Source organism: Candoia aspera, chromosome 13, assembly GCF_035149785.1.
Source record: "Candoia aspera isolate rCanAsp1 chromosome 13, rCanAsp1.hap2, whole genome shotgun sequence".
Taxonomy (NCBI): Eukaryota; Metazoa; Chordata; class Lepidosauria; order Squamata; family Boidae; genus Candoia; species Candoia aspera.
In genome coordinates, this window is record NC_086165.1 from 14,691,228 (window position 1) to 14,943,179 (window position 251,952).

The window sequence follows — 251,952 nt, forward strand, 5'->3', positions numbered from 1 at the left end:
ATTTCCATTCAAGGACTTCAGGAACTCCCTCCTGCAAGGGGAATGAAGCACAACCATCTTAGCAAGGGCTTGAATTGCACCAAATCATTATTATTATTATTTGTACTTTGATGTTATCAGGAGTTCTAGTAAATGTTAATAAAACTGTCTGAGAAGCAGTCTTTCTTGGGTGGGAGTTTTCTTTTTGGAGTGCACCCGATGGAAGTATCAGAGCTGTTGAAAGGCAGCTATGGATACATTGCTTCTTTATTGGGATCTTGTCCTGTGCACAAGCCAGCAAAACTGCTGCCACTTCTGAAGGTCCATAGGACTCAAGAATTACTTTCCTCGTTTGGAGAAGGACACTTCAATGTAAGGAAAGGGGGTCATCTGCTGAACTCAGGAAGTGCACTTTTCAAAAGGCCACATTCCCACTCAACCTAGCCTTAGAAAGATCCCACAATCTTTCTAAGGCCAGGTTGACACAACATAATTAAGCAAAACCAAAGAAACCACATCTCAGCTTAAGAGTGCTGTGTAAATGGAGTCATTTGTGAATTCAATAAACCATCAGGCTGCTTATCACAGTTTGACATAATTCAATAGGTGAGCCAGTGTCCTACTTTGCCTCTAATGTGAGACCCAACATGTAGTGTAGTTGAAATGCTGCACTGGCCTGAGGGAAACCTAGGTTAGGGTCCACACAGGGCCATGGAGTTCCCTTGGGAAATTTTGGACCAGTTCTTCTCTCTGAGCCCAACACTCAGCATAGTGCAGTGGTGAAGGTGTTGGAATAAGAGTGAGGAGACTCCAATTCTAGTCCTGGATGTTCAGTAGGTGACTTTGAGCTGGTGGTCCTCCTCCTCCTCCTCCTCCCCCCATTCCAAGAAAAGTACAGCTCTTGCCTGTCAAAGATTCAAACTGCCAACTTTGTGAGGACACCAGTAACTATTCCTATTCCTTCCATGAAGCTATTGGGACCAGAAATAGTGAACATGGTACAACTATTGGCAGCTGGTCAAGCTAGACTGTGATTTCTTCGCCATTTTCTGAGGAGAAAACACTTTTTAAAGATTTCCCCCCTTCTTCCTTTGTTATTTTCAGATATTGCTTTGGTCTTCCATAGTGACTCACTGCCATGTCACTGTTATAGGACCAGTGCAGTACAATTGCTAGGCTCGGGTAAAGAGGGGAGAAGAATTGTAAATCACATATGCATAAAAGTTATTGGAGAATCTTAAGCCAGCCTTGTTCTCAACTTGGCATACTTCTCAGGTTCATTCTGAGAGTAAAATATATGTGGGAACTATTTCAACTATTCTTGTAGAAATAGTCTCCTTGAGAAAAGGTAAATGGAGATGTGGTAATTAAATAATTTTACCATTTTTCTCCAGTTCCTGTCTTTCTGTGCAGGTTCTTGGTACTCCTTTATCATTTTTTTAAAAAATATGATTTTAAACCCTGAGTGCTTACAAGTACATTATACTTCTGCAACCCTTTACTGAGTTCAGGAAGACTGTCCTGGAAAATTAAGCAGCAGCAACAACAAAAATCATATCTATACAGCCCATATATACCTTCTGTTATTTTTAATTCCCAGTTCGACATTGCTTGATGCAAATTCTATGCCCAGAAAACAACAGAACTTGCATCCTACAACTTCAATAACATGTGATACAGAAATTTAGGAATTTTTAAAACTATTGCTGCTTTGAAAATCAATTTAAGAGGGGGGGGGAGGGTTCAATGGGGAGAAGACTGGAAAGGAAAGTAGATCCATTATGGATAAACTGGTGGATGGACACCCAAGGGAGAAAAGGGATATTTTTCCTCTTCTCCTCTCAAGTTGATTTGGCCAGAAAGACAATTCAGAAGCTTTTGGCAGAGATACAATAGCCCCCGTTAGTTGCTAAGAGATTAAGCAAGAGGTGGGTGGCGTAAAAGAGCCTCTGGGATAGCTAAATCATAAGGGATAGATTGAGGGTGAATTTGATTAGTCCTTAAAAAAAATTTCTGATCTGGAATGGATTTTCCAAGCTGGAAACAAAGCGCATTCACCGGGCTGTCTCTTCAAGGTCAGATGTTTTCCCCCTTTCTCACGATTCAGTACTGTCTCTCAAACAATGCTTCCTACTCCTCCACATGAGGCCGAAGTCCCACAAAAGTTTTTTTTTTCCCTCCTTGCAAAAAAGACGTCTGTGTCTTTCTACCTCAATCTCAGAAAGCTTTTAATTTAGAGTTTCTAGAGGGGGTCTTTCTGAGTTGATCAGATAGTTGTAATAGAACCATTTATCCCTTTTGCTTTCACTTGTTATATGTCATTACATCACTTTGCACCTATCTGGTTGTCCCATTCCTCCTTTTCAGTCACCTAGAAAGTGAAGGAAGAGCTGGATTGCTTTGCTATAGCCCGGTCCAGATGTTTCCTGTCCTTTGCAAAAATCAATTGCAGGCCATTTCTTTTCTAATTAAGTGACTTAAAAAATATATATAATTTTTCAACCCAGCACTCCTTTCTCATGTTGGATGCAACCTCTGGCACAGATCCAGGAATAAGGATTTAAGAGTTTGACCTTTGGTCTTTTGGCTGCTTCCAATCTGTCACAAACCATCTTGCTTAAGTATGCATGAAAGAATAATAATGCTATTGTTAGGTTTGGAGAGAGAGAAATAGAGATAGATAGCAAGCCACATATACACATAGGCATTTTATTCCCAGCTTTATGGGAAATAAAAAATAAAATAAAAAGTAAAGTAAAGTAAATCTATGGTCTCTAGGATTTCTTTGAAGCTTCTCATCTAAGTTCAAAGTCTCATTAACTGCAGACAGAGAAAAAAAAAGGCACAGCACTAATAATAAAAGAATGGTCACTAAAAAGAAGGAAAATCTGCATCCTAATAAATTATTTGATTGTCAGTTGTTTTTATTATGTTTATGCTGCAATGAAGTTTTTAAATTAATGTTATTTCTGTGTTTCTATTTACTGTTTTCTGCATACTGTTAGGGCATTTTAAAGCTCTCTGTGACCTTCCAATTTCCAACCTTACATTTTTTTAAGCAAAGATTCTAAAAACGATGCTGGGCAAATGTGTTTAGAAGTCAGGAAAAAAAAATCTAAGCATTGCCAATGATAAGGGTGGAACTGCATTAATTTGCACCAATTCTGATTTTAAAGTGCAGACTTCCCAAGGTCTGGCTAGACAGGCTGTAAAAGAATTATGTGGAAAAGTAGAGGACAGAATGGTATTTTCCATGCTCATTTTCTCCCTTTCAGTAATGTCTGTTTAAAGAAGAAAAGCAAGAGATTGACGGCCTTGGGAAAACAGTGGGAGACAACTCATGTGTTGTGACTATTTCACATACAGTTAAAACAGCTTTCCTTGCTAGAAAGCTGACAGTGCTTGCATAAATCCCCTTTTCATGGTTCATGTTTCTGACATGTCCTGGGCTTGCTGTGCCCTTTAAAATGATGCTACTTCATCTCTCTCTCACACAAACTTGTCTGCTTTAGACCAGTGGCTAGTACGTAGCTCTCTGCAGAGCTGAAGAACCTATTAAAATAATCCCATCCAGGTGCCCGATGCTTCTGTAGGATTCCCTGAATGCACATGGAGAATTTCCAATACTATTTGTTGATAATACTGTGTTTTTTTTCCCCCTTTCTTCCTAGCGTTTTTCCTGCAGATGCAGGGTTTGCTTTTTCGGATCAACCAAATGTTGATCTGTTGGTTGCGACAGGAATTGACCAGCCAGCTTGTCACCTGAGCCTGATGTTGTGGGCTGAGAGTGACTGGGTCAAATTCACCCAGCCGGCTTTCATGCCAAAGGCGGGACTAGAACTCAGAGTCTTCTGGTTTTCAGCCTGGAGCCTTAACCCCTAGATGAAACTGGCCCTCATTTGTTGATAATACTGTTGATCTGTGCAATATACAGATAGGCAGCTGACAGGATTGTTCATAAGTGTCTTCTCACCAGCCAAGTCTTACCAGCTAAGAGTGATGAAGTAGATGGAAAATGAGCTGCAGCACAACTAGAGGAACTCTTGAGTGGATCAGAGAGTATACAGAGTAAGGTCCCTCTGAACTCCTATTCCATGGCAGCAAAGGTACCTAAGTGGGCTCACTTCTCTGATGGGGTTGCTGATTCATACAGAGTAACATCTCATCCTCCAAGTTGTTGGAGAGAGGTGCTGTCAACAATTTGTGTGGTTTTTTGTGGACAAAGTCAACTGGATCTACCTTGACATGGAATCCAGAGCTTATTTTATTGAATTGTAAGGCCACCCAATTCCACAATGACTCTGGACAGCACATGATTAAAAACAATCATACAATATAGATGCAACCCAAGCAGTTGTTTGTCCTGTTATTTTGGGTTCTTTTCAACTTGTAGGTCTCAAGGTGAGCACAGAAGATATAGAAAGATGTAAGCAACCACCTTTTTACTCAACTCTTGCTCATTCTGGTAATTAAATCACACTTAAGGAAAGTGATCAATGGTTTCTTATGGAAGGGATACATTCTTCCCCACTCCTGGCTAAAAGAGGCAGTAACAAGATCTTACCTAGGGTAGGAAGAAACCTACCCTGTACAATTGTAGGCTAGTCTCAAATGTTCCCATCCTGGGAAAGATGATAGAGAATGTGGTAGCCTCACAGCTCCAGATACATGCAAATGGTATGAACTGTCTGGATCCATTTCAGTTGGGCTTTGGACAGAATATGCTACTGAAACTCCTTTGGTTACCTTAGTGGGTGATCTGTGTGAGGAAATGGATGCCCTGCTCCTACACCTCTCAGCAGCTTTTGACAGTATTGATATATACAATATATTGCATCATGGAGGAAGCTTGATGTAATAAATGTGGATGATAAACGCATCACTGCCCAGAGTTGCTCTTAGTGAGATGGGTGGTAATGAAATATTAAATAAATAAATAAATGTATTTATTTTACGGAAGCAGAACCAGAGCCAAGAGCTCAGTTAACCTATTCAGGAATTTGGGTTTTACTTTCCTAGAGAATGTAGAATGAAGAATATAAAACCCATTGTTCAGTCAGGAAAAGAACTGATCTCCAGAACCTGCTCATTCTCTGGATCTACAAGATCAGTTGCCTAAAGAAAAAAACATTAAATACACAGAATAAATATTGACCTCTAAAAGAGATGAACCAGTTGGATCCCAAAATTAAAATGTTTCCTTGCAAAAGCAGCTTTGGATTTTGGCCATTGAGTTAAAGAGACGAATGTAAATCATGAGGGAGGTCACAAAGCAAGTACCTGTTTTTTTTAAAACGAAATAATTTGGTTTACATAGCATCTCTGGTTGTTGGCTAAAATTGCTGGGCCCTTTTCATGTATAATTATCAGCTTCTTGCACTCTCCTAGGCCTTGTGCAGAACTGTCCCTCTTGATGGTCATTGTTGCAAAGAACATCACTGTGTCATGGTACTAGATTTCTCAGGACCTCAGCCCTGCAAGTCATATCAGTTGAATGTACTAAACTTGAGAGGATGGCTCTTTACAAGGAAAATGCATAGAGCATTCACACAGTAATGGCTGGTTACAAAAAATTTAACCAAGTTCCTGACTTGCACAATATTGTTATTTGTTCAGTCGCTTCCGACTCTTCGTGACTTCATGGACCAGCCCACGCCAGAGCTTCCTGTCGGTCGTCAACACCCCCAGCTCCCCCAGGGTCGAGTCCATCACCTCTAGAATATCATCCATCCATCTTGCCTTTGGTCAGCCCCTCTTCCTTTTGCCTTCCACTCTCCCTAGCATCATCATCTTCTCCGGGGTATCCTGTCTTCTCATTGGAACCTGGAACCTGTAATGTAAGCTCTATGAGCCAGGGCAAATTGGATGTAGTTATTGGTGAGATGTCAAGATTAAAGATAGACATTTTGGGTGTCAGTGAACTGAAATGGACTGGAATGGGCCACTTCACATCAGATGACCACCAGATCTACTACTGTGGACAAGAGGACCACAGAAGAAATGGAGTAGCCTTCATAATTAATAGTAAAATGGCTAAAGCAGTGTTTGGATACAATCCAAAAAACAATAGAATGATCTCAGTTCGAATTCAGGGCAAGCCATCAAACATCACAGTGATCCAAATATATGCCCCAACCACAGATGCTGAAGAAGCTGAAGTAGATCAGTTCTATGAGGATCTGCAGCACCTACTGGACAATAAGCCTAAAAGAGATGTTATTTTCATCACAGGAGACTGGAATGCTAAGGTGGGCAGTCAAATGACACCTGGAATTACAGGTAAGCATGGCCTGGGAGAACAAATGAAGTGGGACATAGGCTGATAGAATTTTGCCAAGACAACTCACTCTGCATAACAAACGCTCTTGCACAATATACTGCACCATTAATCAACCACCCAGGTTGGATTTACCCATCATCCTAAGCACACAAAAATCTGATCAAGAATAACATCAACCACAGTTAAGTGTATTGTACAAATGTAGTTGCCAAGAGTTCACTAGGTTCAGCATGTTATGTGAATTCACCCACATGTTCTACGCAAAAGTGCAGACAATGCCAACAGTGTTTAGTCCTGGCCCAACCATATCCTGAATTGGGCATTTATCTAGGATTTCACACCAATACATTCACCCAACCACCTCATTTCCCTGGTGTGTAAAAACCTGTCTTTCCCAACGGGTTTAGAGGACAGCCACTGGGATGATCAGTGTTCTAAAAACCAAGCTCTGTAAGGAACAGTTGGAGGAGCTACCGATGTTTGGCTTGCAAAATAGAAGTTTAAAGGGAGATGCAAGAGCAGCCTATATATGTAAAAAGTTCCCCATTCTCTGCTGGAACTGATAGAACAAGTACTAATGGGACTAACTGAAAAGTTAGGAAATTCAGGTTGGGAATTAGAAGAAATTCCTTGACAGTAAGCACTGTTAAGCAGTGAAACAGACTGTCTAGAACACTGGTGGACTCTCCTGGCTGAAAGTTTAAAAGCAGGAGTTGGTAGCCACTTGTCCAGGGTGGATTCCTTCAGTCAGCAGAGACTTGGAAAGGATGACCTTCCAACTCACTCATTCTGTGATGGGCACCAGGTTGGGAAAGACTGCCAATCAACAAGGAAGATGCTGTGACACAGATAGATTATATTACCTGTATGCAAAAAGGAAGGAAAATGCCTCACCTCTTCCTTAATCAATGCTAGAGCTATGGGGGGAAGTAGAAACATTCTGAGGGAAAAATCAACTGCATTTTTATAACCACTTTTCCAGAAAAACTTGGAAAATTAGGGGAAAAAATGAAATATTTCCTCAATATTTTCTGTTAAATGTTCCATGAAATGGTTAAGAAAAGTGTTCACATGCTGCAGCTTTTACTCCCCACAAAGTTATGGAACAGGAAAAAACATATTACATAAGACAATTTACTGTCATTATAACGTTCTCCAGGATTAACTATACAGTGTAACTCTGAGGACAAGAAAACAATTTCTTTCTCCAGAGTGGAGTGACCATTTTTTTCCCAAGTTCTTTTTTATAGACTTGCCTCATTTTCTTGACTAGATCCAGAGCTTTAAAACACTGAGAATGGAGTAGACATTGGAAGTAGTATCCATTTATTTATATCTGTTGTGGGGAAAGCTAAAACAACTGTCTGTATTTCAGTATTTCCCAAAGGTAGTGAGCCCCTCTCCCCCAACTCCAGAAAACTCTCTTTTCCCCATTAATTCAGACTTTCTGGAAAGAAAAAACTACATCTCTATTCAGTGCAGCACAAAAACATATTTGCCATCCATCCTATAGCCACACAGGCCTTCCTTCTCTGTTCTTCTGCTCTGTGCACAAAATGAAACAGCTTATTCTCTTTTCCATCAAACAATTTCAGTCTGAAAGGAAGGGTGAGAAAGCAACAGACACAGACACAGACATGCAGAGGCCAGCAGGCAAAAATTCATCTGACTTAAAATCAAAATTTATTTAAAGGAGTGGGGAAATTTGACTTTACAAGAGTTGTTTTTATAGCAAGAAAGGTAGATAAATAAAAGAGATTATGAAAATCTTTTTTTTCCTTTTTTGCAAATTACAGGGTGGGGAATTAAAAATTTACAATAGGTAAACCTAACAATTTTTTACATAATTACACATGAACATATAACATTTTTTTCTTTTTGACTCTGTCCATTGATGTACATTTTTATTTTTAAAGTTTTTTTTTCCTTTTAAAGATATATTTCAGTCAGAAACACACAAGTGGTACCTTTTCACAAGCCTATGGGAAAAAGTGGGGAGGAACCCAAGTGAGAAATTCATTGTCATATAATTTGTGATGCTAGTGCATACAGTCCTTGCCAAAAAGAACTTACCACAATAATCAACCACAACCTAGCTGAACAGGAAAAAAACTAGATATAAGGAACTTGTAATACCCACAGATTTCCTTGAAATACAAAAATCCATCTCTATTTTTAATTGTGTTATACATGGCCTCTCTGTGAAGAGAATGGCAGCAGAGATTTTGGCTAAGAAGTTTCCTTATCAACTGTATCTCTCGTTCCTTTACCGTCTTGCCTCTCTCTGCACTTGCACTATGAGTCACAGACATGAATAATACAGGATTAAACTATATTAAACTCTCTTTAAAACTTAAGATATAATGCTATTGCAGAAAGAAGTACACTTGCCAACTCAAAAGCACTTGGCGCAGGAGAGATGGTCCATGGTGGCTGTGATGGAGACAACTGTTTTGGAGAAAAAGGAAAGTGATATTTCAAAACCTGTCATTCCTATTTAGCACCAGTGAAAGTGGAAAAAACATACACACCATGTGAATCAACTCCAGTTTCAACCCATCTTTAGTTTTCTGCAAAGAGCCTGCCCCCAGCCTTATCATCTTAACTTTGCTTTGGCCTAGAAATGCTGAATGTTAGAGGTTGTTTCCTAGCAGTGGTTGATAGCATTTAATGCTGGTTTTATTCAAATAGCGCATCAATAATCAATTATATATTTACACAAGAAATAGCAACAACAAAAAGAAGCACAGATACGCACAAACACACACACAGAGACACTCTTTAGGCTTCATAAGCCCAGCTTAAAAATAACGCAAAACAGACAATCCAAGTAAACGTTTCTCATTTTAAAAATCCAGACTTCTTTCAAACAAACAGAAAGATTTTTTTTTCCAACGCAAGCCCAGCTTGCAAACTGAGAACAAATATCACATAACAACTGTGGTAATAAAAATAAAAATAAGAAATAATATTCTCTAGCTGCCTCTGGCTTTGTTTTTGGACAGCATGAATTTGTTTTAGAGGGCAGCAGATTCAGCCAGGTCCCCAGAGATCATCCACATCTGTAAAGGCAGACTCATTAAAGAGCTGTTTCTGTGCTGGTTCTACAAATTGGGTTGTGTGAAAATGGCTCCTGAGATGCTCTAAAGAGAGAATACAACGGTGGAACAATAGTGCAAAACCTTCTTTGAAGGAGTGGGCTAGACAAAAATGGGTTTTTCAAGCTTTGAAGGTAAACTCGTTGTGTGCTATTTGCTCAGCCCACTGGGATAATCTCTGGGATGACAAGGTGAGAGAGGGTTGCAATGACTTGCAAAATAAGGATGTTCTTTCATACTGATCTCAAATCACCAAACTGGGCTGCTTATTGGTCCTCCCCATCTCTCCTTTCTCACCATGCCAGATTTCTTGTTCCCACTGCAGTGAGGAATGTGGTTTGACACTGGCACCAATATGAGGGGAGAAGGAGGGGAGATTAAATTCGGATCCTGGGGCTGGATATAGTTCCCTACAAACCATGATGGGCCAAATGACCCTAGAGGGTTAGACTTGGAGGAAAGAAGGGCCTGACAACTACTTCCTCACGTTCAACAACTGTATGCATGAGGAACAAGGGAGAAGCTCAGTCTCCCCACCTGACACCTCCTTGGAGCAAAGCATATGCCTGCTTCTCTAAAGAGAATTGAGTGGAGAGCAGGCCTACGAGGCAGATGTTCCCCTCTCTTGCCATGGTAGATTAGGAGACCAATGTCATCCATTTGCAGGTGGAAAAACAAAAGCAAACCACTTTCCACATTCCATGCAAAGCAGACCAAATTCAGACTTCTTTTCTGAAGCTGATCAATCACTATCCACACACAAAAAAAGCAAATACACCCTTACGTGCTGACAGCAGATGAAGGCCTTGTTGCACTTGGGTAAGTCAGGAGAACACAAGTTCCCTACCCACAAATTAAGGCACATATTAAAGAAGTGATTGGAAGGAGTTTTTGGGTGTCTGTCTGTACATTTACATACATTTTTCACCTCCTGGCAGTTCCACCCCAGAAACGATGGTGTGTTCTCACCCAAAACTGTGATCGTATAGAGATGGGAATGCTACCATTTTTAAAGCATCAAATCTATCCTATTTGGAAAGTTATGTTAAGGGATGTGGTGGGTTCTTTAGTCCATGCAAAGGAAATTCTACCTAACCAACATAGTTGTACTTCTCTTTCACAGCTCTTTCACCCAAAGGACAGCCACCCGCTTCCTCAACATAGTTCCTAGCAAGAAGAGACAATGAAATTGGGAGAAAATGTGTGCAGGAGTTTGGGAAGAGAAGCCAAGGGAGCAGGGACGGAGAATTTGGTTTGGGTTTGTATATTCTTCAGACTCTTCAGTTGCACAGCCAACTCAACAATAGTTGCTTCCCAGTAGAAACAATGTGTTTCTTTGTGAGAAGAGGTGCATTCCTAAAAAGAGAAGTCCCATGGCAGGGAATCGGGATGTACCACGCAATTCAGTGGGAATTAAGAGTGGTTGTGATTTAAGAGTTCCCTTTGTAGGTCTTCTGAGAGGACTTCTAGAGAGTACCTTCTCATTTCCAACAATGGCCCTTTTCACCTCTCCAACCTAGGACCCCGCATTGCTTCCAATCCATTTTGTATTTCTTTTTTCTGCCTCTTGACAACGTGCCAGCCAATGGCTTCTCCCATTCCTCCAAAGCACTTGCACAGGAATCTTGCCTTAGTGGCCCTTCCACTTACAGAAGAGTCCCTGTGGTCTCGGTGCAGAATGCCAACTTTGTAGCAGATGGCAAAACTCACAGACCCAGCCCAGACCAAGAGCTACTGTATAGCACTGACCCAATCCCTGAACAGTTTTACTCAGGTGTCTACCAACCCCTTTAGGATACAGCTGAGGTTCCCTAGCACTTCTGTACAGACATACAGAATATCCAAAGGATATGGAGCTACATTTATTGGTGTGTGTATGTATGTGTATATATACATACACACATCCATTTTGTATACATTTTGTATATATTTAGGTAAGTATTTATAGAAGTGTGTATACATTGTATCTATATAGACCAGTGTGGAAACACTGCTTAAGGAGTCCCATCTTTTTTCTATAGAGGGTTTTTGACTTTGCGTGGTGGTTCCCTAAGAGAAGGTTAGCTATGTTGCCCTTGTTCACAAATTCCCTGCTTTTCAAGTTGAAAAGGAAAGAAGGGAATAACTGCCTGGGCAAGTCACCAACTAGCATTGCACAGAGAAACAGTGCTGTTCACATTCAACCCAAACTGAGCCCGCCCAGTCTGGCTGCACCCACAGTTCTTCTGTGTGGTTTTTCCTCCTCCTATTGCCCTTTTGGACATATTTTCAGATGTAACGTATTCAAGAAGATCCAGCAGTGGGAATGGACAGTGGGCTGTAGGCGTGAAAGGTGGGTTTTCACCAGAAGAAAGCCCAGCACAGTTCAATGTCTAGGATGAAGAAATGTTCAATCCCTTGGCCCCTCATTGTAGGGCAGATCTGGAGGTGGTCTGGCTGGAGACAAGAAATGGGATCAGCAAAAAATCTCCTCGCCTTCTGGTGCTGTTTCTGGAGAGTGAGCATCTGGAGAAAAAGAAATCAAAACAGTGTCAACACACAACAGAAAGAGACTGCTGTTTTTCCTGGCTTCCTTATCCAGTGCTGTTAAGTTTAGCAACTCACTGCATCCTACCAGAAGCCCAATCGGAGTGCATCTGTGGCTTGGGAACAAAGGCACAGAGATTAGCATCCCTGTGGATAAACACCGGGCAGATTGATAAATAGAGGACATAGAATAAATCCTTAATTATCTATCTACATGCCAGTGCCCTTGTGGTGGTAGGCTGTGAAGTGCTGAAGAGTCCCTACAGCTGAAATAATACTCCAAGACCTCACCCTACGCAAATCCCTCGCAGCTGTCCATCCAAGGTCAGTCAGCAAAATGTTTTTGCATATTGCTGTAAGCAGTGTTCCTTCCTTCTTTCCTTCTTTTGGATAGCAGAGAAAATGTAAATTCAAGAGCAAAAGCTTTCAGTCCATATTAGAACTTTTTAAAAGGATTTTTTTTTTCCTTTTAAATTCCTGCCTCTGTTAGCACACTGGTATGAGCACTCGAAGAATAAATCCAAAGGGAAAGCAAACATGGAGTGCTGTCATCTCTAGTACAGTAAATTTTACTCCTTCCCACTTGCAAGTTAGATAAGATAACTGCAGGTCAGAGGAAGGGGAATAACCCTTATTTGCCTGGACTATTTCCGGCAGGAGTTAGGCTAGCCTTCCTCTCTCTGGTATCTTCATGTCCTGGACAGCCAGCAATTTCCCCTGTCAGCTCACTCTACCCCGCATTCCACTTTTATCAAATTCCACTTAAATTCCAATATTAATCCTGGAATTGGAATATGCTCAATTGCAGATAATCTACTTATTTACATATTTCCCACCTCATTTGTTAAATGTCGCATCTATATGAATTGATGCTTGCTCCTGCCCCAAAATACTTTGATTTCATTGGAATCAGAATGCATAAAAATTGCTGTCGTTACAGTGCATTCCTGTGCACAAACAGAACAACCCACAAAAACAGCAAGTTGTGTGAGAGCCCTGTCTGAAATATTTCCTCATTGCAACAAAGTTAAGTACCATCTAACTGAAGCTGGACTTGAACCTTTGTCTCCCCAGTCCTAGTCCAACCACTTCAGCTTTACAACTATACTGTCCCACTTGATGTTGAGGGAAGCACTAAGCTTATCCTTTCCAGGTCTCCCTACTGTCCTACTGGCAAGACTCAGATCTGGACCACTGGCAAGCAATCTGGTAGAAGGAGATCTGCCATAGAGCTTTCCATCCTTAGTTGTGCTCGTCAAGAAGAACCTTTGGAAACATTAAGCCAGCCCTTTGCTTACCAGATGGCTGTGAACGATGCCCTTTGCTCTTCTTCTTCTTCTCCTTCTTGTCCTTTGGCTTGGCTAGGCCAAAGAGGCGGTTGGGCATCTGCCCATGTCCCTCGGCTGGCTTGTTGGTTTGGCCTGATGTTGTAGTGCCAATCAAATGAAAGGAGCTCTTCTCCTTATGTGTCCTTGAGAGACTGTTCCTTTTGGGTGATGCAGAAAGTTCTGTATCCAAGTGCCCCTGTTTGGGCAGCGAAGAACACAGCTGCCTAGAAGACAAGTCCTCTGTTGGAAGAAGGGAAGCAGTTCTGCTCATTTTGGTATGTTGGTTGAGATGCTGGAAGATAGAAGACAGAACAATAGGTGTGGTAGTGGATTGTTTAACTTTGCATTCATTACATTTTTAAACAACCTCAGCTTCCTGGCCACTATAAAGCATGTTAAGAATGTAGTGTAAAATAAATAAAAATAAAACAATAATAGCCGCAATAAGCAACAGCAATAGTAGGTGAAACACCACAAGAAAATCAAACCAATATATCTAAACCAGTTTCCTAAAATACTAGGAAAATAAATGTCTTCATCTGGTTGTATCAGGGTGCCACCAATGAAAAGGCTGTTTCTCTTGCAGATGTCCACTTTACCTTAACGGTAATGGTTCTGGCACTATGGTTACCATATACATGACGACATACCCAGAGGACACCACAACATGGATAAAACCAGGTTAGACAAAAATTGTGCTTCCAGAATCGAATACAGGCGGCCTGGGAATTCATATCTGTGACTGTGCATTGCACAAGAAAGCCAGCAATGCAGCACTTGCTGTCATGGAAGACACGCATTACTGATCTTCTGAAGAAGACACCACGATAGGTTTCTACAGAAGTGTCCATAGAACACAATTTGAAAACCACTGATCTAGAACCTCAGCATCTTCAGATGCTCCACCAGCCTCCTTCATTTAATGCCAGAAAATGTACAGGTACAAAGGAACAATTACCGATCTGAGGTTGGGCTCCATCTGTGGCTGGGATAGTTGCTCCATTTCCCTCTTCAGCTGCTCCTTTTCCTTCTCCAGTTGCTTCTGGGCTGTCCGAAGATGTTCCAGATCAAGCTGGTAGGCTGCTTTCTTCTGCTGCAGCTTCTCCCGCTCCTTCTCCAGGCTGTGATGCCCTTTCTGGATCTGCTCTTCCCTCTGGGCCAGCTGAGCTTCCCGCTCAGTTAGCTCTTTCTCTTGGGCCTCCCACTCCTTCTCTTTTTTCCTCCTTTCCTCCTGGTGCAAGGCCTGTTGCTTCTGCAGGTTGGCGAGCTCTTGCCGCTGTTTTTCCAGGCTGCGTTGCTTTTCCTGCTCGATCAAGGAGTTGGGCCGGAATGAGCTGCGGCTCAAGGTCCTCTCTGTTAGCAGCAGCTTCTGGTCTTCAATGTAGGTGTCTTGTTGCACCACAACAGCCTGTAAAGAAAGAAGACAAGGCTTTCTACTAGGCAGAGCCATTTGCTTCAAAGGTCCTATGTTTACTCCCTTGCAGCACAAAACTAGAGGTGAAATCTCTGCTGAGAACCCATGAGAGTCAGTCACCATAAGGCAGAAGTTGGCCCTACAGAGTATCTGCAGAATGCCCAATTAAATTTAAAAGAAAAGTGAAAAATCTTGCCAAACTCGGATGTTCTGCAGACCATTCCAAACCATACAAACTAATGGGTCTTTTCAGGTTATGACAGTTTTCTCCACTTGGGGCCTATGTCTTTGACTACTAGCCTTGGGTGAGGCTTCATGAAATACAAAGAGTCTCTGCACCTATGCTATCTTTCTCCCTCACCAAATTAAGACATTCCTCCCTCTACAGAAGCGCCTGTATTTCACTGACCCTGCCTGGAAAAGGGCTCTTCCCATGACTTGGACAGGGCCCTTCTTATGCTTGGGAGTCTTGTTGAAGAAGGCCTGCAGAATTCCTGAGGGGTCATGAGGTCAGGGATAATTGACCCCTGCTTGTCTGGACTGTTAAGTTTAAGTTTCCTAAGGTAGTCCTTGACTTACAATTGGGACCAGAACTTCCATTGCTAAGCAAGGCGCTCATTAAGTGAGTCACACCTAATTTTACAACCTATTTTGCTGCGGTACCACGGTCATTAAGTGAATCATGTGGTCATTAAGTGAATCTGGTTTCTGCCATTGAGTTTGCCTGTTGGAAGCCCCTTGGGGAGGTTGCAAGTGGCGATCACATGACCCTGGGACGCTGCAACCATTGTAAATACATGATGGTTGCCATGTGCCTGAATTTTGATCATGTGACCGCAGGGATGCTGTGATGGTCGTAAGTGTGAGAACCAGTCATAAGTCATTTTTTTCAGTGCCATCTTAACTTTGAATGATCACTAAATGAATGGTTGTAAGTTGAGGACTACCTCTACCATGATGAGGTTTGTAAGTCCTCTAAAGACCTTTTGTTGGCATCTGCCAACTTGGGCTAAAAAGGGCTGATACGTATAGATGCATCCAGATAGGTGAATAATAAATAAGCATCTCATTCTTTCCATTCCTTTAGACTGGAGGCTAAGGATCACCCTTGGCCTTTGAGTAGCACGGGAAGGACACCATTCCAAAAATAGCATATGTTTAACTCACATTAATCTGATTTCTCCCCTTGTCTTTCCTGAGTTTCCTGTCGGACTCATCCAAAATTACAATTCAGCAAAACTTTCTCAGAGTTCAAGGGTTCTGGAGGACACATCCAGCCCTGAAGCTTCTGGTGGGAGTCTCCTGCTTTAGATGTTGCATCTCTTGATGCTAAGTGTCTTATTCAGCAGAAGTATCAGACCGGCTAGGCTTTTATTTATCACAAAAGCAGAGAGGTTTTTCCTATCTCTTTCCCAGCACTTACCTGCAACAAGCCTAGCAAGCTGTGAAGCTGAGTTATACTCTGGAGGACCTGCTGCAGAAGAAAAAGAGAAACAGAGAGAAAGACACTGTCAACAGCTAATTAACTTATTTGCTCTACTGGACTCCTGCCTTTTTAGGAACTCAGAAACAAGAACTTAGCGAGCAGCTGGGAGGATGAGCTATGCTGATGGAACACCAGTCCTTAAGAATTCTCCACGCTCATTCCCACATGATGCCGACAACCTGGGAGTAGCCATCAACCAGCAAATATTCCCAGAGAACAAAATTCTGTGTACTTCACACTCAGGAAAAAGTACCCTGAAAATTATGCACCAGGGAAGATGAAACTCTCCAATTTTTCTGTTGTTGCAAATCTGCATCTCTTATTTTGCATAGCTTGGTCTTTCAGGGCGCAACATTGAGTTTAGGTTTACTTTTGGCATTTGGAGAGGTGCAAAGTTACATGAAAACATAGTATTTCAAAGTAAGTTTGTTTTATCCAATCTAAAAGTAACGTTCTTTTATGACTGTATAGACTTTCTATCAGTTCAGAATTCACTAATACACGGGCCATTTAGTTTAGAGGCTTATTTCACGTTATGTTATTATAATTACATCTATCATTCATATATATTATATATAGTTTTATACCTTTCCATATACGGTATATATAACGTATTTCATATTACTGAGTTTTATTATGTAACTAACTGATCTTTGACTGCAATAAAGATTTTCACTCACTATTTTATGAATTCTTTTTTTTTTCTGTGTCTGTACTGCACTTTGTTATGAGCACATAATAAATAAAACTATACTACCACTCCTAAAACAACATGATTTTTCATCAGCCACTGGGAAATATTACTTTCCACTGGCCTTGCAAGATTGCATTGAACTTTCAGGGACAATTCCTGTGTATCTTCACAAATTCAAGGACTAGGAATTTCATAAATCTTCAGAAGTGTGCCCAATTCAATGTTGTATGGATTCTTTCTTATCCCACCCAATGACAGCAAGGACAACCTGCACATTCTCCAACTGTCCCCTGACTGATGCTCTCTAGTTGGGAGTACAACATCCATTATGCTGGGTATTATGGTCCAACCAATTGGAGGACACCCAGATGGAGAAGGCTGGATTAGCCCAAAGCCTGTGAAGAAGGGGAAGATGCATTCTAATAATGAACTGAGCAAGAAAACTACAGGATCCCAGATTGGAAGATAAAAAACTTAAAGGAGGAGGTATTTCACTGGGCATGAGAAGGGGCTGATCTCATGTTCTAGATGCTTTGTGAACAGAAACACTTACCTCATTGTTTCTTTTCAGCACAAACATCAAGTTAGCTGTTCCTCCCTAAGAAGAGATCATACATACTCTTAATGAGAAAGAGACTACGGACAGAGAGCCAGGATCCAAATAAATCACATACAACAACCTATTTTTGAAAGCTTGGGCTTCACCTCCTACCATCCCTAACCATTTTCTGAGGATTCTCAATCAATTTATATTTATGGTCATAGACCAAATTTCTGTATAAAACACCAGACAACAAAACCTATAACAACAAAAATATAAAAGAGAGAAATCTGCAGCTAATTGCCTTCTAATATGAAAATAATCTACCAGAGCTTAAGTCTTCTTACAGCAATCAATCATGACTGAACTGTATTTTGCTACCGTTTTTTGAGGTTTCTAAGGGTTTATCAGCTAACAGGCAAAATGTATTCTCTTCCATAGAACAGATGGAGTGATTTACAAGGAAGGGTGGTACTAATTAAGGGTGGCATGAATGGTACAATAGACAGCTCAGCAGAATTTGTGGTGTTGATTCAATGACATCCTCCATACAGGGACAGATTCAGTACAAGAAGGACCACACTGTTGTTCAGGTCACTGCTCTTGCCATTGCCTTCAGGCCCTTGGCCTCCCACCCCTAACTTCACAATGAAACACATAGAGGCAGTGCAATGAATTCTGTAAACTGTAAAGTTTGTGCTGGTAAGCTCTGATTTGCAGGAAGTGATGCTGCTTGGTGGGAATGCAATAAGTTATTGGGAAGGATGGCTGAATCACTGGTAGACCTGGCAGGGCAGGTGACCACTAGCCAAACATGGTGGGTAGATAAGTCCCAGGAACTGTTGGGGGTGGGTCTCCCAGCACAACAGATGATATTTTAAGTGGCAGCATCTTCTTCCAAGAGCTCATACTTCCATACTAGCCAAGACTCTATGAGATGGAAGATGCTGGAAGCTGAATATGGAAAGCTGTTGACACTCTGCTGTTCCATACCTTCTTCAACACACTGTCAGATTCTGTCCTCCGAAGATCCTGTACTTCTTCTCCTTCATCCTTCTCCCCACCTAAAAAGAAAAATCAGGTTTCTTGTTTAAGTTAGGGCCTGGGGATGGGGGACCCACATCACACTAAGCCATAAACCACTGTTTATGCACAATGGATGGGTGCAGACATCAGGCTAAGCCAAAACAAATAAAATCTATAATTGCTTAGTTCGAAGTATGAATCCTGGGAATGACTAATTATGGCAGAAGCAGAGCTGTGAGGAAGCCCTCTTTGCCTCTTCAGGGATCTCAAGTTATTGCAAACAAAAAGGGCAAAGCTTAGAGCTGGGGTGGAGGTAGAAAGGACTCACCTTTATACACATTCATCAGGTGACTGTCAAATCCTCCAAAGGTCTCTGCCCTCCTGGGGAGAGAGATGGGCCCTACACCCTCCTGCTCTGAGACAAGACTGCTCATCTGCTGCCCAAGAGCACTTCCAAGGCTCCTGCTCACCAAACCTTGCAATTGCTCAACTGAAAGAAGAAACAGCACCATGAGAAGACCATCCATGTTCATGTGCTGCACACTGTTGATTTATTTATTTAGAAAGACCTAGATGGCTGCTCATACTGTGAGCTCACAACCCTGAGCTGTGCACAAAACAGTAAAAACAACAACCCCCCCCCCTCAAACAATCAGAATAAAAATCAGTCAAAACTCTACAAAATCCTATAAAAACTCACTGCAACCCAGGGCGACACTCTCCCGTACTTCCAGATACCATCTTAGTGGGCTCCAACCTCATCTTACCCCAGCATTAGCATTTAAATGTTAAGAAGAAGCTAAGCTGTAGAGAACACAATGAACACTATGGAGGCTCACAGCACTTTACAGCAGGGCTGCACAATGTTTCAGGATCAGAACACACCTGGCTTTTGGGTGGCATGCTAGAGTGCTGTACTCCAAAAGGAGGTGGTTGGTTGGATGTGGTTGGGCTCCAAATTAGAGAAAACCCAGGGCTGTAGGCTAGATGTGGAAGTCAACTACATGGTGGCGTCCATGAAGTCACCAGAGGCTGAGCATGACTTGAAGCTGGCCCTATCTTAATGAGAACGCAATGCAACGCAAGCACCATCCTTCATTTGACACACTGATGTGCAGTCCACAAGTGCAAATAAGCTCCAACTAGTGTATGACCCCCACCTCAGCAAATCTGCAACGCATGTCAGCATTCTCCAATTTAAATTTCTGCCAATATGTGGAAACAATTTCCTGCATGTTGCAGTCCAACCTGTGTCAGGCTGAGAAAGGCTGAAATACAACTAACATAACAAGGGCCAATTTCTGAATTGACCATCACCAGTTTTTATTCAGCTATGGGACAGAATTGGGGAGCAGGGAGGAGGTTAAAAAAATGCAGAGGCATCTTCTCAGAAGACAGTCGGGCAACCCATTATTACTTTTATGGGTTTGTGGAGAAGAGGGTGCTTTAGAGAGAAAGAGAGGGAAAAAAAGAAAGAACAGACAATTGATCCCTACCCAAAAGAGCTCACATTATAAAGTTTGATGAACAGGGTGCAGGGGAATCAGAGGAAGGGAGAGAATCTATGGAAATGCAGTTGTAAGGTCTTATACTCAGTTTCAATAAGAGGTTGGATTTAAAAAATTAGCTAAAAGAATGAAAAAACAAACAAACAGGAAGAACAGAGACATTGCTTTAGCCCCGTAGTTTCAACAATAAAGCAGGTCAAGGAGGTTGTTGTTGTTGTTTATTCATTTAGTCGCTTCCGACTCTTCGTGACTTCATGGACCAGCCCACGCCAGAGCTTCCTGTCGGTCGTCAACACCCCCAGCTCCCCCAGGGACGAGTCCGTCACCTCTAGAATATCATCCATCCATCTTGCCCTTGGTCGGCCCCTCTTCCTTTTGCCTTCCACTCTCCCTAGCATCAGCATCTTCTCCAGGGTGTCCTGTCTTCTCATTATGTGGCTAAAGTATTTCAGTTTAGCCTTTAATATCATTCCCTCAAGTGAGCAGTCTGGCTTTATTTCCTGGAGTATGGACTGGTTTGATCTTCTTGCAGTCCAAGGCACTCTCAGAATTTTCCTCCAACACCACAGTTCAAAAGCATCGATCTTCCTTCTCTCAGCCTTCCTTATGGTCCAGCTCTCGCAGCCATATGTTACTACAGGGAACACCATTGCTTTAACTATGCGGGCCTTTGTTGTCAGTGTGATGTCTCTGCTCTTAACTATTTTATCGAGATTTGTCATTGCTCTTCTCCCAAGGATTAAGCGTCTTCTGATTTCCTGACTGCAGTCAGCATCTGCAGTAATCTTTGCACCTAGGAATACAAAGTCTTTCACTGCTTCTACATTTTCTCCCTCTATTTGCCAGTTATCAATCAAGTCAAGGAGGAATGTACCCTAATCTGAAAGAAGGGATTGGACAAATCTATTAGCCCCTGAAGAAGGAAGGAAGGAAGGAAGGAAGGAAGGAAGGAAGGAAGGAAGGAAGGAAGGAAGGAAGGAAGGAAGGAAGGAAGGAAGGAAGGAAGGAAGGAAGGAAGGAAGGAAGGAAGGAAGGAAGTTCCCTGAATGATGATCTGTTTTGAACTTTCTATTCTCAGCCTGTTGCAGTTTAGTTCCTTGAAATGCAGTGAATTACAATGTCCAAGATATTCAAAGCATGGACTCTTTCAGAAAAGCAATTGACACACAGTGGGTCAGAGACTAGCTTACCTTCACTGATCACATTCTTCATTATACTTTCTCCTTTTGGTGCCTCATCTGTATTGGCCCGGAACAACATCCTGGTCCCTGAACCTTCCTCATGCCCACTGCAATCTGTCATATCTCTGAAAATCTTCTCTTTTTCTTCTAAGAGGGTTATGATCTGCTGATCTTTTTGGTGGAGCTGTTCTGTGGGATGGAAAAGAGGAAAGGTCAGCTAGAGAGCTGTTACAGTAGATGGAATGTTAACTTAAAGTTGGTGGGGTTTATAATCTCTAAGATTGAAGCTCCATCTCGTGTTGAAACAGAGAATTGCTGGAATCAGGAGACAAACATTCAAATTGTGGCATCCTTTTGTTTTTACCTTTCAGTTCCCTGGCCTTGGTGTCCAGCACCCGCTTCTCCTCTTCTGACTCGCTAGGGATACCTTCATCTTCCTCTTTGTCCCTGTAGTAGAATCAGGCAGATTGAAAAAATGTATTGGAGAAGTGTTCATTCACATGTTATTTATACTGAACTTACCCTCTCCCTTTAGGTCAGCACAGTTCCATCTCCTTTTCTGGTAGACAATATATGTCTACATATAGTTCTTTATTAACAATATTCAAGGTGTGGAACTCTTGAGACACTTGTAAATTTTACAGTAGCTTTCCCATCCTAAATATTATTCATGTGGCAAACTGGTGAACGGATATCAAGCACAGGAAGCCACCTTACATAATTGGGCCACCTCAAGGGGGATTGTCTATGGTTTGGCAACAGCTTCCCCAGGTTTCAAATCCTAGACCTTTTATGCAGAAAGCCACGATTACCAGAGCTTGCTGCAAAAATCCAGACAAACAATAAATGGAGGTAAAGAAACACAGAAAACTCAGTTTCTTCTGCCATCTAGTGATCATTTAGAGTTTTCTAGCTCAGAAGTCTGCAAAAAAGCCTTTCGAAATCAAACATCCTCCATGCTAGGTGGAAAAGATGGGACACCTAGACATTCAAGGGCATCAGACTGAGAAAGGTTGTTCTATTCTCTTCCCCCAAACCTTCATTTATTGGAAGCCATCCCAAACAATATCTCACATTCCATCAATGATTATTTAGCTCCTTACATAGTGTTGATAGTGTCCTGGATGATTTGAATCCAGCTGTTACGTTCCTCCTTAGAGCTGGCATGGACTTCCACCATCTCAGGGTCTCTTCCTCCCATGCTGATTAGGAACAAGCCCTTCTCCTCATGGGCCACTTCACGGACGATCAGCTTCTTCAATGAGATCACGGTGGATTTTTGATCCTTTTTGTGGGTAGGGGAAGAGAAGTATATGCGTTAGGTTGAGTGGTACAATCAGAAGCTCCAAGCATAGAACTCAGCCTTCAAAATGATCACTCCTACACCACAATGATTCTGGAACAATGGTAAAGAGACATCTAAACAGGACCCCTACTTTAACTTGTCTCATCAGTGATACAGCAGAAACATGACATGAGATCTTTTACAGCCTGTTGCTCCCACTGCAATAGAATGAAGACCCAAACAGATGAAGGGTCCATTTGATGTGTTTGTCCCCTTGCTTACTATTTAAACTGATATTTTGATATATACCTTCTTTATGTAAACCTTTCACTAATAATCTTCCCTGGGCAGCTACACTAAAGACTGAATCATTCCTGAAAGAGCTCTGTAAATTCCTTCTAAGCAGAAGAGCTTCCAAATAGTAGTTAAGGCACTGGGCTAGAAACCAGGAGATGGTGAGTTCTAGTCCCGCCTGAGGCAAGAAAGACAGCTGGATGACTTTGGTCCAGTCCCTCCCTCTCAGCCCAACTCACCTCACAGGGTTGTTGTTGTGGGGAAAACAGGGGGAGGAAGGAGTACTCGGTATGTTCCCCACCTTGAGTTATTTATAAAAATAATAAAGACAGAATAAAAATTCCAAAAAAAAAAAAAATGTTGGTCTCTCCACATCTTGATCAAAAGCCCTTCTGCCAGAGTATATTTGTTTGGGAAGCTCTATTCCTCTGTTAGTTGCCAGTTGTGAACGTACAAATTATATTTATATTAGGCATACATTTATATTATGAAAATAAAATAGTGACTTAAGGTAATGTTCTTAAAAAAAAAAGGAAAAGAGGGCTTGAGGAGAAAGAAGGGCAAAAACATCATTGAATCATTTTCTTCTACTATTGCTGCTGCTATTCATATTTGCTTATTGTATTTTTAGTTCACTTTTCCCTTAAGGAGCTTAAGATAATGCACAAGTATGTCATTTTAATCTTACAAAAAAACTAAATGTTAGGCTGAGAAGTAGGAAATGTGAGGTTCAGGTCTTCTCAGTCTAACACTTCTGGGAAGATTTTAAGTAATGCCATTTTGTATACCCACTCACCTAAGCATTTTATATGCACTTCCATATTAACCCTAGCACTTTTCAACCCATTTGATTTAGCGAGCGGCATTACAGAATCCTGAAATGTTGAAATATGGGAGGATAACTATGTTCTGGTTTGCTTATTGATTAGAGAGGATTTGAATTCAAACAGATGTAAAACCTGCATCATACAGAATAGATGTGGAAAGTTTTTTTAAAAAATCAAAGGCCCGTTGACATTTGCATTTTACGATGCTCGGCTATTTTAACAGTCTCTTTATTGTCTCCATATAATTATTGGTATGACTCTGAATAATTAAAGCAGTAAAGCCGAGTCATTAAAAGTTCTAAGAAAATTCTGCTTTGGACATGGTAATTTATTTTTATATATATTGGCTAGGTTCACACAAAATGTTTAGCTAAGTCGAATATACAGCAGTTGCACGCAAGCAACACACTAAGTTTGGTTAGTGTTACGTGTGTGTGTGTTTATATTCACACATTGTACAAGCTGTCATGGGTTCTTTTTTAAACCATACCCAACCAGATTGACCCAGACTCAAGAGAGACACAAGAGTACTGGACCCTGGACAGGTGGTTTTTTTATATCTCCCTATAAGGGTTGGGGAGATGTTTTATTTTGTAAAACCAAACCTATAAAAATGATATGTGAGTGCTTTCTATATTCTGTTCTATTGCTACCCCTGCATATTACTATGATAATTACTATTACAATAACTATGCTATTACTGTTCAATTACCATGACAATGTTTACACTATACTCTATACTATTACTATTCAATATACTATACTCTATTAATATTACCTATTACTCTATTTTCTATTACTCTTTTTTTAAATCCATTCAATCGTGTCCAATTCTCAGCGACTGCCTGGACAAGCCCCTGCAATTTTCTTGGCAAGATTTCAGAAGTGGTTTACCACTGCCTCCTTCCTAGGACTGAGAGAGAGGGACTGGCCCATGGTCACCCAGCTGGCTTCTTGCCTAAGGTGGGACTAGAACTCACAGTCTCCTGGTTTCTAGACTGATGCCTTAACCACCACACAAAACTGGCTCTCAATTCCTCTATTACAATTATCTCTATACTATTACTAGTATGCATCAGCATTTCCTTCTTAAGCCTGTTCTACCTTAAGTCCCCTCTCTCTGAGATTTCTTCTTCTTTTTCTGTTAATGGCCAGCATGTAGAGCTCTTGCACCTTTTTTTTTACACTGTGGCTTGTCTTGACAGGCCTCTATACTTCTTTTCCTCTCTTTTGGACCATCCGCTCCTTCTGAATGAAAAACACCTTCTTTCCTTTGGCTGCTGTACTCGGTCTGCTGGTGGTTGCAGAACTCCAAAACACACATCTCCTCTCACACCGGTGTCAAAGTTGCAGCTTTATTGGCAACTCTGCCATACTGATGCTGGGGAAGAGGCTCAAATAGGAGGGAAAGGAGGCAGCACAGGTGCCTGCGACTTTATTCAAGCAGCCTGCTCTTCCACATCAGCCTAGCCTATTTGCCTATTTTTATGGCTAGAAGTATTTGGCCAAATCCAGAAAATGGATTAATTCAGTAACCACATTAAGTGTGTTGTGCAAATGCAGCCAAAGTGTACACCAACTTTTTTTAAAATGGAAAAAAAAGCGTAGAATTCCTTACCAGGGATGCGAATACATATTTTTGATCCTTTTCCTGGAGGAATATTAGAACATCTGAGAGAAGAACAGCCAGGACCTCTGATAAGGAAAGGAACATCAAGACATCAGGTTGTCAAACCAGCCAACCAAAACCTGATAGGTCTGCATTTATCAGTATTACTCACAATGTCTCATGTTTCATTTCCTGAAGCAACTTCAAATCAAAGAAAAGATTCTGCAAATTGTACCCAGCAGTGGGTGGAATTTCATAGAAGTCACCAGTTTGGTGCCTACCAATTTTCCCATTTAGGTTTTGATACCATCAATTTTCAGCTCTTGGTTCAGACCAAACAGGAACTGTCTGAGAAATATTCAGGAGTCCCCTGAAAAACTTACCTTCCCCCAGCCCTCCAGGCAAAATGCAGTTGAACATTCCCACTGTGTGCAAAACGCACCACTTCAGTCCTTTCCCTCCACCCCCGCAACTAAGATTTTTTCTGAGATAGAAGATTTCTCAGAAGCCATGTCATACGTATGTTGCAAGAAGAATTTGCAGCCAGTTTCTACAACCTGGAAAGCAACCCAGCTTGGATGTCTCATGGAGCAGATGTTGAAAGGACCTTACAGTGCCTACCATATCCTTTCCAATGAATCATGGCAAAAAGGCAGTACTGAATGGGATTGCACTGAAAGCACCCCTTACCTTTCAATCTCCCAGCCACGTTTTTGAGAGAAACAGGCCCATCTCGGACAAACTTCCTGCGCCTCAGATCTTCCCTGGCAAACATCTGCCCACTCTTCATTCTCATGATTGACTTGCTGTCTGTCCGGGTGTAGATCTCATTAAGGCGCATCTTCTTCTCATAGTTGCTTACTTTGCTATCAACTGCAGTTATGACTTCCTTCACCAGGTTTAACGAAAGCACCAAGTCTTGATGTTCAGTATCATTTTCTTAAACAGAAGAAAACTCCATTTGTTATCTTCTTTCCCTCCAAATATTTAACTTCTCCTAGCTCAGCCCTGTTTTTTATCCTGTCTTTCACTGACCAACAACTTACCCACATCAGTTGCTAACTTCTAGATCACTTCCCAAGGAAAGAATTTGCTTAGAACAGAAGGATCCAGGCCATGTAACTGACCAGCAATGTTTGCACCACCAAAATTCATTAACACAGTGATGAACAAACAGCAGCATGATTCTGCATTCTGATTTTCAGAATTTCCAAGGCTGATGGCTGCTTATGTGGGATGAATTTCATGTCCACCTAGCTTAATGCAGTTTTAAAAGTAAGCACATCAATTTCCACAGAAGCCCATATTCTGTGTGTGCGTCATAATCCTTCTGGTGACATCATTACACCATTGTCTTTGGCCACCAAATTATTTATATACACATACTAAAGCATCTGACTACAAAAAGTTACCTCCCCTGATTTGCAACACTGATGGCCAAATGTCAGTCTTGTATCCAGTAGTTGTATCTAAGCAAACATCTGCCACAGGAGGAATTAGAAAGGGTCTTGTGAAAGACCACTAGGATACTTGGTTTGTTTTGCATGTCACCCTGAGTACATCTGGCTCTTCAGCTACAGTAGGCTAGACCTCTCTTTCTCTTGCACTTTGCATGCATGGATATGTAGGAAAGAAGCAAGAACAGATGGCATGTCACAAAAAGAGCAAACACTGCAATGTTTCCATTTGTGAACTCCAACTAAACTGTATCTCCCCAGACGACTCATCCCAAGGATCACTAGCTTTTCATAGGAAAAGGGTTTACACCTCATTATGCAGTTATTTAGCCTTTCAAAGCTACAACTAAACAGTTAGGCAAAACTGAAATATTTTTAAAACACTTTCATTTTAGAAAGGAAACACTGTAAAAGGACTGTTTCAGTGAACAGAAGCTGAGCACAAAATCTAAAACAACAGTCCCACAGCATGCAGACATAAACGATTACCCAAACACTTAAAGCATGGTCTATAAAATCATGAACCCGATCAAATTAATGCCACTGTTCTGGGGATTCCAGATTGGAAAAAAGGTCAGTGCCTTCCAAGATGTTGGCCTTTTAGTTCTAGAAACGGAAGGCAACTAGAGGAGGATTACAGAAAAAACTACAGGAAAACCTACCTTTGGTGTATTGTAGTATTCTCTGTAGCAACACAGGGTACTTGGTGATCCTCTGTGTTACTAGCAAGATGCATTCAGGAATGCCCAAGCGCCTCACCACGGAGCTACTCATTTTTCTCTAAAGAAAGGAGAACAAATTGAAACACCTGATAGGAAATAGTATTTTATGTATTAGTCAGCTGACTATAGACCTGAAAATAGAATTCCACAGTCACCATCTGTGGCTTTGTAGTGAGAATATGCTTAAGGAACATGGCCAGTCTAAAGGTCTCCAGAGAGTATTTAGTGTCAAGGAATTAAATTTAAATTTAGTGCTGAAGCAGAGAAAACAATTAACGCACAAGTGTTAAGGATAAATACTTATGAAGAAATACGTATGAAGAAATAGCTGAGTCATGCATGATGCAGTCCTTGTTGGGATTGGATAGGATTAATAGAAATGGGAGATTCTAGAATCTCTGCTGTGGCTGTTACTTGCTGCACATCGTTTTGTAAGTTAACCTGCTATATACATATATTTGTAAATAGACTGTATATAAAACAAGAAGAAAAGGACTGTCCGTATTTTTTCTTGAGAAGACTTACTACCACGAGAGGTTATGGGCCCAGGATCTGCACAGCAGTGCTGAACGTCCCTTATTTTGCAGCGCAAGTGACGGGGACGGACTCAACCGTATAGGCGCACGATGCAGTCTGTTGCAGGCATGGGGGGAGGATTTATTTTAATTTCAGATACACAAATGTGGGCCCTCCAGATGGTGTTAACTTCCATCATCCTTCACTGTTGGCAAGAGAGTGGCCAGAGCTGATGGAAATTGCAGGCCAACAGCATCTAGAAGACTACATCACTCATCCAGACAGAGAAATCACCAGATGGATCAGGCTTTTAGTTCAATAAAACCAGGTCAGTTAACACCTGGTACACACAAAGCCTGGATAATGTTAATCTTAGGATTTGTGGCTTAGCACCTTGTGTGTATTTAACCCATTTCATTAGTTTACTGGTCAATGCACTGTGTGAACTCAGAAAAGGGTTTAATTCCAAATCCAGGTTAAGCATCTGTATTGTTGTATGAATGGTGCTAGGTTCTCCCATCTTTCTAAAACATCAATTTCCTATTTCTGCATCTTTTCCTCAGAGTCTTTTTCAACAGAAAAACAGATGTACCCAAATGAAAACCAAATGAAACCAAAACAGATATACACCAAATGAAAATCTTGGGAGAAGAGTAAATTTGTTAAATAACCATTTGGTATCAGTTGCATATCGTGTCCATAGTTTTCCTTAGGGATTTGCAAAATGTTTCAAAATCAAAACACATTGACTTCAAAACCCTGTATTTCATGTTCAGAACTGGCTGTCCAACCACGCCAGATATGTGTTTCAGCCCCTAACAACCCAATTCCAAGTTCAATAACTATTTTGAGTACAAAATATTTCTGAGATGGTTGCAACAACCTATTCCAAGCTCAAACATACTGTTTCAAATACCCTCAGCCTCCTTTGTTACTAGTGTATGGGTGACTGTAATGCAGTCTTGGTGAGGACACAGAAAACCCACAACCGCCTTCAGTTGACATGTTTCTAACTCATTCCTATCATTCTATGCGACACACCCACAACCCTCACAAAACATCATGCCCCTGCCAGCTTACTTTGATGAATGCCTGAAACCTTTTCTCCTTGGAATGAAGGTCTTTAAAGTAATTCACTGCCTCATTGTGATGCCCACAGAACTTCCCATATGTTTTCTTCATTCGCTCAGCGTTCTCCCCAGAAAACTGCAAGATGCAAGAGATAAATCAGAAAACTTCAACTGGAGTGAGGAAAACCAACCTAGCTCGCTTGAGACACCACAGCCAGCTACTGAGAGAGGCAAGGCAGTGGACATCTGGGGAGGTTTTCGGTGGGAAGCCTCTGCAAATGCAGTGGTTTGGATATTTCATATATGGGTTATTTAAATTCTTCTTGGGGTCTTAACTGAATCCAAATAGGCTATGAAGTTATCTGGAATGATTTCCCAGAATCTGTGCTGCTCCTTTAATTAAAGGAGACAATGGTTCTGTGCTGCATCAACTCCACCTTCCACTTGTGATTTTGCTTTTGCTTGTGTCATTAAAACTATTTAAGGGGACAATGAAAAAAAGCTAAAGATGTCTTCTATAGCAATCACTCTGTGGAAATGCCCATGCGGTTTTCTTGGCAAAAATGCAGAAGTGGGTTGCCATCAATAAAATAGATCAGACAGTCCTCCTTAAGACTGAATGGAAGCCAGGGAATCTGTTGTAGACTCGACTGAACAAGATCTTCATACAAGTCTTTTGGCTATTTCATCACTAAGCACAAAAAAACCACACTTCACCCATGAGAATTTCTCCACAATTTCCTACTCCTTAGAAAGCATTTCCAAAGCAAATTTTCTTTCATCAAATAGATGAAAGTGCAAGAGGAATGGCAGAGAAGAATGAAACAGAAATCTGGAACTGGTGGCCATCTTTCAAGGCAAGGCTTTTCACAACTTACTTGGTTCACTAGGATATCCCCTATCTTCTTGATGACAAAGTTCTTCTCACTTCTGTCAGCCAGAGATTCCTTTTTTCTCTCCAGAATTCGCTGAAAAAACTGGCTGTGGATGTTTAGCAAGTTGTCCAAGCAAGGAAAGATTTTTTCCACCATCTGCTGCTCATATTGCAGTTCCTGCACCATGCCTCTGCTGTAGACATCACTCATGATCTTCAAGGTCCGAACATGGTGCATCTCTGTCTGCATCAGTTCTGGAGAGGAGGAGCATGGGGGGGGGGGTGAATCAGAGATATGTGTAAGGCTCTGCCAATGCATGGAAAAGCACTGTTACAGCTTTTCTTGGCTTTGATTTAGAGGCCAGTAAGGCTTCTATGGCTGGGAAAGATTCAAGAACTGCTTGAATGCTTGTTTGACCATACCTACCACATCAGAAAACTTCTGAAGCAATTCACTGGCAATATGAACCAAAAAGAATGCAGAATAAGGACACATATGTCACACCATAGAATAAAACAGCAAAGAACAGAATAGAGGGTAGAAAAGTTGGTGTGTAAGATGCTCAAAAGAGTTATTTAAAAAAAGAATAAATGGGGGCAATGCTAGCAAAAATCTCAGAACCCATTCCTGTAAGTGAGATCTGCATTGGAAGGACTTCGGTCATTTCTATACCTACTGGCCTGTTCTCAAATCTAGGAAAGAGGAGAGCCAACCCATTACATGGTTGTTGAGTAAGCTACAGTGACTTGGTTCATGCATAACATTAAGCCATAAACCATGCATTGCAAACCACCATGGCTGGCTTCAAACACACATTTATCCCAAATCAAGCAAACCACACTATGGTACAGCTAAAAATACAAAGAATACAAAACCACATGATTTGCCTCTATATTGCAGAATTTAAACCAGAGATCTTAGTTCCTTGCCTGGCACTCACCATAAATGACATCTTGCCGCTTCACAATGTCTTTCTTCTGCTGTTTCAGAAACTTGCTGTCTACCACCTGACTCCAAGACTGAGCTTCCAGCTGTTTCAAGTCTGTTTCAAAATCTCCCATGAGCTGCCCTTCATTCATGTCTGCCCCTGGGAAGAGGGAGAAGTGATATGATTCCTGAACCTAGTTTGCCTTCTGTACATGATACTTTAGTATCAGCTGGTGACCCTGCGCTTTGGTCTCTGGTGAGTCCTTTGATGATGATCCAAAGTCAAGAGTCTTGGGTGCCTCCTGGCCCCAAACTAATATCTCAGAATATTAGTTTGCAGATCATTTCAGGCCTTACATGTAATGTTTCTAGGATTTAGAAACAAGCCAAAATAGGACCATTCACAGGGATCTTCATTCTAGTAATGTAATCAGAGGAGTAACCTGTAGAGTTCAGCTGCTGAGCTCAATAGAGAAAGGGAACTCTATTTTACAGGCAACACACAGCTGTTGATCAAAAACTCTCTGCAAGATATTACTTTGCACCTTGGGCAAGAGTTCTCCCCTTCTGTCTTAAGAAATGTCACTCCCTTTGGGACAATTTATGAAGGAGAGAGTCAAGCTGGATAGACTGCAAACTTGCTCCCATTTTGAGTACAAAAAGATCACCTGCACTGAGTTGGGACCCTGTGAGAATGCTACACAGTTTGCTATGGTGACAAACATCATGAAATTATCACACAGTTGAGGTTGAATTCACTACAAGCATAGAAAATCTCCTTCATACACCCAAAAGAATTTGGTGACAACACAACCTTTTCAAAAGTAACTTAGTAATTAATGCTGAGTAATTCCACAATTACTGTGCAAATCTCCCAGAGTGAGCCATTACTGTAATTTCAGGTAATTGCGTTGTAATTAAGATGTAATTTATCTGCCTTTGTTTACTTGGGTAAATTAACAGAATATCGAAAGACGATTTGGTGAAGCTGGTATAATCAAGCTATGGAAGCAATTTATACAAGGGTCCAGAGCTGAGGAATTGTTCACTCGCCCTCCAAATCTCATTCTCTAAAACATGCTGGAGTTCAAGAAATATATCAGCTTCCAAGGTAGTCCAGCTCAATGCTTAAGCATTTCATTTGTCCCAGGCTGGCATCAGTTAAAATGAAAATGCATGTGCTCTGTATTACTTCATGTAGTTTTCCTTCTATCATATTAGTTTGCTATGCCCAAGATATCCCTCTTGTAGTCTGACATGCTGCAGCCCAGTCATGGGTTTACTTGCTCAGTAAAAAAAACTAGATTTAAAAGCTCTTTTGTACATAGTGCAGAACGTAGCAAATGAATCAGTTTAGAGCAGTATTTCCTACCTGGGTTATTTCTGAGTGTCTGGGCTTCAATTTCCATAGTTCCAAACAAGAGCAATGCTGGCTGGGAAACTGGAAGTCTATCAGGTTGGGAAACACTGATCTAGAGCTAATGAAGCAATATACAACCTTTCAAACATTGCTGGACATCAACTTCAAGCAGTTCCACTCAACATGGTTATTGGTGAAGGATGCTAGATGTTGTAGCCTTCCAAACGGTGTTGGAAAATTAGCAATCATCGGCTTCTCCCATATTTTTGTTATATAAGAAGAGATCTATGGTAAGCTTTTTTTGGAGTCAGCTTTCTTCATGCAGGAAATTTAGCATGTGTGAAAGGATTCTGTTCTCTAGTGATATCCTTCAGCTTTTCTCCTATACTCAAATCTGTTATTTCCCAACACGGTCACTTACCTTCATCTGTTAATGACTCCATGGATTCATTCACCCGGCTGATTTTATTCAAGGAGTCTGTTGATTGGGAGAGGAATTTCCACGTATGAAGGACACTTTCATCATTTCCAACCCTGGCAGGACAAGAAACAGGGAAAGCAGGGTAAACTCCTAAGAAGCAGTAGTGTTTGTCCATAACAAGCCACATTGATATCAAAATGACACATCATGTCATAATTGAGAAAATAGCACAATTATGTAATTTTTGACTGATGCATTAATGATATCTGGAACAACAATTTACCTTTTATTTATTTAAATCAATTGATACAACTGTCCATCTCACTAACGTGACTCTGGGCAGCTAACAAAGATTTAAAAATGCAATATAAATAGAATATAAAAATACATGTCATATATGCATAAAAACATATACATAATGACACTATGATGCATATGCTGCCATTTGTCCCTCTCCTGCTGTCATGTTCAGAAGTTCAGGCTAGACTGGTAGGTTTGTAAGAGAATCAGTTTTTTGTTAGAGAGTTACATAGCTCTTTCTGTTTTACAACTCAAAGTCATCCTTTGAAATCACACATGGGAAGATTCAGACTGATAAAAAAAAGCTGATTGTTATATATTGTTAAACTGTGAAATTCATGGTCATTGGATAAGATGATGCTCATTTTAAGTTTTAAAAGGAACCATACGATTTATGAAGGCTGGACTATCAATAGCTAATAGTTTTTGATAGTTATATACAACCTCCTGAAACCCTAGCAGTATTCTTGGTGAGCTATAGTGGAAGTAAACTCTCCTGTCCATATCTGTGAACTTCTTCAATGCATTTGACTAGCCTCTGTTATACAATCTTCAGTTAGGTAGATGGTTGGCTTGGTCTAGCAAGGGTATTTTTATGTTGCTGTAGCAGTTGTTGTTGTTAGTGCCATTTTTATCTGAATGATACTGCTGTTTTGCAGAGTAGTATGTTATATGAGCTAGGCCTTTGTGGCTTCTCCAAAAATCAATTACTAAAAAAAATCTGGCTTAGCAATAGATATGAATGCAGCCAGTGTCATTCAAAAAGTGGGGAATGCATTGACCATGGGAAGGAGTCTTTCATATGCTGAGCAAGACCAGTAACATAGCTAGCCCCAACTCTCATCCAAGATCTTTTAAGTGGAAAAGTCAAAAGCTGAGTTTGGAATCTTCTTCCCACATTCTTCACCTGAGTAATCTTCATCATCATTTATCATGCGCATGTGTACATGTTAAATAGAGACCCCCTCCAAAAAACAAGCAAGCAAACCCTTACCCAGCAATGTTCTGAATTGAGACACTCTTTGAAAGGGCCAGGTTCTGCTGGGATCGCCTACTATTGAACACTGAAGTTGTCATGTTCTCATCAGGAGCCAGAATAGCTGATCTGGGTCGCTCTTTTGGCTGAGAACCTGCAGGAAAAAAATCAACAGATACAGCAAGAGGTTCAGTGAGACATCAGGTTCAACTCAGTATTTGGAATGGCTGAAGTGGTGTTATTGGGTAGGAGAAGGAGAAGCATACAATAAATCCATAAATAACTGCCAAGCCAAGAAGGTTTCTGAAGTACTTAAAATGTAGGAGGAGTGTATTGGTACAATAACATTTTTGGACGGGTGCTTTATAACTAAGAATCTGTAACAGGAATCTTGTAGTCTTGTGGTTCCTGAGATAGAACTCCTAACCCCTTTGGCCACTTTGGTGGGGACTGCTCAGAGCTGTAGTTCAGCAAAATCTAAACACTTCCATGTCTATAGGTTCACTGCTGATCTGTAACATCAGGCAAGTTCCATTCTAAATAAAATAGGCCAAGTCCCCATACCTGTAATAGATTTCTGACCATCATTCTTCAAACGTAGTTCGAGTTATGTATGCTCAAAGTTGTTGCCAGTCTCTATAAAAGATTTCTCCAGTATAGTGCCCTCCAGATGGCTGATTCACAATTCTCAGAATTCCACCTGACTGAATTGTGATCCAGGGCTGGGGATCTATGGGATTTGGGTCAATCACTTACTGGAAGGAGCAAGTTCTGCAATTAGATTCAAAATGGTAGCTGGATCTGGCAAGGAAAAAGATCTATTTAAATGTGCTTTCCGTTTTGTGATTGCTATGAGCAATGATGACTAAAACATTGGTGAAGTTGCAAATTTTCTTTTGCATCAAGTGAAGTTCAAACTCAGTGGTTGGAGTCTCACCTTGAACTAAGCCATACAGTGGTTTGATTTCGGTTTACATGTATGTGAACTTAGTAGCTACTGTAGTGTGCAAATAATGTTTTATGGCTCAGGCTGAAACATAATACTAATCAAGTACAGCTTATTCAATGAACCACAGTTAAACAAACTATGTCTCATTTGAAAGCATGAACTCAGATAGCATGATACAAATTTCTTGTTGGATTAAACCACCAGCAGCCAACCACTTGCCTTAATCCAGCAAGTTAACAAGGAGATTGTGGGATTGCTATTCTATTTCTCCCAAGGGTTTGGCAAATGCCCAGACATTCCTTAGAGCTGTAGATGATTCAGGGCCAGGTTATATGAAGGGCTAACTTTGTCCATAACAAAGGTGCCTGCATCTTGAGATCAGCCATGGAAATACTGCACTGCCAATAAGACCAATTAAATTGGTTGAAGATGCAGTACAGAGCATTCTTCATCACAGACACATGGCTATGTAGCTGTAGCTTAACCAAAACTCATAAAGCCTGATCAATTCAGAACCTCAGCGAAGCTATAAAGTCTTACTTGTTTCGAGATGTAGCTGTTTGTCCACAGTATCTATCGGATCCTGAGAATTATCTGACAGCAATGAAATTACAGTGAGCAAAAATTTCAGGTGGTGATTCACAAAATGTAATAGTGCCAGGTCCATAGCACTAATTCACCATGTGGTTTGTCTGCTTTTCGCTTAGCTTTTTCTACAACCCGAGGTAACTGTGGCTTATTCAAGAAATTATGGTTACATTACCCATGTGCTGTAATGCAATAATGCAACATGTAAATCCAGCAAACAGTCAACCACTCATAGTCCTGTGTGAAACTGAGATGTAGAAGGTACCAAAAAGGCCTCCTTTCTGGATTTTTTTTAAAAAAAAAATAGCAATGGGTCATATTCTTCCTAATGCATAATTCTGTAACATGAATTAGAGCAGCATTCAAAAAATGGACATGGGTATGGAGAAATAAATCAGTTTTGGCTAAATCTTAACTTCTGCACTGTATCAGCAAGGTCTGCAAGAACTCTTCTGAATGGAAAGTCAAGATCTGTTGACTTAACTAACAAACATGCTCTTTTTTCCCCAGTTGTTCTTAAACATCTGCATTTAATAGATCATGACTATCAAGACTAGCTGGGCACACAACAAAATTACGAGCTTTGGGAAACTTGCACCAAGTTGGAAAAAAAGCTACTCACTCTTACTTCTCATAATTACTGTGGGCAATGATGAAGTATCATGAGGCTGAAGACCACCTGAGGTTTTCTGGAGCTGAAGTAGAAAAAGAAAAAGAATGAATTTCAGCCTTTCTCAGATATAATTAGAACAAGGTTGTTATAATATAAATTCCATTCACACAACATGCTAAGCTATGGTTTCAGAGCGGTTTGGCTGGGCTTATGTAACAAATTAAGATATCATCAACCACGGTTTACAAATCACAACGACTGGTTTCATGCCACAAATACCAAGACAAAGCCAATCAGACTCATGTATGAGAAATCAAAACATGCGCACTGAGTATTTTCATCCCAATCCCACTTAGAAGAAAAATCCTTTTAAATGTTCTAGGGGTCAAACTATTGAAGTTCTCACATAATTATACAATCTCAACACAGATAGGAAATTGTTTTAAGTGGCCGTAGATTAAACTCTCCTTGTATTTTAAAAAAAACTTTCTGCTATATAAATGTTTCTAGCCTTCAACGTACCAGGAATTTCTGGAAGGCTTTTAAATGAATCTCCTAAGTGCACTCCAAAATGGTACAGTCCTTCAGGAAAGCCTTGTTCTCAGGGCATCCAATACAGCATTCGATCTACTGATACTGGCAGTTACATAGAGGATTTATGCAAATAAACCATTGTTGCAAAGAGGAAGAATCAAAGCCGGACAGTTCCGGTAACTGGTTGCAACAGGGAGAGCTGGTTAAAAGCCCCATAGGCACAAATGGAATAAATGAAAAGAAATTTGCATATCTTCCTACTCCTGCCTGTGGCCCTAATCACAATGAACCCACACAGCAGCTATTAATTGAATTTGGACAGAATGATATCACCAATAAAACAGCAATAATAGGATTATTATTGCATCTCAAGATCGAATAAAATTCCGGATTCCCTCTACCTAACCTTGATCTACTGGAAGTCCTAGCCACAATGAAACAGAAGCTTGCTTTGTTTCTTTTTCCTGCAACCAAGAAGGCTCGAAATTTATTTTAAAGGAAACAACAATAAACTGGAGATGTTTCAGAGCCTCAATGAGCCTGCACATATGAAAAATGGAGATTTTTTCCTTCCCAAGTTGCAACCATACAATTTCAGATAGATGTGCATATCCATACATGTGATTATGTTGAAGAAAAAAAAAAGAAGAAGCATCCTTACTTTCATTTTGACCTTGGCACAAGCAGCCACACTCTCTTTGCAGCTTTTATGGACAATGGCACTACAATCTGTGGAAAACAAAGAGCACGCCTTAATGTGCAGTCAAGTAGAAGGTTAGCTGTTATACCAGGTCTGCTTCATATTCCCATTAAATGTGTCTCATCATTCATAACTGCAATTTCTTCTGACGCAAACAGCGATAAAGACAGCTAGAAATAGCTCTTTTTCCTGGACTTTCTTTGAGCCAGAGCTTAAAAACCCACCGCATGAATTATTAGCCAGTGCCATTCATTCTTGACAAGATTCCATTGAGAATTTTCTTTGGAGACAGACAATGGCCAGCTCTTGCATTCAGAGTAAAAAAGAGGAAGGGGCTTATCTAAAAGTCATACATGGAAGCAACCCCGTCTCTCCTCCCCGAAACATTCATTTGGAAATGCCAACAGCTGTAGCAATGAAGATAAATGGAAACAGGTTCCAAATCAAATCGACTGCTTCTCAGACCAATTCCTACAGTTTTTCCCAAGTACAAACCCAGGCAATCTACAAAGCTGTGACATTTGTAGCTCCCTTTCATCCGATAGGGAACACAAGAACAACTCTGGTTTGAGTCACACCATTATGCAGCTGGATTAGGCAACCTCTTTAGGATGCAGAGTCATGCTTCTTTTCCAAGGACAGAATGGCAAAGACGGGGTTGAAACATTTGGCCCCTTTTGGGGGTGCGTGTGGGGTTGTTTCATGCAAAATGTTAAGCGGCACAGAAAGGGGGAGTCTCTCAGAAGCTGTAAGACGCACTAGCTGGACAAAAGGGAGGAAGAGAATTCCCAACTGTTGGCGGAAATCTTTTAGTCAGCTTCCGTTATACCCTTGATAAAGGATTTCATTCAAAACGCATTGAACTTTTATACAGTAAAAGAATTCCTTCCCCTCTTTTGGCTTGTTTCCAGTGGCTGCCCTCTTCTTTGTGGCTATTTACATGGGTAGCCCTAGCCATTAGCCTATATCTTCAACTCCTTCTCCAAGCTTTGCACCAATTAGCCAACAAGCACCGCAACCAACATGTCAACTCGTACCATCACAGGGCTCTCCACCCCATTCCTTGTGTGGGGTAGCAAAGGGGTATTCCTGTCAGGAGGAAAGCAAACTGCACTGGAATCTTCCTACAGTCAGTTTGTTGGGTAACAGGACAACCTGTGATAGGCTGACCTTTAATGCTCACTCATGTTTTCACCTTAGTCAATGCCAATAAACTGGCAAGTTCAGGTTCCCAAAGCAGGAATTTCCCCTTGAAGATAACATGATTCAGTTTCAGTTTTCTAAACCTGAAGTGGCACATGTGGAAGGAAATACTGAACTGAGTCATTACCAGTTATCCAGACACAACACACATATAGACTCATCACCTCACCTGAATCTATATATATCCCGTTTAAGAATTCAAATGATAACTTCTGTAATAACCAGGAAAGGTCAGAATTCTTTTAAAAGACTGTACAAAGGATTTCCTACATCCTCCCTGTACACTCTGATTTGCCCCAGAAATCAGATGCAGAAATGCACTACTGGCAATAACAACCATAATAATGTCAAGTGTATTTTACTATACTATGAATGGAAGTGTATGAATATGAATTCACTATATACTATGAGTGGAATGGAATTCATTTGGGACAACTTCTAGACTTGATAGTAGTTTATATGTTTTTCATTATCACCAAAAATATATTCTGAAAGAAACTGAACACTGTCTGATCATATGAATGAATGAATCAATCAATCAATATATTGATTAAAGGATTAAATTTCCAAACCAGAGGAAAAGCACTAAAAATGAACACTACGTCTGAGAGAAATTACATTAACCAACACACTTTGCTAAACCACAGTAAGAAAACCAAAATGAGAAGGTTGATATAAGCTTGGATGAAAACTGACAGAAGCTAAATTTAATGTGATATCCATTAACCAAATGAAAGAGTCACACAACAGGGCCCAGAAATGTTCTCGGAAAATTAAGATGGCAGCATCCACTTTGGTGTGTGTAAAATGTATAAATATATAAATATAAATATATAGTGCCTTTGAGTCAATGTTGCTTCCTGGTGCCTGCCTGGACTAGGCCCTGCAATTATACTAAAAGAATCTAAGTTTACAGTGAAGGAGGGTGGGGTCTTCAGTGGTGGTCCTGTTAGGGCAGAGACTTCAGTTCAATAATCCCAATTCCTAGGTTTATGCAAAGCACCACTTAATTAGGATCAGACAGCATAGTAAAATGATTAGAAGTACCAAGCTAGAACCCACTCAGACGCTCACTAAATGACCTTGGAAAACTCATTATCTTTTGACCTAATCTACAGTAATTTAGAGAATTGCTGAGAGAAGAGTATAGAGCCAAGATCAAGAATCTGTAATCCTCCAGAGGTTCTTGGACCACAAACTCTCATCATCCCTGGCCAGTGGCCCTGAACCTGTTTCCACTGTGTTTAGCAGGAGAGGGAACTTCTATAAGTTGACAATCTTGAAAACAGTGCAAGGAGGAGAGGAGAGACCTAAATACAATACTTTGAAATAGGTATCTTCAAGGTGATCCACCATTGTTCAAGATTCTCCCACCATTGTAATCTCTCCTGGGGATTAAAAGGGCAACCAGTGCTGATAATGTCATACACCTACTTGTTATCAGAATCTTATCTGTTATCTATCCTTTCTGGTGCACAAAGCAGAAAAAATAGTCACTCACTTGAACAGGCAAATGAATCCTTGTTGAAGGGCTTGAGACAGTGGTAGCAACTGATGGGCCCCACTGTTGGGATGGCACTGAAGAGATGACCATTTGGCATCTTGTTATCCTTGTCTTTTTCCTTGGAGTCTTTGTCCCGCTCCTTCAGTTTCTCTTTATCTTTCTCCTTCTCCTAAAAAAAAGAGTGGGAAGACACTCATAACATAAAATGCTTCTTTTTCTTTTTTGTAAAAAAAATGTTCCTTCATGTGCAAAACAGAAAGTATTCAGAGACAACATCATCAAGAGATGAGTTCCATATGCCAAAGTTGCAGGCAGTTGTCCTCCAACCTAATGTTCACCAGTCCACTGACTGCAGACACCTAGGGCAATACATACCTTGCTTTGAATCAGTCCTCATGACCTAGGCCATCAATATGTAGGAACTATTAGAAATTATCTTATCCTGAGTCAGAACACTGCTCTATCCAGGGTTTCAGACAGGAATTTTTCCAACCCTTGAGAAGGAACCTAGGGTTCAAACCATGAGTTCTATCACTGAGTTTATATACTTCCAGAAGTGTTTGTTCTACTTTGGTGTGAGAATTGGGCTCTACAGAAATGTGGGTTCTGCAAATTTAATATTTTGAAGTTGGAGTCATGAAGAATTATAAAGCTCACCTTGGCTTTCCTCCTGCACACTCTTAAAGCTATAGCATCCAAAACAATGTAGCTCCCTCAATTCCTCTAAATTTCTCTTGCAATCAAAGTCTTGCCTCAGTAATGGAGTAGACATCTATCCTCCCCAGTTAAAACAAAATTCACTGGAAAGAATGTTTCCTAGAAAGTGTGACGGTAATGTGACAATGTTATCAACAGATAAAGGAAGGTGGAACTTCAAGAAAAACACCAGCTTGACTAGAATGAATGAGAATGCTGTCCGAGGATGCTATTATTATGTTGTAAACTTATTTTTCCCAATAAAAGCAAAAATGTGTCATGAACCTCCTCAAAAAAACCAGGTCAAGGAGGAATCCTGGCTGTCATTGCTAGTCAACTGATTCAAAATAACTAGTTCATCACAACCACTAATTATGCAAACACCCCCTTGCAAATAATATGCATCACAGGAGCATATACATGAGCACTGAACTGAAAACAAGCCCTCCAGTGCAACCTCCTCCTGAAAGAGGTTTTCATTTCCAGGTGGGCTGGGGTTGCAACTTTTAAAATTCCCATGCAGCTCAGCTAATGGTCAGGTTGGCAGGTATTCCTGGAAGTTGCAGTCCCCAGACAACTGGAGAGGGTAAGATTAACCTAAAGATGGCCCAGGGGCCCTTCTTCAACCCATCTCAGTCTGTGGTTTCCAAGTCATGAGATTTCTGGAGTTCCTCAGAAGGTTCAAGGTAATACCTGGATTTTCCAACTTTGGACAAATGGAAGGTTTGAGGTCCATCTCCTTATTCTGTTCCCCTCATTTGTATGGTCTTGTCCTGGTCAGGCTAGCCCTCTAAAAAAGGAAAGAGCTTCAAGACAACACTTTGCTTAGGATCCCCCTCCAATCTGCATGGGAATTATGAAAATGATCAGTTACAGCAGGCACCTTCTTCATAAACTACTGTGTGCTCTTCCTTATCAATCACTGACACCACTTCCTATATTTTCTTTTTTTGGGGGGGGGGGGCTTCCAGTCAGGGTTGACTCCCTGCAGTTTTCTTGGCAAGATTTCAGAAATGGTTTCCCCTTGCTTGCTTCTTCCTAGGGCTGAGCAAGGATGAGTGGCCCAAGACCACAGAACAGAAAGGCAGGACTAGAACTCACGGTCTCCTGGTTTCTAGCCTGTAATCTTTAACCACTACACCAAACTGGCTTTCTAGATTTTCATTTACTAAATGGTGAAAACAGCAGCCACACAGTTAATATCAATATAGTTAAGGATAAAAGATGGAGATCACAGCTTTTGCAATTCTGATCACGAGGAAAGGCTCTGAGTCCCCTGGGTGATACATGCAAATACAAGTAAGATGGTATGTAGAACTGTGTCTCTCTTTCTCTGTGAATTCAGGCAGAAGGCAAAGGCCTTCAGAAGTTGAGCACATACCTATAACTTTAGCTGTAGCCCCTCAGGGCAGTCTTATTGGCTTTTCTGGCATGCATTCCCAAATGAAAAAACATACACAGACACTGGGTAGCTGCAAGTGTTGCAATGGACCAGTCTAAAGCTGCAGTGTTTCTTTTAAGCGTGCTTAGCAAGGAATAAGCCTCATGAAATTTCATGGGCTTTATCAAGTCAACATAGCAAAGCTTGGATTGCTTAACATCCACTCTATTGTGACTCTTGCATGCAATTTTTTTCCTAGCATTCCCAAGTCTCCTGCCTCTAAAGCCATGGTTACTCGGAAGAGCAACCGAAGCAGACAGCAAGTGAGAATAGCTGGATGATGGCAATAAGGCTGAGAATGGCTGGAAATAACTTAGTTAAGCAGATTTGAAACTGGCACTGTTTCTTCGCTAGAGACCACTGAAACTCACATCCCTACTAATTATGCAAGAGTCATTCAACAGAGGCTTTGATGAGTGAAGGCCACCTCCTCTAAAAATGACAGAGTTGAAGCAGTAGTTTGATGGAGAATAGTCAGTAATAGAGATATTCAAAGGACCAACAATGTATATGTCAAAAATAGCACTTGTTTCTCCCTCTTACAAGCTGTCTTTGATACTACAGGGAAGAGAATTCTTCACAACCTTTATTAGAGACTTTGAGAAACATTCACCTCAAAGCTATCCTCCTCCTACCTTAAGCATCTTCAGCCTAGTTCTCCCCATGGAAATGCCCATAGACAGACCACTAATGGTAGAATGTACATGACCAAATGTTGCCTTCCATAAAATGAAATTCCAGCCAGAGAAATCAGCATGGTATTGAAAGGGGGCCTAAAACCTATATAACTTAGAGCAACATGTTTCATCTACTGAGACTTTAGGCACACTTGAGAAAACATTCAACAGCCCAATTGTTTCCCAATTAATATACACAGCTTAGTGACTAAAGCACAAAATAGGACATTAAAAAAACCCCTCAGCCCTGAATTTAATTGCTTCATACACAGTACTAAATCATGAACTTGTTGACTAAGCTATAACTGGCAGGATTGACACATGCATGCAACTTTACCTCAGAAATGCACAATTGCAGACAGCCTTCCCCTAACATAGTACATTTTTGACCATCACTTTCACTAAAGTGCATATTTTAATGCACAATTTTCGTTTATGCAGTGTTTCTTTAGTTGAACAAAATCATCATGGTTTGGAAAACTGCCTATTTGGAAAGTGATATATATATACTGAGAAACACAGAGGGTTCTAAGGCTGCATTCAGATGGGAAACCAACTCAGTTTCTCTCTCGACTCATCTTCTAAGATGATGCATGAGAAAGACCTCTTCAATAATGTCCTCCCACTTATGAAACCCATGCTTGTGCTCCACCTACCACTTTTCCCCTTCCGTTTCAAACTTTTAGAGTATATGTATTTTAGCTTTTCTTAACAGAAAGGCCTGGGGCTCCAAGTGTGTGAAGGGTCCCGTCTCCTGGTTGTGCTAACAACCATTGATTGTAACATCTTCCTCGGCTGCTGTGAATTTTAATTTTAATTTTTGTTTTTTAATGGAAATTTGTTTTTAATTTATTTTAAGACTGTTGCCACCCAGAGTCACTTGCTGAGATGGGCAGCCATACAAATTGAATAAAGTAATTAAGCAAATAAATAAATAAAAACGTGCCTAATGAACGAAGTGGTTTTGTTTATTTTTTTACTTTATTTCAAAAGTCTGCATTATACTAGGATACTAGTGTTTCTATGTTTTAACAAATTCTTTCTATGCTATTTTATTATTTTGACTGTTTTCAAGCGCTAAGTATCTTTGTCAAGCGCTCAAAGACCTCTGATAATTGGGTAACTTAAAAATCTAATAAATAATAATGAGAGTGATAATTAGTGCAGTCTGACAAGGAGAACAGAAGGATTATTAATATAAGGAGTAAATTGCAATGCTTTGAGAACAAGGCTGTGTGAATGCAAAGCATATTAGATCTATCACTTCCTTTTGATTTCTAAATGCATAAAAACACTTGGCTGCTTCATTTGACTCTTAACTCTCTTGCTCAAGAAAATGGTGTGACTTGACAAACTTATTTTCAATTCTTTAGGCATCCTTCTGTCCAGTAGAAGGGTCTTACTTTACCACTGACATTTCTGAAGAAAGCTTGTCCTGTTTGAGGGGAAACATCACCTAATTGCTTTGATTTGACTAGTTTGATTAGAAAGACAGAGAGATACCACAAGCAGATTCAGTCAGAAAACAGGAAATGGTGTTTCATGGGTGTAAAAAGTACAACCAACTACCAAGGGGGCAGGGGGTACCACAGTCCCATATACTTTGGATTTAAATAAACCAGACTTGTTATATATAGGGAACATATATAAACAAATCTTCTCCAAACTGAGTAAAGATAGCAGAACAGCTTATGCCAAACTGGAATGAAAAACAAGGGTGGAAGATAGGTTGGACAGGATGGTCCAGCCTAGGCTTGCCATCAACATTAGCACCAACTGATGCACTCCAGACTAATCAACCAGGCCTTTCCTGACCACCACTGGGCTGCCCCCATCAATCCTCAGCTCCCAAGCCAAGACAGAAGTTTACCTCCGTGTGGAAACGTCCTATCAGTTTCACTGTTATGTAGGGCACGTTGGAAAATCGATGCCGTTTGAGGGACATGCTGCCCAATGTCTGTGCAGGAGAATCTGCCCAACACCTATCCATCCATCATGTTAGAGATAAAAGAAACCCCAAGCACCGATCCTGTTCAGCTGCTCAGTCTGCTGTCATAAAAGGAAGTCAGAAACAAGTTGAGCAAGAGAAGGCAGAGGGGAGGGGAGAAGGAAGAGCTGCTACTTCTGAGCTTCCTCAAAGAGTAAATTAACCCTTCAGGCACTGGAAATGTCACGGCTGACGCTCTCTTGGGATATTTAAGTTACCAGAAAGAAAGAAAGAAAGAAAGAAAGAAAGAAAGAAAGAAAGAAAGAAAGAAAGAAAGAAAGAAAGAAAGAAAGAAAGAAAGAAAGGGGGGAAAAAACACTGGGGAAACAACACATGCAGGCACTGAAGATTTTTTTCTCTCTCTCCTATCTTGGCTAATTAGCATTTCCAAGTGCTGAATGTAAAGCAGCAGAGTCCATGATGGTTTATGCTTGTCCTCTAGGAGATACATAGCAATTTCTAAGACTGCAACAGCTGTGTTTTTAAGGTGGCAGAAATACTAGCAGTGTTAGAAACTTCCTGTTTTGCTTCCTCTTTCAAGATTTTTTTTCCTCCCTTTTCTTTCTCTCTTAAACAAAAACGGAAAAAGAGGAGACGGGGAAACCAAAATACCTTTCCACACATCTGAGAAAAGCGTGCAACCGTTCACGATGAAAGCGTTCCTTTCTGTGTGAGAAAGGTAAACTCAGTCCTAATCCCTAAACAGTAAGAATGGAGAACTTCTGGATCTAGAGTAGATTCCTGCAGTAGGGGAAAGAGGAGTGCTAGTCAAAAATGTAAACTGTGTAATGAAGTGCTCCCCAAACTAAGATTGGGGCAAGGCAAGTTTCCTGAGTCATACTGGGGTTTGCCACCCCAGTACCATTCCCTTGCACTTATGTTGGCATTGCAATTTTCAAAATGCTGGGCTGATGTTGTGGGAATTGAGTCTCAGAACATCTGGACACATCAGGTTGGTGAAAGCTGGACTAGACATTTCCAGAGGAAGGCGACTGCCTCTAGGCTGCGAACCTAAACAGAAATCTCCATTCCTTGTAATATGTAATTCTACCCCCAAATGACAAATGATAGAAGAATTAACAATCTGCTGATTTACACCAGGAGCAGGCAATTCATTGTCAGGGGGAATTTTGGCAGCATGTTTGTGGGTGCTCTCACAAAATGGCTGCCATGGGAAGGCTTTGTCCCATTACAAAACAGCTATTTACAAGAAGGAAAATTGCTGAGGTTGTTTCCAATCGCTTCAGTCATCCTATAAAGTTCCTAGGATTCACCTTTGTCTTTTTTTAATGAGAGGTGGTCGTAACTTTGACCATAATTTTGATTGCTACCAGGCATCATTTTTATTTTCTAAAAAAGTCCTATGGGGCCACCATGGAGTCCAGAAACAGTTTTGAAAATAAGGATGATGCTAGAGGCTGGTGCTGTATTGTTAAAAAAAATCAGGTGGGGCAGAGGGCTTTCTATAGGTACATTTGTACCAATGGACAACAGACTGTCTACGTCTTCCTCTTCATATTGGAGGTGGCTGAAAAATCATGCAATCAGACAAAAACACCGAATGCTAAACTGTTTTTAACTATGCATCTAATTGACTGTGCCCTGAACATTATTTATTCTGGTTTCCTGAATGTTCTCTCCCTAAGCGTGTCTTGGCAATCACTCGTAGCCGAGTAAGATTGTCTTCCAGGATTAAAATCTTAACGGTGGATATGTAAGTGGCTGTAAAGGCCAATTCTGGATCCGCACAACCTCCCACAATGAGGGCATAAGTTTCCAGGTGGAAGACGGTCACGATGAGTTTGCTCGATGTGCCTTCCTCTTAGCTCGCTTTCACCCTCTACTCGTGCTTCTTCAAAGTCCGTAGCGCCTTTAATAAGGGCTGACCTCCAATTTAAATGCTCATGAGTTAGGACAGTCAAAAGTCAAAACCTACTCAAATAAAGAAAAAAATGAGAGCTGCATAATAAAGGATGCTTTGAAATGGAGAGAGTTGCTTTTTGGCTATTTGATCTATCCACAGACAGAGGAATTTCAAAACACTCGTAAAATTTGAATGCGTGCCCACAAGTGGCGAGTTTCCCTTGCACAATTGTCAAGTGGTGTTGCAACCATTCCAAAAAAAAAAGTGATGGTACATTCAAATACAGTTCTTCAAGACTACTGTTCCACGAAAACATTTTGTCCATCAAGTAAAAGAACCACCTGACTGGATAAGGATTTTATGGACTGGATTTTCCTGTAGGAATTTGCCTTCCTTTTTAGAAACGAGAGGTAGAGAGTAGCTCCAGTTGCTGAATAGTAGGAAATAGGAGGAGATTTCTGGTTAAAATGCAAAAGTCAAAACTGAGGGAAGATTTTGCATTTTAATCTGATTATCCAAAGGGGTCTTTAGCTGATTTTTTAAAACGTAAAGACTGGCCTCTATAATGATGAACGAGAGATCACAGTAAGAGTATGCTGCTTTTTAGAAAAAGCATTTTTTTAAAAAAAAAAGTTTGTTTTAGTAAGTTCCTAAGCTGCAATGCTACCTAATCACTGCAAGGGTGAAGAAAGATCTTCTTATAAACAAGATTCCCAATTCTAGCTGTGCAACAATTGCGAATGGGGAACGTCTACGTCTGTCAAAGAAGAAGTACTGGTGCTACGCAAATGTCTGGTTTTCTAAATTTCTAAAGCATTCTTGCCAAACAGAATTTTCTCAGCACTTCTCAAAAGCACAAGCTACTTTCAGCTCACTCTTGACACTTCATCTTCAGAGTACAAATATGAGAAAGTGGTATCTTCTGAACAGGTATAAAACATAAAAAGTTAAGATGAAAGTTCTATAGAAAAATGCTTATCTATTGATTCTTGTTATGGCACAGTTGGGGTTGTAACTTGGCTGGGTGTTGATTAAGACACCTGGCTCTTCATGCAACTTAGGATACAGTGAGAGAATACGCATGGTGCAATGACACAATATATGTAATTTACATAAGCTACCTCATTCACATTATGATATAATTATCTCATGATGCAAATGATGCAAATTGACTTAAGTAACGTGATTGATGCAAATGATGCATTACATTCAAAAATACAAACAGATGCCACCCCCAATCCCCCAAATGGCCTGTTAAACTGAAATGAAGAAAGCTGAGGTAAGTACAAGTGGTGTTTTATGCAGAAGAACTGTAGATTCTCCCCAGAAAGAAGATATTACAAGCTTAAATTTTTGGACAGTATATGTCATTTATCCCTGATTCCTGATGCTGGATCTCAGGTTCTACTGAAAAAAAGCCAAACAGTTCCCCAAAATTTGCCCATTCTGATATAGTCTCAACAAAAGTTTGGATCAAAGCAGGAAAGGCCAAGAGTTCAGGTCCCAGTTTAATCATTACTGCTAGTCAAGATAAACAATAATAGACTATACTGATTATGGTTGGGTTCACACAACAGGCTAAACCATAATATTGTTTTTAGATTAATATGTTAACACAGCCAACTGCAGTTTGCTTAATAAATCATGTTTATAAAAACCATGACTTAGTGAACCCAATTTATTGCTTTAGGGGTTGCTTATGTGCGTCACTTGAGCTGGCAGTAGCTCAGCAGTAGAATACATGCTTGCATTAGACCTCACAGCACATTCTGAACTTGAAATGAAAAGATGGGAAGGCAGGTAATAGAAAAGACCTTGGTGAGCAAAATATTGTTTGTGTATGCAGCCCCAGGACACTACTTCAATGTTGGTGTTAGAAGATGACAGTTACTACCATTGTGGTGGCCTCTAATCTCTCTCTGGGAGAATTTCAAAATGTTGGTTTATGACCCAGAAAGTTTTCAGTAGCTAAGGAGCAAGAAACCTAAAGTTCTGGGGGTTTTTTTTGTATTTTATGAACTTGGTTGAACATTGAGTCTTCTAGAGAGGTTCTTTCCTTTCTCTAGCTAATATCTAACGTAATAATTTGATATAAATTGGTGAACAGGATTTGCAGGGATGAAGGTCAGACTCTGGAACAGGAGATAAATCTAGGTTTCCATTTTATGTATGTCTAATATCAGGCAATAATCCTATTTAAACCAGCTTTGCTTTGTTTGTGTTTGAACAGGCATGTTGCTTTCATTGAATGAAGTCTTAAGTAGGTAACATTTTTATATCCCCTTATCTGATTCTTAAAAATTGTTTGTATATGTGAATATTAATGTTGTTGTAACCATTCTGGATATTTTTTAGGGACAGCCTAGGGAGAACTACAGTTAATAAATAGAAGGTTTGAAAGAATAATTCAGTTCCCTTTAAAATTGACCCACTGGAGGAAAAAAAGGAGAGGACCTGTGGTGGCCCAAATCTTTACCATGTCCCCTATTTCTCAGTCATTTTGTTATTACCATAAAGTCATGGCTGCAGTTGGAAGGAAAATGCTCCTAGTTATTTTTACATAAAGACCTTTTCCTTTCCTGGAAGGTCATCTCCCTACCAATGGTCTTGGACCAGGATGGGTTTGAAAACCACCAAGACAAGCATAATGACAACATCCCTGATCCTTGAAGCACTGGACTCAGAAGCATGAGGACTCAGAAGTAACTCCTGGGCCAACTTACTTTGCTCTTCTTACTGCTGGACATTTTATTCTTGAGGTAGCTGAACGTGCGACTGACTTTCGTTCCACTTTTGCCTTCCAAGTCTTTTCTGGAGGGACTGGGGGGTGGAAAACTGCCACTCTCCTCGCTGATGCTAAAAGTCAAGAGATAAAACATTTCAGGTAGCACACAAAGAACAGTGCTCTCATCCACTTCAAGTTGGAGTCACAGCATTTTCATTTCTACCTGCCAAGGCTGCAGTTAAAGATACAGGAACAATCTCTTTTATATATATTTTATATATAATTTTTATTAAAGCTTCTAAATAAGAAGATACAGACACAAATTAACATAAAGTAAGAAAGAAGAAAACAAAAGGAAAGAAATAAAAGAAAAAGCAGAAAGTGCAAGAAAAGAAAAAAAGTTGAGGAAAAATAGGAAAAAAAAGATATAAAGAAGTGGCTTCCGATATTCTTCACAGCAGTTATAAATACAATATATTTTAACCTCTCTCTCTAATGGTAAGACACAGGAGCAATCTCAAGGAGAAATGAGCAACCTTTGTTCCAAGCCAAATGTCCCCCCCACCCCCAAATGTAGGTTCAGTCCCCAGATCCTTAAGAAACCTGCTATTGAGTTGCAACTTTGAATGCATCACGGGAAGAAATTGCAGTCTACAGAACAAGTCTACTTAACTTTAAGTATAATTAAGTCATATCAAATCCATTTTACCCAGTTTTCAGAATATGGTCTCTTGCATGCCTCTTAAAGACTGAAAGTGGCCCTTGATCAATCAATAATCCAATCAATCAATTCCTTTTGTGAGAAATTCCAGTCTTGGTTGCACAACAATACTTCCTTTTGCACAGTAAGAGCTTTCTTACCTTCAACAACTCAAAACTAGTAAATTTGTCAAGTTAAGCTTTTTTACTATAATTCAAAGGTATGTAGATTTAATTGTTCGATCAGTTGATAATTCGGCCAAATTTTTTTTTTTTTACAGTGAAACCAACCTTTAAAAAACCAGCCAATGGTCCTGTTTGTTTAAATTCTTGCTGAACTCAAGGAAGGAAGGAACTATATTTAGAGCATGTTTAAGAGGTTAATAAAAAGTTCACCTTTGAGTCAAGGAGCTGCTGAAAGATCGGGTGCCTATGAAAATACATGGAGAAAGTATTACAATTAAAAATTCCAGTGGGGAACATATCAAAACATATACAGTAGTATGAGTATGTGATCTTATTAGAATATATGTTCTACTAAGACAGGGTGGAGAAAATGTCACCAGTGCCAGATAATGTTAGACTCTGAAGTTCATTCAACACATGTCACCAGGGTAAGAGTTGAATACAACATCTAGAAGGCCATACTCTTTATTAAGATTATAAATGAGCAATAATGTTGATTTCCTGCCTCTCTTCTTATGAAGACGATTATTTTGAGAACCAGCTGATGGGACCAGAACCATTTCTGGAGTCATACTTTAGAGTCTTGCCAAGTTGGTGTCTGTGGTCATTTCAGGTAACCCGTGAATAGAACAAGTACAAATGTGATTCAAAACCTAAACAGCTTCCTTCACATTTTCCAGCAAAAACAGACTTGAGAAAGCTGTCAAATAGGAACAAGCATGCATCACACCCTCTTGCTTGAATTAGCAGCTGGGACATGCTAATCACTGGGGACAGTCTGCAAGCTGAAGCTGACAACACTCAAGACTAAGTGTGGAGAATCTTCTTGTCAGTTTTACCCCCAGGCAGGAGGGGCTGGAGATCACATTTTGACCTTTGCAAAGGACAAAAGAAACATGTTCTAAGGAGTTGCCTTGGTTACTTTCTGGTAAGAAATTCAGCCTAAGGGATTCATGTGGCACTTTTAAGCTGTCTGAATTTGAACAAACATTTCTAATTGTAGATGTCCAAGTATCATATATACATTTTGACAAACACACAGAGACCATCTGCAGTACTATCCACCTCCCTTTGAAATTAATTCTATATTCTGTTCCATTTGCCTTAAAGGTCTAGGGTACTGGTAGGTAGGAGCATGAATGTATTTTGCACATTAAAATTTCAGCCTTTCAAAATTCACCATATTGGAATAATTCTAAAACAATCCCTCAATACCACATTCCTCACTACTTCAAATCAACCCATTTGTCAAGGCAACCTTGCATATTCCTAGACCAAAAATGACCATATATTCCTTGGTTTACATTCACAGTAGGGTTTTTAAAAATGTCTAAATATTTTTTCATGGTCTGGTATCAAAAAGGAAAGATAAGGAGAAGGATCCAGAGTTTTATCTTGCTGCCATTAGTTGAAAGCAATTTTTAAAATGGTGATTTAAAAGGAATGCTTTAGGAAAATTTCTCTCCGGAAAACAACTAACTTACATCCCATGGATTTGTCTAACTACTTCAGGATTTAACCATCTACAATAATGATCTTATCTCCTGATTAAAAATTTCCTATCACATCTACTTCCTAAGAAAAGGTACTGTCCAACTACAAAAAAATCCACTTTTTTTCAAGAATAAGTTGCAGGGGGAGCACCTTCTAATATTTCTGAATTTCACAAGTTTCATAAAAGTGCTGTCTTTTTTTCTGAACACCTGATATTGTGAAATAATCTAAGGGTAAGTTAGTCTATAGCAGAATTTAAAAATGTTGAACCCAAACAGGTATGTAGAATCTGCATATGTGTGAGTCCGAGTGTGACTTCCTATAAGCAAACAAATAAATAAAACGTGATGTGGCACACTTGCGACAGTCGCATTGATTCCTGTGGGTTAGTTCTATACCACAACATTCCATACTGGCGCATGGGTCAAATGAAGAAAAGGAACTTTAGAAGAACTTGCAGGCCAATCCATCAACAGGAACATATGCTGAAAAGCACCCCTGCTAGAATTTGCAAGCAGTAGTGAAGACAAACGAAGAAGCAAGCCATTCAGCAGAGACTAAGCCACTAGCATTTGCGCTGAAGGAAGTCATGCAAGAGCTTTTCCACTGAGCACTATGCAATGCCAGCATCATTTTGTCCAAACAAGGTTACTTACTCTCCAACTCCTCCTCCTCACCACTGGAAGAAGAGTCAATAGAAAGGACAGTTTTAGACTTAGGGACGAGCGGAGAGATGCTGAAGGAGAAGAAAACTCGTCTAGATGGCTGAGTTCGTCCATCTGCTGAAAAGTGGGTTAACGGCAGAGGTTAGAGCATGCAATTTTGACACCAACAACAGGCAATAACAAAGAAAGGGAAGAATAGCAACAGCAAGCCAAAAAGGAAAGCAAAACGCATGTTTGCAAAGCAAAGGGCTACAGCAACAAAAGCAGGGAAGCATTTTTAAAAAGGGAGAAAAAGAAAATGCAGGTTTCATTCCATGCATAAACTGCAAATTGATTTTCGGCAGTTTCCCACAGGGGTTCCATCACTACACTGTAAGATGGAGATGTCTCTCTTTAGTAATCCAGCACTAGCCAAAAAACAGCCACTGACCAGAAAAACCCCTCTCGCCAGTTTGAGACGACACTCTAACAGGCTATGTGTCACCAGAAGGAAAAGAGTACGCAAGAGGATCAGCTCCGTGGGACAGTCATCACCTGTCCATTTCTATGACCAAATGTTTCAACCTGAGCTCCTACTGAGTGTGCCCCTTCTTCAAGAGGTCATTGCTGGACCCTACCATCCTGGACAATTTTCACCCAGTCTCCAACCTTCCTTCTTTATGGAAAGTTGAGATGATGATCAGGTTGCAGTTAGAGAGGATCCAGGAGGAAGTGAATTATTTGGACCCTTTTCAGTTAGATTGCAGGTTGGGATGGCATTGGTTGCACTTATGATGTCTTTTGGCAGACCTAGGAACAGGGAGGTGCCCTCCTTAATTTCTCAGTGGATGTCCGTTCCACTGACCATGGTAACCTTCTGGGCTGGTGGCAGGGAATGTGATTGGAGGGCAGTGGTTCTCCTCCTTTCTCTACAGCTGGTTCCAGTCAGTATTGCTTGGGAGGGAGAGGTCAATCCCAAAGCCCCGGATCTGGGGGATATTTCAGGGCTCAACTTTCTTTCCTCTCCAATGTCTCCCCAGAGATCTGCATGGTTCCCACCTTGTCCTTCTTCAAGCACTCTTTAAAAAGCTGGATTTTCCCATAGGGTTAAGTGGATGTACAGGCTTCAGTAGTTGTGAGGAATTTGAGAGGGGGAGGGTTGCTCCCTGAATGGAAGCTATTTTTATTGCTGGAGTTTTGTATTTATGGATGTTTTTAATTTTGTTAATTTGCTTGCGTCATGTGGAATGTGACAGTCCATAAATTCAGTAAACAAGTTAACAAACTCTGGCAATTCTTGAAGTGCTGAGCTCCTTATGCCCTCTTAGAGATGTCTTCCAACTTCTTCCTCTGCTGCACATCTTCAAAGTACAATTCAGGTGTGAAAAAAATGTGCTGTCAAGTGGCTTGAAATCGCAACGCAATTTCAATTCCTGAAAATTAGTGTGCCGTATTTCACCTTGATGAAATAGTCTGTCTTCTTTTTCCACCTGTTTTCCTATTTGCATTGACAAGATAATTAATTAAATCAACCTGCATGTAGAAAAAGTATGCCAAAGTATACAACCTTTCCCAATCCATCTGAGGTTTGTGACCTTCAAACTTCTGGGTGTTGGAAGTCCCAACACATTTCAAGTTTGAGGTAGTTTGAGCAGCTGCAACACAGAGACCTCACCATGCCCATGGATATAGTGGCCAAGAAAGTACTGTGGTTTTGTTTCATTGTTTGCCTTTTATAAGATAAATGTGAATATGGGCAACAGGCGTGACTCTCATGCAGCTTATCTGGACGGGATGGGCAAGCTAAGGTCTGAAAAAGCTTCCCTCATTGAATTACAATGGTGCCATCTTTTGTTCTTTAAAAATAAGTAAGTCGTAAAATAGATTTGTTAAATTATCATTTCCAGGGACATCATTCCATTAAAGTCATGTCCCCTAGAGCTTTGGGGATGGCGGGGGAGGAAGGGTAGAGGCAGTTTCTGACTGACCAAATATTGCCTATTCCTTGTTGTGCTGTAAGCCATCCAGTAAGTACCATGGGTGGGTTTTAGCTTCACTACTATGACCACAAAGAAGATCTCTCCAAGAAACTGATTTGTCAAGGTGACTGAGCAACATTTATGGGTCAACAAGGGTTTGTACCTAGGAAGGTAATACAAAGTCTTAGCTTAAACTTAGAATATTTTAACTGCTGCACTATAGACAAATGCCAAACTCAAATGATGATGAAATAGTTGCAAGGACAGAAACATTTGAGGGATCTCCTGTTTACTGGAGCATGGCTAAAAGGCCTGAGTAGAGGTCAACAGCTTTTCTACGGCTTTAGAACAACTTTGCTACAACAAACTAGAAAACAAAGGTTGAGAAGGAATAAAGAAAGGAAAGCCAAATCAATCACCAAGTAAACAGTCAAGATGAAGGGGAAAAATTCTCAGTAAGCTACGTCAAGATAAGACTTGATTCTTACATCAGTATTTCTCAAGCTCTGAATTATCTGGAACTCACTTGTATATGCACCCAGAGGGAGGCCCCATTATTTCTGTGCGACTTCCCCACAAATTGGATTGTGCCTACACTTTTACACTTATGCTTCCTTTACTTCTCTTGAAAGGGTCTAATCTAAATTCCTAAGAGCTATATTCTAGGTAGCCCCTTGCATTCCAAATGTAGTATTAAGGAGGGAGACAGGGCTATCTAAAGTTGAAACAGGTGCATGGACCTGTATCATAGAACATTGGTTGAAGTTACTGTTCTTTCCTACAGTTTGAGTTCTTTCCCTACTGGGGACAATTACAAATTAATATGGTTCAGGACAATCTCACAAAAACTTCCACATCTCAGCTTTTCCAGGGAGGCATTCCTAATTATAGGTTATGAATGTGCACTCAGCACATTTAAACAATGCATGAATAACCTGGAAGCTCAACAAGACCAGCCTGCTCTACCTAAGAACGTTTTTCTGAGCAGTCAAACCCCTCTTTACAAACCAGTGAGACACTTACACCACATAACTGTTTCCAAATTCCAAAGAGCACTAACTTTAGCACGCTTCAACCTTCCCCCCACAGCAGTTTTGAAGGGCTGATACATAAATGTCCCCTATGGGCTAGGATTGTACCCCTGTGGACAAGGGGCTGTTGACACTACAGCTCATGTCCTGCTCTACTGTACCCTCTATAAGGACTCAAGGACCCACCTTATAACTCCTTACCTGGTAAAACACCCAGGAAATTCTGATCTTTTTATGTAAAGTTGTTATCAGATCAGTATGATTCAGTCTCCTTGAACATAGCTAAATTTTGTTATACTGCCCGTAAAATTAGGCAGACTTTGATTATCCATGGATGAATCCACCACCAATTACAGTATTTTATTTTGTTTTTACTTTATTTTTATTTTAATATGCTTTTGTTCGCAATTCTCGTCAGTGACCAAAATTAAAAAAATATTCAATATTCGATTGTGCCTACTAAGTCTTAATGAAATCAACTGGGAAGATATATGCACATGCCTCACTTGGAGTGGATTGTGCTCCATGCTTTCAGCAATAGTCTATAATGCATCTCAGAGCTTATCTGTTTCCTTCAACCTGAGAATTCCCAGCCAGCAATATCCCATGGAAATACTGTCTCTAAACTATATGACGACTGTGAATGTGGTTCTATGGCTTCCACATGCAGTCTGGGAAGGGTTTTTATCCTTCTATCTGAAGCCAGTTTGACACAGTCCAGACTAAGGCTAAGCAACCTTGTTAAGTCAATGGACACATTTCAGACTTTGAAAGCATCTTGTAGGTGCTCTTACAAAGTTGTAGTTATGGATGATGGCTTTATTTATAGATTGACTGCCTTGATGGATGTAAGCAGTACAAAACCCACATTTATCAGAAGGCCAACTTGCTCCCCCACCTTTTGCCCCTCAGGATTCTTTGCGTGACCCCAGTTTATCTTGGTCCTTCTTTTCTGAACAGAGAGGCACATTTCCAAATAAAGCTTGGGCAGAAGCACTTACCATGTTCATTTTTCTAAGAACATCTATGACATCTATGTGGAATTCAGCGGTAATCTTGCAAATGAAAAAGTGCTGGGGGCCAACCATGTTTGTTGGTTTGTTTCTGCTATCATCTTCCAATTTAACTTCAAAAACAGATAGCCGAATCTTAAAGTCAGCTAAGCAAGGAGCATAGCATGAATAAAGGGAAAACTCACGGGGAAACTGATAACCACAAACATCACTGTACCTTATTTCTGGCCTAGACAATGCTGATCAATTGTCCTATTCAACTTAATGTATCCTAGTTTTAATTGGGACAGAAGTATGGAATGCCCCTTCTGGTGTTAGCCACATCTATAAGCATTTAGAGGCCAGGCTAAGATACCGTTATTTATCAAGAATTTTTAAAAGCATATATAGTATTCTGCACTGCTTGGCCAAGTGGATACTCTTTATGATGCCAATTTTTCTGTTTTGCTGTACTATTATCTGCAGAGATCATACTCGACCCTGGCACCCAATCAGACAAAAAAGAGCATCAGCAATGCTTTAAATGAACAAAGATATTGTATCAACTTTTAAGGCACAGAACAGCAGATGGTAATTTGGAGCAGCTATCAGCTATAAGCCCTCTCCAGCACTTTGACTTTCTACTTGACAAGGCCCACGTTGATTAAATTGCAACATTCATCTTCATCGCACTGTTTCGTGAGTCCAATTTTTCCTTGCGATGAATGTGAGCTTTGGTAGCGCTTCCAAAAGGAGATTCTTTTGGAAAGGAGTAGGGATTAGAGAAAAGCATTTGCAAGAAGTTTTCCTATAATAAAGAGAAAATAATCAGTTTCTCAGACAAATTGGTTTTCTAGGGAGACATTCCCTTGCCCTCTTTTTAGCAACTTGGAAAACAGGGGAGCCAATTGGTTCTTTGCTGCATACGTGTGTCTATCCTGTATGCGGAAATGCACTTAATGAGGGGCTTCAGAAAGAGGAAGAAAATTGGTACGTTCTGGTCGCAGAAGATGAAGTGTCTATTTTAATGGATGGATAAGTGTTTTGGTTACTATTGCTAAGGGACAAGCAAAACCTAGTCGACATCCTTATGAGTCACAAGTCTTGAGAAAGTAAAAGAGATCTTCCCAACAGCTTTTCTTGTTAGAAGAAATTCTCAATGGCAAACTCCCAATCCAGAGAGGCTTCCCTCCAAGAAGGAAAAAAAAAAAAGCTTTTCTTAAAAATCAAATACATAGTGTTTTGGGGACCTACTCCTTATGCCAAAAATAAAATGTGGTCCTCACTTTATTATTTATTTTTTAGAGCACCTTTTTAAAAGAGTGTACCAAAGAGCCCCAGATAGTATACTTCCTCCAGTATCATCAGGTCAGAATATAAGAGAAAAACTGGTCCAAGAATCTCCCTGAGTTTCACTGGATCTTTTTACTTTTAGCGAACAGGAAGCAAAGCCTCTCCCCTCCCCTTTCTTGGTTGAGAGTAATCTGTCTGGAACTAGGTATCCTTGGTACATAAGACTACAGTAAGGAGTGGACGCGGTGGCACTGCGGGTTAAACCGCTGAGCTGTCGATCGGAAGGTCGGCGGTTCGAAACCGCGCGGCGGGGTGAGCTCCCGTTGCTCGTCCCAGCTTCTGCACACCAAGCAGTTCGAAAACATGCAAATGTGAGTAGATTAATTGGTACCGCTTCGGCGGGAAGGTAACGGTGTTCCGTGTCGTCATGACAGCCACATGACCCGGAAGTGTCCCTAGGGACAACGCTGGCTCTAAGGCTTAGAAACGGAGATGAGCACCGCCCCCTAGAGTCGGACTCGACTGGACTTTACGTCAAGGGAAACCTTTACCTTTACTAAGGAGTGGAAAAATCCATTATCAATTTTTTTTCTCCCTTTCCTCCCATCAATTTCTCTCATCCTGTTGCTTCTTGCCCAACACTCAGCTTGAAAAGAGTTATCCTATTAGAGATCTCAACTGATCTTTACCGCAAGGCTTTGGAAATTAAGCCACTCCCAAGGCTGGATTCACTAGATCACACTAGATTGCTTGCTTGTAGTTTTTGTGCAAACTTATTTTAGTTCTAAGACCATTCCCTAACATCAATGCTGCTGAGTCTCAGTTCCTGCAGAACCCAAGCCTAAATCCACAATTTGCCTGAAACTAATTGAGCTTCTTTAACATCCATACATATTTTGTAGGTGATATATATCCTACCATATATCTTACCTTCTAATTCTGCTGCTAATCAGTGCTACACCACTGAGGGTCCTAAACAAATTCCATCTTGCATTTTGCAATTCTATGTTTCCCATTTCTATAAATCAGAATTGGAGGATGTGTTTGGGGATTTTAATTCCCCTAGGGAAAATATTCTCTTCACTGTAGTGACCCTTTTTCCCCGCAAAATTTTGTTCTAAGTGTTTTCCGTATGGCGTCTATCCTGGCTGGGTTTTTGAAGTCTCTAAAAACCTAGCTTTTTCCACAGTCCTTTGGTTTGGGTGGGTGGTGAGCCTCCTATAGGATTTTATATGTTAGTCTGAATGCTTTCTCTTTGGGATGTACAGAGTTTTTTTTTAAATTGTTCCTATTGTTTTTAATGTTGCATGCTGCCCAAAGTCTTTATGAAGATGGGTAGCCTTCTAAATTGGACAAACGAATAAATAAGCAATCTGACCCATTTTTGATCACTACCTGCATTTTCACACAGGCATCATTATAGTTCTGATGTAGTTGTTAAATTTAGGGGAAATGTAAGGAAATGGCACCTCTGCAAAATTCCTCCACTTACTATATAAAATTTGGATTTCCAATTGGAATAAAACAGGAATAGAATCCCTAAGACACTGGAATAATCATGGAATACAATCGTTCTGTTCCAGTTTCATTTGGGCCACACCACATAATCACTGGCAGAACAGTTGAACAATGAAGCTGCACCAGAGACACAATTTTCACAACTGCAAGTCAGAACCCACGGACATTCACCCAGGGCACACAATCATCTTATAAAGCATGCCTCACTGTCATTTCCGCTAGAAAACGAGGCAGATGAAGAGATAGCTTGTTCTTCACCTCTCTCAAAACTCGACAGACGTAAAATAATCAAGGAGACATTTTTCAAGAAGAGAATGTGAGTCATAGTGGGGTGTGGTTTGTTTGATTATTTTGGATTGTCTCTGGCACTTTAAAGATGGTTTCCACATCTTATTGAAGAAGTAGTCACCTCTGCTAGCAGTAAAAAATGTGACAAAGGTGGACAAAGGAATTCAGTTTATTCTTATTCTTTCTATAGCTAATCTTGTTTTCTTGGAAGAGCAGTGAAAAGGAATGACATTTCAGTAGTATGCTTTGCATACCATAAATCCCAGGCTTAATCAGGGTGTTCTACATTTTAAAAAATGCACAGGTTTGAGTAATAGAGAAAAAGAACTTGGGTAGTTTTATTGGACTGACTAGTACTCGACAGAGGAGACCAAAACTTCATACAGTGCAGGACACGTTTGCCTTCTCTGCAAGATATTTATCTCAAAGTGGCGCAAAGCTATGCTGGTATAGGAAAAGCAGAAGGTGTGATTAATACTCTCACAACTGAATGCTAAATGCAACAAAAAAAATTTTTTAAAAATGACAAGTACTCACCATTGTCTGATCCCACTGGAGCAATGGTCATCAGCGACATGGATTTCGTTAATGGAGGAGAAACGGGAGTCGTACAGAAGCTGAAGGCATGTGGCTGTGGCCTTTGGAGGATCTGAAATGCAGGATTGTTACACTAAATTCAGTCATCTTAGTGTTGAGAAGAGGGTCAGAATTGTGCAATCCTGAGTTAAAATGAAGTAGAAAACTGCGAGGAGGAGGAGGAGGAGGCATTCTTAGAACTTAGTGATAGAACTGAAGTTCAACTAGCTTCCATTTCAGCACAATTAAAAAAAAAAACATAAATCCTTTTCTCATCTATCTACAACATGAGACCATCTTGCCATTCAGTTCCACCACAGCATGCCTGGAGTATTAAAGAGGAAGGTATTTGTAAGTAAATAGCTTGTTTAACATAAATTAAACATGAAAAAATCTATATGAATACCACCACCGCAAAAAAACATTGGACCTAGAAGTTAAAGTAAAGCCTTTTTTGAGTCAAACTCAACTTCATGTTGAAATGTCCAAGTAGTTTCCTAGAATGGTACCAAAATGGTTTGCTATTGCCTTCTTCCAGGATGTGTAGTTGGCTGGTTTTTTAACTTCCCAGTCTGGCCTACAGCTTTGGAATTTCCTAATGGCCTTCCATTCTAAGCAGGCCTGACCCTCCTTAGATTTTCAAGATCATCCAAGGTCAATGATGCTGCCATAGCTAGGTGGGCCTAGAAGGGCTTAAATATACTGCTAGATTTCTGCCCAGCTCTCCTAGCATTGATCATGAGAGCGGAAGGTAAAAATCAAACCAAGGATCAGCTTCTAACAAAATTATGAAAAGGAACAATGCCCTCTTACAACATGCAAACTGCTCCTGCCCACAACTGGCTTTGTAGGCCATGCAAATCAAGCTGAAATACTGTACACTTGGAATTATTTTCCATCTTACCTGACTTCTCATTTCTCCGAGCTCTGATTCTTGTTCCTCTTCAGTAAGTGAGACCAGTGATCCTCGTTCATCATTTGCTAGAGGACTCTGCCGAAGATCTTTGGTGTTCATAGATGCTACATCAAGACTTGAAGATGGCTCTGTAGTACCATCGGCCTCTCCAGAAAGTCCTTCTAAACTGTAACTGAAGACAAATTACAGGCATTAGGTTTCTCCCAGTTCTTAATGGATCAGCCTACAAAATCTTGCTGGCTTAAGCAAGCTTGGCAGGAAGTTCCCAAGTAGCTTTAGGTTTTATATTATTTTGCTGCAAGCTGATCTGCCTCATTTCCTTGATTAGTTAGCATGTTAGTGCAGTTAGAATTAGGGACCCAATCCACCTGCAATAGCAACTTTGTAACTCTCTGCTGCATTTTATTTATACAGAGATTTGCAGACCCAAGGACTTTTCGTAAAGAGCCCTACTTTTTACTGAGTATAAATTTGATCTTTCTCTTCATGAAAGATACCTTTGTACAAAGGTGCAAAGAAAGGATCAAGAGGAGCTTTATTAGTACTTTTTAGCTATTTTTTTAAGTTGTTCTCTAATAAAGAATTGCTAAAAATGGATTCCAGTTAATGCTGAGCAGAGAAATACACCTGAATTTTTTCAGTCTTCTCATTCAATTTAATGAAAGAGATTTTGCATTAGTCATTCTTTCCAAAGGAAAGCATTTCAGAAACATTATCAAGGCTGGACTGTGTCATTTATGCACTTATTTAATTATAAGACTTCACCAAGCAATCCTTTTGCTTGATCCTCCCTGACTCCTCTAGTTTCAGTTTAATCCCAAAGAAGACATTGTTGTTCTCCCTTGGGACCTTTACAGCAATGGTGTTATTGTTGCTGTCTTGCCCTAGTTGGGAAGAAGCTGCCTAGAGTAGCTGTGTCCCGCTACACTCCGGCTTCTCTCCAGTTCAGGGAGCATCAAGTGGCAGGCTTTGGGACAGATATAGGATATAAAGACTTGGAATATATTCAGAGCCCTAATGTCACAAATCCCCATAATCTTCCAGTTTTCCATTCGTGCAGTATTCCAGAGGTCAGCCTGTTCTCCAAGTTGGGATTCTTATTTATGAAAATGGGGTTACCTGACAGGTTTGCAGAAAATGAGGGAACAGGGATGCAAAAACACCCCAATTGTCACTACACATGCTTAGTGGACTCAAAATATTAGGGTTAAAACACATGGAAAACTAAGGGGAAACGGAATAGAGCATCTAAGAGGAGGATATGGCTAGCAGGCTGCAACATTTTTGTTCCCCTAGTTAGGTAGAAGCCACAAAAAAATGGTAACTTGGTCAAAATACGTTGGTCGTGAAACCTTATTTGATTATACGCTGTCTTTGCATGCATGTTTATACCACCTGAGTTTTCATGTATAGCTTTTTACTTTCTTGCAATATTTGTCTTCAGCTCCAAAAAATGTACTGTAGTTCCTTTTGTCATTTTAATATTAATTCTTACGTTAACTACTTGGGATATAATTGTCATGAGTACTGATGGCGAGCAGGAGGGGGCCTCTATCCAGGGGGGAAAACGCATGCGTAGTACTGAGGAATTAAGCAGCCATTCAAAGAGACACAGATCAGACCCGCCTTAACCTTTGGGGTTTATCTGTCTGGGTTTTTCCCACGCTTCTTCAGTTTGTTAGGATTCTGTCTTATGTAGCAGTAATAAAACACTAGAGACCTATTCCTTGTCTCAGCGTGGTTCCTGGCTGTTAGGACAATAATTCCACTTCCAGTGCTTCCCATGCAAACCCCACAACATTAAGTGGGACTTAGGTTTTGCCCAGTCTGTATATTTGATACGATAAGGAAATGCATATGCTTTGTTAAGCATATTTCCTTCTGAATTTGGAAATCCAGGCTGAACCTAGTAAAAGAGGAAACATTCCATTGACAAAGAGATTATACTGGAAGTAACAGGCTTGAATTCAGTTATTCACTTGGTCACCTATGTGAGCAAAAATGGCTTCCCAGTGACTAGGGCAATTTTTCTCCGAGAAGGTGAGCTTCCCATCTTATACCATTTAACCAGTCCATGTGCACTGTGGTGTTGGCAAGCTGCATTTCAACCTACGTTAATTCCAGAAAGCCCAAATCCTACTCAGCATGGCACAAGGCCTTTCTCTGCTCTGAAGAACTGACACTCATCTTCTTTGATTTGGTAATATGGAAGATTGTATTTAAATTACAGCCAGAGACCTCGTAAAGCTAAGTGTGACATTAGACAAGACTCTGTGCTCCAGCTCAAGTAACAAGGAAGGGCTAGGACAGGGTGACCACAAATACCAGGCAGCCAAATTCTGGAAACCGCAAAATAAAAAATTTAATGCAAAGAAACTGAATCAGATACAGCACACCACCCAAGCTAGTAGATACACTAAGGATGCAATGAGGCTGCAGACATCACACAAAAAGCTAGCAATGCTAGATGCAGAAGCCCCCTTGGATGCTATGGCACACCAACTGATACTCTACCTTCGACCATTAAGGTCAGGATCCATGGCAGTGCACTGGACACCAGAGGGACACCAGCTCAAACTGGGAATAACAAAGGTAAGAGACAGCAAGAGGTCTGCCATTACTTGATTGATCAGAGGGGCAGTTGTTTACCAATTTGTCTACCCTTGAAAGAATTATACCTTTTTTCCTGTAACTTTGTGCACATATGTTCCTACATGGCTCCCCTTAGTTTGCCAAAGAGAAGCTGGATTACCACTATGTCATGATTTAAAAGCTAGCCCATTAGGAAGCCCTAGCTATTGGCTGAGCTGCTTGGCTGCCCCAGAATGTGCATCAACATTCCAGTTTTCAAAGAAGGTTCCACCTGTAGAATGTTGACCATTCGTGGAAATTTTTGTATGAATTGGCAGCTCATTTGGCTGGGAAGAGAACCTCATATTCTAGTGGACAAGAAGGTGTATGATTGAAATGAAGGCAGGGACAGAGCTAAAAGATCTCTCTCAGAGGCAGCAATAGGGGAAAACTGGGTAAGAAGGAATAACAGAGAAAGAATCCAAGAGGGATGGATAAAATATGGAGTTTGTGAGCAGAAAAATCGAAAGAAATAAATGATAAGAGGAATATTTTCAAATGTGACTGTGGATCTGTTCATCACCAGCAAATGTAGTAATGGCTAGGCTATATGAAAGTTAAAAGGCCTCTAGGTGGCACCAGGAGGAGAGTTATGCTGAAATACTGGAATAATGTTTCAGTTGTGAGTTTCTTATATTCCTATATTAAATGTAATATCAGCTTTTCTCCACTTGGTTGCCTCTGGATGTGCTGGACTACAGCTCCTATCATTTCCAAGACCTAGGGATAGGAGTCATGGCTCTGTGTATATCTGGAAGGCACAAGACAGAAAGAGACTGATCTCTTCAGTGTCTACCTAACTCTTCCTGCCTTTTTCATAGCCTTTAGAAACTCACCAACATCTCAAATATGCAAAACAGACGTTTCAAGGCCAAAAACACAATTAATGACTAAGTTCTGTCATTAGCTCCAGAAATGTGTGGCTTTTTTCTTTTCTTTTTTTAAATTTTGTTTTGAAAAATCACCATTCAAGCATTGGATGCTGTATTAGTTATGGCAGGGTTAGGCCAGCTGAGGTTTTGGAAATATTTATTTATTTATCGGATTTATATAGCCGCCCATCTCACCAGAAGTGACTCTGGGTGGCATGCAACAATCAAATGTAAAAAAGATTGCCTAAAGCTTTTTGTTCAAACATAAATTGGAGGGTGGAGGACACAGAGAGAAACAAATGACCCAGAAACAAAAACATTTTTTTTATTTCCAAGGAGACAGTTTGTTTTTTCCTTCTTTTTGTTTGCTTATTATTTTCTTGATGTTTGTTTGTTCTTTAAGGAAAATATGTATCATAGTCCTGAAAAAAAAAAACCAGTTGTATCAGGGACGTTAAGTATTTTGTTAGTCTATTTCATTTCTTTCAAGTCTGGTTATTATTATATAATCATTAACTTTTAACCTGAACTGGTTTATTTTTCTTTATTAAACAGGACCAGTTTAATAAATAGAGATTTCTAGTCATTTCATATGCAAGGTAATGAATTGTCCAAACCATGAAGTGGTTGGTTTAGAAAGGTGAGAACAAGCTTGGTGTCTACATGCTTCCCAAGTTTTCTTCATAGCTTAAGAGTCAATGAGTTATTCCTGACAACAAATCACAGTTACCCTGAGCACTGAACAAGTTAACTACGGTTTGTGCTAACTGCCAAAACCAATCCTGGAAACTAGCATTTATCCATAATCCTGGTTTGTAAGTAAATGCAAGGCATCATTTGCTGATTTGTCTATAAAAGAAAACTATCATTTGCCTGAGGCAGGAAGTAACTCACTGGCTGCATTCACACAATACAGTTAGCCTAGTGGTTCAGTTAACTCGTTTTCTGAATTTGCACATGAACCATGAACTAACAGAACAGGCTGGTTCTTGTAATGCTTTCAGCCACAAAGTAACCAATCAGGATTAAACTGTGACCAACCTTTGCACAATGTGCATATGTTGCCACAACATTTTTAACTGATTTGATTAAGTGGGTCATGTGAAATCTAAGTGTAAGGGGAGGAAGGGAGATGTGACCTACAAGGCTTGTTAAAACTTCTAAAACAATGTTGAAGAAGATTGGGAAGATTATGCACCAACAAGCTAATTCTACAAAAAATGACGAAGGAAGGAAGGAAGGAAGGAAGGAAGGAAGGAAGGAAGGAAGGAAGGAAGGAAGGAAGGAAGGAAGGAAGGAAGACTAAAAACATGTTTTAAAGAGAGTGGGAGGCCTCTTTAAAAGAATATTTTAGGAGAAAAATATTTAACTGTCCCCCATCTCAGTGCATCCTACAGAAGTGTAATTTTCTCTCCATATTTCTTTGCCGACTGAAATTTCTCTCTCTCTCTCTCTCTCTCTCACCCATCAGTAAAGAAGAATGTATGAGGGACCCCAAAATAGTGAGATGGTGCTTGGGGTAGTTGTATATTTTAATAAATTAATTTTACTACTTTGTATTAAAAGTATTGATCCATTTGATCATTTCAAATAGTGAACTATATTTTGAATGGGCCCGCTCCTCCAGTGCTCCACTGATCCCCCTCAGAAGAAGCTTGTGGTTGAAGTAATAAACTAGCGTTTCCCAGTCTGATTCCTTCCCAATATGTTGCAGATTTGTGCCCACAACCTTCAGCAATCATTGTCCAATCTCTGCCAGGTGGGGACTATGGGAGCTGAAGTCCAACACTTCCAGAGGAACCGGGCTGGGGAAGGCTGAGCTGAATGGTGATTAACACGAAAGCAGGAAGTTAGTCGCCACTGAAATGCAACATGGTTAGTCAGCCTCAGCGTATCTGTGCTGTACCTTCTTCTATGGGAGGGAGGCTTCCTTACAACTTCCCCCAGCAGTCGCACTGAACTGAAAATGAATCATGGAGAATTATCAGTAACATCATCAACCAATCAGAAATCTCCAGACAGAGACAAAGGAGGAGAAAGGGTTGGTGGGGAGAATCCAAAGGGGAAATGCTGAACGACAGGATGGGTGATGAAACCGAGTGGAGAAAAATGACAGGGTGGCAAAAGGGTGGGAGCAATGATCTGTTTGGCCAGGCATGAGAAACAAGGTCTTCCCATGCAAGTTCACAGTGCTATCCATGGCCAAGAGGCAAAAACTGAATTGTCCTTGGCCCAACTTAAACATATTGGCACTGTCAGGGCACAAAGACCTACCAAGAACAATTTCCATACGGACTGCGCAATCCAGGATATGCAAAATGAACAGATGATATTGATTCATTTATTAAATTTATATTCCACTTTCTCATTCAGGAGCTCAAGGCAGCATATGCAACACTCCCTCCTCCTATTACTTTTCCCCACAGCAGCCATCCTGTGAGGCAGATTGGGTCCAAAGTGACCCAGTGAGCTTCCATGGTTGAAGCTAGATTTCAGCCCGGGTCTCCCTGAAGCTGGTCCAATACCCTAACCACAGCAGCATGCTGGCTTACTTATGGAAAGCAAGAACACCAGTTCGGCCGATGTTGTGGACATCACCCAAACTCATAGGGGAGCTGATCCCATGCAACTGGCAGGCATCAATTTATGGTGGGCTTGCATATGCAGATGGGAATGCTGAGCTTCCCAAAGTTTAAAGTAACTTTTTGCCAGTATGCTATTTTGCAGAATGGAGGGAAGATATCTCTCCAGATCATCCCATCACTGTGTGGAATATTCAGGAAAGCAACCTGTCCACTTGCATCCAAAGGGGATAATCTAGACCAAGCTTCACAATTTCATTCTACTAATAGCAATGAAAAATGTTAAGGCTGTTGCGCCAAAGTCATATTTACATTGCAGGAGATGCTCCTCCTTCCTCATCTCAAGTCATCAATATAAGAACTTGGCTGAACCTCCTTGAAAGTCACTTCATCGCAAAGCATTCTTTTTCACCTCTAACTTGTCGGTCATCCCCCACTCTCCCTCCCACACACTACAGATGAGGTTGAGTCATTCTGTACAACAACCTGAATCATTATAATTACTTAAACTCTTGTCACAGAGTATGAAACATCACATAAAATCCAGAAATCCTCCCAGGCCAGAGTGACATTGCTTTTTCCATAAAGAGAAGATGCCTTTCATTCAGTCAGCTCTCTCAAATGGCTCATAGGCTTTTACTTAGAATAAAAAGTTTTTACCCCTCATGTTGGTGTGAACAGGAAAGCACAAAAAAAAAAAAAAAAGGCTGCCAGTTTGCTTTTGATGTGTAGAAAAAGCACCCCTCCTTTTTTTTTTTTTAAGCAAAGAAGAGGATAACAACAACAAGAAGAATACTTATTTGAAGCAGACTTACTCTGCTTTTTGGATAAAAGACTGCATTTGCAATTCAGCTAAAACAAAGAAGACATAAAGGAAAAAAGGGGCAGATCACCCTCTTTTAACATGACAGTTCTTAAAAAACTGCAGAAGGGCAACCTAATCCTTCAAATTTCTCCAAGATCCTGACTTCCCAATCTACAGAGCAGCCCAAAGAAGACCTAGCTGATTGGACAGTCCTGCTTTATTTCTTACCCTCTGCTTTTTACCTTAGTAAAATGGAAGCTCTGAGCTTATGTCAGAAACCAACAGCCTAGGGCATGCTTACTCACAACTCCCACGATCCACGGCTACTGGATAGGGCAAATGGGACTGGAGTCCGAAACACCAGGAGGGAACCAAGTCACCTAGCCCTAACTTAAAGCTTCCAGCTGTATGAGCGGGTGAGGAAAGCTGGGATTCCAACTGGGGAGATCCAAAACACCCAGAGCATGCCAGATTGGCGGTCCTCAGCCTCCAATATTTCCCATTTGGATCTCATGCTTGGATCTTGTGATGGAACTTGACTTCTCCTTCCCATCTCTTTTCTTCTGGCACCTGGTAAGCCTCCTATTTCCTTAGGTGTGGATGATCAGCCCCTTCCAAGAACCCATTTGGCTTACCTCCTGTGGTTGATCTCAGCTTCGCTGTTGCTACTGTTCTTCCCTGGGCCCCAGCTATGCCGACGGAAAGGAGACAATGGCCTCAAAGAGTTCCGCAGGCCAGAAGAAAGTGGGGACACCTCTGTGACACTATCCAGCAATTCATCCAGCTCCCCAGAGACAACTGCCATGCCATCTTGATCTTCTCCACTTGCTACCATGTTGAAGCAGCTGCCGTCTGGGCTGTACCTCTCCTTGGGCCCGAGGAGACCAGGAGTCCGAGGAACAGAAAGGTTACTACCAATGGAAGAATTCCTTTCCAGCGATATTGTATCATCCACTGAAGAGGTTGAACTTGTACTGTGTCTGGTTGATTGCTCCTCTTCAGGTTGCTTTGGGGTTGCAATAATATAACAGTAACGGTAATGAGAGCAGTAGCAGTCGTAGTAATACCACCATATTTATTTCAGATACTGTAATGGTATGTGGGAAAGACCTTGGGAGACTGGGCCAAGACACGCTGCCTAGAGAACAGTCAGATAAGAGCATAGCCTGCAGCTGGATAGTGAGCAGGGCAAGAGGCTTAGAAGAGACCCTCTCTAGTTTCCCAGGCTGTAAATGAGTTGTTTCCCGTCTGGTCTACCTCATAAGGCTGATATCAATCTTGCAAGTCTGAAAGACAGACAGGAAACATGACCAGATGAGCCAATTCTACTTTATTGTAAAACTACATTAACAGAAGGGACGCAGTGGAGCTGTGGGTTAAACTGCTGAGCTTGCTGATCGGAAGGTCGGCGGTTCGAATCCGCGTGACGGGATGAGCTCCCGTTGCTAGTCCCAGGTCCTGCCAACCTAGCAGTTCGAAAACATGCCAATGTGAGTAGATTAATAGGTACCGCTTCGGCGGGCAGGTAATGGCATTCCGTGTAGTCATGCTGGCCACATGACCACAGAAGTGTCTACAGACAAACGCCGGCTCTTCGGCTTTGAAAGGGAGATGAGCACCGCCCCCTAGAGTCAGACACGACTGGACTTAATGTCAAGGGAAACCTTTACCTTTACCTACATTAACAGAATCTTGCAAGTCTGAAAGTACAATTCTCGTCCCATCTCCTTTACAGTTTGAGAAACTAGGGAGGGTCTCTTCTGAGCCTCTTCCCCCATCCGCTATCCAACTATGGGCTATGCTCTTATCTGACTGTTCCCTTGGCAGCATCTCTTGGCCCACTCTCCCAAGGTCTTTCCCACATACCATTACAGATATTTATAGGTAGGTTTCTTCCCAAGTGATCACCCCACTGTAACTTTTAATGTGACAGAAAGGGAAGCTTATTAAATGCATAGGGTATGATCATGCTAATTGTTTGATGTTAAATGTGTTTAAAATAGTGGCTTACACTTTTAATTAAATGCAAACATTTCATTTTTCATTAACTTAAATTTTAATCTGTCCGTCAACATGGCATTTGGTCATAGCCCGCAGACCAAGAAATGAATCCATCTGACTTCAAATCAAATAAATCAGATGGAGTTTTTTCAGTCTCTACCAACATTTTAACATTACTTATTTTGACCCAATACTCAAACATATATTTTTATTTAAAAAAACCAATCCAAATTACAAAAATAAACAAGAATCAAATCTGAAAACAAACAAAAAGGGGAAAAAGAGGGGGAAGGAAAAAAAAAAACCACAACTCAAATGGCAAGCTCATTGCTGGTCTGAAAAAAAAAAAAAAAAAGATGGTTTCAAAGCGAAGGGCCACTTCAGGGAGAGCTATGCTTCTCATAGTCCCGGTTCTAAGTGCATCTAGTGGGAGGCCAAAAATTGAGAGGAATTCAGGTCTTGCATAGCACGAGCTCTATCTGTTACCAGAATCAATACACATTACACTGCGGGATAAAACTGGCAATTCGCTGTGCAAGGACTGAATCTAGAGATAGGAAAGGATAATTCCAAGAAGCTCTTCATGCTACCTGAGGCTCTTCCTCTTCTTACAGTCACAGAAGCAACAGCAGCTTTGAGTGGGAAAAGCTTCTGACATTTATTATAATAAATGTCTTGGTTTGGACAGCAGAGTCCAAGTCACTGGCCAATAAACTTGTGTCCAATTTGTCATACCTTGCTGAACCAGGAGAGAGTTTTTAACAGCTGTATGCAGGCAACTGTACTCCAACACTGGTGAGCCCAAGGTAATCTATGTGCTAGTTTAATTCAGAAGTCCAAGCTAAGCATATGGGTCCAAAAGGTTTACAACAATTTCCGAAGAAATTAGCAGACACAGCAGCCAAACCTCCCCAGTGACCTTATTTCTCATATAAAGAGCTGTTGGGTATGTTGCTTCTTGTTTACATAAATGAGAACACTGCCCCTCGCTATCTTGGATTCTATAAGCTTTATGTCTGGGCACTCATTCCTTGCCTGAACCAGTTTGTGCTTCTTTAATCCTCACACCCCAATGAAACTGAACCCAGAGCAGTAAGGAAAGAAGGATGATCTCACCAGGGACGGTTATTCCAAAGGGGATTTACATGTTCTTTGCCAGTGACTTAAAAGTTTAAGTAAAGAAGAAGTGATCTCTGCACATCCTCCTTCCAAATCTTAAACTCTGCACAGAAATCCCCTAAAGTGTATTTGAATCCAAAAGCGATGAGCACAAGACTGCTATCTCATCACATCACAGGGTGGTTGATGGGTCACAAGCCCAACATTAACACTATGGTATATTTTTCAATCCAGGAGCTTTCCATGACACCACAATGAAGAAGCAGGCAAACTTATGCTGCACACATTGAAGTGTGCCTTGGGCAGCAGTAGGGGTTGTGTCTGTGCTGAATTACAGTTTCCAGTGGACTGAGCCTATAAAGCCAATGGTGAGAGGTGTTGGAATCTGAAGTGCAGCAATGTATAGAAGACCACTGGTTCCTTATCCTGTCTGAGAGAGGACCTGGAGCTACACAGCTTGAGCTGCCTAGTTTGCCCAGGCTGAAGGCCCATGGTGGTCCAAGTGGAAATATGCCAAAGATGGGCTACTAGAGACCTCCATGCAAAGCTCCTTCCTTCTTGATGTGCTACAAAAGCTGAGGTTTGCCCTAAGAATCTATCTTCTCAGTTCTACTGGAGCCAGTTTACTTAAATCCATACTAAAACAGGAATCTCCAGCAAGGCAGTGACACTTTTATTCCAAAGCAAATGAAGCAGTATACACTAGGCACACAAATTAGTATTTTCCACATTTCAATGCCTAGAGTTTGACATTTTTTCTTTTCATTTACATACAAGGAAACAGATGCTTTCTTCAAACACCTCCCAGAACACGGGGCAGGCATTCTTCTTGCAACTGTAATAGCCTCCAGTTAAAAGAGCCTCCCAGCATTCTCCTCTTTGCTCCATCAATGAGGATTCAGGGATGAGATTATGCTTGCTTTTTATACAATGGGGAAAATCTTGAAATTCCCATGTGTCCACCAGCTGTGCTGCAAGCTGTGTTGCATTCTAGCTCCCTACTCTTGGGATGAGGTCACTTGCAAAGGGAGGAAGTTTCAATCCTGCCCTGATAGCCCTGCTCTGGCAGGAACATACAATTGATGCATCTGGCATGGTGACTCTGTCTTGGTCAGGCATTTTTAGCCAAGCACAATGGCAGAACATCTCTGCATCCCAGCATTTTAGTCAAGGAGACTATGCAGCAAAAATTGTACAAATGTTCTCTCATCTGGCTTCAACTCTGGGCTCAAAATAATCAAGTGCTCAACAACTTCCTTTGTCAATGTTAAGTTACACAGATGTTATGTAAAAGTGTTTCTCAGATGAAAGGAACAGAAGATCATGCCTGCAACTAAATCTACTATTACAACTTCTTTTATTTGGGGATGGGGTTCTAAATTGCATAATAATGGTAATAATAATATTCAGAAAACAAAACTTCACAGGAAAAAATTCCTGTTCCTCTCAGTGCCTCACCCTTTTCTTAGGCACTCCCTAGATTTGTACACAAGGCTAAAGGAATTGAGAAAATCCTTTTCCCTCCAGACTTGCATCTAGAATAGCTTTTCTTCTTGGCCAGAACTGCAGCAGCTTAGCTGTGATCAGAAAGCAAGGGTGGTCCCTAGTTTGCCAGGATTCTGTTGCCTTTTAAAAGATGCTGCTGACTGGGGACAAGGCTACCTGCATTGTCAACACATCTAGAGAATCTTGGATTTGGCAAAATGTTCAACAGTTAAAATATTCAGATTCTCAGAAGATCCAGCAGCGAAAGTGGCATATTTATCAGGACAGTCTGAAAACAGATGGCAGGAAATTACTTCAGACTGCATGATTCATTGAGATGGGCCCATCTTGCAACATAGGCCAGTTGCAGAGAATGTTTAGTTTGAGAAAAGAGAAAATTAAGAAGGAGGTTTCTGGGATAACTAATGAGATCTTGCATTAAGGCACTGTCTTGAAGTTGCTTAGGGCAAAGGTGGGCAACCTAGGAATCAAAACCAGGAGCCATCCTCCAAACCCTATATTTCTGCCCCCTGGAACCACCTCGATCTCAACAGCTGAAAATCAGTGCCACAGATTTCTGCCATTTTGAACAGGAAACATGAAAACCGTAGGGTAAGTCCAAAAATGAGCTTGGCACTGTAGTAAAAGGGAGGAAAAACTCTTCAAAAGTCTACCCCAAAGTCAATAAAACAGATAGTCCTAGTCCCGAGCACAATCATGACACAAGTTCTCCCACTTTACATCCCTCTGCCATGCCCTGCATTCCTCCCCCCAAATGTTAAGTGTGAGTCTACACTTCCTTACTCCAATCTTTTGCAACAGTGCCCTCCAAGAATGCTGGAGTTCAACAGCCAGCATCAGTCATGGATTCAACAGCATTGGAAAACCCCTGAAGAACTTCATAGCAAAAAAATAATCTCAACCTGGATGTGTTGGGACTTTAAAACCATCACCATCATCCAGTTTCCTGCTAGCTGAGGATTGTGGAGAATGAAATCAAAAATACTGGTGGGGTAGTTCCACCTGAATCTAGTCTCATTATCTCAAGGGAATTACACTATAGATTTCATTCTGATTAAATACAAATATTTGTAAGTTGGAGGGTTTTTCTCTCTTTAAAATCAACTTTCCAAACTAGAGTCCTATGTAAGTCTACACTGGCAAGCTTCATCTGTCAGTGGGTTCATTTGCATGTCCTGCTTGCCCTGGTTTTTACTGATTCTGGGGGAGCTGAATGTCATCTTCAGCATACCTCTAACCCTTCACAAAGGCAACTTGCACCTATTTTTTTCTTGCTTTGCACCAAGGGAATCCCCCAAACAGGGGCTATGGTTATTCCTGTTATTATTATTTAATTGAATTTACTACAGCCACCAATAAACCTTGGACAGCTACCTATCTGGCTAAAACACTTGGTCAGCATTGTTGCTAACGTCTGAAATCTAGACAGTGATTTTTTAAGCTTATGTCATTTCCAGCCAGTATCAGCACAGGAGACAAACAGCTTAAGACTGTCATGCAGAAGAGCCAAATGACAAAAAATACTAACAATCATATGACTTTGCAGCCAAAGGAAGAAACATCAGTAGAAGAGCTTTGGTAGATCTACTGGGCCAATTTTCATCTTACCTTTCTGAAGTCCACCTCATCCAGCCCATCACTGGAGAGAGGAAAGAGTTCAGATTCACTCCCAGATCCTCTCTTAAGGATGCCTTGTGATAAGGAGCCATCGCAGCTTAATCTGTCTTCTAGAAAATTATCACTTTCTGGAAGAAGACAAATTTAAAATGTATATGTATCATATAATCGGAGATTGCAAATCCAACAGACACTGTGGCATAGGTGCTGAGATATGAACTAGGAGGTACAGTAGTCTACCATGAACTAGAGGGCATCTCAAGATATTGGGGAATCCCAGGTGAATGACACAGTGGCGTACCTCCATTTCACAGACTGATACCATGTGGACTGGTGGCTGGACTCTGTTTAAACGAATGACAGAGCAGCATCTTTAATGTCCTCACCTGAAGATAGCAGTCTAATTTAGAAGACAAGGGACAAGTGGTGTAATGGCTCAGTCTACCAACCTGGGTGGAGGTCATCAGAAGAAGAAACCAGGCAACTGTCTACCCTGATGAATAATAGAACTGGACACCCAGCCTTACTAAGCCAAGACCCTTAGGAGCCCTTGCCTAAGATGTTTTTAATTCTGATGACTCCTTAGTGTTTCCATAGCATTTTCTAGCTTTCACAGCATTTCTCATATAATCAGTCAGTAATTCTTCCGTCAATCCTGCAACATATGTCAAATAATTTTCTCTACCAAAAAATACAATAAAAATGCAGTATAAATGTCTATATCCAGGACATTTAAACTCTGAAAGAAAAGGGGGAAAAAAGATTAATTCTTTGGGTGACCTGGATAAAATGTGCAAAACTTTCCATAGCCTCTTTCTTATTCTGCAGCTGTCTTTTTTTTTTCCATTATTATTCTACTTTCAACAATTTTAAGGTGGTAGAAAAAGGAAAACATGCCAGATATTATTAAGGAACTGCATTTTACACTCTCTTTTTCCACCCGCAAGACATTCCAGCCATTAAGATAGGTCTGTTCTGTTAGTCACGTTTATTTACTTATAAACACAGAATTATTTTTACACCCAGCATTTCCTCCAGAAGATAAAGGTGTGTAAATAAGAACTCCCTCTTCCAGTTTGGACCTGTAAACATCAAACTTCAGAGGAAGACTGGGCTGAAAGATAGTGACTGACCCTGAATCACCAATAAGTTTTCCCCCACGCTCCCCCCCCCACTTTTGTTTTACAGTCTCTGTGCCCCCACCTCTCCCAAGATCATGCTGGCAAAATTAATCCCAACATTGCAAAAGAAACTGGATACATTAAGCATATGATCTGCTTTTCTTTTTAGCAGCCCCCACCATAAAAAGGGTCAAATATTCTGATGGTGATTTCATCACTTCACCGCCATATTCCCTGCAGTCTTTAGCCTGAAAACGTTGCTTAAGAGAAAGATTGGACCTGGCTATGAAAAAGTTCTCACCTACTCTAGACATTGACAGAGGGGAGCCTCAAGTAACCTGCACCTGCAGGACCAACCTGTCTTACCTTCCTTTCCTTGCCCCTCCTCCCAATTTAAATCCTACATCAGTCTAGCCTTTCTCGACCTTTTTACCCTGGAGGAACCCTTGAAATAATGTTCAGGTCTCAAGGAATCCCCTGCATAAACATGGCAAGAAATATGAACCCTACACCATGTGTTTACATCTACACGTGTTACAAATTTATAACAGAGGCAAAAACGACAAGCCAGTAGCTGAGTCAAGTGCATAAAAATTCCCACCACTGTGAGCACTACCATCGTGCAACATGCAAAGTTCAACAAACATTTTTTTAAAAAAATCATGATCTCTCACAGAATTCCTAGCACAGAAAACAAGGGTCTAGGCACTCTATGCCTCTGATGAAGTAAGCTGCAACTCATAAAAGTTTATGCCTTTTAATAAAATCTGTTAGTTGAGAAAAGTGTTCTCAGACTCCTCCTGAGGTTTTGCTCACTTACTACCATCTCTAAGATCTGGACAGGCAGATTTCCTATCAAAAGCCAGACTTGGCCTCAAATATTTTAGGCAGTCTACTATGAAACTTGCAAGAGTCAATTGCCTGTGGTGGATATTTCAGTGTTTCTCAAATTTGACAGCTTGAAGATGTGTGGACTTCAACTCCCAGAATTCCCCAGGCAGCATGCTGGCTGAGGAATTCTGGGAGTTGAAGTCCACACATCTTCAAGATGCCATGGTTGAGAAATACTGGGATATATAAGTTAAGGAGAAGGGAGGAGGCATCAGATCTGGGAATGGCTAGTATTCCACAAAGGAGCTGCCATTCTGCCAAGGGTGATTTCTCTATTTTAACAGGTGTGGCTCCTTCCCTTCTCCACTTTCAATCCATCCTCATTGGTCTGCATTTCTTTTCCATAAGTAGAAAAAGGTGAGAGAAGGAAAAAAAAAAGGGGGGGTGGAGGGAGAGAGAGAGAAGCCATACAAACTGCAAGCCAGAATTCCCACTGATACAGCTGGCAATTTAACAGAGCATGTCCCACTGCATTCCAGACAGAAGGGCAAGCCAGCTCCGTACCAAAAGGGAAAAAAAGAACAGTAACAAAACACTGAAATGGAAAATCGAAAAAGAAGTTCCAGATTGGCCACTGGGCAGTCACTAATTCCAGAAAAATTAATCCACTCCGGTGCTGAAAATGCACAGCAAATTTGGCAAAATGTCTTCTCTCTCCTCTAATTACGCTAACATTGGTAGATATCACATTACTAATCTAAAGGCAGGAGGATGTGGGCTCAAGTCCTCAGAAACAGCCCCCTCCACACACAACCACACACAATTAGATGCATCTGATATTGGCCTGGTTCAAACATAACAACTTTTGTGGGTGTGTTTTGCTCAGAGACTAAGCAAGAACAAGTTGTGGGCATTCCTCCCTTTCCCTCCTTGTTGTCATATGAGGACAGGAAACTTTTACTTCAAGATTAAACAAATCATGGGTCCAGGTCAACATCTGAAATAGAGGTGCTGTGGTTTCTTTAATTACAGTCTACTGAGTAAACTAGAATCAGAAAAACCATTGATTGATCCTGGCTTCCTCTTAGCAGGAAGCATGCAAACAGGTCCAAACAGTACAGGCCAAGCCATCCCCTCCATAGTTGAAGAACCATAAGCATATGAAATAATTCCAGTTTCAAAGGAAAATGCTACCAGCCTAGAGAATCAGTTATGACCTGAAAATGAAGAAAAAGTAAGAAATAAAAAGAATCAAGGAGGTAGGAAAAAGCAAAATGTAATAAACAAGAAGGGTATGAGGTACATACAGTAGCTATCTCGTAAGGGCTGGGAGTTTTCTGAACTGAAAAGCCACCTTGGAAACACTACTCCTTCTTTCTAGGGAAACATGATTTATTCTTCTGTTTTCATTTGTTTTGTACCACGTGTGCATACATTGTGCAATCCAAGACGATTTCCACCTCTCCTGATGGCCCGATAAATCTCCACCAGCATGAATGTCACTGCAACAAAGCTGGAAGAATGACAAGTTCCCAGCAGAGATGCCATTTACTTCCTGAAAAATGTGATTTATGGGCTGACCTCCCTATAACCACTCCTTCAGCAGAAGAAAGGAAACTTTTTTAATGCACAGTAAAAGGGCCAGGATGGGGACTGGACATGCAGCAGAATCAAGTATGTCCCTTGCCTGCACATGAAACAGAATCCAGTAGTAAAATGACACGGTGCTAGAACAGTCTGGCCTCAATTTCCAAATACAGGTGGGGAAATCTCTTATCAGTATTGTTATATACTCCAGCTTTTAGGATAAATCTTCACAAGGAACTTACTATAACAAATACGAAACAAATTGCATACATTTTTAAAATCTCCCCTATAAGAAAGAACCAAGTCAGCAGACAAAGGGTTGGGTTACAGCAGCCTTTCTCAATTGTTTGACTCTGAAGGAACCCTTGAAATATTTTTCAGGCCTCGGGGAACCCCTGCACATTCAGGCTCAAATATAGGCCAGAAGTTACAAAATTATTCTGTTTGTTTCATGGGTAGGCCTGTATATAGTATGCATTAACAGTGTTCTTAAACTAAAAATAAAGAATGAAACTTACCTCTTTAGTGTGAAGTTGCCTGAATTTGAAATATTTTTTTAAATAAATTGTGATCTCCCAGGGAACCCCTAGGGACCTCTCGTGGAACCCTAAGGTGCCACGGAACCCTGGTTGAGAAACCCTGGGTTATAGAGAGGGCTAACTTTTTTTTTTTTTAATGAAAAAGGCAATACCTGGATTTTGAGCATCATTCAGGAACTTTATTCCCCAAAAGTAGTCAGTGGCAGGACAAATAAGTAAGCGAAGCACCCCCCAAACCCCTTCTATTTAATTTCATGTGCACTGATAGATTAAAGCCATAGTTCCCGTGTTTTTAATAATATCTCCTTTCCTGAAAACTATACCAGACTCTATAGTCTGATGATGACTTTGTAACCAAAGCTTTGGGAATCCACACAAAGTTTAGCGCAACAGGTTGTGCCACTCTAGGCTAGAACCTCTTGCTGATTTAATTCTTTCCTATATAATGGGAATCTCCTTCCTGCCTTTTTTAATATGAGGAAGTCTTAAATGAATTATCCTCCACTTACAGTCTGCAGTGGTCCATCATCATCATCTTATCTTAAGACATATCTGGAATGCAACCGGGGTAGCAAATCCTAATGTTCTAATTTAAAGTTATCCTCATGCCTTTCTGAATAGCAAAAGAGATTTGGTATTTCTGGGTCAATATTCATTTTCTGCCAGTGGCTCTCTCATTCTCTCTCACACACATACACACACCCTATCATGATGATGCTCATGATTCTCTTTGTTGTCTAAAGTAGCATCACACTTATTCTCTGGCTGGGAAGGATGGAAAGAGACCTGCTTTTCTGAAATAGGTGCCCTCCAGGTATGTTGGAATGCAAATCCCAGAATTTGGAGTTATCTGGCAGAGAAAACTGAGGAATTAGACTCCCAACACATGGAAGGTAAACCCTCTAAGCAAAGGCTGCCTCATTAACCCATAAATTTCAGTAGGAAAGGTGCAATATGGAGTTTTACAGAGGGAAGCTGAGTTCCTTCTTGATGTTCACTGATTCCCAGCGAGACTATCAACTGTTAAAATGTGAATCACCATCAAGGGTGTATACAAAATGGGGTAGAGGGGAGCTTTGTCCTAACCTCAGAGGAAACAGCCCTTTGCATCCTATTATTTACTTGCTCTTGGAATTTTAATTTCTTTAATCATTCTCTTTGTCAATTTTCTGTAGATTGGCTGGTAGTTAGCACTCATCTTGGATTGTAATCTCAATGTATCTTTCTGGCTTTAGAATGAAAATGAAGGAGGAAGCTTTCTTGCACATCCTTAATATTCCCCTGGGTTCAGAATACAACTGAAAAAGCAAGAGGTGTTTTGTTCTGATCTTGAATCACACTTCATTTTGGGCTTGGAATGTTGCCACATCCCTAGTCACCGCTGACGTTCCTAGAGACCATGCCGCAACACCATCACCCCCATCTCTTGTGATCTGCCCTCCTTGACACATCATAGAGGTTTGACCGTCAATTTAGGAAATCAGATTTGAGGGAAGACTGTGAAGTGAAAACAAAAATGTTTGCCATAGGCTCCAGATCAAGGAGGAAAAATTCTTTACAATTTTGGAATCAGCTGCTTCTTTTCACCTGAGGGGCTACAGATATTTCAAATTGTTTCATCACAAGCACTTTGTCATCCACTGCAACATTCAGTCAGATTGCTCTATGGGTAGTCAGTCAGCTGATTACATCAAGGCTGGAGGGCTTTTAACTTTTTAACAGGTTCCAGGGTCTGAAGTCACCAATATCACTTTGGAATAGGTGTTTTTAAATCAGAAAGTAGAGCATTAGCATGCAAAGCAACATATTTCTATTTTCCAATAACGTACATTCAAACCAATCAAACAGACATACAGAGGATGACTTTTTGCCTCAGTTGACGCATAGGTGAGTGAACATTAAAAGGGATTATTACATACAAGCCAATTCTTATATTCCAATTCAAACTAGCTCAAAGTTCTTATCCAGCTCAGCCTTCCCCCAAAGGAATTCCAGATGTGTTGAGAACAACACTCCCAAATTCCCAGCCAGCCTTTGAAAATTATGGGAGCTGAAGTCCAACTTATCTGAAGGTTACAATGTTAGAGAAGGCTGACCTGGTCCAGTATCATCTACACTGACTGACAGAAGATCTCCAGGGCTCTGGCAGGGGACTTTCTTACTACCTGCAAGTAAATTAAAATAAGTAAAATCTTCTGTGAGTTGAATAAATTCCTGGAGACTTCATGTAATTTTCTGGGCTTGACATCATTTTCCTACAGGATGTTTTGCCCCCAGCCTTGGTACTTCCTGGAGGTCTCCCATCCAAGTACTAACCAGGCCCAACCTTGCTTAGCTTCCAAGCCCAGACAGATTAGCCAGATGCTGCCACCTCCCAAGACATCACTTGCTACCTGATGCATTTTAACTAGAGTTGCCAGGGACTGAATGTGAGGCCTTTTATATGCAGAGTAAATGCTTCGTCACTGACCAATTATACTTCCCCATTATATCTAGGAAGTACAGAATCTACATAGGAAATAACATCTTGGAAAGGAAAGCATTTGCCCATATTTCATCCTGGCCTGCTAGCTTTTTAATGTATGAATTTATGTATTTACTTAATTTTGTTAGAGGCACTGGAGAAACATGCAATCATATGAGTCTTCCACCTACAGTCTGAAGTGATACAAATCAGCAGTGGTTTAACCAGATTAATACAGAAATAGAAGAACATTACACATTTCAATATAGAGGGCGAATCCTGATTTCCTGCAAAATATCACCTTCCAGGGGAGGCAGGATGACCTAGTGACTCGCTAGGTGGAGTTATATTAAGACAAGCACACTAATCAAGACTGCATTACACGAAGAAAGGTGTTATAACCTGCCAGAATTATTTATTTGTTTGTTTGTTTGTTTGTTTTCCATCCTGCCTTTATCATTTTTATGAATAACTCAAGGCCGCAAACATACCTAATACTCCTTCCTCCTCCTATTTTCCCCACAACAACCCATCAGGTGGGTTGGGCTGAGAGAAAGGGACTGGCCCAAGGTCACCCAGTCGGCTTTCATGCCTCAGGCGGGACTAGAACTCTCCTACCACGCCTGATTGGCTCTTGGGCTGAGAGGGAGGGACTGGCCCAAGGTCACCCAGTCGGCTTTCGTGCCTCAGGAGGGACTAGAACTCCTGGTTTCTAGCCCAGTGCCTTAACCACTAGACCAAACTGGCTATATCATCAGATGAAGCCAGCAGAGGGCACATTTAGCACAGAGACAGGAACATGAGTCACCAATAGAACTACCAGCACTTTGTGGGTGGCTTTTTTCCACCTGGAGATCTACGCTTGATCTTAGCCAAAAGACCGAGAAGCGATTCCACCTGGAGATAAAATGGGCCTCTTCAAAATTCTGGCAACATCAGCAATGAATTTAGCTGATGTGCCCTACAATATCTCAAATCCATCTTCTGCTCCCACTGGTTGTAGCAAGCAAAACACCCTGAGGTCATATCCCAGAATACAAAGATTCCAATTTATGACCCATGACTCCCGTACAACCCTTGGAATCCCTTAAAAGTGTGATCTGCTGAAAAATAATGGCACATTTTCCTGTCAGTTTGAGGCAACAAAAATTGTAGTGTATGCTCCAAATAATCATAAAAGTTAATGAACCTCCCCTTACCAAAAAGAAAAACAGAAAATGCTCATCTTGCCCAGGTATAAGATCTATATCGTTACCTCATTTATTGTGGTCCTTACTCCCCCCCACCCTCACATCCTTTAAGCACACCTCTCTGCCTCCCTACTGCCGAAAGGCTGCCCATTATGCGCACTGCAGGCAGAAGATAAGCAAGAGATGGGTGGGAATATGGGAGAAGCAGAAGGGTGAACCAAGGTGTCACTGACATATATAGTACTATGAAGTTTTTAAAACAAGACCTGTGGTTTGCACAACTATATTTCAGTGACAGCATTTTATAACCCAGCTTTTCCCTACCTGATACTCTTAAGATGTGCTACCATGTCACAGGATGGATAGCAGTTTGGGAGTTGGGAGTCCAAACTTATCTGAAGGGCATCATATTGGAGAACCTTGATTGTGCTCTCCAAGAAACTAACCAACTCAGAAACTAACCAACTCAGATATTGCAGGCCTGCAAAGTATGCATTCCCCAAACACAACATTCTGGTTTTGAGATCCTGTACTGGACAGTAATTGGTAGCTGAGTCTAATGCAGCCTGACAAAAAGATCCTTGTCAGGTGGCCCCACCCTGACCCCAATAAAGTTCAGGAATAACACAACATTCTTCTATTTCCATATGTCAGAGAGAAAAGTATTCCTCCTACCTGCAGAGTTGCAAGGATGTTTCTGCTCCAACAGTAAGGAATCTGGAGAAGGTTCAACAGGACACCAGCTTTCACGGTTGATCTAAGGCATAGAGAGAGAGGTGACAAATTAAGGTGGGAATCCTTTCATGCAGCCTCTGTATCAATGAGCTTTTATCTGAACTTGGCCAGACATCACACACACATGAATCAAGTAAATATTATTGGTCTTTACATGGCATGTTATTCTTGTGCTCCAAAAAACAATAGGTGACACCAGGCCAAACACTAATTTTCATTTCCTTTACACTGAATCAAAAGAGGTATCAATACAATTCCTCTTCTGTCATGCATTTCGTTCGGACACATTATGGGAAGACCTAACTCTCTGGAGAAGGCTCTAATCCTGGAAAAGGAGGGAGGGAGGGAGGAAGGAAGACCAGCGGCAAAGTGGATGGACTCGGTTACAGTGGTGATGAATGCACCACTGGGAGACCTGAAAGACCAAATTAGGGACAGATCATCTTGGAGAAAATCTATCTATGTGGTCATTAAGAGTCAACCACAACTTGATGGTACGTAATCAAAACATGCATTTCATTCCTTTTCCCCCTTCTGTCACACTGAAAATCACAACATGGCACCAACTTCTGGAGATGGCAGAGCCTTTCAAAGGCCAAATGCAGCTTGCACCTGCTCGGGCTGCAAGTGTCTGAAGTCTTTCCTACCACCTGTTATTGTTTAACCTGGACAGCTGAAAGAGAACACTCTCTCCAGCCACTGCTTGAGCACTCTACTCAAGGTAGGGGTGGCCTGAGGTGGTTTGTCCCGGGTCACCTCAGTCCACACCTTATTTTGACAGCTGAAAACCTACCAAGAATCATGTCCTTTGCAGGATTCAAACTTCCAAATACAGTTATAACAACTAATTTCACTCAGAAGGAACAAAAAAGAAGCGGGGGAAGCAGATTATTTTTAACGTTAATTTCCTTTTTAAACCCTGGGGTCCACATTTCCTTTAATCATGTTTTAATTTAGCTTCCAGTGTGCAAAGGACATGCTTTTTTTCCTGTTTGTCAAAAGCTATGTCTGCATTGCACTATGTGCCCCAATTCCCACTTTTGACTTCCAACACAACATGCTTCAGCAAACCTAGTGGCTGTATTCATACAGTCTGCTAAACCTGGTTAATTTAACCTGGGCCAGGTTAAAACAAGCCACAATGCTGCATTGGTGTATATCACACCAAGCCATGAACCAAGTTTACAAACCATAATAGCTGGGTTTACATATTGCACCAAACTACATTATGATTTAATGCAATGTATGAATTGATAGCACTATGCATGCTATCAGGGCAGTGGCAATTACAGGTCCCATATGGAGAGATAATTACAGCATTTTCCCATCCATTTTTACTGTACACACACATCTTGTTCTGACAGCTCTTCAACATCCAGGTTTTCTCCATCACTCAGCAGCTAAAGCTGACCAGAAGAGTGAAGATACTTTTATGGCCACTTTTGTGAGTTAACCACTTCTTCGTTACAAGCATGCAACTAGAATTGCTTTGCCAAGACCACATTGGCTAGAAAGCATGGGAGTGGGCATCTGAAACTTCTGGAAAGCATTGGTTTAGTGATGCTTGCTTCCAGCATTCAAATAAGAACCCAATCACTGTTGTGCATCAGGGGAAAGTGAATGAGACAAAAGTGACTTCAGCTCTCTGATCTTCATAATGCAGAATTTATGAATCAAGAACTGGGCAACTGGAACAACAAAAGGGCAAAACAGAGTTATAATCCATGATTTAGGAAGTCTTGAAAATGCTTTGGCAAAGCTTTGAAGGAAGTCAACTATGCAAAGAAGTGGGGAAACAAATTAGGTGTCCTCCACAGATAGAAAGATAAGGCAGGGCAATTTCTGTCAGGAATAGGGAAATGCAAACTCAATTTTTAGAGGTCAAAGAAAGAAGCAATGGGCTTCAGTTTCAGGAAGCCAGACCATCTGTCCCAATTTACCTAAGAGCCTGGAGGCACCTTTACTAATTGCTGATGACTAACAACATAACTGTTTACAAATACTACTTACAGCCGTATCTGTGCAATGCCCACCATTCAGGATGGAAATGAAAGAGCTGAGTCCCAGGCACAGAATTCAGCTATGAATTTTATCTTTTCTTCCAAAGAAGGGCATTTCTTGTTCTTAGGGCTGCAATGAGAAGCTTGAGAGCCTAAGACGAATAGCTGTTAAACGCTTACACGGGTAGGACCATAATACCAGTGGCAATGAGCATACTGTCTTCCCACCCATGATAATAAATCAGGGTTATGCATGGCATGATGTGATAAATCTTGCAAAATTAAACATTTCTTTCTACACATTTAAACTCTTTTCTTAGAACAGAATCTGGGTTAGCTAGATGCAGAATCCAAACTTTCAAACATAGAGACTGGAGCTCTTCTTGCAAACAATGATACTTCTCCAAATCCAAGCTCAACCAGACTTCTCTCTTCTTTGTGCGAAGCCACAATGTGTTCAACATGGTTTACTGAATAAGCCACAACACCCTAAACTATGGTTTGCCCACCAGAATGGCTGAATACACAGAGGACAATGCTAAATAAAAACCAATCAATCTACCTTAGATCACAATGCAATGGGTAAACCAGATCTTTGGATTCTGCTCTGCTTCCTTTGATTAAATTCCATAAAACTAGCTATTCCAGGAGTTCCTAAAGATCTAGGAGATCTATGTATGACCCCTCCCCTCCAGCCTCCATTTTAGACTATTCCCCATTTCTCTGAATTAATACATCCAAGCCAGATTGTGTGAGCCATTCAGTTGGCTGCCTTCCCCCAGCTGCTGTTCTCTCTGCCAGGAAAGTAAAGCTCTTAAGAGTGACAAAACATTCTCAGACTGCCACCTTACTGTTTGGTGGAGCAGCTACTAATTTTAGCTTTGAAAGTGTGCGTGGGGAAAGGGGGAGAGCGGAAAAATGCCAGGGACCGTTAGCCAAGAGAGGTATCCGCCTCCACACCCTATTTAAAGGCACAACTAACTCCAGATTTCAGTAAGAAAAAAAGACAAACAAGAACACACAGACTGAAAACTTCAGGAGCAGCAGAAAGAGCAGATGATTATTTTTTAAAAAAAGGACCTGGGGAGAGTTACAATGCCATCTACAAAGCAAAAGGCAAAACATATTCCCTCGGCCAGAACAATCCACAGTGGACCTGTGGATGAGGATCTAGCTCTCCTGACAGCTAAGGGACTCATATGCCTGAAAGAATATGGACTGGACAACGCAATTAAGAATTAACTTAGAAAACCACATGCTCACTTTCATTTGGCTTATGCTGTAGAATGGGTTACTGGGTCTCCACTTAGTGCTTTGGAAGGATGGGGTAGGGCGTGGAATTTCGAAAGTGGGTGGGAGGGGCAGCAGTTGCAGTGTTATTTATTTATTTACTTTTATTCTTAAATTTCTCTGCTCGTACAAAACGACTCTGGCAGCTGGGTTATCAAAATAGGATGCCTGTATTAAAATGCCAAGAGTTTCTTTGGGGGGAGGGGGGAGAGATGTTCAGAGGAGGCTACATAACTGGATATGCAAAAAAAAAAAAAAACCCCACAACCACCAAATGGTGGTCAAAATGAAAGATGTGGGTTCAGCTCTTCTCTCTACCATGAAACTCAATGGTGATGGATTTAGCAGGACATAAGCTATGGAAGGCCAACATAATGTAGCAGATCACTACTTTGGGTTCAAATGAGCCACAAACTTGGCTGAGTAACATGGGAAAAGTGTTCCCTCTCGGCCTAGCCCACCTCATAGTGTTGTTTTATGGGTGCAGAAGCAGAGCACAGATTCCACCCTAACGTTTCCTTGAGAAAAAGGAAGCTCAGTAGTATAATGTAAAGTACAAAGAAGATAAACATGGCTAGGCAATTCTCTGATAAAAATATTAGCAGAAACCAACTACCAATTAGCAAACCTAGCTAGCCTGAGAAAAGGATGCCACCTGACAAGAAAAATGTGTGAAGCATAATATATGTACAGCTGGAACAAGAAACTAAAAAAAAATCATGGCATTTGGTTTATCATCACCATTGCAAACATTATTGTACCAATTGAAGCGAATGTACCAGACTTCCTATGCATAGGACTATTCACCCTTTCCATAAAAATGTTTTATTTTCAGTGAAAAAATTATTGTAGAGACATCTAAGCAATTTATCTACACAAATCTAACATATGCTTTTGCTTTCTATGCTGGAAATTCTACACAGAGGTCCTTGGGTATCTAGTGAAACTTACTTCTGAGTAATCATGAGTAGTATTGTCCTGAATAGCACCCTGCTATTCCCTGTTTCAAATCCTGCCCTTGGAAAGAAACCAATTCCTGATGAAATCCAAGTACGCCGTTCTCCAGAAAAGGGAAGAGGAGAAAGCAAGCAAGGACTACCCATGATCTGACCCTGATCACCTTAAAGGGCGGGGGATGCAAGTAGAGATGCAGCTCAGCCAGGGACACAAGCTATGCCATACCTTCAGCAGCACCACCTCTACAGCCTTCTCTTCCTTGGAAATCTCACACAGGCTGTATCGTCTCTTGTGCCGCTCATACATTTTGTCCAAGAAAGGAAAAGGCAGAGAAGAGCCAAGTCAACCATTCACTCCTAGAGAGGGTAAAGCAGTCCAAAATCCTTTCCTGGATGTGTCAGCTGAGGGTCCTTGTGCCTGGGTGTGCTCCCTCTCCGAATTGCAGAGCCCAGCCAGCTCGCTTCTCAGGAAGAAGGAAGAAAGCAGAGCCCAGCAGCGCTCCAGCTGGTTGATAAAAAAGTCTTCTTGGAACACAGGGTCACTTGTGTGGAAGGGAAGAACGGCACGCAGGATGGAGACTCAGAAGGGGATGGTTAGCCAGGCAAAAAGATATTTATCTTAAAACAGAACAGCAAGTCTTCCTTGAAACTTCTCCCCACTGAACATTGTCACGTCTCTTAGTAGAAGAGGATTTACATCCCAGAAAGGAGAAGACGGGGAGAAGCAGCCAGCAGCAAAAGCCAGATGTCCCAAGCAGAACCTTTTCTAGCAGACCAACCGAAAGTAGAAGGAAAAGAAGGCAGGAGAAGACTAAAGCTCATCAACGTGTCTAATTCAAACCAAAGGGTAACAACTAAACCCAAAGAAAATACTGCTGTGCAGGTACGAGAGGAGGGAAGACCAGCCAGTAGAAGGAAAAAAAATTAAAAATATAGATAATAAATGGCCGTCCCAACTGGATTTCTAAGCTTCTTCCCAAAACTGGTCGCCTTTCACCCAGCCTTAAAGGTTGCTCTTGAATCAGTTTTGAAGAAAAGTCCAATGACAGCAAAAGGCAGAAGGTGGTCGGGCAGACACTCCCTCTTGACCCAAGTTCGGACGTCACCGTTTTGCTCACTGCCCCAGAGTTCTGTGAGAGCTGAAAATTTAATTGCAATTGTGGGATTATGATTCATCTCTTTGGAGAGAGGCGGGAAGAGGCAGGGCAGAGTTCTCCTCCTACGGTCCCGATTCATTTGGCTGGAAGGGGGTGAAACAACCCACAAAGAAAAGCTTCAGCTCTCCAAAGGGATGGCTGGCTTTTACACTGAAACTGGGAAAGGGTGGGGGTGTGGGATCAGGGCGAAAGGCTCTAATTGCGGACGTTGAATATTTTAAATACAAGAATTCTGGCCCAGAGCTGTCTGAAATCCAAGACAGTCCTCTGGCTCAGAGCTTCTCAAAACACAGACAGGAACCGGGGAGGGGTGTGGGGGGGCATACTCAGGATTCATTCTGCTTTGAGCGGAGAGAAAGCAACAAAATGCTCGATTGCCTTCTTAGAGGGGAAAAAGTGGTTCCTCCTTTTTGTTCTAAGCCAAGCAACAGAGTTCTTGAAAGGGCTGCCCCCTCCCTTCCCCATCTCTACCTTGGCTTTGGCCAAAGCCCCGTGCCTCTCCTTCTCAATGGCTTATTCACATCGACCCAGCCTGGAGAACACACTGCCACACAGTTTCCTGTTTTCAAAATTATTTGAGTCTTTTTCAACCTCCACCTCGGCCCCTAGTCTCTCAAGAGATGAAATCTTCCTGTAATTCCCCATCCCCCCAAACTTGCTTTAACCCTGATTTTTGGTTATAGATGCCAAAAAAAAAAAAAAAATGCAGGAAAAGTGAGGTTTGGGGAATGCCAAGAGAAACAAATAGGGAAATAGGGTCCCTTTTTACCCTGCTAAGTTACAGGAGAGCAACAATTCAGGCCAGGCAGTGAAGCATCCAGGACTCATTGCTTCTTTTCCCCAAAGATAAAGATAGAACAAGAGGGGGGACTCAAAACACAGCAATTCTGAGGAACTCAGTCCATCCCCATTCCTCCATGAAATGTCCAATTGGCACCTCTCAGACTGAACCTACGCTGCAGATTTTGCATTTCCTCAAACACTGCAAAATCAGTAATTTATAGGACTGTCCTTTGCACAAAACATCTTTAGATCATTGCCAAGGACCCATTCCCAGTGACCCTGGAGCTCCTTCCTATTTACCAGCCTGCTATTCTCAGTCCATCTATTGTTTTAATGTTCCAGAGTACCATCAGATTTGATTGCAGTGGGGCACTGGGGCAATTAAATGGTCAACTGCCTATATTGCAACCAGTGGCACCCAATTTGGCTAGGGTCCACCAAGCAGGGAAGACACCCTCAGATTGCCTTCTCTTCCACTGTTGACCACCAGCCACTTCTGCCATCCCCTTGTGTGCAATATAGGCAAAGCTCAGAGGTGTGGCTCACAAAAATCACTACCTGCACAGGTGGAGATGAGACGGCAGTAACCAGTTACAGAGGAGAAGAGCTATCCTGTTTCTGCTCTATCAGAGCAGCCTAACAAATACTTCCATCTTCTCCTAGTGATTGGTGCCATATGGGAATAAAGGACAAAGTGTGTGTGTGTGTGTGGTCAAATATATAGGTAAAGCTCAGGTGTAGCACAAGTCATGCATTTCTCTCCCTGCATAATAGACTGCTCAGTGAGTCCTGGGGAAAGCACATAGATTTATTCTATTAAAACTCACTTATCACTATCTTTTTTCATTTAAAAATGTCCCTTTTCCCACTCTTTCCCTTGCTGAGTGCTTCTCCATAACATCTGCCCAGTTGCCGTATATGTCTCCATAATATCTGCAAGGCACAGAGGTACTTCCACTTGGTGAGCTGCAGAAGGTCTGAAATGGGGCTGAGTGTGAGGGCTGAGAAGACTTGAGATTCTTGCTGGATTGGCTAGTGGTCATGACAACTATACATTAATAGCATCAGAGGCAGGATGCTGGGGAATGTGATTGGCAGAGGCCCTTCTGTCCTACCTGGGTGCATCTTACTGGCCATTGTGGGAAGAGAAAGCTGGATGAGACAGATCTTTGGCCTCGTCCATTCCCTGAGCATGTCTGATATTATTACAGTGAAAAAAGTGGCAGAGATCCTGTCAGAGAATGATTAAGATGGTAAGTAAACAGGCGGATGTTCCATAATCTGATTTCAATGGGGGGCAAAGTATGGGAGGAGTATCTTCCTTTATGATAAAAAATATCTTGTAGAGGTTCAAATGCACCATGACATGGAGGAAATAAATTAACTCTTTCTGCATGGACTGCAACCCCCTTAAAACCTTACAACAAGATAAATACCCAAGTTCCACTGGACTAATTCTAGGATGCAAACACACACACACACAATATGAAGCATTAGACATATTAGATGCAGTGAGAGCTAGTCATAGTTTCTGAGTGCTGCAAAAGCCAGATGCTGTAGGCAGGCACCAAAAACAAAGCTGGAATAAACAGTTCAGTGTATAAGGGCTGGATCAACCAGAAAGTTCACTAGGTGGGATCTTGCTAGAACACTGCTGGGACTTCACATCTTAGCACTAAAAATGCAATTTGGAGTGCTCAATTGACAAGACATTAGTCAATGACTGCACACAATATCATACTTCTTTAAACCATGGTTTGCAGAACAACCCAAAGGAGCCTGGTTCACATACAATGCAAAGTCATAAACCATGACTTTCCAAGCCACAATCGTTGGATTCATATTATAAAAAATAAAGCCTCCTTTGAATGAAACTTGATTCCTGGTAACTGCATCTGCACAGTTTTTGGTGGTTTGTGGAAGGGGCTTCTCATTGCCCTTTTCTGGATTTTTTTTTTAGTTCTCTCTAGCCTAAAGTCCTAAGATACCATACTGGTCACCCATCTAAGTATTAATCTGGCTGTAGAGAACCAAAGAGATGACCTTGGAGAAGGAATTCAGAGGTTGTTAGGGAAACACCAGGTTAAGAAACACCAAGAAACATGTGTTAAGTCAAGAGAAGTGGGAGAATGTTGCAAAGAGACTCAGACTAGACCACCCACCTCCACTTCTATTTCCCTGGGGTATAAAAGAGTTGGAAGGGAAGACATGGACTTGGAAGATTTTGTTATCACAGCCTAACTCAAAATAGTTCTAGTTTTCCTATGGAGTTGGTTAGCTGATCTGGTCTACCTTGAAGGGCTGACATTGGCCCAGCCCTGCTGGGCTTCCAAGACTGGATAAAGCCAGCCAGGTGTTGCCAGCTAGTGAGACATGTATATAAGCCCAAACCAGATGTATTATGGCTTAGTGAAATTTGTGGATCTAACAATTCCTTCTAGAGGTTATATGGAGCCATCATGTTTATTAGTCATTGGCTGGGTTCACCGCATCATATTCAGTCATAATGTGAATTGTTTGGTTTTGGTTTAGCAGTGTATTTGAATCCGGCTGTTGTGATTTGACATGGAGGACAAGGGTGGGGTCAAGGGAGAACTAGTCCCCAAAGAGGCCTCACTCACTGGTTCATATGTTACAATAAACCAGAATTCTCACAAAACAGATGTGTCTTTGCTCACTCAAAACACATCTGTTTTGTAATTAAAACTCAAAATGGAGATGTTTTGGGTTCAAAATGCTTTAAATTAAATTTGCATCACCCTATTTTAACAAGTATTCCTTGATCTAGTGGCCTTCAGCTGTGTACATCCAATGCACTAACCCCAAATTGAAGAATTTATTCAACTGCTCCTCACTAGTTTATTTGAGCCCCTGCAGGCCCCCAGATCTTGCCCAGAATTTCAATGGCACAAATTTTGATCAGAGCAGCAGAACTTCCTGCCAATTTTCAGCAAGAAATTTAAGTAATTGGTGGGTTAAGCCCCCATCCAGTTGAGAATAAACATTGTACACTAGGAGAAAAATGTACATTGGCATCAGAAATTCTGTGGCACTTTCTGGTGATAATTATCATGCCTTGCCAAGTTCCACTTGGGTGCCAAGTTCCCCTTGGGTGACCCCCCACAATGTTTATTGAACAATATGGTTCTGGATACCAAACGATGGTCAAATGCAATACAATGTGTAAACCAGGCCATGGCTTTGTCATTTCCATCTTCAGGATTGAAGAAGGAAGGAAAGGAAGGTACCAAATCAATTGAAGGAGACCTGAAGAGGTAATTTAAAACGGCCCAGTCTTCAGGATCAATTGCATCTATTCCACCAAGAGACAATGAATGCACATCCCACAAGTCACTGAAATAAACTGATACAGCCTCCATTCTTATATGAGGATGTAAAATGCCCAGCCTAAGGGTCACAGTCAGATCATCAGTATCCCTTTTGCAACCGCCAGAGAGTATAGAGGAGACATTTTCAACCTAGCTTAATTTTTTAGGCACATAGAAGGTGGGGGGTGTGTGTTAATTTTGCAGAGGCTTAAAGTACCAGCTTCATCTCTTTACAACTACGGTATCAAGCCTGGAGCAGCCATCCACCACTGAGAAGCAAGATTCTCAGAGTTTTCTTTAACCAGATTTATTGACAGGGAGAAGAAAATTAGGTTATAGAAATCTGTGCCACTGGATGTTTACTCTACCACCCAATCTATCATTAAGGTTTTTTATAGCAGAGCTTTTTTGCTTCCAACCTCTTTTCCAGGCTCATCTGGTACTTCTCCTACAAGAGTCCTGGCCTCATCCACTTTTGGAGTTCAGGCCTGGTTATATCATTCAAAGCAACCCTTAAGCTGAGGGAAATTGAGCTCTACTTGATGCTAGAGAAAGCACACTTATTCATACTGGTTCTTACCTTCTGCTGGGACCCCAAGGCACAGGCTCAGCCTCTTGACATGGCACCACTAAGGGGTTTCTCAGTTTTTGCAAAGGATTGCTTGGGGGGTGGGGGGGAGAAGAGCCACTGAAGGAATGGAAGCATTTCAAAAATAATAAAATGAACAGTTTACATTTATGTAGAAAGGACTTGGCCACAGTGAAAGAGTGGTGATAGATGAACGCAGCCACGGATTTGACAACAAACTATAGTTTAGTGTGGCATGTCAATGACAGGTTATCCCAGCCTAACAATTCCTTACACAGAGGAAGTTGATTTTTAGCATATGTTACTGGATGAATGTCACCTTCTTGCCTTCGGTGCTTACAAAGATCACATAAGTGCTCATTGGTTCATGACAATATATTACTGTGACATAGGTAGAGCTTTCCAGAAAAGGATGGAGCTTATGAGGCATACAAGGACCCAACTGAGGCACGAATACAAAGAACTTTACATCCAGATGAATTTATTAACACTCTAATGCTACAGTGATTCCACTCTGCTTAGAAAGCTCAGCACTCAGAAAATCTTCGTCAATATTCTGCTTTCTTATTTTCACATTCGGCCTACCCACAGTTATGGACTTCTTCTCAACCCAGTGCCTCCCAGTTGTATAGAGGACTTCAATTCCAATAAGTCCAACTCATGTTAGCCATATTGAGTGGAAATTCTGGGAACTATCATCCCCATACTTTTGAAGAGCAGAAGCCTACTTGGACTCTCTGAAAAAAAAAAAAAACACAGATGGACAGGATTACACCACCCTTCGGCAACTGAACACAGGCTTTGTAAGTAGAGGGTGCCACTTTCAATCCCCCAAAGCCAGGAAAAGAGCCCCAATTGAAATCCTGAAGAGCCATTGCCAGTTGGTGTTAAGCTGTACTGAGCCTTGTGGATTAACAGTTTGACTTGATATAAGGCGGCAATCTGTGCTAACATGCAAATGGATTGACCAGCCCATCTTTTCTAGCTCGAAGCCTACTAAATCCTCCTGTTGACTACAACCCAAACTCTTGGAAATCTAGAGGTGCTTGCACCACAATGTGCACCTCTTGAGGTGGCTGTACTGCAATGTGCACCTCTGGAGGTGGTCGCACTGCACTGCACTGCACCTCCAAGCATGGCATACAGTATGTTTTCTCAGAAGCTACAAGCTGGACTGGATATACATCAAGACCTTTTCCTTCAGCATGGTCTGAGATCTGGCCCACAGTGGGACCTGCCAAATTCCAAAGACCCCAAGTTTCCATACCACCCCTCCTGTCATGAGTATGGATGGTGAGCAGGAGGGGGCCCCTATCCAGGGGGGAAAACGCATGTGTAGTTTAGAGGTTTTGAACTGTCCTTCAAAGAAACTCAGAGCAGACCCACCTTGAGTTTTGGGGTTTATCTGTCTGGGTTTTCCCACGCTCCTTCAGTTTGGTAGGATTTTCTGTCTACAATAGCAATTAATAAAACACTAGAGAATTTCTCCTCGTCTCGGCATGGTCTTTGCTTAGTCAGGACACCTCCAAATTCCACCTCAGTTCTCCTAGCATGCCTAAATACTCAAACTGAAGATCCAAGCAGTATATGCATTTAAATCAGAGCACCCTTGGTTAAGTTCTGTATTTGCTTCCATTTCTCAAGGCTTCAGCTACACATAATCACTAATACCAGCTGCCTCCCCAGCTTGTTCTAGGGGTTTCACCAGCCACAATTTCTTTCATGCTGTAAACAGATGTGGTGAGAAATAGCCAAATTGTTTGCATCCACTGTTCGACCTGCTCTGCTTTTGTGTAGGTAAGAACTTTTTTTCTGCTTTAAACTCATGGGGTTGCTAGGAATATAAGAACCACCCAGAAAAATGGTGTGCAAATGTCTCAAACCAAGCTATTACCAATCTGGACATAACTGAGTTCCTGGGGGAAAGAAAAAGCTGGTGAATCATAAAAAAACATTCACACAATAGTTAAGCTTGCTTATAACCCAAAGACAAAGAGCTTCAGTCTTCCATCCAACTCCACAGGAAAGTGAAGAGACAAGGTATCTGTCTGTCTACAGGAGCATTTTGTATGTTTTGAAAAAGATGTATTTTGTCAGTTCGTTTGCTGCACAGTTCCATGGCCTGGTCCATTACATTAAGCCATGATTTGTCTAACCATGACATAATGAAGAAAGCACAATTTTCAGCCCAGCATTATTCTGGGACAGCAATGCTCAAAATTGCTGGAGGGCTCCTGACTGAGGAAGGACTGTTTTTTTCAGGGAAACCTGGTGATACAAAGGACTCCAAAAACGACATCAACATCGCCTGCTAAAGAGATGCTTCCAAGCTGCCTTATTAAAAACATCTGGAAGAACTGCAGGGCTGTGTGCTTTCCAGAGTTTTTGGTGATGCGAACCAGCCATTTCATTTCCAAACCAAAGTCTGGGGCGTCCGTTTTTTAAGACCCCCCCCACACTTTTTTCCAGCCAAACTGTGCTGTGGCTGTTCCAGTTCAACCCTCCCCTCCCTGCCTTCCCCTTCCACTCTCTGACCTTTTTAACGACAAGGAAATCATACGTCGCACAGAAAACAGAGAGCCCCTTTGATATCTGTTTCATATTAGGCTAGCCGCATTGCTATGAAAGCTTGAAAAATGATGCAATCTGGAGAAATACTGTGGCACTTTCATGGCCTAGGCTGTGCAACCCGACAGCAAATGGATTCATGAAGAAAGGCAGGGCAGCAGTAGATTGGCTGAGCTTTTGAACCAGAATCAAATCTGAAATCAGGAGATATGCTCAGAGCTATCCCGCTGGCCCAAAGTTAGAATCCACTTCAATAAACAAGGTCCCGTGATAAAGTCATGGTTTACTGTCTGTGTCACAACCACCTGAGCAAACACAACACACAAAGACACAATTACAACAACCACGTTTTGCTTAACTTGTGTGAACCCAGCTGGGGAGAAATATCTCATCAAGGCAAAGAAGAGCATGCCTCTTTCCCATCCCCAACTTCTCTGCAATTCACAGCAAATTTGAACGAAGGAATGCTTTATGCTGGGTCAACATGGAGATCTGCATTAGCTACTGGGCAAACAATTGCATGGAACTTGTAATGATTTTAAAGTGTCATTTCAAGGAAAATCTCATTTGCGGTGTTCACATGGCACACCAAGCTACAAACTAGTCAACCTCATTTTAACCAAGTCTGTTACATTTACCCAACCCATGCAGTTAATCTATGGTTCACTATTTTTTACCAGCTGGAAGATTGGATTACCTAGTTTTAGTAAGGAATAGTTGAGTTAACTATGGGTAAGCATGTCTTGCAAACACACATCCTGCTTTGTTCACAAAGGAGTCCTACCTTTCTTTCACACAATTTCTGTAGCTTTGAGAGATTCTGATGGCTTTTCATGATGCATCTTGAGTTCAAACCCAGGATCCTGGTTAAACATCCAGAGCTTTGCAGTTATAGTACTTGAAATGAAATTATGCCGGCTACAGAACACCATCTAAACTGCCTGCAGCAGTATCAATAGATAACGTAAGGCAAGCAGATTTCTGGGGAAGGTGGTCTGCTAGAACTGGTCATCTCTATGGATAGATGTCAACTAACTTCCAAAGAAACTGAGATTTATCTTACAAACCAAGCCCACATGTTTATAACACCCCATCTGCCAAGCAACCTGCTGGTTGGGGTTTCTCCTACATGGAAGCCCTTCTGAGGAGGCAACACAGAACCTGTGTGAATGTAGGCTCTTATTTAGAACTAAATTCCACTGGACTGGACTGACTGCCAAGGAAATATGCTCAGACCGAAGTCCCAAGAAACATTTGGGCTTGGTTGCAAGGAAGCAGTGGGAGGAAAAAACAAGTAACTGAACAGCAGGCAGTCTCACAATGTTGTTCTTCAGGAGTAGCAGGGTACACCTTATGTGTGTGTCTCTGAAGACGGAAGTATCCACTGCATATCGGCTGAAGGGACAAAACTCACTTGCTCCATATGCCAGTTTTATTCGGGCCAACTTTATAGAACTTTAGGGCTAGAGGCTAAGCAACCCATGTTGCGCTATTAGCTCTTTGAGAATGAGGCCAGGGGACTCTACAAATGACCACTGTGGCTGCATTCTTCATTCAGATCCCAACCATCAGTATGGCTGTGGATGGTGGGAGCTCCAATCTCACAGATGGGGGACAGCAGGCTAGGGAAAGCTGGCATAGGCAACAGCTAGTAGACAGAGCCATAATTAATATACTCTTTAACAGTTTCAGCATCTTCATTAGATAGAGTTCAGAGGCAGACTTTTCTGTTTCAGTAAGAACAGTACTGCCACTGATGCAATCTAGATGCCACCTAGTGGCAGACATCACTTATTTGCAGAACAAAGGAGAGAGGAGATCTAGGTAACAGAGGAGAGAGGAGATCTAGATCATCTTGCTGGACCCTCCCCAAACTCGGCAGCCTCCAAATAAGTGGACCAAGTCTCAAAATCCTCTGTAATGGCCCTATTGGCTGGGGAATTTTGAGGGTTAGTCCAGGGAGGTGGCCAAGATACTAGAAGCTGATCGTGACTGATGAAGAATTTTGGAAGTCAGCTCAACTCACCTCACAGTGTTGTTGTTGTGGGGAAAATAGGAGGAAGAAGAAGTATTAGGTATGTTTGCCGCCTTGAGTTATTTATAAAAATAATAAAGGCGGGATAGAAAAATAAATAAATAAATAAAGACCCAGAAGGTTAGACTTTCGTTTGTGCCATTCTGGTTAGCTTGAATCAAGTTATCTGACTGTACTCCCCTGCCCCACCCCGAACTAACCTGGCTATGAGAATTCGTTCTGTTTCTCAGGGGCTCTGTTTTCCTCAGCACTCAATGCCTCTAACTGAAGAGATTAAGCACAGTGTAGAAACTTCATGGAAAAGAAATATGTTGGGGAGAGTAGCAAAGATATGTAAGACGAACCATCTCATTGGAAGTTTCTGCCAACTTCAGTCAATTCATAAAATGTTTAATCCCTTCCTCTTCTTCCCCCCCTCCTGCCGATGCATTCATATATTTTTATTCCAAGGGGGTTTTCTATACTTCCTGCTGGATTGCCTGTAAAAATTCTGAAGGGGGAAAAGTGGAATAGTACTAGCAATAATAACAAAACAATAACAACATGATTCTTCTCAATCTAAGCAGGCTGAAACAGAAGCCATTCAGTTAAAAATAAAAGCCTGTAAAAGCATCCACCGTCCAACAGCATTTTTTGCAGTCAAAAACTTTTGCTTCATTGCTAACAAAAAGGGACAAAGGGGATCAAGATGCCAAATTGTTTGCCCTTTCAAAAGAGAGAGAAAGAGGGTTTGGGGATGGCAAAAGCTCCCCTGGACTCCATCCATAATTGGAGCAGGCCTGCAATTAAAGCAAAGAAACTCTTCTACCCCACAAAGCACATCAACAATGACAAAACTAATTGACCCTTTTTAGTTCTGCTTGTTTGCAAGAGGAGGCTGAAAGTCAAAAACTCCTCCAGTAGGAGATATTAAGCAGTGGAAGAATTTTTTAAAAATTCTGCTTTTTAGAAAACTGGTAGAAATAAAGACCAAGCAGACAAGACACAACTCAGCTCTATTCAATATTTTTTTAAATGTCCTTCCTACTTTTTCTTGACCATCCGGACCGCTAATGGACAGGCCTTGCCACACCACTTGTAAAACTTATGCTTAAAATCTTTTGAATGGTTAAACACCTCCAAAGAATGACATGCTGGGAGAGCCTGGAACATGACAAAAAATTCAGCAACTCCACTTTTGTAAACCGGTTTCAAATGCAGGAAAAGGAGACAGCATCGCTTCAGCACAAATGAAGTGCTGCATTGCCTAATATCACCAACACTGACTATCAGAAATTGTCCGTGATTTCAAGCTGGAATATGTTGCAGCCCTACCCGACCTTTCCTGATAGGAGATCCCACAAGGTATAATTGGAGACATACTCAGGACCTTATACCATTTAAGCCTAAGAAATGTACAACTTTGAAAGTTGCCTCCAACTTAACCAAAAGAGGCAACAGGGACAATCTGCTTTCAAAATTACTAGCCAAAAGGAGTTTCTCAAGGTGTGGTAAGGAAGCCCCCAGATAAACCATCAGAAAATTGATTTCAGTGAAATCAGCAATGTTACGACAAAAATATTTGGAAGGTAGACCAGACTAGAGGAGATTCCAAAGCAAACCATGAAAAAGGAATTCTTTCTATTTAAGGGCTGGTTAATTAGCTGGTCGGCAACCCGCTTCTCATCTCTACTTCCGTATGTGGCCAATTATTCAGGATCAATCTTGGATGTTTCTGAAGTCTGTACAAAACAACACCAAATGAGTGCTTCAAAACATTAAATAAAAACATAATAATGCATCCCATATGAGGATAGTGGCATTATTCCCTGGATTCCTAAGAGGATCATGTTCTCCTAAAGCAGCTTATTTGGGGCAGATGCTTCAGGGGGAAAATCCATCAAAAGATCCAAACAATTAAACTAGAGATAGATGATTGACAGCCCAGAGGCTTGTTGCAGTCCCCAAAGCAATTTCACCTGCACCCAATTTTTTTCTCAAGGCTTTTTATAAGAAACTCATCTCCAGACTTCCTTGTAAAGAAATCACTTTTATAAGTATAGGATATGGTATAGACATAGTTTTCAAATGACTGTTTTAATGGACTTGTATTTTAATGTACTTTGGTTTTATTAAGTATTGGTTTGTTGGCCATTTATTGGTGTAAACCACTATTAGTCTTTAAGATTCAGTGGTATATGTATTTAATAAATCAATCAATCACAGGGCACAAAAGTACTGCATACTCTAATACTACCTTCTGCAATCTGATGTGTCCTCTAGATGTGTTGGGACAACCCTGACATGATAGGTCAACATGCTGGATGAGCATTCTGGGAGCTGTCCAAAAGGGCTGGAGGGCACCAGGTTGAGGAATATTATTCCAAGGCAATATCATGTGGACTTTAAGGCATGTAAATGCATGTGTTTGTACACAATGGGATTTCTCAGCCCCAAAACTGTGAACCTCTTCTAATTAAGGAGCAACAAACTTTTCTTAGGGACTTGCTACCTTTAAATAAGGTTATACTTCAAGAAGGCTGCTAAGGTTGGTTGACTAGACCTGCCCTTTTATATCCAGTGACATTAGTCATACGTAAAAGACATGGGACAACATCAGCATGGATAACTCAACCTGCCAAACAGAAAGTTGTTGTTTCCTAGTTTTTGCATTATTCTAATTGCATTAGCAAAATATGCGTTAGGGTAAAAATTACTTAGAAATAAGCTTAGGATTAGGCTTAACTCATTTTACTAGACCTACAATCAGGCATCTATGGCCTCCTAGCATTTCCTTTTTGGCATGATGGGAAATAGAAATATATCATAATATCATAGAAATATTAAGGGAAACAGCAGCAGATGGCAGCACTGTCTAATTTCCTGCCTAGACTTTCTCAAAAAGAGTGCTGTCCTGCCTGGCTGAAAACAGACTCTGCTCTATTACCAATTTCTCTCTTTGCTTAAAAAAATAAACAGGAGGAAAGGGGTCTTCTCACATAGAAATCCAAGACTCCCCTTAAAACCATGGTTCTCTTGGCACTTGTTGAGCCTGCTTAGTGAATTAACTCTTTTTGGGAGTTCACACAATACCATAAATTCAATGTGTGGGTTGGGTTTGTTTGTTTACTTACAATATTTGTAAATTGCCCCAATCAACTGAAGTGCTGGGCAGCGTACAACAAAGAAGAAACCAACAACAAAACAATATAGCCCCAAATAATAAATAATGCAATAATACCTAGCTACTGAGATTGCCCATGATCAATCAACACCAAAGGCACATTGGAACAAGATGCTTCCAACAGTTCTTAAGAGAAGTAAGCAGGGATGGGGCAAATATACCTCCAGGAGAAGAATATTCCAGGACAAGGAAGCTACTACTGAACAGGCCTGCCACCTGGCCCTGAGTACATCTCAAGGAGCGGAACCCTTGGCAAGACTTCTCTTAGACCAGATGTTTAGACCAGATGGGCAGATTCAGTTTTGGCAAAGTGGTTCATAGAGGCTATACATGGTACACCTCCTTCTCTTATTTGTTTGCACTCTCAGACTAGAGAACTACAGGTGTTTGGGCCTCATATTAGAAGCCTCAACACTTCCCCCTCCCCAGGGGGTTGTATAACTTAGCATTACAATGGTTACATTCACTACTGAGCACTAGGAAGCTTTATATGACCAGTTTTGTTCTGGTTCAAAGTCATTAGGCATAGGTAGCACCAATGTTAGGTCTACATGTTCATCCCTTTACCAGGATTTGTACTCAGAAACCTTGCACTTTGATATCTATATTGCAATGCCTTCTGCTTTAAGAGCTATCTTTGATCTGGGTGTCAGCAGTTTATAGGAAGGGAAGCCTACAGATGCAGTAAGTGGTTCCTGATGTATTCCAGAACTGTGCTGTATCGGACTTTATAGGTAAAAACCAGCACTTTGAAGTGGCCCTGAAAGCTTACAGACAGTTAAGAACTCTGTAGCAGCAAGTAGGATCGAAACAACCGCACAACTCTCTGAGCTCTGATTCATAAAACGCAGTAAGAAAAATGTTAACGTGACAAGAATTCCAACCAGTACTTTTGCTTTCAAGTGTGAGCCTTATATATAGGCATTGAAAGCAGTCACTTCTAATTACCTTTCTGCAGCACTTTTGGTGGACAGGAGCTGACACCTGTTGCTTCTGGGAATGTCCACTGGCTTGAACCTGAGCTATGCTTAGACAATGGCGACCAGACTCTTCATCAGTTTGGGAATCAACCTTCACAGGGGCAGCCAATGCAGTTGCCTTAAAACTGGTGTTATTTTGTAGTATCAGATGCATCACGTTAGCAGTCTGGCTGCCACCTTCTCTACCAGCTGCAGTTTCCAAGTAGTCTCCAAAAGCATCCCACCTAGAGTGCATTGCAGTAGTCCAACTGCATGGCGGTGAATCATCATGGGCATGGTGAATCGCTGTTGTCATGTCTTTCTGTAGGTTCACACAACATGGAAAGACATGGAAATCAAACATACCAAGGTGAAAACTAACCAAGCACATATTGTGCATATGCAGCTACTGCATCTTTCATTGACTTGGTTAAGTGTTTAAGTGTGTTGTGTGTACAGAGCCTCTATGTTCCTCAATGCTAAAAGTTATGGATTTTGACTACTACTACCCCACCTCCTCTTTCAGTGGAAGTAAGCAATCTCCATAGATGGCACCAAAAAGCCAATTGTGACAGCACGATTTCCCCCCCTTTTTGGCTGTAAAAGTGGCATTGATGCTACCATATTGTTAGCTGCCACCATATCAGAACTTGGCGTTCTCCACCACCACCATCACCCAAAATGGTTTTCAAATCAGACTTAGCCATGTAATGGTGGCCTGCCCCTGTTCTGCTGGGAAAGTAAGAGCATAAAAGAAAAAAAGCACATACATAAGAATAGAGCACCACAGACTTCCACAACACACTTATTCTCCTGATCTATGGACCAGCCCCCCAATCTCAGCAACAGTCGTGGTGGCTAGGAAATTCTCAGAGTTAAAGGAAGGGACTGAAACTGGAGGACCCAGCAATGGAGGGAGGGAGGGAGGGAGGGAAGGAGGGAAGGAGGGAGGGAGTTGCTTTGAAAGAGGAAAGAAGTGACTAAACCTTTCCGGATGACAGTAACAAGTCCCAGCTGTCTACATTCATCAGAACTTGCATGTCAGATAATCATCACTCAGAAAAACCAGAGAGACTCTAGGGTGCCAGGCATCAGATTAAAATCAGAGGAGGAAAAAGATCTATCACTACACTTCCTTGCTAACATTATCTGATACCACTAAAAAAAAAAAAAATCCACATGCCAGCAGAGGAGGAGACTACCTTTGCAACTGGGCAGATGCTCAGGCCAGTGGAACACAAAGGAGCAAGAGATGAGCCAGATTAAAATCTCAGTTTATCTAGAAAGAAGATGAATGATTGGCAGCCAGAGAACAAGCATACTCCAGCTGGGTTGGACTATACCTCCCAACCTCCCCGTGAAATAGTATTCTGCTTGTGGGGAACTGAAACCCAAAATATCTGAGAGCATCAGGCTATCTACACCAGCAATAACACCTCAGCTTAGCTCACTCTGCAGGACTGTTGGTGAAGGTTACCTTGAGGGATGCAAGGAAAGGAAAGGGAAGAATGAATGGATATAGGCTGCCTGCCCCACACCAGTGGCTTGGGAAAAAGGGCAAAATAAACATGAAATGAAATAATGTAGAGGCATGCCCAGATCAAGAGCCTGGCTGTGAGTTATGGTGACATTTCTGGAGGAAAAGTCCTGATGTTAAGCAGACCAGTGCCAGGTCTCTGAGCTCATAAGCCTGCCTGTTTCCCATCTTCTGGGTGAGAACTGTCACTCTCTAAAAGGGCTGGGGCAGTGGCACATATTCCCTGATATGCTGAAAGTGCAGGAAGGTCAGAAGGACAGTTCCTGTTAGCATCAGAGGATGCTTGCATCCCTTTTCATATGTGATCTGCCTTTTTTAAGCATTCGGACCTAACATGCAGTAGAGCATGCCAGATAATGTGCCAACAACTGAACTCTTGTGGAAAATGCTGCTTGGTCCTTCAGCTTCCTTCCTACAAAGTGAATCTTCCAACTCGTCACTTGAAAAGTGCTTTCTTCCTGTGCGCTTACAGAGGTAGGTGATATGTTAAAAGCATCTTGAAAGTCTATTTGTATAGCTGTTTTCTTTTCTCCATCCACCTCCACCAGAACTTAAGGTTTGGCACCTAAATATTTGTCTTGGAAGAATCACACCCAGGAAATTGGCATCACCGTGCCTTGTCACAATGAAACCTAGTCAGCTAGGTTTTATTCCTGGCTTGGGACTCTGGCTTATTACGAGTGAAACCAGCCGGGGTTCCCAGTTCAATGAAAATGATATGCGGCTTTGTCCAGCCCATCTAGAGAGCACACATTGAGGGTGGAGGGTTGTGTTTCCTTATGCAACCAAAGAGGTATTATCCGCACATAAAGAGGGAGGAAATCCCAAGGTCTGTATGCATACAGCAGCTCCCTCTATATTAAGCGATCCATCACACAATAGGTACTGTATATTCAGTGGCAATGACATTTTAGACTTAACAGTCTTACCAAAACATGGAAAGTAGGCCTTCTTGCATTTTGGTCCCTTTCTAGTTTCATCTAATTGAGGGGGGATCACAGGTGCTCCTCCTCATGTAAGCCCACTGTTCAGTAGCCCCAAAATGAGGAACTGCTGTAGCAAGGCAAACATGGGATACACGACAGAATATCATGAAGGGGGCACAATTGACTGGCTAGCAGCTTCACTGAGCATTTCACCCAACATTCTGTTGGAAGTGTCATTTTTAAATCCATGCTTCTTTTTCTACGTCACTAGAAAATATCATAATTGTAGTCATCTTTATCTTACCAGTGCCTTTATATGCAGCAACCTTACCCAAAAGAAAAATTTCTTTCCTTCCAGATTACGTAATGTGGTCATCTGTTTTGGTAATGTGCAGCTTTCAAACATTTCCCCTCCCACCCAAGACAACTATCCATATTGATAAGTCAGCATTTGTTCTTTGAGGTCAATCCCACATTTCCCTCCCTACGTTTAAGGAGAAAGCTAACTGCCACTTTTAAGTGGAGCAGAATGAGAAGGATACAGAAGCTTTAACTCTTGTAATGGAACCGATTTGATGCAAATGAACACGACTTAAGGAATTCTTAAGCATGCTACAGTTTCAAAACAAGTTTTTTTTATCTAGCAGCAAGAATACCAAAGGCAAGGATGTCCTATTCAACACAGTGCTACCTTTCCTGCCCAACAGATGCTCAGTTCCACACCTGTAACTTTGTATTTGAGAGTGCCTTGGACTGCAAGAAGATCAAACCAGTCCATACTCCAGGAAATAAAGCCAGACTGCTCACTCGAGGGAATGATATTAAAGGCAAAACTGAAGTACTTTGGCCACATAATGAGAAGACAGGACACCCTGGAGAAGATGCTGATGCTAGGAAGAGTGGAGGGCAAAAGGAAGAGGGGCCGACCAAGGGCAAGGTGGATGGATGATATTCTAGAGGTGACGGACTCATCCTTGGGGGAGCTGGGGGTGGTGACGACTGACAGGAAGCTCTGGCCTGGGCTGGTCCATGAAGTCACAAAGAGTTGGAAGCAACTGAACAAATAAATAACAACAACTTTGTATGGGCCAGCAGAATGGAGTTTTGATTCATTATTTAAGGCCAAAGCAGCACTGCTAGGCCTGGTCAATACATAAAGAATTAAGCAGTCAGAATGGCAAAGCCTCCCTCTTGTGCATGGCCAGCACCCCAGAGGGAGACAGAACCATTGGAGGATCCAAATTTACATCAAAGACCACTAAAATCATGTTGCGACATTCTCATCTGAGTATCTCCAAGGCATCAGTAACCTCTATGCCAGATTTACATCTCAATGCACTGTTGTTATAACAGGAAAGCATGCTGGATATGACGACAGTCTACTCCATTGAAAAAAACCCACACACATTATTTATTTTCTTATCCATCACTGCCACACACAAAGAGCCAGATCAGCAGACTTTGCCACCCAAATAACACAAAATAAGATAGGATAGTCTGCAATCCCGTAATCACTGAGATTGAACTGGCCTAGGTTAACATACAACTCAAAGAACTTTTAGACATTCCATAAAGAAGCCAACTAAGGCAGGAGAGAAATATGTACTAATAGCAGATGCATTATATTCAAAAATTCACTACGGTGAAAAAACAGAATATTCAAACTAAAGAATTAAAAACATCAGCTGCCCTAGTACCCACACTTCTTCCTGAGTAGCTTCCTCCTCTATTGTATGAGGGATCCTATCAGAGAAAGGATGATTGTAGGTGTGATAAAGATTAAACAATGACTGAAACTTTGTTGAGCTATTCTAGTCACCATAACATCATCTTTCCGGAATTATGCCCTGAGGGCTGAGGAGCTTTTCTGGACCTATGATGTCTTCCCTTCCTTACAGCTTCCGGTACATCCCGCTGTTCTACAGTCAATTTAAACCTTTACCCAAAGGCCAGCTACCCTATCATTTAGAGGCCAAGGGGAGTGGCTGGAGTTGCTTGAAATGCACCTCGTAATATTAGATGTGTACCTTCTGGATCCATTTCCATAAGAATGGGCACAAACCATAGGAAGGCAGGTTTTCCAAAGTCACCCTCCCTCTTTGCCTAGACAGAGTTTAGGTGTTGAGTTTCTGAGCATCACCAACGCTTCTTGGATTTATCCATACCTCTCCCCTGCAAAACAGCCCCTTCTTAGCTCTTATGTCATCCCTTGCAAAGAGAGAACAGAACAATGCTCTTCTTTGTCTCCATATTTGGAGATGAGGTATGCTGACTAAGCTGTCCTCAGAGGATCCTTTTCATCCCGAATGGCCATTTTTCCCCTTAAGCCTAGGTTGCCCTTTCTTTGTTGGCTGAAAGCATCAATTGTATCACGCAGAATGCATCAAGAGCCACAAATGGTGGGGACGGAAGGAAAATAGATGAGGTAAATATGGGAAGTGTCTTGACCAGAGGAAGAAGCATCTTTTTCACATCCATAAATTGATTCTTGCTTTAATCTTTAAAAGCCTACATTTAATTTTAACTCCTTCACCTCAAATCATCATTGTTGTGGTTGTCACTAGTGGGACTACTACATGCTAGTTCCAGTCCACAGCATTGCCCAGAAGAAAGAAGGTAAGAAAGAACCTTCTCCTTGCTCAACAAGGAAGGTAGGGGGAAGGAGATTTTATGGCTTGGGGACTAGAATTACATTCACCCCTTGTTCACCATTTACCATAGAGAGAGAGAGATAACAGGGTAAGAAAAAAAATTATGAGTAACCTCAGCCTATGAAGGTTAGCAGTGAACCTGCAACCTATTTTTCTGCAGATATCTAAGTATAATAATCTGTCACTATCCCTAATTCTTGCCCAGTGGTAATGAGGAGAGGGCTAGGAACTCACCATCATGAACTGAAATCCATCACAAGGCTCAGTTTGGAAACCCCTGTTCCATATCAGAGTTAGGTCAGCATGTGCTATAATAGTCACATAACACCAATGTCACCACTCTTGTCTTTTTCTTCCAGATCTCCTAGTACTTCTTTACAAGGAAAAACTTCCCTCAAAGCTCCTAATGAAAAACATGAAGAAGTCTTCCCACAAAGTGAAGCTTGCAACCAAATCCTCAAGACACACTTAATGACAGAACATTTTTATTAGCCTGCTTACTGAAAATATACTTGTGTTAATAACATGAAATATATCCTGACTGGTCTTTGAAGAAGCAGGATAGAAAGAGTATTGATGCTTTTGAACTTTGGTGTTGGAGAAGACTCCTGAGAATACCATGGACAGCCAAGAAAATAAACAGATGGATCATTAAACATATCAACCCAAAGTTCTCACTCAAGGCACAAATGACCAGGCTTAAATTATCCTCCTTCAGATACATTATGCAAAGACTTAGCTCTCTGGAGAGCTAATGCTGGGAAAGGTAGAAGGAAAGAGGACAAGCAGCAGCAAGACAAACTCAGTTACAGTGGCACTGGGTGAACCATTAGAAGACCTGAAGAACCAAGCTGGGGACAAATCATCCTGGAGAAGATCTGTCCATGTGGTCGCTAAGAGTCAGCACAGATCTGATGCCACATAATCAATCAAACCTGAAATGGCCAGATTTGTTTATTCCAGATCCTGTATGCCTTTGCATCCTGGACCATCCCAAAATTATAACGGCCCTTTTTCCTGTGCAGTGTTCTGTTTCTTCAGGACATGTATGTGTGTATTTAGGACATGTATGTGTATTAGCATGTTGTGTGGACACAATTTATAGGTGAAATTAACTGCATGATTGCAATTAACCTGCCAAGAGGTAAACATTTTCAAAGGCAGGTATGATGGGAGGCACCCAAATTGGAACACATTTAATTGAGGGAGGGTCAACCCCTTGCCTAAATCACAATCTCCATGAAAATCTCTCCCCAGAAGCTGCTGTTTGCCCTTTCAGGGAGGTCACCCTTGGTGTTAATAGAGGCTTTAATCTTGGGCTTGTACAGATTTCTATCAGGACTACAGCGTAAGAGGAAGAGGTTAAATTTGCTTTCCCAAGTACCAAGCAAATCTTGATTATACAGGGGCACATCACAGTTATTATTTTTTCTAAAAATAGATATTAATAATAATAATAATTTGAAGTATTCCTGATATTTTGGACTACAACCCCGACAAGCTCAGCCATGTGGTTGATGATCAGGGATTCTGACTAATAGTTCAAAACATCTGGAATGTACCCAGTTGCCTGTCCAGGGATAACACTACAGCAACCAAACAATTAACATTGGGTCTAGTTTAATACTTAATGCAACTTTTTCCTTCTACTTGAAACCTGCTGGCATTTTGAACAACCAACAATGCAAAATTGACAGGAAGGGGCACGCCTTGTCTTAACTACTGCATCATCACAAGCTATTGTGCTGTTCAATAAGTGTTTCTTGCCATGTTTATGTCACTTAAACCATGGGTAGACAGAAAATAGATCAGCATCTACTGGTAAAACTCCAGATCAACTGGAAGAGATATGGCAATTCTCCCCAGCATCTAAAAAAGCTCTTGCTTCATTGCCAGTGTAGACAATTGCTGTAAAAGTATGATTGAGGGATAACCAGGAAATAGGTTTATATATGAGCAAATCTGTGAGCCTGGTGTTGATATGAAGACATTCCCCAGTCCGATGACCTTCAGATGTATTGAATTTTAGCTCCATGTCGCAATTATTATCGCCATACTGTCTAGGAATTCCATCGGGGAAGTCAATCCATCATATACATTGTATAGACCTCTAAAAATTAGCTCTCGAAATCTCTGAAGTCTGTAAGAAGCCAGTGCAAATAGCACAGAACTGGCACAGCATGTGAAGATTCTCAGCATTCACCAACATACAGGAGGCAGAACATTTTATTTATTTATTTATTTTTCAAATTTCTATCACCGCCCATCTCTCTCGAAAAGGGGACTCTGGGTGTTGCCCTGATTAGTGCTCCTGAACCTGAACAATTAGTGCTCCTGAACACCTCAAAGCACCTCTGTCTGAAGCAGTAAACATTCCCAAAATGGTTGAGCCCGTTTCACACCCAAAGAAGCAGTATCACACTTGAGAGATGGGGCTTCAAAACTCAAAGTAGGATCATCACACCTGGGGCAGTTTGAATTTGAAACATTTTGTGCATATCTACCAATAGGATACAAGCCCATGGCTTTCCACAAGGTCAATGTCACTGGATAGAAGAAGTCATTGATTGGAACTACTGATTTTGGGAGTCCCAAAAGGATCAGCCTGTCTAAAACACTGCACCTCCCAATTCTAGGCTAAAGAAGCAGGACCAAAAAAAACCATGGTCTGCAAATCTAGATCTGTTCTCCAACTGCAAGTTATCTACCATAGAGATCAAGACTGTTTCAATCCCAAACTCACAGCTGAATCTAAACCAGTCTTGAGTCAAAGTAATCAATTCAGACTTCAACTGAAACTGGAGTGTTTCTGCCTCCTCCACTGCTTCTTAATCATCACACCAGTGGAATGATCAAATTTAACACATGCATCCTACGTATAAAAATAATATTCCTTTTGAAGTTACAGTCCCATGTATCTCAAACACATTTCAGCAGTTTTAAAATGCACGTTAATGAAGCGCAATGTGCTTTTTGGTTTTTAAACTTCTCTCTCTTCCACACTGAGCAACAGGAAATTGTGGTCACTGGTCCTGCAGCAAACTTTCCATTTGCCTTGACATTCCTGATGCCATACCAGAAAAGCTCAGTTTAAAAGGAATGTTTGAAGGAGAAGAGGGAAAAAAAGATTGGCCCACACACTCATTTCCACCAGTAACACACACGCCCAAAAAACCCCGAAGAAGCATCTCCATCATGATTCATTCTAACTAGACCACTTGATTTACAAGGGTAGCTTCCTTTTTATCTGAAGCAAGCAAACCCAACTAACCCCAATGAAAGTCCTAGAGTCCTTACTTGCTAGAGGTAACCAGAGCACTCATGGAAAGAAAGCTATTACTAAGACCTAACATAAAATCAAAAGTCAGAGTTTATTCATCTGGAACTCTCTGACAGACAGCTGGCCTTTCTGTTCAAAGCAAACACCCAAAGATTAGTCATTAAAATATCTTTAACAAGTCAAGAGGCATGCTGAGTGAGCCTACAACGCCTTTTAACTCTCTAATCTTCTAATAAAAGGGGAGATGATTCAAGAACATGCATTTGATCATCAGAAGGTTAGTAACTGGGCAACCAATGTACTATCACAGTAGATGACAGTATCTAGTTAATGAGGACTGATCCTCCAAAGCTGAGAAGGACTTCAGTGGGAGACCCCTAGCTGTAGACTGGATTGGACAGACAAAAACACATCCTGGAAGAAGGCAATGGAAAAAAAAATCTTCTTTATCTCTACCAAAAAGCCCTACATAGATGTCTCCATGAAGTCAGGAATCAATCACAACTTGAAGGAGGAGACAGTACCTATCTAATCTACACTGGTTTGGAGATTGATCAAGTCTTCAGTTTGATGCCCAAGGTAGTCTGGAATTCAGTGGGTAGCATAAATCTCACCTCTAGTCTGCCCACCTCAATCCCTTAACCTGCAGTAGGAGGGAGGATTTAATAATACCTTTCTCCTAGGATTGTCATTTATACTGCAACAAGATAAGACATGAAAAGCATTTTGAAAAGTTATCTAGAAAGCTGTCTATTTTACTTCCATAATCTCCTCCACGAGACTGGGACTGGTCTGGTTTACTACTGCAAGACAGAAAATAGATCACACATCAAGCTTAACTATGGCTTCCTTAACTGTGAATCAACTACTATTGGCTGTGTTCATACAATATGTTGACCCAAAACCAAACAAACCACACTATGGCTTTGCATGATGTGTGAACACAACCAGTCTGCCTTAGGAACAAAGAGATGGAGGATCAAATGTGCACTCCACGGTCAAATTCACATGTCACCTCCTCTCTTTGCAACCTGCCCACTCAAAGTTGTTGGGAAGCATGATTTATTTGAAATAAGGTGCCTGATAAAATGATTTACAAAAGAACAGTTGAAGTATGTTGTTAATAAACTAGCAATTATAACATCAAATTCAAGACTAAGATGGCAAACTGGCATGCTATTCAATTGCCTAATTAACTTCCAAGAGAAGCCAGAATTTTTGTGCACCACTTCTGAAATGTCCCTTCAGCCTTCCTCAATCCAAGGTTGGTTGGGAATGCTGGGAATGCTGGCAGGAGTTGGTGGGGATGCTGGTTAGGGAGCAGGAGTCCAATCCTTACAGAGGGCATCATGTTGAAAATATTTTTTTTTAAAAAAAAACCCTCTTGCACTGCAGCTTCATAAATGCTGTCTGTCACTGTATTTACATCTTAGTCATAAAGCAAAACCAAAGAGTAAAACCAACAGCTGCTCCTATAGCCAGCAGCGAACACTGATGGGCGGCCTCTCGTCGTTTATGGAAGCCTTCCTCCTCCCCACCCAGAAGTACTTTTCTGACACACAACACGTAATCCAGTTTATGGAAACCATTGCCACAAGATGCAATTACTGCGGCTGTTTTTCTCTAAAAATTATCTTTGTTAAAAACACATGGAAGATTGGACGTGACTAATAACCACAACCTGTAGAATGCAAAGCCTGTATGTGTACGAACGCTACACTTTAGAACATTATTAGCCAGGGTCAAAAGCAAGAGCAGGCCAAGGATTAGGGGAGCTGAAGTCCAGCACAGATGGAGGGCACCAGATTGAGGAACACACTTGACTCATAAGCAGCTCACGTTTTACAGCAACATGGAATTCTGAGTTAGGGTTTAGCCAAGCAATAATCTGCATCCTCTGAGAAATCCCAAACTCCAGAACTATCCTAACAAATCCACGAGGGGGGAAGCTTACTCTGCTTGTCCATATTACTGCAAAATCTCAGCTTCTTAAACCTTGCACTTTAATTATTATCAGCGCCTCCCCAAATAAAACAAAGCTAAGTCAACCACCTCCCCATCTAGCACCAAGAGGGCTAAGCAACACACCCACCTGACCAATATGAGCTTTGCAGCAGATACCCACAGAAGTTCATCTTCCCAAAACTCTTCCATTGGCCCTGGGGATGGACAGCACCCAAAAAAACAGGGTTTGCTACAAGAGGCATAAAGTGCTCTTTGATCAACCTCTTCCTCCACTCACCTGGCTAATGCAAGCTTGTGTGGAGATAATAGGGTATAGTGATGCTTCAGTATCCTGGAGCCACTGTTCTAAGTCCACTCACCATGCTGACTCTAGAATGCAGGGAGATGCAATTACAACCTGTCTGGAGGCCATCAGGTTGAGGATACCTATTCCAGAGAAGCAGTACTTCCAGGAATATTGTAGGAAATCCCAACAATGGCTAGGTTCAGCCACCTGGCACTGCTCAGAAAGTCAGGGTGGAGAAAAAGAGGGGTGGAGGGGACACACACCAGCAGGCATCTCTGATGAGCCTTGCAAAGGCATTGTTTAAACAAGCAGCTGTTGGCTGCCACACTACTGATGGTAGTTGAACATTTATTTATTTGAATGTATTACTTCAAAACATGAAACAGGTATGCCTATGAAAAGTCCAGTATGAGCATCACCTTTTATGCCTAGAGAAGAACCTGTGCTTCACTGGGCCTATGGAATCTCTGAATTCGTGAGGATGGAATCAGGTCCAAGAAAGCACAGACCTTTCCAGCTGTTTCCACAGGTTCCCACATTTCAGGATTAGCAAGCTGCACATAGATTTGCACACTTTGGATGCTCACTGTTTCCTTAACATGAAGGCGGTGACTGATATTCCTGCAACTGGTGCTAACAGGACATGCTATATCACTGCACACCCTCTGTTTCATGCAAGGTGCTGGTGAGATCCAACAGCCTCTCTCCCATGGGAATGGAGCATGTGCTTGGAGCAGGGTCTCTTAGCCTACAGCATCACTGCTCATGCACAGAATAGTCCAGGTAAGAGATAACACCTCACTGCAAACCAGAAAAGAGTCAATGAGGGAGTAGAGCAGAGTAGGAAGAAGACTGGGATGTTACTCTTCAGTTGCATATGTTGAAGCAAAGAAACTAAACATCCTGGAAGAACAGTTCTTGCAGCCACTGAAAGCTTTGGGTTTAGGAGCCAAAACAAAATAAAAACTACTTTTGTCGTTATTTGAAAGCAGTGGCAAGCACTGCTTCAGCCCCAATTCTCCCTCACTCTTTCTTGCTGCATCAACATATTTCTTGATTTTCTTGATTTGGACTTAAAGAAAGAATGCTTGGACAGCGTCAACACTGCTTCAACTCCAATTAGGTCTCACTGATTGTTTTACAATTACAGCACTATTTCAAGAATTTTATTGCATTTTATGCCCTTTAAATTTACCTTAAATTATAAATAAAATAGCACAATGCCTTTTACTATAGATGCATTCTTCTCAAAAAAGATTACCTTTTTGTTTCTGTCATCCAAATTCTTTGCTAAAGCGATTCATTGAACTTAAGATGCTACTTTAGAATATCTTCCAGAATACTCACACATGGGGAGGGTTCAATATGGAAAGGGTATTTCCTGGTATAATGTTTGAAAACCACTGATAAGTCCCCCTCCCACCAAAAAAATACAAGTTTACCTCAACTGTTTCCTGCACCAGTACAAAAAAAAAGCTGATAGCTGATATCAGTTAACTATGATTACAACAGCATAACCACAAAAATATAATCAATGATAAATACCATCATCATCCAGGTAAATAATTTGATTTAATAAGATCATATTCTTCATGAAGGCTACAATAAAGCAAGGGTGGCCAACCAAAATTCAACATGGGGTTTCCCATCCCCTTTTTGCAGCCTAAGATTATAGCTATGAAACTTGGCAGATGAATTTCCCACTGACATTTGGGATAAAATTACTAAAAGATAATTTTTGAAGTTTGTTCAAGACTTACACTGCTAATGTTCAAAGCACATTAATCATGGGGAGGTAACAAGCTGAAAGCCTGCCCCTCTAACAACATTATCCCATCTGCTGAAGAACATGGTGGGCAAAGTCATTTTCAAAAGTGCAACACCATACAGAAAATGGTTGCCTAGCCTGGCTTTCAAAGGAGTACAGTTCTCTCAAGTTGCTCTCACATCTTATTGCGATGCAAAGGGCTCAAAGAAGAGCATGCCAGTGGCACCTAGAAACAAACCTCTTCATTCTCAAAGCGCACTAAAACTGAAGAGAGCTCCTACTGTGACGTGGGAAGTATCTGATGTGCTTCAAGAAGAGTGGGTGGATAGGGAAAACTCCTCATCCAACATCAATGTAAAGAAGATCAAAGCCACCTGCTGCTCAAGCTAAGAGGTCCAGAGTAGGAGACCAACTGGGAACTCTATGTATTTATTTAAAATACTTTCCATTCTGACCTTTGGTTTGAAATGTCAAAGTCTATAATTGGTCATGAAACACAACCAACTGCCACCAACAGCAAAGAATCTAGGGCACCTTAAACAGTAAGAAAGTTTACAATTGCAGGATGATACCCATCTCATCAGCTACTCCCCTGAAGACTCTTGTAATTAAACAACACAGATCAACTAGTCAATAAAAGATAGCATTAAACTAAGTCATATCCTCAGCACCTCATCTTAAGCTCCATGCGGAAGGCTAAACGTAAGTTTCCAGTGTGCTTCACTACTGGCTATGCTGTATATATTCCACACTATTATCTCCATACAGGCACTGACCAGCCCAGGCCCAGTTGGCTTCAGCAAGGCTTATGTGCCTTTAAGGGACCAATGGCAGAGACACAGAACTCCTGTGGAGAACAGCCAGTTAAAGCAGAAGATCAACTTTTCCATCCATCAGAAACACACGTGTGCCTGTGCACTAAGGCCCATTCCTGCCTATCTCTCAGCCTGCAGCCAAGGCTTCTTTCTCTCCATCCTTCTCATTTCAGAAACTTGAAATGACACCACTACCTCAGCACCTTGCTGATGAGCAACTGTAGGGACCGTTATCCTTCAAAATGTCCAGAGGGACAACTAGGATGTAATTGTGGCCAATGCTCAAAGATCCATGCTGCCAGGTGCCCTAAACCCCAGCAAATGGACTCATATCAATCATCATGCACCAGTCGCACCCAAGTCTTGGTCATTTGCACAGATGCTTACGAGTTCTATCCAAGATGCCTAGAAACATATTTCATCCTTCAAGCACCTTCACTAGGCCACCACCTAACCTTTAGCAAAGAACCCCCCAAATTAGAAATAGCCCATCACATAGCAACCCATTCCCAAGGGTTGCCCGAGATGGATAAGGACATTTTAATCCCCATCACAGCAGAGATGCAACAGTCCAGTTATCCTCCTTTTATATCTCTTGGTTCCTGACTCCCCTGCATAAACCAGGACCCAAGTGAAGCAAGCAAGCGGGTTACAGAGTCTCAATTCCTGTTATTATTCCTTTATTTACTTAGTTATAAAACCCATAACCTGCTTGGCACCAACAGAAGTCCTTCCAAAGCAGGGGAAGCAACACTCTTTAAGACCAACCGAACCCAAATACAAGGGACGTGAAAACAATAGTCAACAGTGCAGGGAGATCCATCTAAAGGCCTTCGTAAACAAAGGAGCTTTCAAATGGCTCCAGAGGCTCACAGGAATCAGAGTGAAAAGGACCACCAAAAGGGTTTCATGCATTGAATCATTTGCCATGGGAGGGTGGGTAGTTAAAGGGCTGTTTGGGTGAAGAACTGAGTACATAACAAAGGGAATGACAAGTTACGCAGGGCGATGATGTGCAGGTTTAGCTGAACCAGAGATACTTTAAGATGTGTGGACTTCAGCTTGCAGAATGCTGGCTGGGGAATTCTGGGAGTTGAAGTCCACACATCTTACAGTTGCCAAAGTTGAGAAACACTGATTTAGACCCCAGACCTACCCTTAACTACACAGAAGATGACAGTGGTAGAGAAGAGAAGCAAGCCAAGGAGGGATGCCTTTCCCAAATGGTAAACGTTGGAACAGTCATTCACTCATTCACTGACATTTAGTTAAGTTCTCTAAATCCCTGAGTCAGAGAGAGGTTCTCCATCTAACATACACCAGAGAATTTCCTCAAGCAGTGACAACACCCATCCACAAGAGGAAGAGACAGGCCTTCTTCCTGCAAACTGACTGCATAAAAGTCCAAAGACAAGAATTAACCAGCCAAAACTATCTTTCTATCACAATGCCACTGAAAGGAACTCTAGGCAAACAAAGGGATGGTTCAGAAAGCAATAATTTCAGAAAAGCAACCAACAGAGAATTTAAAAAAAAAGGGAAGATCTGCTTCCTCGTGACCAAAGACCAAAAAAGAAACAGAAGGAAATGTTGAGGTGTCATGTATATTTTTGTTCCTCAATCAATGGCCAAAGTACAGAGATGGGAGATGGGGGAGGGGGATAACCTTACCATTCCTTCAGAAGCAACGTTCTCAGCTAGGATTGTCAGGAAATCCACCTCTTCTTCAGTTTTCATTTCCAGACAGTCTGCAGGAAAAAAAAGAGGAAATTTTCATGTGTCTTTTAATAATGCACCACTGTTAACAGCGGAGCCGGTGTCTTTGTTTTCTGTCTACCCAAACAGGTTTCCTTTTTGGTCATTCTGTAACTTCCCAATTCTTCCCATTCCACCCACCCCACCCCAGGCCCATAGACTGCTCATCCCTGCATACTGCCTTCTACATCACCCATTTCATTTCAGTCCAAGCTGGGAAGCTTGGTTCATTTGATCTTGTTTCTGAAACAGCTCTGCTTTTCTCAACCAACGAGGGCAACACCAAGAAGTGACAGAAAAAAACCGAAAGAAATGAGCCATTGCGAACTGGAATTGGGAAGACCGGGGAAAAAGGATTGGATGGGTTTCCTACCACCACCACCCTTGAATCTGGTGTTTCAGTTGAGCTCTAAGGAGTATAGATTTCAGACAACGTCAAGACTTTGATCTCATTTTTAATAGGCAGGAACATCCTGATTTGATTAGATGGATCATCTCATTATAGGAAGATGGACTCAAAATCTACACTGTAACAGAAAACACATTATTAAGGTTTCTAATTTTCATTGAGAATTGGGCTCATAAAACAGGGAAACAAAGACAAAACAGACTTCTTGGAAAGCTGGAGATAATATCAGGACTTCTTTAAAGAGAGAAGGGATACTAAGGGATAGGAGGAGACATCAAGCCACTGGGGAGCCAGTTCATGCTTGCGGATGAATCCATGCTATCAAACAAAGCTTTGGGGGACAGAACCAAAGGCACTTTGTGTAATTGAATGCTCTACAAGAGATTTTTTCCCCCAGAGAGCAAACACTCTTTCCTGCCTTAGTCTTTTCCTTGATATGTTAATTTTCTATGCATTGAGAAGTACACTGGTAACAGCATTAAAAATGCTTTACAGCTTCATACTGCTGGCTGAAACAATGAACCCTGAGCCACTGGCATTTCTGCCACATGTGAAAACAGTTTTTAAGATGCCACTCATCAGAAGAGAGTTGATTGCATGAAGGTTATGAGAAGATAATTTCCTTGCAAACTCTGAAAAAAAAAAAAGCGGAGAACATGTTCTGCTGGACTCCAGCTCATATCAGCTTCAACCAGTACAGCCAATAGCAGCAACACAGCACCTTCTGATGTAAGGAATGAGTATCAGTACTTCATGTATCTTAGAGAACCGTGTCAGTCAAGAGTAAATGACACTGGTCTACAAGGACCCATGGTCAGATCTGGTGTTAAGACCTCCTTCTTAGATTCATCCTTTGGGGATTAAAGAAAAAAAAAACAGCCCAGTTGTAGAATTCATGTTTTACATGCTCAATGCTCAACACATTTCCAATTTTAAAAGATAAAAAGAATTTAACACGAAAGTCCTCTTCCAGACAAAATAGGCCAGGTTCTTTCAAACTGGCACCTTCCAGATGTGTTGGAAATGCAACTCCTAGAATTCTCCAGCCAGCATCCTCTTGTGCTAGGCATTCTGGAAACACATTTGGAGGGTACCAGGTTGGGTAGAGTTGGGCAAAACTGGAGTAAATAGCATCGGGTGTGATGATCCTCAGGCCTGGCAGTTGTCATGTGCTTAGAATACCATTTCTGGGAAAACAAAATACAGAAGTTTTTGTACAGAAGAACGGGTTCTCTAGTTTCCATTTGCCATGATATACTTCAGCAAATACTATGTGAGTGATTTGGCAACATCAGTTTATTTAGTATCTGTGAGCTGCTGAACCATCCTCTGACAAGCATTCAAAGAAGCATGCACCAACTGGTTCCCTAGACTTAGAAAACATTAAACTACTAGCCAACAAAGGCAGATTTTGGGCCCAACAACCACCATCAATTTGAATGTCAAGAAGCCTGATACAGGAATTTGGAACAAGTAGGCACTTCATTCCGATCTGCATTTCTATCATGTAGCAAAGGGGGGCGGGAGGGGGTCCTTTTGTTTTTGCAAGGGAAGTTGCTTTGGATGACCCAGCACAAAATTTTGACAGCTTTCAACAGCATCCACAGTTGGAAAGAAGAGAGAAAGAGAAGGGATTTGAGAATGAGGGGAAAGAATTAGTTGTAAGGCTTTGTGTTTGTTTTTGTGGAATAGTGGTTACATCTCCTCAAAGTCACAAGGGAGAATTGGGAGCACACAGCATGCCTTGGCAAGAAAGAACAAGCTCAGCTTGAGCTCAGAACAAACAACGCAGGCGTGCTTGGCAAAAGGGACTGACCGCAAGGAAAAGAAAAAGTGGTGGGTTGGATTTTACATCACAAAGGGAGAGAAGGGGAGACAACACATGGGGCAATTCTAGCCAACAACCCGCTTCTTCTCCATTTCACAAATTTCTTTCTTGCCAAGTCACCCACTCTCCCTAGGTAGACAGACAAACAGCTTAGGAATTCTTCCCTCACTCCCACCTTGAGGTTTCCCCCCCACACACACACACACATCTGTACTCAGTTGGCTCCTGACACTCCCCACATGTTCTCTTGCTCCTTGAGGTTCTTCCTACCTACGTATGTGTGGACAGAAATGCTTGTATTTGCTGTGTTCTGGCACAGTAGAGACTCCCGCTGAATCCTGTTCCTCCAGTTGCCCAGGAACCTTAATAAACTACACAGCCTCAGCATCATGGCTGCAGCAGGTGCAGAGCAGGAAGTGCATCTTAATTACAGGTGTCCATTCCCAGCCCCTCCCTTGCGCCTTCAGTTTTAGCTTTCCCACATATTCAGACTAAAGCCGTTTTGATGCCAAAGCAGCTTCCAGCAAAGACCACCACACAGGTAGAAATGTCTACTTTCAAGGCACTCTTGCCCCCCAAAATGCACCACAAGATCTCTCCAACAGGCCAACCTTTCTGATGATATGCAGAAAACCATCTTTCGGCTGTATTTTAAAAAACGAGTTTGCTTGTTTTTTTAAAGTTGGCAGTTCTTCATCTGTTGCACAACTTGATTTGCTCACCCTTTCTTGATGCTGCTGCCTTGAATAAACATCCAGAGTTTAAAGGGGGTGAGGGAATAAATGTAGGAGGCAGGCTCTAAGTCAGAAAGGAGGAGATGAACCACTACTTCACTGGGATCACATTACAGCCACTCCCATACGATCGAAATATCAAGCTACCATACAACACAAAAATAAAATGGAGATTGCTGAATGCCAACTCCTGTCAAGCAGGGCCTAAGAGCAGCTGTTATATTTTTCCAGGCTCAAGGGTGCTCCTTCTAGTTTCGTTCTTATGAAAAATGCTCACATTAGCACACACCCTATATCTAGGGCTCCCTTAGTCCCCAAGCAGCAGATGCTCCCAGCTTTTCCTCTATGTGCAGTTCAGCCCTGGAATGATAGGGCGGGCAGTGGGGGGCAGGGTCCTTCATATTGTATTTAAAAAAAAAACAGCATGTGCATAACATTGGTTCAATCCATCATGTTCTTTCAGTTCTAACTTATGAGAAATTTGCTGGTACTAATTTGCAGCAGATCAAACTTAACTGGGGGTGGAAGGGAGTCCGCCACACCTGCAATTCCTCAGGGCAAGCCACATAATAGCAGCAGAGAGAGATCAGCTGTTTTCTTTTTAACAGCTGTCTGAACAGGTGGAGCCATGAAAGCTTGCATTAAACTATCATTAAGCATTGCCAACAATTATGCCTCTAGGTTTACAGCTCAGATGGGGGGGGGAGGCCTTCCCTTCTCTCCCTCACCACCTTCCTCACTCTCACCTTTAAAAAAAAGTAATAATGAAAACAATATGCTCTAAGAATTCCTGTTACAGAAGAGGCAAAATGGTTTTAAGAAGGCGTCCAACCGGTCTGTCCTGATCCTTCAGATCCTCTCTTGTCAACGCTGCTCTCGCTAATCAAACTCCCTCGCCCGCCCTTTGTTTTCTCAAGTCGGAAATAAAGGCTTGAAGCCCAGCAAATGCTTGAATATATACTGGGAAAAGGTGGGTGCCATTCTCAGCAAGCGTTTTGCAAAAGCAGAAATGGGGGTGAGTTAAAAAAAAAAGTTAGCTTTCCTGTGACCACAAAGTACATTTGGTTCCAGGCCATCTTGGAAAGACACTTTTAGAACTTGAGCAGCTGATAGGCAAAAGCTTAACCAGCAGCTCTGTGGTCTTTTCTTATGCCAAGCCAGCAAGAAATACGGAATCCTCGCAACGTATGGGCACCTGTTCTAGAAGGGAGCCTGCCTTAGTACAACACACCATTCAATGGTCATTCTCATCAGATGCTTTGTAGGGCACATCCCTCCAAGGGAAAGAGTAAAAAGAGGAGAAAGAGTAAAAAGAAAAGGGTTGTGCAGGAAGCAGGTCTCTGCCTCAAGCGATTTACACCCTGAATTTTAGTTGTGCAAAAGGGGAGTAAAAAGCTGGGGCAATCAGGTTACCACCTACAGATTCTCCAGATGAAGAGATAGGGAGCTTGCTTTCTCTTCTCCATCTTCTTTCCCAAGTTCTTTAGTCACATCCTTTCAGCAAACAGACCCCCGCCCACCCCCACTTCTCCTTCACAAACCACATCTCCCCCTTCTGCTGGCCTAGAGAAGAAAACTGAAATCACACTTTAAAAAATATTTTCTTACCTGCAATAGGTGAAGAGCTGGTTAGTTCCTGGGTTGCAGAGTTCACTTTGCTACCAGGCTGCAAATTTAACTCCCCTTCTCCATTAAGGAGACATCCAGACTCAGAGCTGGCTTCCACTAAGCAGGGGACTTCCACGGGACTTCCAGCAAGAGATTCCAAAGGGACGTCTGCATCTGCCAGCAACATCACTTGACTGGGCATCAGGTCAGCATCATCCAACAGACGATCAGGTTCCTGAGCAGAGTCTTTCGTTCCTACTTTGCCCAACTGCTCAATCATAGGAAAAGGGCAGGGGGGCAAGGGAGGTGATTCTGGTCCGGCTTGGCTAGCCTTTCTGTTCTCCTTCTCTGGCGCTCCCAGCTTTGTAATATCCGTCTCGCTAGCCAAAAGCGACATTTCAAGACCTGAATCACAGTCACATGGGGGCTCTTCAGCAATCGGCTGGAGCAATATTCGGGAAGGGACATTCTCCACTTCCAGGTCCCGCTCTTCCTCTCCATGCTGTGAAAGACTAGCTTCCATGGACAGTTCAAGGGCCATCAGAGGAGCTTCCACTGCATCCAACGTTTCGCCAGCTGGAGAGGCTGCCTGCCCAGCTGGGCCAAGCTCAAGTCCCGGGTTCAGCATGACCTCAGGAGAAGGAGCCCCTCTCCTGCAAAGAGAGGCATCCTTTGCCAAGCCAGGCTCTGGAGAAACATCCCTGACTGCATCTACCTTCACTTGCTCCTTAGTTTCCAGACTGGAGGCTTTCTCCTTTAAGCCAGCCTCAGCATTGCTTCCATCCACTGGGTGCTCTCTGCCCAGATCGCAAGGACGCGATTGCACAAGCACTCCTGGAGTAGAGCTCTCCAGCAAAGCCGCCTCCTTGCCAAGCAGTTCCTGCTCACTTTCAGGCAGCTGAGAAGAGCTGGGCTCTTTGTCTTCTTCCCAGCCATCCACCAGAGCAAGAGATGTGGCTGCCGGCTCACTGTGCATTGGGCTTCCTTGCTCAGCCACTCCAGTCAGCAGCGCTGCCGCTGCTATTGTTGCTGTTCCTACTTCCGGGTTTTGTTTGGAGTCTTGATTATGAGCAGCAGAGGGTGTGCCCATTAAATGCTCTTGAATACACTGGGTGCCCTTACCACGCAAAGGTAGGGCAAGGCCCTCCAGCTGTGAAGAACCCTCCTGGCCAACAGGGGCTGCTCTAGCACCGTCCTTCTGTGTAATCATCAACTGAGCCTCCTGAATAGCTTTTTCAACAAGCAAGGCTGATGTCAGGGCTATGCATTTTTGGAAGCTTTCGCCAGATTGATCCAGTTCCTCTTTGCTGCCTATCGTCCCTACTGGTCCACAGAGAGACTTCTCAGTGGCAGAGGATGGCATGGGAGAGTTGAGAACATAAGGACGTGATTCAGGGGCATCAACTGGATCTGCATGCAGTACAGAGCAACTGAACACTTGCTCCTTGCCAAACTCCTGTTTATCGTCCCGGTGTGCAGCAAGAGACCCCTGACCAAGCATGGTAGGATCGGTATTTCCTTCGGAGCTGCAGCAAGTGGCTTCAGTCTCTAATGGTGTCATATCAATGACTTTTTGCTCACTCTGAACTATAGTAGTGGTCTCTGGGATATCAGCTCCACCAAAGGCAGCCTGGGACTGCACACATGTTTGGCTTGTCCTGGGTTTTCCCATGTTGACATCTGGAGGAGCGCTCAGTCCTTTGCTGCTCAGATCCAAAGCACTCTTCTCAGTAGCCATGACTGCATCTCTCAGTTGCTCTTGATCATTCACTTCCATCACAGGATGATGCTCCAGAGAGAATCCTGAGGCGTCTGCAAGGTTTATGGCCACTGGTTCTATTCCAGGGTTTGGAGCAATGTTCTCATTCTCCTTGTCCTCTGACTGTTTTGTAAAAATTTTTGCTCCACCATTGGTGGGTTTCTCTGCTCCAGTCTCTTTGCTACCACCACTGTCAACAGAACTAACATCTGCATTAACAACCACATCTCCGTGACTTTGTGGCACTGAGGCTGGCTCATTCTCATCTTTGCAGGCAACAGCAGGGTCACCATCCCCAAGGAAGGGGGCAGCAGGATTGGTTTGTGATGCAACAGATAGCTGCAATGCTTCAATAGCTGTGGTCCCTGAAGGCTCCACATCAGTTTCCCCATTTTCCATATACTGTTGGGCTGTCCCAGTAACATCCATGGCCCCTGTGCAGCTCTTGCATTCACCTTGTCCCATACTTACATTGCTGCCCTCACAGGAAGTTGGAGATGGAGTGTTATTTTCAGCTGCTCTTGATTCAGCCAGTTGCACTTCCTGGAAGAAATTATTTTCTTCACATAAGTTCCCTTGCTCCAAAGTACCACTGGAGGAGCTCATTCCAGCTTCCTTGTTGGTGTTTCCACAGGAGGGGAGGCCAGCAGCATCATGAAAAGTTCCCCTGCTATCATTTTCTTCCAATTCTGCCCCAGAGTCTACAGCAGAGGATAAACCCTCCCCTTCCTCTTTGTGTGGCAATATTTTGCCTTGACAGGAAGTCCGTTGGTTCTGCATTTCCTCCAACCCCAACGTCTCCTGTGATGCACCTAAAAGCTCTTTCAGTGGCTGGGAGCCGCCTTCCTCCCCACAGTAGCCAGGGGGTGAGACCTGAAGTGCATCAACATCCAGAGGATCAGAAGAATCTTTCTGAGTTGTTTCAGCCACCAATACATTCAACCCATGCTCTGCAGCAGCTTCAAGGCCCTCAGGCACAGAACTCAAATTGCTGTCCTCACAGGTCTGTGCTGGACAATGATGTTCATTCACATTCTAGAAGAAGAAGACAGTTTTATTAATTTTTTAAAAATAATTTTTTTTGCAGTTCCTGGTATTTTTTTTTTGCAAAAATCCAAACGTAAGAAGCAACTAAGTCACTGTATCTGGTATTTCCTTAAAAAATCTCCCTGAGTCAGGCGACTTACTTTCTTCTACAGCCCTGTTTGACAATTAGTTTGGCTGGAAAGCCAATCTTGTGTGGGAGGAAACCCAAGAAGACACACCCACCCACCAGCATCTTCCTTGATGCTTTCGAAGTCTGCCACAGAGAAGAAGGGGAGTGGATTTGCTTTGAAAGCTGCCTCCTTCTATTCTGTAACAGGAAGTTTTTCATTTTGGCCTGAATCACCCTTTCCTCTGCTCCAACTCCAAGCAAGTTCTGTTGCTTTCAGCTTCTGGCAGTCTGGTTACCTGAACTGTTCAGACAGATTTCACTACAGACTAATAATTGACCAGCCTAGACCAGCCTTACCTGACCAGGCACTCTCCCAGTAGGTTGGGACAGCATCTCCCATGCTGGCAGGGAATTCAGGGAATGGCAAACCGGCTGCCTCTGGAAGGTACCAGGTTGGAAAAAGGAGCCCTAGGTTAGTCACCTCAAAATTAGATGGGGATGGCCACTTTTTCCTAGCTTCAATTTCCTTTCCTTTTTCTGACACTCTTTCTTCTCTCTCTCCACAAATCATTTTTACCAGGCATCTGATCTCTTGCATGCATTTTGAAAAGAGGTCCAGGGTCAGACAACATTAGCCCAAAGGCCTCATGCCATTGTAAGACCACCGGGTGCCAATTTTGTGCAAATAAGTCTTATGTACATATTCATGGAAAAAAGCAAGGTGCTGTTCTACCCAAACACCCTCAATTCCAACAGAGCTTCAAATAAAGAAAGCTGCTGAAGACTGCAGCAAAACCAGAAGGAAACACTTTGGCTGGGAGTGAGCCAACAGCAGATGCAGACACAAACACTTCTGCTAGAATGCCAAAGTGTTCTGTAGAGACGGGGAAGGGATAAAGGGAAGGGAGGAGAAAAGAAGTGGGGGAGGAGAGAACATTAAGAATTTACTGCCTTCCTCTCAATGAAGTCATTCTGCTTCCCTAAACTGAAAAAGACAGATCCTTCTTCCCTAGGAAGTGAAGAGTCTTTCAGCTGACCCTGACTGAACTAAACTGAAATAATTGAAGACTCTGGTCCAGATTCAAATTAGATTAGATGTGAAACAAACCAGGTCTCCTGATGGAAGGCCATCTAAACATAGCCTTTCCGACTGGTGAGACATGATGTACCCCTCCAGGGCTTTTGCTATCTGTTAAAAACCAACCAACCTACCAAGACTTTGAATGTGGCAGATGATTAGCATTGTTTCACTGCTGGTGGACAAGCAGTGGGAGCCCCAAGCAACAATTTAAAAATATAATGAGGCTGTATTCACCCAGTGCACTAAACCCAGGTTAGTAAAACACAATTGCTGTGTTCATATAATATGCTCTACCCAAACACATAAACCATGTCAGGGCTTAATAGGATAACCTGGTTTACCCAGGATACCAAGGCAATGGCAAGGTTCCTACCACATGCTGAACTAAAACTACTCAACTTCATTTTAACCTAGCCATAAAGCTAAGCTCTGCTTTGTTATTTCCAGAACTTGGGGAACTCTAGACGGTCACAAGGGAAGACTATGACTATGTGGTAAAACTTGAACTACTGCTTAGAGAGGCAATGATGAAATCATTGGTCCATGGCCCATGGGCCATAGGTGGCCTGCAAGTTATACCTATGCAAGCCACCCACTCCACAAAGACCTGCTTCCTCTAGATCTGTCTGCAATCAATCTGGTGTTCAGAAAATCAGACTGCACCCTTTCTTTCTAAACACAAACCCTTGGAACAAACAGGATGAGAATATGTCTCCTAGCATAATTTGGTCCATGGGCCAAAGCTCCCTATCCTTTACCTAGAATTCTATGGGACTGCAAGGTCACCTTTAAATGATACTCTAGCATTAGCTCTGTATTTACAGTTTCTTCTCTCCAGAAGTTAAACTAAGTCACTTTCTTTCATAATCATTCTTTGCACCCTTGGCTTCTCTGATACTCTCTCTGTCTTTGTAATGATTATTTATGTTATTTACACCCTGAGTTCCTTTAACTGAATTTGAGGGAGAGTGCATGGGGCTTCCAGATGGCTATTCCTTCACTAACATAGACCTATGCTGATTATCACCTGCCTTCAATCACTTCCCCATTTTGGGCTCATTTCCTGCAGTATACATACATTTTGAATGTAAGCTCCTGGGGGCATTTCCCCCCTCAAACTATTATTTACATGCATATAGTGCAACTACAGAAATAACAAGCAGGGATCATTAAACATTCACAGATGCTTTTTCTAGTATCAGATTCCTCTCCCCATTTCATCAATCTGCTCACGTGCAATTCATATACACAGAAATCAATGGCTCTCAATTGTGGTATCTGAGCGAGTTTATGTCAGTTGTCAGAAGGAGAATGTTATCACAAAGCAGTTTATTCTCAAGAGGTTATCTAGAACAACACAATAAACTCTCTACTTATTATAATCAAAACCAAGCCTGTAATCCTATCAGCTTTTTAAAAAGACAGCATGGAACATATCAAACAACAAGACCATCACAAATTGGAATTTACTCAGAATGAAGATCAGTTAAACCAATCCCACATCAAAGGCAGTGTGAGACAAGATCCACCCAATGAGAAACAGAGTCTCTTATTGGAGGTTGCAGTAAAGTTGTTCTTATGTCAGCCTTCCCAGGTAGACCAGACAGGAAACATGATCAGATGAGCTAATTCTACTTTATTGTAAGGGTACATTAACAGAATCTTGCAAGTCTGAAAGTATAAATCTCCCATGTCTCCTTTACAGCCCAAGAAACTAGAGAGGGTCCCTTCTGAACCTCTTTCTCCACCCATTATGCAGCTGCAGATTATGCCTTCTCTTATCTGACCTTCCCTAGGCAGCATCTCTTTGCCCCATCTTTCAAAGTCTTCTCACGTGCCATTACATCTTGCTACTCTTCGCATTCCTTCCTACAACAATGTCATCTTGATCAAAAAGGAGTCCCCAGATGTTGCTACAACACTTTATATTCCCTTTTCAGGGATACTGTTTGGCAACACCTCAGGGGTTGCCTACCCCTTATCTATTTCATGGTTTCAATGCATGAGGAAATGTCAGTTTCCTGGATGTGATCAAGAAATACTTAGGTATGGGGCTTATATACAGTTCCAGTGGAGAGAAGACATTAACATCTGCATCCAGTTCTCACATTGCTGAGAACTCAGAAAAACAGCAACAGTAAACTCTGTCCATGCTTAGTGGCAAACCACCTATATACAGACAGTCCCAGGTTGAATGTTTGCCATCTCCTAGCAGGGCTTGTAAATAGAAAAGTTTGAAACCCAGGAAAGTTGCAAAGTATGTTTCAGTGGTACATCTAAGGCCACACTGCAGCCAATCCAAAATCTCAGAGTATTCCCCCTCCCAGCAAAGGTTGCCACCAAACTGCAGTGTTAACATGACACAGGAAAAAAATAATTCAGGGGGAAGAGGAGGGGGATGGGGTTGATAGCACCTAAATTTGAATTAATTCGATTTAATTTGGTGCAGGCTAAGCAGAGCAACATGAAGCGATGATCACACTTAGAAGGCAGCTCTTTGTGCTTCTCTCCCTCCGTCCCTGTGGGCATTTAAGATCAGGAGAGAAAGAGAGAACTTGCAGAGCTTTTTTTTCCAGCTCACAAAATGAATTACACAACTCAGTATGTCAGCTGGGCAAGTGAAGTCTTTATGCCAGGCTATTTGCTCTGATAGCAGCTTTTGGATGCCAGGAAAGGATAGCAAAGGTGTCAGCAGTCTTTTCCTTGCACTTTGATCCAGCGGTCTGAGAAAGAGAGTTAGATATCCCTCCTTCAGAACCAAAACAGAACTAGGAGGTGGTAATCATTTGCTCTCTGAATGGTACCAATGTAATTCCAGCCTCTGCATACTGAGCCAAGACAGTTCCTTTCCCTTACCATATGCTGGAGATTCTGGATGCGCATCTGGAGCTGGAGAATATCTTTCTCCATGTCCCGTTTGGCTCCTCCCTTCGTTTCAACCGTCAGAGTGTAAATGTTTAGGCCTTGGTGGTACTTGATGCAGTAGTCCCCAGAATATACCGTATGTGATAGGGTGCTCCAGGAATCTGGTTCACTGGCTTCTCTGGAAAAACACATGCACTTTCAAACTCCTAAATTGTGAGCTTGCTTCAAAATGCCACATGGTAGCTAGAGCTGATTATTAACAATTGCTCAAGCATCTGGGTCGCCCTCTAGGATTTGAGAAATGATATAAAGCTGAAAACTATGCTCTCTGGAAGGATTCTCTTCTCCTCACAGGATCTGGGTCAGAATGGACTTGGCAGCTTGCCTTCTGCTCTAAAATGAAGGACCGGGTTGGCTCTAATTGGGGGCAACTGATAGATTCATTGCCTAAAGAAGCCAGCAGCTTTCCCTGTGGCTGCTAATTCAATTCAGATGAACTGAAATTAGCATTATTCTCTAGGCAACAAAATGCAGTTTGTCCCCAAATGAATGACACCAAGCAAACTGCCCTAGGTTAAAGCCTTGCAAAATCAAGTGTTTTAGAAAAGAGAGAATTTAATTGGATGGGGAGAAAGAGGCATTCCCTTAAAGCTCTTTTGTATTGGGGATGGCAACTTTCTTGCAGCTCAGGACCACCCATTAAATACATATTTCAAGCTGTTGTTTAGGGCACTGCAAGGACAGGAGAAGAGGGGAAATAAGAGCCTTAAATCCTGAAGCTCTTTAAAACTTTCCCTGAATGAGAACATTTGTTCATCCGGGAGGACTGGGGTTTACAGTATAATAGAGGGCTCTTTGTTAGATACTAATTTTGCCCCTAACACCTCCCCTCCTCCTAGAAAAGAACAACAACTGGGCCCTACCTTATGGGGTGCTCCAGGAGCCACACACAGCCCCCAAGTGGTCCACATTTGCTTTAGAACTTTCTCAGGGCTACCAACATTACACTGATTGGCAAAATGCTTACAAGCATTTAAATCAAGTGATTTACAGTATTGCTTGGTGGGTTAACTTAACAAGCAGAAAAAAGACCATCGGGAAAGTCAGAAGACAGAAAGTGGCCCTCTCCTGAGCAGGCAATTAACTCCTCTTACTCTGCATTGCTACACTGACCAGCTATATCAGCCCACAGTTTCCAATCCTACCTGGCAAAGTCTCTGGAAGCAAGGGAGGAAGTGACTCAACCTAAGCAGGTCCTTGCCCGGATAGATGACTGCTTAGAAACCACCTTAAGAGGCACAACGCTGAAATCCTAACCAATATCAATGGTCCTTACTTGGTTAGGATCTGATGCAGCTTCTGGTAGCCCCTCTCCAAGGCCAAGCTCACTGGCGTGGCTCCTTCGCTGTTGGGGACACTCACGGCACTTCTGCCACCTGGTTGCTTCAACAGAAACCACGTCAGCCGCAGCAAACCGAGTCTGGCTGCAAAATGCAACAACGTCTCCCGAGGAACATTCTCTGAGAAACAAAAACAGAAAGAGGAAGGCTTCAGCCTCCAGGTTGAGATTCATGCCACGTCTTGAAACCTCCCACTGCACGATCTCTCATTTGGAGCATGGGAGTTTACACATCAGCAGGGTTCACAGTGGATACTAAGAAGAGACCGGGCTTCCCCAGCCACGGGACAACTGAGCCGAAAGAAGTGATTGAATCAAACTCAGAAGGTACAGGAATGGTCAGACTTGTGCCTCCTCGCTTTCTATCAGTAGTTATTCTTTATTTCCACCATGATTTACAGAACAGTAGCATCTAGCAATGTAATCTGTTCAATATCGAACAGTGCCCTCTGTCTGCCGCTTCCCTCCTTTCCAGAACACTTAATTCTGCTTCTAACTTCATCCTGAAACCTGCTTTTGCTAGTCATGAGGGAGGGGTGCAGGTCACTCAGCACATGAAACCTTCCTCATTCATCCCAACAGCCTCTGTGATTTCAGCCAATGTGACTCAACTATTGTCATCTTGCAGCCATGAGGACTAGAAGCTGCCTGTTGCCCTCCTAAAAATGGAAGCCGAGCTCTCTCCAGAAGCTCAACGCTCTGCACCACAAAAGCTCTATTAATAGTAGCATCTTTTTAAAAAAATTTTTTAATGAAAAGCACCACATGTGACTGATTTGCAGTTACAAACATTTTGTTGATTAACTCCTGGAAGACAAGTCTATTCTCCTCATAGCCCACTGGCAACTTTAAGCAGCATTTTGTTGGGAGTAATAAGTAGATTAGAAAGCATCTCTTATTTTTCTAGGTTTTTATTTCATTCTTTCAGTTCACTCGAGAGAGTTAAGTTCTCTTTCCTGGTGTAAATCTGTCAACAATCAAATTTTATATACAAAAATTAAAGCCAGACAAAGTTGGGGCTGAGAAATGGCAACTGAGTGACTGCAGAGAAGAAAAGCAAGGCTCTCCTTCTAGAAAGGTTTCTAAATGGCATCAACATGTTGGTGCCTATATATATGCTCAGTTAGAAGGCAATGTTGACAGTGCTTTGAGTCATACAACATATGTTCCTGCATAAACTTAACCTGCCCTTAAGAGTCAAAAGAGCTGCAGGATCTTGCAGTGCTAAATATATCTGGATTAAATTTTGGCAGGAAGGCACTGCGGCCTCACCCTGGTGACAACCAAGAAGGGCTTATTGCTCAGTGGCTGGCCTTAAAGCACGTCTAGAGCCGTTTGGAGAAAGGACAGGTTGATTGATTGATTGATTTTATTGCATTTATATGCCACCGCAATCAACGACGACTCTTGGTGGTGTCCACAATACTACTACTAATAAAAAGCAGAACCAAAATATCCATGGTGCATCTGATTCAAAACATCTAAAATCAATATATTATAAAATCATCAAACACATTAGTTCAGTGCCAATAGATGGCTAATTCTGGATTAAGAGCACTCTACGATAGAGCTCCGTTTTTAGCATTTTCCTAAATGTTGCCAGGGAGGGGGCTAGTCTGATTTCAACTGATGCTCTAGAGATTTTTTTTTCCCAGTTGAAACAGGAGGAGTAACATGAGACAGCTCATTCTCAACCTCGTGCCTCATTTGTATTTATTTCTCAGCTGAACAGCCACAGGTTAAAGAGATATTGAAATGAATGGAAACTAGACAATAATTGAGAGGAAGAAAGGTATGCAAGCAGGTGAGTTTTGCAGCTGACGTATGCATTGGAAACCAAATCTTGTATAAGTGAGTCAAGCCCAATAGAGACTGTCATGGCTGACAAACTCCTTTACAGAGATTAATAAAAGAAACAGAGAAAAGCAGTCAAGAAATAGAATATTAAACAGAAATTAAACCCAGACTTAATTAATCACAGAGCCATTGCAATGCTGAAATTTAAAAGACTGAATAGATGTTTCAATATCTTGGTCTTGTAATAGCTGGTTTGTGATCAATGACTGGCAGCATATTTAGTGGATGTTCAGTAGGGGAGCTCTACTATACCCAGTGATACCCCAGCTTCTGCTGGTCCACAGCTCTCCTCCCTCCTTATTTTCCACACATTCAGTAGAAGCGTGTGAAATGGCTCTGAGTGTTCAGGATACTCCTGCACATAGATCCTAACTGGGTAGTGTCACTGATGATACAGAAGACCCTACAACTGCCTTCCCTCACCTGATGCCCACCAGGTAGGCTGAGATTTCAACGCAGAAAATTCCTAGGCAAAATTTGGTGTCACTACATCAGCTGAAGTCCCACATAATGAAACTGCACAGTTTGGGGAAGGCTAGCCTATCCTTCTCTTCCTTTGCTTTCCACTGAATACACAAGCCAGCATGAGTAACGATATTCCCCAAGCACATGTTGAATCAGAAAGACCAAGGACAGCTTTAAATCCAGAATAAAGGCAACTTGCACAGAGATACTGATATCAATAAAATATTATGGCAGTAATATTTAATATAGCCCCTTTGGTTATTTGTCAGTTTTAACCTTTAAATATCAATTACTCCTATCATGGAAAACTACAGCTGGAAGTGGACTTCCAGATGTTCAACTCCAGTGACCATCAACCTCAACCAGTATGGCCAACTGTGAGGAATGCTGGCAATTTCAGTTCAATGATATCCAGATGGCAATTGGTTCCCCACCTTTGCTTCACTGGATAGAAAGGGGCATTGTTTAAAACTACTGAACTAATGATAACCTTGGTCCTTTCTCTTTTATGGTAGCTCAGTACTTCTGAATTTCTTTTACCTGCCAGAAGGAACTGCAGTTGAATGTATTTGACATACATACATATTTCGCAGAACAGAGCACTAGAACAAAACTGAGAAGCTCAGAAGTTACCTCCTGGTAACACCGAACAATGGAATTAACTAACAGCTAACTCACTTTTTCTCCCACTTTTTGTGGGGAATCAGACCAGATCCTTTTGGTGGCTCTTTTCTAGCCAACGTAAGCCTGCCTGTTTCCTAAGCCATCAAAGGCTTGTTGAGTCTTTACAATATTGTCAGCTCAACATTTGATCTTTTCCACCACTAAACTTAGTTTCCACATACATCCCATGTCCCATTCTATTTCTCCTCCTCCCATATACTTTTCTCTTTTCTTTCTAATCCCCAAATCTGTTCTGACCTTTGGATTCCTGGTGCACTTCCTTCCAAATACCCAAACTTGCAAAATTTCACAAGATTTTTCATCCTAACAACTTGTGAAATCATTTTTCCCCAAATTACAAAAGTCTCATGAGATCTAGCAATCTCATAGGATTTGGTTTCTCCATTTTTTAAAAAAATCACATTTTTAGTCTACTTACTATTTTATTTTACTTGAGAGAGACATGGGGAGTTTTGGGATTTGATGGGCACAGTAGCACCCAGAGCTACTGATACCCACCCCAGTACAGACATGAACTAATGTATTATCTAAAGAAGCATTTGTTAGCAGATCTTAGTTTGCACAAAAGGCATGAACATACTTGGGTTAAAATTAAGCTTTAGTTGTCTTTGTGGAGTATTGACCAAAATGTACCAAATGTGACTGATACTGTCTCTGCCATCAGGAGATAAATTAGATTACACCTTACCTATCTTACTTTTTAAAAAGGTTCTAAGAAAGCCTTGGCTGACCAGAGCCATGATGGGAAGTGGAGTTCGATACAGACTGGCTCTTGCATACAGAAGACTAAGACTTGGAATGTAAATGGTAAAGAGCATGAATTAACAAATGAAATGAAACAAACAAATAAACGAAAGGTATGTTATGCATCTGAAACTAAAAAAAAAAGGAAGGATGTAATAGATCTGGTGATCTGATCTTATGGAGAAGAGTTGACAAATATATGCAGGGAAGTAATGGTGCAGGTTTAATTATGAATGAAAGGGCTAAAATGTATGACAGGAACTATGATTTTATACCATCTAGGTTGTTGTGGGCGCTTGTGAAAGCAGGAATCTATAGGTTGGTATAGTTGCATGTTATGCTCCAGTGAATGATAATAATAGAAGAACCAAGGATAAGTCAGGGAGGGGGGAAATTGCACAATGTTCTGAATGAATAAGATCCAGGGAGAAAATTATATTGCACTGTGACATGAATAGATAGGAAAAAAACCAAGAGAATGCACAAAAAAATTATCAGCCATTAGGGGACCCAAGAATTAATAAAGGATATAAGGATGCTGAAAGGTTTTGAACATGGGACAGACCATTTGCAGTAATATCAAGAATCAGTCTTGGAGAAAAAATAAAAATGGAAGAAAAAGAAAGAAATGAAAGAAACAAGAGTGAAAGTAGAATGGTGCAGGAAGAGACAATATGAATCCTGTATGAAAAAATATTAGAAGATAGATTAATCCCTCAACAGAATGAATGGAAAGTGGAGGAAACAAGATGTAGAAACTGCTTGGAAGAAAGTGAAAATAATTACGTTGCAGAGTGTTATAGAAGTGCCACCTTAATAGGATGTATGAAAAAGAACGCTTGGTGGAATGATGAAGTGAAAGAATCTATCGATGAGCAAAAATGCATATAAGAGGATGCTATGAGAAATGATGAGACAAAGATATTGTATGGTGTACATAGACAAAAAAATATTACAAAAAACATAATCCAAGAGTGCAAGGAACACTTAAAAGAAGCAGGAAAAAGCAGAGCAATTTTGATGGAAATAAAAAAAAATCTCGAAGTTGGTGACAAAGGCTAAATGAGAAACTTCCAGCATGATGAATGGAATTCAAAATAAAAATGATAAAATGAGATGAAACTAAAGTGAAGCAATCATGGAAGAAGTATTTGAGAGATGTATATGATAATTACACTGATATAATAACAAATGCTACAGACCAAGAAAAAATGGATGAAAAGTTACAAATGCTAAAAGAATGTGGAAAATGATACGGCTGCAAGTACAGATGCTATAACTGGAGAAATGTTAAAATATGGATGTGGTTTATTTAAAGAATTGTTGCACAAGTTGTTAAATGTGTGTGAACACTGCATCTGTACCTGACAATTGGAAAAATGCCATTTCTGTTCTCCTCTACAAAAAGAAAGGTAGCAAGAATGAATGCAAAAACTTGATTATTTATGAAGAAAGTTAGAGAGAATTAATAAATGATACAAGGGGATTGGTCTGTTTGGTGTCTCTGGGGAGGGGTTCCACAAAATTCTGATTGAAAGGGTGCAAGCGATGGCAATGAGAAATGAGAATGGGAAGTGCAGTGTGGCTTTAACCCAGGCAGGGGGGTGTGCAGACCAGATTTTTTTAATGAATGTGAGAAAGTTGATAGGGTGAGTAGGCTTGCATTCGGAATGTTTTGCACAAATATGGAGTTGAAAGTTGATTGCTGAATGGGATAAGAGTGGCATGTGAGCTACGTAAACTATGCATGAGAATAAATGGAACACTTAAAGAATGGGATTAAAGGAGTAAGACAAGGATATGTGGTTGTTTAATGTATTTACGCATAATGCTGCTTATCCCAAAAGTGAATAGCAAGGTTGCTAATATCTGGAAAGGAAAAAAAAAAAAAAGATGGTTACACTGTACAACCAGCTGCATGCTGTGGCCGCAGAGAAACCAGCTGGTCAAAGAATAACTAGCACGACACGACCACAAAGAACAGTTGATAAGACTGAAATAAAGATACAGGTGGTAGAGAAGAGAAGTCAAGGTTCAGGTTCTTAATATCTAAAATTAGCATCCAATGCTCCATTCCCCATTTCATCCCAATTCTATTTACTTCATAGACAACAAAAGAAAAGTGGACGACAATGCTGTTTGCCCTTATGTTCATATTCTTTTTTATGGAATGGGCAATAATAATGGCCTTTTCTATATATCTGCACGGATAATTTAACAGGAAAGAGCAACCAATTAATTTAAAGATCTCCTGCCCAAAGTTTTTTGTTTCTCTCTCTCTCCATCTCAGGAAAGAACTGTTTTGCTTCCATTCATGAAAATTCAGCTGTCCTGAAAGTCATGTTGGTTAACGCATAAGATAAAAATGCGACAGATAACATCTACTGAAACAAACAAAAACTTAGTCATTTCACTGAGATTTGTTTGTGTTGTACGGAATTTCAAGTGCAAAGTGCTTGGAAAGTGAAGCTGGGCAGACAAATAGGGTACTAATAAAATAAAATTGATTTTATTTTTTATCTATTTACAGCTATACTTTGCAGGGAAAGATCAGTATATGTCTAAGATACGATGTAGGGAACCAGTTCCTAAATTTGATTATCAGAGTAATAATCAAATCTGCACCATGTACAAAGCATTACCAAATCTTACCATTGAGACTATGGTCTGCTCCCAACACATTCCACTCAGTCGGCAGTTTCAGGTGACGAAACGCCAACGTTACTTTCTCATCCAAAAAATCCAAGTCCCCAGCAGGCGGCCTGGAGCGGTCCAAGAAGCGTGTAAAGTTTAATGCTTGCTGGTTTCCAGCACATGACGCCAGGAACTGTGCTGCATCGTAAGTTTCATCCTGGACAAACTGTAAGCTGTCCTCTGCCACCACCAGAATAGGGTGGCCTTGCTTGGTGGCACAGAGAGAGACCTTCACTGTCTCACAACAGTCATGGCCTGGGAAACAAAAATGACATAAATCAGACATCTTCGTTCTATGTTTTTCATCTCCATCCATCCCTTGCTACAACATCTTCATCAGGGGCATCCAACCTTTTATGAATCAGGGGCTGCGCAAGTCTTTTGAGGAGCACCCTAGAGGCCAGATTTTGAAGAAAGGAACAAGCGAGCTCATATCTAGCTGATCTGTGGGTCTTCCCTAATCTCTTTAGTCTGATCCTAAATTGTGCAAACATGACATTTATTTCATTTTCATTAAACTTAAGCTAAATCAGTTAAAGTTAAGTACAGTGGATGCACTATTGTAATTAAAATTCTTAATAAAATTATATTTTAAAAAAATAAAAAATACAATTAAAGCGGTTACCCCTTCTGTATTTAATAATTCTCTTCTTTTGTTGTGTTACAAAAGATAAAATTTAGTGGAGACGTCTGAAAAGTCTCTGGTGCTGTTCACAAAAGTCTTGGAAAGCACATGCGACCCTGCTGTGCTCAGACTACATGTACTTGAAAGACATGGTAGATGCCAAAGTCATTTTAAATGTTCCTCTCAGTTTCACCAGCTCTGAACCCTGTGGAGAGTTGTGGAACATGAAGATGGGCCAATGCAAAAGCCACAGAATTTGCTTAAAGAATTTCTGACAAGAATACCGACCCTGGAAATTAATTAATCAATTAGTTGATTAATACTTTGCCCATTTTAAAATCAACCACCAGACGCTCTCACAGAGGTCCTAGCAGATCTGTATCAGCCACTGTGCCTCGTGACTCGGAGAAACTGAAGCTCGGGCTGAAACAGAACAGGCAGTCTCTGTTAAGAAAAAATAATAGTAACTTTTCACATCAGGCTTAGGAGTGGTTGAAATATCCCATCATTCCCAAGACTGGTTACCACCTCTAGAGGTGCCAGGGAAATAAAATGTGTGAGTGCACATGGGGGATTCCCAAATCTACAATGGGTTTTGAGGGTAACACTTACAAGCCTTAATCATTATCTAAGTTTGTTTGATTATTCCAATTACCACTGCTCCTTACTTCATTTCTGTTGTTTTCTTCCCCCCTTTCTTTCTTACTCTTCCCAGTATAGTACACTTTCCTTGCCCCTTCTCCACCCGTTCCTTCCTTCCTTCCTTCCTTCCTTCCTTCCTTCCTTCCTTCCTTCCTTCCTTCCTTCCTTCCTTCCTTCCACTGCACCTATGGGAAGCCTGCCTGCCTGCCTGCCTGCCTGCCTGCCTGCCTGCCCTGCCTGCCCTGCCTGCCTGCCTGCTGCCTGCCTGCCTTCCTTCCTTCCTTCCGCTGCACCTATGGGAAGAAGGGAGAGAACTGTATGCCATGTATGTGTTATTCTTCTGTTTCCCTGTGTTAGAGACATTATGTCTGAGACCAAGAATGTGTGATATATGCAGATAGCTAACAGTGAATCATATAAGTGGGGCTGCTTGTTTTACAAATTGATTCTAATTTGTAGGTATTATTTAGGTTTCTGCTTTACTTTACATTCAGGAGATCAAGGTGGCATACACAGTGCCCCCTCATCCCATTTCTCCCCACAACAATAAAGCTATTGACCCAAAGTCACCCAGTGAGCTTACAGTTCTCCAGTTTACCCAGCACCTTAATCATACTGCCCCATTAATATAAATTTATTTTTCCCTGCCTTTTTTTTTTGGAAGGTGACTTTTGGCAGGTCTCTGCATGGACGTACAAGTATCACACAAGTGCATTTATCCTGGCGGAAAGAATCTCCAGAATTGATTTCAACTGGAATCAGCAGCTCTGGTTGACAAGGTGAGGAAGCTGGGTATTGCACAAGGTATTTTAATATTTTTTTCTATGCTTATACATTTTTTTCTGGCTGTTCTTTGGGGCAGGGGTAAAGGGTGTCATCTCAAGCACAGTGTATCTTCCTCTTAGGTAAATACAATCTAGCCAGCCTTTCCTCCAGACGTTTTCAATGACATATGTATTAGAGCTGTGCAATATTTCAGATTTAGTTTGGAAGACATAATTTAGAATTCATGGGAACATAAATGCAGGACCATTCTGGAATAAAATCCAAAGCTCCACCAGCCCTAACATGTAGCAATTGATGTCCTATTTTATTTTCTCAGCAAGATAGACTTACAGCAATAGTTCTAAAGTTACTCTGCCCATTTTGTGGATCTGAAGCTAGGTGTACTGAGTCCTAAACCAGCATTCTGACATTACACCACTCAGTGAGCCATTGTAGAGAGGAAGAAAGATGACCTTGATGGAAATATGCAGGAACCGTTAGCTAGGGAAAAGGAGCTGAAGCATTTTTTAAATCCAGAACAATGAGTTAACATTCGGAAGTAGCTCAGGCAGAGGCCTCCCTAATTCACTGAAGTCTAAGTAGTAGGAGGAGGTACAGCACAGTCAGGCTTGCAAGATTCTATTATTATAGCTCATCTCAATGTAAATAGTGTTAGTCTTCCTGTGGAATTAATTTTCTGGTCTGGTTTACTTAGTGTGACTGACAGCCATAGAGAATAAAAAAAAAATGGGAGAGGGAGATGAGATGAGATTTGGCCTCTCTTAAGTCAGGGAGTAGGGATATGGGTCATCAGAACATTAAAACCTGGGCTAGTCATCAAAACCAGTCAAAATGGGAATGCTACCCAATGCCTTTCAAACCTTTTCAGCAAAAAGGAAGGAAGCTGAAAAACCAGAGGGTGGAACAGAAGGCAGTTCTCACAGCCTAATCTTGCAGACCAAACCAAACAAGAACTCTGCAGAGCATACAAATCCAAACTCCCCCCCTGAAAGTTTCCTATTTTCAAAACCACCATTGTTTTATTGGTGGATCAAGGCCTCACTTCTCCTCCTTTCTTGTAGCCCATTGCAGTCACCACCCTCCACACCCAAACTGGACAGACCATTCATTAATTACTGGAAAAGCTACTATGCCAACGACTACAGTCCCTTGTTGCATGAATCAACTTTTTTCCCCGCCTCCTTCCTCTCTATTTTTAATTACATAAATGAACCCAAATGATGTTTTCTTCTCCAGAAACAGACTTGAACAGTTCACAGCTGCTCACTGGACAGTGGCAGCTGGGAAAAAATCCTTTTACGGTAATATGGCAAAAACAATTCACTCACTATTGAAGCAGAAATTGGGGCCCTTAAGATCTCAGAACCAGGATGACAAAGTTCTCCATAATTGGGGTTTCATAAGCAAAGGGGTAACTGGAATTAAGAATCCAAGTGCAAGGAGCAGAAATGAGCCATTTGTAGTTGCTCAACTTAATTGTATTCAAGGATAAATGACTCCTATGGTCAAGAGACCTAGCTGATTTTTTATAACATCTAATGCAGGGCAGGGTCCAAATAAGAAAACTGTGATTAAGATATTATCACTGCCAAGAACAACTCTCCAAACAGTCTGAACTAAAATGATGCTTTACTCTCTCTTCTTCAGCCAACCATCCCACTGATTCAGACACCCTGTGCAATTTGCAACATGGGGTGCAAATGTATTTATTTGTTATATTCTTTATATGGCTTCCCATATCATAGCAGTGACTCTGAGTGGCATACAAGGATTAAAAACAATGACTACATCATATAACCCATGATGCCCAAGGTTAAAACAGTAAACCTCAAATCACAGAAACCACATCAGCAGCAGAGCTTGCCGAACCTCCTGGCCAAAATGCCTGGGGAAACAGAACTCCAAAGCCTTGTGAAAGGCTAACAGATTCAGGGCCATCTGGATTTCTGGAGGGATGCTGTTCCACATGGAGGATGGATGGATATGGATATGGATATGGATACGGATATGGATGAAAATGAAAATGAAAATGAAAATGAAAATGAAAATGAAAATGAAAATGAAAATATATAGCTCCAGTTTTTAAAGTACTGTTAGCAACCCAGGTCAATTTCAAACAGGAAACTGTACTTCAGCAATACTTCAGGGAATTCTAGGACTGGAAGCTAAACTGGGAAATTGAAAAAAAAATGTTGTTAATAAGAAAACTACATGGATGTCTCGAAGCCCTTAATGACATCTTGATGGATGTCCAGACGTTCATCTCAAAGGAGATTCATAAAAAATGGCTGGGTTCATGAGTTAAAGCATAAAGAAGTTCCTTTGGTTCTGACTTAGCATGAAGCCAGATATTACAATTTTTAAGTTATGGCTTAAGACTTAGCCAATTGTGCTTTATTCAACGATCTATGATCTTGGCAATGTGTAAATCTGGTTAACCTATGTTACATGCTTGGGCCAAAAGTCAGGTAACCAAAAGGCCGACTTCTAAAATGCCAAATGTCCAGGACTGAGAATAGTAGTGCTAGGGATGAATTTTGGAAAATGCAGTCCCCTCACAACTGGAGAGCATCAGATGGGGAACGTTGGACCATTAGGTAAAGAGAAGGAGACAGAAATCTGGGATCTGAAGAAACAACGCACAAAATGCTCGGCAGGGATACTGAACTAAGCAGCATTAAAACACATTGCTGCAGCTCTTAGAGATGGGAACAAGGTGACAAATAAGGTTTAATCAGATCAAACAAACATCCAGCTGCAGAGGGCAATGTATCTGCTCTCTTTCAAGTTCTTTGATGTTTTTCTTCTCTTACAACTGACATGCTCTCCCCCACCCCAGAACTAGATTTTGACTTTGTCAATTAATTCAAAAGAAAGAAAGGCTATTCCTCAAAGAACATGGCGAAGATCTAAATCGCTCCAGGACTTCCACAACCCATCCCATTAAAAAAAGAAAGATCTGTGACTTGCAGTGTCTGCTTCATATTGCTTCTAAATCTGAACGACAGAAATCAAATTGCTAAAAGAGGCAATTCAGTATTATTGATTTGTAAAGGAAGAAAGCAGGGGTGTAACAAGATTAAACACACACATCCCCACACACAAGCTGGAGCCTAAAAGATAGACTTCATTTGCCATACTAACAGATAGATTGTATGGACATAGACCAGCACAAAAACAGTATATAACAGAATTTGCAACTAATCCAGTAAGGACAATCTTAGCAGTACAACGTGACTAGACAAAATATTATAAACAGAGAAAAGGATTAAATACAGTGTCTTGCACTACTTTTGTGCTGCAAAACTAAAACTAATTTAGGACATTAAAAACACAACTATCTGTCCTTCAAACCAAAAGTGCAAATACATACATATATGGAAAATATGCAAATAAAGCCTTGCAATTTTTTTTTTATCAAGTCACCTGCATTCTCACAATCTCACCTACAAAAATATTCAAAGCTGCTGCCACCTGGATTAAAAACTGGAACAGATTAACAAGCAAGTAAGAGCGAGACTCATCTTCAAATACATTCTTCAACGTAAGTTGTAAAACGTTTGGAACAAGAAGCCATTGTTTCCTGCCTATCGGTAAAAAAGTCATTTCTTCATAATATAGAAAGCTACCTTACACCAAGTCCACCTAGCTGAACCCCAACCAGGAATATTTATCTACGTTTCAGACACAAATGTTTTTCAGTCTACTTGGAAACTATGAAGCTTCAACTGAAGATTTCTGCAATCAGCATGTGAAATTGATATTCCTCTCCTGTGCTAGTCTGTTCTATGTGTACACAGTTTAAGTGGACTATCCTTTGATCTTAATCAGTTCTCTTACAGGTTGATTTTATGACCAGATCAGCTAATTCAACTTTATTGTGAGGTTACATTAAACAGTCTCTTGCAAGTCTGAAAGGACATTTCTCCCTCATTGCCTTTATAACCCAAGAAACCTAAGAAGGGTCCCTTCTGAGCCTCTTGCCCTGCCCACCCTCCAGGTGCAGGCTATGCTGTCTCTTATCTGACTGTTGCAGAGGCAGCATCTCTGGGCCCAGTCTCCCAAGATCATTCCCACATACCATTACATTTGGTGGACCCACTGCAGCAAATGCAAACATCTAGGCAATGGAGGAAGTGGGAGTTGCTAGAACTAATCACACTTTTGATATGCCCAATATGGACCATTCAAACATAAGGATGACTACACCTGCACCTGAATTAGTTGAAAAAAATTGTTGTACCATGTTGTTTATTATACGTCTGTTCCTAGCACATATCCTGTTCCAAATGACTTGCTATGAAGGCAAATCCTGCACTTGGTTTTTGATTGGTAAAAAAACTGGGTTTCTTTTAAGCTTAACTCAGGATCTGTTGGCTTCTCTCCCTTCGGTACGTAAGCACTGTATTAAAGATCAGCAACCTTTTCAGGTGTCCCATTTAAAGAAAAAAAAATGGTAGAGACTGAAATGGTGTATGATTTCAACATCTTATTCACCATGATCTAGTGCAGTGCAGGAATTCCAAAACCTCATGAGATGGTGGTCATTTTTCAGTTTTAAAAAATAGTCCTTATATATTTTTACTTTTTCTTCTTCTTATTTATTTGTATTTATTAGAGAGCCAGTATGGTATAGCAGTTAAACCATCAGGCTAGAAACTGGGAGACGGTGAGTTCTAGTCCTGCCCTAGGCACAAAGCCAGCTGGGTGACCTTGGGCCAGTCCCTCTCTCTCAGCCCTAGGAAGAAGGCAATGGCAACCCACTTCTGAAAAACCTTGCCAAGAAAACTGCAGCAACTTGTCCAGGCAGTCTCTAAGAATCAGACATGATGGAACAGATTTTTTTAAAAAATGAATTACCTGCCCAACTCCAATGGATTCTTATGTCACCTACACATGTCCCATGCACATTATATGCCATGTTATTGACACCTCAATACATGAATTGCTTCTATATGTCATAGCGGAGTATCTGAACCCAAGTCTACCTCTACCCAGCTTAACCAGTGAGAAATGCTAGCCTGTCTTGGAGAAACAGCCAGCAATAAGACTTGATAGGCAAATAATCTGGAAGACATTCCCTTCATGCTGACATTTGGCCTCCCACCCAGCTGTACTCCATTCAAGTAGACTGCTTTATCACTAAGCTGCTTGGAGACACAACACTGTTGTGACTAAACAAGCAATATTGGCTGCCTTACTATAGCATGACTTCACATCCTACCCAGCCAAGTGTGGAATCCAGCCTATTCAAGATCTCCTCTTTAGAGGACTCAAGTCTCCAAACAGACAACAGTGTTTCAGCAACTATTTTAAGCCTCTCTAGAAATCCCAATGTAACGTCACTTCTGTGGATGACCTAGGATAACCATGTTAATTGGACCCCTAAGATGATACAGTAAAGCTTATCATGTCTGGAGGTGTGTACTGAAGTTCACTGAAGAGTGTGGGACACCTCTAATATGTCTCTTATGTAAACCTGTATTATCTAAATTCTGAGGATATTGGAAAGGGAGACACTAACATTTGTTCATGAAGATTCAGCCTGGAATCTCTTTTGGACTTTTGCACAGATTGGCAACTAGAGACTTCCTTGGGTGAAACAGAGCCCATAAAAGTTGACTCCTGGCAAGCAAGCAATTCAAAGACAGGGCAGGACAGGGCAGGACAGGACAAGACAGGAGAAAGGCTTTCACTGTTGACAGTCCCTGGACTTCCACAAACTCTTAGTGCAATCCCATAGGAAAATTACTTAGTCTCCAAAGTCATACAAGGATCTGAAAAGAGCGCTAGGGGTTTTATTGAGGGGAAGAACACTTGGTATGTTTCCTAAGAAAGTATCTTATTAAGCCAAGCCCATATGGCTATTACTTTCAAGCAACCACTTCTTATGCAACTTGTTTACTTATGTGGTCCCACACTACAAAGAATATTTCATCAAAGGAGGAAAAAAACTGAAGATCTTTATAAGACACATAAAAAGCTAATAGTTCTGGAGAGTTACTTGAGAATAGCAAAACAATAGTAAAGATAATATGCATGTGGGCATGCATAATTTGGCACGAACGTGCAAAGTGCACATTCAAACCCAAAGTTAAGTTCTTCATTCAGAAAACGCTTTGACCAATTCTTGGACTAAAGCAGCAGCTTGGGGTGGGGATGGGGGAGAGACATGGCCTCCCTCTGCAAACAGACCAATGATATTTGTATCACCATGATTAAGAAATTAGGAGAGATGCACCATGCTTCCTCAATATCCTTCATTGGCCTTAACCCCTGATAGGTACATTATTAATTTTATTTATTTATTTATATTTCAAATTTCATCACTGCCCATCTTGCACAAAGTGACTCTGGGCGGTTTACAACAAGTCACAAAATTAATGGATACCAAACTGCTGAAATCTGTCATGCAATGTCTCAGAGGTTAGTTTTTTTTCCCTCTGCAAAAGTGATTTCTGGTTTGCTACCTTATTCTCAGGGAGCTTGAGAATTTCTCTCCAATTTCTCATGATGGCATTTATGAGCTTATTTGATTGCTGGATGTGGTGAAGGGACAACAGCTGGAGTTGATTTTTTCTCTGACACATCTTTCCATTCTTTTGAACCCTCCCTGCTGCCCAATTATCCCAAAAGGAAGATATTCTCAAAAACCCTCATGGGAAGAAACTCTTCCTGATGCCTAACCCTAACCCTGGGGATTTAACTGAAGCCTGGGAAAGCAGAGTGGCTGCAGGCCACTGGAAACCTTATTATACAGTGAATGAAAGGATATTTACACACAGCACTTGAGCACCTTTTATGATGCTCAAGGAGAGATGTTTCCACTGTAGCTTTCCCGCATCATCCACGCAGCCCAATCTGCGCATTTCCAATCAGCACTATTTCTCCACAGACAGAAAAGGGCTTCATCTCCTTTACAGCCCATCTCTTACTTGTTATTAATCCTGCAGCATTCAAAGGATGCTGGCTCTGAGTCACTGCAATTATTGTCAAGGAAACTGTTTCAAGACAGAGCGTCAGCACTTGATGACACAAGTCCATTATGAGGGCAACAGACAAAGAGGGCAGCATGCCAAGAGAAAGTGGGGTGGCTTCCTGACCCAAATGGGCCCTCCTGCACTCTTAGGACATGGCAAAGGTCAAAGGAGAGCACGAGGGTCAAAGGACATTCTTCTTCTTAGGCTGTTGACTTTCACAGAACATTCTCATTTAACTGGGGCAATGGCTGATCCAAATCAGCAGAATTCAGCTGTAAAATTTTGTGGAGTGTACCATTTCAAGCAACAGAGAGGTGCACATATATGCCATGTTTAAACTCTCTTTCAAGAATAAAGCTCCTTGCCCTTGGAATGGTGGACAAAAACCTAGAAGGAGATATCATGTGTTATTCAGTGTTAAGCCCACTCCTCACTTATTACTTATTCTAATATCTTCACAACTATCCTACAAGGTAGGTCAGCCTGAAAGAGAAGCTGGTCTAGTTTAAAAAGCTCACTCATGCTACAGATCAGACATGCTGTGGCTTGTAAACTATCATTTATGGTTTAATGCTCTCAAACTGAGGGTCACAAGCAACTTAAGAGACTTTTTAAAGCTTTCTTTAAACCTGATCATGCTCGTGCAGGAAAATAGGGGCACCATCAAAACTCACTCTGGGCCTGTGCAAAGCCTTAACAGGGGATACTGCAAAGCTGGAAAAATCCTGTGATATCTAGGATAAATTGCAATGATTAAGATTAAGTATAATTATATATTTGCCATATGTTATCTTGTCTAATCTTAACCCCAATGAAGTTATTAGTTTCGTTCATGGGAGAAGAAATCCCAAAAAGTATTTTATTATTTTAGGAGGTTGTGATGCCACAATGTTTGAGAACTCCTGGCTTGGTATAATCTGCTAATCCAGCCAACTGTGGTTTATTCAATAAACTACAGGTGTGAACCCAGGCCCTGTAACATATGGCTAAGCACAAATCTTCCAATGATCCAAACATGGGTCTTCCTGTTCAAAGGAAACGCGAACCACGCTGATTCAGTGAAGTAAGTGTTTAATTAACTGGCTTAATTCCAGGTTCAGACACATTATGCAAAGACCTAGCTCTCTGGAAAAGGCTTTAATGCTGGGAAAGATGGAAGGGGGAAAAAAAAAAGGATGATCAGCAGTAAGGTGGATGGACTCAGTTACAGTGGAGATGAGTACACCACTGGGAGACTTGAAAGAACAGGTTAGGGATAGATTGTCATGGTGAAAATCTATCTCTGTGGTCGCTAGGATTCAAAAATGACTTGATCTAGATTTGAAGAACATTCCTGGAAGACAAAGACCTGCCCCAGTTCTGATAGATACCCACCCTGTTTTGTATTGTATTGCATTTTCAATATTATATTGTACTGTATTGCAAATCTCTCTCCATTTTATCCCCACAATAAATAACCCTGAGAGGTGGGTTGGCCTAAAAAAATAGCATCTTCTGGCTCCAGATTGACCCACCCAAGCACCCCAAGGGCTGTTTGCTCCAGCTGAATTTTGCTTGAGCAAGAAGACTTCCCAGGTCTCAGGTAGATCTCTGCAACCTTTGCCTAGTCCTTCAGGTCCAACGATTCACTCACCCCATCATCTTGTCCCTCCTGATTCATTTTTTGGTTCTGACGTGCTCTTCAGGCCATGATTCCTGACCCAAAACATACACTTTGGGTCAGGAACCAGACCTTTAATCCTAGGTCTGACAGTTAACAATACTAGTCACATACATTACATTCTTTGTCACTTTCAAGGAACTGTGTCAATGATACATCACAGTTGAGACAAAGCACAATTTCTTCCTATGGCTTTTTTGAAGCTATGCTAAGTCCATGAACCCCACCAGTAATAATTTCAGGTGGTTCACCAGAGGGACCAGAACATGAATGTAGCAATGCACTAGATTTCATCATTCTATACTTGATCAATTCCTTCACCCCAATTTCCGTACACAAGTGCAAATAGAAATATGTCGTTTAGCTGTACAATCACGTGGGAGCTCAGAACAACCACAAATTCAGCTCCTTAAAAAAGTGAGCTGCTTTTTAATTTCCTTTGTTACTTTGAAAATTGTAGGGATATAAGAAGGTTTGTCTCACAGTGAGTCAGACCACTGGTCTATCAACATCTGTATTGTTTTCCCAGACCGGAAGTGGCTCCTCATTGTTTCAGAAGACAGTCTTTCCCATTTCCATTAGGAGGTGGTGAGGCTGACCCTGTGACATTCTGCAGAAATGACTGAATAAAATTTCCAGTGGACAATGGGCGGAGATGCAGTTCCCTGCCTCTCCAATGAGTTGAAGCAGCAAAATCATCGAGAGCAAAGGAAATGACAACATTCAGCTCTTGGTAATGCAAACTTTGTATGGGGCCTTAATTTCAGAAATATCTACCCTGTTTGTCTTGGGTTTGCAAACCACTTAAATGCAAAATTAATTTGATCCATTAAAATGGAAACTACAAATGCAAATGAAATGAATGCTAACGTTTCCATTTCCTAAAGGCCCAGCAAAATGTTAAGAATTCTCTCTTTCTTTTTAAGAGTTAAAAGAGAGCTTACTATGCAGGTTTCCAAGAAGAAAAGGATTCTGGAATGGGAGAGGGAAAGCATTATCATAAATGAAGCTATATTGACTTGTGGAAAAGCGAAGGGAGGGAGGGAGGGAGGGAGGGAGGAAGAAGGAAGGAAGGAAGGAAGGAAGGAAGGAAGGAAGGAAGGAAGGAAGGAAGGAAGGAAGGAAGGAAGGAAGGAAGGAAGGAAGGAAGGAAGGAAGGAAGGGGAGCTAAGTATTGGAATGCCTACCACATCATTAACACCAGCATTTTTTTTAAAGCCCTACTGTTTTTCAGAGCAAGCAAAGGGCATTCTGGATTTCCAAAATCCCAGCACAACAGGGAAGCCCTCCCCAATCTCCCCATGTTGGAAGTGTGGGTTTCGTGGTTCAGGATGCCTGGCAAAGCCAGCCCTTGTCTTAGCATGCTGAGCAATAATGTAACATATTGATTCAAGCAACGCTTGTTCAGGGTCATAAGAACAACTCTATTTTACTAAGCTGGATTTAGGGTTAAAGTAGGTTGTGTGAACTCAGTCTCAGAAGCTCAGCTCTCCATGGTTTTCACCTCTACTTTCCCTCCTCCCCTTTTTTCAGCTAAGGAAGTCATTTGCTGGCAGTGCTTGTCCTCTGCCCACTGTCACAGCTCCTTTCTCCCAAAGTGACAGCCCAGTTCTTCTTGGGCACACTGGCTCACATACAGGCAACACTTGCCCACACAATTCCCTGGGCACAATGCTGCTTGTATGGGGGAAGTGCCGATTTTGTACTCATACTCCATTCATGGGCCCAATGCAGTAACAGCTACAGGAGGGGATGGACGTGCTTTATACTTTCTATTTTTGGAAGCTTACCTGGAGCAATGGTTTCCAATGTCCCTGAATCAACTTTCCTAGTGCTGGTGCAGTGCTGAATGGCGGATCCAGTAAAAACGAGATAAAAAATTACATCGTCACTTTCAACTTGGTCATCTTCGGTAAGCAATACGGTGATTATGCAGTCACCCTAAGGGATCCAGGGATGAAGGGAAAAGAGAAGAGTATGAACTTTTTACAAAGTTGAAGAATGGCAGTTTCCAGGAACATGCTTGTACTACACTCTCCCTCTCTATTCTTCAAGTCTCAAGGTACATTCAAGAGACCTGCTCTTTCTTCCATGCTTATATTATGCATTTTTTTTAAAGCCTCACTGTTTTACCTACAGCCCTGGGAATTCCTGTCTCACATCCAAGTACTAACCAGGTCCAACCTTGCTTACCTGTTCTCATCCAAGATTGGCCAGTTACTGCCAAATACTTAAGACAAACTATGCTAAGGAACATTAAAATGAGAAGCAAACTTCACCAGACTTGCAACCTGATTATCAGAGGGAGCACCTTTCCCTTTATGAACATGTTTGGATCTTAAAATCTGCAGAGGAAGCTCTAGTGAAGATGCACTCTAGTGAGGCCTTCTTCTAACTCCCTTTTAAACTATGAAACATACCTCCCGATGAATGGCACTCAGTCCCATCTCTCTTGTGCATTTTATTTCTTTAAAAATATAAGAGACCACTTTTCCCAACAGCTTTCCCAACCTGTGTACATTGGAAAATTACAGTTTTGTGATGGTTAAAAATGCACAACATATAAACAAGGAGAGCACTGCCAGAGAACACCCATTGATGAAATAGGTCTGCTTGCACACACAATAATAATAATAATAATAATAGTAATAATAATGTATAAAATAACATACATTATTGTTACAACTTGGATGAATTAAAAAGCCTGGTACTAACAGGTTTTTTTTAAAAAAAATTGCAGGCAGGTCTTACTAAGGATGGCCTTCAAGGGCGAGATGGGGGGAAAGAGAGGCACATCTTGCCTTTGAAAGAGCAATTAAGCTGCATCACTTTAGCCAGGCCTTTACATGCTAATGATTTTAGTTGACTTTTATCTTTCTTATTTTTGAATTTATTGGATGTCATTTGGGCCTCCAGTCTTCATTCTAAATAGAAAAGGCAAGAAATACAACTGGAAAAATAATAAAAATCATAATAACCCTAGTGAGGCCAAACCAGCTCCTTATGCAAGAAACGATTGTCCCTGATTCTAAATGCCACATTAAAAGTCAAGAGCAATGTGTTGGTAGAACTGGGGTAATAAATAACCTCCAAGAGTTTGGAACAACAAAATAACCCCCTACCCCATGCCCTTCCTCCTTAAAAAGAGGCAGAAAAACAGAAGCTTTCTTCAGAGAGAGAAGAAACAAAACCAGAATACAAATTTTGGTTTGGTCTTATTCGTTACTCTTTTTGTGGAAATCAAGACTGATCCGTGGGCCACAGATGCCGCCAACAGAAAAACAGTAATAGTCAAGAACAGCACTTGAAGCAAGCAACATATAGGCAATCGCTCACAAGAATATCCGTGTGAATTGGGATCAGCCACCCAAGTTCACAGATGAATTACAGCTTGTCCCCACCATAACTGAGGTCACAGCTTTGTTGCAAAAAAAAAAAAAAAAAGTGGGAATCAGGAACAGAGGCAGTGTACCCTGAATAATTTGAGAATCATTCCCCCAAATGATTTCCCCCCCAGCTGGGAATGCTCACAAACTAGCCCTCATCCCAACTTTACAAAACAACAGAAGATTGAGTCCAGAGTCCTGACCCAATAAACCTGTTAGGAAAACCGACTCACACCTTGCAGCACAAGAGCATCCAGGTTTGAATAAATCCAGAGTGAAAGCCACTGCCCAGAACTGTTGCCGTCAAGGAAGGTTTTCCCTTCCCAACAGTAAGGTTGTCTTGTGCTCTGAAAGAGCCATTTAATTCAAGCATGTTTACCTTTCCTGGTTTATTATTACCCAAATAATGTCATCTGTTCGAGATCACTACCACACAAGGTGGTTATTATAATCCCCTTCACTTAAAGCAGCTAACAAATGACTAGCTGGCCTTGCCAAGCCCCATTTGGAGAAAAGGCTCCCAAGATCAAAGAAAGCTTCTGGCACAGACAAGCAAACAAAAGCATAAGTTAATTTTGTACCTAGTTTGGACTGGCTAACATTTACTTGGCTTGGTGCCCCACTGCCAAAGAAAACAGATCACTTTCCTCCACTCGACAGACACTAAAAACAGTGGGCTTTCCTTTTGAGTCATAAACCTTTCAGAAAAGGTGTGCCTGGATATGTGTGGCAGGATTTCTGAAAGGGGCTAGAGCAGCAGGAAAATGGGGTTTCAAAGGGGTTTCTTGTGGTTTAAAAATTAGTTTCTTTAAATCCCATCCTCTATATCCCATGCAAACTTGCACCTTTGATTAAGGGAACAAAGCAAGTATCAGGCACCAATATGGAACTGATGCCAAAAAGTCTTTCTGGTATAAAGGTCCATCCACCCAATTCACAGCCCATTGGTAATGTTCAGATAAGCTCTCTTTGGTTATCAGGACATGTCAAGGGAAGACACTGGAAGAAACATTAGAAAACTACTTTACAGGTAGTCCTCAACTTACAACCGTTTAACAACGGTCCAGTTATGACAACCTCAGAATGGTGCTTTATGGCCTATAAACATCGCACCACCACCTAGCAGTCACATTATTGCATTTCGGGTGCTTGGCAACCAGCTCACATTTACAACCAGATGCAGGGTCCCATGGTCACATGATCACATTTTGCATCTGGCAAAAAATGCCCATTGGGGAAGCTGGATTCATTTAACGACCACCGTAAAAGTTGTTGTTAAATTGGGTCCAGTCACTTGGTGATTCGACTTACAACCACAACAACTTCTGATGGAAATTCCAGTCCCAATTGTGGTCGTAAGTCGAGGACTACCTGAATTGTTATAGGGTATAATAACAGAATCTTGAAAGCCCAACCGAGTTTCTTTCTCTCCTCTCTCATACCAAAGAGAATCAAGGAGGGCAATCCCAAACTTTTTTCTCAACCCCTCCTCTATTTCAGGGCTAAGATGATATTTATATAACTGCTCTTGCATTCCCTCTTCGAGGCTATCTCCACACTCCTCTACCGGACAATGTTATTTTCTCCATCTGTGTTCTAGAACATTGGTGAACAAAACATTTGTACATAATCTGGGCTGCCAAACAAGCTTAGGACCTTGTTCCAATAATCTCCAGATGTTTGGGACTTAATTAGCCATAATTAACCTGCAGAATTCATTACCACAACTCATGGTGTTGGCCAATAAGTTGGATGACTTTAAAAGAAGACTGGACACATTCATGGAGGACAAGTCTATCCAAGTTTATCCAATGTTACTTCCAAATTTGGGGCAACATATCTCCAAATTCAAGTTGTGGGAGAACAATGGCAGGAGAGGGTTATGGCTTGTGAGCACTCCAGAGACACCTGGTTGGCCAGCCCGAAACACAAAATGCTGGGCTATGATGGGCCTGGATTGATCCAGCAAAACTCTTCTTACAGACTTCAAGCCCAACAGCCAGGACAGCCAATGGAAAGGATAAATAGGAGTTATGATTCAAATGGAAATACCTTCTCTGGGGTCAGAAGAAAGAGCAAAGTTTTCCTTCAATTCCCCACTCTCTTCAGAGCAAGCAAATTACTGGCAAGCACATTTGTGAGGCACCAGTACTGCAAGGATCACGCAACTGGAAAATGTTGTCATTTGACACACGTTGTATCACTTAAAGAGAAACATCTATTTCCAATCTCCAACTAATTTAAGGAAATCTACATGTCAACACAATGGCTTTGGCTGTTTTGTTTTAGACTGAAGGGCAACCTTTTTTTTTATTATTACTAAATGTAGAATGTCAAACAGAAAACAAATACTCAACACTTGCTCATAACACATTCATTCTGCATGATAGCGCTGGACGATTTATATCAAGCTGTGAAGTTTCTGGGGACAGTTGGCAACCCTTCACATCACAGCTGCCTATGAAACTGTATCACAGATGCTCAAGGACAATTTTGCAAGAAGGTGTACACAAAACCTCCCTGACACCTTTCATCAGGTTCCTTTGCAAGCAGGCAACAGCCAGAGGGAGCATCTATTAAGAGTGCCCAGCTTGGAGGGAGGATTTCATTATATATAAAATGGCCTGTTTTCCATCCAGAAAAGGAGTGCAATGAGGTCACACAGAATGTGATTTATAATCTTGAATTGCTGATGAAGCAATCAACCTAAAAATGTTTATTTTTTGGATGGGGAACAATGTGTCAGCAACTTATTCTAAAACACACAAGGAAAAGGGCAAGGGGGGTGGACAGAGAATCAGTTGTCTTCTCATAGGCTAGCCTTGGGACTTAGTTCTCAGACATCTAAGCTTTCTGGGCATCAAATCTGCCTGCTTAGGCAATAAGACTGGCTCTGTCCCCCCTCTCACAATTTTTTCCATCTCCTCTCCACCAAGACTTGACACCTTTTTCTGAGTCCAAATGATTTTCATTCATCACATTAAGGTCAAGAAGAGTCACTCAGAGGCTGGCTTCATGCATACTAAAAAAGTTTAAGAACAGATGGCTAGGTTCATCCAGTATGTTAACCTTGGTTAATGTTAATACCAGTTATTCTCTGTGTGTGTGTGTGACTTGGACTGTTATTCAAGCCCAGCCCATTTTGGTGGGTTCATGCTTTACTGTATTGTTTGAGCCTACAATATGGTTTAATTCAGTAACCAAGTGAAACATATAATGTGAATGCAGCCAGGATCCAAGCATTAAAACTTTACCATGCCAGGTTAGATGATTGAGTCCAATTATCTACTCTGACTGGCTGAGGTTCTCCAGGGTCTCAAACTCAGAGGTCTGTCCCACCAACTGCTCTTCAGGGTCTTTTCCTTTCGAGATGCCTGAAAATCAGCTTGTCACTTTGAAAACACCATGGCTTCTTCGTGACTGAACTGCCATGATACTTTGACCCTCTGCAGAAAGGATGTGATAAATCAGGAGGCTTGAAGACCACATTTGGCCTCTGACCATGACAAGGACCTCTCAAAAAAAAAAAAGGCAGGGTCAACCTCCAATACTTTTTCATTTCAATGTACACTTAAGTTATTGTCAGTACAAAAGACAATATTGCATATTTTAGGTGAGCAGTGAATAATTAAATACATACCTCAAATTTTAACAAGGAAATGTGAGAAACATGGACCATCAAAGGTTAAAAAAACCAAACAGGATTGCTATCATGCAACATGTGGCTTGATAGACAGAACTAAGATACAATTGTATCTTAGTGTCTGTGGGTGTATGCATGTGAAGAGACTTGTTCCAAAGTGGCAACAAAAAAACCCTCTTGGATTTTATACTTATTTATTGCATTTTATATCTGCAATTGTTTTTATAGATGTTAATTGTTGTTATTATAGTCTTGATTTTATTGATTTTTATTGTAAACCGCCCAGAGTCCCCCTTTTGGGGGAGATGAGCGGTAGCAAAATTCGAATAATAATAATTAATTAATTTTTTAATTGTTGACCAAGCTGCAGTTGCAATAAATAACATACCATGGCTTACATACAACAATGTTCAATATCGTACAATGGGCTAAGCTGGACGCAAGCATCATATTATGGCTTAATGTTGAGTATCAGCACAATAACTCTGGTGATTTGGAGGTAATTCAGCACTACAATAGCTTCAGGTTGGCCCTTTCTCACATTTCACTTCAAAGCTAACCCACAGATACTGTTCTCTTGACCTGTGATCTGTGGATAAACTGGTTTAGGAGACAGATCAGGTTTTAGAACACTGCTTGAAGTTGGTTTATTTCCCTCAGTCATAGTTAGGACTAACTACAGTCTCCATGGGTTTAGCTATAAAGAACTATGTTCTGCAGCACAGTATTTGCTCTTTAAATTCTTTACCATATTGCTGGGAGGTGAAAGCAGGTGGTGGTCTCTCTTTTCCCCAGGTTCTGTTAAAAGAATTTCCACAAAAGATACATGGCTGGATAGTAGGGGCACTAAACATTTTGGTTTTCCTAGCAGCTGTTGGGCAATCCAATGACAAATATTTCAAGTGCCAAAGAGGGGGTGGTGTGCTGTAAGTCTGTAGTACAGCTAAAGGAAAGATGAACAGGCTGCCTGGACTTAATTCCAAGTGCTGTTAAACAACTGGAAACCAGGCACAGGACCACATTCTGCCTTCCCATCATAAGGCTTAACTAGCTCTCTCTTAACTGGTGCTTCTAAAACAAGTCTTCAACCCCATTAATAGTAAACCCTGACTTTTTGTGCTAACCCTCCCGCAGCCAATTTGGAGAACAGAAAAAACCAAAAGGAGGTCCTCAGCATACTCAGATGAATCCTGAACAAGTAATTAATAAAGATCTACTTATTTATTCATTTACAGGACTTATATGGCCACCTATCTCTTACAATGACTTTAGGCAGCTCACAACAGTCCATAAAACATAATTAAAGACAAAGGTACCCTTCCCCACAGGCACCAGACCATCCTCCCAGCTCAACCCCCATCCTAGCCCAATGCTTGGGGGAAGATCTACACAGTCCTCCAGAAAGCTAAAAGGGGAGGGGTCCCTCTGATCTCCAGTGGGAGGCTATTCCAAAGGACTGGAGTGGCATTGAGAAGGGTATACCCAACAGTGTCTCAAGAAATTAACGCAAGAATGGTATCTACCTGAAAGGCTGAGTTTTTCTCCAAAATAATTTACCTTTAAAATGAGAGAGAAGAACCAGATAAGGTGTTTCATTTATTAAAATATCCCGAGGATCATCTTCTTTTTGGGTAAATACAGTATTAGAAAAGTCAACCAAAAGAGAGGAACACTATGTTAGAATTAGGTTCCTTGAACCCCTAGAACTGGGCATCCAAATGTATGGACTTCAATTCCCAGAACTCCTCAGCCAATCTTGCATGCAATTCTCTCCCAGAGGCATCACTTGTCAGTTACACCCCCCCACCCCGAAATCAGACTTGCTCATTCCAGAAGATGTGAAAGATAGAGCTGTCCTATAGAGAATCTGACATTTAGCTGTCACTATGGTTTCTATAATGGATTTTGAAGAAAAGAAAATGTTATTTCCTTTAGATGGACTTTGCATTGGTACAATTGCTCCATTAGAATCCATTGGCATTTTTAAATAGAATTTGACCTTTTCTGTGGACATTTTAATTTTTCTGTTATTTGGTTTGTTTGTTTGTTTGTTTATAAGCTTTATCAGCCCCTGACTCACACAATCATTGTTCTGGGCAGGGTGCATCAAGAATGCCACCCCATATTGCAAATAAAACCCATACATTGACAACAACAACAACAACAACAAAACCCATTAGCCAACATATCAACATCATATAGCTGGGGTTCACCACGCATATACTCCGGTCTCCTAAAATATGGGCTGACAAGGTTGGGGACATCTGAATCATGTGTGTGTGGGTGTGTGCATGTGAAGAGACTTGTTCCAAAGTGCAGGCACGGCAACAAAAAAGGCACGGCTCCAGGTCCCATCAGATATCACTGCCTTAAAGGAGGGAATCTGGAGCATGCCCATTTTGTGAGAGCATGTCAGATGGGCAAAGATAATGTCTTTATTGTTGTAAATCACCAGGAATCTGTGGTTACTTCAGCAAGTTATAAACATGACAGATATCTTAGGGATGAGGTTGTCAAAACTGCATGGAGATTTGGGTCTTTTGGGAGGGAGGGGAAAGAATTGTAGAGGAATTTAGCTCTTGCTCTGAGAAGGAAGTAGGTGAGGCAAAATGATTGATCAACCCTGGGAAAGTAGAAAGCATGAGAAAGGACTCAGAACAGCTGTGCTTTGACCTGGTTGTCTTTCAAAAGGTGAAAGTTGTGAACAGGTTTTCAAGATCCTGTTCATACAGCCTACAATGATCAAGGAGTATTTATGGAATCCTTGTATTGTCTATTTCTTGACTTGGCCTGTCTTGAAGGGCTAGCAAGAATGCACTTTACTTTTGGTGCCCATGAGACTATGGCTGAAAAGACAACCAAGGCAGCTCTACTTACTTTGGGGTGTCCCGGAGAGCCCCAAATACAGAGGAGAGAGTGTTCCTGTTTGCAAAGAGAGCTGTTCTCAGCTTTGCTCACCTAAATCCTGCTCACATTCAAGAAGAGGAACAAGCATTGCATTGCCAACACCCCTACATCACCACAGGTTTTAATTATTAAAATTTTCCAACTGAGAGCATCTGATCTCAGTGATGGATTTTACACACCATCTTAAGCCATAACGTTTTCCTGATGTCTAAATCCCCAGATGGAAAATGTAAATTTAAAAAATGGTTTACTCACATACAATGGAGCTTGCTGTGGATTAAGTTTCATGACCCAGAATGCTAAGGGAAAAAAAGTAAAAATAAAAAAACATTAGTCCAATGAACAGAGATTTTTTTAAAAGCAATTGACAACTGATAAAAATACTCTGGTCCCCTGTTTTGGCTTCCAATTCCAGCCACTGGGGCAGGGATTAGAGAAGCTATAGTCCAAAACATCTGGACAGCACCAAATAGTTTGTCCTGGATTCATATCATAATAAATGTGTTAGTCTTTATGGTGCCAGAACGGCTCTCTGTGCAAGTTATGCTTACAAAACATTTTTTAGATAGTTGTTTCCAAAAAGAAAACAACCAAATGAATCTTGATCCCTTATAAATGTTTCAAATATTATTCTTGATAATAAAAGGTAGAATTCTATCCAGGTAACACCAAAACAATTTGGGAAAAAAGAAGAAGAAAAGGAAGCCTGTTTACAGGATGTTAATGATGTACATTTGTTTTCTATACATTATCCTAAAATCTCAAAAAAATAAAGTACCTGGAGACATGTGCACTCTGAGTTACCCTGAGTTTGGCCAAGAGAACAAGGCCTTTGCGTAACAAGACGCAGCTAAGTACATTTTTTTAAAAATCTATTGCATTGCGCATATATCTCTCTCAAAACATACTAAGCGGTCCTGCTGGCACTCTATGGAGTTCAGTGAAGCCCTCCAAGATTTGTCAAACGCACAGACGCTTTAAGATTCAAACAGCATAACCATACTTGGTGTTCTTTTACCTTGATGGCTCCAAGCTCATGCAAGCCTGATTATTAACTGCCCTTTAAACATTGGCAGAATCTGATAAAACTTCTCCTTGTATGGCCTTTGCAGAAGAGTCTCCTAACAATTGTTAGTGATATGATTCTCATGTTTCTCTTTGCCAGATAAACTCTGCAGACAATTTGCCCGGGTACTTTTAACAAGACAGATTCTCCACTCTGGCAGTATCGTTTTCTCTCTCCCTCCACCCCTCCCTCTGGTGGTAGCAAAGAGACAGTAATAGCACGAGGTAGAGTTTTATAGCTAGAAACACAGTCAGGCTAAATACAAAAGATTTCCACCTAAAAAGTATTTTTTATAAAAGGTTGCATGATGATGCCTAAAATCGTTGGTTTTCTAATCTACGAGAGCTGGAGATGAGGGGAGTTGTGGTCTAACACAGGTGGGGGTATTAGATTGGGAAGACGGCTATGAGAATCCAAAATAGGCAGGTTACCACCCTAGCAAGCTTCAATTCTGAAGGTTTTTAGATGTTCCTCAACCTCAATCCCCATCAAATTAATGAGCTAGGCCAATGGTAAGAAACGACAGAATACAGAGATTCCAACAACATCAAGAAGGGCACACATTGTACAAGTACTGGGGCGTGGGCCACATTTTGCTTTTGAATGGTGTCCCAGGAGTCACCTTCCCAAAAGGGAATAGGACCAAGGCAAAATTGTGTTTGCTTTTATTTATATGAAATTCTGTTAACATCATTCTCTCACACATACAACACCTATTCAAACTTGGCTGATCTTGGTAAAGCTAAGCAGGATCGGACCTGGGTATTATGTGGAATGAGATACAGGTGGTCCTCATTTAACAAACACTTGTTTAGTGACTATTTAAACTTATGACAGCACTGAACAAGTGGTACTGAAGACCAGACCTCATACAGTACTTATGGCCATTGCAGAGTCCCTGCAGTCATGTGATCACAATTTGTGACCTTCCCTGCCAGATTCCTACAAGCAAAGTCAGTGGAGAAGCCAGCAGGAAGTCGGAAGTCACAGTCACATGAGGTCATCACTTAATGACCTGCATGGTCCTCACTTAATGATGGCAACTGAGACTGCTCGAACTGCCGTCAGTAAGTAGCATGGTCACATGGTTTTTCGACTTAATGACCACATCACTTAACAATGGAGTTTCTGGTCCCAATTAGCCTAGTTAACCAAGATCTACCTGTATCAGGAAACCTCAAAGTGGGATGCCCAAACACTCTAGAAGAAGACAACAGCATACCACTTCCATATTGTTACCAAGAAAACTGTATGGTTGTGTCTAGGAGCTAAACTCTACCTGAGGCGATCTTCTTGAAAAGAAATAAGTTACTCCCCAAGTACTTAATAATTTCTCACTTCTATTATAGTTACAATTTTGGGAGGTTGTATAGGGAGCCACACTTGGGAGTTAGGTGGTGACAAATCTTGTAAACACTGTAAACCTGCTCTAAGAACCACCTCAGCTATTCTGAATTATAGAGAAGGACAGCTTGCTCAGCAACAGAATTCACATGGTGTGCTATAGCCAGGCTACAGAAAAGTAGCTTTACACTATGGTACAAGACACAACCAGAGATGGCAACAAGGAGCTAGAAGCCAGAAAGCAGTCTATAATGCAAAGCAACACCTGGAATTGAGAAAAAAGGAGCAGAAACATGGGGCTTCTACAAAGATATTGCTGCAGCACTGACGCAAAGCCAACTGAGCTTTAAAATAGAATGAGAGATTGCAGCCACATCCAGTCTAGAAGTTATGTGTCTAAAAGGGCCTGCATTCATAGTCTAAACACTGGTTGTGGCAAGGCGGATGGGTTTTTAGGAGACATCTGTATTGCCTTATCATCTGCTTCTGAATTTGAGGATATGGAGAAGAGAGTTTTCAGGGTGGTGACGATGGAAGAATCTCAGTTATAGAATCATTGGCCAATGAGTCATCTTCACTGCCAAACCCAGATGTTAAGGATCAGGGCTCTTGACCCTTGGCAGGCTCATCCAATTTCCAGCATTTCTTAGATACAGTAGGTTGGGAAGAATCCCTGGGAAGTTGCAATTGAGATACTATGAGCTAGAAGGACCAACAGTGGAGAAGGAGGAGGAGAGGAGAACTTATTGTCCTAGGTTAGGCCCCAGATTCAGTCTTCTGCATCTTCAATATATTATGTTCCAGGAAGAGATGGAATCCACAGCCAACGATCTGGTAGAGACCCCAGTACTTACACCCAATATTTATTTACTTTTCACATTTTTATCCCACTGCCAGTCAGACCAAGGCCATTTAGGTCAATGTCGATTTTCCTTCAGCAAAGCCTGCTCTTTCACCTGCCTACTTATTTTTTCTTGGATTATCATTTCTACAAAATTTGCCTTTGAGAGTGAAGTAGATGTAATCAGGACCATGTGATCTATTACCATCTGGTCTCTCAAGATATTCTAAAATATCTTCTCTCGTTACCTCAATTTGCTCTAGTTCTTCTGATTCCTTTCTTGAAAAGTCAATACAGGTTCCAAAATTGATCTTACTGTATATCTTCTGTAGTAAGGACAAAGGCAACCAATTCATTCAGTTTCTCTGCAACCTCCCTATTGTCCCCGAGGATCCCTTCATTCCTTTGTCATCTAACTGTCCAACTGCTTCCCTGGCTGGTTTTCTGCTCTGAATACAGGTAGTCCTCTTTCAGTGACCACTTGTTCAACCACAGTTCAAAGTTACAATGGTGCTGAATGAGGGGACTTATGACCATTCCCTGTAGCTGCAACCATCACAGCATCCTCGCAATCATGTAATTGCGATTTGGGGGTTTGGCAACTGGCTCGCAATTACGACAGCCACAGCTTCCCACGGTCATGTGATCGCCATTTGCAACCTTTGTTACCATCATTAAGCAAGGACTACCTGTATATATTAAAAGAAGTTCTTATTGTTTCCCTTGATTTTTTCTTTCTTGTATCAACCTCAAATTCTTTTTTTTTCATTCTTTTTATTGACTCATACTTTTTTTTTTAATCAGAGTCACTGCCCCTTTTCTTGCTCACAACAAGTCCTCTAATTCCCCCATCTGGGTTAGAGACTTCTGGCATTGGCATATAAACAATTATATACCATGGTCTTTTTCAAATGCTGTAAGAATGAATCTTTTTCATACCCTGCCTTCTTTTCATCTCCTGACTGAAACAACCAAGTGATCTGCCCACTTCCCAACATTGGCCCTGTTCTTTTAGCATTTACTAAAATATCTTGGCCCTTCCAAACCAGGTGATTTCCCCAAGGATCAGTTTAAAAGCTGCTTTGCCAGCCTTCTTGTTTATCAGTTCAAGTGATGCCAGTCCTTCTTGTTCAGGTTGTCTCAAATCATTCCCAGGTTATAACTAAACTAAAACCCTCCTTCTGGAACTACTGTTCCATCCACACACTTAGTCCCCTTGAATCTGGTTGGCCCAATGTGTGGAACAGGTAGCATTTCTAGGAATGCTGTCTTGGCAATCCTAGACCTCAATCTGCTATTTGGCTTCCAGGACTGGCCAGTTCTCAATGTCATTGGGACAATCACGAATTTATCTATGAATGAATGAATGAATGAATGAATGAATGAATGAATGAATGAATGAAAGAAAGAAAGAAAGAAAGAAAGAAAGAAAGAAAGAAAGAAAGAGAAAATTATAGGCTACCTGACTCCATCACAATTCTGGGTGGTGTACAGAATAAAACAATTAAAACAATACAATATAGGCAATGCCAAAACAAGCATCTGTAAAATGACAGAAGACAGGTGGTCCCTCATAGCCAGGCTCTATGCCATGAAGGGCTTTATAGATGATAGATGATAACCACTGCCTTGAACTACACCTGGAAATCTACTGGTAATCAGTGCAGCTCATAAATAGAGGGTTAAATAGAGGTGTTATGTGGGCATACTATGGCTTGGCTGTAACTGCCCATACCACTGAATTCTGGACCAGTTGCAGCTTCTGAGTGATCTTCAAGGGCAGCCCCTTGTACAGAGTATTCAGCAGTCCAAACATAATGGGATTAAAACACGTCCGAAGAGCTCCCTGATGAAATTGTGTGAAGGCTTTCCTAGCCACATCTGCGACCTGCTGCTAGAATAGGAGCTGTAAGTCCAAGAAGACCCACAAATCATGTATCTACCCCACAGGGAGAAGTGCAGAACATCTCCAGATCTGGATGGTTCAAACACCCACAACCTTTCAGTCTTGTCAGGGTTGAGCTGAGCCTGTTCCTCCCCATCCAAATCTGCATAGCCCCCAGACAATGGGACAAAACCTTGACATCACCTAGTCAACCCAGAGTTGAAATGCATGATACCTGACCTCAAACCAACAGATGACCTCACCCAATGATGTTGTTAAACAGGAGGAGAGAGTGTCAAGGCCTGAGGCACCCCAGGTGTCAAGGATCTCTGGCTTGATCTCTCCACATTGCCAGCAGTGCACGAACTGGACCCAACCACAGAGAAAGGAAGAAACCACCAGAACACTGTATCTCCCAGTCCTAATCCCTGTAGGCAGTCCAGAAGGATACCATGGATCAATGATCCACTGCTGCCTCTACAACATTAACAGCTTATCTAGACTTGCTCAAAACTGCTATTATTTCAGGGATAAATGCACCCTTCCAAAGTCGAGAGATGATAATCAGGGTCCTCCAAAAATTGTTTTGTTTTCAAAATGCAAGCCAAGCATTTTATTTAAATGTATTTAACGGATGAGTCTGCAGTGAAGGGGAACACAGCCACATTCCTGGTCTACGGTTTGAGAAGGGAAGCCAAATGGCAGATGTCGGACAAATTATGTTAAGTATAGTATGTATGGAAATAGACTAGAATGTTACATACTTTTGGAAGCATCTATGGGTGGTGAGACCGAGGAAAGAGGAATGCAAAGCAACATACCACTCAGGTTTGCACTCCAAACAGATTTAAAAACAGGTCTGTGGAAGAGAAGGTGGCACTGGAATGAATGCCGAGAGAGGGGAGGGTGTTATGGTTTATGGACAATTAAATGGAGACACACAGATATACTCACTCTAACTCTATGGGAGCAGAGAATATAGGACTGTGCTCAGAATTCAGCTTCCAATCTCTTTAGGGAAAACAAAGCACATCTCTAGATCATTTGATTGCAAAGGCACCCTTGAAAGACTATGAGCAACACCTGCAAAACATTCAAAAGCCCAAGCAGTCTAATAAGACTTACAGTGATTTGGGCAGAGGATATTTTCTTTTCGTTCCCTCTCATTAGCCTACAATTCCTGTCTTAGCTGATATTGTCTATTTTTATATAGGTATGATTTGTATTCTTACAACCTAATACCCTGAGAATGCCTGCTAAAGGGCAGGAAGGGAGACCCATGGGCTCTCCACATGTTGTTGAGCTGCACCTCCCAATTCCTTCCCATGTTGGCTATTGTAGTACAACAATATCTGGAAGCCTACTGGTTCCCCATTCCTACTGTGACTACTAAATCTTTCAAATAAATAAATACCAACTGGAAACCTTTTTTTTTCTCCAATAGTAAAAATTCACTACTATTCCTTGATTCCTATTTAAATCAATCTAATGATGTTTCACCAGGTGGCAGCATCTGGCCAACTGTGACAGGGCTCAGAAGCTCAGCAGGATCATGCCTGGTTAGAACATGAAGATGAAAATCTCTTAGGAGCACAAGGCTAGACCAGGAAGTCATGAAAACTATACAAAAGTAACAAGCTATTTCTGTATGGTTGCCAAGAAAACTACACAGGTATGTTTGTGAAGTACCCAAGAGTCAAACCACAGACTTTATGGTTTGCACGAATATATGTCTATGAGTACAATAAACCCTCGGTTTAACAGATATCAATTTATCAGACTTGGAATATAACCAACACGTTTTTCATTTGAACTTCATCTCCATCTGACAATCTAGTGCCGGTTAAATTGAAGACCTGTCCCTTAAAACCAAATTTTACTTCAAATGACACCATTGATGCAAGTGATCTAAGCTGGCACATAACTTGCACATCACGTAAGTCACATCCCCCCCGCCCCCTGCCATAGTCTGATAAATCAAAGTTTCATAGCTTGTCACACACACTGATTATAGAAAAGTTTTATTCACCACAAAGTACTGGTCAAGACAACAGGGATGAACCTATGACAACTATCATGAGCCAGTTCCCGGCAGGTGGACAAGTTTTGCATTTGGAAAACTCCATATATGATACAAGGAGGACATCCTGGGCAAAAGAATAGGGAACCTTTTGTTCCTAACAAAGGTATTCAAGCAAACAGCAGTGATGGGGGCCAAGGGAAAGGGGAAGAGACACTACAGATGGATGGTAGGAAAAAGAGGAGGAGGGTGCCAGCTCAAGTATAAACAAAGGAGCAATTGTTCTGCATCCCTGATGTTAAATAAGGATGTTTTCAAAGGGGGAAAGGAACATCATGAGGCACTGGGCAGAGCGTGGAAGCCATGTGATTCCCCATTGAGAAACAAAATTGATGGAAAAGGAGCCTTCTTCCCTTCATCGATGGTGGTTCAAAGGGGGTTCCTAGTGGACAAGATTTCCAGTGTGATGGACCACCATTTTATCTTTTGCTGCTGGGGAACAGCATGCTCATTCTAAGATAGAATTCAAGATAACGCAGAGTCACAAGAAGCAACGGGTTGGTGCAATCAACTATACTCCTCAACCCCAAAAAACTGCAGCTTGAGGCAGCTGCCACCTTCTGCCAGCTGTAGAACTGGCCTTGGGGAGTACCAGTGAACAATGGCTGGGAGACTAGACTGCTGAAGTGGGAAGACTTGCTTTGAAATCCTGCTTCAGGAAATGACCTCAGGATGTCCATGTCTTGGGGAAAAGATGTTGCCTGCAATTGTGGAAGGAGCGCATATGTAAGCCATTTATGAGCTGGTTAGATCCACCACATGCCAGAGGGCACAATCCAGTCATCTCTTCCCCCATTTTTTCTACCCACAAAACAGACCCCATGGTAAAAAAGAGGAAAATATTAAAACTTTTTTTAAAATTTTATTTTATAAGCAACGTTCATTTTCCTATTTTAAGGGTATACACCACATTTTCAAAAATCTGGTTTATAAATAGATTTTTCATTCAGAAAATCCTATTTTTACTTATTTTTGCAAGCCTTCCAAAGTGTTTATAATATGAAAATGAGATAAAGATATTTGAAATAAATAAATAAGATGATGCCTCTGACAAAATTCAGAAGGCAGCAGGTGAATTCACCAAGGGCAACAGAACTACCTAAAGCAGCAGTACTACAACAAACTAGCTGTGGGCTTCTGTCAAGATTATACAGAGCAACCATACATCTCAGAACACAGACAGACAGACACACGTATGTGCAATAAAATTATAATATCAGCTTAACCTGTAGTTTTGTAAGGATTGTAGCAAGGCAGACTTTCTCATCTGGCACGTACCAGATGACTTAAGATAAAATCTCCCAGAATCCTGAACCTGTCCTTGTGAATCTGGAGACATCAGGAGGAGGACATCTGAAGTACTACTAAGTTAATGCATCTAATTCAGAAAGGCATTTGAGGACAAGGAAGGTCATGCTACCTCAAATGGTGGTGCATCAGATTGATTATAATTGTGTTAATTGAATTTTGTTTCTAGTCTTACTATATGAACACAGTAATCTTCTCAGAGACCCTGAACATTATCCCCCAAATCTCTAAGAAACTAACCTAGTGTCACTTGCCCTCTGGATTACACTGAGCCTGACTAAGAGAACGAGGCTTTCACTTAATAAGGCACAATTAAGCACATTTTTTAAAAGAAAGTTATATTGCACATCTCTCTCTTTCTTAAAATGTACCAAATAGTCCTTCTGGCACTCCATGGAGTCCAGTGAAACCCCCAAGATTTATCAAATGCACCGAGGCTTTAAGATTCAAACCATACATTGGTGCTCTCCTATCTCAGTGGTGGTGTATCAGATTGATTATAATTGTATGTATGTATGTGTTTGTTTGTTTGTTTGCTTGTTTATGTTTTTAATTTTATTATATTAATCCTCTAAACTGCTAAGAGTAGCAACATGTAAATTGTAGCAATAAACAAAGTTGTAGCAATAAATAAATAAGTAAATTCTGTCATCATTCAGAAGTTCTAGATAGACTCATATAAAAAAGAGAAAACCATCTATGAATGGAGCTCAACTCCTGGTGGCTTCACTGATCCATCTAAGTAGTTTTCTTGGCAACGAAGTAAACGTAGTTGTCGCAGCTTTCTTCTTTGGGAATGTGTTTCTCAATCAAGCTTACATCCCTAGGATTTTCTAATGCTCTCCCTTCCGAGTATTGACCAGGCCCAACCATGCTTAGTCTTTTCCAGAAATCTTCATTATTACTTCTCCCAAGAAACAAATATTACACTAACATCCAAGAAACTAAAGTAAATGTTAAGAGAGATGCGAAGACACAGGGGAATAAAAACCACTGGGCTTTACATATCTTTGTTGTTGTTTCCCTCCCTCTTTTTATTACACTCCTATTGTGGCCTTTCACATTTCTGGCAACAGTTTTAATTTTCCACATTTTATGCAATATATTTCTGGAATGATCATTTCTCTGGCTTTGACCATCAAAAGATCGAAAACCTCCCAGACCCTGCCAACTGCATCAGAGGTGACATAAGTGTCCTCTCTTCTGATGAAAAGATCACCCCCTCCACAGGTGAGCACGGCCAGGAAGATATGATAAAGTACAAAAGAAGTTCGCAAGAATTCAAGTATACTCTCATTAAAGGATCGCATACTCAGATATTGGTACGCAGATGTTGTTTGCCAACCCCCCCCCAAAAAAAACTAAAAACGTGGCATTAATATTAGGAAATGAGGGTAAATCAAGCCTGAATTAATCACCCCACCCCAAATTGCCTATGATGAGGAACTTCCAGAGAATGGGAAGACCATCAACCAGCAGCCATAAATAGCAACACATGACAAGTGGGTGGAAATACTGTGGGCTTTTAATTTTGCTGGATAACTGGCAAGCTTTGCATGCTTGGCAGATGGGGCTGTGCTGTCAAAATCCCTGCCACTCAATCATGCTGAAGACCAAGATATTAGGGAAAAGGGATTATTTTAAAAAATGCACATCTCATCGGGATTCAAAGCCTCAAAAGCAAGTCACGCCATCAGCAAAACACAGAGAAGGAAGAAAATAAACACAGCCATCTTGGAAAGCGGACAAGCCTTTCACAGCCTTTCAGAACTGAAAAGCAGAAGCTAATTTAAATGAAAACTCTTCCTGAGTCAGCCTTGTCCACTTTTGATTGCAAAGGACACCCACAGAGCACCATAGTTCGTTTTCCAGCTGTATCCTGTCCTGGCCAAAGAAAGTTGCATCCTGCCATTCAGAAGGTCGGCCAGCAGCTGAAGCTGTGACTGTGTGGGGGGGTGGACAAGTGTGGAGAGAGAAAGAGAGAGAGAGATATCTCAATCCCACATCTTCCTGTTTCTACTACAGTTCTTATCAATGCCATAGATGTTAAGAAGCACACTGACCTGTGCACATCCCACTAGTAAGAGAATAAGAAGCAAGACCTAATATAAGTGTCTCCAAAAATATAACTTGGATTCATCTGCGAAGAAGCACCCCTTTCCTCTCCTCAAGAGGAGAATGCTTCTAAGATATCTCTCTCTTTTTTTTTTACATCCACGCAACTATATGCAGGTTTAATGCATTTCTATTTTAGTGTAACTGATTTTGTTTGTTCAGATGACTCTAGCTGGTCAACCCAGCTTTAATTTCTTCAGCCATTTCCTAGTTGGCTGCCCTCCCCAGTACAGAAATCTTTTCCCCTCCCCAGTTGAAGAAAACTACCTTAATCCTAGGAGTAGATTTATATAAGAAAGGTGTTAGAATAACTGGGCAGGCCCAGGTTGGGGATTATAGATTTTCTAAATAAATGTATTGGACAAAAAGTAACCAAGAGAAGAGATGGAGAAAAGCAGTCTCTTCTAGGGTTATTGGTAATATGTTGAAAGATGTTATTCCCCTATAAAACATTCCTCCTGCAACTGCAGTTAGTAATCCTTCCTCTCTTATTTTTCTACAGTTCTCTCAGCAGCAGGCCCAGCTACAGCAGTACCTAAACAAGACTGGATGAGCTCAAAAAGAGCTAAGCATGGTTGGACCTGGTAAGTGGATGGGAGACTAAATCCCCAAGCTATAAACTAGATTAGGATGACAAATACAAATATCTTGGAAGAAGCTAATGGCAAATCATTTCCATACTTTTTTCCCCAAAAAACCATGTTGATGTGCCCATAAAGCCACCAGAACTTAGTCAACTCAAAGGAGATAGATCCTTTTATCCTGGAGGTGGAAACAACAACAGCCAGGATACACCATACCAAAAGTTGTTTTCTTTGCCATTTTTTCCTAAGACTGAATGATCTGGGCATTACCCTGTCTTCTTCCCTTCCATTTCCAGATCTTCCAAAATCACTCTTTTCTAAAAATTCCTGCTGGTGGCCAAAAGTTTAGAGGCACTCACCTTCTTCTCCCATCTCCCCCCACCCCAATTTCAAATCGACGAGCAATATTACTGAAGTGAACAGGTGTGTAAAAAGGATTACTACCTGGGCTGCAATAATAATAATGGAACCTGGCTTTCACCTTTTCCTCTTCCCCCTTCTCTAGAATGTACCATACAATTCTCATTATTTTGCAAGATTGATTAGCGAACATCATTGTATGCAGAAGGCGCAACCATTCAACTGCCCTGAGTCACTGAGTCAAGAAAGAATTGAAAGGTAAAGTTCATTCAAATGGATAACTGTCAAAAAAAAAGTGTAGCATTTTTCAAACCAATCAACCTGTTTAATCTACTTTTAAATTCAAAAAGAAGCAACTCTACTGTAACTTTACAGGACTGGTTCATGAGTCCCAATATTGAGGATAAGTTGAAGCAAAATCTGAAAGTAGAAAAAAACAAGTCCCCAGTTGTTCCAATTAGGGAGCACAACTGACCCAGAAGCTTTTTGTTCTGAACAAGCATTGGGAAGGAGAGAGCCAGTTTGGTGTAGTGGTTAAGGCATCAGGCTAGAAACTGGGAGACCGTGAGTTCTAGTCCCACCTTAGGCATGAAAGCCAGCTGGGTGACCTTGGGCCAGTCACTCTCTCTCAGCCCTAGGAAGAAGAAGGCAAGGGGAAACCACTTCTGAAAGTCTTGCCAAGAAAACTGCAGGGACTTGTTCAGGCAGTCACCAGGAGTCAACACTGACTCAAAGACACACAAACATACACACTGTCAAGGAACACAACCTACCTTCTCTGGCTTCAAGCGTGTTTTCTTGACTGTCTCAATACTTTCTGACTGGTGTAATGCAAAGCCATTAAAGGCATAAACCTAGAACTCAAACCTTTTGCCCCTGGCCATGCAAACAGGGCACCGAATCATCTTTTAAGATGTCCATTACCAGAATCTTAAAGAGAGTTTGGATTCCTTAAAGCAGCCTTCCCCAATCTGGTGCTTTCTAGATTCCTTACACTGCACCCTCATAATTCCTACAAAGTGGTGACTTTGCCACAAGATAAAGTATTGTTGTCTGCTCTGACTCAACCACGATTTTAATACTCCACACATTTTTAATGGAGATTTATTTTAAGCATGTATGTTCTGCAGTTCTGGCATAATCATAACTGAGTCTGATGATCTAAGACCTTTCAACAACAAGGGCCAAAGAAAGGACGGTTACAATTTCCTGCCTTGTTGCAGTTCCTAGGTGAAAATTGAGAACAGGCCTGGAAAACAATCCAAGAGACCTGTTTAAGACATCAGGTTCTCAGGGTAAAAGAAGAATGCAAAAGTTCTGTCCAGTGGTGCAGTTTTGCAATGGGGTTCATTAAGTGGGTATTAGGAAAAATGCCACACACTTAACAAGGAACCGCTGTGAACAAAGGAGCTGATTTTCGATGAGGCATGCTTATAAAGCTGGTGGTGAGCCCAGATAAAGATCTGGAGAAGCTTCTCACACACATTTTAGAGCACATGGGCCTGCATGTTCATCTTTCACAGAACCCACTGACATATGAGAAGACGCTGCTTGATACAGAGTTAGTTCTAGCATGGGGCTACCCAGTTGGGGGATAGGGCCAAGGGTCCTAAATCAAGTAGCTGATTACCCTTTGTTTCCTAACTAGAAACTAGACTAAATCAAATCAAAATACAGAATGTGCATTTCTCTATTGCTTGCAGACCTCAAGATTTTGCTAAATTATGACAAGCCATGTGTACTTTCCCTCTAAAAATCAGCACTCTAGATCAAATTGTAAGCTAAATTATTTGAATCTCATTTAAACTAGGTTCATACATCCCATTAATGGGGTTTGCCTGGTTTGAACGGAGTACATTTCGTGAGCCCAGCCACTGAGGATGGTAAACTCTCATTTATAATACAGCATTATGAAGGAATCCAGCCAATAGTAGCTTCTTCATCAAACAAAGCATGGCTTGGAATGGTAGGTGAACCAGCCTTTACTGTGAACTGGCTTTTATTTGTATCCATAATTAAAAAGGACAGCACCAAAAAACAATGACTAATTAAAGTATAAAGAGCAAAACAACACCAAAACACCCACTCCATCAACACAGATTTATAAGGTCTGCCAAACTGGTCCTTAGATTTGGGACAGTGCTTCCTTGCTTCCTTCCTTCCTTCCTTCATTTATTTTATTCATTCATCGCATTTATTCATCTCTCCTAGATGAAAACTTCTGGTATTTTAAAGTAAGGACCTTTTCTTTCATTTGAATCTCTCTCTCTCTCTCTCACACACACACACACACACACCTACAGCAGGATATTGTGGCAGGGAATGCTCCTGTTCCAGCCAGCCATATCCTCTTCAAGGACATTCCATTCCTGCCCACAACATTCAGCCAGCATTGTGTACTCACAGAGCATTTGTAGTCTTCAAGCTAGTTTTTAGGATATTTGGAGGAATGATGCTATGAGCTCCTCCAAGTCTGATGGTATCTTCCTTTTGTGCTTGGATAGTTTGGTCCTGCCAGTGGAACAGCACTCAAGAAAACTGACCTTGTTTTTAGAATATATCTGTGCTTGCTTCAAAAAGGTTTGAGAAGAAGTGCTTCAGATCTCGTGCAAGCACAGCATCTCTCTGGTAGCCTGTCTTTTTTAAGGTTTCTGCATGAGCCCCAAAAAAGGATGTCAATGCAGAAATGATGGCATCTTTTCTCAGGCACACATAGAAGTCTGAGAAAAGCTGGGCTGCTGTAATGAGTAACAGAGATGTTATGTTTGCAGGAAGTCCAAAACATTTCCTCCCAATAATTTTTGAAGCACGCACTGCCCAATAATTTCCTTTAGTACGTACTTCTCTCAGTTTGCCTGCTGTAAGCTTTCTCTCCCACTTGGTACCCAAGAAACAGAGAGGAAGAAGTGATGAGTGACATTATCAGAAAAAGCCATGGTGCCGCCAGGTGAAAATATCATCAATCAGAGTTTGTTCACTAGGTGCTGATGGTGGAAGCAGATCCAAGTTGGCCTCTATTAAATAATAAACACAAAATTACTTAGCCCTGTTTATGGGCCTCTTTGAAGTCCCTTTGTTTTCTTTTTATTTCAAGTAGTAAAAAAGTATAATTATGCAGTCGTGTTAAACCTGTTGGATAAAAAATACTGGATTCACACACTACAATGAGCCATGGTTTGCATAGCTGCAATTTAGTGAATAAACCATGCCCATCATTGTAAGCCATGGGTTAGGTTCATATACTATTTTTTTTAATCCATTCAACTGTGTCTAATTCTCAGAGACTGCCTGGACAAGTCCATGCAGTTTTCTTGGCAAGGTTTTTCAGAAGTGGCTTGCCATTGCCTGCTTCCTAGGGCTGGGAGAGAGTGACTGGCCCAAGGTCACCCAGCTGGCTTCGTGCCTAAGGCAGGAGCAGAACTCATGGTCTCCTGGTTTCTAGTCCGCCAGACCAAACTGGCTGTCAATACATCAAGTCCCTTCTTGGCAAGGTTTTCAGAAGTGGTTTGCCATTGCCTGCTTCCTAGGGCTGAGAGGAAGTGACTAGCCCAAGGTCCCCCAGATGGCTTTGTGCCTAAGGCAGGACTAGAATTAACCGTCTCCTGGTTTCTAGTCCTGTGCCTTACCCACTACATCAAATTGGCTCTCTCATGTACTATGCTAAATCATAAACAATGGTTTGCAAGCCACAATTGCCTGGCTTCATACAACAAGCTAAACAAAATTTTAAAAGCATATTAAGTCTGAGAATGATATATAAATTCCATCTCTCTCTCTCCCTCTCTCTCTCTCTCTGTGTCACTCACACACACCACTTAACTTACTGTGTCTGCATGAAGCAGCATGCAGGCTTCAGCAACTTCTGCCAAATCCCAAGAATCAGGCACTGAGAGTCACCGCAAGTTAAGGACGAGTTCTGGGGGAAGAATTTAAAGAAGAAAAACGATTTTCTAACAATCTGGAAGGAAAATGTGCACAAGAAAGTAGTTTTGATTGTTATGAAGCAGTAAAACCCGACCGGGCTGCACCAATTCAGAACACAGGTAAGACTTCACACAAGAGGTAAGTCTCTTTCCAACAAGCTAATTATTTGCATGAATGGGATGAGGGAGACATTCTTTACCCCCCCTCCCCAGGTAGGAAGTGGTAGAATCCAGACAACAGTTTAAGCAATATAGGAAGAAGAACTAAGCTGACATCAAGAGAAAAAGTTTAGCCAATTTGATATTCAATGACAGCTGCATTGCAGAAGATAGAGACTAGAGTTTGTCTCATTTGCATCTCAGCCTTCCTTCCCTCAAAATGCTCAGGCTACTAGAGAAAAAACCCTACTTTATCCATACAACAATGCTGGGAGGTAACTTTTATCAAAGAATGGCCCAAAACAGAATCGTGAGTCTCATGTCTGACGGGAAATCTGAACCCAGGTCTCCCAACCATTCCCAATCCAAATTAATCACATCAGCTTTCCACCAGCAGATGCCATGACAACAATCTCGATCTTTTTTTTAACACAGTGTGTCATGAACTGAGTCTTAGGACACATATTGGATAGAGAATTCTTGACTCCATAACAAGTAAGGTCTACATATTCTGGAAGTCGTAATATCTACACATCTGGTGGAAAACACCAGGATTCAGGTAAGCCGGGCATGGGTTTCTGTTTCTGGAATGCCCAGTCAGAGTTAACAATAAGCCCTACCATTGCTAACCCTAAGCTATTGTCAACTAAGATGGAAGGATACTTGAGAAGAAGGTATTCCATACCTGAGACAAAAAGACTCTTCAATCCTGCGGTCCAGTCCCTAAATTATGCCTTCACATAGGAACTACACCAACCCCAAGAACTTCACCTCCAGTATGTTATTTGTGTAAGATGCAGCCAACACCCAGCACTAGCAATCTCTAACAAACAAAAGTGTCCCAAGGGGAATTTATTAGGGAAAGCTGATAAGCTATTAGCAATTTGGCAGAGCTATAAGCAGCCGCTATTCCCACATCTCTCGCAAAGGAAGCAAATTCAGGCGACAATCAGCATCTGCATATATGTGGTGCTTGAACTCATTACAAACTGGCATATCCACACAACTGATACTCTGCACGAAGAGAACCGGAATTTTGTGTCCTGTTCCAAATTACATAAATCTGCTGTGCCAACCGACTGTTGATTTATTTATTTTGGCTTTAAGAGTCCTAGCTGGAGAGAGTTGAGGACAAAGAGCAACTATATATGGAACAGAAGCCCAGGAAATATTACACAACATTTATTATTGTTATTTTGTATTCAACATTTGTTTTTATTAACGGTATTCATAATACTTTGGTTTGATACGCACTTAGATCTAAGCACGGCACAAAGAAGGCAACAAATTTACAATATACCCAACATCAACAATAAAACAGTATAATAATCAATTTAAAACATTACCCAACACTACCAGAATGTAACCAGTATGAAGCCTGCCACTGGAAAAAAAAAAATCTGGGGAAAAAGGTGGGGTTCTGTTTGTTCTTCCCTGTTTTATAACTTTCAGCTACAATCCCTCCTAAAAATGGTCAAACATAATGCCTCTGCCAATGACCCTTAGAAGGAAACACAAAAAGGAGAATTTTAAAAGACACAGCTCTTTTAAAACTCAAGAGGTAGCTCTTGAGTTTTCAGTTGCCCCATATACAGTCTACATGCAGTTTTATGGGAGGAAATTGAGCTTTTAAGAAAGCTGCAGCCAATATCCAACATCATGTCTAGTGCTTCTGTGCTCCTACTGAACTCACCCCACCCCGTGCATGCAATGATAATTCAGTCCTTCAAGAGAAGACAAAAGTTCCAGAGTATAATGGACATCTCCCCAGCATTTACTTTATTCCAAGGGATCAGAAATTTCCCCAGTCAAACACTTTCCAGGGAAGCTTGGACTACACCTCCCAGGATTCTATTGACCATGCTGGTGGAGATTTTGGGGAGTTCCCCGAACATATCTGGGAAGACATCGGGTTCGGGAAGGCTGCAATCTTGGCCCTTTTCAATATATTAAATCTGAATTTAAATAAATTTAAATGAAATTTGAATGATAAATAAATAAATAAATAAATAAATAAATATGCACTTTACGAAGACTTGAGTATTACTTCCATTCTCCATAACATTTAAAATGTCTTCAGGTGAAAAGCAAAACATTTAGATTTCTTGCCTCAAAGAAAGAAGGGCAGAATACCCAACAGGCACCCAACTGGAATGCTAAGTTCCCAGATTGTACTTTTTAAAAAGTACAGTTAAGAAGAAGAGATTTATGAGCATTCCTCTGGGAGAAGAGGTTATTTACTTACACAACTGCAAGATAAAGCAGCCAAGGTTCTTTCTTCATGATAGTCCACAAACAGGTATAGATGGAAAGCCAGCAAAATGAGGCAGAGAGGTCAAATCTAGTGTAGGAGGAGAGACACTAGATTTCTATACACACACCAAGAAGTGTGCATGTATACACACATTCAGTATATGGTGCAGGGGTGTGCACACATACACACATGGTTTTCTTTTACAGGCTTTTCCTCTGCTACCTAAGTAACAGATCTCTTGGGAAGTTTAGATAGAGAATAAGCAGCAGAAGCAGATTAAATCCTAAGCAACAAGGATCCTGTTTTTCATGTTAATGTCCTGCACAATTTGAAGTAATGATAAAAGGCACAGAAACAGATACAAAGAGGCAAAGGGGTTTTTAAAAAAAGTTTGCAACAGTTAAAAAAAAGCTTTAAAAACAAACATTTCACTTAACAGGATTTTTTTTTCATGGCTAAACAAAGCAAAACTCTCTGCATCTAGCAGAGAAGTGGTGGGAGGAAAGGGAGAGACAGAAAGACAGAGAGAGAGAGAAAGCTAAGCTAGGGTAGACCAAACTAAAAATTCAGCTAAACTAAAAGGTTTCACCAGAGTCTATTTACAGATAGGAACCTGTAGAAGAAGTGAAATCTCATTTGAGTCTAAGGTGAATTGCATACCACTTCCCACTGTGGGTTAAACTGCTGAGCTGCTGAGCTTGCCGATCGGAAGGTTGGCAGTTTGAATCCGCATGATGGGGTGAGCTCCTGTTGCTAGTCCCAGCTCTTGCCAACCTAGCAGTTCAAAAACATGCCAATGTGAGTAGATTAATAGGTACCGCTTCGGCGGGCAGGTAATGGCGTTCCGTGTGGTCATGCCGGCCACATGACCACGGAAGTGTCTAAGGACAAACGCCGGCTCTTCGGCTTTGAAACGGAGATGAGCACCACCCCCTAGAGTCAGACACGACTGGACTTAATGTCAAGGGAAACCTTTACCTTTACCTTTAATTTTCAATCAACTCAACATCAAAGGAAGGAGGACTGAAAGGCCGTTAAATAAATTAGCTTTTTAGTACAACTGAGATGGGGGAGACCCCCTGTAATCTAATGGCTGGAAAATGCTTTAAGAAAGGCAGAGTATAAATGCAGGGATACCCAGTAAGCCAGTCAATAAATACAGAAGGCTCAAATATCAAACATTGGACCGTCTATTTGACAAGAACCAAACAACAAGGAAGAACACAACCAGAATAGCACAAATGAAAAACCGACAGTTTCCAAGTGACACAAGGACTAGAAATGGCCTGATCCCCAGAAGCTATTGAGGTGGGACAGAATTACTTAGTTTAAAAATGATCCTGGCACCTGGGAAGGGAGAAGCATCTCAATGTGGCCTACGTTATCTTCCCCACACACCCAGGTCTCCATGTGAGCACTGACATCAGACATGGGAAACAGATAACCCCCAGGCAGGTGTCCACAGAAGTACAACTCTTTTTCTGGACTGCAGCCTATAGATGCTGTCCACAGAACAGGCCAGAACAGAAGGGTAAGGTCCTTGCTAGGCCTGGTTTCATATTGGAGGCTGATCATCCCAGGTGACTTTCCCAGTTACCCTTATCCCTTCAGAACCTGGACCTGATGCCCTGAACATTTTGCTTGTTTATTCATTTATTTTTCTTTATTTTATTTTCTATCCTTCCTTTATTATTTTTATAAATAACTCAAGGTGGGGAACACCTAGTACTCCTTCCTCCTGTCCTAACAGTCAGGAATCACGCTGAGACGAGGAGTAGGTCTCTAGTGTTTATTACTGCTACATAAGACAGAATCCTAACAAACTGAAGAAGCGTGGGAAAACCCAGACAGATAAACCCCAAAAGTTAAGGCGGGTCTGATCTGTGTCTCTTTGAATGGCTGCTTAATTCCTCAGCACTACGCATGCATTTTCCCCCCTGGATAGAGGCCCCCTCCTGCTCGCCATCAGTACTCATGACACCTCCTCCTGTTTTCCCCACAACAACAACCCTGTGAGGTAGGTTGGGCTGAGAGAGAGGGGTTGGCCCAAGATCACCCAGCTGGCTTTCATGCCTAAGGCAGGACTACAACTCACAGTCTCATTTCTGGCCCTTCGCCTTAACCATTAGACCAAACTGGCTGTATATTCCCATCTAACCATAAGCCAGAATTGTAAAGCATTGCTGATGAAGTGGGGGCCCTCTCCAGGGGGGAAAACACTTGCACAGTACTGATTCTCTTCACCTCTCTATCAAGAAATCCAGAAGAGAACCGTCTTAGCTTTCTGAGCTTTTCTGGTAGGAAACGCTGGTACTTCCTCAGTTTAGCAGGATTCAGTAATGTAAAACAGAACAATAAACACTAGAGCTAAAACTTCTGATCTCAGCGTGGTTCTTCGCTGTATAACCCGACAATGGGCTCTTTAATTCTCCCACTTGGCTTTATCTTTCTTCCCTTGCATTTCCACAGCATGAAAACCAAGCCCTTTTGTGTCTCCCACAACCAAGCCACAACCCAGAAGCTACAAAGTTCTAGCTCTGGTGTGTTCCCAACAAGAACAAGCCAAATTTCCAGGCTCATGTGTGATGAAAAACTCACCACAGCAGCCATGGTTTGTTCAGCCATTCCTGCTAGCAGAAGGACAGAGTGGAACAAGTATCTAGCAAAGAGTAATTGTGGCTAATTGTGAAGTGTGACCAAAACAATTCCAATTATATTTTAGAATATACAGACAGAGGAGAGAGAGCTGAACAAAAGTGTCTGTCTGTCAGTCTCTCTTGAACAGTTGGGAGTCCAATCTTTATTAGGACCACCCAGGGAAGGAGATATTTAATCCTTCCTTTCCCAGATTTCATCCATAATTCCATCCCTGCAAGCACCACAGAGCTTTGAAGAGAGTCTCCAATGGTCCCAGTGGATACTTGTTTACTTAAGGCAAACAGAAGTTCTAAGCAAGGACTTAATGGAGAAACCACAGCTGAGGAGCAAAGAAGATCCTTTTAACCCAGCATGAAAAAATTAAGAACTAAAGCTTTAATGTAATATGTAACTGGGCTCTTACTAAGCTAATAGGCCCCTTAGGATGAATAGAGAGGAGGCTTGCTCACCACACATAGACTTAACATCCCAAAGAGGCACCCAGTGAGATTTGATATGCCTAATGTTTATTTTATTTATTTATTTATTTGTCTATCTGTCTATCAAATTTATATGGCCGCCCATCTCACAAGAAGTGATTCTGGGCGGCATACAGCAAAAAATATAAAAACAATAAACGTATCAAAAGCAGTCAAATTAAAACGTTAAACATGCATAACACACACAAGAGATTAGATCAGCAAGGGGGCCACCTCAAGATTTCTCCTATCCCCTGAGGCCCCCAGGCCAGATGACATAGCCAAGTCTTGAGGGACTTCTGGAAAATAAGTAGGGATGGAGATGACCTCACTTTGTGGGAGGAGAATGTTCCATAAGGTGGGTGCCCTGGCAGAGAAGGGCTGCCTCTTTGGGCCCGCCAAGCATGTCTCTCTTGCCAGATCTGATGGGATGGGCAGAAGCAATCAGGGACAGGTGGTCCCTCAAACAACCCAGCCCTATGCCATGAAGGGCTTTAAAAGTCCAAACTAGCACCTTGAATTGCACCCAGAAACAGACTGGCAACCAATGCAGCCCGCGGAGCAGAGGAGTAACATGAGCTGTTCTAGAAGCACGCATAACTGCCCGCACCACTGCATTTTGCACCAGCTGAAGCTTCCAAATGCTCTTCAAGGGCAGCCCCATGTAGAGCACATTACAGTAATCCAATCAGGAGGTGACTAGGCCAATCGTGTTTTTTTTTTAATTCTGAAGAGCCAAAACACTTGTCCTTAATGTGTTTTCAAAGGAAGAGGGAGGACTTGTTTTAAACAGAAACCTCTGAGAAGCAGCTGTCATATTGTGTTTTACACGTTGCTAATTTGTCTGTTATGTTTATCTGCTTTCCAAATAATTATCTTGTAACTGTCCCCAGTCCACCATGTCAGTGTCTTGGGTGACTTAAAAGTGTCGCCATGCCAGGCTTCTAAATACGGATTATCCATTCATTGTTTTCAGCACAGATTCTATGGTAACAGTACAACAGTTGATTAGGAAAGTACATGACTGTTTGTTTAGTGATTTTATAAAACTCCAACTCTCAGTCCAGGTCACAAAAACAGGCATTCTTTATCTTCAAACACTTTGCAATGCGACAGATTGGCGATCTTTTCTTGTCTCTTGTTTTTAAATAGGAGAGAACTTCATTTTATTGTCTCCTAAAATTTGCAACATCTCAAGCTTTTCAAATGTTTTGGCAACAGAATGTTGCTGGCTCCTATCATTTCTGGAAAAAAAAAAAACTTCTGGAATGTAAAACATCACACCGCAATGCCTAGATTCCAGCAGAAACAAAAGGGGCAAAGTCCTGGAATAAAGTCCCCCCCTCCCCAAGTCCACTTCTTTAAGTAGAGAACCTGGGGAGTTCAAGTTTCAATTTTATTTCTTGTTTTTACTCTAAAAATAGCCAAGAGGGAGAGATGGGGGGAAGAAATGTTGTAGGAAAAGTCAGACAGGAACTGAAGCATTTAAAACAAAAGTCAATACAGTTCCAAATTCCAAAGAGGGCACTAGAACAATATAAAACATTACAATACATAGATATCTGCTGAGCTCACACAGAATTACTAAGGGTCCTGGAATCAGGAAGAAACTTATTTTTGCTCCGTTGTGGCTGTGCTTCATTCTACAAACCAATCTTCTCATGTTTTCTACAGTATGTAAATAATACCAGAACCTATTTTGCACGCTAAAGGTTGTCAGTTCCGTAGGGTAACAAAAGACCCCTTTTGGCAGCCTGTCAGCACAGACCTGGCGCACTCATCAGATGGGCCCCAATGAAAGTTGTGGTACCACACACTGAGAAGGACAATGTCTGATCTGGGATGGTGACGAGCGTAGCTCCATGTTCTCACAAAGAATAGCTTCTTCGTTAGTTTCAAAACAGAGCATTGGGCCAGAAAGATCACCTGTTTCCAGACACCCTTATTAGTACCTACTATGAGCTGACTTTTAAAAAAGGATTTTAATTTTGAAAAATAGAACTGAACTTTGGCAACCTGCAGAGCAAACCATTCGTCTCTAACATCGTATTCATCTGCAGCAACTAAAGTGGGGCGGGGGGCAGTTTGCCTTCTGGTCATAGGGTGTTTTGTGACTGGCCATGCCCACAAAGAACCAGTTAAGGAACCAGGCTAGAAAGCAGGAGACCGTGAGTTCTACTCCCTCCTTAGGCACAAAGCCAGCAGAGTAACCTTGGGCCCTAGGAAAGGGGCCATGACAAACCACTTCTGAAAAACCTTGCCAAGAAAACTGCAGGGACTCTGCCAGTCAGTCACCAGGAGTTAACACAGGCTCAAAGGCACCAAAAAAGAAAAAAAAATGCCCACGAAGGCAGGTCACATGGACAAGCCTCCAGAGGCTACCATCTTGTGAGCATCCTACATCTTCAACATTGCAAATGTGTCTTCAGACTCAAAATATCGACCAGCCCTGTCCCTGGGTGATAATACCACGGCCAAACTTTAAGAAAACTCAAGGGTTTCATCAAACAAATATTAGCCCAAGAATTGGAAGGGAGAAGGAAATGCTGTATGATGTCCTGGAGTAGGAGGGAGCATAACCTGAAGCATCTTGGGAGCCATTTTTCATTTTAATAGAACCCCATAGCCAGCCACAAAAAATGTGGTTCCGAAGATGAGTTCATGCAAAGAATTAAAGGATGGGATTTTGTCATCCCTAACAGAACTAACGTTCAGAAAGTCTTTTCCATAACCACTCTTAAAGGTAAAGGTAAAGGTTTCCCTCGACGTAAAGTCCAGTCGTGTCCGACTCTAGGGGGCGGTGCTCATCTCCGTTTCTAAGCCTTAGAGCCGGCGTTGTCATAGACACTTCCGGGTCATGTGGCCAGCATGATGACACGGAACGCCGTTACCTTCCCGCCGAAGCGGTACCTATTGATCTACTCACATTTGCATGTTTTCGAACTGCTAGGTGAGCAGGAGCTGGGACGAGCAACGGGAGCTCACCCCGCCGCGCGGTTTCGAACCGCCGACCTTCCGATCGGCAGCTCAGCGGTTTAACCCGCAGCGCCACCGCGTCTTACCACTCTTACTTTCCACTAAATGTTCTTTTTCAGCAGCATCACTGAAAAATGAGATGGGCTTTTTTTATTTCCTGCTAATATGAGACAATCAGGGAAAAGCAATTCTTGGTGGTTGCAAAGAAAATTACCCAAAGATCCTTGGTATGGAGCTGAACTCCCAGAATCTCCTGGTGAAGAGGAGATGTTTGCTTGCAAAATAAGGGAATTCCAAGGAAACAATCTGTACCAATAGGCCAGAAATGATCAAGTGATGGTCTCTACCCATTACAAAAGGGATTCCTTCTCACTTTGCCCTCAACTGCACAGAAGCAAAATCTAGCAACATGCAAACATTGAAAAGCATAAAAGCCAGAGTCCAATTCAGCTTTACAGTATATGTGCCTTTATCATGAAATTTAAAAAGATTTGTCCAACTGTTGCAACTGTCAAACCTGTTTTGCAAAATCACCCGGCCAGAAAAAATGCTGGCTCCACCATCAGCACAAGTCACCTTTTGGCAACCAGTTAACTTTCTGATTTGGTATTTGCATATAAAAGCCAGAGAGAATAAATGCATATTCATCCTTTTCAGCTCTAAAGCGGGCATTTTTACTTTTACAGCAGTGCCAATGTGTTGGCTCATGAACAAGAGAGACAGAGAAGGAGGGCATCAACTAAAGTTGAAACTTTCTAGTAACTCTTAACAGAAAACACAGGACTCAAGTTATCACCACTTAAAAATGTAATCTTACTAGTCCTCTAAAGAATTATGTGAAAATGTGCAAGTATCACATTAGTTGATCTCTGTATTGTTGATCAGTTCTTCTATTTATTTATTCATTCATTCATTCATTTATATTTCAAAATTCTATCGCCGCCCATCTCTCCTGAAAAGGGGACTCTGGGCAGTTTATTGCTCTCCAAATATACCAGGATATAATTCCCAGAATTCTGGGAAGTTTTAAGTTTTGGGGGGCACCAGGCTGGTGAAGGATGGTGAACCTACATCCACCCACAGGCTAAAGACAACCCACTTATACAATTCAATGTATGTATGTATGTATGTATGTATTTTTTAATCTGGAGATGCTAGACCCCTGTTCTAAACTACTAGAATGCCCTGGCAGCAAAAATCAAACACTTCACAAGGGCGTGGCAGCTTTTGGAACAACAGCTGGGAAAAAAAAGTTGGAAACTCATCTTCATCAAGAGCCAAGCAGTGGTGGTGGTGAGAACATATTCCCACGCTATATCATGTTGTCAGCTACAAAACCGTATCAGTGATCCAGTGCCAAGAGGAAGAGGGAGCAGAGATAAATAACTAGAGGCTCATTATTACCATTATTTATTTAATTATCGTATGGCAGCACATCATACATGTTACAAATATATTATATTTTTAAAAATTGAGAATATAAAAAGGTATATAGAAAATATACATTGATCATAGGGCAATTATGACTCCAAAACAAACATTATGATTACAAATATAGTCTTTTGCAGCATCAGTTGCCATCAGCAATTACCGTTATTGCTTGGGTAGAATAAAAACTCAAGGAGGCTCAAATCATTGTAAAATAAAAGCAGTAAGAAGGGGGTTGCTTTAATAAGACTTCTATCGCATCTTCAGGAAAAGTGTCCTGGACTAAATCCTGTATTACTCTCCTGCCAGGGTGAAAGGGAAGGATCATTCAAGGTGTAGGGAGCCATGGAGATGACCTTGACGAATCTATTCTGACGTTTCAAGAACAAAATGTGCAGAAGCATACCTTGAGCCCAGGAAGAAGGGAAAGATTCAGACTGGCTCATCCCTGACTCCCTGGGGTATAAGAGGGAAGGAAGGGGAAATACAAACTGGCTTGCAAGATTCTATTATTATAGACTATCTCAATAAAGTAGAGTTCCAGTCTTCTTGTAGAGTCTGTTTCCTGATCTAGACTATCTTGAAGGGCTGACACAAGATGATAAAGGCAGGAGGTGGGGAGAGAGGAGTCTTCAGTTGTCCTTTCACACAGGGGCAGCATCAGAGGTGACTTCACAGGTGAGACTTTCCATGAAAAATTTTATTATCTCCAGATGAAGGTCAAACTTTTATCAGGGGTAAAGAAAGTCTACGAAAGAGCATGGACACCTTTGATTTTCCAGGAGCTGTTTGATAGGTGGGATGCCAAGTGGGGAAGATGCCAAATGAGGGAGGAAAAAAAATGTGGCTGGTGTTTAAACAATGTGTCCATCTGGTACAAATGCAATGTTAACCCTGTAAGTTTGGTCTAGTGGTTAAGGTGCTGGGCTAGAAACCAGGAGACTGTGAGTTCTAGTCCCGCCTCAGGCATGAAAGCCGGCTGGGTGACCTTGGGCCAGTCCCTCCCTCTCAGCCCAAGAGCCAATCAGGCATAGCAGGAGAGTTCTAGTCCCGCCTTAGACCTGAAAGCCGGCTGGGTGACCTTGGGCCAGTCCCTCTCTCTCAGCCCAACTCACTTCACAGGGTTGCTGTTGTGGGGAAAATAGGAGGAGGAAGGAGTATTAGGTATGTTTGCCACCTGGAGTTATTTATAAAAATAATAAAGGTGGGATAAAAATAATTAAATAAATAAATTAAGTGGGTTTTTTTTAAAAAAATAATAAATATGAAGCATTGATGCAGACTAGTTTTCTAAATTAAATTCAGAGCAGTAAAGAAGCCAAAGAGAACACATGTGAAACTAATTCATATGAACACACATCAAACTAACCTGGACTGAAGTTAATCTGATCTGCTCATGCCTAGTCTGAAATGCTGTAAAGTAGCTGTTACAACTCAACAGAGGCATTCTGGATATGCCTATTACATTCCAAAGAGCAGATATACAGCCTCCCACCACCTGAATGATTAGCATTACTAATTAAGTGTTCTTGCCACAGAGAAGCAAAGTAACCAGAGTGGCCCATTTGGCTTCATCCTTGTTGGAAGATGTCCATGGGAGGAAAGCAGCATTCACGTATGAATATGCAGAAAAATGGACAACAAAGGAAGGAACTTAATTCAGGGGAAGGCCTGAATTAAGCTGATTTCAGGATGTGGTTTAACTTAATTGTTCCCATAAGTTGTTACACAGACATTGAAAATGGTCATCTCGCTCTTCTTGGGTCTGCAGTGATGCTTTTTAATAATTCTATTACCCATGTTCTACTTCCTCCTAATACAGTAAGTTACTTTGAAAGACAGGACTCTGCTCTTGGTTCAGTCAAGGTTCCTCCTGGACAAGGTGGCAAGATAGGCAAAAAGTGATGATGGAAGGATAAGGCCAGCTAAAGGAGAGAGGGAAAACCATTTCCTCAAATTTATTTATTTTATTTTATTTTATTTTATTATTTTATTATTTTATTTTATTTTATTTTATTTCTTCACCACCCATCTCATGTTGTGACTACTCTGGGAGGTTGCAAATCAAAAAGGAATTAGCATAAAAGGGACCGGTTGATGTCACCTTCTTAGCTGGGCTTTACCACCATCACATCCTTCAGGAAGAAAGTCAAGAGAAGTCCAAAAATAGAAATAAAAATGCAAAGTAGGTTTATACAACCATGTGTATAAGAGGAAGTACAAGAATTTCACTCAGTCACCAACATAAAGCATCTTTTTTGTCATATGCAGCATAAAAGAATAAAATGGAAGAGCCCTCAACACCCACCACCAAATATTAGACACTGAATTTCACTAACAGGACTCCAGTGGAGAAGTAATGAAGACCCTCGTTTGCAAATCAAAGCTTCTCTCTGACATGCGGTTTCAGTTGTGACTCTACTTCCAAGGCCCAACTGAGTTAAGACCCTCTTACAGGCTTTGATCATAGTTTCAGTCAGCATAGATATAATCCTAAATCATGATTTTTTCTTTAATCCATTCAATCGTGAGCAATTCTCAGAGATTGCCTGGACAAGTCCCTGCAGTTTTCTTGGCAAGGTTTTTCAGAAGTAGTTTGCCATTGCCTTCTTCCAAGGGCTGAGAGAGTATGACTGGCCCAAGGTCACCCAGCTGGCTTCGTGCCTAAGGCTGGACTAGAACTCAGAAGAAGATGGAGTATTTAACAGCATGCGTGCATGAATAAATATCAAAATGCAGCCAGTCTGAAAAATGTTTAAGAGAAACAGAGACAAAGAATACATTGCAGGCCTGTAGAATGTAAAAGCAAAACAAGAACAGGCAAACTTCAGTCTTACAGAATCCACTTTTTTTTCCCTTAGAATCTCCAAGCTATACTGGCCATCACCAAGTGAAAAATTTCTGGCAAAGGTGGTAAAAGGGGAGAGGGGCTATCATTCATTCATTCATTCATTCATTCATTCATTCATTCATTCATTCAATCAATCAATCAATCAATCAATTTTTATCCTGCATTTCCTCCAGGAGCTTGAGGTAGTTTACATACAGCATCCTCTTTACTTTTCCCAGCAACAATCTCTTGAGGTGGTTCAGCCTTTGGGATAGTGAGGCAAACAATGAACTTACATGGCAAATGTGGACTTAAAACTGGCTCTGCTAGTTCTGGTCCAGCACCTTAATCATACAACTCATACAGGTTAGATTCAAAATGCTAGGAACTTTGGGAGTTGAAGTCCAGCCCCAAGTTAGGGAAAGTTCACCCACAACAATGGATGTCCTCTGAGTCGGGAGGACCCACAGAGACAAATCTATCTCCAAGTTACCATATTATGGACTCTAACACAAGTTTAAAGCTGAGCTACAGTAGTTGCAGAGATTCTTGGTCAAAGGCTGCCATCCCAGAACAGTGTTACTTCCTGTTTACAAAACAGTGGCCAAGATGATAGTCCTCAGGAGAACCCTAAAGTGTTCACTTGTATGCTGCAATGGATTCTACTCTCACCTATCAAGAACTGGGATAAAATAACTGGAATTACTGTAATCAGGCCCTTTCTCATGTATTAATGAATAAAATCACACAGTATGTTCAGGCATTATGTGGTTTCCTTGTACATGTATTGTACCTTATGTGAGTCACTGTGGTTTGCAAAGCATGATTAATGGTATGGTTGTGCTCAGACAACACTAATTGTGACTTACTCAATAGCCATGGTCAAGGAAAACACAATTTATTGTGACTCCTGGATGAATGGAGCCTTTAATTTCATCCTCTTCCTTCCTAACAACGCTTATCAAAGTTGCTATTTTTCCACTCCAAACATCAACAGAGAAATATCCATCTTGAGAGTAACAGCTGCCTTGATAATACTTTCTAGGGAGGAAAACAAGATTAAAGTCACCTCCCCTCCATCTTCATCAGCATCAGCTGATCCTGCACTAAATGGATATGGGGAAAACCAGGCAGATTTGGGGGGCTATAGTGTCAAGTTTCCTCTTAGGTAATTTAAATTCTAGCCACTTTTTCTCCATTTGCATCGAACTACAGTATATGCAACTGGTGTCCCCTTTTGTGAAATCTGTATGTGATCGACCCACAAGGAAGCAGAAGCAAGAGATAAGTGCATATAACACTAGGTCAGCCACAATGCTGATTGATTTTTTCTGACTTGTATTTTTATTTCTTGGGGTTAAATTCTTGTTGATCTATTACATGGCATGCAAGAGATTTTCCTGCTAACCCTGATTTAATCTTTTGATCACCTCTTCAAAACATGATACAAAAACCACTGTTTTCTGAGCTCAGGTAAACATTTCAACCTCTTGCTTTGAATCAGCTTTATGGAAAGACGTTAATTTCGATAATTATGGAAATAACTCTAAGGATATCAGTTTACTCTTTCCCACCGGGGCAAAAATTCCTCTAATTATGCATAGAGAGGCATGCTAACAACACTAGCAATAATCTATCCTTCAGGCCTGGTTGAGAAGTTTTATTGCAGCCACGTGAATCACAAGAGAGTTTTGTTGCGTCAGAGAGAATTTTAAATTCTCTCTGATGCAGCAAAACTAGTGCAAAAGCTCACTCACAATCAACAAGGTGGACTGGAAGTAAAAGGAAGCATTTCTGAGTAGAGAATAGCATCCTAAATTTCTTTAAGCCCAGCAGCAGTAATACAGCATTTGATTGACTCAGGTAAAACAATGATTCAGGGCCTGACATCTGCAGGTGGTCACACCCTTGATCTAGTTTTTGCCTTGGGGCACTTGTGATGTGATCTGAAGGTGGAGGACATTATCATTAGTCCTTTGCCCCTGGCCAACCAAGTAATGCCGTTGAGATCACGTCTGAGCACATTGAGGCTGTTCTGGCCTGGATGGGGAGGAACAGGTTGAAACTCAACTCTGACAAGACTGGATAGATATGGGTATGTTTCTTCTGATGCCAGTGATTCTCCATCAATGATTCTGAATGGGATGGCACTTCCCCATTCAAAGCTGGTATGCAATTTTGGGCATAATCCTGGACTTGATGAGCAGATAGCAGGAGCATCTTCTCAAGGATTCATCTAGTAAGACAACTATACCCTTTTCTGGACCAGGCTTCCCTTCTCATGGTCACTCATGCCCTGGTCACCTCATGTACGGGCTATTGCAATACATTCTACAATGAGTTGTCCTATGTGAGTTTGTTCCAGCTGGCCCAGAATACAGCAGGGCAAGCCATTTGGGGCTCACCTTGGCACACCTGTGTAATACCTCTGTTACCCAAGTTTTACTGGCTACCAGCAAGCTTCTGGGTGCAATTCAAGGTTGTTACCATCTATGAAGCCTATCATGGCACAGGGCCTGACTGTCTGGGGACTGCCTCTCTCCCGTCATTTCTACATTCTCCATAAGATCCAACAAAGTAGGCATGCTTCATATCCCATCCCTTAAACAATATAATCTGATGGGACCTAGGAAATGTACCTTCTCTGTAGTGCTGCCAGCCCTCTGGAACAGCATCCCCCAGAGGTTCAGACCACTCCAAACCTGCAAACCTTTGGACAATTTTTAAAAATACGTTTTTCTCCCCAAGCAATCAGATTCATTGGTAGAATGTCCATTTGGCGCATACCCTTTGCTTGGCTGGGGTATTTTGTTCCCCCATATATGTTTACCATGTGTGCTTTGTAGGTATTGTATTGATTTTTAATTGTATGCTCCCAGGGTCTGGGTTGAATTGGTTGGCCTTATAAATCTTAAATTTTAAATAAAGAAAATCTGCAGAGGTGAACAATTGTTCCAACAGGGAACTCTGTGATCCCCCAAATGGGCTGTTCCGAGTGTTCTGAACTGGTGCTGCTGGAAAATGTGGAACAGCACATTTTCTGGTTCATCCACTTCTGGAACACTCAGCCCATTTGGGGGTCAAAATATTCCATGGTAGAATGTTTGAAACTTTCCTAATTTGTATCAGAAGTAATTCAACCTGCACAGGAACAAATATCAATTTGGGTTCACATACTGATCCAATTTAGCATGTTCTATGGATCCAGCCATTGCAATAAACCCCTGTTTATGGCTTAGCAAAGAGCAAAACCATTCAGTTGTCACTTATTCTATGAAGCAAGGCTTAGCACAACATGAAGGGACAGCCAACGTCTATAAGTCAAGTTACAAGGGAGAGAGGAAAAAGGTAACAAAGAACAGGATTTACCACTACCTATACATATCTGCTGCTCTTCCCCCTATGTTTTTGGAAGCTAATTTAAACAAGAAATTCAGAAGCATCTGCAGTGTTACTTACATTTTTGAAACTTCAGCACAGCAAGTTGCATATTTTGATAAGTTGCCTCTGAAGACCCAGGTCAAACTTCCTTGACTGTTTCATATTTGGGTCATGCATCACAGTAAGCCATACAGTTTGATTGTTTGGGCTTAGTGTGATAACCAGGCCTGTCCCAAGAAGGGTTTCCTATCCACAAAAGTTGGCTCGGCACATCATACCAACTCCAAAACACACAAATCACATTATGGCTTAGCCTGACATATAAGGGAGACGTTCAGTGGAAAAAAGAGATCCGATTTCCACATTTGTGCCTACCATGACAAATAAGATAAACATAAGTCCTGTGTTCCCCCTCACCCACCCAACACAGAATTTGTGTTTATCTCACTTGTCTTGGTGAGAAGTGGGTGAGAATCTTCCAGGTAATTATGTCATGATACTCAGGATTCCCCAAGCTCCATAACAGAGATAAAGGCTTGGAGATTTGGGCAGTTACTTAGCTGAGATTCCAGGGTGCCTCATCTAAAGAGGGACAACCCAACAAGCCCATACCCAGTCTTCCTATTTTCTTGCAGAAGGCAGATAGAAAGCAGACAGACATTCCCCTAATAGTGCAGTGGCCAAACCAATAAGAGTAGGAGTTAGCCTACTTTTTGGATTCAGCCGTGAAGACCAATCTACCTCTCAAATGAATAAGCAAGCAAACAAACCTCTTTTTCCCCACTCCTCTGCAAACCACTTGAGTAGATACATTCAGCTTAGCAGAGAGAGTAGTATTCAACATGTTCACGCACACACATATCCAAACAATGTCCACCTGTTGCTCCAGAATGCATATTGCAACAAATGCTCCAAAGTGCAGAAGGGATGATGGATGAAAAAACAGGATGGCCTTACAAAAAGATTCATCCCTGCACACTTTTCTCATGCAGACCATGGGAACTTGGATTTCTTAGTTTCCTCAGGGAAACCGAACGCAACATTAAAAAATTGACTTTGCAAGGAGGCTCTGGAGTGTTACCCCCAATTATAGAGCTGGCCAATGGCTAAAAAAACTCATCTCCAACATCAGAGGTGGGCAACCTACGGTCCTCAACCATATAGGGATCAAAGTCTAATGTCACTGGAGCCTCAACCAAATTTCAAAGTTCTGCAAGATGTATTCTCTGATAAGAACTACCCCTCCATTCCTCTAAGGAAAAGGAGAATATAAGACATAAAAGGATAAAAAGAACAGTGTTTTAGAGAAGAAAAAGGGTACCAGAGAGAAAATGACTGTTCCCACCTATTTTGGCTCTACCTCCACTCACCATTTCTTTGAGTGCAACCTACTGTATATCCCTCAGCAATACGTCCCATGATAGAAAAGGTTGCTTCCAATTTTAAGTTAATAAGATATCTCTGATGGCTGCTGAAGGCATCAGGTACAAAGAGCATTCAGGATAATATTTCAGAGGGTACTTTTCTCCAGCAAGAAACTAGCATGCATACCTTCTTTGCATATGGTTCAAATCTCATCTAGCTCCAAGGCCTCTATATTCTGGGTTATAGCAGATAACATTTGGCCAACCATGATTGGTCTCAAAAAATTAAGCAAAGTCAGATCCAGCTAGTTCTCTGACGGGGAACTGTTGAAATGCCTCAGAATTGTAGGTTAGACTGGGAAGTTGAAAAAATATCCCAGAAGAGGGTAGATCCCCTTCCACTATATTGCCAATATATATATTGCCACATAGGTGTGAAGTTGAGCTTGACTCAAGTGTGTTGTTACCTTATATTCTAGAGACCTTATATTCTAGAGAGAGGCAGTGCATAAGCTATAGGCCTGTGCCTATAGCTTATGCACTACATGGAAAAGTTCACATACATATAGTTGCATGTAAGAAGGCTTCACCCTGCCATAAATAAGGAAAGAGCTGTACCACAATGGTAGAACATATGCTTGGCCTGAAGAGGACTCCAGGTTCCACTGTTGACATTTCTAGGAATGCTGGGAGAGTTTCTACCTGACATCCCAGGGAGTCTTCATCTCAGTCTGGCACCATACAGACCTGTTGAGACTGCAGTCTTCTATCGGGTAGACACTGGCCAATCATCTGACTGTGTACAGACCCATCTATCTATCTATCTATCTATCTATCTATCTATCTATCTATCAAATTTTATCACCGCCCATCTCCCCCCAAAGGAGGGGCTCTGGGCAGTTTACAACACAATGTGGGAGCTAAAGTGGTGTAGCGATTAAGGTGTTGAATTAGGATTGGGAAAATTTAAATACACCATCAACCATGGAGGCTCAAAGAGCCACTATCTCTCATCCTGGTCTACCTCCCAGGGCTACTGTGGGATACAATTAGAGAAGGGAGTACTGTGTGTGCTGCCTTGAGCTTTGTGGAGCAAAGGCAGAATCCAGAGATCAAGATCTACATCTAGATCATCTGAATCTACATTTATAAAAGGGGGAGAGGTGCTTTGCCTACCAGGCACAATCCAAGTTTGCGCAAGTTTCCAGGCAGGGTATTGCAGCTGAGGCTGGGAAAAGCCCCAGACAAACCCAGAGAGTTGCTGCCAATCAGTAATACTAAGGTAGATGGACCATTAGACTCACTCATGCTCCAGTGTGTCGGCCCTTTGAGTGGATCATTCCACTGCAAAAGAATACTTGAATATATCTTAGGGATACTTAAGTCATCTCTGAGGTTATTCTCCATGTGAAGTGAGGCTACAAGGAAAAACCTTCCCAGTTATGGGAGCCAGCTTAGGGAATGCCCCCTCCTGGGCAGAAACACTTAGTACCAACACTGATGCCTTCATGGCACCAGGCGAAGACCTGCTTCTCCTGGCCATTTCAATACTTTGTAGTAACTTTGGTTTTCAGGACCTGGGATAAAGGATTTGACATGTTTCAGATCTTTCTTATGTTATTTGTTACTTCCATGTTATTGTTCTCACTGTATTGCTATCTTTTGCTGATCGCTTTTAATGTTTTGGATAATTTTTCATGCTTGTAGCAACTACAAGAAGTAACTTTGTAATCGTTCTAGAGAATTTCAGTTATTGAGCAGATGAAAAGTAGGGGAAAATACCGAGCTGACTTTTTTAAACACCGCTCAACAGAACAATGAATATTCCATACTCTGTTAGTGGTGCTCGTGCTCATGGGGATACTGAGTCCCCTGGAGTTGGGCAGCCAATAAATGTAAATAAATAAATAAATAAAATCAGCCAAGGCTGGAACTCAATCTTGCATAGCAAGCTGAGTGCAGATATGAGAACCAGCCAGAGACACATCCTAGCAAAGGCAACCACTTTCTGGAGTAATGTCCAGCAGAAAATTGCCACCCCCTTCGAAATCTCCATTCCTCCATGCTGGAATGTTATTGAATTACTCAACACAAGGACACACCTGCTAATTTCAAACTGATGAAAACCTTCTTCCTGCCCATTTCAAACTGATGAAAACTAAGACCATACACAGACCGGTAAACCTGCCGGTGTCTCATTTCAGGCAGTTCAAAGCATGGTTGATATGAAGAGGTCTGATCAAATTCCTCACTTTCTCCACGCCTGAATGAAGGGCTCAACCAAGAGCAAGGAGACAGCAGAGTGAATGATAGGATCTTTTGACCCAGCTTCTCGGGCTAACAACAAATCGTCCAGAGGCCTGACTTCACTAAGGGAAGATCTCCTTGCCAAAAAAGAAAAAAGAAAAACATCTTACATCCAAGATTCTCCCTATCCAGCTTGAGAAGAATGAATTTCCAACTTTGCTTTTGTTAACTCAATGCACCATCAATTTCAGGAATTTGCTGGTGGAAAAGATGGCACAGCCACTGGCTTTCAAAGAAAATTAAAAATCCATGGATGGAGAGATTTGTCAACAGCTGTAGGGGATGATAGCTAAATTAACCCATCAGGCTGGAGAGGCATGTAAAGATGTAAGATGTAAAGAAATACACACGAAGGAAGTACTTGTGTCTCCAGACATTCCTCCTGCATTTCTAGAATTTTGCTGGGCAATGTTGGAGGATCTTGCTTCTTCCAATGTCATCCAACAAAGTTCTCCTTGGGAAGCTAACAAAGAATGCAGGTTTGTTTACAACCCCTAAAGCTAAGAATCTACAACACAGCTTTCTATTGCTTTAATGTTTATGATAACCTTTTAAACTTAAGAACATCCTTAAGATGCTAAAACGATCTTTAATACTCTCCCACACATTTAGAACTTCAGAGAAAATAGAGAACATCTCAGAAAATCATGGTCCACCCTCTGGAGTCCACCCCAAAATAATCATTTTAAAAGTGTTGCTATCCCTACTCTTGTTGGGTTCAACTGACCCTCAAGGTTCTTCAGACATGCAGATCAGTTGCTCAGAAAGAAGTTTTGGAGTGCTAGTTTATGCACTTCCAAACAAATGTCTAACAGCCGTTTTTATCTGTCTATCTCTCTCTCTCTCTCTCTCTATCTATCTATCTATCTATCTATCTATCTATCGGGGAGCACTCCTCCAAGAATTTTCTGAAGAAAGTGAGTCTAGTAGTTAAGGTGATGGACTTGAATTGGATAGACCCAAGTTCAAGCCTCCCCTTAACCAAACACCTCATGGAGTGACTTTGGGCTTATCATTTTGTCTCCCAGCCCAACCTGCATCTCTGGTTGTGGTGGAGAGCAAATGAGCACACCCTTCCATGGAACCATTTGATGCTTGCAGAGAAAAGATAAGATACCAATGCAATGCATGCATAGTCAAATATAGAGGGAGAAGTGGCAGAAAAACATGGGGCAGTTACAAATGACAGAAGACCTCTGGATCTTATCATCAATCCTAAAATTTGATAAGCGGAGCAGAGCAATTGCACAATCCCCCACATCTGCAAGGTTGCCTCAACACCTTTAAAAAAATAAATGAATGTATCAATAAAAAGCCAAGCACAGCCTTCCCCAGCCCCTTTCCAAGGTTTCCATTCCCAATACGTCTGAAGAGCCCCCAGTTTCAGGCAGAAGGTTAGCCAAGAGCCTTGTAGACTTTTCAACGTGCTGATGCCAAGTGGGTCAGGCGGAGGAAACACCTCATTACCAGAACAGATGGTAGATGGAATGACTGGACCATAACCAGAGAGAAAGGCAGCCTGTCTCTTGCTTCCTCTGAAAGCAGCTCATCTTTCCATATCCCTTTACAAGTCGAAAAAGAAGAGAGGCACCTGCCCCCCACACTGAAAAGACCAGCAAGCAAGCTAGGTCAAACCAAACATCAAAAACTCAACCTTTAATTTTAAGACATCTACTGCTGTTCTAACATATTCGTAAAGCAAAATAAATAACTGCCAGAGGTTTTAAACTGTTAGCTCAAGGGTGCTGGAAATTACATCCTTTTCAGACATAAACACAATTGGCTAAATGGACACACCGTAGCAAAGAGAGCTTGAGATGAAAGACGCTAAAACCACAAACGAGGGAGGTCTGGTTGGCCAAGATCACAAGAGAACTGGTTGGGGTCTCACATCTCACTGCATCATAGAAGTACTTACTTACTTACTTATTTAAATTTATGCCACTGCCCATCTCCCCAGTGATATTGTAAACACTCTGGGCGGTTTACAATAAAATGAAACATATCCACCTAATTTACCATTAAAATATAAATAGAAAATGAATAAGTATGGTTTACAAACTGTAATGGCTGGCATTCCATAGGTCCTAAGTTCCACTAATTGTTTAAAAATGGAAGCATATTGCTGAAAAAATGAAGAAATAAATGTATAGAGAAATATAGCTATATATACTTGTGAACTGCCCAGAGTTGCTGGGAGTCAGGTGGTACAAAAATTTAATAATAATAATAATAATAATAATAATAATAATAATAATAATAATACAAAAATGCTAAATCCAGTCTAAACATCTGGCTGACTGTATGACCAACCATAATAATAGATATACACATAGACACACATATATATCAATTGAGTGTGTGTGTGTGTGTGTATGTATATATATTAAATGTGTTCAATTGTGTCTGATTCTCAGAGACTGCCTGGACAAGTCCCTGCAGTTTTCTTGGCAAGATTTTGGAAGTTGTTTGCCACTGTCTTTTTCCTAGGGCTTTTTATGTGTGACTAGCCCAAGGTCACCCAGCTGGCATTGCATTAAGGCGGGACCAGAATTCACAGTCTCCCAGTTTCTAGCCTGGAGCCTTAACCACTACACCAAACTGACTCTCCATATCATATCATATCATCATAATATCCTTGAGATAGATATGTACATTAGCATTATACACACAAAAATGTAAGCATTTTGGTTCTTTTGAGCTTTTAGTTTTGTTTAGTTGTAAACTTTTTATTTAAAACTCCTATTTTCTAGGGTCTTTTTTTTGTTGTTCATTATATAGCTTTCTTTTAGATAACAGGTTAGGGATTTCTTTTAAACTATACAGTTTTTATATAGAAGTAATACAGCTATATTGTTATATTACTATTTAGTTATATAATATTCCAAATTACAACAGGTGTTTTTTTTAAGGAAATGTTAATTGTGATGGTCTAGAAGTTTAATAAATAAAAGTAAATTTATTCTTTTTCTTTGAAAATGTCTGAGTTCAGAAAACACACTAAACCACTGTGTTTGGCTGAGCATGTGTGAATCCAGCCACTGTAGATTGTGACTCATGTTCATTATTTAACAAGCTCATGTGAATTCAGCCAACTTTGGTATATCCAGAAAGCCATGGCTTGGTTCTCTGACCAATCGTTTATTTTGACCAATCGTTTATTTTAACTGAAGAAAAACAACCTTTCTGAATATACATGCTGAAGGATGGCCCCCTATCTCCAACAGCATTTCAAGCTGGTCATGGGAAGCCAGCTCAAAACTTTAGAAGTCACCAGGAAGTGAGCTTGAGATATGGGGCGTGGAAGGACACTGAACAATATTTATCCTGCACAGGAAAAAGAGATTTAATGGACATGTTCTGCAAACAGATTGAACCTAAATCGCAGTGTTGACCAAGGAGGTCCAAACAGAGCTCAAGGTAAACAAAATTAAGGGTTCCAGACCTTCCAAAGAAAACACATCTGGACATGGAGGGGAAGAGCAAAATTGAACAACTGCAAAACTTCTTTTTGGAAGGCAAACAGATGCTACCACAACTGGGTCACCACTGCAGTTAATTCAACCTTGCCTGACAGCAGCCAGTTTCCAAGGAAATGCAGTTTTAGGATATGACCAAAGGTAGTAGGTTCAGCCAAGCCAGCATGGCTAACAGTCAGGATCATAAGCACTGTAGTATAGCAAGATACGGAAAACCATAGGTATCCCAAGCCATGCCTTGCTGGAAAACTGGGGTGGACCTGCTGCAATCTTGCAAATGTTAGGAAAGGGGGAGGGGATTTTCAGACCACAAGCAGCAGAAAAGGTTGAGGATTCTTGCAATGTATCAGGTATCCTTCATGAATTTGCCCAATATTTGACTGATATTTATCACTTAAGTAGTATAAAAGCCATTATTTCAGGTGTGGCTCTATTATCCCTGTATTACCTGGCTAAGAGTGAGAGACAGAGGTTTGTGGAAAGGTCACCCCATAATATGTTCACATTATGGCTAGCTTTAAAGCCATTGTGACTTCAGGTTCGTATTTCTTAACCTGCATGCTGGAGAGCGCATGCAAGATAGAAAGGCAAAAATTAAAGTGGTCTGGAGCCCTTGCTTTTCAGGCTCAAGGAGGAAAATAAAATCCACAGAGTATTTTAATCAGCTATTCCTGGCCAAAAAGAAGCTAACTGGGACTCATACTTACTTGCAATGGTGGACAAGAGAAGGAAACATGTTTAAGATGAAGGGAGCCAGTCTCAGATTTTATCTTTGACACCTTCAAGTAGGGTTTGAAAAAACCTGTTTCCAAAATTCTAGAGAGCCACTCCCAGGTGCAAACTGGGATCAAGCACTGTATTATGCCATGGTTAAACACAGATTACTGAATATACCACAATGACTGGGTGCATGCGTTGTCCTAAACTAGTCACAGGACACCATGCAGCATACCAATTGTAGCTCATATTACCCCTGAAATTTGGCTGCAAAGCGTCCATGTATTAGCAGTGTGGTTTGGTTGTTTTGGAGATAGGGAGTCTCAAGGGTGGGAATGGAAATGCTTTGTCTTCCTCAGGCTTCCCATTCACAGCCTTGACACTACCAAAGGACCAGAAATATCTACACATGTTCTAGTGGCCTCACAACTTCACCAGATGGTCTCCTGTCCCCTCAAAAGGTAAAGAGGCTAGACTGAGGTCTCTGACTCTTCTAACACAGCCATTCTAAGCCATCAGTCGTGGTTTACAATTAAAAACAGCTGGTCCACATATTGTACCAAGGCACAGCCTGTTTAGCCATAATGGACTAGATATACCATAACAATACCCCAAAACCAAGCAAACTGGTATTATTTCCATAATGAGTGAACCCAACTAGAACAGACAGATATCTTGGACTGTAATTAATAATCAACCAGGATGGTATTCTCATCTTCAGGGAACGAGATTGGGGGAGGCACATGAGTTAAATCAATGCCACTTCCCATGTCCCCAATTGGTCTTCTTGCTTTCATGGATATGGAAGACTGTGGCACTGCAGATGCTGAACTCCCAGCATCCTTCATACTGGCACACTGACAGGGGCTGCAAGAAGTGGTGGTTCACCACATCTGGAGTGCCACAGGTTGCCTACCGCCAATCTAACATTTAACTGGGAGAACTCCCTAACAGTGAATCAGAGCCAGGCTGGACATGCCTTTAATGTGCCAACAAGCTCACTAATAAAAATAGTAGTACCATAGACAGGCTTGCAGTTTGGAGAGTTTATTTGCAAGGCCATAGTTCAGGGCACTTTGTTCCAGAAACAAAACCTCCATAGCTCCAATTTGCCACTGCATTCCTCCCACTCTGCAAATCAGTGGAAGTGCATTGATGTAAAACATGAATCAGGAGACAATAGAGCAAAGGCTACTTGCACACAGCATGTCTTTGTATAGGAGGAAAAGTCCTTCTGCAAGAAAACAACAAAAGAACAACTTAAAATACAGACTGAGCTCACAGCCTCTCATACCTACTACAAGTGATTGTTAAATCAAAAGGAGGCCAAAACAATGTCAACTCTGTATGAGCTTTCTACCACTGAATAAAGGCACTGTTTAACTTTACTGCTCTGAACTCTGCTTGAAAGCTGAACAGACTAACAGACTTAACTACTCGCCCACTTCTTTAAGCTACCAACCCAGAATGCTGATCAGGTCAAGCTGCCTGCTTTTGGTATGTGGGACTTGTTGAGCTTTCTTGAAGCTCAATGTCTAAGTTCACATATTGTGGTTGGCTTGCTAAGATTTACTGAAGAAATCATAACTGGAAAAGTTTACCATCTCCAATGAGCCCATCACAACCCATACAAAGATACAACAATTTTTTTTTCTCCCTCCAAGGTGGTATAACAGCATCAAAGAAAATTAGAAGACACTGGAGTCATCCTGTAAATTGTGAGGAGATATTTCAATCTCTAGGCAGTCATTAAGTGTTGCAGAAACATATAATGATTGTTATTTAAAGGGAGTGCAAGCATCAACAACAGCACACTTTGTTGTTGCACGCAGGATACAGTGATTTTAGTATTATCATAGGTGACAGCTTCTAGCTGACCTTGGCTGATCCTGAAACAGCTAAACAGGGTCAGATCCAGTCGATTCTTGAATGCGAGGTCACTGAGAAATCCCAGGGCTGACAGAGAACTTGGGAAAAGCATCCCAGAAGAAGGGAAATGCAATCCATTTCTATACCATTGCCAAGAAAATACATGGATGTGTCCATGTAATTACCAAGAGTTCAGCTCAATTTGAGGACCTCATTTAAAACTGGCATCAAAACACAGCATGCTTGGGATGCCAAGGCACACTGTGGAGGCTGCCTTCCACTGCACTGGATGACCATAGCTGGGCTCTCTTGAACAGCACTGATCGACTCCCATTTTTAATTTCCCAGAATGCAAAGCATCCTATGCAGCATGTTATTGTGTCAAGCTGTGCAGGACCATGTTTACTGTTTTAATCACCCAACACAGAGGGTTGGTGATCTCCTCCAACCTGATCTCCCTTCCATTTGTGAGTCCAGTCTCCTCACTCACTGGGTTGGGGTAAACCATAACACAGTCTATTTGATCTTAGCTTATGTGAACCCAACTACCTGGGGCTTGATCAAGAAACCATGGTTTTAAAATACTGTAGCTTAAGAGTGATGTGGGGACCCATTTGCCAAGACTGTTCTTGATCCTTAGCCTAATATTCACTGAACTGTGAGGGGAATAATGGAAAGGGGCAATGCAGCACATCTAGAGAGCAGCAACCTGAAGACAGCTAATCTAAAGCCATCTTCCCCAACCTGATCTGTTGGTACTGCCATGTCCAGCCATACTAGGATTCTGGAGGCTACAGCTTCAAAGCATCTGGAGAGCACCAGGTCAAGGGAATCTTGACTTCACCATTGAGGAATCATTTTCATGTGGCAGTGTTCACACAGCCACATAGATTTTTATGCATCCTTGGAGCAAGAACAAATGGGCTGCAAGCGGGAACCTTGCCTTGCCTGGAGGGCAGCCCACTGACATCTGAGTATGGATATGGGGACTTTCACAGCTTGTTAGACAGAAAGAAAAATTAAGCAATTGTTGCCTGGGTCAGCAAATTGAAAAAGGGTTTATAATTAGCTGAAGGGGGAACATTCTTCATCCACAAGTATTAATTACCTTCACTTTAATAACCGGCTCTGGTACATTTCACAAAGACAAATCCCCTACCCTCCTTGTTCAACACTCTGCCCCCCTCTGCTTTTTTCTTTATACAAACCATGCATTATCAAGAGTTCCTGCTCTTCACCCTGCTTCCTGTTTGGTAGTGAAAGACCGGTTTTATGTCTCCCTCCTCTCCTCCCTATCAGGAGAGCTGTTAAGCCGACTCAGGCCAAGATCTGCTTGTGATGGAGCCGATAACGGTATTTAAGACAAATTCAGCAGGAAAAGACAGACTCACCAACGGCAGCAAGAGAAAAACAATTCCGTTGACATCCAGTTAAGAAATCCAGCCATTTATTACTTTAAGATACAATAAGCAGTGCCAGAAATGACTAAACAGGAAGTGACAATGCACTCTAGCTAGACACTCTTAAATCCTGAGATAGGTTTGTGTGTGGGTGTGTGTGGGTGTGTTTTGTGCAGGGGGAGAGTTAATCCAACTTTTTGTGGCAATATTGAGACATACACATCTGATGGCAAGCTAACTTTTCACCCAGCTTCCAACAGCCAACACACATGAGGTTGCACATCATGCTTGGCTTTGTTCAACAAACCAGAAATGGCTGGTTCACACACTGTACTAAACTGCAGCTTGTTTTAAACCATGCTGTGCCAAAAGTTAATCCTGCATTATTTTTTCCACCAATCCTTATTGAAACTGATGAAAGAGAAATTGCTTTTGGAGTTTCTTTAAATGAGGAAATGATTTTGGTGAAATTCTCATAGATGGAGGGGTGGTGTTTCTGCACAAAATTTGGCACAGCGCTGGATTCGTGGCAGAAAGGTTGCCCACTTCTGGTGTACACAATGCCAGGCTGCCCCTCCATCAGATGGAAACTGCAGGAAGGGAAGAAAATTGTTCTACATATCTCCATGGTTCATCCCATTCAAAGCTAAGAAGATTGGCTAAAGGAGGACAATGAGATTCATACAACTTCCTCAGCCTGGTTCCTCAATTAACTCATTCATTGTATTGTATGAAGGCAACAATACCTTGACCCTTCAACTAATCAAGCAGAATGGATCTGAACAAAATTCTAAGCAACATGCACACACACAAAAAGCACACCTAGCATTTGTGTTGAAAACAACTGTTGAATCTTTAACAGACCAGGTTAAATGTGTGGGATGAAGACAAGCACAACGCCCCAAATCTGGCAGAAATGTTAACCGCTTGGTCAGGTTCTCATACAATAGCAAATGTTTTAGTGTTGTTGTTTTTTAATCCTTTTTATTATTATTCCTTATTTTAATACATCAAATGTTAACGTAATACTAGTAACCAATCTTCATAAAAATGACTGTTACAGACTGAAAATTTTTAACTGAACAGTACAGTGATGTAGTCTCTTCACAATGGAACAGTTTTCTCTTTAATTCCATCTTGGGTGATAATGCAGATCTTTAGTGCACTTCCCGTATATGCATCTCTTTCTGCAGCAAAAATAAAGACATTCTTTATCAGCTGCAAAGGCTTTTCCAAGGACACCTGTTCCACACCTTGCATGATCTTGAAGCCAACCTGATTGTCCAGCAGACATCAGTGCATTGGTCCATGTGAGGACAGCTCCATGGAGTCCCTGAGCCACATGCTCAGTGCGTGTCCCAATATATTTCTGATACACATATCTATTATATATTGTGTTTTCTGGTTGTAAGGCAATAATGAAGATTAAACTACACTGAATATTCTTAGTGGACATCAAGGGGGATGGAGAAAGACAAAAGAGCTTCTCCCCAAACACTTGGCAAAGAGATTGCCTCCTTGGGAGGGATCTTAAAAGCTTTAAGACCATCTGGAAATGTAGTTTTTAGGGAAGAGAATTTCCTTTCAGCAAAAAAACAGGCAGACGACAGATTGTGTGTTTTCTACTCAGCTCAATATTTAAGCCTAAGAGTGCCATTCCTATACACAGGAGAATGCAAAGAATCCGGAGCCAACTCTAACTTAGTAGTGCTATATTTCCTAGCATTCAGAGGCAGGAAACACCCAGAAATGGTAAAATGAGTGCTAAAGCAGGCTTTTCTGTTTCCAAAACCACTCAAATCCCCAGGAAAATAGAAAGAAAAAGAAAGAAAAGGTGGTCTTGTCTGCTCTGCATCCTTACTCTGTCCATTATAAAGCTTACATGCCTCCAAAATGTTCAGTGCAACTTTCGAGCATCAAATTTTGCTTTACCACTTAGTGCACAACTTCCACCAGGTCCGATCAAGGCCATACCAAATTTTGCACAGCACTTAGTAAGACTCATAAACATGGCAAGGGGCAGGACCATCTTTTGGTGGGGAAGCATTCCAGGATTTAAGGGGTTCCAACAAATAAACAGCAACAACTCAACCCTACAAACAAGCCACCTTCTCAAAAGCATACAAAAAGGGGCAAACATTTTGGCCCCACTCACTCTGGAGATGCAAAAGGAATATTGGCACATCATATGTGGACCAGATGTTTTGCATTCTTGGCTTAGAGTCATGTGTAAAGCAGACAACTACGGATTGTCCAATAAAACATAACTAAATCAAACCATGGCTTAAGGCTATGTATGAATTCACACATTTATTTACCATTATGTTTGTTCCTTGTTTACATGCACATTTATATGGAACATTTGGTTGTTTTCTCATTGCACATCAAACAAGCAGATACAAGATAATCTTTTTATTAAATATACAAAGTCAAATAAACATAATCAGTTCTTAATCTGTCAAATTCTTCATAGGCTCGGGATGAAATTTAGCCTTGCTTCTAAAACTAGAGACTAGGGTGGCATTGAAGAAAAAAAGGATATTAACCACATTTTAATTTAATTAGTTTCTATTTATTATGTAACAGATTATAAAGATTATGGAATCACACAGACATGGCGAGACAACAGGAGCCAATTCAGCTGTTAAACCACACACCCAGGGGATATGCAGCTTAGGAAAGCACAGTGTTGAAAGACCTTTAGATGTTGTTATCCAATACCTCCCTTCCTCCAACAATTCACAAATCGACACACTTGGGTATTGAAACTACATGGAAAGCACTGTGGAAGCAGAGGTGGGGAATATGTGGCTGTGATGTCACTGAAGTTCAAGAACATCTGAAGAACAACTGATATCCTACCTCTGGGATAAAAAGTAAGAAAAACAAGCATGTTTAAAGAAGGCAAGAGATTATCTTACTTTTTGTAAACTGGGACAGACTTCACTTAGCAATTTCTTGCAACAAGACCACAGAGGAAAGGGAGTGATAATTAGTGGATAAAACCATATTATATATGTAGGATAGAACTTGGATTTTCAGGATGAATATTCTGGTTTGGGGGTTCTTTATTTAAGTTTTAAAACACTGTTAAATCTACTTTAGATCTCATGCTGCAGTGCTCATGTTACCCAGCCTCAAAACAGCAGGAAACTACTACCACTAATTTCTGGCCAGATGGAAATTCACAGACACTGGGATTTGTGGCCACAATGGACTCGCCATGGATTCATACACCATAGTAGGTATTATAGGGTAAGCTTGATTTTGGCCTAGCTTGTTGTTTGACTCCTGCCACTGATTTAGGGCCCCAGGTTTTGTGTAAAACTCAGCCAACAGTGGCTTATTCAATAAAACAAGGTTAAACAAACTATGGCTTGGCGTAATGTAATCCTCATATGTTTGGGAACAGTTAACCTAAGTGAATGTTTGTATCCCATAATTTATATGTGTGATTTTAATATTAAAGCACATATACAAACACATCTAGCAGTTTCCAGGTGATATGTTTTATAATAACGTATCAAAATGTTTACTCAACTTGCCACTTTTGCAAAACCACTGAATCTCACAACATACAACACTGGTCGCCTCAGTACTTCATTAAAATGACATTGTTCAATAACAATGTCTCAGCCTCTTCAGGCTTCAGTATTCAGAAGCATGCATTTTCTCTGCCCCCAAACAGTCTAGTTAGAACACCTGTTTTTGCAGGAGGAACAAGGCTTGTACTGTAGTTGCCTAATTCAAAACACTAACCCCGTTAAAGGAACTGTAACTGCAGATAGACCCTGTTTCTGGTCTAAAGCAAAAACCTTTATTAATCTTTAAAATTTTGTCAGTATGATTTCTACTCTGCACTTCCCCCAAAAGAGAACCAGTTTGACGTAGTGGTTAAGGCACTAGGCTAGAAACCGGGAGACTGTGAGTTCTAGACTCGCCTTAGGCCTGAAGCCAGCTGGGTGACCTTCGGCCAGTCACTCTTCTCTCAGCCCTTGGAAGGAGGAAAAGGCAAACCACTTCTGAAATCTTGCCAAGAAACTGCAGTGACTAGTCCAAACAGTTGCCAGGAGTCAACAATGACTCAAAGGAACCATTTTTTTAAAAAAAAACAACCCTTCCCCCAAGTTCCATGGATTACTTGTTTTAATCTCATAACCATCCTGCAAGGAAGATTAGGTCAAATTCATCCAACAAACTTCAGAGCTGTATGGGTCTATGAAAGCAGTTCTACCCAGTCTAAAGTTAGCATTCAAGCCAAACTCTCTAAGCTAATGCCCCTGGCTTCAGCAGTGCCTTTGCCAAGCTGCCAGGAATAAGCCATTTTTGCATCCTCCCTGGTGGGACCTCTGACTATCAGCCTTGGTCTCAGATAGTCCACTTAGTGCCCGTGCTAACTTAGCACCCAATCCTGCACATCCACATCCAGGTGTTTCATGCTCTTTGAACCCTGGAAACTTGAAATATGGTGATCATCCAGCACTGTTCAAAATGGCCCATTTATTACTGCCCGTTACAGAAGAAAGCAGCTGTCGGCAATGATGTGCCCTAGCAGCTGCCAAATGTGCAAATATAACAATAAAGGTTTCCTCAAGTCAAGCTTTTGTGATTTCATGCACATATCCATGTCATTTCCTTAGCAGTAATATGGAAGGGCTTTGACACTGCCTTACTCTGGCATATTGTTGTTTAGCTTTCTAGTCTCGCCCACAATCCTGAGATTTCCTTGCAGCCTCCCATCCATGTACTACCCAGGCCCAAACCCACTTCAGTTTGCTCAGGATCAACCAAAGTCAAATAGGTGCTTCTACTTACAGAATGGACTCATGCACAATAAGGGGAAAAGACGACTGCTTGTATTCATTGTTCTGCCATCAGTATAAATACCAAAGGAAAATAACCTTACAATAGAAGGGAGACCTTGAAGAATGACTGTTATTCATCAACACCATGATACATGACTCAATGATCTGAGTCAGTCTGAGAAACCTGCACCTGAATTGTTCCCTCCTGGAAACTAATTCAAAATTACTGGGCCATTTGGATTGCACAGCGAGTTAACTGCAGTATGATCAATCATTTTTCCAGGAAAATTAATCCATGGGTGCCCTTAACAGATATTATTCCACGAACTGACCAAGCTCACTCTGTGGTTTGTGGAAAGCTATGCAATCTCATGATTAAGGTGGTTCCTTTGAAAATCTGAATATCTGCAGGTTGGGGTGGAAGAAGAAGAACCTCAAGCTTCATTTTTCCAAAATAGCATAAATATATTAAAAAAAGTAAGTGGCCAAAATCTCACAAGATCAAATAATCTCCAAAGCATTTGGAGAATGGAATGGAGAAAAGAGTAGAATCTCACAAGATTTCACAATCTCCTTAAATTTCAGCTTTTTAAAAATTATTTTTGGCATCCCGCAACTGTATCAAGTTACATGACTGCATCAGAAAAAAAAACTGCTTAACATGGCTATTGCCATAATGATATTCCTTCCAAACATGTCACATATTAAATTTGCTGCAAGCAACTAACAAATATGTGGGAATAGGAACAAGGGAAAGGAAGGAAAGGATGAAAATTACAGACTAGTAATGAGTTGAACATACCAATTTAAAATGATCTCTAGGAAAAATAAAAATCAAGTTCCAGAAGACAAATTATACATGTAAATCAGTTCCAAAACAGATACTGTATGTTCAAAAGGCTATTTAAAGAAATGTGGCAAAGACTGAATAACAATCATAAACTTCCTCAATTGTATCAATTGTCATACCTCCCTTGGCGGCTGTAAACTTGAACTGACCATATAATCATTTCCAGCATTAATAATATCTTAGGTATGGGAATTCTATTTCCTTTGAAGTCTGACAATAAAGCCTTAGACAATACCAGTCCTGGCAGAAGTCAAACCCATTCAACAATTAGCACTGTTGTGTTGCAATGCTCTTATGGAAATATGCTTCCCTCATTTCCCTACAGACTGTGTTGATTAAAAGTGGACCAATGCATAAGCACATAATAAAAATCAGTCAAGGCAAGAGTGCATAAGAGAGGAGAAGTTAAGAATGGAATGTTGTGATTCTTCAAATTTATAAATTTGAAATTCATATTAATAGCAATAATAATATTGATAATCAACAACATAAACACAAAAGCTTGAGAAGCAAAAAACGTAACATGATACACATTTAAAAAAGATACGAGTGTCCCTCAAATTGAGTTTGACTCCTGATGACTTCATGAATAAATCTATATAGTTTTCTTGAGAATAGGATGGAAGAAGTTTATCACTGCCTTCTTCCTGGATCTTTTTTCAACTTCCCAGTCTAGTCTACAGTCCTGGGATTTCCTACTGGTCTTCCATCTAAGGTCCAACCACACTTAAGTTTTGTTTTGTTTTGTTTTGTTCATTTGTCTTTGTTTTAAGATCATCCAAGGTCAGTTAGATGTTACCACTGGAGCCAAAAGGGTGAGAAGTTAGGTATTCTACAGAATTTAAGGAACTGCAATACACTCAGGTATTCCCCATGAAGTAATTAAGAAATCTGCTCTCTCGCACCCCTATGGAGGTCTTCATAGGACTCATACAGCCTATGGTCCTCAGGTTGTGCCCTTTAAATGAAGAAGAGATTCTGGTGGCTCCTGAGTCAGAGATACCACCAGTCCTGCATGGTGATCACCATGTGGTATGCTTTAGAAGATAAAGGAATTGGAAATTAGGGCTGTAGCAAGTTCTCATAATCATCATAAATGAAAATGAAATCTCTTAACTGTGGTTTGCAGCACTAATAACTCCCACTTCTAGACTACATTTTGGGAGCTCATTGTATACAGGATGGAACGCAGAGAAACCGACTCAATTAGGTGAACCTCTACTGATCATAACATCTTCAACTCAAGTCATGTTATCCTCATTGCCTCCTCACTGCTGAGAGTAACAAAAACACCTTCATCACTTAAGTAAAGTTCAACAGTTGGAACACGTACTCTAGTGCAATTTCCTCAGGCTGTAAAACAAATTCTTCATGAGTGCCAAGCAGGGTTAACTTCTGAGTTAACTGCTCTTCTGAGAAGATCTGCAACACTTACCTAGTTGAGAAGGTGGGATTTTCAAAGGAAGTCTACTTTACATTGTCATATGCAATGAATTTGTCGCAGACTTGCTTAATTTTTTACACACATTATGTCATGTGTTGGGACTACAATTTCCAGAGTTGACATGTAGTTCAACCAGTTTCTGAGTTTTATTTTTTACTGGTTTAACATTTGGAATCTTTATTGTACTTTGAATAAAGTGTCACCATCAGCCTGAGATAAGCATTGTGAGCCTTTTATAAGTAGACTAATTCAGTAAGTCCCCTGTCATCCACCCAATTATCCACACAATTATTAATGTCTGCATAGTGATGCAGCAAGATCAAGTCCTTATTACTGGGAACATTGCCAACACACCACTTAAAATCGCCTTCAAGATATGTTTAAGTCCTGGTGACTCCATGGTAGCATCAATGTAGTTTTCTGGAAATAATGCAGAAGTAGTTTGCTACTTCTTTCTCAGCCTTGGGCAATCCAGATATTCTCCCATTCAAGTTTGCTCAAGTACTAACCAAGGCCAACCTTGTTTGGCTCTCTAGATCAATCAGTAATGTTGGCTGATTAAAAAAAAAAAGCTAGACAGGGTCCTGGAAGAAGAGAATGGGAAACCACTTTCATATTGTTGCTTAGAAAACCACACTGTACAGCATAAACACTCAGCTCCACTCTAAGGAAGGACACTGCACTTAGGACAAAACAGTTTATATTACCTTAAGGACAGGTAATAGCCATGCTGCCAAGCAAGATGTGGAAGCAACTGCAGAAGGAGGAGAAAGCTCATTGCTGAGAACCAACTGTACCCCAGGCCATGTGCTTGTTGTCTCTGAAACCAGCATAAGGAAGGAAAGCAAGTAAAAGAAGGAAGGAAGTAGTGGGGTGGAGGATATGCTGTGAGCAGTGTTCAGAACAATAACATTTGCCTGCTTACCGTTTGGTTTTTTAATGCTGAAGTTCTTCTTTCTGAAGAAATCTACTAAATTGAAGTCATTTGGACACAGAGCTACCCTTAGGTTTCAAAACGCTCCTAAGTTTGTTTAGGAACACAGGAAATGGCTTTATAGCAAAGACAGAACATGAGTCCACCTAGCCTAGTCCACCCCCCCTCAACTCTGATGGGTGAAGGCACTCCAGGGTTTTAACCTCATGACCTTCCAAACTCTATTTGGACTAACCGCCCAGAGTCACTCCTTCAGTGAGATGGGTGGTGACTAAATTTGAAGAAGGAAGGAAGGAAGGAAGGAATCTGTAACCTTTGGCATGCCAACTTTCTAAAATAGGTCCACAGTACCTTCCTAATTTTTTTTCTGTTCTAATTTTACTTATTTATTCATCTGTGTATTTTATACAGGGCCATAATCAACACATACTCCCTGCAGTTAACCATAGAATAAAAACAATTGGTAAAACCCCAAACAAGAGTACCAGAGTACAATAGCTCAGATGGTTCTAATCCTAATGTTAAACCATCCATCATCTCCCAAATTCCCAATGGAAATGCTGTTTTCACTAGTTCCCAGAATATCATTAGGCTAGGAGCTAACTTTCTTCAGCAACGGATCATTACCTTGTCGTGGTGCTGGAGCTTGAGCACCTCAATGATGCCATGAGCTAAACCGTGAAGGGACACCCAAGACGGGAAGGTCATGACAGAGAGGTCAGATTAAATGCAATCCCTGGGGAAGGTAATGGCAACCCACCCCAGTATTCTTGCCATGAAAACTAAATGGATCAGTACAAGCAGAGATATGTTGGTATACCATCGGAAGATGAGACCCCCAAGTCGGAAGATGGTCAAAATGCTACTGGGGAGGAACAGAGGATGAGTTCAACTAGCCCCAGACGTGATGACGCAGCTAGCTCAAAGCCGAAAGGATGGCTAGCGGCCGACGGTGCTGGTGGTGAACAGCGAATCCGATGTTCTAAGGATCAACACACCATCGGAACCTGGAATGTAAGATCTATGAGCCAGGGCAAATTGGATGTGGTTATTGGTGAGATGTCAAGATTAAAGATAGACATTCTGGGCGTCAGTGAACTGAAATGGACTGGAATGGGCCACTTCACATCAAATGACCACCAGATCTACTACTGTGGACAAGAGGACCACAGAAGAAATGGAGTAGCCTTCATAATTAATAGTAAAGTGGCTAAAGCAGTGCTCGGATATAATCCAAAAAACGATAGAATGATCTCAATTCGAATTCAGGGCAAGCCATCTAACATCACAGTGATCCAAATAGACGCCCCAACCACAGATGCTGAAGAAGCTGAAGTAGAGCAGTTCTATGAGGATCTGCAGCACCTACTGGACGACACGCCTAAAAGAGATGTTATTTTCATCACAGGAGACTGGAATGCTAAGGTGGGCAGTCAAATGACACCTGGAATTACAGGTGAGCATGGCCTGGGAGAACAAAACGAAGCAGGACATAGGCTGATAGAATTTTGCCAAGACAACTCACTCTGCATAACAAGCACTCTCTTCCAACAACCTAAGAGATGGCTTTATACATGGACTTCCCCAGATGGACAACACCGAAATCCAATTGACTACATCCTTTGCAGCCAAAGGTGGAGGACATCTATATAGCCGACTATATAGATCTGGTCTTGTAAAACTATATAGGTCTTGTAAAAACAAGACCTGGAGCTGACTGTAGTTCAGATCACGAACTTCTTCTTGCACAATTTAGGATCAGACTAAAGAGATTAGGGAAGACCCACAGATCAGCTAAATATGAGCTCACTAATATTCCTAAGGAATATGCAGTAGAGGTGAAGAATCGATTTAAGGGACTGGACTTAGTAGATAGGGTCCTGGAAGAGCTATGGACAGAAGTTCGCAACATTGTTCAGGAGGCGGCAACAAAACACATCCCAAAGAAAGAGAAAACCAAGAAGGCAAAAGGGCTGTCTGCTGAGACACTAGAAGTAGCCCAAGAAAGAAGGAAAGCAAAAGGCAACAGTGATAGGGGAAGATATGCCCAATTAAATGCAAAATTCCAGAGGTTAGCCAGAAGAGATAAGGAATTATTTTTAAACAAGCAATGCGCGGAAGTGGAAGAAGACAATAGAAAAGGAAGGACAAGAGACCTCTTCCAAAAAATTAGAAACATTGGAGGTAAATTCCAGGCAAAAATGGGCATGATCAAAAACAAAGATGGCAAGGACCTAACAGAAGAAGAAGAGATCAAGAAAAGGTGGCAAGAATATACAGAAGACCTGTATAGGAAGGATAACAATATCGGGGATAGCTTTGACAGTATGGTCAGTGAGCTAGAGCCAGACATCCTGAAGAGTGAGGTTGAATGGGCCTTAAGAAGCATTGCTAATAACAAGGCAGCAGGAGACGACGGCATCCCAGCTGAACTGTTCAAAATCTTGCAAGATGATGCTGTCAAGGTAATGCATGCCATATGCCAACAAATTTGGAAAACACAAGAATGGCCATCAGATTGGAAAAAATCAACTTATATCCCCATATCAAAAAAGGGAAACACTAAAGAATGTTCAGACTATCGAACAGTGGCACTCATTTCACATGCCAGTAAGGTAATGCTCAAGATCCTGCAAGGTAGACTTCAGCAATTCATGGAGCGAGAATTGCCAGACGTACAAGCTGGGTTTAGAAAAGGCAGAGGAACTAGGGACCAAATTGCCAATATCCGCTGGATAATGGAAAAAGCCAGGGAGTTTCAGAAAAACATCTATTTCTGTTTTATTGACTATTCTAAAGCCTTTGACTGTGTGGACCATAACAAATTGTGGCAAGTTCTTAGTGGTATGGGGATATCAAGTCATCTTGTCTGCCTCTTGAAGAATCTGTATAACGACCAAGGAGCAACAGTAAGAACAGACCACGGAACAACGGACTGGTTTAAGATTGGGAAAGGAGTACAGCAGGGCTGTATACTCTCACCCTACCTATTCAACTTGTACGCAGAACACATCATGCGACAAGCTGGGCTTGAGGAATCCAAGGCTTGAGTTAAAATTGCTGGAAGAAACATTAACAATCTCAGATATGCGGATGATACCACTTTGATGGCTGAAAGCGAAGAGGAACTGAGGAGCCTTATGATCAAGGTGAAAGAAGAACGTGCAAAAGCTGGCTTGCAGCTAAACCTCAAAAAAACCAAGATTATGGCAACCAGCTTGATTGATAACTGGCAAATAGAGGGAGAAAATGTAGAAGCAGTGAAAGACTTTGTATTTCCAGGTGCGAAGATTACTGCAGATGCTGACTGCAGTCAGGAAATCAGAAGACGTTTAATGAGAAGAGCAATGGCAAACCTCGATAAAATAGTCAAGAGCAGAGACATCACACTGACAACAAAGGTCCGCATAGTTAAAGCAATGGTGTTCCCCGTAGTAACATATGGCTGCGAGAGCTGGACCATAAGGAAGGCTGAGAGAAGGAAGATAGATGCTTTTGAACTGTGGTGTTGGAGGAAAATTCTGAGTGCCTTGGACTGCAAGAAGATCAAACCAGTCCATCCTCCAGGAAATAAAGCCAAACTGCTCACTTGAGGGAATGATATTAAAGGCAAAACTGAAATACTTTGGCCGCATAATGAGAAGACAGGACACCCTGGAGAAGATGCTGATGCTAGGGAGAGTGGAAGGCAAAAGGAAGAGGGGCCGACCAAGGGCAAGATGGATGGATGGATATTCTAGAGGTGACGGACTCGTCCCTGGGGGAGCTGGGGGTGTTGACGATCGACAGGAAGCTCTGGCATGGGCTGGTCCGTGAAGTCACGAAGAGTCGGAAGCGACTAAACGAATAAACAACAACAGGAGCTAACTTTACCTCAAGGGAAATTACTCCTTAATTCATGGCCTTCAACAGGTCCTGTCTACAAGCTCCTGATTCCTTATCTCATTGGTAATGGGGAACCACAAGCAGAGTTTGCTGGGGACTATGCACCAGGTGGGCCAACCTTGCATGAAGAAAGTAGTCCTCAAGGTACTTAGGACCCAAGTCATATAGGGCTTCACAGATTAAAGCCAACGCTTTGAATTGCACTAACAGTCAACAGAAGTGCAATGGTAGTCAATGCAGGGCCTGCAGAATTGATTCTCATTTGCCAACAAGCTGCATATTCTATCAACAACAGTTGCTGAGCAGTCTTCAAAGACTGCCCCATAGTGAGTGTACTGCAGCAGTGCAACCATGTAGTGATAAGTCATGTGTCACTTATAGACTAAGATACCTACCATTTTTATATTTCTACAACCATATCTCCTTGTTAGGAGTTTGGGTTTAATTTTTACTGCCAGTATTATGCAATTTATTGTTTAACTGTTTGAGGGTTCCCTGATTGGTTGACCTTTTTGCAGATTGCAGGTTTCAAAGAAAATAGAAAGAAGTGAGTACAAAGTGTTTAATACAACGTGTTTGGTAAAAGAAAATGTGATATAACAAATGCTGGACATTCTAAAGATGACCAAAACTCTGGGTCCCATGTAGGATTAGGCTACATTCAGGCTCTCTTACTTGTACTCAAAATCAAACTTCTTTATAATTACATACTTGCTGAAGCCTTAGGGCCATTCTGCTCACTCCCAAAAACCACAGTCAGGGCTTAAGGAGTGATGTTCTCATGTGATGCATCAGTAATGGATGTAACTAAATGTGCAGCACACTCTCTCTCCAGCCCTTTTTGTGGGCTGCCTTCTTGAACCCAGAGCTGAAAGCCCAGGAGGAACCATGAAGTCTACCTTTCATCTCTTTTTGCTGGCACTGTAATCCATTACTGGGGGTGGGGGTGGGGGGGAGAATGTCCAGGTCTTTTGGTAAAGCAATTGGTGGGAGAAAGGATATGAAAGATTGAGAACCAATGCCACAAACCTAAATGGGTCATCTCTGGGTCGCCATACCAGTTATATATGTAAAACGTTCTACCATGAAAGAGATCCTATTAATGTTCAAGGTCCTATGAAGAGGTCAGCTAATCATTAGTGGTTTTCAAGCCACACTTGAAACATACAAACTAGGTTTCTGGGACAGCCTCCTTCCAGACACTGATCAGACCCATATCCAAACAGCTTTAGCGAAGCTGCTGTCCGAGCAACTTTCGGATCACAGTCCTAGCTCAAACTTAGCTGTTTCTCTAGCACAACCACTGCACAGAGTATGGTTCCAAAGTTCTGCTTGTGAGTTGAACTTTCACACCCTTCCCAGTTGTTTCTTCATTTTCAATGGTGCAATTAGTCCTGAGTCCCCCAAAGTAGTTAATCCAGATTCTGAGATCTTTAAAAATAACTACAATAATCAATATTGCTCATGTCTGTTAGACCTGCTAATTGCTTTATATCCATGCAACTAAAAGAAGGTCCTATCTTCACCCTCCAAAACAAAACAAGACCCTTCCAAATCTTTCTGTGTTTGCAGAGATACCACTTCTTAAAAGAACTGTTGTGCAAATATGAAGAAAGCTGGGGAGGAAACAGACAGCTGTTTTGACTCAAGGACACAGCCAAAGATTTCAGGAAAACAGACTTCACTACCTTTGCTGTCCTGCCACTTTTCTTAACCTTTAATCACTGTATCATAATCAGTTTAGCTGAACTGAAGGCAGGGTAGATAGAATCTTGTAAAAACAAACACACAAGCAAACAGGGAAGGAGAGATAGGATTCCCCCTCCCTTTTAAAAAAAATTCACTTCCAGCCCTCTATAATATTAAACAGGTCTTTGTGGTTTAATTTGAAAATGGTTTTTATATTGGGCCCAATTTAATGACATTATCAGCTTGCTCACAAAGCATACAATGGCATTGTACAACTAATTACATTTTATTGAATGAAACAAAACTGGCTGGGTTCCCACAATATAAGCTATGAATTGCAGCCATAGCTAGATTCACATAGTTGAGTCACAAAAATAAGCCAATATAGTAGTTGGACATGGCATGGAAGCCAACCTATCAGCAATCTAGATGTGAATCAATTATACTATTTTGTTCCCATGACTAATTCTTGAGGAACTAGAAGATGACTTACTTCTAGCAACTAAAATAGGAGTAAGCAAGTATCTTATTGCTGCTTTCCCTTTCATTACTAGATAGATTTTTTTTTTGGGTCCTCCTGCAACATACCGATTGTCCAGTCCAGGGCTGTCCATGGGGGGATGGGTGTCACAGTCTTGTAGAATTGGAAAGGACTATAAAGATCATCTAGTCTAACTCTCTGTAAATATGCAAGAAAACTAATTAAGTCATTCTCAAAAGCTGGCTGTCCAAACTGTTTTTAAAAACCTCCAGAGATGAAGGTCCCACAACCTCAGTAAATAGATTGTTTTACTGTCGTACAGATCTTACTGTCAGAAAGTGTTTTTTCTTATCTTTAAATGAAATCTAGATAACTGTAACTTACACCCATGTTCTGGTCCTAGTGTATATGGCCATGAGAAATAATTCCTTCAATCTGTCTTTATTGGACATGTCCTAAATCATCTTTGCTGTCCATCTCCAAACCCTCTCTCATCTGTCAATACTCTTCTGGAAATATGGTACCCAGATTCATACACATTACTCTGCATTTAGTCTCCCCAGTACCAAGAAGAGAAGAATAATGATTTTGCATGTCTTTGATACTATGCTTTTCTGGATACAGTCCACAACCGTGTTAGCTTTCTAGGAGCTGTCTCACACGGCTGACTCATATTCAGCTTACCCATATGTACAAAAAGGGTAGAGCTTCCATTACAATGATGTGTCTGTCATCTTGCTGATTCTGACACCCCTGTAGATCCCCTGTTCCAATCAGTTGAGGGCTGTGCACATAGGCTTTTCCATTCACACATACTCTGTCACCCACACAAGTGCAATTTTATTCATCTTCCTCCTTTATTCAGCTCCTTCCCAGCAACCCACTGAAGATTGATGGATTCCTGCTGCCCTTACAGTCTCATTCTACTGGCCAAATGACCAGGAAATCAGATCACTCAAGGATGGAGCCCAGATCACTTGGTTTTCTCCTTGAAAAGCTATAAAATAAAAGCTTGTGATCACCCCACCTTATGTTTCTGAGCTAAGATAAACTGGGCACTAGTTTAACCAAAAACAATATTTTACTTCTCTTCAAATGGAAATGGACATCTTACTTTTTCTGCAATATTGTAGAGTAGAAGCTGGGTTACACAAAATAGGAATTCCACCTTCCTGTATAACATAGCATTAAGCTATGGTCCTCTCCCATACACCGACTTCCTTTAGTTAAGATATCTTCCAGAACCCAAGTTTCTCTACACTTCAAATTTTCCAGCTTTTTTCCAACAAAAAAAAAAGAAAAGGGAGTATCTCTATTGCTCTAAACTTTTTTGGAAATTACTACATCTATAATATCCCGTTCCAGACAAAGTCAGACAATCCAAATCCTGCATTCTCTCTCTCTTGCTCACTCACTTTTTCCCAGATCTATTCTGCATTTTTTAGCAACGAAAAAACTTTATTTTGATATTGTTAGTCATGGAACAGGGAAGTATTTGATTCTCCTTCCCAGTGTTTTAGAAACTTTCTTCTGCCTTCTGAAATTTCAGCATACATCTTCTATGCAATTTTATGAGAATGCCTTAACCGATGAGGATTAACAATTCACCTTTGATTTTTTTTTTTACAAATAAATGACACCAAGCTAAGCAGGGTTGAGCCTGGTCAGAACTCAGATAGGAGAACTCTAGGGCTGTTGACTAGACTGGGAAGTTGAAAAACAATCCCGAAAATGTTACCAAGTAAATTGTATGGATGAGAAATTATGCCATTATGTGAAATCAAACTGCAGTCATTTGTAGCAACCAGAAGGAAGAAGAGTTGTGTCAGAGATGAAGATCCAAACTCAAGAGAGGCAATCTTCCTACATTTTCAATTACTCCTTATTAAAAAAAAAAGATTTCTACGGTTTTTCCCCCTTACATGAGATGGTTTTTAAACCATATACTATAGAGCTGTAGAAAGTGAGGAAAATGTTAAGACAACAGATCAATAGTGCCTTGGTATCACACTTTCTCTGAAGACCTTTCCAAGTTTCCATTAGAGAACACTGCTGGCATTATGAACTCCTTTGGGATATTTAAAGCAAGAAGCAACATGAGTTGAGCTCCATTCAAGGAAGACTAACTTTAAAGAGAGAGATAAACTTAAAAGAAGACAATCTAGGTTCATTATTACTAGCTTACATTTACACTCCCACACAGTACTGTGATTGTATACACACTCATAGAGCTGCCTAAAAGTATTTTCTCCCCCTGTCCTGCTCTTCTATTTCTCACTCATAGGATAAAGTTTCCAAATCCCAAACATTATGCAAGAACATGTTTCCCACTATCAGGAATTATAGGAGGCCAAAAGCAACTTACCTTTCAGAAGAGCTGTAAAACTGTTGTTTGGTTACAAACCTGGTACTAAAACTCAGAAACTGAACCACTGATATAATACATTTTTGATACCACGCTCCTCCAGCGATTTAAGTATTTTTCTTCTGATGAAAGCGGACAGGTTGATTTGTAGTGACTTCAGTGAAACTGGCAAATGTTCAATTCATTATTCACCAATGGGTGGATATTATAAGGAAGTTTTTATTTCCAGGAAGAAAGGACTCAAGGAAGATTAAAGTAGGAATATAAAAGTCCACACTTTCAAAACCGGACTCCGTAAGCCAAGTGCAATGGATGACTAAGTTGCAACATGCAGCTTCAGGAGTTGCTGGTTCTCAGCAAGAAACTACCAAATGCATAGGTCACTTCAGCAACTCCTTGCAAATACTTGTGATGAGAAATCAAGCTGCAGTCATTTGTAGCAAGCAGAAGAAGAGTTGCATCAGAGATGAAGACCCTAACTCAAGGGAAGCAATCTTCCTACGTTACCAATTACTCCTGGTTAAAAAAAAAAGATTTATATGCCCCCCCCCCTTATAGTATGTGGTTTAAAAAGCTGTAGAAAGTGAGAAAGGAAAATGTTGAGTCAATAGATCAGCCCCAGTGTCTTGGTATAAAACTTCCTCTGAAGACCTTTCAAAGTTATGAACTCCTTTGGGATTCTTAAAGCAAGAAGCAACATATAAATGCTGGTAATACTAATACTACTTATAATTATTCTTCTAGCTTCCGTTTTGAAAGTTGTATTTGTGGGAAGGAATGATGTGAATTTTCTGGGAAAGGCTGCCCTATAAAATATTCTTCTTCTCTAAACCTTCTCTAAAGGTCTAGCATTCATTTAGTAAGTAAAAGGATACATTTGTATTGGGTTTATAAACTGTATAGCTAGCTCAAAAAGGGTATTCAAAAAGTAGATAAACTGAAATATTTCATTATGGAAAGAAAAGAAAAACAAAAATAAAACTAAACTCTCCAATATATGTAAAGATTTCCTGAAAGTTTTATTTGGAATATTGATATGACTTAATAGGAAAGACTGAAAGACACAGAAATTCAATAGCATACTTGAAATGCACAATCTAGATTTGATATCTAGATAGCATTGTAACCATTCCGGTTACACCTTGCTTTAAACGAAGTTTATCATGTCACATTAAGAATTGCTGTTCTGAAACAGGGTGTTTCTAAAAGCAGAAAGCTTTGTGCTGAAAACGATACCACCATTCATGTGGGCATGAATAGACCAGAGCTATCTAGAGTGCTATGTAAGTCTTTACGTAATAACATGACCCACTATTGCTGGGGGAAAAAAATCCCTAAATCTATTACTTCTTCTCGTATATTTTTAATCAAATGTACATCTACACAGTTTAAATCACTACAAGGCATGTTTCTATGCTCTGAGAACCCTAGAAACGCATAGCTTGATTCCTTCCATGGACACCTCTGGGCCATTTCCTTAGTATCAAGTGGCTTGCTGTTGCCTACTTTTAGGCTGTTTCATTAACTGCCTGGTCCAGCCAACAATCCTGGGATTTTCTGGTGGTTTCTCATTAACACTAACCAGGTCAAACCTTGCTTAGAAGTTTCAACATCAGCCAAGATCAGCCAGGTGCTATTACTTGCTATCATGCTAAAATCATGATATTTCCCATGTATCAACAAAATGTGCTGTTACTTATGTTTGCATTCTCTGCAAGTAATTATTGCCATATGCTGTTCTACAGTTGATCTAAATAGCAACCTGTTTCTCCAAATTCATGGGATATAGAGACCAACTATCAATTTAGCTCTAATGGCACTGAAAAGATCTTCCATTGTGACTTTTTTAAATAGTAGGAGGGGGGAATTTTGCAAATGTCAGGGCCAAAGGCACAGGATTTGCCAGGCTCATTGCTTCTGAATGAGAACTGGCTAGCTCACCCACCCATTCCCAATTGATTCCCCACCCAGAAGCCTGCACATCATCTTACATTTCCTACAAAGCCATTGTATCAACTGCAACAGGATAATGGTTTGTCCGGCCAAGCTTAATGTACTGTCCGAATGCAGCTACAATAGCAAGTAGTCTGAATGCTACCAACTGCAGTTTAAATAAATGAATCATGGTTTATAAAATCGTGGCTAAACAAATCATCATTAAACTAACCATGCACTGAAGTAATACATAAACTTGGTTACTGAGCAGAGTCCCTCTGGAGGGGCCACTTCCGCAAGTAACTGGACAAAGCACATAAAATCACTTAGCAGGGTTCAAGGTAGTTTACCTTTTCTACTTCAGAAGACTCTAGTCACACAGCCTAACCAGGATTCATTCCATTCTCTAGGTCAGATATGCAAAAGTGTTTGTTTCTAATAATGGCTCCCTGACAACCAACAGAAATATTGCAAATCCATTTCTTAGTTTCAGGCTTTTGCGATTACTTAGCAACCACCCAGTTTGCTTTCAGCCCAGTCTTTAATTACATGGCCCTCCCACGTGCTTTGCTCCAAAATGAGAGGTGCCATTTTCCCAATGCGCAGTTAGGTTCTGGCAGAAGACTAATAACCAGCTTGACAGGTTCTGACAGTTTGGGAGGACATCTGAAAGAGTAGGATTTGGCCTGATGGCAGAGCAGACGGGGTCAGGTTTGTAGCACTTCCTTCATGAATTTTCTGGAATAGGCGAAGACTGGAAACATTTAAAAATCCGCCAGAAAGCCAGTTAGTAAACTGAACGATCAAGGTTTTCCACTGACATGTTTGTTGAAGGAAGTCCACCAAATGAAAGTTGGAAATTAAAACCGATCTCTTTGCAACTAAATAAATAGCTAAGTTATACTATCTAGGAATATAAAACAAAACCTTGATTCAAGGAACTAGAGTTGAGGCTTTGTGAGATGCCATATGTTGCTGAACAACAACTCCCAACATCTTTCATCCTTGGTTGTGTTATTGGGAGCAACATCTGGAGGATCATAGGATCCCCAAACCCCTGATCTATTCATAAGACAGAAGGAGGGAAGGGGGTCTTAATTCACTGTATCTAATAGAAGATCACAGACACCAATTTTGAGTGAAGTCTTCTAACCCAATTTCATGATGTTCAGACAATGATAAAGTCAAGTTCTTAATAATACATGGTGAAAACTCTGAATTGTTTAAAAGATATACTGTGTCATGTTCTCTCTCTCTCTCAAAAAAAAAAAGTTGGACCATTGTTACTATTGAATTACCATACTAGGGACTAGAGCTAGGATAGAAAGTCTTCCTAGGAAATTCATTCATGAACTATCCTTTAAATGGGGGACCCTTTCTTAATTTCTCCTACTTTTCACTAGATCACGCCCTTAAAGATGTTCAGAACAACTGCCTCTGAATATAACCAGACTCACAAATTAGCCTAAAAGCATTACAGATGGAGCAGGCAACTTGATCTAGGGCACTAAAAGGAGACCAAGTCCTTTAGTTACTCTGCTATGAAAAATTATTATAATTATTCTGTATTTTGGCACATATTGCTAGTATGGAGGCAATGTAAGAGAAAGAGCAGGTAAAAAATTATTCCCCCATTCACAGGAAGTTTTGTTCATGCCTACATATGATTTTTAGTTGCCATAGGGCCCATTTGTTTACAGTTATATATTTCAATTTTTTAATTAAAATATTTATATCCTGTCCACTATTGTAAGGATCCCAGGGTTGATTACAAGCTATGAAACATGCAACAATAATATGCAATAAAATCAATAATACTTTAACAGTTTAAAACTGCAATGACTGAAATATAAGAGTAGGGAGGTAATAGATTTTCATGAGAAACAAAAGAACCAGGCCAAACGAAAAGCCAAATGAAAATGAAAAGGTCTTGCCTGGCACAAAAAAACAAATTATATTTCCAAGGAAAATGTGTTCCAAAGCCGGGACGCCACAACACGCAAGAAGGCCCTCTCCTGGGTCCCCACATGATCTACCTCTCCCAGCCCTGGGATTCTGAGAAGGTTCTTCTCCTAAACTTGTAAGTTTAACCGTGTACTTCTCCTAAACTTGTAAGTTTAACCGTGTACTCCATTTCAGAAAGAGCTGAACGAAGAGATTTATGCAGTGACATGCTCTGTGAAATCATGGTTGAACCTTAATGGTGAAAAAGCAAATTAGCATTTTGCTATGTACAGAATCAGTTGACTGAGTAAGGTTCTCCATAAAAATCAGGTTGATAAAAGCTGGGCCTTTTCTTTTATGGTCAAAGAACTGAATGACCCACAATGTGACTTCGCCTCTCCCCCAGTTGCAAGGTCACCACCTTCCAATCACCCAGTAGGGAAACAGAAAGTTTGCCGCATCTCACAGAACGATAGAAAAATCATATTTGGCTGTAACTATTCAACTGTCTTTCTGAATCCAGAAATCAAAACTTGGCAGTCAAGTTTTAATGGATATCCCCTTGCTATCTCCATCACTATTCTCAAATTATACACTGGTTATAGGACAGAACTCTAAAGTTACTGAACAACAGACCTCCTCTGCATTTTCCTGCAATTAGAAGAAGCTAAAAAGGCAAAAAGGAAGTGTGTAATACAAACAAATTCAACCACCCACCCACTTTTCTCCTCTTCAATGCAATCCAGCAAAGAGCATTTTTTATTTTGCTTCAATTAGACCAGTTAATGTTTAATTTTTTTTCCCTTTTATTTTACAATCTTGGGCTGATAGAATGCTAAGTTGTTATCAGAAAGCAGAGTTTCAGTAAGAACTCTACAGCTGCAGCAGACTAAAAAGATACATTCAGTGTAGCATCCCACTTTCAAATACTATAGCAGCCAACCCACATGCTTCCAGAATATCACAGACACTGAAAATAATGAAGGCAATGACTGCCTTCATGGATATGAGGGCAAGCAGAACTTCTGAAGATTATCCACTGTGAATGCTAAATATTAAAATCGTGGCCTGATTTCAGGTTAAAATTGATGTGCTTAACATCTGGCACCCTCCAGATGTTCTGTACAACTCTGAGATTTACTTGCCATTGGCTACCTTAGCTGAGGTTGATGGGCACTGAAATCCAAATTTATTTCCGGAGTCCCAAGTTTTCTTATGCCTGACTTACACCTTCCCACAAAGTTAATGGTATCCTCTGAGATGGACTCTTAAAATGAATGCAATGGCCATTTTTCTGCAGCAATGCTTCAGTTGCTAATCAAGTTTTTACAACGCTCCCCGGCTGTTTCCCCACAACTCTAAACCCAATGAAAAAGCCCTGTATTTTAACAAGAGCAGAGAGCTATTTCTAATGCCTAATACCAACCTAGTGGAAACTCAACTAAAACTAAACTAAACTACAGTACACTATATTACTAAGTAGAAATTGCAATATGAGTTCTCACAACACAGTAATTGGTGAAAGGGGGGGGAAGCTCTTCAGAAAATGTCTCCCATCACTTTGACTCACTTGTTCTAGCCAAAAAACAACCCTTTCTCTTATTTCTTTTTCAAAAAAGCCAAGCTGGCCTCCATGTATTTGCTTTCCTTCTTTTATTTAGTTTTAATTAGGTGAGGTGCATGGATCAAACACCAAGGAGAAAGTAAGTTAACAAAATGCAGGAAGCTGCCTTAGATCAGGCTAGACGGGTCCAACCTAGCAGATATTTACCCAACTCACACATCATACTAAGCCATGACTTTAAAAAATATGGTGTGTTCACAAAGCCACAACTGGCTGAATTCATAAACCACATTAAGCCATAAACTGCCATTCCCAAATTGCAAAGGCTGAATTCAACAAGACACCAAAACCAAACACACATTATGGCTTAGAGCCACTGATTTTCAAGAAAGGACTCAGAGTCATACTTGACAATGCCAGGGGTGGCCTCTTGAATACGAAGGAAATGCACTGCACTAACCAGACTGCCTTCTGTCCTTTGCAGGGCCAAGGTTGTTGCTAACCTTGTTAGCAACTGGCATCCAGGGAATGAGAAACCCTGCAAAGAATGCAGTTGTATGTGGTGTCAATAGTTTTATCAAGGTTCAATCAAGGCTTGGTGAAGAAGTTTCTTACATTCTTTTGCCCCAGTAAAAAAAAAAAAAAAGGGTGGGGAATGGCATGCATGCAATGACTTACTGTTCCCTCTCCACATTTCTTCTGATGTTAGCTGGCATTGTCCTAGCCTTGCCCAAACTCAATTGCTCCAGATACAGGGAGCTTGATTCTAGAAGGAATCATTCCATTTTTGGCCTGCCTCAATTTTCAGCTCCAGAACTCGGTTCTGTTCCGTTTCTACATGCATTTGCATTTATTTGGCAGGGAAGCAAGTGAGCCACAGAAAAACACACAAACATTTTCAGTATCATGTGCATTTTTACAAGTGGCCAAAATGCCTGGGGCAAAGTGTGTTGTACGCAGAACAGGTTGGAGGACACCAGATGGAGGAGGTTTCCATAAAATATATCACCTGTAACTCCTTGCCTGCATCCATCCACTGATCCTGCTGTCAAATCCAAGGGGGTATATATCCTAAGATGTCAGAATTCCATGGAGCATTTTTGCATTTGGAGCCAAGGACAAGATCAAATGAAACAGTGTCAGCACACAACCAAGTTAAGCCTTTCAGAGAACAGCTTGGCACAGCACAATTGAACTTCTAGGATCTTTTACAGCATTAGATCTAGCATGGTGAAGACGTTGTACCATCACCACTGCAGAGGCCAACCCACCATTTCGCCACAAGCAAAGCTGAATGAAGCTACTGCAGTGTGTGTGCACACAGAGCAGGTCTGAAAAGCGCTTAGGGGTGCAGCACACACATTGCCATCAGGGAAGAAAGAAAATCATTGTCAATACAGCCCAGGAGCCATGGTGAAATGCTGCCTGGGCTCAGGAGTATGCAAGGTGACAAATCTTCCAAGCTCAGCTTGTGTCCTCAAACTGAACCACCTTTTAGCAATGGGTATTTTCTGTTTCAACCATCCAAGGTATTCTAGCTTTTAGAGCTGAATCAGCATTAGCAAATTAAACAGTATTTCAAAGATACACCTAGGTTATAAAACAGAGCTTCCTTATTGGAAACTGTGATGGAAACATGAAGCAGCTAAGTCAGCCCTCTAAGACAAAGTCCAAGTTCTGCAATCTGGCCGCTTGCCCCCCAGTAAACAGGAAGCCAAAGCGCTGAGGCCACTTTAAATCGAACACTGGAACCCATACAGGTACAGTGGGGCCAACCAGCCCTGATAGTAGTCCCTATCATACCCTTTCCTCTTATTCTTTAAAATGTTTTATTTCCAATGGTTTGGGGGCTGGTTATGTACATGACATCTGATGATGCCCATTTCCTTTAAAATGCATTATCCTTTCCTAAAATAAACTGGTATTTTTCCCAAGAAAAGCAACAATTCCCCTCTCCCAAGGTAATTATGTGCTTAATAACTGAAACAATACACATGACCCTCTTGAGGCCATCTTAGCATCACTGAGTCCAGAACCATCTAGCTGCGCTACTGGTGCCAATCACCTGGTCAAGGTGGTACTAACTGCTCTGGCTTGGACACACAAGAGCAGCATCCAGTCCTAACAAGTACCATACCAAGGACCTATCAAGTACAATGGAATGCAAATGAGAATTCCAGTCCTGCTATCAAGGACCAGCTGTTTGCTCTGACTTTGACCCACTTCTGGGTTCAATTCAAGTGCAAACATAATCATTCCCTCAAGTTTTATTCAATTCCCAGAGACATCATGGCACATCCATTTGGTTTTCTTGGCAACAACATTGGTGCTGTTTGCAACTGCCTTCTTTTCTGACTTAAGTAGCCCAGACTACATACCTGGGATTTTCTGATGGTTTCTCATCATGGTTTTAACCTGGTTCAACCCTGCTTTGCTTTTCAACATCAACCACAGTGGGCTGCATACTGCCACCTAGCTGGGCAGGCAAGCACTAATGTCAACCTATACATCATCCCTAAGTGACATTGGGCCAGCCTGCCCAAAGGAGCATTTCTTCCAATATTTACCTAGCCAGATCTGAATTTCTTCCTCTGAGGCCCTTCACCAGAAGCCTTCACCAAATGAGGCAAAAAGCCCCAAGAGAAAAGGGTCCTTCAGGAGTGTCACCTCATTTGTGGAATGTCATCCCAAGAGAGACTCACCAAGCACCTACACCGTAGACCTTTCACCAACAAGCAAAGGTCCTCTTTTTAAAAAAAAATCTCTGGCATTTTAGAAACATTTGTTAGCATTCTTATAACTTTAGCATGTTACTGGCATTTTTATTTTGTTACTAGCACTGCTACCAATTTGTATCACTTATTGCACAGTATTCTCTGTTGCATCTGTGAGATGGCAGTCCTACAGGTAGTCCTTGATTACCAACTGCCTCACTTAGCAACTGTTCTAAGTTATGATGGTGTTAAAAAAAAAAAGCTTTGCGACCAGTCCTTGCATTTACAACTATCACAGCATCCCATAGTCACATGATCACCATTTGCAGCTGCACAACCGACTTCTGACAAGTGGAGTTAATGGAGAACGCAGAAGTAAAATTGCAAGTCTTGGTCACATGTCTCGCTTAATGACCACAGTGATCCACTTAACGACCAAATGGGAAATGATGTCTTAAGCCTGTCACAGTCGTGTGATTTTCCTCTTAGCGGCTGCGGCACTTAACAATGGAGTTGCCAATCCCAACTGTGGTCACTAAGTGAGGACTAGCTGTATATAAATCGAGTCAATAAATAAATTCATTCTTCTATTTCTTCAGGAACACTGTGATTAATCCACACACAGCAAACTACTTATTCAGTATTACCTGTCCAACACACTGTAAAGTTGTCTGTTGGGCTCAGTTTGACATCTGGCCTTCTGCAATAGTGGAGGGAAAGGTTAGTGATATCCCAGTTGTAGAGCAAATTTGTGATCTTGAAAACCCTGAGGCTTTAATCCACATGTTCTTCCAATGTCCTTCAGTAGCAATTTGCAGCCTACCTTCATAATCCCACTTGCTAACAGAAGTTCCACCTGTTCTAAGGATGATTTTATTTGCTTTATACCATCAGACCAGTACCTTGACATCCCCAGAACACTTTTTATTGCTGCCTTTGCCTGATGCAGCAATATACTGTCTTGTTCTCAGGGTTTTATAAATATGTAAAAAAAAGTCTATTTTTTAATGTTTTATGTCTTTTTGTCACAAGGGATTGTTCACTCCCCACAATAAAGTTATAACCAACAAATTGTGGCTCCTGGGCAGTCTAGAACAACATGTAAGAAAGAAAATACAGCAAGAATCTCCTGGATCATGAGAACAAAGGATCTGAAAAAAAGGGCATGAGCGTGGATTTCAAGGCTTATAGGCATTTTGACCTTGACCAAGCAAAATATCCTCTAACCAGTCAGGCGGATTCCACTTCAGCCAGGAAAGCTTGTGGAAATATTAACCAGGTAAACGTGGTTGCTAAGCACTTCCTCCTTAAACCTTGAAAAGGACAAAGCTGCTTTGGTGGCAGAGTTCAGAAGGAGAGCCCTGCATCTGCTTCAAATGCAAGCTACCAAGATTTCCATAAAGAAACTATGTGGGGAATGAAAAGGTGCAGGATATAGAACCTGAAAGGGATACAGAACATTTCACAGAAGAAATCATTAGCCAAGATTTTAAGCGTGGGGAAGAACAAAAGTTGATGGGTTACAGACCATCAGCAACTGGGGGCAATCTAATTATTTTTCTCTTTAAAACAGTCACAAAAATGCTTCTGTATGGGAAGATGGAACTGCAGGCACACGGTCTTGGGTGCAGAATTTCATTTCCATTTGAAAATTTCACACTGTTTGGCCTTAAGGTTGCAATGATTTGTACTTCTGGGGAACAAATGGCGGACTGAAGACGGCTCTGGAAAAAGTGGAGCTGATAACTGTGGTGGAATGAAGAGCTGGCGAGTAGACCGGCTCTTAGGTAATTCCTGCCCAGACAAGGAGAGGACTTGGGATCACCCTCAAGTGCTCCATACGGTTGCTCCTTGCAAGAAGACCACAAGACAGAGGTCTCCAGCAGGTTTAGAGCTCTGGGAGATGAGGGAGTAACCATCTTTTTGCTCAAACCACGTGTGATTAAAACTTTGATTTTGGAAATTTACGAACGGACTAAGGGTCCAGATGGATTTGAAATAAGATTTTGGAATTAATCATAATAATCCTTCCCATGGAAAAATGCTTTTGTTTTGAATACTGTTTTAAAAAAAAAACATACTTTAAAAATTGGACACTAGAAGGAAGTAGAAGGAACTAAAGGTTAAAATTAAGGGAGGAGAACACTCAGTATGACTTATAATTACAGAATGAAGCAAAGTATTTTAACATTGGACATACTGAAGAATATTTTTGAACAATGGACCCAGAAGTTAATTTTAAGAGTGTCTGCCTCTATAGATAGACTGTGTCTAAAAGATGCTTTGGAGCAAGTTCTACCTGACATGGTCAAGACTGAGTTGAAAGTGGATTTAAAAATGACAGGCTACAAGAACACATGGAAGAAATGGTATACAAGACATACAAAAGGAACTGGCTGATGTCTTAATAATTAAAACGGATATAAAAGCAATCAAGAGAGTGACCTGGATAAGTTTCCTATACTGCATTAGATTTACAAAAGAGGCTTGTTAAAGGTTTGAAGACTTTTGTGGGAAGAAACAAAGAAAAAATGAAAATAAATCAAGTTCTACAACATTATTTGAAGGGACTAGAGATCAAGATTGTTAGAAGTAAAAGAAAGGAATATAAAGTTGGTTTATTTCATCAAGGTTAAAATAGTTGTAACTCTTAATGAACTTACTGATCAGGATTGAAATGACAACACTTTACTGATTTATTTATAAATAAGAGATGGGATATGGGAATAAGAGACCATTTGTTTTATTTTAAGAGAAGGTGATAAGTTACTAAAATTGTTTATACTTGTTGTGATGAAGGTGGGAAGTCACTTCTTTATATATTTCTTTTCTTTTTCTTTACTATATTCTTATTTTTTCTTTCTTTTTCTCTTTCTTTTCCTTTCTTTTCTGCACCTTCTTTTTCTTTTTATTCTTTTAATTTTTTCAGCTTGTATTAGTTTTTACTATTGTAATTACAATTCTTAATAAAATTACTATAAAAAAAGATTGCAGTGATTTGTGTGAATGTACATGGCAAGCACAGAATGATGGTTGCACAGAGTATTCAAAGGGGCACTTAGCAACCTCGGGTTAAGATTACCCTGGATTCTGGCCAGGCATGTCTGTGAATCCAGCCATGGAGGTTTATAAAACATGGTGTGTCACATAAGCTTAGATAATACAAGATAGTTGCTAAAGCTGGTTTGGGGCAGTTGCAAATTAATCTCCATGCTTTCCATCATTCTGCAGGACCACTAAAAGCAGGGAAGGAATCAACAACTGCATTTAAAACCTCCATTTCCAAAACTTATCAAGTCACAGTTTACATTTACAAAAAACCAAGACTGTTTATTCTCATATAAATAAATAGACTGGATTGCACACTTTTACTAAAAGCCTTTTTTTTTTTACGGTATTTATAATGTTACTGAAGGAAAATTCTGCTTGCATTCCATGGTTTAGATAGAGAGTTGGATCGACAGACAGATGTAAAAAGTCACGCCAAGTCATGAAATCAATGGGTGTAAAGCCGTGCACATTCTATAAGTGGCATGATTTCAGGCTCCGTGCATATGCTACCGATCGGCCATGCTGAGAAATTCTTTCCACTGGCACACTGTCAGTAGGTTCTTATCATTAACTAAAGAACACAAAGGTAAGATCTCTGGCTTCTAAAGCAGAATAAAGGTTAAGTCCATGGAAGGAACGCAGCTAAGTATTATTTAATAAAGCTAATGGACTCGCAAGAGCTAAGGCTGAATTTCTAAGGCAGCTTTGTAAATACGCCACCCGGAGTTCCTAGTTAAGGCTGCCAATTTTTTGCTAGCCTACTCAACTGCAGCAAAGGGGCCACATGTCTGCAAGGCGTATGAACAGCGAGGCTTCCTTCTTCTAGCAGATCATTCTCTCACCTCTGCTGGATGCAGAGAAGAAGCAGGGTTCCTTGCTTCTCTTTTGCGCAGAATTTTCCGCACTTGCACTCAGAATTCTACTCGCTTCTGAAATATAAGGTTGCTCCAAGAGACAGTTACAGTTACGGAGGGAGTAGAATCCAATTCAGCCTTGTACAGTGGCCCACAGAGGTTATCAGCCTGCTTGCTTGCTTGCTTGCTTGCTTGCTTGCTTGCTTGCTGGATTCATTCAATTTATATTCTATGGCCACCCGTCTCAAACATATGACTCTGGGCAGCTAACAGGGAATAAAAGCAAGATAAAAACATCACAAATAACAAATACAGGAGCTGAGATAAAACCAACACTACAGTCAACATAACCAAGAAAAGAACGCTACCCTGCTTGGAGGGCCAGAGAATGTTAAGAGGTCTGGGAAAGGGGCTGGCAAAGAAGTTGAGAGGTGCCTATAAAAGAAGGCTGTCTGCACACGATACGTCACCTGTGATTAACCTAACTATGGTATATTCCATTTAACCAATTTTTTTTTCAGTTCAAGCAACACTATGAATTCACAGGGAATGGCAATCTCATTCCCAACTCACAGGCTGGGATTGTACTGCGCACTAGGCTAAAATGAAGCTGGCTTTGTGGATCGGTGGGTCATACAAATGTAGCCAGGGACTGACAGAAGGTGCCACCCACATTCACCTGCACATGGTTACCTCTGGCAATCAAAGTAGTGCTTAAAGATGAGGCAGGTTTAACTGTTTCAACAGACTGCTCCACATCAACAATCGTGAAGATAAAGGACAGGTGCATCACCTCTGTCTGTTTTATTTCACCAAGGACAAGCAAACAATGGAGGAATCTCAGCACCCTGCCTGCATGATTTCCAGCAGGATGGACCTGTAACCAGCGGGCTCTGATGCAAAAAGAAAACTGACAGGCTTTGAACAACTGACCGATCTCTCTTTGTTTCCCAGTGGCGTGCTGCTTCAAAAGTTACACTAAATCGAATGGACTCCTCAAATAAGAGGTCTACTCTAATGAAAGAAAAATCTGAAGCACTTCTTCCAAATCTTTTCCAAAGGTTGTGTAGCCCTAGTGGAAACTGGTCAGACACATGCAAGCAACAAACATAAAAGGGGCAGGGCTTCAAATCCGCGATTGAGGTCACTATCTTGTCTGGTTTGACCACCACCCCCTTCCGCAGAAGCCTCCATGATCTCTAGTTCCCAACAGCTCCACCAGCATGGGCAATGATGGGAGATGCTGGCACTTAAACTTCAGCAGCCCTAGAAGACCAGTTTCCCATACACAGCTTACACATTAGGCCAAAGTTGTACAAGAAAGTGATGCCTGAACATCAGCGACATCATTCCCAGCTTTTTTATTTTTTCCAGCCTAATGGAACATTGGAAAGCTTAAGAAGCTTGGGATTCTTGGGCGTGCCTATTCATTCACAGATGACTTTCTGAAAATTGAATAGGATAGGAGCAAATTCATGGGGGGTGAGGAGAGAGAAGACAATAAAAGTAACTGTGTGTTTTTTTTAATAGTCTTTATTAAATTACTTACACAAATAATACAAACATAAAATGACAAATCAGCAATAAACATAAAATGCAAAAACAAGAGAAAGAAAAAAGGAAAGGAGAAAGAAGAAAGAGAAGAAGAGGTTTAAAAGAAAGGAAATGGATTTCCAACTCCCTAAGTAATACAATAAATAATTTCTTTTCATAATTCACTAATTCGGTTACAATAATTCTACAGTTCTATTGAGATTATATAAGTCAAATACATAATATTTACATCTTGTATTATATTCATAAGTTTTACACATTTACGTTAATTTTGGGGTCAATTCTACATAGTTGAAGGAGGTCCAGTCACTTTGAAAATCTTCCACATTTTTATCATTTAGCTGGTCCGTAAGTTTTGCCATCTGCGCCAGATCCAGATATTTAAATTCGTCCATTGAGGGGGTCAGTTCTTCCTTCCACTTTGATGCATACGTAATTCTAGCTGCAGTGATCAAATATCGTAAAAGTTTTCCATGTTCATGTTCCAAATCCTTGTCCATGATGCCCAATAAATAGAGTTCCAGTGTTCTATTAATTTCTTTAGTCAACAGACAATAAAAGTAACTTTGGGTTTAAAAAGGAGGTTGATCTGCCTAGGGGCTATAAAGAAGCATTCCAGAAAAAAAATCCCCAATCCATCCTATGAGAAAGGCAGTTGGGCAGTGGCTCAGAATGTCGGTGTCTGCTCCATTCTAAGCCCCATCCTGCCTCCCATTCACATGATCAGGAGTGGAGCATATGTGTCCTGATTACCAGGAAACACACTGAGACAATGACTTGGTCTCTAATATTTATTAGTAGTACTTAACAAGAATCCTAACAAACTGAGGAAGCGTGGGAAAAACCCAGCCATATAAACCCCAAAGGTTAAGGCGGTCCCGATCTGTGCCTCTTTGAATGGCTGAACAGTTCCTCAGTGCTACGCATGCACTTGACAGTCTGGGTGGGAGCCCCCTGCTCGCCATCCTTACTCATGACAATATGCAGCCCACCCTGTGCCTCCCAGTGCACACATTTCACACAAATACACACAGAAGCAGCACTTGATTATTGAGAAAAAAATACAGATGCCTTCAACATCCAATTGTGCCAAACTAGCCAACAGTGAATCATTAGCTCTCTAAAAGCCAAGTCATTGTTTTTAAAGTATTTTAATGGGATTTGAATGCAATCAAGAAAATCGCTACACCCCAAACATCTGCTGCTTACATAATTTCATCAGTGAGAGCCTCTCATGACACTACATGGTCACATGTTGAGTGTTCACTGTTATACAACTAATCGCCAAGAAGCAGCACTGAAACATTCCAATAAATATTAATAAATAACAATTAAAGTCCCCTACTCAGTGATCCATCTGCCAAACTTCTCTCATTTTTCATCAGGTTCGTTGTTTGTTCTCTGTCCTAAATACCTTCCAGATACATAAGGGACAGGGTAATCTGAACAGCCTAATCCCTTTCTCCAGACCCCCAAAACTCCTTCCATTCATATAGTGCCCATTTTGAGGTGGAAACACATGAAAGTTGAAGTGGACTGCTCCAAAGCAGTGCTAGGAATCAGAAGACTTGCTTCCCCATGGAGGGACTCCAGGGAAACATCTGGAGAACCAACAGGATGTTTACTCCTGATATAACAAACTCATTCCACGTGTGGACTGTTACGCCTCCAAAATGGCATCATCCATAATTCAAGGTGAGGCATCAACTCTTGGTTAGAATTCAAGGGCTGCCGAGATCAAGAATCCAGAGAAAGTGTCCTAACAGTCAGAAATCACGCTGAGACGAGGAGTAGGTCTCTAGTGTTTATTACTGCTACATTAAACAGAATCCTAACAATCTGAAGAAGCGTGGGAAAAACCCAGACAGATAAACCCCGAAAGTTAAGGCGGGTCTGATCTGTGTCTCTTTGAATGGCTGCTTAATTCCTCAGTACTACGCATGCGTTTTCCCCCCTGGATAGGGGCCCCCTCCTGCTCGCCATCAGTACTCATGACAGAAAGATTTTAAAAGTGGATGGGACTGAAAGTCAGCTCAAGCAGGCTAAAGAAAATGAAGCAGAAAGTTGGGGGCAGGGAGGGATTGAAACACATATCCTTTTCCAACCTCCCAACCTCGAAGTGTGCTAGACCAGAACTCCCACCATCAGGGCCGCAACTAGTGGGGGGCAACCGGGGCATGTGCCCCAGGTGCCGCACTAGGGGGGGCAAAATGAGTGCTGGGCGGGTGCCAAAATGAGCGCTGGGGAGGACCAAAATGAGTGCTGGGGGGCACCAAAACGGGCGCGGAATCCACGTTTGCCCCGGGTGACACAGACCCTAGTTGCGGCCCTGCCCACCATCCCCAGTCAGGCCACTCCACAGGCTGCTGGCTGTGGGATGATGGGACTTGTAATCCAATACACCCTGTGGAGGGAAGCACACTGGCCTTGTGCAGGCATGTGGAAGGGGAGAGAAACCTAACGCTGCAAGAGTTTGCAAGGTTGGAAAGCAGATTCTGACAAATGAAGGCCTGGGGAAATAACCCTTCGGCTTTTCCATAAGGGCCAGCCTTTCACCTTCCTTAGCGTGGCCTAATGAGTGGAAAAAGGCTGTTGGCAGGAGAGACTTGCAAACTGCTAAACTCTCTCTTTCCACACCCAACCTAGCCCATTAATTTATTACACATTCTGGATGCAAACCCAGTTCCATGTTTGGCCTTGTGTCACTTGTTCATAACCTGAGATCCCAAGCTAGGTTGGACGTTTTTCCAGTTATACAACATTTGCTTTATGAAGTGTAACGAATTAAAAATCAGGGGAGGGGCAAGAGACTTAAAACAGCCACGCAGTCACACACACCCTGGTTTTGGAAACTGGGGACTTCTTTCTGTCCATATTCCACAGAAGGCAACCTAATGTTAGACATAAGCCCCAGTCATAGGCCACGTTAGCTGAGCTAACTGAGTTACACTTCAAAACATCTGGAAGGTATCAGGCTGCCTCCCCCTTCTCAGTATTACACTGAAGGTAGCCCAATGAAAGGGAGACCCACTCATCAGATTTCCTGAATCAATGTTCAGTGGCTGGTTCACACATCAGGGGGTTGCCTGATTCTAACTTAATGTATTGTGGCAAACTCAGCCATTGGGGCTTGTGAACAGCACGTTGAACAAACTCAGCCAACAGGAGTTTATTCAACAGACCTTGATTCAACAAACCATTGTTTTGGCACAATGCATGGCCCCACTCATACAAAAGGAACGTTACTATAATGAACCTTCTAAAATAAAAAAAGCAGTACAAAGTTGGGAAAAATAATCTTCGCTGCAACCTCTCCCAGTCTCTCATAAGATCTTAAAAGTAACCACCTTCCTGTGAAGTATCTAAGTGCTGTTATTTTTCTTGCACCAAAAGACTACAATTTTTAAACAAAAGCAAAAGCAAAACCCAAATCTAATAAGAGCTGGAGGTCAGATGGAGAAATACGGCCAGGCTTGCACCTCTGGGGGGCATGGCCTCCATCTAGAAAAAGCACATATATATTTCCAGTTAGAAATTTCAACTCTTTCAGTGCTGTTCCAGATGAGAAGGGAAACTGCTTCCTGAAGTTATAGGAAGCTAAATTGATTGCAGACGCACATCAGTCCCTCCACACTGGAAAAATTACAGCCATTTAGTGCAGAGCAATCCTGCCCAACCTGGTACTTTCCACGTACCCTGGACTATAATCCTCATTGTTCCAGCCAACGTGAGCAATGGTGAGAGATAAAAATCCAACTCAGCGGAGGCTACTACAGGATGGTATAGAGAAATAAACATAACACTGGGCACAGGTGATAAGCCCTGGGATAGCAAAAACAAACAAATCCTTGAAAGATGCGTGGCCAGTGGTAAGATACCTGAAAAAGAAATGTCTGGGCTCACCCATCTCCCTAAGCCATAAGATGGTTCTATGGTCCATACATAATGTGGATAATATAAATATAGAGAGCCAGTTTGATGTAGTGGTTAAGGCGCCAGGCTAGAATCTGGGAGACCGTGAGTTCTAGTCCCACCTTAGGCACAAAGCCAGCTGGGTGACCTTGGGCCAGCCACTCACTCTCAGCCCTAGGAAGAAGAAGGCAAGGGGAAACCACTTCCGAAAGTCTTGCCAAGAAAACGGCAGAGACTTGTCCAGGCAGTCTCCAAGAATCAGACACGACTGAATAAAAAAATGGGAATAGTAATAAATTAATAAATATAAATATGATAATATGGTTGATAAGCCATATGTGACTTATTTGACAGCATGGTTGAGATAAGCCACGGCGTAGCACGATGTGGGAAGCTAGTTACTGATTTCCTCAAGATCTGGTTAGTAAGCAACAAGAGAGAAGAACTCAAGTTTTCCCGTCACTCCCTTTTCAGAAATGTTTCCTGGTATTTGTTGCTCTTGCGTAGAGCAACTCACCGAATCTCCATATTTATTTATTTAATTAATTTTTATCCCGCCTTTATTATTTACCTATTTTATAGCATATAACAGCTTTGCTGCGGAAATTGCCATAAAATGCACGTACGTTTACTTTTCTTAGTGTGATTAGATAACTAAATGTGACCAAACGTTTAACAAAACCTAGACTACTGTCTTCTCCAACCTAGCGTTCTTCTAATACATTGGACTACTAAACATACAAAGCTTCCAATATGCACCCAGTCTCACACAGCTCAACCCAAAATGCAGGATCGTAATTAACACAGAGACTTAAAATATTTCCTCTGCTATCATATATCTTCTAGAATTATGTTTTAAGTTTTATGACTGCTTGGAGATTTGCAAGCCATCAACAGATGCTTATGATTGTTTTTTGAGCATAATTTCTGAAACCATCTTTGCCAGGGGACATCTTGGCATGTCTGAAGTTATCCGATACTGTGGGAGGAATACAGAATAGAGAGGCAATGCCAACAGCTGGCATGCAGAGCAGAGATATCAATCTTGGAAACTCTTACAGGACAAATCAAAATGGGACAAGTTACACTGGCTGGTGGAACTCAACTCTATTAATGTTGGCTCCTTGTAAACAATTTTGGGACAAGGATAGGGATGTACATCATTCATAATAATTGCAATAATGTATAGATTTGTTGTTCTGGCCAGCTTGACTATCAGTCTGATCATTAGATAAATGGACTCAAGTAACTCAGGCAGCAGATGCTAGAAGAAAGAGGTTTCAAGAGAAATAGCAACTCAGCAATCCTTCTGAAGTTGTCAGCACTCTGAGATAGTCCAAACAAGCAGCACAACCAGGAGTACTAGCTCTGTCTTTACCATAAGGTTACATTAACAGAATCTTTCAAGACTGAAAGTATTTCTCCCCTCCTTTCCTTTTGCTCTGCAGAAAATTAGGGAGGGTCCCTTCTGAAACATTTCCAATGTCCTCCCTCCTTCTGTGAGCCGAGATACTTTTCACACGCCAGTTGTCCAGTCTGTGGCTCTCCTTCCTGTCTCCCAAGGTCATTCCCACAGATCATTGCAGAAGTCTATCCTTTCCCTTTGCTAAATCAACCTGATGCTTTTGAATGGACTAGATAACTTCATCCCTTTGCCTGTATTTAAATACAATTCAACTACCATTTCATCATAGGGGACGCGATGGCGCTGCGGGTTAAACCGCTGAGCTGCCGAGCTTGCCGATCAGAAAGTCAGTGGTTCGAATCCACGTGATGGGGTGAGCTCCCGTTGCTAGTCCCAGCTCCTGCCAACCTAGCAGTTCGAAAACATGCCAATGTGAGTAGATTAATAGGTACCGCTTCGGCAGGCAGGTAATGGCGTTCCATTTAGTCATGCTGGCCACATGACCACGGAAGTGTCTACGGACAAACGCCAGCTCTTCGGCTTTGAAACGGAGATGAGCACCGCCCTCTAGAGTCGGACACGACTGGAAACCTTTACCTTTACCTTACCATTTCATCAGCAATTGCATTTAGCTGATAGAAGGTATCATCTTGCCTGCTTAGATGAAGAAACATCTTGAATGTCTGAACAGGGTAGCACCACAACCACCACTCACATTCTTATTCCCCCTGCTTCCAGACCTCACTCCAGCAAAGACATCAAAGGCAGGACCCAGAGACACTGCCAGGTTCACAAACTGGTGGAGCTGTGGTTTACTTTAACTATGTATGTTAATAAGCCACATGACTGAATACATATATTCTAAGTTATGGTAGCACAACAAACTAAACTGTATTACTAGTGTAATGTATAAACTCAGTCATTGTTGACTGAAGATAAAACTGCCTCTGATTGCTTGAAACAAAGTTTCTGCCTTCAGCTTGCACAAGCTTGTTTAGGTGCCAATCCCCAAGTGGCATCCAAATTCTCATACAAATGACTTTTCCGGCACACCTTCACAACAATATTAAGGGGAAACCGACACAATTTCTTGTATCCTTTCCCCAAGCTTCGTGTTGGCATATGGCCTTCAACTCTCTCCCAGAGCATTCTGGGAGTTGAAGTCCACACATCTGGAGAGTGCAAAGACTGGGAAAGGCTGCTCTGTGTCGGGTTTCACAAAGGCTTGGCAGTAATCCAGAAACTCAGTGCTGCTTTTAGGAACTAGCTGACAGCAGAAGCTCCAGGGATCTGACACACTAGATAAGCTGCTTTCCTGCAGACAAGGAAGTCATGTGCAGAAGATCTGCCTGCTGCAGAAAACATCTCAAATCCTACTTATATGTCGGCCCCAAGGTTTAAATCTCCCACCCTTTCAACTCAATGGCCTTTTGATCATTTTTTTCCCAGTCTTGAGATTGGGAGGGACCCACTTGGGTTCTACACATTGGTTTTAACTGGCCTGAGCACTGCTGCTTCCTGCCTCACTAGCATCAGCCCTTACACTTGATTAATTATAATGGAATGGCTAATAACTGGGATCCATTAAAAAAAAAAAAGAGGGATGGAGAACCATGTTTAATCCAGGCAGCTGAGGAAGTTGCTTGTCAAAGGAGAAAAATCCAAAAAAGAGAATAAGATCATCTGCCTGGAGCAGTAGTGTTAATCAAAATGTGACCCACAAACCAATGCCAGTCCACAAACTGTTATCAGTCCACGATAAATACAGAACTCAAGAGTAAGCCTTTGGAGATATTTGTAGCAATTTGACATTGCTGTGACATCCAAGCACATGATCAGTGGACTCATCTCATTGAACAGGATATGGACCAGTTCAGGTGTGGTTTAAAAGTAAAAAAAATGAGCTTTTGTATGTCTTTGGTTCCTTTTCTCTCATTTATTTAACAGTTTACTTTTATTGTATTTTACAAAAGGGTTGGTCCACGATGGATTGGAAATTAAAATAACCCAGTCCTTCACTGCAGATAGTTTGAGAAGCGCTGGTCTAGTTGACCTACAAGATCCCTTCCAATTCATATAGTCTATGAGTTACTAAGGCTAGCCTCCTAACAGCTTCCAGATGTGTTAGGGCCTCCCAGATGTGTTGGGACTACAATTCCTATAATTCCCCAGCTAGCTTATAAAGAGAATCAGATTGGAAGTGTTTGCTATAGCCCAGTGTTTTTCAACCTTAGCAACTTTAAGCTGTCTGGACTTCAACTCCCAAAATTCCCCAGCCAGCATGCTGGCTGGGGAGTTATGGGAATTGAAGTCCAGACAGCTTAAAGTTGCTAAGCTTTAGAAACACTGCTATAGCCCAAAAAGACCATAGCTAGACTCAAAGCCATTTTCTGCTGATTCTGCAAACCAACAAGGTGCTGTAGTTAAATCCTTTGGCTTAAGATTGGGGAGACCCAGGTTCTAGTCCTAACATGACCAGGAAGTTCTCAGTCTAATCAACCTCAAAGGGTTGCTGGAGGAATCAAATAAAGAAGGAACCCCTTCCCCCCACAGAGAACAGACAGTATTTAAATGTAACAAGAACAGATAACAAAAACAGCAACTTCAGTAAGTGTCTTTGTTTATTGAATCTAACCCAACTACCCCCTAAACAAATATATATATATATTCATATTCATATTTGTGTATGGCAAACTGACAAAACATGACAAATCACTTAAGGAAGACAAAAGAAACCACCAGAGAGTAGCAGGTGAAGAAAAAGCAAAAACAGCATCCAAAAATGTACAGCCCCGGAGAAACTCTGAATTACCATTCTTACAAAAATGAGCTGGATTTAAAAACAACTTCCATGCAGGTATAGCAGCAAGACCACAACAAAACATTCATGCCTTTGCATTGGTGGTTTGGTGAGACTCTCACCTTCCCTTACCCACATTCTTCTGGTACTCTGATCGGCATGGTTTCTGCCTTAGAAATGTCCCCCCCACAATTCTGTACGGTGTATCTTTGCAATCAACCCTTCTTCTCCTACTCATCTAAACACCACTTTAAGCTGGATCAGTAATGCTCATGCTCTCGGACCTTTGTGCATGGCAAAGACAGCCAGTTTTCAACTTTGAAGACCTAGTATTTTTAATAGAAGTCCCAAAGGCCACCAGTTGCAGCCAAATACAAAACAGCAGCTGGTCTGGGTCCATTGTGCTGAGCCATGGCTAGTTAACTATGGTCTTCTCAATTGTCTGAAGAAATCACCCAACTTGCTAGGTGGAAAACAAGCAGGCCAACGTTTGGATGTAGCACAAGATGTGAACTCAGCCTTAACATTTTGCAACAAAGCTGCCCCTGGGCATGTGCTCAGACCGAACACTGTCCCCTTGCAAAACTTCCCCTCGTGATTTTCATGGTGCATGGGTTTTCTTCTCAACAGTCCTATGGAAGAAGAGAAGGAACCTTTCTTTCATTGTCAGAAGGAAATCAGAAGGTCTTCTTTGTTGCTACTGTTTGACAAATCATCCAGAAACCTCCCCAACTATTTGCTACCCATCTCTGCCGAACCACCAGTGCTACAAGAAAAGACTAACAATCGCTGACCATATAGGAAACCATCTTCACCCAACACCCTCTGGAGACTTTGGGATTGGTGTTCCCAAATTCTTCTAGCTTTGCTGCTTGAGAGCTCTGGGAATTATAATTCTAGAGCAGGATGAATTAACGGGCAATAAAAAGTCCCATCAGGCAATAAAAAGTCCCATCGGAAAGAGAAACGGAACAGAGGGAGTGAAAACAAAAATTAAGAGAGCGAGGGAGAGTCAAGCTGGGCTCATTTTAAAGGCCTCTTGTTCTAAGGAAAGGGTAAGAGATTAAAAAGGCTCATCGTAATTTCTCTGTACTCCCCCCCAAAGATATCTTTAGAACAAAATTTCCTGAATCCACCCACAATTTAAAAGGCTGCTTTTGAAGAGCTGAGTGTACAATGTTGCATGTCAAATTAAGTGCTTGAGGCCCAGACGTTGCAAAGCAGGGAGGCTGCACTCTAGACAAAAAGATAAAATAAATAAAATAGGAGAAAGCAAGGAAGAGGGAGGGGAGAAATAATTATTCTATAGGACACCATTGAAAAGGAGAGGAATGCTAGACAGGACAGGTGGCAGGAAGGTTTCACACAACCAGGGCCCCCCAGCAAACATTTGATCTCCCAGACAGTTCTATGCCCACAGGAATTCCACAGCTCTGCCACATGTGTGGCTCAGCATGCAGTGGGACTCCACAGGTTGGAGTAAAACAGCTTTAAGTAGTCTCTCTGAAAAGCTGCATATGCAAACTATTTGGCAGGGAAGTCAAGTCTGGGCTAAAGCATTGAGTTATTCAGGGTTGCACAGCACAATCCAAACTATGCATGAAAAGCCAAAACCCCCAACATACACACACACACACCCCAACACGCCTTTGAGGCTCTTGGGTCCAATGTGCTCTACAGAGATAGGCTAAGTGAATCACACACATCATCCAAAAGAAAGTTTCCTTTAAAAAGTTGCAAATCTCCAATACTAAGGATTTAAGCATAAGCAGGACAGAGAGAGCGAGCCAGAAAACCAGCTCTTCGCCCCCTGGTGAAAGAAAAAATTCTTGGGGGGAGCGCATCGGAGCCATTCCCCCTTTCTTCTGCAAGAAAGAAGTCACCCCGACTTCCTCAAGGCCTCCACGGTGCTGCAAAAGTCTTTGCAATACAGCCACGTTCAAAAGAAAAAAAAGGGGGGGTGGCTTTAACTAGATCGGAACACGGGAGACTTTCGAGGGGGCGCGGACGACACGGGTATTCAAGGACCCACAACCAAAGCCTTCTCCCCTTAGAGAAGCTTCGCTCTGAGGTGTAGGGAGAGGGTCCCGTCTCCTTCCTCCTCTTCTCTTCCGACCCCCCGCCCCAACAACTGCTAACCTGACCACTTCGCAAATGTTCCACGTTAAAAGGAAAGAATCCAAATTAAAAGCAGCCATTTACTTCCAACGGCCTCCCTTCCGAAGTCGCCTTGGCAGCCAGACGCCCCCGCCTCCCTCCCCCCGGGCTCCCCCCTCCCCCGCCGGCCAGGCAGAAGTCAGACCCGCTCCCTCCGCGGCCAGGGGACCCCGACGATCCCCTCCCGGGCGCCGGCTGCGGGTCGCAGCACCGCCGGAGAAGCGCGGCCATCCCAGCTGGGTCGGCTCTCGGAAAGAGCGCACGGACAGCTCGCCCGGGCTCCGGCGAAAGCTTCCCGAAGAACCGGGGAAAAGTTTAGCCCGGCGGGTTGCGGGAGTCCAGCTGCGACGCGGGCGCGCCCGGGAAGCCAGCCAGATCCAAAGTCGCCCCCCGGCGCCCACTACGCGCGACCCGGCTCTCCGCGCACTCACCGAGCCGTGGCGGGAAGGCTGCCTCGCTGTCTCGCCGCGGGACGGAAAGCCGGGCGGAGCGGGGCGCCTCGGACATCCACGCGGAGCAGCTGCGGGGGGGAAATGGCTGCTCGCCGCGCCTGGGACGCTCGCTCTCGGGGCTGCCCCCTCCCGCCGCGCCAGCCAGCGAGCCGGCGGCCTCCTCTCCAGCGCCGTGCGCCTGCGTCGAGGGGCCGCAGAGCAGCTCGCGAAAGAAGGAAAGGGAGGAAAATCGGAGGAGGAAGAATTCCTCGCTTCTCACGCTCCTGCGGGGACGGAAAAGGGGTCCACGGGCGTCCCCTACAGTGGGGTGGAAGTAACACAAGCTCGAGGCAGCCGGGAAGGGAGCGTTGCCCGTCGCGGGGCGGGGGAAGTTCAACTTGGTTTAGGAGCCCGCAGTCGGTTGGCTTTGCACCACGGCCCCGGCCGGGAACCGAAAACACATTCCTGGAGTCTCTCCTTGCGTTAAACCACTACGTGCCTTTTTTATTTGTGTTTGATTTTGTGTATGTTCATCGCACTCCGCTTTTTCAGAACGTAAAGTGGTGCGCACGGAGCTGGCATAGACGGCAGCCAAGAGACGGGGAAGACATTAGTGCCTTGCTGCCATCCAGCAGGGGTTAAGGTTGTTGCTGTAGGGCTAGTTCTTTTCCCCTCATCTTACCCTCACAACAGTCCTGTGAGGTAGGTCGGCCAGAGAGAGGGAGAGAGGCTGGCCCAAAGTCATCTGGGTAGCCTGGTGTGTGTTGCAGAGCCAGCCACCATGTTCTGTAAACCACGTTCGATGTTTTGGCGTGTTGTGTGAACCCATCCAATTAAGTAAAACGTGGTTTATCAAGCCATGGTTTAGCATGATCTGCCAACCACATTAGGTGTTGTTAATACTCAAAGGGCCTGTTTTCAACTAGCAGGGCCTCTAAAAAGGCTTTCCCTGGAGCCTTTCCCTCATTCGTGGAATTTTTACAAGGGGTGTTTTGACCACCGACATTCACATGTTTTGTAGTAGCTGCTTCTGCATTTTTCCGACTGCAGAAAATCTGTTAAGACAAGGAAGAAGAGAAGCAGCTCTTCTGAATGTCAGGGCAAGCCGTTTCCCATTCAGAAACACCCTGGAGAACCACAATGTGTTAATAATGCAACATGCTATCCAATTGTTTACTCAAGCTTGGTTTACCAAATTAATCCAACTGCTTGCATTTGCCCAACAGATCCAACTTTACCCAGCCTATCAGGGTTCACACAACACACGGAATGTAGAGGGGAGAGGAATGGCCTTGAGGGACAGAAGGAAGAGCCGCTGCCAAGGCAACGGTCAGATAAAAGAAACCTGAGTCTGGGGCAGGAATGTAAGGTTTGTAACAGTCTCAGACAAGCCCTTCCCTGGTTCACACGAAGACGGGGGGGGGGGGGTACATCCAGACTTGCAAAATTCTCTTATAACTACAATAAAAATACTATTGGCATACATGACCTAGTCTGATCTACCTTGAAGATCAGTTGAAGTTTTCCTAAACTGATCTACCATGAAGGGCTGACAGAGAGCCGTCACCTTTAGCTCAATGCCTTGTGAGAACCCAGCAAAATAATAATAAAAAAAAAAATTCAGCAGAATTCAGCTTTTTGCAAAAATCCCATTCTAGTCCTTGGAACCGGAAGCTTCAGGTTAGAAGAGAGGGAAGACCTCCATCCTTTATGAATGTTTTCAAGCTGTGAAGGGTTGGTGAAATCAGTGGCTGTGTGGACACCACACAACTAATGTGTGAATTAATTAGAGTGTTTGCAGACTAGAGCCCTTTTTTTCAGATGCACAGAACTGTCCGTTTGGTTGGCATGGGTGCAGGGAAACAGATAAAAAGCCGTCGCATGCCAAATGTATCAGACTGTGACATTACAATGACATACACTGTACATGATAAGCACAGTAATCATTCATAACAGCAGTAACTAATAATAAAGTTGTCTTCCGGTCTGTGCCAAGCTAGCTTTTGTAAGAGCAAAAAGCCTGCTCTGAACTGCCCCCCCCCACCTCGAATACAATCACCTCTGTAGATGGCTTGTGGCTCAGGAATGTGATCAGGAATCTTCCTCTTCTCTTTTCACTGTTCCTGAAGAATGTTGGGCGTTCAAGCTGGTGGAATTCCAGCTGATGGAATTCAGAAACAAGAAATCTTACGCTTTTTTTTTTTTGGTGAGCTCTTCATGGGAGAGGCTACTCAGTTTGCTCAGCCTTACAGTTACTAAAAGACCTGCCAATAATTAAGAATTATGCCTGCATTTAGGGCAGTGTTTCTCAACCTTGGTGTCTTTAAGATGTGTGGACTTCAACCCCCAGAATTCCCCAGCCAGTATGCTGGGGAAACAGTGTTTTAGGGTAAAGTCTCTTTCAAGATGAGCTCCTGGTGACTTCATGGACACATCTACCTTCCTTCCCACCAACAGTACTGAAGTGATTTTGGAATTCTTGGTAGCTTCCCATCCAAGCTTTTACCCTTTGGAGCTTCTGACAAGGTCAGCCAGGTGCTGCCACCTGTTGTGACAAAGGTAAAGTGTCCTGGTGGAGGTTGACTCAGAATCAAATCTCTTGAGATCATTCCTAAATAGCTTTATCTAGGGTCAGAGCTTTGCAGTGCTGTGGTGTGCTGTAGAAACCACAAGTGTGCACACTCTCACACCAGCTAAGCCCAAAATGAGCAAATCTCACTGTTGCTTAATGTGATGTATAAATTCAGTCTCTGTGAAGTACCATTGTGTTAAATCACTTAGCAATACATGGCTTATTGGCTAGGTTCACAGGACAATGGCAGGGGTCATAGGACATTCTAAGCTAGAACCAAACAAACCACATTATGACTTTATCTCAATCACTGTGGTTTTTATTTCTTTATTGATATACTGATGCAATGAAAATGACCCTCAGCAGCTTACACAGGAAAAAAAAATACAATTTAAAATATACTCAGTACAAAAGATAAAAACCAACAATAAAATACATAAAAATGAAATAAAAAATGGCAACATCAAATCAGGATAAGGCTGTATGAAATAGTTCAGCCTTTATAAATGCTAACGTACAGTGTTGCAGCAGTGTGGCCAAATGTGTTTTATTAAACCCATGTTATTTCAGTAGCATTTGGGAAAAATAATGCATCAGACTGGATTTCTTCAGAAAACCCTTGACTATTCTGTGCAGTGTCTATAAAATGAGGCAGGCAGAACTCTGTATGTGCTTTAGTTTAGATAATCTGCAGCCTTTTGCAGCCCGGTAAAGGGGGAAGATAACAAGTTAAATGCATTTTGTTTTTCAATACAGTGGTTCGTGTTATCTGTCACCTACATTTCAGCTTGGTGTTTCTCTCATATATCTGACTTCTCTCTAGTATATCCAGCTGCTTCCCTAATCCATCTTAATTGTTTACAATATCACATTTCCCTGCTGGAATGAAAAGCACAGATAGGGTCAGGTTTTTCCTAAGCACCAAATATATTTGTAGGAAATTATCCACTGCTCTCAACCTACCTTAAAATATAATTGCATCTGATCATTTCAATAAGCTTTCCTTGACTTTCACCTCAGTTTATGAATAAACCTCTTCCTTTGCATATAATACTAACATCTTCCTATAGAAGGTTTGAATCATACAGCCCTTGTAAAGGAAAAAAAAATCCATGAGAATGCAGTCATATGAAATTAATAGTTGGATTTCCACTGTGTTTTGTGCCCAAATGACTTGATGAAAAAAAGATGCTGTTATATTTTCTACAAAGTGATAGAAATTACCTAAGATCCCAAACCAATTGTGTGTAGTGTGGACACAGCCGAATGTGGCTTATGGCCTTATCAAACCAACAATGGTGGACGGTGGGATGAACAACTCAGACATCCTAAACCAGTGTTTCTCAACCTTGGCCATTTTAAGATGTGTGGGCTTCAATTCCCAGAATTCCCCAGCATGCTGGCTGGGGAATTCTGGGAATTGAAGTCCACACACCTTAAAATGACTAAGGTTGAGAAACACTGTCCTAAACTTTAAAGAGTTGCCAACCCCTGGCTTAGGGTGATATAGGAAGCCAGCCTGTTTGTTTCTGCAACAATAAAGTTCTCAGTTCCAGCACTGCTGTTTGCCGTTTTTGCCACACTAACACAAAATAGTAAAAACGGAGCTAGAAAATCCAGTGTACAAAGAAACACTTTTCTAATCCTTAAATGTTGAATGCAGCCAGTTGCACAGAAAATGTTATGCAAGATGGTGGACCTCGCCCCCTAGTGGCCCTTTCTGAGAATTACCTTGTTCCCATCCAACAAAGAGATGTTTAGGCGAATGCTCTTTTAAATATGGATTTTTAATTGGTTTCACATCGGTGGTGATGCGAAAGGGGGAAAGCACCCAATTTATAAACCTGAATATACCATGGGCTCTAACTCTTTGAAAGGTCAATCCTACGTTCACACCGCTCTCTGAACCTAATTATTCCATCGTTCCCTGGGTTTTCATAATACGCTGAGCCATTAAAAAAAAAGGCTGAGTTCACATAACACATTGTCACCAAAAAGCTAACCAAGTTTAAGGTAGCCAAGCTTAGTATGATGTGCAAATGCAGATGCTAGGTTTGTAATTGACAAGATGAATACTATTTGGTGAACACAGCTTCTCCCTCCAAAACAGGTGGTTGCTCTTAGTCTCTCAGTGCTGTCTCAAAGTTTTGGTTCATCCAGTTTCAGCACTGCAGGGACCAACATCTCTTGGGAAGCACCAAGGACTGAACCTGGTCTTTTGGCTCGCAAAGAAGGTGCTCTTCTACCTTGCATCATAGTCCCTTCTCCTTTGGACGTGTCCCGCAGAAAGAACATGAGCTGGATAAATGAAGGGAGGGAGGTTTTCATAATCCTGCCTCCTTTCTTTCCCCAAGATGAGGTTTGCAGGCTGGTCCAAATACCTTCCAGTCCCTGAATCTGCTTTTGGAAAGGACCAGGTAGGTCTTCATTGCCTGGACCCCTGTTCCTTTGCTTGGTCCTCTTTCTGGGACCATCAGAGAGAATGTCAAAAGAGGTGGAGGACATCCTTATATTTTCTTGCCCAGTTTGGAGTGGGCCTTTGGTGAGATGAGGCCATAGGCAGGCATCATTCATTGCTTAGGAGACACCAGGTTCCTAAGGTTTTATTGCAAGAGTCAACTTAGCTCTCCCCGAAGCATAGCATTTTAATATCCAGCCCCCTTTAATTTTCTGAGACTCATTTCTGAATAGAAGCATGCAGGATTGTACTGAGGGTTGATTGGCACTGGGAAATGCTGTTGGAAATTTCAGCATTCACAAATGCTGAAAAAACCCACATTTTATATTATTGGCCAGCTTATTTGTTTTATGTGTAATAATTTATCTACACGGAAATTATTTCTCTATCATTTCTCTTGCACAGCTTTGGCCTTCTTGCAGAGACTTTCCATTCCAGTTTGGTGTTTTTAAGGTTTTTTTTTTTTTAATGACCACAAAGGAAACACTTATAGCTACAGTCCTTACAAAGTCTCTGGTCCATCTCCTCTCCTGTTTCAGATGTGGCATATTTATAGATCTTCAAAGAATTAGCAAGTACCTTTCCTGCCTGAATGTAAAGAGGAAGATGGGAAAGGAAACAAGCTTAAAACAAAATGCAGAGGAAGTGGTCAAATCCTTACGGCATTGTTTTTTTCAAGTCACCGAAATAGACCAGATAGGTATATATTTGGTTTTCAACTCTCCCATTTAAAGGCTGGGTAAGTTACTGGCTGTCATAAAAACAAGGGGGAAAGAAGAGGTAGTATTGCAAAGTGGCTACAATTTCCTTTTTAATATTATTATTTTCATTAGAATTTTTGAAGACAATAAAAATACAAAAAATAAAGGGAAAAGATAGAAATAAATAAAACACATTCTGCCCTTCTTTGTATGGAGAAGTTGCCATCTTACTCCTTCCCCTCTTTAAACCTTTTTAATCCCCAAATCCATAAATCATCAATTCTGTCCTTTCTTCTTTCCACAAAAAGTCCGTGTAAGGTTTCCAGTCTTTCAAAAAAGTCTTTATTGCTTTTTCCCTCACCCGAAGTGACTATAATTTCCTGTTCCTGTTGGAAATATTCCCCTCTGAGTTCCAGAGAGAAGATCTGCTCTGAACAGAGAAGGAACAAGGACCCTTTGCTTTCCACTCCCCACACAAAAGGTTTATTGAATGATTTATTGAATGGTTTCCTGGGGTGTATGGGGTGTCCAGGGAGGGGTAGCACTTCTGGCAAAGGGGCCTGCCATGCCCTTTCCAGGGCGGTTTGCTCACCTTTGGTCCCCACCTGGCGCTCAGCTCTCACCTGTGGCTCCAGGCAGCTATAACACAAGCAGCAGCCACACCCCAGTAAGCTGTCTTGGCAGACAGGCCAAACCAGGTGAATGTAGCCAACAGGTCTTTGACCCTTGGTGAGATAGGGGATTTGTCTATCCCAGCCTGTGAAGTCTGGCCCTGGCAGATTGCGAGGAGGAGACTGATGAACGGACCAATGGTCAAGAAAGCAGGCCCAGCAGGCATTGTGGAGTGCTAAGAGCATGACAAGACACTTAGCCGTCCTGGTCATCCATTGCAGCAGGAGAGGTCTCCCACCGTAACAGTTCTCCATGCCACTGGATTAAAGTCTCTTATCCCAAGAGAGAGGGACTGCCCCTGTGCAATGGCTGTTCTCCTTAAAACCCCAACAAGCACAGGTTCCTGTTGTGCAATACTGCACAACAGCGTATCATCTTCAAACTTCAAGGACTACCATGCATTGAATGAGCCACAATTTACTGGGATAATTAAACCCATTAAGCCAAAACCAAATGAATTACATTACTGGTTAGCCAGTGATTCTGACTTCAGAAGTTCTTTAACATTCATTTTCAAAAGTCTTAATCCGGATGACATGCCATCTTTCTAAGCTAGAAGAGCAAATGGTTTTGTAAAGAAGTTGGCATGCCAGTTTAAACTGTTTGTGTGGACTGCTAGAAGATGGGAAAGAAAAGAAAAAGCATCCAACAGCTCTGCTTAATTAAGTCTCTGACTTTCATTAAGCTACTCTGTCATTAACTATAGCAAAACTTGAATGCTTTGAACCTGAAGTCCATTCACGTGCTAGAGTAAAGAGTTCCCACTCAGGTTTCTGCTCTGAAACAGCCCTGCAGCTCAGCGCCCTTGTATTTTCTTTCTGCATTCCATCATTTACTTTGGTAGTCCTTCGGTAGAAATAAGCTGATGATCTAGAAATAGGAAAATCAAATCAACCTTGAAAAGAAGGGGTGAAGTCACCAAGTCAAGCTTGCTTTTTGGTGACTTCACAGACTCAGGATCTCCTGGAGGTCTCCCATGCAAGCATTGAACAGATCTGACCAAGCTTAGGTTCCAAGTCCAGAAAAGGTTGGGCAAGTTTGCCATCTGCCGAGCCTGGTGTCTTCCAAGTGTTTTGGAATACAATCCCCATAGGTCCAAGCCAGCCTGGTTAATGATCAAGAATTATGGGAAGTACTGTACTAAAATATGTGGAGGGCCCAGGTTGCCTTCTCCTGGTAAACCTCTGATCTCATCCAGCAGAACCTTTCTTATAATCTTAGCCATATATAGTGTTGCTGTCTGCTTCACCCAGGAAATTTAAGAATTTAACCACGAGGACCCCTCCATTCACCTTCAACCAGTCTGCAAATACAGTATATGGCAAGGCTTGCAATAACAAACCACATGAACATTAATCAGCTATAAAAATATATCACTTGACAAAAAGCCCTTTGGGATTCTTGTTCTACTGAAATACAAAGCCAACTTCCTTCCTCTGCCTAGTAGCTCCTTACTCTAGCTATTTTGTCTAGGATATAAATGATGTATATTTATGTTCTGTTGTTTATCAATGGTATTTGAAGGCACTGCCTTTACCATTTCCTTTTCCACTGAAATTTATGTTGATGTTGGCCTGCGTAATATTGGCCATTCCCTTGGTTTATAGCTGAGCTGGGGGCCTTCCAGATAATAAGACTGCAACTCTCACAAGCCTGTCCCACTGGCCACCCTGGCTAGGCTAACAAGATCTGCAGTCCAAAACCTCTGAAAGACACTCACTTACTTGTCCTTTCATTTTGTCCATTGCATAAAGAGTCATTTCTGTTAGCTTAGATATTCAAATGCCAATTTCATTTCATTGGATAGGGTTTATTTACATAAACCCTTGATCTAAACTGGCTTTTACTGGATTGGAAGAACCAGTTTCAGAAGGCATTTTGAATACATCAGACAGGAGAACAGTGCTGAAGAAAACAGGCCAGATGGATTTCCACTTATTTAGGATTAAGACAATTAAGCCCTTGGCCCAGGGCACAACTTTTATGTAAATTTGGATATCAGCATCTTGCCTGAAGATTCTAGCATTGGTGTTTCTTGCTAATAGTTGAACAGGCAGTCAAGATTTCACTGCAGGCCTGTGCCTTCCTCACCTTGGAAGATTCTCTAAACTCTATGCCATTGCAAAGAACTTTGTAGTGGGTTATCTTTTGACTAGCTGAAGTTGTTTGCTGCTCAATAAAATGTGAACTGTTAGGTTGCCTTACACCATATCAGACTATTGCATTTCCTAGCTAGGTACAACCAACATCAAACTTGGTTCAATCACATTGGGAATTTTAGTTATCCAGCATATCTGACACTTCTGGTTCAAGAAGGCTAGAGAATGGGGTTCAGCTTGGTTGTGAAACTACCCTGAGGACCTACAAGAATCCCTCTAGGCAAATGAGGGGATAAAGAATCTAGTGCTATTCTTCTGGATGACATGTCCATCAGTTGTCACCTTCTTAAGCTTACCTACTCTCAGTCCAGCCCCTTTTCAGGAGGCTAGAACTGACCTAAAACTCTTACTTACCCAACCACTGACCTTGGTCATCCTCACTAGCATCAGAGCCATCATAGACTTATGGCCTCGAAGCACCCCATCACTCAGCAGTTGCTTCCTTTTAAAGATAACCTTCTCAATGGTGTAATATGGCATGAGCTCCAGCAGTCTGAAGGAGGACACATACTAACAAATGGACTTTGGAAACAAATCAAAGAACTGAGATGCTCGAAACAGCTTGTTAAAAATATATTTATATTTTAAGAAGTTCTCAGGGCTGGAAGAATCAGAGATGGCAATTTTCAACCTGTGGGCTGACCACCTCAGTGACAAAGAAGGACGAAGCCTTTCTGGATAAATATTTTTGAAAGCTTCTTCACAACAAAATACTCAATCCATGCCAAAAGAAGTTTTCAGTAATTTACAGGACAGTGTAGAAAAAGGGCTTAAAATACTGTTAGTACAGACCATACAATATTCTGCTCAGATCTGAGGGGAAAAGTACAAGAACATCAAAGAATCGATAGTAACATTCTGGTTAAAATTGCTATAGAAGCGCTTTGATAAAATATATCAGCTTTTCAGTGTTCATTAAATATACACAGGATAGGTAGGTAAGCTTACAGATCTACAGATACTACTGGACCACAACTCAATAATGCTTGACCACTGGCTGTACTGGCCAGGAAGGACAGAATCTTGAAGCCCAGCAACCTATGGAGGAACCCAGATTGTCTACCCTAACACTCAGGATTCCTTCCAAGGATTTCCTTCAGTGCTTACCTGGATAAATATGGCCAATTCACATACTCCATAGCAGCAAATTTGGGTCTGCACCTTAGTACACATTTGCTGGGAAAGCTGCAAGCTATGCTAGCTTTCTGCTGAGTAAATCTAGTTTTGGTTCACATAAGCATGAAGAACATCGCATTCATCTACTCTTCAGGCTGGCTGAATGTACAAAGTGTTGGAGGGGAAAGTACTGTGTTATGACAAGGCCAAGATTCCCTGACTTTAGCATTTATAATACCCCACTACACAGAGAAAAAATGCCACACAGGACCCCAGTCCTCGAGGGGTCAGCAGGCATGCGTAAACTGGGCTTTGTTACCCTTTTTCTTTTGGGAGCCTGTGTTTGGTACATTCATCATTGTACATTTTTTTGGAGGGAATACATAAGCCATAGCAGGGATATACCTAAAAGAAGGAATCTGTGAGATAGCCCTTAGCAAAATACCTATTTTCATTTTCCCGTATCATAAACAGCTAGTGCAAAACAAGTGCATCTATTTTTTTAAAGAGAGAAATCCAGTTTTGCCCCTTATTTGAAAAACAAACAGCTTGTCGTGGTCACCCGATCTTGATTCGCATACGTAGAAGCTCCTGGCCGGCTGAGCCCATCAAGAAAAAGAACAAGAACAAGCAGCTATGCCGGCAGACACAATCAGTTTCATTTTTAAAGAAAAATGGGCCTTTTCTTCTGAGACTGTCCTGCAACTATCCAAACCAGAAAGGGCTTCAGTTTTGAAGTTCCTTTTGCAAAATGCTATCTAGGGAGCCAAGCATTTACCAAGCAGCAGCGATGAACATTTATAAGCTGTCCATGGACCCTCTCCACTACAGCCCTGTTGGGAAATTATTATGGGCAGCCCTGCCTGTAAATACACCGGTCGAGGTGAAGACCATCCCAATTATTTATTTATTTATTTATTTAATTTTTTTTATCCCACCTTTATTATTTTTTATAGTGCCAGAAGGCCCTGTTATGGAAGTGAGTGAGCTCCAGCAACTGCTCAGTGGTCCCAGGTACTCAGAAGAGAGCTGAAGTCAGGAGTTCAGTTGCATGCAAAGCATGGTTTTAAGAGCAAGAAAGGACACTGAGATAGAACAAAGAGCACAACCCTACAGAGAAAAGCTGAGAGTGATAGACAGGAGTGATGGCTTTCAATGACCCAGTGATTGAGACCATAAAAGCTATGCAATGGCTCATGTGCATGGGATGGTCTGCAGTTCAGCTGTGCAAAAGACTGACTTTGCAGAAAAATATCATGTAGGGTGATGCCAGAAGATACTATCTTTGACTTGTCCTGAATCATCTGCATATGAAGCTTCACCCCTTGAGGCAGCTATTAAAAAAGATGCACAGATTGATTTGATTCCATCACATTAAGTTATGGTTTGCTGAATTGTGGTTTGCTGAACAAACCATAACCAGCTGGCCAAATGCCAAGCCATAAATCAAGGAAGCCCAGCTGGCACCACTTGAAAGCTTTGAGGGCATTCCTAGGGCTTCTCCAAAAGTTGCCACCAAACTATGATTTTCAATAGGAGAAAAGGAAATAAATGTTACATACAGGAGGAGTAGTCACACTGACTGTATTCAATTAATTTAATGTTAATTAGCACTAAATTTTGCATCTAGTCCCAAATGCTTTGTCCTGACTCTGTCCATTTTTGGCATGGCTCTTAGCCTCAAAAAGTTGTATCTGTCTGGCATAAGGAATAGTCTACACACCCCAGTGGTTAGGCTCCCAAATGGCAATAAACCATAGTTGTTTTAACCATGGTTGGTTGAATAAACCACAACTGGCTAGATTAACAGAACAGGCTAAGGCAAACAAACCATTGCATGCCTCAGTGCAGTGTGCAAACCAGCTCACTGTGAACCAGCTCCGAGATGCACCAGGAGAACATGCCAGGCCCTAATTGTACTGTCTTCGCTAAAAGGAAGAAAGTTCCTGTTCCCTTTACTCATCTTCCTCCTTTACTTTTTCTGCCTCTCTGGAACAGTCCTGTGACGAATTCAGCAAGGTCTCCAGGGATCCTGTCTTCAGGAAACCAACCCAGAGCATAATGCACTAAGTGCCATTATTTCCATCCTGCCTGGATATGGAAATGTTTATTCCCAACTGCTTATTCAATAATTGGGTACCAATTTTATGCTCATTCATGTTTTTAAATGACTTCTGAGTGATAGGAAAATATTAACCATAAGGTTTCCAAGTTGCAAAAATGTGGTCATCTCCAGAGTTAAAAAGCAATCGAAACAGCCATCAGCTCAACTGAAAATGAGGGTCTTGGAAATGAAGCTTATTAACGTCATGCGTAAAAAGTGACAACAACACATGAAGGGAGACTGTGCATATGACAGAATTCACACCTCACCCTAAGCCAGTCTGTTCTGCTGACAAATGCGCGTTGGGCTTGGTCTGCATGATGCACTTAGCCATCAGCCAGTTTATAAGCAACATTCAGTCAAAACCAAAGAAACCATAGAAGCACGTATTCCCAGCCTACAATTGCAAATATCATTTTCCTAAAGTTGATATTGTTACTTAGGTGAGTGCCACTGCATGATGGAAAAGAAGGATGAGGCCCCCCATTG

General features: G+C 41.5%; 2 protein-coding genes across 3 annotated transcripts; both read right to left on the reverse strand.

Moving 5' to 3' along the window:
• Positions 1–7,919: 7,919 nt before the first annotated feature.
• Positions 7,920–127,821, reverse strand: AKAP13 (A-kinase anchoring protein 13). 2 transcript variants are annotated; one of them, XM_063314309.1, is made up of 33 exons: positions 127,641–127,821; positions 120,789–123,582; positions 116,126–116,202; positions 82,338–82,419; positions 73,922–74,058; positions 68,323–68,693; positions 66,207–66,260; positions 63,312–63,374; positions 60,786–60,969; positions 59,843–59,954; positions 50,277–50,310; positions 49,180–49,312; positions 39,789–39,960; positions 37,046–37,113; positions 35,866–35,932; positions 33,719–33,854; positions 32,425–32,537; positions 30,657–30,803; positions 29,720–29,970; positions 28,852–28,977; positions 27,196–27,313; positions 25,767–26,015; positions 25,086–25,162; positions 22,165–22,346; positions 21,426–21,508; positions 21,071–21,250; positions 18,701–18,862; positions 18,340–18,410; positions 17,359–17,403; positions 16,049–16,099; positions 14,170–14,619; positions 13,182–13,503; positions 7,920–11,862 (listed from the first exon to the last, which is right to left on the reverse strand). In XM_063314309.1, the coding sequence occupies exons 1-33, from the start codon at positions 127,692–127,694 to the stop codon at positions 11,813–11,815; spliced, it is 7,215 nt and encodes a 2,404-aa protein (XP_063170379.1). In that variant the 5' UTR covers positions 127,695–127,821; the 3' UTR covers positions 7,920–11,812. The 2 variants fall into 2 exon arrangements, with proteins under 2 accessions (XP_063170379.1, XP_063170378.1); XM_063314308.1 differs by having other exon boundaries at positions 35,860–35,932.
• A 1,160-nt stretch (positions 127,822–128,981) lies between these two features.
• On the reverse strand, positions 128,982–171,621 carry LOC134504877 (A-kinase anchor protein 13-like). The gene is made up of 5 exons (XM_063314310.1): positions 171,529–171,621; positions 156,377–156,420; positions 147,976–148,126; positions 135,451–135,747; positions 128,982–129,169 (listed from the first exon to the last, which is right to left on the reverse strand). The coding sequence occupies exons 2-5, from the start codon at positions 156,407–156,409 to the stop codon at positions 128,982–128,984; spliced, it is 669 nt and encodes a 222-aa protein (XP_063170380.1). The 5' UTR covers positions 156,410–156,420; positions 171,529–171,621.
• Positions 171,622–251,952: the final 80,331 nt, after the last annotated feature.

What these genes read in the sequence shown, in the direction of transcription:
- LOC134504877 (XM_063314310.1), bottom strand. Translation starts at nt 156,409, where the DNA reads ATGAAACTTAATCCACAGCAAGCTCCATTGTAT. An exon ending in ATTGGAAACCATTGCTCCAG is followed by an intron (nt 135,748 to 147,975) that starts GTAAGCTTCCAA and finishes TTTGTTTCCCAG; the next exon opens with GCCATGACTGTTGTGAGACA. An exon ending in AGCAGACCATAGTCTCAATG is followed by an intron (nt 129,170 to 135,450) that starts GTAAGATTTGGT and finishes TTTGTTTCTCAG; the next exon opens with AGAATGTTCCTCGGGAGACG.
- AKAP13 (XM_063314308.1), bottom strand. Translation starts at nt 127,694, where the DNA reads ATGGAGAAAGATATTCTCCAGCTCCAGATGCGCATCCAGAATCTCCAG. An exon ending in GCTGAGATCAACCACAGGAG is followed by an intron (nt 66,261 to 68,322) that starts GTAAGCCAAATG and finishes ATTCATTTTCAG; the next exon opens with TTCAGTGCGACTGCTGGGGG. An exon ending in GAAGAATGTGATCAGTGAAG is followed by an intron (nt 18,863 to 21,070) that starts GTAAGCTAGTCT and finishes TTCTTCTTTCAG; the next exon opens with TTGAGCAATTGCAAGGTTTG.